Here is a 288,358-nt window from a genome sequence, read left to right as displayed (position 1 = left end):
AGGACCAGTAAGTAACACGAAACGTAGTGCTCACTTAAAACCAAGATCCTAAACGAAATATTGTAATCCAGCCCTTTATGTTGGCACTATAAAAGAGTTTAACTGCCGAAAAGGATGCATTATGGAACAAAATACTAGTATTAAGGAGAGGGTTTTTTTTTTGTTTTTTTTTTAACAAAGCTTTAGAGCATGTTTTAATTTAAATTCTGGCCCCTGAAAAATTTTCTTAGTTATGTGGTTACCAGCAAATGATACGTGAATTAAGTAATATTGAGCCTTTCAAATTAGCTGCTTAATAATGATAAACAAATGCATTTTGTTCCCTTTAAAAAAAAGACTCTGTAACTATATCCAGATGCAAAAACAATCCCATCCACTTAATTTCTTATTAATCTACTGCTTTTCCCCCAATAAAGTTATAAATTAAAGGAAGAAACTGCCTTCCTTGGGTCTTATTAATCACAGGCCTTTTGGGGACGACAGGCTAAGTTCTTGTTGCTTCTATTTGCAATCATTTAAACTTCTTTGGAGAAGTTTCTTCAATGTGTGGCTCAACTCTTTGGAACTCTGGAGAACATTCAGGGAAAGAGAACACAAGTGATAAATAGCTTGGAAATGAAGATCAAACAGAAAGCTTTCGGAGCTCTGGGGATGTTTAGTCTGGAGAAAAGGAGCATGAGTGGAGACACGCTTTTCCTAACTGTCATAAACAGGACAAGAGTAATTCTTCTTTTTCACCAAAGAGTAAGGAAGAACAACTGGATATAGGAAGAAGCAGAAGATTTGACTTTAACATAATTTCTTTTCGGTTTTTTTAATATATATATATAATAATGGAATGCTTAGGAACTCAGGAAATTATCCAAGAATAGCTCCAGAATGCTAGTCCACAGGTCAGTCTGGAGACCAAGAATGTAGCAATACCCATCAAGGGGAGCGGAGGTTAGTGTTATTCACACAACTGTGTCAGAAGTACTTTTTTTTTTTTCCTGCTTTATCTCCCCAAATCCCACCCACCCCCGTACATAGTTGTATATCTTAGTTGTAGGTCCTTCTAGTTGTGGCAAGTGGGACGCTGCCTCAGCGTGGCCTTATGAGCGGTACCATGTCTGCGCCCAGGATCCGAACTGGCGAAACCCTGGGCCGCTGCAGTGGAGCGCACGAACTTAACCGCCAGGCCAGGGGGCCGGCCCCAGAAGTACTTTCTATTGATAATTGAAATGATAGTAGTGTTTACTTCTAACAGAAATTTAACTTTCATCCCACGTTGATCAAATGCCTATTCAGCGTCGGGCACTGAAGAATTCATAGTAGCTCACACGTGCAGAGTGTCCTGTATGGGTATGGTTCTAAGTGCTTTATACACAGGAATTAATTTAATCCTCACAATAGCCATACAAAGTAGGTGCTATGCTTTGCCTCTGTTTGCAAGTGAGGAACTGAGGAAAAAAAAATTTAATTATTTGCCCAAAGTCACACCTTGAGGTTATAAATAAAAGAGCCAAGATTTGAACTTGTATCTATTTGGATCCTCTGAGAAGCAAACACCAAGGGAAGATTAGATGTGCATGAGATTTACTGGGATGAATGCCTATGAAGGATACGGGGGAAGAAGCAGGAGGAGTGGGCAGGGAAAGATTTCCAACTGAGACGCAGGTGTGGTACCTGTGAAAGGAGAGAAGGAAGGAAGGACTGCATAGAAAGAGCCTCAGACTGCTGAGATCTGAGACAGCGTTAGGCAGGCCAGTGGACGCGGAGTCCCTGGCTCATAGTTGTAAGAAGACTTCATGGAGCATGAGTTGCCTAGTGTAGTTCTCCTGTGTTGCTCAGTCACTGGCTCAGAGGAATCTAGGAGAAGTGCGGTCTGGCAGGAACGTCGAACCCAAGCTGTGTGGCACGAGATTTCACGCTCTGAATCATTCTGCTATGCTACCCTCCTGGGCCTCATACTTTGAGGGTATGTAGCGAAAGCTATAACCCTGTCACAACGAAAGGCCTGAGTAGGGAAAGGGGCTGTTTCATTACAAAAGTCTAAAGGCTCCATTCACATAGAGCACAGAGTCAGCAGTGCTCCGAGGTCACACAATGCAACGGGTCTGGCAGAAAAGAGCTGCATGGTAATCTTCAATCCAGACCCATCTGTAAATTTTGCTCTGGGCCAGACATCTTCATCTCATTAAATCTCATAAAACTCTTTGGCCAATATTTAAGTACTTACTCTAAACTTACTAAATATAAGGCACTGCACTAAGTGCAATGGGAAATACTAAGATCTAAAAGCCTTAACTCTTCCATCCAGTGTTTTACCCAATAGGGAAGATGTCACTAATATAAATAGCCATATACACATGAGGACAAGGAGAAAGGGCCACAAGAGGCACAGATGTGGTGCTATGGAAGTTTAGGGAAGAAAGGGACTACTTCCTGTCGGAAAGATTGGGGAAGATTTCATGGAGGAAAAAGCAGTGGTACTGGCTCCTCTAATACAAGATGGTGGCTGGGAGGACCTCAATATTCATTCCAAGGGGAGAAAGTCACAAAGGCCTGCCACAGAAGTAGGAAAGCAAACATTAAATGACAATATCATGGTTCTCATAAGATATAGGAAATACCTTTTAAAAGTCCAGATCCCAAGCGATCTAGAAATGTATTCTTTTCTGTTATAAGAAGAAACAAAGAGATTTACTTTCTATCTGTATTAGTTTTCTGGGGCCGTCGCAACAAGGTACACAAACTGCATGGCTTAAAACAACAGAGTTGATTGTCCCACAGCTCTGGAGGCCAGAAGTCCAAGATCAAGGTGTTGGCAGGGCTGTGCTTCCCCCAGAGTCTTTAGGGGAGGAGCCTTCCCTGCCTCTTCTAGCTTCTGATAGTTCCAGGCGTTTCTTGGCTTGTGGATGCATCACCCCAATCTCTGTCTCCATCTTCACGTGACATTCCCCATGTGTTTCTGTGTCTTCACACGGCCATGTTCCTTCTGTGACTCTGTCTTTTTATAAGGACACCAGTCATACTGGGCCCGCCCTACTCCAGTATGACCTTATGTTAATTAATTATAACTGCAACCTATTTGCAAATAAGGTCACATTCTGAGGTACTGGGGATAGGACTTCAACATATATTTTTTGGGGGGGCGGGCGTTACAATGCAACCCATAACATTTCCCATTAATTAAACCTGGACACTATTCTTTGCTGTCTTCTGAAATTTAATTTTGCATGAGCAATAATTTGTTTCTCAGATTTCTTAGGTACTAAGAACTGTGCAAAAGTCCTAGGATAATAAAAATATTTCTTAAACATTTGACAAAAGTATTCATCTTCATCACAGCTTCTTGGTCTTTCTGGATCAGTATAGCCTCACACTCAAGCAATCTGCTAAAGTTTACCACAATTTCAGGGCAGATTCTTCACATAGAAAATTCCAAGGTGAGAGATGAAGTGCTAACTCCAGGCTCAGGCTCTGTCAGATCACAAGAATCTGTCCCTTTGTCCCTAAGAAACAAAAAATGAGACATCTTTCACCACAAAACACAGAGAGAGGAGTAAACCTATTTAGATGCACCTTGGAACGAGTCCATCAGTTAGTTAAATACAGCAGTTCCACCTTATCCAACGGTTCGTGTTCCCCAGTTTCAGTTCCCACAGTAAACCTGCCGTCCAGAAGCCCGTGATCCTTTTTCTGAGGTATCATCAGAAGGTCAATAGTAGCCTAACACTACCTCACAATGCCTACATCATTGCCCTCCCTTCCTCTCATCCTGTAGGCATTTTATCATTTCACATCATCACAAGAAGAAGGGTGAGTTACAGTACAAGATATTTTGAGAGAGAGAGAGACCACATTTTCATAACTTTATTCAGCATATTTTTATAATCGTTCTATTTTATTATTAGTTTTTGTTGTTAATCTCTTACTGTGCCTAATGTATAAACTTTATCATAGGTTTGTATGTATAGGAAAAACCAAAACTATATATAGGGTTCAGTGTTATCTGCGGTTTTAGGCATCCACTGGCGTTCTTGGAATGTATCCTCTGTGGATACTCTATGGAGTTACCCATGTTTGGCAGATTGTGTTTTACAAAGAAAGCCACAGAAAAATATATCCCATCGCACATGCTTCCACTTATAATGCTCATGCTGACACTCTTCCACTAAAAGAAGGGCCTATATTCCCTCCCCTTGAATATGGACAGAGTTTAGTGACTGGCTACTAATGAACAGAATGACCTGGAAGCAAAGATGAGTAACTTCCTAGACAAGACCATAAAAGACATACAGCTTCTGCCATGGTTTCTCTCTCTCCACCCTCCCACCCGCCGCCCCCCGTCCCACCAGCTCCTGACCCCAGCTCCCTCCATCTCTCCCTTCCTCTCTCTCTTTCTCTCCCCTTCCCTCTCCCAGGACACTTGCCTTTGGGACCTAGCCACCACGTTGTAGACCGCATTTTGGAACTCAGGCCACAAGGAGAGGCCACACATGGGTGTTTGAGCCAACAACTCCACGTAAATTCGTGGCCATCAGTCAGCATCAACCTCTAGGCACGTTGCATGAACAAGCCTTCAGATCATTCCAACTAAGCCCAGACATCATGGAGTGGAGACAAGCTGTCCCCACTGTTTTCTGGACACTTCCTTCTCCAACAGAATCTATGAGCATAATTGATTACTTTATGCCGCTAAGTTTTGGGGTAACTTGTTACACAGCCATAGTTACTGGAATATCATAAATCCAGCAAAATAACAAGTTGTGAAGCTAGATTCTTAGGAGACATATTTGTTAACATTGCTAAAACTTTATCCTGGACTTTGAGAAAGATAACCTTTTAGAAGTAAATAGAAAGGAGTACTGATTCTGAAAGGCCCTTAAAATCTAGGAAGTTTTTGGCTGCCAACATGCTAAAGCATTTAATACAGATGCCTCTCCCTTCAGGGTCCCGTGGCCTGGCTACTGCTTCTTACTCTATGATTTACCAGGCAAACATTTAGTATCCTTGAAACTAAAATGGCAACCAATATCAGCTTCATGTCAGGTAACCACAGGCAGAATATTGATTAATAGTTTTTACAAACAGAGCAGCTTGCTAAAGGTGACTATAATTTTTGGGATTTCAAACTTGTTGGGATAACTAATATACTCTCTCTTACTGTTGAGGGAAAGCCTGCCTTCCTCCCTCCCTTCTTTCTTTCTTCCTTTCTTTTCCATCCTCCCCCACTTCTTTCTTTACTTCCTTTATTCCGTTTTCAATGATGTGTATCTGTACATGAATGACAAAGATAGACCAAAAAAAAGCTAAGGGAGAAGGAATAAACTCAATTTTTTTAAAGTTGGTATAAACACGTGATCTAAAAATCAATTACATGTGGGTCTTAGAATTTTCCCCCTTTCCTACCTGGATATTATTGAAGTTTTCAGTTGAAGCAATACATTCATCTTAAGCTCTCATTTGAAATGTGCAAAACCTCCTAATTAAGTGCAGCGATGCATTCACATGGAATTCAATAGTTCATTCTAAATCAATGAACTTGACAGCTACCAGGTCACCACTGAAGAACCACAGGATGATAAATCTTAACAAATGGATAAGAACTCACAGGTTATCTAATTAACCTCTTTATTTTACTAGCCACTAATGTGAAGTTATTTGCCCAGTAGAAATTTGAAGCTGTCTTTAAATTCTGATCTATCTAGCCACTCTCCCCCCATGCATTGGTCTTTGGGAACTTGGTGGGGACCAGTGCCTTAGGTTAGAAAATGGAGTTCAGCTCACAAGAGTGAGAACAGAGATCTTCCGGTTGCGGTAGAAGGCTGGAGGGAGCTCAGAAATGAAAATGGAAACTTAACAGTGTGACTATTTATCCTTTGTTTTGGTAGCAGTAGCTAATCTTTGATCCATTTGAACCTCCTAATTATGCTTAAAGGGCCAGTTTTCATATTGACTGTATCCAACCTGCAGAATAAATGTACAATTTTCTGTATCCCCGTCAGTCCCCATGCAATCCATTTCCTGTCACATATTGTCCTCATGGCTCAACAGGAACTTCCAAGATCCACGTCTCACTCTTATTTGTCAGGTGGAATCAAGATTTTAAAAGTACACTATCAACTTGTAGGAAATTTTTCGATAATTGTTCTACAAATGTACTCTTTCTCCCTTGCATTTTATTGACTTTTTCTTTTTTGTGTGTCTCTCTGTTTCCTCAGCTAAGTTCGTATTTAATCATTCTCTAAATTTAGAGCCAGTTCATTTGAGAAAATAAAGTTCTTTCACTTTCAGACATTTCCCAAGGTGGGAGGGGGTCGGGTCTGGGGAACGTGCCTCCACTTTTCAGCTGGATTAAGCTTTGAAAATGCTTTAGCAAGTTTTAGATTCTTGTCTGATTAAGAGCTGCTACAAATAATAAGTAGGAGAAAGAGAAAGTGAAGCTATGCAGTTATGAATACGAGTGGTAAAGAACATTCTTCAGATCCCTGCTCTGCGGCTTTAGGAATTACAGAAAGCAAATTGTAGCCTTCTAGTCAGATTTCACATCATGTCTTAGAATACAAGCGTCGAGACTGGAGTTTCCTGGGTGTGACCTCGCCTGCTTCCACCCGGGTAGTATAATCAACCCCATCGCTAAGCGCTGGCTTCACTTCCCCAGTTACCATCCTTCCTGCATCGTCAGGCGTGCAGCCTGCTAGGTCATCCCCTTCAGCATACTAAGCACTTCACTGTCTCTCATCTTAAAACAAAACAAAACATACACTAAACAAAAACCCTCCTTTGGCCTCACATCCCCTTCCAGCTGCTGCTTTGTTTCTCTTCTTCCTTTTCTAGCAAAATTCCCAACAGTCACTTATGGTCCACCTCTTCACTCCCTAGGATTCTTTCACGATATTCTAGTCCACATCCCGAATGACTTCCACGTTGCCAAATCCAAGACTCTTCTCAAGGTCCTCCTCTTCCTCAACACTTCAGCATCTTTTTAACACATCTGGCCACTTCCTGTATTGGAAGCTCTCACTTCTCTTAGTCTGTATTTACCTGGTTTTCCTCGTACCTCTCTGGCAGTTCTTTATGTCTTCTCTGATGGAGTCTGCTCTTCAGCTTAATTTCTAATATGTTGGAGGGCCCTCAGAGCATAGTTCTAGGCTCTCTTCTCTACCTACACTGCGTCCCTAGGGAAATAATCCTATCCTAAGGCTTGAGATGTCATTGACATGCCATGACTCTCAGATTCTCCTTTTCATTCCTGACTTCTCTCTGAGCTCCAAATTTGGATATCCAACTTTGCATTCATTACCTCCATTTGGCTCACTAATAGGTATTTCAAATATAAAGTTAATTTCCTCCTACCCTCCAACCTGTTCCTCCTCCAGGACTTCCAATATTAGATAATGGCATCTCTACCCTCCCAGGACCTCAAGCCTTGATTTTTCTTTTCTAATCCATCAGTGAATCTGGGGCTCTATCTTCAAAATATACCTCCAATCCACTCACCTCACCCCACCTTCATTGCTATCATGCTAACCTAAACCATCATCATGACTTATCTGGATGACTGCAATTGCCTCTGAATGTCTCCCTGTTTCTACTCTCCACACAGACAATCCATTGCTACACAGCAACCAGAGAGATGTTTTAAAAATATAGATCAGATCATGTCATTTCCTTGCTTAAAACCATCTAGGTATTTCCTTCCCAAAAGCACTTAGAATAAAACGTACCTCTTTCCCCCAATTTATGAGTCCAGTTGACTTAGCCCCTATCTAACTCCTTGTCATTTTATACCATTTCCTCCCTCACTTCCTCTATCCCAGCCGTGTTGGCTGTCTTTTTGCTCCTCCAGTATGTCATGATGCTTTCCACTTCAGGGTTCTTGTATATGCTTTTCCCTTTATCCCTCTGTATAGCTGGTTCCTTCTTATTTGTCAGATGTTAGTTTCTGTGTTATCATTAGTCCCTTAGATCAAACCTCCCTAATGGCTCTGTTCAAAGGAAGTCCTCCCTCTCATCACAATGCCCAGTTCATTCCCATTAAAGTCCTTCCTACAGGTTGTAATTACAGGCTTGCTTGTTTTCTCATTTGTTGTCATTCATCTCCCACATGAATGTGAGCTCCACAAGAGCAGGGACTTGCTCTGTCTTATTAATGGCTGCATCACTGCTGTCTAGAACAATGCCTGCACACAATAGATGTTCAATAAGTATCTGTTGAATGAATGAATCAGTTTTCAGATTATTTAAGCCATTTGTTTTTCCTTGATTGCCTGTCAAGCTACTTCTTTGTAAAGTATCTGAACATTAGAGTAAGGAACATGTTTCATTTTCAACTTATCTTCAAAGTCACAGAACTTTAACAGATTGGAGAGACATCTTAGCTTTTAAGTCTTAGATTTTAAGCAGTATATCCCTTAGTGATGGTGAATAATCAAAAATTAGGTTAAGAGCACACACTTCCACAAGCAACAGTTAATCTTTTCTATTTTCTGTTCCTTTTGTGAATTTTATTTTGTCTCAATTTAGAATGTTGCTTTATGTACTTTTTATGTACTTTTCAATCTAGAAATCTACAAAATCAACATTTTTGTTTATTTCAGATACACTGGTTTCAAGACTAACTCTTCTTATTCTCAAGAATTACAAAATAAAAATGCAGATATGGAATTTATTGCAATAATATCTTGGGATATGAAATTGTATCTATAAAACACTGATGTAATGCTATGAGCTTATAATATAAATAGATACTAGACCATCTCTGTTTTGTGGCACATTGTATCATCAAATTTTTGTGTGTGTGCAATTCTAAAGTAAAAAAATAAAACAAAGTTGCAACTAACAGGTGTGTTGCTTCAGACATACCACTCAGCGACTCTAAATCCTGAGTTGGGGAAATGCCTGCAAAGCTGAAGGTCAGGTTAAGATATCACATTTAACATTCTAGAAAACAGAAAAGAAGTATGTCTAAAATGTATTAGAAAAGAATGATAAATTAAATGTAAAACTTTGCAGATCAAGACGAAACATTCAATGTAAAATGCTTTTCTATGGAGAGAAAAGAAGAACAAGAGGGAAGAAGGAAGGCAGAGTTTGTTGGAGAGGTGCTGTGCCTGAGTTAGTTCAACTGCTTGAACTCAGTCTCTTGGGCTGTGCAGTCATGAAAATAATGGTCAGTGTTTATTTACCATTTTCTCTGGGTTTCCATATTTTGCATTGTGCTTCAGCCATGAGAAGCATGAAACCATGACGAGGACTACAAGGGCAATCAAAGCTCAGCGAGAGGCTAAAGGTTAGTGGGTTGGAGAAGTTGGGAATCACTTTACGGAAAGGGATGGACTCCGGTTGAATCTTGTCGGGTGCATTGGACTTTTTTTTTTTTTTTTTTTTAGCGTTTCCTGAATCTGTTTTGTTTTGCTTTTTTTTTTTCAGTTTTTTTTATTGAGTTATTGATAGGTTACAATCTTGTGAAATTTCAATTGTACATTAATGTTTGTCAGTCATGTTGTAGGTGCACCACTTCACCCTTTGTGCCCACCCCCCACTCCACCTTTCCCCTGGTATCCACTAAACTGTTCTTGGTCCATAGTTTTAAATTCCTCATATGAGTGGAGTCATACACAGATTATCTTTCTCTTGCTGGCTTATTTCACTTAACATAATTCTCTCAAGGTCCATCCATGTTATTGCAAATGGAATGATTTTGTTCTGTTTTGCAGCTGAGTAGTATTCCATTGTATATATGTACCACATCTCTTTATTCGGGTGCATTGGACTTTGACAGAGAGAGAAAGATGTGAGCATTGAGGAGAGAGTGTGAAGAGAGACATGTATAGAAGCAAAAGAAGGTTAGGAAGAATAGGTTAGACTTCCCTTTCCCTGGGAAAAAGTTCCAAAGGATACCCTTGTTCAAACAAGGGAGCATTTAGTGTAGCTGTAAGAAATGAGCGGAATGAAGCTGCTGTGGGTTTTGAACCCCAGGCTGCAGAGCAAGTCGGCAGGAAGAAGCTATTGGAAACCTCAAGCAAGAGTGACATGAACGAAGCAATGTTTTAGGAAGGGAAATGCTTGATGGCATCAGGCAAGGTGGGTTGCAAAGAGGTAAGCTTGGAGTCACACACCGATGCCGTTTTTCTAATAAAGATATAAAATGTAACAAATTAAAGATCTGCACTCTGATGGTTGTAATTTTAACAGAGAGATAAAGGAGTAATTCCAAGAGGCAGTTCGAAGGGAAAAGAAACAAACATTTATGAAGTGTTGTTCACTCTATCCTTTACATACATGACTCTACTTAACTCTCATAACAACCCTTCCAAACAGGTATTGTTATTCCAATTTAGAGAGAATCGAGTCTCAGTGGCTTATTAAATAACCTACTCAAGGTCAGACAGTGGAACCAGGCTTAAGAAGCAGCAGATTGGATGGGTGGTGGGTTAGGATGAATCAAAGTGTGTTTATTTGTTTGTTTTATAGAGCTGTATTTCTACTTTTGCTTTATTTATTCCTCCTAAGTCTGGGAGTCTAACATTGGTTTGTGTATGTCTGTATATCAAAGACAAGTGCTGAGAAGGGAATGCCAAAAGCAGAAAGTGATGGCCAGTTTTGTTTTAGTTTTGTTTTTTCATCCTTATAAGTAAGAATTTGGTTTTAGATAAATGAAAGATGAGTTCCTGATAATAAACGACAGTATAATAAAGACTGATAATGAGTGACTACCAGCTGGTGAAGGCAAGCACCCTTCACTAAGTTGTCTCTCCATGAGTTGCCTTGGATAGCTTCAACCCTTGGCTGGAGAGGAGTCACAGACCAGAGGTCTCAAGGGCAAAGGGAGGCTGGTGTGTATTCCAAGCAATATCCCGGTGCTGAGTGGAACCTGCGTAACTCACTTGGGCAATTAAGAAGCAGCATAAAATAAACTTGCGACACAAGGGATAGAGAATAAGACAGGCTGAGAGTCGAGGATACAGCTCAAGCTTTAGACTCAGATTTTAAAACCTGGAAAACTCTATAAAGAAAAACAGAAGCTCGCAGTCTCATTTCATTACCCACCACCAGTGCTTTTGAGCCATGAACTTTCCCCCACTTCGGAAACTTCTCTGGAAAATTCATTTCATGCTTGTCTACTCCAGTAAAACCCTTGACCGAACTGTTACAAAACAGGAGACTTGGCTAAGGGAATGTGAGAAATCACCCGATACGGTGAAGCCAGTTGGCGTCCTTGAGAGCCGTGGGCCTCCAACCTTGGGTTTACCTGTAATCTTGGATTGTGACCTTCTCCCAGTAGAGGGGGAGCTCTCATTGTTCCTGAGCCAGGTGTCTGGGAAGATCACAGCACATGCATCACATTCTTTAACACACACGCTGAGGAATATCTCTTAGGCCGAGTGAGGGCTTGTAACTATCTTTGAAAGCCTCAACTTGGATTCCATCTCGTATAAGGGTGTGCCTGTATCAATTACCTTATTTCTACTAATGCTGCTCTTGAACTAATGTGATAGAACACCCTGTCTCCTCTAGAGCAGATTTTTACCCAACAATCCTTACAGGAATCCTTAGCCAGACACCGTCCCATTCTCCACTGCGTTCTTTCAGAACTTATTTTCTCACATCTCGCCCTTTCGCTCTCAGAAGATGATCTAATTTCTTCTCTCCCCAAGGAAAGGCCATATTTTCAACAAGAATTTATTGAGCATCTGCTATGAAGAGGGAATTGTGCTAAGTTTTTGGAATATAAAGACAAATAAGGCATGATCTCTGCCGTGGGTGGGCTTATAGCTGGTTAGAGGGAAGTAGACATGAAAACAGGTAAGGGCAGTCAAACCATGTAGGTGAGTTAACGGACGGATGGACAGGGCAAAGGGAGCGCAGGGGAGGAGTCATCAATTCCACTTAGAAAGGCAGGAAAAGCTTCACAAAGACCATCCGAGATGAGCTGCCTAAATGCCCTTCCCTCTGTTTCCAAAATCATCTATAGCTGCAGATATTGTTACCATCTTTCTTCCTGTCTTAGAATAAATGTCTACTCTTTTCTAAGACCAAGCCTTCACTTGGCTCTTAAAAATAAACTTCATCTTCCAATATAAAAGTGAGGTAAAGAACTACAAAAATATTGTAAAACAAAAACATAGAAAAATTAAGAAAGAAAAAATAAAAATATCTCCCATAACCCAGCCAACTTCTTAACATTGCCACCATCATCCTTATCTGTTGTTTTAATCTCTTTTCTTTTTCTATGCATATTTAAATAGTTGTACCATAACCCCTATGTCTATATTCATCCTCTACCCCCTCCTGTGACCTGACCCCTCCCAATTCTGTATCTCGACTGTCTTTCCCATTGGAAAGTCCCAGTCGCTTCTCTACACACTTAAGGAAGCCATATCTACACACGGGAAGCTGAATCATTTCCTTAGCCAAGCCAGACATCATCCTTATAGATTCTTCAATGACCTGCTAAGGATGCCAGGTAACTTTTCTTGTTGATCCCTTTCTTCTCTCTGCAGCTTTCCCCCTTTAACTCCCTTACTTGTATATTTTTGAATATTTGTCCCCACTTCTCCAACAACTCTTTCCTCCACCATCTCTTTCTTATATTAGTTCCTCTCGCTCTGCCCACTCTTTAAAAACTGGCAGTTCCCAGGGTGTCACCACGGCCAATTTCCCTTTACTCACTCTAGACTCCCTCGGGAGCTTGCATATTCTCTGAGTACTTTCAGGTCTGTATCTCCACCCTAGACTTCCTGCCTGATCTTCAGCCCCATTTGCACTTCTAGTGGGCGTCTTTACTCTAGACACCTCCAACTCAACATTTACAAACAGGACTCTTCTCCTTATCCCTGAGTTTGGTCGAAAGTATGACCACCCACCTACTCCACCATGCTAGAAAAATGGACACTGTTTTCATTTCCTCCTTCTTCCTGAAAAATGTATCTCAAATCCATCGCTCATTCTCACTGACATTTTTAAAAATGAGACCCTGACTATTTCTTATCTAGTGTGTTATTTAGCCCACTAGTGAAGCCACTGCTTCCTAATTCTTTTTATAACACTTTCTTCCACGCTAGGAAAGTTTTTATTTCTATAATACAGATTCTTTAAAAAATCAGTTCCTTAACTAAAAATTGTTGATGATTTTCCTCTGCCTGTGCCCAAATTCACATTTCTTACACAGCACTCAAAGCAATGTGTCGTTTAGCCCCATCTACTTTTCCCACCCTCACTTCTTTCCTACCCTTTCTCCATGCACCCTATGCTGTAGCCCCATGCAATGACTTCACCCTGCCTGCTGCCCTGAACACGCCGTGAATTCTTACACCTCTCAGGACCTACTGCGGTTTTTCCCTCCACCTAGAAATGCCTTGTGCCTTTGCTGAAATCATATTCATGCTTCTAAGCCCGGCTTCAATGCCACCTTCTCTGTGAAGTCTTCCCAGACCTTATCTTCTCCTGCTCCTTGGGAAATCAATGACTCTCTCCTCTGAGTTTTCATGCCAGACTGGTTCCCAAACCAGCTGTGCACTACAATCAGCTGGAAAGCTTTTAGAAGAAACTGCTGCCTGGACCTTACCTCACCCCACTCACACCAGAATATTTGAGGGTAAGCTCTGCACATTAGTAATTTTTAAAATCAGATCTCAAGTGCTCAGAATTTGATCCATTCAAATCTTGATTTATGATTCATGGCAAACTATTGTCATTGTCCATGCATGTCCTTCTTTTAATTGAACTTTTATAATATAAGAAACACCTGTGAACCTACCACGTGATTTAAGAGCCAGAACATTACAAGTAGCTTATCATCTATGTTCTCCTCATATTCACCCTCCCCTGAAACTTGTATGCCTTTGTTTAAAATCGTTATTATATGTAAATAATAGGTACCATATATTATTTAGCTTTGCTTGTGTTTGGACTTCATAAAAGGCATATCTCTCTCCAGGCATTGGCATTTTTTCAAAGCTCTGGCTGATTCTCATGCATGCCAGGGGAGAGCCACCATCAGAGCGCTTTCCACGTGCCTTCTACCCAGCTGTTTCCCTGGATCATCTGTGAGCCATCTGCCTCATCCTCCTGTGCCCTGACTTCGGGAGCCCTGCCTTGTGCTGGCCTTTCTGGAGGCGTTTGCCCGGTCTCTGGTCTCTTACGGCATTCTGCTCTCATCTCCCTCCAGGTCTTAGTCATTCTACTGAGCTCTTTCCCTGAGCCTGCGCTTTGGAGCTGTCAGCCTCTACCTTGCTTCTGTCCCCTTTCCTGTTTCCTCTTTCATCCTCTCCTCACCCCCATAGCATTTATCCTTAATAATAGCAATGGAGAGCCAGGAAAGCTGCAAAGCCTGGTGTATGGAAACCACGCAGAGAGAAGAACAACAACAAATATTCCCTGTCTCTTCAGCCTCTAATGACTGGAAAGGCAGAACCAGGCTTTAGTGAAACCACAACTGCACAGAAATGGGAACTCGGTCGCTCTTTAACACGTGGACCAGCGGGATGTGTCACACTGGGGAGAAATTGGCTCCATCTCTGAACACATATCATTAGCAGCACCCCCCCCCCCCTTATTCTTTCACTTAATGATCCCAAATAAACAGTGTGCTGCGGCATAGAGTAGATGCCGTTTATTGAAACAGGTTACAAATAGTCAACAGGGAGAACAAGACTCATTTTATTCTGGGGGAGCCTGGTTCTGGGATGAGGAAGAATGTTCTTAATTAGCTCAATTGTCTCTGGGGCCTCTGTCCACGTCCCGGGAAAGCTGAGCTTCTTCGAAAGACCAAAGAAGAGGGTGGACGAAGTGATCTGCTGTATTCGTGTCTTGGGAGAATCACAAAGGTATGTTGGAATAAAGCTGGGACGGCCCTCCCTGTTGTTCTTCAGGTGTGACGTTAAAAATCTCCTCTCGCCCAGGCAGGTGTGTGTGTCACGATCTTTCAGTTCTCCCAAGTCCAACGAGCAAGCCACACACAGACAAGACTGACTAACTTGAAGAAAAGTGTTCTCTCTGCTACTTAATTGCGGTCTGAAGGCAAGTCTGGGGAATAAATAAAAATAAATAAAAACGATAGTATATATTTGTACGCGAAATATTCCCAGTACGCACAATGAATCATTTTTTTTATGGTTCAAATGGGAAGTAGTCTAACAGCTTACAGTTTGTCTCAGAAAACCAAAAAGGTTGTCCTTTGAGAACCACCCCATAGGTTTGCTATTACTCGGGTGGACTGGAAATCAAGAAGTTAAGAAAACTGTTTTCTTGGAAGTTTAAATTGATTAAATAACATTTAAATCTAATATGTAGGAATTTTAAAATTCTAAACTTCACTCCTGCGTCACGGAGCCCCTGTAGCAATCAGGGATCTTAAACAGCGAAGCATTTCCGTGTTTCATGAGGTGGGCGGCACCGGAGCCCCCCACGCCTCCCTCACACACGTGCCCTTCACAGGGGTGTGGACACGCGACCCGGGTGTGTACAGGGATGTACATCCACACCCACAACAGCTGGCCTGTCCACAGCCTGGCTTTAAAGGAAACCCTGACTTTTAAGGTCACTGTTCTTTTTCATTTAAATCATGATCTTACTGATGAATCCAAAGCCCAAACAAACATGATGTCAGGGCACAGCAGGGCAGTTTGAGTGGATTAGATTTCTTTAATTACAAAAACAGTAAGAGCCAGAGGCCTTTAAAATCAACTTTTTATAGTCTGAGTCATTCTCGTGTTTTTGCTCCTTTGCTTAGAAAAACAATATCATCCGAGTTGACCTAAAACCCGCATAGCGGTGCATGGGGCAGCTGAGAGAAGTGTGCTAGCGCCAAGCCTGCCCCTCGCAGCCATGCCGAGGCTGGACGTTCTGAGTCTCTGGAGAAGAATCATTTTCTTCACTCGTAGGGAAACATTTATAAGAACAGTGTTTTAAATATCAGTATTTAAAGTTTTATTTTAAGTTTCACTGTTCAGAACCAAAGAAATGAGGATAGGTGCATAAACTTTCCCCTAACCCCCTAGTGGCAAAACTGCCTCTTAGCTGAAATGCAGTTTAACACAGTGGTTCTCAAGATGCGGTCTCCAGATCAGCAACATCGGTACCACTCCAGAACTTGTTAGATAAGCAAACTGTCAAGCTCCACCCCAGATTTGCTGAATCAGCAACCCTGGAGGTGAGCCGCACAAATGGATGCATCAGCAATCCCTCCAGGCAATTCTGAGGCAGCCTTCAGCTGAAGCACCACTGGTTTCATACAGTTCATGATGTGAAAGACCACCAGGTGTCTGAACAAAAGCCAGCAACATGGCATGGCTTACCCATAAAACAGACAAACCAACAAGGTCTCTGGACCCCCTGAACTTTATTCTTAACATTTTTCTCACGCCAAAGAAAAGGGAGTAATTCGGGGACGAGGAAACTGTTTTTTTTGATGTAAAAGGTCCATTGCTGTAAAAGGTGGAAAATCGTTTGGGAACTATGCAAAGGTAAACAAAAACAAAAATAAGCCCACTTAGATTATCTTTTTGTTCCTTACAATAAAAAAATTTGTTCAGTTTTCTGTGTCTTTTCAGTTAACTATGAGGAACAATAAGATAAAGCCAAGAAAAATAGTCAGTTTTCTATTATAGTTAATTAAAGGAGAGGTGCCTGGTTCTACAGAGGAACTTATTTTCTTGAAGGGCCAAAGTTTTCATTCTGTTTCTTTAAATACCTAGCCTACTCCTAGATCTGAAATACACGTCTAATAAATATTCATTAAAATTAAAGGAAAAGGTAAATACAGAAAAAGGAGGAAAAAGAGAAAAATAGGGAAAATACCAGGGAGAAATATAAACATGAGAGACAGAGAAAAAGATAGAAACATACACAGAGGGAAAGAAGACACCAAGTGGAAAATAGAAGAAAATGACAGAGGTAAGAAGCAAAGAGATGATACCTTGAGAAACAAAAAACTAAACTGATTTATAAATTATAGGAATAAGGTTCATGAACTTCAGTGACCTAGCTACTAAGGTATGCACTGTTTCCTCTTTTAAAAATTGTTATTTCTAAAAACACTTGTCCAAAATGCTGGCCAAGTTTCAAGAACCAAGACGTAGACGTACGGATGGAGCATTCTACCTAACAGAAGGAGCCCCTTTTGTCAAGTAGAGGTGCTTGGACCTGAGACAAGTTGCTGTGAGTCAGTGATCACCTTGTGCTCAAGCCAAGGAGGATGGGGAGCTGTGAGGGCTATGGCGGATTCTGTATCAAAAGAAGAGGGGGAAGGAAGAGCTTGGTTCTTTTTAAATCTTCAACTTTGCTGAGAATATGTCTCAGTTTCAACGCACAGCAGCTGTTTCACAGATATATAGGCATAGGAAACATGGCTCAATGGACCCAGGCCTGTGAATTCTCACCTTGAACTAAAATTCACTTTACCGTCTTAACCAGTCACCACCTTATCTCACGCTTCGTTTCATCTCGGCAGAGAGAATATGCTCTTGTATCATACAGTGCAGTAACTGAATAGTTCAAGAGCAGTTGTAAGCAAAATTGGCCTAAGGGAAAAATATAATCTGACAGAAGTGTTGGCAGGAGACATTCCACTCACTCCCAAGCAGGACTCCACTTGTTCAAGAAAAGACAGGAGAAAGTATAAGCTACCACAACACACAAAAACAGAGCTGGCAGCCGTGTCTTATAAGTCAGAAGAGTTGATTCAACTCTAGAAAATAGTTGTTTTTCCGGTTAACATTTCCACTGTATGCAGCTTAACTGGATGCTGGACCTTCATTCTGTCATCTCAAGTAATAAACAAAAGAGAGCAATGGGGAGGCGGGGGCTGGCCTGGTGGCGCAGCAGTTAAGTGCACACGTTCTGATTCAGTGGCCCAGAGTTCGCCAGTTCGGATCCTGGGTGCGGACATGGCACCGTTTGGCAAGCCATGCTGTGGTAGGCGTCCCACATATAAAGTAGAGGAAGATGAGCATGGATGTTAGCTCAGGGCCAGTCTTCCTCAGCAAAAAGAGGAGGATTGGCAGTAGTTAGCTTGGGGCTAATCTTCCTCAAAAAAAAAAAAAAGAGAGAGAGAGAGCAATGAGGGAAAACAACCCACACTTCCATTGTCATCATACCTTGTATATTCACATATCACTAAACATTTGTCCAAACTCATAGAATGTACAACACCAAAAGGGAGCTCTAATGTCACCTGTGGACTCTACATGATGATGTGTCGGTGTAAGTTTGTCAATTGTAACAAATGTACCACTCTGGCGGGGGAGGTTGACAGCAGGGGAGGCTGCACAGGTGTAAGGGCAGGGCCATATACATCCCTCTATATTTTCTTCTCAGTTTTGCAGTGAAGCTTAAACTTCTCGAAAATAATAGTCAAAAAGAAAGAAAGAAAGAAAGAAAGAAAAAAACCCTGAGACTTTCATTCCTGCTTTTCAAGATCCAACAAATGTTTTTATCTCTCAGTAGGCTGGAACCTCCAATAATGTGGGTGACAAGATATTTAGTGCACAAATGGGAAAACAGATCTATCTTACAGACAGTTCCAGAATGTCTTAAGCTCGTTTGGACTTGCTATTCATTTGGTATTTGACTTAACGGCAATCAATCCCTAAATATTATACAATGAAAACGCATTGAGGTGTTAAACTTTTTGCTCAAAGAAAAGTATTACAAAGAAAGAAAGAGGAGAGTGAAAAACCACATGAAACATGTTTGCTTTGTATTTGTGTGTAAAGATGCAAGTATGTCCACACAGAGACGTATGCTCTCCTTCAATCTCTGCAAAGAAACTCCCTCTCTGCTGTCAGGAAGGACTTCCTTTTTGAGCGGCAGACTTGGACTTGTGTGCATGCTGCATTGGTCTCCTGGGTGCCTTACTGTGCACATCTGCAAAGCAAAGAGTATTGGGGCATTGTGAAGAAATCTTTCTTTGTACAACACTGTCCTACCAAATGTGATCATTCTTAAATCAACTGAGCAAAACAGACAAATAATATCTAGGTTTCCATATGAGTATTTTTTCATCAATAAAATAGTGGATTTATAGCATCTTCTATTAATCAGATTGTTACACCATTTTTAAAAAATCAAGGAAAGAGGCAAGACTTTGATTATGTGGCTGTCAAGACATGATTACACAATGACGGCCTTGGGCCAAGACTGGGAGGCAGCACTTCCTGTGCTGACACTGAAGGCTGATTATGACAAGTGATTGAGGTGATGGTATTCTGGAGCAAAGGGAAAAGGAAGACAGGTCTAGCCCATCAATGCTACCCCTGATGTTGGCATTTGGAGCACCTTCTCCACGTGAAGTAAATAAGCGGTTGGTTTTATCAGGATCCACTATTAGGTTTCCATAATAGCATGTCTCCTGTATTTCTGAACAGACTCTAGCAGAATGCAAAAGAGAGAGTAGGCAACTTAATTCTTAAGTGGCTTTGCACATAGAAAAATGGTGGTAATGAATGTATTTATGCAATGAATGAAAACATATTTCCATTTTCTGAGATCACATTCTTCTCTTGCCTCATGAGTGTTAGGAAAACTAATATTTATTGAGTATTTACCGTGAGCTAAGTATTTTACAGACATCATTTCCTCAAGTGTTCACAACTAAGTCAAGTATATACCATCCTTATTTTTAGGTGAGGAAACTGAAGCCAAGAAGATAAAACACTTGGTCAATGTTACCAGACAGCTGGTGGCAGAGTTGGGATCCAAACTAGTTGTGTTCCATTACAAAACCAGAGTACTCTCTATCAGACTCTGCTGCGTCATTTTCTAGCCATACCAATTTAGAGTTCTAAGGTGTCTTCTCTCATTGCTAGTTGTCAAAAAAATAACACTTATATACAAACAGCCTACACACATCTAATCATATACGTGCCTATATGAGATACAGTGTAGCATGGTGGTAAGGAGCATGGACTCTGGAGCAAAACTACCTGTGTTCAAATGCCAGCCCTGACTACCAGTGTACCAGTGAGCGAGGTGCTTAGCCACTCTCTGACTCATCTTCCCTTTTGTCAAACAGACATGCTAATAGTGTACATTGTTAAGAACAGTGTCTGGAACATTTTAAGCACTATGCAAGTATTAGCTAAGACTGCTATATAAATAAGGGTAGAACTCTTGAGTTCTCATTCAGTGTATCTTGGCTGGAATGGTTTTAACAATGAAAATTTACTGCTCTGGAGGCCAAGATTAAAACTGGGATAAATTTATAGACCAGTTAGATTTATTTCTGCTCCATGGTCATAGATTCCCTAATTCTACTCAGCTGTATCAATGAGTATCAAAGGTCTTAAAAGGGTTTCCTTAATTCGGACAATTTTACTCTCTCTACAAAATACATGACTTATTGAGGATCAGATGGTAGGTTAGTCATGAAATGGAATATGAGCCTTTTACTTTTGTAATTGAAAACGCTGATTTGATACACTTCTGTTCGTGGCAGTATTATTCACAATAGCCAAAAGATGGAAAAAATCCAAGTGTTCACTGATAGATGAGTAAACAGAATGTGGTACATACATGCAATGGAAGGTTATTCAGCCTTAAAAAGGAAGGAAATTCTGACACATGCTATAACCTGGATGAACCTTGAGAACATTATGCGAAGTGAGATAAACCAGTCACCAAAAGACAAATTCTGCATGCTTCCACTTATCTGAGATATCTAGAGTAGTCAAATTGATAGAGACAGAAGGTAGAATGGTGGTTTCCAGGGGCTGCGGGGAAGAGGAAATGGGGGAGTTAGTATTTAAGGGGTAAAGAGTTTCAGTTTTACAAGATGAAGAGAGCTCTGGAGACTGGTTGCACAACAGTGTGAAGGTACTTACTGCTGAACTGTACGCTTAAAAATGGTTAAGATGATAAATTTTATGTTACAAGTATTTACCACAATTAAAATTTTTTTAATACTAATTTCAATCAAACCAACTGTAGCTCCCACGGTGGCCAGCAATTAGTTGGAGGGTGTTCTGTTGTTACTGATCTGTGAGATCTGATGACACTGCCAATGCTTTTTCCTGTCAGCAGCCAATCTCAGTGAAATGCTGCAGCTGTCGTCTGTGCTCTCCAGTCCAAACGAGAGTCTGGCCCACCCACCCTTGGCCTTTGATTCTTTCCTAAGGGAGCTGCAAATATGACTCTTGAAATAAAGGGTCTTTGTGGAGAAAATGCATGTGCGCACCTCCAGGTTGTCACCCTGCCGAACCTCGTTACGTATGGGAGAATGAGTGGCAGTGCTAAAATCTTCCAGATTGGTCATAGTGTTCCATCACACGCTTGTCAGAGGTAATGGTTTGGTTTGTGATGACATCATTGGATGCTCCAGGCAGCATCCCAGGGTCTCTGTATTTGTACCCATGTTTTTGCGTACTGTGTGAATGTCAAGTCTACAACCTGGAACTTGGGCAATTCCCTGAAGCAGGGAATGGTGGAGTCTCTTCATTAGTTAGGACCCATCAAGATTTCTGCGAACAGTGGTTTCAATATGAATCCTTTAGGTTAGAATTGGTACCCTTTAAAATGTGTTTGAATTTCCCAAGCATGTGTGACCTGCATATCCTTTACTTTTCCTAGCTGGGAGGAAAGTGGAGGGAGGACAAACTTTTCGTGTTTCAACACCAATGAGAGCCACTTTCAAGTCCAGCACGTGAATTAACTAACAAATAATTATCCTTCATAATAGTAGGAGAGTGTAAATAGGAATCTATTTTACTACTGACTATTCCTTCTTTTAGATGTTAGAATCAATTCTTTATGCTTCCCTCTCTGACTACCTGAACGCTTCCACATGTGTGTGTAAGCGTGTGTGTGTAATAGTGCATCTATTATGTGTTATACTGAAATGTAATTTGAAGCAATAGCAACTCACACTGTTGAAAGAGTAGAGACTTTGCTTCTGATACCTGTGACACATACTATTCCAGTCTCGTTTCAAAAAGGCAGCTGTCAAATAGCTCGTGGTCGGCGTTACAGAAAATAAAATGCAAAGTGACGGTGTTTTACCCGAATGTCTCTTGATTCAACCCCTCTTGACAAGTAGAGGCCACTCTGAAGACCGAGTGCCACCTGTTACTGGAAAGGAGTCAACTGACCTCTGACCAGACTGCCTCGGGGGAGGTTTGGCCACATGTGTGATTTCCATCAGCATCCACCTTCTTCAGCCCGTGAAGAAGCTGGGGCAGAACTTGGTTAAGGAGGGGAAGTTGCTTTCAAAAGAGATGAAAGAACTACTGGAATCAAACAGCTTAGTACAATGACTGATTCTCTTTTCTACGGTCCTAAGAACTGACCTGTCCTTGACCTTCCAAAATGTTGCTTCCAGACTATCAAGCTGTCAGGGTGCTAGAGAGAAACCACAGCAAAGGGTGAGACCATTGGGCGTGATTAGTGGGTTTTGATGGTAAAAACAATGATTCTGCCTCTCTTTCAGCCCCAAACTCTCAGATAGGATAGGACACTGCCAGGACTGAGTCTTTGCCCTAAGAGAACTTGAAAAACTCTGTTTCAGGCTACTGAACTTAAGAAACCGAAAGTGGCCTTGGCGGGAACTATTTTAGCAGGAGTCTCAAGCTTTTAAAAGAAGGGGAAGCAAGGGCTTTAAATTAAGTTTCCCTTTTGTGTTCCACCAAGAACAGGTGTTCACTTCGCTCAAAGAAAGATTTCCCAGGGTGATTTCATGCATAGCGGAGAGCTGTAGTAGGATTTTTCAGCTGTCCTGCCTGGGATTGATTTCTACCATCAGGGCATATCACTCCAGCGGCTTTCTAGGAATATGATATTAAACATATACATGTGTGTATATACACAATGCCTGAATCACGTAAAACAACCACCCACCATTTCCCCAGCATTCTTGGGAACATTTGCCATATTACAGCAGCTTCCTTATACTCCAGTTATAGTAACACAAGTACTTTATACACGATTTCTCATTTAATTTTCATCACAAAGCTATGAGATCGGCATTATTGTCCCCACTATATAGATGGAAGAACCAATGCTTAAAGAGGTTGAATAACACGCTATGTTAGCATAACTAGGAAGTGGTAGAGTTGGGATTTGAGCTGAAGAAGTCCACAGCTTTGCTCTCAATCACGCACCCACAAGATAAGGAGCATACATTGTATCGGCTGCACAAAGTCACTACAGAATCCTGAGTGACCATCTGCAAAGCCCATTCACTAACTTCCTCTCCTGTACAGAGCTGACCCACAAGCCCAGAAATGTGGCATTGCCTCCCCACCCCCACCTCACCCAGTGTCCCTCCGCTTATGCTACTTTCAGTCTTTTCCAAGATTAGCACTTGACCTACCTTGTTTCCGTGAACTGGACTGCCAACCCTCCCAACAGGGTGTCCTGAACAATAGAATTAGGTGAAAACACCTTGCCCCTCTTTCCACTAGAATGGCTGTCCCTCTGTGGACTTCTGGAAAAGCACCGTTTATACAGCCATAACAAACTGCCCAGTCTCCTCTTTATCCAGAGTTCCACAATATCAAATCCTTTTGACAACAATATAAGGAGGAAGAAAAGTCAATTTGGCTGGTGATCAACTTTCTCTTTCCTTCTTCTCCTGAATGTCCTTATCTTTTCTCTTCTAGCTCTTCAGTTGCTTAGATTCTTTAAGAAACTGCTCTGTGTTGCCATGTTCAAGATAGATGATAGATAGACAGATAATAGATAGGTAGATAGATAGAGGATAGATGAAGATATGGCTATGTATGTATACATGTGTCTGTTATTGGCTTGGGTTCCCCCAGAAGTCGACCCTTAGATAAGGACCCACAGGCAAGCAGGAAACACTAGTAGGAGAATGGAAAAATGAGAAAGAGCGACAGGAAGAAAACTAAAGGAGAATAATCGAGCAACTTCCCACTGCAGACAAATGGGCTTAATTTGAGGGAGTTTTGGGAGATTGTGTAAAATCTCCTTTTCAAAGTGGATCATCATCATCTCAAGCTCCGCCTCAAATCCACTGAATCAGACACGAATTTTTAACAACATCCCCAAATGATAAAGTTTGTAGAGTACTTGGGCAGAATATGCCTCAAAGTTTAACTAACCAAGGGGCAAGAAAATTGTGAGATTTATCCACCAACTCCCCACTTGACATTGGTTGTGAGTAATTTCTGAGGGTTTTAATTCTCTGGCACTTCTGCCTCAGCCTTTGTATAGGCAGAACATTCATACTCCAGTGGCCAGAAAGAAAGTCCCCAGACAGAAAATGAAAGATACTAGCAGCAAGCAGCCCTCAGCATGCACAGCTGTTACAAGTTCAGCTATGATCCAGCTACTTATGAATATGATATTAAAGCTGAGGTTGAATTGCAATAATGCTAACCACCACAACTGGATTCTGGTTCACTGTTAAAGAGGCATTAGGTAGTATACATTAAACAGTTGGATTTCATCTTGGCTTTCCTTCTAAATAAAGCAGTTAATTTAGCTAGTAGAGAAACACCACTATCACAATGAACTGTAGAAGCATTAAAATAAATATAACATTATTTTTTACTCAGTAGTTATTTCAGGCTCTCTCAAGGAGACCATGAGTGAGATGAGATCAGGAAATAGGCTTCCATATTTCATTTACTTATTATAATTCCTGATATTAGCCCTCAGGAGGGGTCTTCCCTGCAATGACAAACTGTGCACCACACATGTTCTGGAGTACATTCAAGAGCTGAAATTATGGGGGGGGGGGGAGACTGGACTCCTATTATTATGTTCAACACTGCTAAAGAGATTTGGACAACATCCAGAAAACTCTCTGACTGCTCCCAGACACGATAAAGTTAACTATACAAGAAAGGCAGTTTCCAGGAAAATGTTAGTTGTGTCACCCATCACTTGTATTTTAAAAGAGTTTCAGAGTATTCCATTTGATACAAGGAAAAAATTCAAAATACATCAAAAGTTTCTAAGTCATCTTGAAAAAAAAATTAACAAAATAGTAAGCTCTCAGAAACATCAAACTTAAAATAAATCCTAAGTAGGATTTTTATGTTTAAATAATAGGGCTATAGCAAAGTGTGAATCCAAAATTTTTATACACGACAGGACATTTTGATCATGAGCTCAAATTATAAGTTCACCACTTGAACTTTATTAAATAAAATTTAAAATAGTGAATTAGCTATATATCCTTTTATACATTTTTTGCTCAATACAGCTACTCACAAGAACTCACAAGTAGCTGTATTGAGCAAAATGAATTTTAAAATACTCAAGATATTGGAAAATTACACTTATTATTCATTTATTAACCAACTACCAAAATTGAAACACCTTTTGTTTAGAAAATGAAAAATGTACCTAGTATATTCTTAACGTACCTAAGTAATGAAATTCTACAGATTATATTCTTCTTATGCCCCTTTCTCTCCCCTCTGTCTCCCTCTTTCTTCCCTTTAGCTTCCAGCGGCAAAAGCAATTTCATATCTATTAAAGAAGTGCCTCTCGAGGGCACTGAGCACAGCATTGTCCGCACGCTTCCTCACACTACGGATCAACCGCCTCACTTAGAACAAAGTCTAGTGAGAGCCTGCCTTGCTGAAGTGGTCTCTCTCCCTTTGTGAGTAGTTTCTGCTCTGACCAGGACACTGAGGAAGACATCAGTGGTTTTAAGGCATTTATTTGTATAATGTGGTTGACAGACTCATTGATCTTAGAAAGAAAAGCTCTGCCAAATTTGACAATTCACACCTTACTTTATTCCAAGTTTGTATTAAAACAAAACCAGTTTGAAATATCAGTTTGGATTGGGGAAGGGGATTATTTTCCTCAAAGAACTAAGATGACTCCGCTCTCTAAACCAGTGCTGTCTAATGGAGATGGAACGTGAGTCACGAAAATGAGGCACGTACACAATTCTAAATGTTCTAGTACCCCATTAAAAAGGCAAAAAGAAACAGACCAAGTTCATTTAAATAGTATATTATTTAACCCAATAAGAACAAAATACTATAATTGTTAATATTAATGAGATATGTAGCATTCTTTTTTTCATAATGTCTTGAAAATCAAGTGTGAATTCTACACTTACGGCATATTTCAGGTGCCCCACAGGTTGCAACGGTGCTAGTCAGCTCAGATCTAGACAATCTGAACCAAGTTGCTTTAAAAATATTTGCAGGATCTTTAACAGCCAGATCAAAAGCACTAGCTGAAACCATGAAGCCGAACTACATTTTTATTATAGTGAGGTCTGACCTCTTTCATGGATACTTACAGCTCCAGCAATGTGCTAGATTTTTCTCTAAGGATTATTTTGTCATCCAGCTCAATTGCACATGCTCTCATTCATTCTAACACACGTAATGAGCAGGACTCTCCCCAACCCAGACACAACCTGCAGTATCCTACACTCTAACCATTGGGAATTGCTTTAAATTAGGAAAATACTTTAATTCTGATTCGCTTTTTAGTACAAAAAGCAGTGTCAGTCTGCTTTACTTAAAAATGTGGTCTGCCAAAGGTATGGAAAAACCATTGTGTCATCTAGGTCCTTGTGTGGACAGAGGAAGGACAACAGGAAGCAAACAGCTCTGTCGTTGAGAACATTATATATGCTAGGGCTCATTTTTTATATGCTGTGGGCCTCTGGTCAAGTTTTGGAATTAGGAAGGAGACAAAGGGAAGCCTGTCACTTCAGTGCCTGATAATGTATATTGCCATGCCCTTTGGGGGAGCAGCCTTGAACACAATGCTGTGAACGTTTCTCGTCCTCAATATGGATATTGATTGTGATATTTCTGAAACCCAATGTCTCTTCTGAGACAGTAGTTACTGTGAGATGACTCAGAAATAATAAGGCATATTTGCACAGTACACTGCCAGGGAAATCTCCCAGAGCCCTGGGCTTGGAGTGTCAGCTTCTATGCTGGACTGTCTGTAGGAAACCCTGCATCTCTGAGTGATATTCTGGCTTAACTTGAGCAATGTCCTGCTGCAAGCGATTGTCCTATGGGATTGCGCTGGTTGAGGTGTGGAAATGGATAGGAAGGGAATTCTAGGACATGACTGACACCAGTGAGAAGGGGACAGGTTTCTCCAAGGGGGTATGAAGAATCACACTCTGTTGGTTTGGAAAAGAAAGCTCTCCTTACAGAGAGGTAGACCTCAGGATCCAGGGGCAGGGCTGGGTATACTGTGTACATCTGCAAAGGGTTCAGTTCCCTGAGTGAGTTTCTCTTGGGCTATTAGAGGAGTTGTGAAGGATACACTATTAATTATTTCTCCTATGTTATATTCTCTTACAACTTTTCCATAAAAGTCTTGTGTGATAGAATAAAAACAGGACGAGCTACATAATTTGCAGGGCCAGTGCAAAATGAAAGTGCAGGAACGCTTGTTTAAAAATTATTAAGAATTTCAACAAAAATGTGGTATATACCTATAACAGAGTATTATTCAGTCTTAAAAAGGAAGGAAATTCTGACCTGTGGTGAGTAGCAAGCAGCAGAATACCATAGACAAAAGAAAAATTTTAAAGCAATCAGAATAAAAGGTATATTACTTATAAAGTAATGACAATTAGACCAACAACAGAATTCTCATTAGCATTATTAGAGGCCAGAAAACAATGGAATAATGTTTTTAAGTATTGGGAGAAAGTAGTTGTGAACCTGAAACATTCTGCCTAGCTAAATTGTTATTCAACAGTAAGAGTGAAAAAAAGATGATTTCAAACAAATCAAACCTGAGAGAGTTTACAACTCATGGGCTTTCCATAACTGAAAGAACTACAAAAGGGTGTACATCAGTAGAAAGAAAACTAAACTGAGGAGGAAGGACTGGTATGCAGAAGTATTTCGTAGTTTCTCATTCTACTCCCATGTCTTTTACAACTTTTCATATTTTATATTTATTTTTTTTTTTGCTGTGCTGCATTCTGAATAATTTCTTTAAATTTTTCTAGTTTACTAATTCTCTATTTATCGAGTTGCTAATATTTTTCTATGATTGTTAGGATTAACTTCAGGCAAAGTAAGAGAAGAACCCAATATAGCTATGGCTTTAAAAAAGACAGAGAAATTCAGTTTTCAATCAAGATGAAGAATCAGGGCCTGTATTTCTCCTCCTGCCTAGAAAAATAAAAAGAACAAATATAAGAAGCAACAGTTTTCAAGATGCTGGACATCAGGGAAGAGAGGATAGTGATCCTGATTGATGAGAAACAAATAATGTTAAGTCCTATGATTGCCCCCTTGCTGCCTTGAGAGAGTTTTCATTTTCAGGCTGTCACTGGGAGAGGGGACCCAAGGGTCCCTTCCTTGAGTTGAAGAAATGGAGCTGAGAATCTCAGGGGAACAAGACAAACAGAATTCACAGGACAGAATACTCCAGAGAGAAGAACTGCAAAGAGAGAAACACAGAGACCTGCAGAAGTTTCTCTGCCAGTAGTCAATTGAGTAATAATCAGTGTGTATGTGTGTGTGAGGAAGCTGGAGAAAGAACCACCCAAAATGGTTAGAGGAAATAGTACCCAAGCTTACACAGGGCCAGGAATAGTTCCCACTCCCACAAATTATACTAACAAACCTCATGATTCACAGGGCATGGGGCAGAGTACACTATGAAATGGGTGAAGGTGGTCAAAAAGTACAAACTTCCAGCCATAAGATAAATAGGTCCCGGGGATGTCATGTGCAACATGGTGACTATAGTTAACAATGCTGCATTGTATATTTGAAAGTTGCTGAAAGAGTAAATCTTAAAAATTCTCATCACAAGAAAAAATTGTTAACTTTGTGGCGATGTATGTCAACTAAACTTATTGAGGTAGTCATTTCACAACATACACATATGTTGAGTCACATGTATGTAAAAATATATATTTCCACCACATTTTCCTCATCCATTCATCCATTGGTGGACATTTAGGTTGTTTCCATGTCTTGGCTATTGTAAATCATGTTGCAGTGAATATGAGTGTGCACATATATTTCAAATCAGTGTTGCTGCTGTTTTGTTTTTTTATTGAGGTTATGATGGTTTACAACATTGCGAATTTCAATAGTACTTTATTATATGTCAGTCATCTTATAGGCGTGCCCCTTCGCGCTTTGTGCCCACGCCACTCCCCGCTTCCCCCTGGTAACTACTAATCTGTTCTCTTTGTCTACGTGTTTGTTTATCTTCCACATATGAGTGGAGTCATACAGAGTTTGTCTTTCCCTATCTGGCTTATCAAGTCAGTGTTTTCATTTTCTTCAGATAATTACCCAGAAATGGAATTGCTGTATCCTGTGGTAGTTCTATTTTTAGTTTTTTGAGGAATCTTCATATTGTTTTCTGTAGTAGTCGCACCAATTTCCATTCTCACCAAGAGTGCACAAGGGTGCCCTTTTCTCCACATCCTTGTCAACACTTGTTATTTCTTGTCTTTTTGATAACAGCCATTCTAACAGGTGTGAGGTGATAGCTCATTGTGGTTTTGATTTGCATCTCCCTGATGATTAGTGATGTTGAGCAACTTTACATGTACCTGTTGGCCATCTGTATGTCTTCTTTGGAAAAATGTCTATTCAGATCCTCTGCCCATTTTTTTACCTGGGTTGTTTGGTATTTTTGCTATTGATTTATATATGTTTCTTATTTAATTTGATGTTAACTCCTTATCAGATATATGATTTACAAATACTTTCTCCCATTTGCTAGGTTGCCTTTGCGTTTCGCTGATGGCTTCTTTTGCTGTGCAAAAGCTATTTATTTTGATGTAGTCCCTTTGTTTATTTTCCCTTCTGCTTCCTTTGCTTTTGGTGTCAAATCCAAAAAATCATCTCCAAGACTGATGTCAAGGAGCTTACCACCTATGTTTTCCTCTAGGCATTTTATGGGTTCAGGTCTTGCATTCAAGTATTTAATCCATTTTGAGTTAATTTTCATGTATGGTGTGAGATAGTGGTCTAGTTTCATTCTTTTTTTTTTTTTTTTGCTGAGGAAGATTTGCCCTGAGCTAACATCTATGCTAATATTTCTCTATTTTGTATGTGGGTCACTGCCACAGCATGGCCACTGATGAGTGGTGTAGGTCCATACCTGGGAACCAAACCCAGGCCATTGAAGTGGAGAATGCCTAACTTAACCGCTAGGCCACAGTGCTGGCCCCCAGTTTGATTCATTTGCATATGGCTGTCCAGTTTTTCCAATACCACTTATTGAAGACTCAACTTCTTCTTAGAAAGACTTAAAGTATCTCGTAATTAATTAGGAAAATAGCCAAAGATTTATTACCTGACATATATATTTTGTACGCTTGCATACTTCCTCAATTTTCCTTTAATTAGAAGGGAGATTATTGAGTGACTTACACTCTACAGTACTAAATAATGGGGAAAAAACCCATAGATCTTATATGGTTTCCACTGTCTAGACTTCTTGTTTGTTTTAGATCCTTCTAATGCCTGAAGGACATTGGGACGTTTTCCAAGACCAGGAGGAGCAACATGTAATTGGAGCTGTTGTCATAGTCCTTCTGTGTTAGGAAATTTCTCATCGTTGTTCCAAGAAGGCAAACACTCGGGAACCATTCTGCAGGAAACGACTGGTTTCATATAAATGGCCATTTACCACGCAGTCTGCAGTGTCATCAAATGTCTTATAATGATGGCATCTCCTACTCAGCGTCATCCCTTCCTGAGGAAAGTGTGCTTCTTTCTAGAGGAGAATTGGTGACTGGGGATTTACTTTTCCTCTTAGAGAGAAGATTTCCTTCATGTTCGTGAGAAATTACACTAACCATAAGTGATGCTTAACATTACGTGTTAGGCTGATATTTTGGATGCGCTGCCGCTTTTGATAGGAATGAGGGAAGTCTTATACATGTGATGAAAATGCTGTATGTTGAGGAGGGGGAGTTTCTGAGTCCATGAGTCTTAAGTATGCTTCTCTGGGATAGTAAAGAGGACTTTCCACTTAAATTTTTTAAATAATAATAAAGGAGACAAACAAGCACCATGCACTTTCATTCACATAGACAAGAAAAGCATCCTTCTCTTTTTCAGAGTTTGGATTTTGGAAAATTAAGAGCTGCCTGCATTTGAATTCTGTTCTTATTTTTATGTTGCCTACAGTGGCCTTTCTACACACAGGTAACGTTTCTTTCTACCTTCCATGAACTAATGTTCAAACTCCCTAGTATGTTTCACCAGGACCTTCATGATCTGGCCCTTGCTTACCTCTCCAGTTTCATTTTGTAACCTTCAGAAATACACACATGCGCATGCTAACCTCCATCCGTCAACCCCATCCCACCCTCCCTGACGAGCTACCACACTCTCACCGCAAGGCAGCCATATGGGAATTATTTCAGTTCCATATATGGCCTAGGTTCCCACCAGACTCTGGGCCTTTGTCCACGTTGCTCTATTTGCTTAAAATACTGTTTCACACAAAGTCTTTGTTACGAACTGCATGTTTGTGTGCCCCTAAAATTCATGTTTAAATTATAACCCCAAAAAAGATGGTATTAGGAGCCAGGCCCTTGGCAGGGTGACCAGGTTATGAGGGTTGAGGCTTCATGATGGAATTAGATGAGGAAGAGAGGTAGACCTCTCTCCCTGCCATGTGAGGATACAACAAGAAGGTCTGTAAGCCAGGAAGAGCATGCTCACCAGAACCCACCATGCTGGCACCCTGATCTTAGACTTCCAGCCCCCAGGACTGTGAGAAATAATGTTGGTCGGTTAGCCACCCCAGCCTGTGGTAATTTGTTTTAGTAGCCTGAGCTGACTAAGGTAGACCTTGTTTGGCTAACTTCCACTGATTCTCAATTTCAGCTGAGTAGACACTTCCTTTGAAAAATGATTGGTTAACTCTGCTGATCAAGATTAGTCCCCTTACATGTTCTCCTGTCCTCCCCAACCATAGCACTTATTGCACTGTATTTTTGGCAGACCCTGTTTTCTAAAGATGGTCACAACTATATCTCCTATCCCACATGCTCTTACCTCATTCTCCTTCACCAAGAGGTTGGAGGCAGAGGTTGGAGGAGTCTAATTCTCCTCCCCTGGAATCTAGGCTGGCTTTAGTAACCAATAGAATGTGGTGGAAGTGATGGCCGTGATTTCCAAGGTTGGTTCAGAAAAGGCCCCAAAGCTTTGTCAGTTTCTGTTGAGACATGTGTGCCAGGGGGAGCCAGTCACTGTGTGAGAAGTCTCCTTAAGTAGGTCGTGCCGGAGATAACACATGTAGGTGTTCTGGGCAACAGCTCCCATATGATAGCTAAGCAAGAACTGCCAGCCAAGTGAGTGAAGACATCTCCAGATAATGCCAGCCCCCATCCAAAAGTCACCTTTAACCACCGAGGCTTCCCAGCTGAGGCCAGACATGGAATCCTGTACTTTGAATTCCTAAGCTACAGAGCCATGAACATAATTAAGTGATGGGTTTAAGCTACTAAATTTCAGGATAATTTGTTACACAGCACTAGTAATTGAAACACAATTATATAAATGGATGTTCTCTGATTCAGGCTGTAAGATCCACACCAGACTCTATAAGCATGAGGACATGGAATATATCTGATTTGTTTACCATTATAACCTCAGCTTTTAGTTTAATGTCTGGCATATAATAGGGGTTTAGTAAATAATCTTAACTAAATAAATAGATGAATGGATAAATGCGTGTTTTCTTCCTCTAGCTTTGTGTTATTCATCTCTTTCTCACACCTTAAGTGTGGTGATCTAATTACAGACAGTTGGTTTGCCCAAGATTCCGTTTTTCTTGTCTGTCCAGTTCTAATATCATTAGTTCCTACTGTGTTCCTCTTGACTATTCCTTGACTCCGTGTTTGCAATAATGAAGTGGCCAAGTGAAAGGCCTTGTACCATGTGGGTCTCAGAAAACCCATCCAGTACAGCCCCCAAGTTGCCCTACTTTCCCCAGAAGGGGATTGGAGTGGAATGAGGAATGACTGAAGGCCAACAATTCTCTGAAGCTTCTGAACTCGAGAGTGGTCTTTGTGAGGGCGCAGAACCATCCATCAGCAAGATACAGCCTCTCTCTTTCCACATACCCTCCTAGGGCATGGGGATTGAAGAGACTGCAGAGAGACAGCAATCAGACCAAAACAGCACATTATCAGTTCCAGCTCAAAGAGTGTTAGGGGGTAGGGAGAGGGGTTGTTGAAGGTGAGAAGTGGGGAGCTGAATAAGATAATATCCATGCCTTAAAAAGTCTCTCACCTTCCCCCTCCATCCCAAACCCTTTCCCTGCTCTTACACATGTGCACACACACACAGAGTCAGGAGGAGGCCTGGCATCCTGAATCACACCTGGTTCTATGCAGGGTAGGTGTAGCCTTCCATGCTGAGTCCTTGCCCCAGTTATAGTGATAGAATAAAAATAAGAACAAGGAGAATAAGAATAGGAAGAGAAGCGGGAGAGAGAGGGAAGAAGGGCTATTTTTAATTTGGTGTTTGCTCTATGCCATGAATGGAAATAAGAACTTTTTTTTTTTGCATAAGGCCATTTAATCTGAAACAACTCACAAAATAGGTATATATATATATATATATTTTTTTTTTTTTTTGAGGAAGATCAGCCTTGAGCTAAGGTCTGTTGCCAATCCTCATCTTTTTGCTGAGAAAGACTGGCCCTGAGCGAACATCCATGCCCATCTTCCTCTATTTTATGTGGGACACCTGCCACAGCATGGCTTAACAAGTGGTGGTAGGTCCACACCCAGGATTCGAACCATCAAACCCTGGGCCATCGAAGCAGAACTTGAGAACTTAACCACTGCACCTCTGGGTCAACCCCAAAATAGGTATAATTTTTAATTCATAGATGAAAAAATTAATACTCAAAGAGTTTAAGTAACTTACTCAAGATCACATAGTTAGTAAATGGAGCCAGAATTTGTAGCCAGATCTGACTTCTCTACATTCCGTGTTCTTTGCATTCAACCAGGCTATGGGGGGTTCTATTATCACCTAGAATTTTCTAAATATCCCACAGGGAGAGTGTTCAAGTAGGATCATGACATGGGGGTCCCTTTGCTTGTGACTGTAGAGAGTTGTACCCCCTGTTATACCACGTGTTTGAATTTACTCCCCCTTACACAACTACCTGGATGCCTAAGCACAGCCAGGAACTGCTAACTGACCTGGAGTACAGTGTTCTGACCGTGCCCTGAGGATAAAGAATTCAGGCTATGAGATTCCAACACAGTGCATTGCCCCATAGAGGAGAAGGTTGAGAAATTCAGTTGATGGCTCTCAGCCATAGGTTGCTTTATGCCCAAAAATGCATTTCTGTTCCTGGCAAAGAAAGGCGACTCTCTAAGATCCACCCAGGTCGACCACAGTAGCTCTTCTGATCATAGGAGCCACTGTGAACTGAGGTGGTTTTGTTAACTCTCCATTATACAGTGTTTATACAAGCTCTGTTTGCTAAGGCAACACAGAGTCAGTAATTTCTTCAACAGTTTACAGTAAGCGATAAGAAAATGAAGGACCAGAATCAAGTGCTGAGGCTCTGGATCCAATTACTCAAAGCTTACAGGGAATTCTCAGAAGCATCTCAGAGCTTCAGAAGTATGCTTCCTTGAAACACGGGCTTGGGCTGCTGAGAACATGGCTAGGGCTCTATCACCGATAGCCACATTCCACAACTGTAAAACAAGGAATGGCTCTCCAGCTATTACTTTTTTTTTGCTTCTGATTTTTTAAAGTTAATTTTTATTGAGTTTATGATAGGTTACAATCTTGTGAAATTTCAGTTGTACATTACTGTTTGTCAGTCATGTTGTAGTTGTACTCCTTCAACCTTTGTGCCCTCCCTCCACCCCCTCTCCCCACCACCCCCCCTCCAGCAATTACTTTTAATCGTTTAGTTTTGTTTTTCCAATTCAGCAAACGTTTCCTGATCATCTGCTGTTGCAGTGCACTCTGCTTGGCCATTTAGCGCTAAGGAGGACACCAGGAATCAGGGAACATGATCGCTGCCTTCACAATATTACAATCTGTTGGATGAATGATAAATAATCAACTAACACACGCCCCAGAGGGTGAGAGGAGCCCCGGCCTAAGGACACTCCCCAAATTCGAGGGCAGCACACAGGAGGGAGAAGTCTATTCCGAAAGGCAGTTGTGTATTTGATTTTGATCAAGGGTTGTGAAGGGTTTACTCCTTTAGTTTGATTCAGTTCAACATTTGAAGCCTCATTGTGAACTAGACATTAAGCTATGGAGCAGAGATAAATGGTCCTACATCCTGAGTTTAACTAGCTCACCATACCTAGTGATTATAGAAAGAAGTTACATACTTCAACAGATTGCTTTGTCATTACTCCTCTTTGGTGGGTCCGAATATAATTGTTCAAAACATATGCATGCTGATTCTCAGTTCTCAAAGCCAGAATATATGGTCAAATGTGTAATTATAATAGATGATAACTTACGCATAAGTTACTGTGCCAATAAGTGGTAGTTAGGCCCTTCAGTTTTAATATACTTCACATGGCCACTTTCTCCTACATTGGGGAAAAATTGCGAAGCTTCTTCTACAAATCCTACATTTTAGAAGATGGTATAAGAAGTTGAATTTTCTCCTCAGACCAGGTTTGTTGAGCGGCATTACTCTATCTTCAGGATGGAAAACTCCGGACTTCCCAGTAGCAACAGTTTACATTAACTCCAAAAGAGAAAAGGGGGAAGTTAGAGCAAGTGAAAAAGAAATAAACAAAAGACAACAAAAACATTAGCTCTAGAAGAAAAGATAGAGGAAGTTAGGAAATTTAGAAAGAAGAAAAAAGAGAAAAGAAAAGACAGACCAAACACTGTTAGGAAAGTTAAAAAAATCTGAACAGCAGCCTGATTTATTATAATCCATCATATCTTTGCTTTTATACCCAAAATAGGATTCAATTTAGCTCCAAGTAAATGATATCAAACACCAAAAGCAACAGATGACTCATGACTTAGAAAATCAGTTGAATGAGCTATAAAAATGCATCCAAGTTTATTTTTAGAATTTAACAGAGTGGTTTTATTTTCTTCTAATAATATGTCAGAATATACAATGGCATTCTCCAGGGTCTAAAAAATATATTTAAAGATATTGTGAATTCTGTTTTAACATGGTACTCTCCTTTTTTAATTTAATTTTATTTTTTTAGTTAAGTGCAGAGAACATTACAAAAGCTTTCAAAAAGCTGTCTAACCACAATGCTTGAGAAAGAGGAATGAGGTATAATTGTGCGATAGTAGAATGAATTACAGAATTGGTTAGAGCAGTAAAAATGGTATTACAGATGATGCTTTTCACCTTAGTACCTTAGTATTTTTCCAGTCTTCAAGAAGAGTTCATTGTCAATACCCACAATTGCGGTCCACTGTAGTGATGGTCACAATTTTAATGGGCCCTATCTTATGGAGGCTGTGTTTTATTTCTCTACCAGTGCCTTTCTCACTTGACTTTTAGCTTGTAGTCATTCACCACATAAAAATACCAGAACTAACAAGATGATTGGATGAAAATGCAGAATAATAACCATGTAATATGTAATGTGCCATAAATGTGGTGTACACATATTATATATTATAGCAAAACCTTGGTAATTGCCTGTCTGGTTTAATTTTCAGCTGAGTAAAGGGAAAAAATTCTGAGGTCGTGCTATCTTTTTCTGTATTATTATTATTATTACAAATATCTGTATTGGTCAGGGAACCACACAAATCCATCACTCCAGTTTTACAGTTTTCAAAGTTTCTGGACTTGGAAGCTAACCTAAGGTAAAACACTTACCCAAACACAGCTTTCCAGAGTTTTCTTACTTTTCTCATCAGAAATGAATTTCAAGTTAACCTTTAAATAATAAGAAACAAGAGTTCCCTAGGAAATTGCGGGGTAGCTAAACCCCAGAGTAGGACGGGGCAGGACACGGGGTAAGGACGCTGTGTTCTCTCTTATCCTTCTTAGCAGTTGGCTTTAAACGGGAATGGCTTTCTTGGATCCTGGAGTCTTGCTGTGGTCTCCGCACAGAGGAGGAGCTGTCATGATTTGGGAATGGGGCTGAGAGGAGATGATAAAAGCTTGGGCAAAATTCTGGTGCGTACCAATTCCAGCCTCTCATTTTTCTATCCTTTCTAGCCCGAACCCTCCAACTTAAAGTCTGAGGAAAGCTTGGCTCGAGAGGGCAGCTTAAGCCTCTATCATGGCGAATTAATCCTCAGATTTCCACAAATGCCTAACGAATACGCCAGGTGCTAGAGATTCCGGAATAAATAACCCCAAGTCCCTGCCTGTAGGTAATTTAGAGTCTAGTGGAGGAGTTTGTCCTAGTTTCCTAGGGCTGTCATTAACAAAGTACCACAAACTGTGGCTTAAACAAGAGAAATTTATTTTCTTACAGGGCTGGAGGTTAGAAGTCTGAGATCAAGGTGTTGGCAGGGCTGGTTCCTTCGGAGGCTGTGAGGGAGAATTTGTTCCGTTCTGTTCTCCTAGCTTCTGGCAGCCTCAGGCATTCCTTGGCTCGTTGATGGCATTCTCCCTGCATCTCCACATCATCTTAAGCTCCGTGCAGATCTATCTGTGTCCAAATTTCCCCTTTTCATAAGGACACCAGTCATATTGGATTAGGGCCACCCAATGACCTCATCTTATCTTGATCACCTGCAAAGACCCTATTTCCGAATAAGGTCACATTCACAAGTACTAGGGGTTAGAACTTCAACATCTTTTGGGGAGACACAGTTCAACCCATAAGAGAGTTTTTCAAATGGATAAAAATTCTACAGTCTCTGACCTTCCACACTGAACTTCACCTTCTCCTGAGATCTTGCATACTGGGCTTCCACAAGCCAGTTCCATTCCAGAGCCCTCTGTTACTTCACTGCCTTTGTCTCAACAACTCCGGAAACGTTCAAGGCCCTATTTTGACTTGAAAGCCCATCCTTTAGGCTGTTCCCTAGTCATTGTCCAGCACGTCTCCCTCGTCTTTGCCAGCACACCGACACTACTTTGCATCAACAACTTAAGCCCTCTGTTCCAAGGGTTTCACTGAAAAGACATATTTCACTCCAATGTTTTTTATGCCTCCTGCTCTATGTTCCGTTCCTGGGGCTCAGCACACACTCTTGCCTTCCACGAGAAACTCACAGTCTAGGGAGGAATGATAAAAAATAACACTCAGAGGAATAGAGGCTTTGGTCAGAGCCACCACAGGGTGCTATGGGAGTGCATATGGTCAGCCCTGAATCCAGGCTGAGGGTGAAGGAGAGGCGGCAGAGAAGGCTTCGTGTAGGAGGGCACACCCGAGCTGAGTCTTGACACACATGCAGTAGGATTTATCCAGACAATGATGTAAAAGTAGAAAAGACGGACAGTGGAGTAGACAGGATCTTAGGACAGATAAAAAGATAAAAAGAGAGTATATAAAGAGATGCTAGTTAAATACTGGACATAGTAAATGAATAAGGAGAAGAGAGAGTACTGTGTTTTAAAAGTTGGGTATGAGCAGTTTTCTTTTCAATAGGTACAAACAGCTTGTCTTAGTCAGCTTGAGCTGCTAAACAAAATACCATAGACTGTGCAGCTTAGACATTTACAGACAATTTATTTCTCAATAGATGTTTATTTCTCACATGGGGGCAGGCCTGAGGGCATGGTGGTTAAGTTTGCCTGCTCCACTTAGGTGACTTGGAGTTCGTGGGTTTGGATCCCAGGTGCAGATCTAGCGTAGCTTGTCAAGCCATGCTGTGGCAGTGTCCCACATAAAATAGAGGAAGATTGGCACAGAGGTTAGCTCAGGGCCAATCTTCCTCACGAAAAAAAAAAAAAAGACATTTATTTCTCACAGTTCTAGAGTCTAGGAAGAAAGTCAAAGACCAGAAGATTTGGTGTCTAGTGAGGCTCTCGTCCTGGCTTATAGATGGCTGCTTTCTCAATGTGCCCTCTCTGGTGGAGAGCAAGCAAGCTCTGATCTCTTCTTCTTCTTATAAGGGTTCTAATCCCATCTTGGAGACTCCACCCTCATGACCTCATCTAAGCCAAATTACCTCCTAAAGGCCCCACCTCCAAATACCATCATGTTGGAGATTAGGGCTTCAACACATGAATTCGGGGGGACACAAACCTTCAGTCTCCCCACAGCTTTTGTTGATATCATGAGGAAAAACGAATGCCTGGTGCAGAAGAACTGACTGACAAATTCCTCCACCCTGTTCCTCTCCCCCCAGTGCCCATGGACTCAATCACTATAAACCACAAGACTGCTCTTTAGTCAATCAAACCCATGATCAGTGAGTAGGGCTCTGATAAGGGTCCGTCACACAGTGTAAGTGTAGACCTATCTAAGGCGGTCTTACTTTTTAGCTATGCAAACAGAGGCTTCTCCAGAAACCCACTGGCTTGCCCAGCTCAGGGCTACAAAAGGATGACACAGCTCTTCCCCAGCCTGGGCATTAACAGTCTCGGCTAGACTTGGGAGAACCATTCGAATTCCTCCCCAGCCAACATGTGATTCACGGGCTGCTATTGTTCCATCACTCTGGTCACCTGATGTCATGGGATCCCACAGAAGCCTGTGACCTAATGCTAATTTGACAGGAAACCTATTCTGTATCACCTCCTTCACTTCAGAATACAGCTCTCATGCCTTGATACCTTAAAATGCACACCCACCCTCCAGGTAAGTGTAGAAGCTCACCAGATTGCAAATAAACCACGGAGCTTAAAGAGGATTCTATGAGGGCTGAACATTTTAGTTGAATCTGAACTAAACAAAATATACTGGAACTATGGCTCTCATTGGCTACATAATCATCACTGTATTTTTATAAACAAAACCTCAGCATTCCTTTAAAGTAGTGTAGTTATCAGGAAGGAAACAGCTGATGTCATTTGTTTTTCTTTTAAGTCATCACGAGTCTTGACCATGACTTAAGCTGCAGAAAAATGCCAGTATACGTGCCATTTGCCATCTTTTAGTATAAATTGTGTGGGTGGGAAGGAAGAGATTGGTTAGAAAAAGAAAAAGACACAGTGTACACATAAGAACACACGTACCAAAGAACAAGGTCAATAATGAAGTGATGTGGCTAACCATAATTTGCCTTCTGGGGTCCAGATTTTGGGCCATTGAGCAATTGTGTTCTCTTCCTTTGAGTCCTGTCTGTCTGCTTTCAGGCCCCTGCTAGTGGTTTGTGGGCTGAGGTTACACCCGGTCCAGCACTAGGCATCGTGCAAAGGGTCCAAACACACAAATACCCTCAGGGCTCAGTTCCCATTCCACTTCCATCCCATGGAGGGAGAAGAGAGCTGGTCCTCCACAGGTCCGGCTCTGGAATTCCACAGTCTCTAAGCAGGAAGAAGAGATGTTTACAACGCCTGTCTGGTTTGGGGGCTGGGGTGTGTCTCTGAGATGCGTTTGATAAAACCGGAATTCTGCATTTGCTGCAGATAACAATCGCTCAGCTTTTTTAATAAGAACGGAATGTATTCCTCTTCTTTTCACTTTCAGCCTTAGTTAGTGGGGTCATTTACAGTGTTGATTCAAACTCTGTTATGGCATCGCATGAAGAAAGAATGAGTTCATTAGTTAATCGGTTCAGTAAGTTTGATTGAATTCTTCCTCTATTCTTGGGGTTACAAAGAACCGTTAGACCCAGTTCTTCCCTACAAAGAACTTACACCCAGTCTGGGGACGGGACAGGAAGCTTGTTCTTTGTGTTCTGTTCATCGCTGTAACTCCCACACCTAGCACAGTGTTCTTTTAGTGCATTCTGGGTGTTCAGCAAATACGTGTCACATAAATGAGTGAAATCAAGACCGCATGAGGACAGTAAGTCCTTTCCAAGCTGAGAAGTGAGCACTCCTGGCTTAGGACTCAGGGCAGGCTTCATAAAGGAGATGGCATTTCAGAAATGCTTTCAGGAAGGGGTAGGACTCCACGCAGCTGGTGGAGGGATGACAGAAAGAGGTTACAGGTATTCGGACACAGGGGAGTCAAGCCAGGGGACGCGGAGACCCAGAGCATTTTCAGAAGGCAGGTGGCTGAAGTGCAAGAGGCCGGACAGTGGGAGAAAAGCCTCAGGAGGCAAGTTAGAGTCCGACAGGGCAGGAGAGCACGTGCCGGGTGAGGAGGGCCTCTGAAATCACTTCCAAATTGATGGGAAAAAAGAATCATGGGTAAACTGGAGCGCCGTGACGAGGGAAAACTCCACAGAGAGCCAGACTGAGCCTGAGAGATCCAAGCTGCATCCCAGCTGGGCCCAGGAGAGGGTTGCTTCCTGCCTCCATTTAACCTTTAGAAAAAGGAAATTAAATAAAACAAAAACCTGACTTCCTATGTACTTTCCGAGTGACTCATAAGGATTATGATGTTCGTAGCCAATTTTGATGTAAAGATATGAATAGGAATAAGAACAGATCCCAGAAAGCCCCCAGGAGGCTGTTCTTAGCCATAAAATGTCTTAGGAGGGGGAAACAGCTGCCCTGTGGCCCCTCGCCCCACAGTCATGTTATGAAATGGAAGACTGCAAGGTGCCTGGTAAGCCCAAGTCATTGCATTCTAGGACCTTCCAACACGAAGGGTGTGTGTGTCTGTATGGGGTGTGTGTCTATGGTATGTGTGTGGTGTGTGCGTGTGTACGTGGCATGTGTGCGTGGTGTTCGTGGTGGTGTGTATGTGAGTGTGAATGGTGTGTGTGTGGTGCTGGAGTGGGTAGAGGTGTTCGGCCACTGAAAGAGTTTGGGGAAGAGCAAAAGTGCCAAGTTTCCCCCACTCATACCCTATGTACAACATTCTCAAAGATGGTAAAAAAAAAAAAAATCGAAAAACAGAAAAACAAATGTCAGGAGAGGGACAAAAAAAAAAACCCTCAAGAGATTAGATTTCTCAATAAAATAGTTACAGGAAATTGTTTATATTCCAGAAGAGATGAATTTTTTCTATAATTAGCTTTCACGTCAATGTTGCAATCATCCTTTTCATCTAAATTGTAGCTATCAGCCCCCTCACCAGCGCCACCACCCCATACTGTGCATCCCTCTACCTTCGTCGTCTTCTCTTGCTTCCTGGCAGGCTGTGACCGCTGGATGGTGGGAACCGATTCATCTGCATAGAACATTACTTGGCACAGAGTAGATGCTCAATGATGTTTTTGGCAGAGTGGGACCTAGGAGGGCATTTGAAGAACAGTCTCCTTGGGGTGTCCCGAGCAGTGTGAGCCACAGAAGGAGGGCTGGCTGACTACCCCAAAGGTAACCCTGGAATCAATTGCGAGTGCATGTGCACGCACACTCCTACACACACCTTCCAAAAACAAGCATTACTTTTAAAAATCATGTGATCTCCCTCAATATTCAGGAATAAACATGTTTTCTGAATATAGCGTATTCCATTCCATGCGAACACAGTATGATTCGATTCTATGACGTCCTTGCTTTACATCCATACCTTGAAAGATATTGAGTGTCATCCGCCTCTCCTTCCCCCGGCCCCCAACTCCACTCACTCTCAGATGGACACCAGACTACCCTCTGGGCCCCTGACCCCTGGTTAAGAAACCCTGATCAGTCAGGACCATGTAATCAGAGAAAGTTCCAGGAAGCCCTGCAGAAGCTTTAAATGCTGCTTTTCTGTCTGTTAGGCCACATCCCTGTCCTCGGGAGGCATCTCAGAGACTTTCCTTTAGAGGAAGAAGGCAAGCGAGGATTTCTGACCCTTCTGTGCACACCCACTCCCTGCAGCCCCTGCTCGATCGATGGGCATGGGGGGCAGTGAGCGGAGTAGAGTGAAGGGATGGGTTTATTCCAGTTACAAAAGGAAACTTCCAAGTATAAAAATGGGATGACACATACATGTCACAGACGTTTGGAGAAAATGGAATGTCGAGAATGTATAATGTAAGATGCCGAGGGAAGAATTCTCCAGGCGCTGGGACTGGAGCCCAGATGATGAGCATGATTTGAGGAGGTGGGATAGGGTGGGGGGCAGGGAAGGGGAGGGAGGCATTCCCAGCATTCCTGAGGGGAGGCTCAGCAAAGGGGGCGCTGGGCATGGGCAGTTTGTAGGGTCAGAGCTCACAGATGACCGCTCTCTACCAGGAGTCCAGAGAGGAGACATTAGGACATGAAAGCCTTGCAAAGGCAGTGTACGTGCACGCGTGTGCAGATGTGTGCAAGCAAACCCATGCATGCACACGTGAATTTTAATAGAAATCTTTATTTACATGCCCTGTTTATGACATCCTATCTTCCTTTTCTTAATCTGAAGAGTACGGCCCGAGTATTAGTAATGATAACAATATCTCACTTGTAAAAATGCAAACAACTTTAAAGAGGCTTTGGGTATCTTTGTCGCATTCGTTACATTATATTATTAACTCGTTGGAAGTGCTCCTACAGCTACCTGCTCCTGGAGGGTTCAGGAATGCTTACCAGCTTAATCTTGCATTTTCGCAATGCCACTTATTTAAAATGATTGCTAAAACATTCTGTCTGTGCTTTGAAGAGCGGATAATATTATGCACGTAACCCTCTCTTGCTTAGAGAGGTATGCCTCCTCCAGGAGGGCCTGAGGGGGAGCAGCAAGAATGTCAGGCATCTCTTTTTCCGAAGGTGAGGGGTTGGGCTGGGTGAGTCAGCTGTTGTCACCCTAACTCTTATTTCAACACTAGGGCTGGGAAGGAGCTGGTAATCGGGGGTCTAGGAATGAAACCCCCTACCTTCTTGCCCCCACCCTCACTTCCAGCCCTGTCTAAATAAGGGTGAAGCCCCACTCAGCAAAGCCAACTTGATAACCCCTAGCCAGAGGGCGTTGAACCATTTTTCCCCTTCTGTTTGTTGAAATCCACATACTATGGGGTGTCACGAGCCCGCTCCCCTTCTCAGAAACAGTCCCCGCTGGGCTGGGATAGGAAACAGGTCTGTGGCACAGGTGTTCTTGAAGACTGTGTTTAAGTTTCTGGAAAACCCAGCAGCATGTCCTGCTGCCCTTGAGCCCCCTGGGACTTATGCCCATGCCCAGGTCTTTGCCCCGATCCTTAAAGGAATATGACTTAGCCCTGAGGCTTAAACCTCCGTAGTTGAAGTAAGGATTCTGAGTTCTAACAACTTTCCAGGTGAGGAACCCTTGGAACAGTAATGCATTTATTTTCAAATAGCCCCCCTTTTCTGAGTGCTTACTGCAAGCCAGGGCCTGTGCTTGGCTGAGCATTTTACATCAGCTAATCCTCAATCAATCTATAAGGTACATATCATTAGTCCATTTCACACCTGAGAAACCGGAAAGCAGGTTGCTCAAGCTCTCACAGCACTGCGATTTTAATCTAGGCTTCTCCAACTCCACTTAACTATGCAAAAGAAACTATAGTTCTTGCTTGTAAGTTCATTCTTTCATTCAAACAGTATTTACTGAGCTCCTACTAAGTGCCTGGGACAGGAAACACTGCTGTGAACAATACAGACAAAGCTTGAGATTTCATGGAGTTTAGACGCTAGTGGGTGGAAATGGAAAATTAACAAATATGTAACGCGTTCCGTGGTGATAAGCGCCATGGGGAAAAATGAACCACGCTAACTGACATGGAAAGAGCTGGGGTGAGACAGTACTGCTTACCTAGGAAATGACGCATTCCTGATGCTAGGACATAAAAATGCTTCCCATCATGTCAAGAACAATTTCTAAACTCCTGGAACCTGTCATATCCAGCTGTGATGACAGTATGATGGCTCCCCAGCCAGCATAAGAGGAGTCCCTGCCAAATAGGTGTGTTTCAGCTGATTGGAACATTCGGTGAGGATGGAAAGGTTACAGCACAGATGGGCTGAATGACATGGGTAATGATTCAATCTCGTCCTGAGCCTCATCACCACCTTCCCTTGATTGGAAACTAATCCCCTCTCCACTTTCTTCACAAGGAGCTTTTGAAAACTGACCCCCACCAATCTGGAAACCATTTGGAGATTCCCAAGAGAGAAGGGCTATGTACCAATGTGATTGGTGGGATTGTTCTCATTAAATATAACATGATTGGGAATTACTGAGAAAACCACTACGGATGAAGGAAGGGGTTTCAAAAGATGTGACAAATTAGCATGTGTAAAGATTGGCCATAAAATCAGGAGGTTGATGAACTATCAATGTTTCTAAGCTATATAAATAAGCAGTTTTTATAAAGTGGCGTGATTTCGAGATCCTGAGAAAGGGTGGTCCCGTGCTTTAGAAAACAAGTGATTTAATAGCATAACTATATACTTTGAAAGGATTACTTCCCCTGAAGTAGCAAGGTTTGTTAACACCCACACAGAGGACATGGAGTTCCTACATCCAAACAGATCCAAAAAGTGGCCTGAGATCTCTGGGAGGTCGGACTGTGATCAGCCTCTCAGAATCGTTGTAACACTCAGTAAAACCAAATACCCTCTGTCTAGGGGGAATTGAAAATTAATCTCAACTGAAAAAAATTCTATTTAAACCCATAAAACTCCATCATATTCTCCACTCCTCGCTCCTTTCTAATCCTTTCTAGCACCCTCAAATACATTTTGGCAGTAAATGGAGTTTAACTCCTTAATTAATTTATTAAGTAATTAACATTATGACTATTTCAAATCTTATATATTCTCATTTCATGTCATTCGGAAAAAACTAAAACTTTGATTTTTCAGAAACCGGTTTTTCAAGATGGATAGAATAAATGGTCTTATTTCTATTGCAAATTTGGACACATAAGAGTTTTCACTATCTTTCCACAATTCAAGAAGAGAAGCTAAGGCGAATTCTCCAAACATACTAGCATTGTGATGACAAGCATAGTAGAGAGGAAAATACAGCTTTCGAGGCCATCTAAGTTTTGCTCTGTGTGTCTTATTACGTAATGAAATTCTTGGAATAAAAAGGTCCAAAAAATCCAAAGTGGTAGTGGTGGTGATTAAATTTACTATCATTTTATAAATGCTATAAATCTGTAGTGTCCAATATGGAAGCCACCAGCCACATGTGGCCATTGAGCATTTGAAATGTGGCTGCTCTGAATTGAGATGTGCTGTAAGTGTAAAATACACACTAGATTTCAAAGACTTAGTATGGAAAAAGAATAAAAATATCTTATTAATAATTTATATATTGGTTCTATTTTGAAATAATATGTTGGATATATCGAGTTAAATAAAATGTATGATTAAAATTAATTTTACCTGTTTATTTTTATATTTTTAGTGTAGCTACTAGAAAATTGAAAAGTTTATATGTGGCTTGCATTTAATTTTTATTAGACAACACTACTATAAATTTTATGAAAACACAAAGAAAGTATTTATTTCAGTTGGCCTTAAGGTATTTTTTTAAGCAATTTTAAAATTGGTTTTAAGCAAGAATCACCCTAAGGAGCCATCAAGATTAGAGTAGTAAGTACATGCTTTGTATACTGACCCCCACCCACCCTCTTGGCTTCAAAAGAGAACAATGACAGACAGAGTATAAATAAGTAAGTAAAATGATATAAGCACATTCAAAGCACCATAAGCATCTACATGGACCAACTGCATGGACCAAAAAGCAAGACAATCAGTAGCAGACAGCACCAAGATCTGGGCCTGCTTCTGGGGCAGGAAGCAGGCAAAGACCTCTGGGAGTTTGGTTCATCTGAGGTCATGGTAACCAAAATTATCCATATAAAGTGTCAACAGGAATCAAGCTGGAGACTGGAATAGAACTCCCCCTGACTGAAAAAAAAAAGATTGAGAAAAGCTCTATTAATTGTTGCCTTGGAAATCTACTTGAATTGGTAGGACATAAAAACAGCCTCATCTCCAGGATCTGAAAGATGCTAACTGCTGGCTCTATGATAAGATTGGCCACAAACCTTAATCCTTGAGGTCATAATCCTTAACTATGTGAGCTCCAAACCTGCAATGTAAGACTTATTTTGTCAGCAAGCCCCAAGGATCCAGAGGAGGCAATGATAAAAACAACTCAAGAGGGAGGGATGGGTAGAAAAAGAAAACCTTAATTCCTTCTCAAAATAATCCTAGAAACTATGTGTGTAACACTAAGACAGATAGCCAACATAAATCACTAAGAAGATATACTTAACCAAACAAAATTAAAGTACAAGAATAGTCTGACAAAGACTTTTAGAGAGCTAAAGGAGATAAGTGAAAGTATAACTTCCAGTAAAAATAGAACACAGAATCATCAAGCAAAAACAGGTAGACATTAAAACAGATCTAAAAGAAACAATGTAAAAAATTTAGACATGAAGATCATTTATTGAAAAAAGTTTTAATAGACTGTGCAGAATCAGGGAATTGTAAGATAGTGCTGTACTGAGAATTTCACTAGACTGCACCACAAGAAGACAAAGAGAGAAAAATATGACAAAACACTTAAAGGTCTTAGAGGATAAATAGAAAAATCTAATTTGTATATGTCTAATAAAATTTCCCAGAAAGGTAGAAAAACAATATTTGAAGAGATATTTGCTAATATTTTTTCCAGAACTGAAGAGAGACATGAGTCCTCAGAGTCAAAGTTAAATCCTAGGACCCAGAGGGAAAAATAAGTTATAATTACTACAAAATAATACATATAGTGAAATTACAAATCATCAAGAAAAAATGAAGGGGAAAAATCTTAAAAACAACTATAGTAAAAAGATTACTTAGAAAGGACTGACAGTTAAATGACAGCAGTGGTAGACACCAGGAGATAAAAGAATAATATCCTCAAAATGCTAAGTGACAGTATTTCAGTCTAAACTTTTATACCCACACAAACTATCATTCAAAAAAATGAAGAGAAATAAAGCTGTTTTTAGATAAAGACCAAGAGAGTTTACCATCAATCAATCTCTCATGAGCCCAAATATTAAAGGATGTATTTAAGTAAAAGAAAAAGTGGACCCAGAGGAAAAGCATGGAATACAGGAAAGAGGGTATACATGATATTAACAAAAGAGGTTGATTAATTTAATTTAATGTCAACTATTTAAAAAGATATTTTAGCAATTTTTGGGAAAAAGTTTTAAAAACTCCAGGAAGTGGTTGTTTAATGGGTAGTTAAACATGCCCAATGAGTTTGTAACATTCCAAAATTTCATGGATAAATTTAGACTTCTCAAGAAATATTAAAGTCAAAGATTGGAGGGCCAGCCCCATGGCCGAGTGGTTAAGTTCTTGCGCTCCGCTTCGGTGGCCCATGGTTTTCACTGGTTCGGATTGTGGGTGGGGACATGGCACCACTCATCAAGCCATGCTGAGGCAGTGTTCCACATAATAGAACTAGAAGGACCTACAACTAGAATATACAACAATGTATTGGGGGAGTTTTGGGGAAAAGAAGAAGAAAAAACAAAGAAGAAGATTGGCAACAGATGTTAGCTCAGGTGCAAAAATAAAAGAGATTGGAGATGGTAACTAAAAATAATAGAAATAATAGAATTAAAATAATAGAAATGCTTGCCAAACAGCAGAGTGGGGGGAAAGATGCATGGAGAAAATTTTTAAAAAAACGAAAAACAAAAAAAACTTTATCCAAAAAAAAAGCACGGAAGTTATATATTTTTTTAAAATCCTGTAAAAATGAATAGTAAAAAGAAAATACGGTGGTAGAAATAAGTGCAACTATATCAGGATTGTAGCAATAAAAATGGATTAAATTTATCTGATAAATGACACAGATTAGTAGGTTGGAGTTTGCTAAGCCAGCTATTTGCTGTTTATAAGAAACCTTAAACAAAATCAAAACACAATCACTCAGACAGATTGAAGTATGGGAAAAGTGGTTCCATGAAATTAATAAAGAAGGAAATTTTGTGTAAAAATATCAATCTTAGACAAAACAGAATTTCAGACACAACACAATAAGGATAAATATGTATACTATGTAATAATAAAAATAAAAATCCACCAAGAGACAGCAAACACAAACACATATTCATAGAACGTATTCAGAGAACATTTTACATTTTCTCGTAAATAACTCATGAGGAAAAAAGGAAATCACAATACACGTTGAAAAATGTCCATATACTTTATGTATTCTGAAGTTATAATTTAGTGACATAGAAATTTAGGGCAATTACAAAATATTTACAACAGAATAAATGTACTACTTTTAAAAATTTTTAGATGTAGCTAAAATGTTTTTAAAGGTAAATATATAACTTTAAGTAAACTAATTAAAAATTGAAAAATGGATGAATTAAATTTGCAGCTTAATAAGCTAGAAAAAAAGCAAATCCAAAGAAATTCAAAAGAAGGAAAGAAAGCAGAAATTAATAATATACAGAAAAGAGAAACAGTATAGATGATGAACAGAAACAACACTTGTTTTTAAACAGCTTTAACAAAATGTAATTCACATACCATATAGTTTGCTCACTTAAAGTGAACAATTCAATGTTTTTAGTATATTCACACAGTTGTGCAACCGTCACCACAATCTAATTTTAGAATATTTTCATCACCCTAAAAGGAAACCCTCTGCCTCTTAGCAGGCACTAGGCAATCGGTCACTACCCTGTGGCCATCAGACAGCAACTAACCTACTTTCTTTTTCTCTACACGTGTAGTAATCAAAAAACTTATCGCAATGAAAAGTCTAGTCCTAGTGGCCTCCCTGGTGCATTCTACCAAGGGTTTAAAGAAGAATGCCTATCCTTATAAACTTTTCCAGAAAATAAAAGATGAGGCGACACTTTCTAACTCATCGTACAAAGCCAGTATTACTCTGATAGCAAAACCAGACAAAGACATCACAAGACAAGAAAACTACACGTGGGCTCTAGGACCTGCCAGGAAGTTTTGCATCACTCAGCCTCAAAAGTCAAACCTGTCACCAGCAGCAAGAGAGTGAGCCATGAAGAATGTGCCATTGATACAAATGCCTGAGTCCTCTGAACAGAAGGCATTTTGATTTGCCCACATTGACACAGACTGGCGCATGCCTACAAGAGGCAGCCTCCAGAAATGGGAGCTGGTCTTAGAGTCTATGACACTGTATACTCCATTCCTAGTTACAGAAAAAGTGCTTCAAGTTTGGAAGCTCCTCCTCTTTGAAAGATTGCACTAGTTTCATGACTGATGGCAAGTCCATCCTGTGCACAACTCCTGTTGAGTTCAGCAAAGTCAGGATTCATTCATTTTCACCCTCAGAGAATCTTTCCTCATTATCCTCACCCATAGCAACCCAGGGCCAAGCTCTCTTTTCCATTCTGTGTCAAAATCTCTCCGAATCTTCATTCACATTAAAGTCTAAATGAAGGATAACAATACAAAGAATGGTTCAACCAGACTATGTGCATTTTACCAGAGATTTGAGCTTAAACTTAAAGAGTAGCAATCAATCATGTCTGTCATTAGACAATTTTATAGGGAATAATTTAAGGGGCAAGATCTTGTGAGTATAGAGGGTCTCTGGATTTTCCTAGACTCTAAAAACAATACATACACTAAGAATCTACTTTAATCCTGATGTCAAATTCTAAGTTGCTAGAAACATAAAGAAGTAAGCACCATAGGTATACCTGTTTGCATAGAGTTCTTGAAATTTGTCCAGGATATGCACAGTAGAGGTCCTGTAAGCAAAGTAAACAGGATACACTAAGGAAACATATCAATATCCAGGTTGTGCTTTCTAGAAGAAAATTTGTCTTTCCTTTCAGTGATATATGCGGCCAAGATTGTTGAAAACTTCTGTAGCTGCAGCCTCAGAAAATATGTATGTGACTTTAAAACTCATTAATTTCAATAATATGGGACCCTCCAGCAGATCTTTAAATACTTTAATGATTTAGAAGATGTTTCTAGTATCTGATAACCAGTCACTTTGAATCATGAGTATTTAGTACTATAATCACTGAGGAATGTGTGGCTGGGCCTCAGAAAGCCCTATTTCCCTCGTTTGCCTCTGAGATTAAAAGCATCCAAGAGACAGGTATTGTGTTTGCTCTGGGACCATGCAGTCCCTTAATTCCAGTGGCACCATCTGGACTAAGTCCGCTTTAAGACCAGCTAGGTGAGGGCTTTTAATCATTGGCAGATCTCTTATCACAAAGTCAGATCTCTGTAACTACCAGGGGCTTAATCCTTCCCTTGCAATGCCATATAAAGTGTTAGTCCTCAACTTTTTCGTTAGAAAAAGAGAAGGTTGTAGTATAGGAAATCTGATGAATCTCAAGGGTGAGCTCATGGGTTAAAACTGAGGACAGCTAAAATACTAAATGAATGGCGGAAAGATCTTAAATTTCTATTAATGTCTTTAGGTTACAAAAGTAGGGCATATGAAAAAAAGGACTCATATGAAGACAAATATGAAGATGGAAGCAGAAAAAAAGCTTTCAGTTAAGGAATGTTTCCAAGAGACGGCACTGGGAGACAGTTTATTTTATTATGTAATAAAAAGGAAAAATAGAGATTTTCGTTTTTTGAAGGATCAGGCCAAAAGAGTTTTTAGGATATGTTATGAACTCATTCACAGAGGCATCAACATACTTTAGGGCAAAGTTGTCTAAAAATAACTTGCTTCATCAGTTCTGGGACTTTTTTTCAGTCTTTGGCCAAGAATCCAATTAATGTGTGTTGTTTTTCTCTTTCAGGCAATTTTATGTGGCTTTTATATCTCATACTCTTTTATAAAGAAAAGTCAGATGGCCAAGTGGATGTGAATAATATGATATGTTAGTAGCTAAGATGCTAAGGCTCATAATGCAATTACTTGAGTCCCTCTGGCCCAGGACATTTATAAAGATCAGTTAACTCAGTTAAGCTCTCTTTCCCTCTATCCCCAGGTTCCACCATACTTCAGAGCTGGAACTCAGACTCTCTGCCTCTATGAAACTAGCAGTGAGTGAGCGAGTGAAAAAGGACCTGGAAATAGGAGCCAGCTAGGGACTTTAATCCTTGCTGAGAGCTTACGCAGGTAACTACCTGGCAAGATTTAAATTTAAAGGCTGAAGCTGGCCTATCTTCCTGGGGCATCAATGAATAATAATAAAACATTTTAATAACAAAACGATGTCAAATATATTAAGGAATAGGATGCACACGAACCTTTAAGTTAAAACACAGTAGACTTCAAGATATTTCATGACTATTTTTTTCAAGTGGGCCACTTGAGGCTGAGTCTCTGACCTACTGGAAGCCTCTTACCACACAATATAAAGCATAACATCAGGAAACAGCTGTGGTGGAATATTCACTTGAGGGAGTATTATTATAAATCTAACAAGACGTTTGAGACAGATCACCATTAGCTATGGATTTTAATATTGGAGCAGACTTTAAAGTTAACCTGGCCTAAACAGAAACTAGAATCCAAACAAAGAGACAACCCACCAATTGGGAGAAAATATTTGCAAATCATACATCTGACAAGGGGTTAATCTCCATAGTATATAAGGAACTCTCACACCTGAATAAAAAAACAAACAACCCCATCAAAAAATGGGCAGAGGAGATGAACAGACATTTTTCCAAAGAAGACACACAGATGGCCAATAAACACATGAAAAGATGTTCAACATCACTAACCATCAGGGAAATGCAAATCAAAACTATACTAAGATACTACCTTGCACCTGTTAAAATGGCTATAATCACTAAGACTAAAAATAACAGTTGTTGGAGAGGGTGTGGAGAGAAGGGAACCCTCATGCACTGCTGGTGGGAATGCAAACTGGTGCAGCCACTATGGAAAACAGTATGGAGATTCCTCAAAAAACTAAAAATAGAAATACCCTAAGATCGAGCTATCCCACTACTGGGTATCTACCCAAACAACTTGAAATCAACAATCCAAAGTAACATATGCACCCCTATGTTCATTGCAGCACTATTCACAATAGCCAAGAAGTGGAAGCAATCCAAGTGCCCATCGACTGATGATTGGATAAAGAAGATGTGGTATATATATATACAATGGAATACTACTCAGTCATAAAAAAAGACAAATTCATCCCGTTTGCAACAATATGGAAGGACCTGTAGGGAATTATGCTAAGCAAAACAAGCCAGACTGAGAAAGACAAATGCCAGATGATTTCACTCATATGTGGAATATAAACAAACACATGGACAAAGAAAACAGCTCAGTGGTTACCAGGGGAAGCGGGGTGGGGGATGGGCACAGGGGGTGAACGGGAGCACTTATGTGGTGACAGTCAAGAAATAATGTACAACTGAAATCTTACATTGATGTAAACTATTATGAACTCAATTAAAATTAAAAATTAAAAAAAAAAGATAAGCTGGCCTAACCTATTACTTTAAAGATGAAATTGAGAACAAAGATAAAAGGTAGAGAAAGGTCTTGGGTGGGTTTTCCTTTCTCCCTAACAGACTCCAGGGCTAAGGTTTTCCACGCACTGAGCTAGTGACCATTCTCCAAATACGCCATTGTGTATTTGCTTCAATCTTCCTTTTGCATGAAATGTCTTCTTCCTTTGGAAAAGTTTTACTCTCAATTCAAGACCCAGCTCAAAATCATCTCCTTGGGGAAACCTGTCTATACTCACCCAGGCAGACTAAGCTGCTTTCTCCCCTGTGTTCTAAGAGACCTTTAAATATAATTTTGCTTTAGTCCCTCTCATCTTAAAAAAAAAATAAATATACCCCTTTCTGACCCCCCTCTCCTGCCAACCTATCCATCTCCTCCCCTTCACCGCTATGGTTCTCAAAAGAATTGCTTCCATATTCAGGCTATACTTCCTCCCCTGCATTTACTACTCAGCCCACTCCAACCGGCTCCTGACCTCTCACCTCCGCTGAGGTTATTTTTGGTAAAGTCACCAATGACTTCTGTGCTACCCAATCCCATGGCTGCTTTTCAGTTCTTATCATACTTGTCCTCTTTTGAACATTCTACACAGTTGACCACCAGCACTTCAAAACACCCTTGGCATCTGGGACACCACACTCTACTGGTTTTCCTCCAATGACTTAAGGCATTTCTCTCAACCTCTTTGGGAGTTCATCCTCCTCTCCTGAATGTTTAGTGTTAGAGTTCCTCAGAGCTTAGACCCCAATAATACTCTTCTCTCTCTTTCCTTTATTTCTTGGTTATATTGTCCATTCCCTGTCTTCAAATTCTGTATCTATCAATGATTCTCAACAATATGTCTATAGGTAAGATCTCTCTTTCTGAGTTCTAGGTTGTAGATCCAATTGTTTACTTCCATTGCTAGCACTGTCATGATTATAAGTGATAAAATCCCACCAAAAACTAGCTAAGGTAAAACAAAACAGAACGAGACAGAGAGAGACAGACAGACAGAGGGATACCAGAGAGAGTGTTTGATAGAGACAGTCAGAGAGTCAGAAAGAGGAAGAGAGACATTGGTTAATAGACAGATACTGACTCTCAACTCATGTAACCAAACTCGGAGCAGAAGCAAGAGGACTCCAGTATTCCTCCTCTCCAACTCTTGTTTCTGTGCATAATCTGTGAACGTGTGTCTTCATTCATTTAAGCCAACATAATCCCCATCAAGGGGACATACCCATCAACGGCTCTGACCAGAGTGTAAAAGATCTCTTTGCCCTCTCAGATTAAGAGAAGAAATTTCATTGGCCCACTGAGGCTCACATGGCTTTTCCATGAATCAGTCCTTGTGGCCTGGGAGTTGAGATACTATGATTGATTTAGATTGGGTCACATGCACACCTCATAATTACTAGAGGAATAATGTGGGGCCAGGCAGTCACATAACAGGTATCAGTCAAACTATTCAACATTTCCACTGGGATCTTTCACAGGTATCTCAAGGCAATAGTACTCAAACTTAACCAGTAATGTCTCTCCAAAAAACATGATTCTCCTCCAGTATTTTCAATCTCAAAAATGACAACAACATTTATGGGATTGCTCAGCCAAGAGACATAGGATTTATGCTTGACAGTCCCTCTCCCTTATTGTCACCACCACCCCACCCACCATCCAATGATCATGGTCTACTAATTCCAAGCTATGTTTTTGATCCGTTCATTTTTTTCTGTCTCCCAAACCACCGTTCTAGGTCAAGTTGATGTCATGTTATAGATTACTGCAGTGGCATCCTAACTGGTCTCCTACTGTCCTCTCTGGATCTCCTTCCCAGTTTTTATCTTCAAAGCAGAGTGATTTGCTAAAATTTAAAAGTCACCATACCTAGCTCCTGCTTAAAATCTTAGAAAAGCTTCTCACTGCTCTTAAGATAAACCCTGAATCCTTAACTTGCTCTCCAAGCCCTGGGTGTCCAATCTCTGCTTTCATTCCTAACTTCATCTCTTCCCACTCTCCCCTTTCCCTCACTCAAAATATTTCCGCTGTATCAATCTTTCAGTGTCTCATATGTAATTTGAGCTTTATTGGGCTACAGGGCTTTCACATGAGCCAGGCGAACACACCTTGTTTTATCCTTTCTACCCCCTGCACTTCTTCAAATCACTTATCACAATTCTAATAGTTATTTGTACCAATTTTTAACTGTAAGGTTCATAATGGCAAAGACTGCATCTGTTTTGTTTGACATATTGCGTACCACCTAGGAGATGCCCTGTCAATATTTAGTGAATGAACAGCCATCCAATTTTATTATATTCTTTGTGCATCTATTCTGGCAAAATATGAACTCATTCTTTTATTTCACAAATATTTATCGAGTTGCCACCTGTGCTAAGGAGTTAAATATCACAGAGGCGTGAAGAAGATAAATGAGGTCCTTACCTTTGGAAATTGATAGACTTTTTACTGTGCTAAGGAAACTATGTATTTTCTCTTTCTTTATCTCAATTCCTGGCAGATAGCAGCTATGGAAGATTTACTGAATGAATAAATGAATGAATTAATGGGTACTCTGAACTTGACCATCAACTACTCCATCTTCTTGTCACTATTCCTAATTTTATGTGTTCAGAATGACCAAAAGACTCATGGCAGAAGAGAATGGGCCAGAGCCCATGGGTTTCCTGGGCAATGAGCTGAGACAAACATAATGATCACCCACTAGGCAGAAGTGAGATAGGGAGGTCCAAGACGGAATATTGGCACAAGGGAGGAAGGAAGGCTCTAGATATATGGCATCTGGGAGCCTTGGAGCAAATTGTTGGGAGGAAAATGGCAATGTCAATGGAGTAAGAAAGGAAGAAGAAGGAAAAGAATCAATAAAGAGCCAAAATCTGCCTATTTTTCGGTGAAGTTTTTTTTTTAAAGATTTTATTCTTCCTTTTTCTCTCCAAAGCTCCCAAGTACTTAGTTGTATATTTTTAGTTATGGGTCCTTCTAGTTGTGGCATGTAGGATGCCGCCTCAGCGTGGCTTGATGAGTGGTGCCGTGTCTGCGCCCAGATCCAAACCAGTGAAACCCTGGGCCGCCGAAGCGGAGCATGCAAACTTAACCACTCGGCCACAGGCTCGGCCCCTGAAGTTTCTTATTTAATGTCTGTCTCCTACTCTGCATTATGAGCTCTGTGGCAGCAGGAACAATGTCTCTCTTGATTATCAGAGCACCCCTAGTGCAAATCGAAGCAATCAAGCTTACTTGATGAATGAATGAATGCTCAGGCAGAGCAGGCTCCAGGTCTCAGAATTACAGCTCTAAGAAGCTAATGAGGCCAGGAAACCTGTTCCTATACCTCACACCACCCATAGAACACCCTTCCAGTGGCTGGTTCTGGAGCTCACCCTCTCCACATAAGCAGGAAACCCTTGAGAGGAAGTTCTCACACCCAGATGTTCCAACCAGTCACCAGCCCCAGGCATCCGAAAACCACAGTCAAGAGACAAATGGATCCTTATCTCTGAGTTCACAGCTAAAAATTCTCAGAGGAAAGAAACAAAACAAAACAAAACCTCTTATTGTCAGAAATAAAAAATACAAAAATGCTTTTATGCCTAGAAAGCATAGATAGTATTAGTATGAATGCATAAATTATATTGAGTAATTTTTTCAGAAAACAAGTGGTAGTGGTATGAGGTATACAATATAGCACGGCTATGGGCACCTAAAGAGACGAGGGGATGCCTTTGGGGAGAAAAAGGAGACAAAAATTAAGGAGCCTGAAGATCTCAAACATAAACGTGGGGGAAATGACCCAGAGCAGCTGAAATTTTGTGTCTTTCCCATCTAGGTAAGAGGGGATATCACATAGTGGCTGAACATGTGACTTCTAGAATCCAGTAGCCTGGGTTTGAATCCCCTCACTGTTGATTCTGGACAAGTCATTCAGCATTTGCAGGGTTCAGTTATTTTGTTTGAAAATGACAATACAAATGAGAACCATCTCTTAAAGTCCTGAGAGTATTAAATGAAGGAATCCCCATTAAGCACATGACCTGTTTTACATGCTTGAAAAATATTAGTTATTACTCATACGCACACAAATGACTCGGCGGGAGGTGTGTGCACCATTTGGGCTGAGTTCTAACAGTGGAGATTCCATGGAGAAGCAGAGGAAAATGAGGAGCCTGGAGATAACCTTTACGAGAAGTGTCCAAGCGGAGCTGGGCACACAGGCGACACTCAATAAGTGATGACTTTCCTTCCTTCCACTTTGTCATCTCCCTATTTCTATGAAATGGAATGTTAAGTGCACGATTCTTTCTGCTTCTCTGTAGCTCCCCTGCACCCACGAAACTTTTTCTGGTCTGGAGACACAGCCCAGCGGCTACACCAAGGGAAAGTGGTCAAAATGCAAATCAGAGTTTCCCTTTGAAACAAATGCATATTTTAAGGCAATCATCCAGATGCACAACTCGCATTAAAATCTAATCAAGCACAGATAATGCAAAGTTGTAAAACCAGATTTTTTCTTCTTCTTCTTCATTCAGCATCTTAAGGGCCCTCTGCTCAGGAAGGGGCTGGGTGGTTGTTTCCTGGCTCCGGGCAATGGCGGGAAGGAAGTGAAGTTCAGTGCCCCTAGTGCCACCTCCTTCCTCTTTCCCCTTCCCCCTTCAACTCCCTCAAGCCTTTTGCCCCCAACGCTGGGCCCAGAACGGTCCATAGATTCCCAGCCAAAATTGTCTCTCAAGAAGGATCTGAAACTTATTTACATTAAAATACAAATGAAGGTTGCCGCTGAGAGCATGGCCCTGAAGTCGGCCTCACCTGAAAACCCCCGGCAGCATCTCACACTCACTCCACCAAAGGCAGAGACTCCTCCTTAGCGGCCTCCCTGACCCTGCGAGCTGGTATTTTTCAGATGGATTCTTCCTGGAATCCCTGAAATCTCACTGCTTGGGCTGTAAGTTAATCAGCAGAGTTCAAACAAAGGCACGAAGGGTTAGGGAGGGCAACTGGTACTGCAACAATGGTAAGCATCTTCCTTCCTTTTGGCAGAAAGAGGTGGAGACACACTCAGCAATTCCCACCTCCCCTGAATTTAAAATCACCTGAAGCATTCATGTATCGACAACCAGAAGCCCTTTCGACCCTCTCAGAGGTCTGGGTTAAAACCCTGGAAACCAACTGTAGTACCCAGCATTGTGGGGTCGTGGAGAGGATTAAATGAGGGAGTTATGGAGAAAGCCCTGGCCTTCGCACCTGCCTTAGCAGAGTTGGGCATTATTTGAATCTCTCCTCTCGCTTCCTGCAGCCTCACTTGGAAGCTCGAGTCTGAGTCCCTCAGTCCCTGCTCTCTAACTGCCAGTTGCAGACCTTGGTGAAGAGCTGCTCTTTCCTCTCTGATCTAGTTTACATGTTGCTAACAGATTCCTCTTTCTAAAGTACAGTTCTGAGCACGTCCAAGAATCCACACTCCACTCGACCCCACGGCACACTCACGACCCAACCTTCACACGGTAGCAAGGGTTACCTTTTAAAAATCAGATTGTTTCATTTCCACGTTTAAAATGAAACGCAAACTCTTTACAGCAGCTTTCAAAGCCCCTATAGGACCTGGCCCCTGTTCATCTTTCCAACACTATCTCCTGCCATTTCCCCTGCTCACTGGGCTCCAATCACACTGATGTGATTGGTCCTCCAGCCACACTGCTCCCTCCTGCCTCAAGGCCTCCCTGCTGCTGTTCCCTCTGCCCAGATTGCTCTTCCCGCAGACCCTTGCAGGACTGGCTCCATTGCATGGCTAGTTCTCGGCTCAACAACTACCTCCCATAGGCAGTTCCTCCAGGATTAATCACATTCACCTTTTAATTTTTCCAGCACTTCTAAATCTAAAAGGTAATCTAAATTTACCTTGTATATTTATTTGTTTTCTTACTACTACCTGTCTAACCCCTCCAGGAGCTAAGTTCCTTGAGGACAAGACCCTGGTTTTCCTGTTCACTGTTCACTGTTTGTCTCCACTGTGTAGAAAGCAGTTGATACATTGTTGACTTTCCTTTTTTTTTTAAAGATTGGCACCTGAGCTAACATCTGTTGCCAATCTTCTTTTTTTCTTCTTCTTCTTCTCTCTAAAGCCCCCCAGAATGTAGTTGTATATTCTAGTTGTAGGTCCTTCTGGTTGTGCTATGTGGGACGCTGCCTCAGCATGGACTGATGAGCGGCGCCATGTCCACACCCAGGATCCGAACCGGCGAAACCCTGGGCTGCTAAAGTGGAGCAAGCGAACTCAACCACTCAGCCAGGGGGCCAGCCCCCCCATGGTTGACTTTCAGTAAGCATTTTGCAATAGAACCATGTCATCCCTGTGTTCAAATCCTTCCACAGTTGTACATCGTTTTCAGAATCTAAAACACACTCCTTGGGGGGCTGGCCAGGTGGCATAGTGGTCAAGTTCGTACAGTCCGCTTCAGTGTCCTGGGGTTTGTGGACCTGGATCCCGGGCATGGACATGCACACCACTCATCAAGCCATGCTGTGGTGGCATCCCACATACAAAACAGAGGAAGACTGGCACAGAAGTTAGCTCAGGGACAATCTTCCTCAAGCAAAAAGAGGAAGATTGGCAACAGATGTTAGCTCAGGGCCAATCTTCCTCACGAAAAAAACCACACAATCCTGGCCTACCAGTGAACAGTCTCCATGGTTTTGCATTAATCCATGTGCTACACTATGTTTATGCAGCTCCCTTATGATAACAATTAACACATTAAATTGAAATGATCTGCATGGGTTTCTGACTCCTAACCTTTGCTCCTCAAAGTGAGGTTTGTGGACCAGCATTACTGGCATCATCTGGGAGTTTGTTAGAATTACAGAATCTGAAGTCCAGCATCACACCCATGGAATCACCAGCTGCATTTTAACATGGTGAATAGGGTGTTCATTGAGCCATATACACGCCTCGTAATTACTAGAGGCACAATAAGTGGCCTGGCTGTCAGTCACCCAGTGAGTGTCAGCTCAACTTCTCACCAGTCCCTCCTGGATCTCTCACAGGTGTCTCAAGTGGATAATGTCCAGACTGAACTAATAATGGACCTCCAGAAAACGTGGTTCTCCTCCAGTGTTTTCAATCTCAGAAAATAAGAAATAATGTCCTATGCTAATTTATGAGCTATTCAAAGGCTTTATTATTCTGCTTGGGAAACTGGGGGAATGGGAGTGACGTTCTCTGAAATAGGGAACATAGGAGGATTGGGCGGAGGTGGGCAGAGAGAGAATGGCTTTCATTTTCCCGTGAGAAAGCCAGCGGATAGATATCAGTAGCTGGGCAGATATGTGAGTTTGGAACTCATGTGAGACATCAGGGTTCAAAAATAGACTTTGGAGCCAACCTACAGCAGCCAGGGTCGAATCAGTATTTACTGACCAGTGATCCCCCTGTTTTCCTTGTTGGTTCACCCTTCAAGATGAACTCTTCAAGATAGCTCACGTCCTAACCTTTCTCCCTAAACCTCCAACACCTCCTCCTCAGACTTCAGACTTGGGTGATGACCTTCTTTCCTATTTCTCAGAGGAAATAGAAATGGTCAGCAGGGGTCATGCATCCACTCACACCCCCATACCTGTAGTCCGCCCTTGCTCTTCATGAGAAGCTGTTGATGACTTTGTTCAATTAACATTTGTTAAGTGAAGCACAGGGTGTGGGATTGTGAGTCTCAGTTCAACCAAAGACCACAAGAGAAATTGAAAGAGAGAGGTTTATTACTCACTGGTCATGGAAGAAGTCCACAGCATGACGCCAGGGGTCACGAGGTGAGGTCAAGGCAGGGTGGAGGCAGAGAAAGCAATAGGACTGGGGCACATGCCTTTATTAGGGTCGTGGGTGGAGTGCTTTGGGGTTCTTGGGCTAAAGTCAGGTTAGTCAATTCAAACCCAAATAAGCAGGGTTTTGGTAACTTCCCATTAGATAATAAGGGGCGCACGAGGGGAAGGCCCTGGAGGCAGGGGAGCCTGTGGATCGCAAGGGCTGTGGGGGAGTCATACCAGGACTTTGCATTTGCTTGTGACCCTGTGGGCTGCTGTCTAGGGTCTATGCTTGTGTGAGGGGGCTGGGGTCAGTTTAAGGCCCGGCAGACAGTTTGGCCAAACAAAATGAGTGCTGAGGCAGCAATATCATCCAGTCGTTTAGCTAAACTCTTGACAGAAGCCAACCTCTCCGCTATTTCCCAGATCCCATCCCTGTACCTTTCTCAAGGACCTCATTCCAACAGTTCACTCCTCTCTCTCCTGGGTCCTACAATTTTCCCTTTCTATTAGATTTTCAATTATCAGTCAAGCATATTAAATCTCTCATCGGTAAACAAACCAAAAAGCCTCCCTTGACTCTGAAGCCTCCTTCGCTCTCATCCCATTCTGCTTTACAGCAAAGCTCCTTGAAAGAGTTGTCTATACTGCTGCCGCCAACTTCTCCTCCCATTCCTTCTTGCACGCACAACTGAAATTGTTTTGTCAAGGCCACTGACGACCTCCCCATCACCAAAACCACCGGGCAGTCCTCAGCCCCCATCACACTTCCCCTACCAACATTTGACACGCTTCCCTCCTCCTAGACACTCTCCACTGGCCTCTCGGGACACCATACGCTGGTGGCAGTCCTCCTTTCCTCTCAGGCCACTCGCTCTCAGTCTCCGTTGCCAGTTTCCCTCTCTTGTGACCTCTCCATGTTGGCATGTCCCGTGCTCAGTCCTCAGTTTGCTTCCCTTTTCCGTGTGCGCGCCCTCAGTGATCTCATCCAGCATCACTGCTTTGCATGTCATCTACATGCTGACGACTCCCAGAGTTCCATCTCCAGCCCAGAGCTCTCCCTGACCTCTGCATTCATATATCCAACTTCCTTTTCAACAGCTGCCCTTCAATGTCTAATAACCATGTAGAACTTAGGCTGCCGCAAATCTAACTCTTTGTTCTATCCCCTCCAGATCCCCCACAGTCTTCCTCATGCTCAAAATGACAACTCCTTCTTCCACTTGCCAGAGCCAAAAGCTTTGGGCTTAACCTTGATTCCTCTCCTTTACTCCCCACATCCAACAGAAAATCCTATTGATCTCACCCCAAATTAGAAGAAAAATTCACGCATTTCTCAGCATTACATTGCCTCCATCTTGATCCAAGCCCCCATCATCTCTTGCCTTGATTATTGCAATTGTCTCCTACCAGAAATCCCTGCCTCTGCTCTGGCCTCCTTGGTCTCTTCTCAACACACCAGCCAGAATGACCTGCTAAGAGTATAAGTCAGATCACATCACTGCTCTCCTTAAAACCCTCAATGGCTCCCCGTTTCCCTCAAAATAGAGGCCAAAGCCCTAGCCTTGCCCGTGAGGCCTTCTCTGACCTGCCCCTGCTGCCCCCTGATCTGTTTCTTTCCTTTTTCCCTTCACTTCATTGAATAGAATGAACTTCACTTCATAGAATCACTTCATTCTAGCCACTTGAAGATGCCAAGCACAATTCCGCCCCAGGGCGTTTGTGCTGTTTGTTCCCTCTGGCAAGCCTCATGTTTTGTCCTAACTCCTTTCAAGTCACTGTGCAAATGTGTCATCAAAGAGGCTTTCCTATATACCCTAAAAGGTGTTGTCCCTACCTGGTATCCACCTTTTCCTACTTACCCAGCATGATATTTTCCACAACACTTACTCCGTCTAACATAGGAAATGCTTATTTGTTGATTCATTGTCTGTCTCCTACCTGATGGAAATTTCATCAGGGCAGGGATGGGTCTGTTTTGTTTATTGCTGTATCTCCAGCATGAACAACAGTACCAGGCATACAGTAGGCATTCAACGAATACTTGCTGAATAAAAAAATGGATTAAAGAAATACGTATTGAATGTCTAATCTGTGTCATGAACATATAACTAGGAATTGAAAGTACAGGAAAGGATGAAATCTCACCTCAGGAATTAACAGTTGAGATTGCAACAAAGGCAGAAAACACAGTTCGAGGGCAGGCAAAAAAAGAGGACCCGATCAGGGAGCACGGAAAGGAGTTGCTAGAATGGTGGGAGGTAAACGGAGACAAGTTTGTCACAGAACACAAGGGAGATAGAGTTCCAAAAGAGAGGGACTTGACAAGAATAGCAATGCTGCAGGAAGATAAATAAGAGGGAAAAAATGGAAAGCACCCATTGAGTGGAGCAAAAGCATTTGAGGACTGTAGTGTTTCCTAGCAACTGTGACAGTATCGCCTCCCCCAGGAAGGCTCTGTACACACTCATATCACAGTGCCTATCAATCAAATACAAGCCCGTTGACCTGTCCGTTACCCAGCAATTTAGACTGTAAGCAGCCTGAGGGCTTTGAGGAAGAGAATGGGATTTATTAGTCAATTTCCATGGGCCAGGAAAAATGCTGAGTACTTTGCATATACTCATATATTTGATCCTCACAGCAACTTGGTGAGATAGATGTGATTTCCCATTTTACATATGTAGAAATTGAGATTCCAAGAGGTTAAATAACGGAACGAAGATCTTGCAACTGCTAAGTAGCAAAGCAGACACTGGAACATTGGTCTTTTGGACTCTGTGCAAAAAACATGTGTGTAGGGAGTGTTTTTCCCATCCCTCTTATGTCATCTGAAGTCCCACATGGAGGCAGACCTGCTGGTTACTTACCCAATAGCCAACTCTTTCTTCCTTCTAACAGGACTGGATTCTGTTTGGGTATGGGGGCGGGGGTAGCCTTATGCTTCAGGAAGGACTGAGTCCTTTCCTACCCCCAGGAGGCAAAATTTGACTGGTCTAAGCCAATTATGACCATTTCATTGGCCCTGCTCTTGAGTAGCTTGGGAATAGACTTGTGATGTGTTTCTGTCTCCTGATACTAGGAGCCTTTCTCCTGGGGAGTGGGAGAAGGGCAGACAGTTCTAGGAAAGGGATCATCTCTCAAAAAGAGGCACAGAGACCCAAAAAAGGGAGTGCCTTCATTTTGGCTTTATTTATTTATGTATTTATTTGCATTTGGGTGTGGTTGAGAAGGCACTGCTTAGAGTCCTTGCAGGCACTTTGCAATCACAAGGGACCCAACAACCTGAGAACACAGCTGACATGAAGAAATTTATTGATCCACTGAATTAACCAACCTCTACCCCCAGACTTCCTGCTTGGTGAGGCAACAAGTAGCTATTGTTCAAGTAAGTTCTATTTTTACATTATTTGTAGCCAAAGCATCCAACATACACAAGATACTATGAATGTTTTTACTCAGTAGATTACCCCCAGCTCCTAACACAGTGTTAATTGCTCAGAAAATATGTTTTGATCGACTGACTGCCTGAGGAATGTTGTGTACTTCAGAGCAAAAACGAATGAATTCAATTAATTATTACAGGATGTAAAAAGTTGAAGCAACAACGTGCCATTGACATTCTCTCTAAAAGCACAAGAGGAGGAATAAAAATAGCATACCACATCGAAAAAGCCCAGGTTGTGTGCGATATGGCAGCATCGCAATGCCCTGGCTCCAGGGAATAGGCATTCATGCCAAGATCTCTGCCTGTTGGATGGCCATTTCCTACCACGTAATTAATTGAAATTTGAAATCAACTTTTGTCCCCGGGTCCCGAGGTCCAGACTAAAAACAGCCCAGATTGTATTCTCAGTCAGGAGGTAGTTATGTTTGAGATTTGTGTTGGCATCTCTGGGCTGTGACCACAGCACACATTTTTGTGGGAAATATCAGATGAAACTTTTACAGCCACATTCTTCCATTAGGAAGGGGGTGGTGGTGGCGGGGTTCAGCACGCCCAGGGGAGGTTTTCTCCTTCTGAAACTTGTTTAGACTCATTCTTTCCAAACTAATGAGACCACTTTTCCCCTTTCAGAGCATAAGTAGCTGGAGAAAAAAATGGGTGCAAAATTTAGAAACATCAGGGTCCCCTTTCCAAAGCCTTGTGATTTCACAAGGCCCGAGGTGGTTTGTGGGAACAACTTGAGGTCCTGGTGACTGATAAAAATGACATAATTTTAGAACTTTCAGAAGCCTGTGTGGCCTCTTAAAGATCAGGAATTACAGCCTTAAAGTACTGAAAACAATTACCTAAACCATTTTCAAAATGTCCATATTCAGTATTAGTTCTGGGCACTGTTCTCTTCCTCTCACTCAGACAGTTTGCACACTTTCAAGCAGCTAGATCATTCTAGTTGTGATTCCCAGATGTGGTTCAGCTGCAGTGCGTTCAGGAGTGCATTGGGAAAACATGCTGGCCTAGGATTTGGAGAAGAGTCTCTTTACGCCCACTTGCTCGTGGCCCTATTCTGAGGGAAGTGACTCTAAGTGGTTTCTTACATACAGATTGTCATGTTTCACCCCATGATCCTGGCTGATAGAACCAGGAAGTGGCAGTTGTTTTTGAAGATGACTATCCATAAGCTGGCTGGAAGCCAAGGAGACAACCCAGTGGGAGCCCTCTATAGGACAGGGGTGTCCAGTGCCCTGTAGTGACCAACAGATTCTATCAGATCCTTTTTCTCAGAGAACTTGAAGGTGACAGAGAGAGAAAAATACAAGTGGCCGAGGGATCCAGAAACCAAGAGCCTCTTGGAGAAGAGGCAGAGGGTGGAAGCCATGAGTCAGTAGCAACCAAGAAGTTAAACAATAAAAGAAGGACATGGAAGTGTGCAGGAGGAAGAAGTAATTTTCCCCATACCCTTCTAGGTGCTTGGCTGAGATTCCTGTAACAAAAGACATTAACAGGAAAAAACAATTCGAAGTTTAGTAACAAGTATACCTCCTATACACATGGGAGATACCCAGAAAAACTGAACAACTCCCCCAAATGACCCAAGCCACCACCTTAAATACCATCTCCAACCAAAGTCAACGAGGATGTTGGGGTTGGGGAAGCTGGTTATGGGAGGTTATCAGGCAAAGCCCAGTACACAGGGTGGGGCTGTCATGCAGATTTAAGTCCATGTCTTCTCCATTGAGAAGTTTCTAAAGATTTGGTCATCCTCTTCCTGGTACAAAGAGGGAGACACCCTTACAATTGGAGACTTCACTTATAAATGTAAAGGTCTCTTATACGGGGGTAACATCTACTCCTTTTCAGAGCTGCTTCTATGTCTGCTGTTTCTTAAAAATAATCAGCCTAAAATAATCTTTATGCCAAAGAGGGATTTTTAGGGGTGGCAAATTCTGCTCCCCTTCAGGAGGCAGCTAGAAGAGGTATGACAAGGGTCAAGGAGGCAGCAGAAACAGGCTGTGGCCTCATCTGGTGCCATGGATGACTGTGCTTGAGAAATCAACAAGATCCTAGCTTCCGTAGACTGAGTAGGAAGAGCCAGTTCCTGGGAGGCTGGGTTCTGACTTTACCTGAACTCTTTGCAGCTCTTTTTTATATCTCTTTATCGTAAATCTCCATTAGTTCAGAATCTGATTGCATCACATTCTTGCAATCTTAAAGAGTTTAACCAATAGATCCAATATTTACCAACTTGGTGGTCTCGGGTAAGTCGCTTAACCTCCATGAACGTTAGTTGTTTAATCTCTATATGTGATAGCCGGAAAAATGGCCCCCAAATATGTCCATGTCCTAATTCCAGGAAACTGTGAATCTGTCACTTTACATAGCAAAAGGGATTTTGCAGATGGGATTAAGTTAGGGACCTTGAGATGGTCTCCTGTATTATCCTTGAGGGTCCAATCTAATCACATGGGTCCTTAAAATTGAAGAGGAGAATTTTTCCCAGCTGTGGTGGCAGAAGAATGGTCGTAGAGATGCGACATTGCAGGCTTTGAAGATGGAGGAAGGGGCCATGAGCCAAGGAACGTGGATGGCCTCTAGAAGCTGGAAAAGGCAAGGAAACACATTATCCCCTAAACCCTCCAGAAGAATGCAGCCCTACCAACATGCTAAGTGCAGCCCAGAGAGACCTGTGTTGGACTACTAACCTACAGGACAGTAAGATAATAAATATGTGTTGTTTTGCCGTTAGGTTTGTGGTAATTTGTTACAGCACAATAGGAAACTAATATACTATAATATCACAGTACATATACACACGCAGGGAACTTCAAAAGGCTATATACTCCCATGTAACGGTTACGTTACCTTTTTGAATTACTTAATTTTTTTAATGGTTTTAACAATGAGTTTATATTACTTGTGTAATAGCGAAATAATAGAAATATTGAAGAACAAGTAATAACATACTAAAATAAATTAACCGCTTCTGAGGCTTGGCCCAGCTGTGACATCATAGGAACAATCTAGGAGATGGCTTAGTGATCAGCCTACATCTCGCCTCGTCTTCAAAGCTATACTCAGGTCTCAACTCCTCCCTGAGGAGACCACCAATTTCAAATCACTCCTGATGCCTTTATTTTCTTTTCCGCCTCCCAGGTATGTGTGCTTGCTTATATTCAACTACATAATGGTTTTGGAGTGTTTCTACATTTCTCTTGTCTGTACTTTTTGAAATATTTAGTTATTTGGTCAATCATAAATCCAAAAAATACTTGTTGGAGACAGTTGGTGTAGTCCTGAGGTCATTCAGATGATGCATATTTTTAAAGTCTTCATTAGGCCAGGTATGGTGCATTATGACAGATCTCAAGATCATGTTCAAGGAGCTCAAAATCTACTGAAGAAATTTAAAAAGGAGATTTTAGAGACCTTGTGGCCCAAACTAGTCTCACCTACCTTCGCAAGTCCATCAACCTCACCTAAAGTCCGAAAATCCTTAAGGTTCATTCGCAATCCACCCGATGTCAACAGAAGAGGCCTATTAACAATATTAGAGGTTCCAATATTAGTGATAAGCACAGCAAATGAAAACAGTGAGCCTCCTTAGAAGGTACTTGTGAACCTCTTAAGCTTAAGGACTTGGCTTCAGTGAGTTAAAAATGCAGAGCATGCCTAGGATACCAGTTCTCACTTGAGCAAGAATTTGTTGGTTCTTATCACAGTCAACCATCTCCAAGGCTTTGAATGACCCTAAACTTAATTTGGCATTTGCACAGGACAATAGGTACTTCACATGACCTGATTAGAGAATAATGAAGGCTGTTTCCTGTTAGGTCACTTTGATCCATGGCTGAGCCAAATTCCCCGGACCTGTCTCCAGCCAAAATATACCCAAAGGAATGAAGGAAATAGAGCAGATTTTTAGGAGTAGGGATCTTAGTGCTTTTCACCATGTCTTTATTTATAAAATATTTGTTGGATACTGTAAGTGTGTTCTCAAACCTTCATGTGCTTAAGAATTACCTGGGAGGGTTCCACTCGCCAGAGAAACTGACGAGGAATTCAAGAGGGGGGCCTGGGGATCTATATTCACCACCCTTGTGGGTGATTCTGATGCAAGATCTCTACAGACTACTTTGTAAAATGTTTAGTTTTGTTACCGAAACCAAAGTGGGTTTGCCTCCTGGTGAGTTAAATAAGACTCTTCACCAGAAGTAATTGTCTCACAAAGTAAAATATATTTGCAGCAAATAGGAAACCATATGGAATCACTTCCAAAGTCATGGTGTCCCCAAACAAAGGGAGCAGGGACATTTATTTCAGATGGGGGATGAATATTCAAAAGGGAGAGGTGGGTATTTGCTCGCACAGGCTCAGTTGGGAAACATGCTTCTACATACACTGCAGGTTATGGCAATAAGGCCTAAATCCCTCCTGGAGGGATCTTAGCATAAAAAATAAAGCAAAGGTCATAGGCGTAGCTCTTGTGGCGAGGGTTTGTCTGGTTCAGGGAGGTTGGTGATTGCATCTCCTTAACGTGACAAATGGGGAAAAAGAAACAATTTGGAAAAACAGTTAAATGCTTCCAAACCCACCTTTGAGTTCCCCAGGGCAATTAGCCAGTGACAATTTGGTCCCCAGAATGAATAAGTAACAGTGCCCTGCAGTCAGGAGCCTTGAAGTCCGGGGAGGCAGACACACTGTGGTGACGTTACATGATCCACGTGATAATAGAAGTCCTGGCGACAGTGAAAGGGGAAAGGATTCTCTGTCCAGGGGAGTGCAGTATCGAAGAGCGTTGCCAAAAAGAGAAGAAGGAAGGGCATTCTGGGCAGGGCCACAGCCTTTACAAGGCCACAATCATGAGAAGACGTGAAGCATGAGGCCGCAGTGAGCAGGTCAGGGTCACAGGGAGGTGAAGGGCACTCTGCTCGGCGTGGATAAGCAGGAGAGAGTCTAAGAAGACAGCATGGATCTTGATTCACCAACGAAGTTGTTCCAACTTTATTTTGTAGGCAACGGGGAACTGGTGGGAGTTTTTAAGCAGACAGTCACGTGAGGAGATTCAAAATCTGTCTATGAGAATATCTAGTATTGTGCAGATGTTCATGCAACTAGCATCTCCTGAGGACATGGCCTGTGCCCAACAGTGTGCTAAGTATCAAGTTAGAGGAGGGCTGTCACCGTTAGGAACTGTTGTGACAGTCCATGCAATGAAAGGTGAAACTAAGACAGTGGCAGTAGGTATGTACAGAGGAAACTGAGATGGTCAGCAAGTTGAGATTTAATTTTAAAAAAAGAAGCAGGATTTGGTGACAGGTTAAACTTAAGAAGCAAGGAAAAGAAGGTTTGCAATGTTTGGGGGCAGAAAGACTGCTATGGATTGAATGTTTGTGTCCCCTCCCCGCCAAATTGATATGTTGAAGCCAAACCCCCAATTTTTATTTATTGTTTTTGCTGAGGAAGATTAGCCCTGAGCTAACACTTGTTGCCAATCCTCCTCTTTTTTTTTTTTTTTTTTTTTGCTGAGGAAGCTTAGCCCTGAGCTAATATCTGTGCCAATCTTCCTCTACTTTATACATGGCTTGCTGCCACAGCGTAGCTGCTGAGTTGTATAGGTCTGCATCCAGGATCCAAACTGGCGAACCCAGGTCACCAAAGTGGAGTGTGCCAAACTCAACCACCATGCTATGGGGCCAGCCCCTAACCCCCAATTTGATGGTATTAGGTGATGAGGCCTTTGGGAGGTAATTAGGTCATGAAGGTAAAGTCTTCATAAATGGGATTAATGTCTTTATAAGAAGAGACACAAGAAGATGATCTATCTCTCCCATGTGAGGATACAGCAAGAAGGCAGCCAAACCAGGAAGAGGCTCCTCACCAGAACCTGACCTTGCTGGTTGATCTTGGGCTTCCAGCCTGTGGCCAGATCTGACTAAAACAGAGACTAGGTGTATGATAATGACATCACTGGAGGGTACAGAAGGCCAAGGCTTGCCCAGACCTAAATGGGAACAGATGAGCCCATCCATAGAGAGCAGTAGAGTGACAATGGGTGGGGTCCAATGGTGAAGAGTGGGTTGCAATAAGCGGAGGAGGAGGAGTGAGCCATGAAGGAGGTGAACCAAGGCTGAGTGGGGTCCCCCCAAAAAAGAAAGAAAGGGTGTGAGAGGAAAGAAGTGATCGGTCATTTTAAATGCAACAGAGGGAAAGACTTTGTACTGTCTCCTGGTTTCATCATCTAAGATGCCACGGGTGACAGTAACAGGGACAACTGCAGTGGAGAGCCGGGAGTGAGAGCCAGACATCAGAGTGGAAGGAATGCAGTGCAGAAGGAGGGAATGGAAGGTGTGGAAGTAGGGTCACAGAATGCAGACCACTCTGTCAGGAAAGCTGAGCGTGAAAGGAAGAAGAGAGAAGGAGGCAAAGTGAGAAGGGGAGCTAGAACCAAGGGGCTGAGTTTTGGGGCTTCCATGACCATTGGACACAAGGCTTTTACTTATACAATAGAAGAAGTTGTGCTGAAAATAGAGGAGGAATAATTCAGATTTCCTTCTTAAACTTCTATGATCTTAGAGTAAAATAAGTATATAAAAACTAAAGAGAAAAAGCAGACAGCGCTGGGAATCAGTGAAAAATATTTGTAAATCTTTAAAGTAGTAATCTCTTAAAATGGGATTGTGAAATAGAGGCTGCTCTGAGAATCAGAAGAAGGAAAATATTCCTTCTTCTGGAATTTTTAACATTCTTAAGGAAGAGAAAAGATAAAGAACCAGCCATTTTAGAGAAACAAGTGGCTCTAAATGATCATAGCACTTGGGGGCCCCTCTCTGGCACTGGGGTCATTGCCAGAGGCAGCATCAGGGCCTAGGGAGAGGCATGAATTGACTCATTTTTTGGTTAAGTGATTGTGTAGGCAAAAGGAAAATCCAGAAAAATCACTTTATCAAATAACTAATGGATTTTGGTATTTGATCTGGGAATCTCTACTCAGAGGCAAACCAGTTGGATGTAAATCCACATTTTTGTATATTTAGAAAACAAATGGGCAAAAGTCAGATAAACCAAGGAGTCTAATCTCTTCAATCATCAAAAGCAGAAATGTAGTTTTGTTTTTTATATTGTTATGAATAAGGTGTTATTTTCAAATTGCTATTTCATGTGAAACCAGAACAGCAGTTTACACAGTTCCCTCAGAAACCGAGGGTAATAGAATGGTTTCAGTCTCATGTTCTGTCTGTGTACACAAGCACACTCAAGGGTGAGAATGCACACACGCACAATGGCAAGTTGACAGTGGTTACATACATTTAGATAAATGCCTAGAAAATGTCTTGGAAGAAAACATCCCAAACAGATAGCGGCAGTTCACTGCGGGCAAAGCAGAGGAGGGAACTGGAATTAGGGCTGATGGTCAAAAGGCACTTTAGTTTTACCTGGAATTTTAGCTTTTTATGGTATAAGTTTATTACTTGTAGATTTAAAAAATTATGGAAAAATCCAACCCAAGATTTCCCCAATTACTTTTTGGGAAGTCAAAGATGGTTATCATCCAGTAGAGGGAGAGGTGAACAGGATACAGGTAATGGAGAAATCAGTGCTTGGTGCCTGCCAGATGCCCAAATGCAAAGAATGCTCCCAATAAGTCAGAATCTTCTAAATTCACCCCATCGGTTCTCTCTTAAAAATAATTCAGTTTTTCTTCCCTTTGCTCGTCTACGTGCCCATGTTTCTTCAAAAAGCTGTTCTGTGAGCTAGAAAAATGGTTTCATCTCTGCAAATGTCATTTACCTCCTAATAATAAACATGAAAAATGGTAGCTATTACTACTGAGGCCGGCCTGGTGCTGTAGCAGTTAAGTTTGTGCCTTCCGTTCTGTGGCCTAGGGTTCATGGGTTCGGATATTAGGCACAGACTTATGTACCGCTTATCAAGCCATGCTGTGGCAGGCGTCCCACATATAAAATAGAGGAAGATGGGCACAGCTCTTAGCTCAGGGCCACTATTCCTAAGCAAAAAGAGGAGGTTTGGTGGCGGATGTTAGCTCAGGGCTAATCTTCCTCAAAAAAAAAAAAAAAAAAAGGAAAGGTAGCTATTACTATTATTATTAATCAAGTGGTAATACTTGAAGCTATAATTCACAGGATTGATGAATGTGCAGAGAATGAGGAACAGGATAGATGGGAGAGCGAAATCCTGCAGAGATCATGAGGGATGCTAAAAGAGCTCACATCAGCAGCTCTTAACCTAGGGAGGGCATGAGGTGAGGGCTGGGCTCAGGGCTTCTGGAGGGTGAGAGAAGTTTAGAAAGAAGACTTGACAGATGGTCAGTGGGAGATGAATAAGAAGACTGCTGAGCAGCACGAGGGCCTCAGCTGAGGTTATAGGGGGAGAATTTGCAAGGAAACAAATTGGCCTTTGTTAACATTCCCCAGTGAGTCTGGGAAGCCCTGGAGCATGAGAGAAAGTAGGCTGAACTTCCACCTAAAGCTGGAAATGGATGAACACCCAGAAGAACAAGAACAACGAAATCAACATTCACACATTGCTGAAATAGCTGGTCATGGGTTTCTGGAAATGTAAGAGTGCTAGGCTCTGGATTTGGCTGATGGACTGGGAGAATAGAAGAGATGGAAGACAAAGATATCCTGTTATGAGAGAGACAAAAGGAGAATTGTAAATAGCAAGAGAGCAGGAGAGGAAGGTGGATGATGTTCCCTTTACCATGCCTACTAGATTGTAATTTCTCTTAGGGAAGCAGCTGATTCTCATTCATTTTTTATTTATCACAGCACTTGCTCAATAAATGTTTTATCATCAGGAGTGAACCAATTAATGGGAATAGTTATCTCACTAGATTATCTCCCCACCAAGCTGTGAGTTTCTTGAGGGCAGGCCCTGTGTCCTGTGGATTGATGCACCAAAAATGTGCAGAAAAGCTCAGAGGGGTTTGCAGGTACACAATAGTTATTGAATGAACAAATGAACTTGATCTTTTTGAGCTCTAATTTCTTCATCTAAAAATGAAACCACAAGACTGACTGGCATTCTTCAGCAGGGATGAGGCATACATTATAACACTGGACAACTTTGCTCTTAAAACTTGCCAAACCTACTCTTGAGAATATTCATTTAAATTCCTTAGTGGGCAGCTGATGCCCTATGGCTAATACTGTCTTCAATTGTGGAGGGAAATGAGTCAAGCAAATGGAATCATAAATACACACACACACACGCACGCACACACACACACACACACAACTTGGACATGGATTTTTTTAACCTTTTTATCTTCTCAAATTCTCCTCGCTTTTCCCTCCGCCACCACTCAGCCTCTACTCCACACAACAGTCACTCCTTGGACCAAACATCCATGACAAATTCAAAACAGTGGCCTGGGGTTTGGCTACTGCTTGACAGGTAGTTGGGCACATTCTGCGGTGCTGATGGAGATTCCAGCTCACTGAGACAGCGTGAAGAAGCTAATTAAAGCAGTCATGAAGACTGTTTCAATGAAGGAGAAAATGTAAACACCATCTTCACTGGATAGAGTGATTAGAAATTACCGTTGTTTGTTTTCTGTCACAACCATCTGTGGTTTGTCAAAATTTTGACATGTGGCATAACCTGCCACTAATCAAAAAGAAGAAAACAAACCCAAAAAAAAGGAAGAAAACCTAAAACTGTAAGTAGGAAAGCAGACATAGAAAACCTTCATCTTTCCAAGTGGGAAAAATATTTAACTTGTTTTTCCAAAACCAGTCTCATCTGTTTTTGGACAAAGTCTGAGCTCCTAGTTTGCCTTGACAGGTATGCCCTCTCCATTTGGAAGAACTCAACAGTGGGAGGTCCGGCTGTTCAAAGTGGGAAAAGAAGCCACGAGGATAGAGATGAAAGAACAGAGTTAAGGATAATCAAGTTGCCAGACTCAAGTACTTTATTTAAAAGAAGCCCAAGCTTAATTTTTTGACTCTTTCTAGAGTATCTTTGACTTATGGAGACAGCTCAGTGGCATTAATCTTTGAGTTATCCTATATAACTGTAAATTATTTTTTCTGAAATTTACACATTTAGATTGATACTGCTTAAATATCTAATGAAGAAAAAAATACCTGAGATGGTATAATGGGAAATGCATAGAGGGACATTTTGAAAAATTGTGTACTATGTGGACCTCTCCTCTACCTCTGTTCAGTTATGATGAATACTCTGAACTACAAAATAAAAACTTGAAAATAGGATAATTCTACTTCAAATCTGCAACAGGTATTGATAAATAGCATGTATTCAAGAATGCTTTTTTTAAGGAGAGGGGAGAGAAAGAAAAAAATAGAGTGCCATGATGATACTTTTACCACGAATTTTGCTAATTCCACTTATGGATGTGACTATGTATGATTTATATAGATGCTCTTGTTATTGATGTATTTATAAGCCCTAGTTGCACAACACAACTGCGTGTTTGTTCTTTGTTTAAATGTGGCATATTCTTATGGGCAGAGTATTCCTTAAGTTGATTCAGGCAAGCTCAATATTTAAAAATAAGTGACATGGATCTAAATTTCAGAGAAGTATCACAGGAAATTAAAACAAAACAACAACAACAAAACAGAAGTCACAAGAGTGCAACACACAACATGAGCAGAGCTTGAAGATGAGGCGAGGGCCAAGGACAGTCCTTTCCCGGTCCTGGTGATGGAGCAGAGGCATCAGGCACCACTGGATCATTTGGGGAGCATCAGTTGTTCAGACCATCTCACTCTCTCCTCAACCCTCTATGTCCCCTAGTCACTTCCTAGGCATGAGCACTGTGTGGGAAGTGGGGAAGAGAAGGAAAAAACCAAATGACTGAGCTTATAATAATATAATTTGCCACTAATAATGATAGCAAACACTCACATACTGCTCACTTATTTGTTTGTGCCAGGCACTCTTTGAGTGCTTTCGTATACTAACTCATTTAATTCTCACAACAATCCTATGGTTATTCCCATTTTACAGATGAGGAAGCTGAAGCACAGAAAGATCGAAAGCACTTGAAGGGTAGAGCCATAATTCACGCCCGGGTGGGTGGCCTCAGAGCTTCTCCACTTGTCTGCTACTCAAAAGCACGGCTGGAAGAAGACAAAGGCTTTGGGGCTAAGAGACTTTCCAGTTCCCTCCCACATACTCGAATCTAGCTTCCACACCACATTGTAAATAGGAATCTCTGCGTGGGTACTTAGCCCCCAGCAGGATGCCTGTCACAATGTACAGGCTTAACAAATACTTGTCAAGTGAAAGGATGTTTCATGTCAATTTATAGTGAAACTGTTTGGAACAAATTGACTCCATAATACCACAAAATCCTAATTTAATTGGCCTAAAATAGCCTAAATTTTTGCCCTCAATGCAGCCTAGAAGGGAGCTTATGCCACTTTGGAAATATATTGCACAGAATTTCATTGCAATAATAATGTAAAGATCACCTATCTTTCTCAAAATAGCAAGTGGTGCAGATAATAACTAGATTTCTTACCTGCTCCTAAACTATAAATCGTCCACAGTGTATTGGAAGGTCTGACAGAACACAGAGAGGAAATGAACTGAGACAACATCACTTCAGAGCAACCGGAAGGAAAAACACACACATACCTACGCCTCTTGCATTCTACGTGTGCGGTTGCTCAGTGGGGAAACGCTTACAGCTGCCTTTAGAAACAAGTCTGGTGGCTGCAGCGAGAGAGAAGCCTCATCATGAGGCAGGACTGAGCTGCTACCTCCTGCCTGCCCGCCCAGAGAGAGGGCAAGAACTCCAGGAAGACCAGATGATTCACCAACAGTGGTTCTGCCCCGGGTGAGTTCTCAGACACTTGCTGAGTGTGGCCTGAGGGGAGAAGGCGGGGAGACTCACTCAGACTCTGAACTTCCTGAGTTGATGTCAGACATCTGGTGGTGTTCCCCACCGTTAACACCTCTTAACTGAAACTGGGAAGGGACTCAACATGCCCCAAAGGAGGAAAGAGTGGTTCCAGGCCACCTTCAAGTTGATCTGGAGGCACTGGCTTTGAGGCAACTTAAAACCCACCGGATCCTATTTTTTAAATCATCCAGGGTGGGTGCTTCCTGGTATGTAGAGTACACAGCTCCTCCCCCATTCCAGCTGTCCTCAGAGCTCACCTGTGCTAACCTGAGCTTTCACTTTTCCTCAATTATTTCAGCACTTCAAAGTATGGGCTGTCACTCACCCTTCATGGTGGATTAGAGTCATCTATAACGTCATTGTCAACCTCTCTGGGAATGACTCCTGAGGGGCAAGAAGTGGTGATTGAGAACTGGACTTAGTGTGTGTCCCAGTTCTGCAGGGAACTGGTCATTAGCATTATCTCTAAGGGGTTGGGGACAAATGACACTATGTTCTACCTGTCCACACCGGGCCACCCCAACAGCTCCATCCTTATGTTTCTCTATATTTATTAATTCATTTAACTCGTTCATTCATTCAATTGCCTTTCTTCCACAAAGGATTTGAGGCAACCTTTTTATCTTGCTGAAATTACTTCAAAGTGAAGAATACATACAACATTAAAGGGGGAAAGTCATTCTAAAGGGGTTTTATGTTGTTTAAAGCTGGTTGAGACAGGTGGGTGGTCATTTCCCTGTGCTGGTGATGAGAGGTGAGAGTGGGTGTCCCAGCCTTTTTACCTCCTGCTTGAGGAGCCCCTCCTTTCCCCTAGACACTGGTTTCCCACCCAGAAGTGGGTGTGAAACCTTGACAGAACCCTGGGAACAAGCCAAGCGCTTTTCCTCCTTGTTTCTGTTTCCTCCCAAGTTGGGTTCTTTTCAAGGACATTCCTGTTCTAAGAATGGGGCAAAATGGAGCAGTGGAAGGAAAAGAATATGAAATCAGTTTTGAGTTAGAGCTCCACCATTTCTCATTAATTAGTTCATTTATTTAACAAGTATCTAGTGAGCATTCACCGTGTGACAGCCACTTTTAAGTCAAAACGTACAAGAAATGGAGCAAAATTGACATTGCCCTGCCCCCAAAAGGCTTACGGTTGAGGGGAGAAGCAGCCATTAGTCAATGATGACACAAATGGGATGAGGACCAGAACATACTGATCTCATCTGGGAGTCAGGGAGGTTTCCATAAAGAAGGTGGAGATGAGAACTGAACGAGGCGTGGGAATTCACAAGGCAAAGGGCTGGCTAGTGCTCTGGGCAGAGAGAACAGCCTATACTGTGCCCTGAGGTGGGGGGCCACAGAATTGTCCTGCAAAATTATGGCCAGTATGGCCAGGGGGAAGAGGGGAGTAGCTCAAGATGAGCCTAAAAGACCTGTGTTAAAGATGCTGCTTATTCTAAAAGCGATGGAGAAGCTAGGGGTGTTGTGATCTGATCTGCATTTTGTTTTAACTGAGGTAACATTGGTTTATAACATTTCGGATATACACCATTATATTTCAGTTTCTGTGTAGACTACATCATGTTCACACCCAAAGACTAATTACTACCGTACACATGTGCTCTATTACCCCTTTGGTACTTTTAAGGAATCCCTTTTGATGCAGTGTGGAGAACGGATGGGAGGGGGCCACGCATACAGACAGGGACACTAGTTAGGGGGTTGATGAAGTCAGCCAAGCAAGAATATCTATGGGAGTACAGACAAGACAAGGGTGATAGCAGTGGAGATAGAATTAGACAAATTGAAGAGTCATCTAGAAAGGAACAGGACTTGGTGGCAGACAGGAAAGGAGAGTGAGGGGAATGTCAAAGATGATCCTGTTTCCTGGTTTGGGAATCCCAATGGACATTGATGCTTCATACTGGTCACAGAAACTGGAAAAGCTGGTGGAGACCAGGTCCAGGGTTAGTTCAGTTCTGGAACTAATGATTTTGGAGGGCCTAGCAGACATTCAAAGGCAGATGTCAGCCAGGCAGTTGACATTGACCAACATCTAGATAGAGCTCAGAGCAGAGGTCTGGGGGATCCTTGGCATATGGATGGTAATTGAACCCATGGGTATGGATGATACATACTTGACAGAGAGCATCAAATGAGAAAGGAGGAGGGTGGCTTAGGATTGAACCTCAAGAAATTCTAAAATTTAAACAGAAGTAGAGGAGAATGAGCTCTCCAAGAAGATTAGGATGGCTTCTTGAAAAGTTAAACATAAAATTACCATATGAACCAGCAATTCTACTCCTAATTATATATCCAAAAGACTTGAAAACAGGGACTCAACTAAGTACATATACATGCATTTTCATAGCAGTACTATTCACGATAGCCAAAAAGTGGAAACGGCTTAAATGTCCATCAACAGATGAATGGATGAAAAAATCATGGTATAGCCATACAATGGAATATTATTCACAAAAACGCTACAACATGGATAAGTCTCAACAACTTTGTGCTAAGTGAAAGAAGCCAGGCACAAAAAGTCCACGACTCCGTTTATATGAAATATCCTCAATAGGTAAATCAATAGAGACAGAATACAGACTGGTGGTAACCTGGGGCTGGTGGTAGGGGAAAAGGGGGAGCAACTGCTGAACGGGTATGAGGTTTCCTTTTGGGGTGATAAAAATGTTTTGAAACTAGACAGAAGTGGTCATTGCACAGCATTGTGAATACACTGAATTGTTCCTTGAAACATCTAATTTATGCTTTGCCAATTTCAACTCAATATTAAAAGAAGAAAAAAAGGCGAAGAAAAGAAAGACCAGGAAGGTGTAACCAGAGGTGATGGAGCACACAGACTGTCTAACTTTGTCAAATGAAGTAATGCCTGGTGCCTCTTTCTCTACATGTAAATAAGGGGAAATAGCTACCTTGTGGTAAGGATTAGATGTGATAACAAAGTTTTGAAGTATCTAGCAGAGAAGTAGTGTGGTAGAAGCAGTCAGTGACCTACCTACATCCTCAGGTCTCATCAGGACTGGGCTGACTTCTAACAGCCTGAGTCTTTATCTCATGACCTGACAGGTTTCTCCAGACCCAGGTAGGACCACTGTAACTGCCCAAAGGCAGGTGAGAATGCCCAGGAACTAACTCTCCAATGGCCTATAAATATCCCAGGTCCCTCATGCCTGTTGGAAAAACTCTAAGACATGTGTTTCACCTTTTCCCAAAGTTTCCACGTGGAAAACTTAAAGGGACCATAAAGTTCCCCCGTGGGCTTAAGCTCCAGTTGCCCACAGTGTTAGCTGGCTTGATAATGTGCCCTTGATGGCTTTCCTTCCTTCCCTTTTCCCTCCCCTCACCAAGGTCTCCTGGGATCGTTTCTTAAACTACATGCACTTGAATCCTGTGTCAGAGTCTGCTTCTGGGGGAACTAAGATCACCTGTGACACAGTGCTGTGGATACTCAAGTGGTTTCATCTTCTGTTCTCCAAGGATCAACTCTATTTGACCTTAGATGCCTGTGATCTGACATCCCTCATATCCATTCAAGTGTCATATGAGGGAGGGTCCTCCACATCAATTTCTGAGATGCCACTTAGAGAAGGGACTCAGGTACTGGCCCAGGGAGAATTCCTTTCGACTTAACATGTCCTGTAGGAAACTGTACTACGTGAAGCCACATCCCACTACAAGCCCTCTCCACTCTCCTTCTGTCTCCCTACAGCTGATCTGATCAAAATTCCCAAAGTGTGGGACACTGTGATCCTTTTACGTGGTACATGATACACAGACATGGCATTAAATCACACTGAATCACTAGACTTTGTCACAGAGAGAAAACTTCCATTTTCACACCTTTGATCCTCTGATTTTGGCCTGATCTTAAAATCCTCTAACCACCGGCCATTTACATTTGAACAAAGAGAAAGTGAACCTCAGACTATGAGCCATCAGCAGGCAATGGTAGCTAGCTAAAATTCAATAGCGTGGCTTTGCTTTTCTGCATCTATTTTTCATGATTACCTTCTGTTAATCACAATGGCATTGGTTTTTTATTTGGAGTACTGGTATAAACTTTCTTTTTAATATAATTGACTTTAAGTGAAAAAAAAGTGAGTTGATTTAAAGAAAAACAGTGTTACTAATTATACTGGCAGCACACCTGAAATGGCAAACTCTGGAAGGTGGGACTTGAATGAGAGAAGATTGGGCAGAGGCCCAGTGGAGCAGAGGCCCTCGAGGGCATGCTGTGTCTCGTTCCACTCTGTGCCTGTCCGGTTCATGCGCAGGGCCAGGATGGCGCGGTCATCCTAGACAGGCAGTGTCCAAGCCACCCGTGTTTACTGCAGACTTTCTTGGCCATCCAAATTAACAACTTCACAGTGCCCAGAATGGCTCCCAAACATCCAGGCAGTGATGGTAAAGGCCACTGGAAACTGACACACCGCAAGACCCCATCCTGTGGTAGCTCTGCCCTAAGGAAGGATCCTGGGGCTTCAGAGGGAACTCAACAATGGTGAAATGAGATGATGAGGAGGTGACAATGCATCCACATTCCTTTTCACCTTCGCTTGATGGACGGCTGTAACAATTAACTTTCTATCTAAGTTCTATGAGCAGATGTTCCTCCTCACGCCCCTCCCTCCACTTTCCAAGGAAGGTGACAAATGAGGGTTAATAATCCAGGTAAATTTCACTTTAGAAAATTTTTTAAATATTACGAAACATTTCATACTACAAAGAGGTGTATATAATGGGTATGTACATACATTCTAAATAATAATAGAAGTAATAAACCAAACATGTTTACCTACTGCCTCCCTTCCCAATTCTTGAAGCCTGCTGCACGCGCCTAACCAATTGTATCCATCTCCACCCACGCCCCACACAAAGGGAAGTGCAGTCTGAAATTTGGTGTTAGTCACGTTCCCTTACTTTTCTTTTTAGATTGGGCTCACATGCCTCTGTCCTTAGTGCCATAAAGTCGACTCCTAGTGACCCTGTTTGTACAGCAGAACTGAACGCTGCCCAGTCTTTTTGTGCCATCCCTTCACCTTCTGGAGCTTTATCAGACAGTGCTTCGCTGGTATTCACAGCGTTTTCATGGCCAGTTTTTTTTGGAAGTGGGTGGCCAGGTCCTTCTTCCTGTATGTATGCATGTATGCATGTGATTTATATATAAACTTATATGTGAATTAATTTAGGCATATATGCAGTTTATTTTTGCCTGTTTGGAAACTTTAAACAAATGTAATCATACCATAAATATTCTTCCATAACCGGCTCTTTGGCTCAACGTTGGTTTTGAGGGTCATCATGTCGATGCAAATAGGTGTTGGTGATTCATTTTCATGGCTGTATAGCATTCTATTGTGTAGACACATGACAACCTATTATTTCTATCAATGACAGTGCTAGGGACTTGCCAAAGATGAAGGCTCAGAGTATAATTTCAGGAAGCACAATGGCTCCCAAATGTCCCCCTCTCTCGTGCACAAAATCCTACCAGGAGAGATGTGAAGCTTTGCCTCTTGTTAGAATAAGGGATAAGAGGTGAATGAATTAGGAACCTGAAAGGCAGAAGGAAAAAGACATCAAAGGGGGGAAGGAGCCTTAAAGGGAGGGAAGGAAGCGATAAAAATGACCCCCTGAGATAAAGAATCCTGAATGCACAGTTGTGCAGATTGTGGACACATTAAGGAAAGCTTCCACGCTCACAGTCCACTTCCCCTACCACAGACACCCTGGGCGGAAGCATCTCTGTGAGTACTTACTTTGCAAAAGCATCCTTCCCCAGATCAGCAATGGGCACATGAGTGCTAAGCACTCTGCTAGATCCTGAAGAGAAGCAAATGCTCCCCAGATGATCCCCACAGATATGTTTTTAGATTGATCTTTTCCTTACAGTATCCAGGACTAATTAGCTGCCACACAGTCATCAACTGTGACCATGACCCTTTCGTAACCTTTTGACTAGTTTCCATGACTCTGAAATTCCCCACCCACATCTTCACTCATAAAGAGTGGAAACGTTTAGAGGAAGTGATACTGTAAGCGGCTCAACATCACTCTGGGAAGTATTTTCCCCTAAAAGCACAGTAGTAAGGCAGTGCCTCACATCTCTCCATCACAACATGGCTTCAGCAAGGACAATAGTCTCTTAGCACCTGCTTCTCTAGATAGAAAATATGCAGGTGCTTTGTATCACAGGAGAAATGAAATGGAGTGGAGAAGTTGAGATCAATAACTAGTGTCAGGGGTTGTGTCCCTGGTCTGGCTTTACATGCTGTGGGTCCTTGGTGGATAAGAATGATTCTCCGTATATTACATGTATTGACTGATTCATTGAGAGAGTAAATGACCAAGAGATCCTGTATCAATCAGGGTTCTTCAGAGAAATAGAACAGGATGTGTGTATATATGTACATAGGGAGAGAGATTTATTTTAAGGAATTGTCTCATGCATTTATGGAAACTAGCAAGTTCAAACTCTGCAGAGTAGGCTGGCAGGCTGGAGACCCAGGGAAGAGCTGACGCTGCTGTTGAGTGCAAAGTCAGTCTTGTCAGCAGAATTCATGTTTGGAGGAAGTCAGTGTTTTTCTCTTCAGGCCTTCAACTGGTTACATGAGGCCCACCCACATTATGGAGGGTTATCTGCTTTACTCAGAGTCTACCGACCTAAATGTTAATCTTACCTAAAAAATAACTTCACAGCAACATCTCAAGCAATGTTTGGCCTAATATCCAGTATCCAGTATCTTGGCCTAGCCAAGTCGACTCACAAAATTAACTATCACAGACACCATATCTCATTTCAGAAAATAAGTTAGCAGTTATTTATTTAACATTTTTTAAGGGCCCACTAGGGGCCAGGTACTGTGCTAGGTCCTGAGGATTCAGTACTGAAGCCAAGCAGATAAAGTCCCTATCCTCAAGGACCTCATATGTGGGAGGTGCCCAGGTAATTAAAAACACTTGGAGTAGGTTTTGTGCCTTTCAGAAGCACTGCACATGCAACTCGAGTCAATCAAATCCAACTTTCCCTTATAATATGGTATTGGGATATACTGAGGTTGTGTCTTCATGGACTTTATGGTCAACAAGGGATCTCAGATGTAAATTACTTGATAACTATAAACACATTTCGACAATTACACACAACATGCTATCCATTATACAGCTTTCAAAAGCACAGTGAGGATTAACAAATTGCATACAATTGTACTTAAAATGACCAGGGTATTTTGTACATAGTTACTTAATTTTTTTCATAATTCCTTTATTTTTATGGCAAGACAGATAAAAGAATCTCTTAATTCGGGTGTTATGATTTTGAAAGGATTGATTTGGAAAGACTTGGGACTACTTGATGGGGTTCCTTTCTTTCTCTGGTTGGTGGAAGTTGTTTACTTTATTGGCCTCTTTTTTCATTATGTTTTTGTTTTTTGTCTGAAGCAAGGGCAGGTATTAGAATTAAAGGCATCACTTCATGTTGTTTAGAACTGAGAATCCATTTTTTCAAAATGGTGGGATTATCTGTGCTGGCTTGCTGATGAGTCACCATGGGTGTAGAGGTGTCACATGCATAGCTTACAGTCTAAGAATGTCAGCATTTTCTGCAAACCTTTGACTGCCACAAGCTGGGGGTGGTAATCCAATCAGTCTTAGGTGAGGACTGGAGACGGCACAAGGATGTATTCTACAGATGGTGTGTGTCGAACAGTGGAATTTTACTAAGAAAGCATCCTCACAATTTGTCACCTGTTATCTCCAACACAGAGCCCCCAGAACCTCACGAAGCTCCTGAGTTTAGGAGCTAGCGTACGTTTGCAAAGCAAAAATCACATTTAAAAAGTAGGTAAGTGGTCTCCTTGATGTTCCCCCAAGAGGCCAAGCATGAGACCAACTCAGGACTTTCGCACTGGAAGTTCCTTCTAGGAGATACCTGTAAGGCCCCTCCATGTCCCCATTCATCTCTAGGGTCACACGCCACGTTATCCTGCAGCCCTCCCTTTTACCATGCTGTATAAAAAACATCCCTGTCCCCCCTTACACACCCAGTCTCTTACCACCCCTATCACCATCTGATGTGGTAAATCCCTGGATTTGCCGATTGCCTGTTTCCTCCCCTGGACTGCCAGCCCTGTGGGTGCAGGACCTGGTTGTGTTCACTGTTGTATCTCTGCACTTGGTACACACAAAATAAATATCTGTTGAAGGAATCCATGAGTGAATGAGTGAGTGGGTGAACCACCGAGGGAATGTTAGAGACGAGTGCTACTGTGCAGGGGAAGCAGAGCGGTTTCAGCGGGGAAGCCTGCTCAGGAGGGCTGAGGCTCAGGATGGTCTTCGTAGAACAGCAAAGATGTAGAAAAACAGGAGGAGATTGTGAAGGGCAGAAAAGGTGGCCTGAGCAGAGGAGCAAGACAGCTGTGCACCAGTGCACTTCCAGGGGCCCAGGAGTGGATCCCGTTGACGGGAAGGCAGCCTCTTGCACTGGCCGAGTGGGCGGCAGTCCTGGCAGTCCATGTGAAAGCAAGAAGCCTGCCCTCTCGGGCTGCATGTACTGTAGGCAGACACTCTTCCTCAGGAAACTAAATCTAGATCTGCTCCAATATTTGACTAACAACCGGATTGAAAAACAGAGTTAACTTAACATAGCAGAGTGGAGAATATTTTTGGCCTGAACATTTTTTAGAGAAAATGTTGCTGGCTGCTTGCTTCAGCGGTAGGAAAACTTCAGAGAAGCTTTTGTGTAATACCTTACTCTAAGCAGGCTGTGATTCAGGCCTCAGCCCCCCAGGGTTCCTGCCAGGATGATTTAGCAGTAAAATGACTTAGCATCAGAGTTAAAGTGATGCATAGGGAAAAGATTTTTTACTTACATCAATTAACATCCTCAACCATAATATTCCTTGAATACCCAGTTAGAGAAGAGTTGGTTTCTTCTGTGTCATATTTTTTCTCTGCTGAATGGTTTATTTCTTAACAGCATAAAAGAGCGTCTCGGCCCAACGCTCTCTGTTTGAATTCAACCTAGCATGAGTTTCTTTCTTTTGAGACAATTTGAAATGCAATTGTGCATGACATTGAAAACATGAAGCCAATCCGAATGTCCATCAGTGGCGCCCTTGTTATAATTTGGCAATCCACTCTTTGGAATGTATGATACTAATACTACAGTTAAAAAAGAATCAACCTGATCTGGACACAAAGATGTGAAAAAGTGTGAACGAAATCCAAAGCAACAAATACAATAGAACATACAGTCGAAGCCCATTTTCAGTAAAATGATTATTATTATCTATCTCCTTGTAGAAAGAAACCATGAACTTCGGAGTTCCAGAAATGGGCAGATACCAGAGAGCTGGAGTAGCTGGTGGGGGGCTTAAGAGGCCAGCTCTGGAGCCAGCTGCCTGGGTTCGAATCCCACCTCCACCATCCATGCTGTGTGCTCTTGAGTAGTTTACTTTACCTTTCTGTTTGTCAGCTTCTCATCTGAAAAAGGAGGTAACAACAGTTCTGTCTCACTGGGTAGTTTTGAAGTTTTAATGAGTCAATATACGGTTTTGAGTTTTCCATGAGTCAACATACGCAAGTACCTAAAGCACTATCCGACATATTAAATGCTTGATACATATTAGCTAGTCAGAGGAAGAGGAGGGGAGGGAATAGGGTTTCATTTAAAGTGAAGGGGCCTAACGAACTAGTAGAGTTTGACAAGAAAAGAATTCCGGAAGAGAAAACCACAAAAAACCAAAAATAACCCCAGAGGCTTCTAGGATGAATGAAATGATCCAATTAAATTCAGCTCAACCTCTGTAAAGAAAGTCAAAATGGTATTTCATTACCTAGGTGATAAACAGGAGCACATAGATACAAGTAATAAAATGAAATATCAGGAGGATATCCTTTGCCATCATGTAAACTAACCAGTGTATCAGTCATCAGTCAACAAGTATTTTTGGAACCCCTACAGTGTGCGGGACACCACGGGGAACAGGACCAGCTGTCCCTCCAGTGTGGAACTTTTTTCAAGTGGGTTTAAAGTCAGAAAACTATTGGGATGATTTGTTTCATTGTGTGTTCATTCGTAACGTACCCAATGTTACAGTAGTTAACTCAGTGTGACTCAGGAATAAGCAGGAAAAAAAATCATTGTATTACCTTTAAAGTATAGATGCCTCTTGATTTTCTGTGCTACTGAGGAATTACAGGAATAAATGTAGTTGATAAATTATGTTTATTTTATCTGTAAGTTAAATAAATCGTCATTGTTTTGCCTTTTAAATTTAAAGCCTTGCTCCATCTGTTTGGATTTCTGATTATCCTCCATCCCCATCTCTCCTTCTCACCTTGCACACGGCCCTGCAGGCCCGGAGAGAGGGGAGAAGCAGCTTTCAGGTCTAAGCAGCCCTTTGGTCACTGAGCTGAGTGACCTTGGCAAAGACCTTGTCACCTTCGCCCAGTAAAAGAAATGCAAGCGTGTCCCTGAAACACTAAAGCTTTTGCTTACCACCCCTGACCAGCTGAAGACTCCCTGTGGGAGCCGAGATCCAGTCTTGTAAATCTCTGAGAGTTCAGACAGGAAGGCCAGGCCTTTCATAGTTCTGCAGGATTTACTTGTAAGCAGGGCTGTGTGGAAGGTGCCAAAACAGCTAACAGCTAAATTTAAGAAATGATGGTAATTAGTTGGTGCAAAGGGGTAGCTTTCACTCTTAGCATCGCATTGCCAGCGGCTGAGCTGGGGAGTTTGGTCTCCAGCGAAGAGTTAAAAATCAGACAGGAACCGTTACAAAAATTGCCACTGAAAAGTAAGTTTCTTGTAAGAGAAGCTGAGACTCGCTAATTGCAGCTTACTCTAAACCTAATGACAGTCTGTAGCGTTGGTGAAGAAAGCACAGGATGTTTGAACAATGGGGAGAGGACAGGGGACTCCAAGCCGATGGATCTGAACCCAACAGGCATGATGAGTCCTTTAGAATAATGATCCCTTTTAGAGGGAACTACATTGGGAGATGAGTCCAATTTACTTTCTCCAAGATTCTTACCAACAGTAAAGATTGATAAAACACATTTGTGCTGCTGTATTTTTCAAAAGTTCAACCATATAATAACTTTAGCAGGGTACATCACACTACGCTGCCTCAATTTCAAACATTTCCTTGATGTAGGATGATCACAATAGAAAGGAATGTTCTTCTTATCCAGCCATTGGTAAGACTTTGTCTTCCTTAATCCCAGAAACTAAATCACTGGCTACTTCAGAGGCTCTGACCTAAATCTTAATTGATGCTCATTGCAATTTTAGACCACTGTGTATGATTTTAACCAGACAAACCCAGGAGGCAGGATTAAGGCTGCTGCAACGTGGACAGGCTAATATTTTGACCACTCGTATAGTGACTTTATTGCAATAGCCTTTCCATTTGTAATTTAGCTCTATAAGGCTCTCCTCCTGAGGTAACCCTCCTTTCTTAATGTCCAATACCGTGAAAACTAGGTTTTTATTTTATGTTTGATTTTTTCTGTTCAATCTTGGTGCTAGTTAACATCACTTGATCAAAACATTAATAGCTAATATTTAGGTACTAATTTATAATTCCATCAGCACATTAACCCACATCATCTTAATGTTCACAATGACTCTGGGGATTATTATTATATTCCCCACTCTACAGATAATGAAACTGAGGAGACGGGGTGGACTAGATGAGGTAACTTACGTGAAGTTGAGCAACCAATCAAATGACACAACTGAAACTGAACCCCGGGTCTTTTGACTAAGTCATTTGCCTAAAGACGTTCTTCCGATGATGACGCAACTCCTTGGGGTGGATCCTTAACAGTGCAGATGTCTTTGGTGTGAAGACATTGATTGTCCTTAGATGAAAATCCATTTTATTTCAAGATAGGAAGTTTCTGTTTTTATTTCCATCTCTCCTATATTGCTGTTAGAGTGCTGACCATCAAGGGTCAAGATTTCCCATGGAAAAATCTCCTGCACACATGAAGTGACCCTTCAGTACCACCAGTTTTGCTTCCTAAATCCCATTTCCTGTTTTTGGCACTCATTACTAACAAGTCCTCTTTTCAAGTACCTAATACCCATGGGCTCCTTCCAATTTTGCTTTAGCAAACTGTGCTTGTAGGGAAGGATTTTGTCTCATTGATTTCAATTGATGTGGCGCCAAGCCGCTATTCACCTGCTATTTACCTTTTCAGCCATATTTCTTACTTTGGATTAAGAAGTTTGCCACTCTAGTAAAGGGAGTTTGGGGGGGGTAGATGAAGAAGATGAGGTTTTAAATCAGGGACATCTTCTTTTACCCTTCAAATTCTACCATGTAGGTGTACTGTGCTCTAGCCAACTCAGTGGTAACTGGGATATCTTGATCTACCAACGAAGGCAACATGGCCACTTGCCATACGTTTGCTATGACAGTGCAAACAGGCCTTTAGCAGAAAGAGCTGTTTTTCTTTGAAAGCAGTGCAAAAATAGGTCTGTGGAATGCTGGGGTCACCTAGTTTCCTCACTGAAAAGAAATGGGATGTTTCTGCATTAACTAGAAGGCTTGAAAGGGAGGAAGTGGTAAAGGTAATTGTGAAATAATTTCAGCAAACAGAATGTTAAATATTCTGTTCTAAGACAAGGTGTTCCCATTTGAGGGGCCAGTGGTAGAAAATATGGTTTCCATAATGAAAGGGGATCAGCCCAAAGTGCCCACCCATTCCTACTTCTGCCTCATTTCTTCTAAGCACTCAGCCTGCTGTACTGACTTCATCTCTATCACCACAGTGTCCAACCCCTCCCAGCTGGACACAAGGAGACCAAGGAAGAGGTAAGGAAAGAGGAGGGGAAGTGTTGAGGCTCCATTAGGCTTGCAAAGCAAAAGTATTGTGATAGATACTGTTGTTAAAAAAAGAGAAGGATTAGTTCTATGCTATTCCTTTCCCTTTTCTCTCCTTATAGATGTTTCAACTTCTTGGAGACATTCACCTTGTTATTGGGCTGCAGGAAATGTGTGATAGAGTTTCTGGTTAGTGGGTGGAAGAGATAGAAGCCTGGTGCATAATAATGGAATGATAGAGTTTTATTGAGGAGTTTGTGCTGAGCAAACTCACCTCCTTTGATTCACAAACACCCAAGGAGGGAGGCATTATTACAATAATTTTAGAGCCTCCCTAGGGGTTAGAAGAAGGGCTCTGTAGCCAGCCTGCCTGGGTTCAAATCATGGTTGTGCCATGTGCCTGTTGTGTGACTTTCAGATAGTTACTTATCCTTCCATGAGTCAGCTGTGTTCCCTTTAAAACTGAGATAGTAATGTCACACACCTGTTTTGGGGATCTCCAAGCCCACCCTCGGGTTCGTGACTCACTACAAGACCTCAAAGGACTCAGGATATAGTCATACCCACAGCTAAGATCTATTACGTCAAATGATTACAAATTGAAATCATCAAAGGGAAAATAAATGAGGTAAATTCCAGAGGAAACCAGGCACAAGCTACCAAGAATCCTCTCCCAGTGGAATCACACAGGACATGTTTCATCTCTCCAGCAAGGAGATATGGCGGATGTGATCTGGAGCCTACCGGGGAAGCTCATTACAGACTCAGTGCTAGAGTTTTGGTGGAGGGCCCGTCACCTAGGCAGTCTGTCTCTGGCACGTAACAAAATTCCAGACTCCTAGGAGAGCAGCTGTTCAGCATAAACCACATTGTTTGCACAGTTAGGTACAGTAAGTACCTCCTATCAAAGAATGGTGAAAACGCTCCTGAAATCCACATTCCCAGATGCCAGCCAAAGGCCAACCTTGCAAGCAGGCCCTCCTAAGGATAGCAGCCCCATGCTGCATGTTAACTCTATTCTGCACATCACCTCATGGATTATTGGGAAATTAGATGAAGTAATGTATCTCCACTGCTTACAACAGTGCCTTATACTTTGGAAGGCCTAGAAATTTTTGTTAGCCATTACTATTAAATAGAAAATAAGTATTGAGGTTTAGAATGACTACAGAGCCAAGATTAGCCCACCTGGAATCTGGATTCACATCTACCTGACTGAAAAACAACCATGCATTTGTTCACTTCATTCTAGTATAAGGAAAATAGTATCCTTCAGACCTCAACTAGGAATAGAGGTGACAGACCCCTCCCTTCTCAGGCACACAGCAGATGGAGCCTTTAAGTGTAGCTGACTGTTTTGAAAACATTGTTTCCTCCAGCTACAGGAAATATCACACTATGGTGTAGAACTCTCATCAATTCAACCCACTCCTAGAGTGTAGACATGGTTTAGTACGTTAATGCCCCAAATGAGTCTATTCTGGATTTACCACAATCTTTCCCTCCTACTCATTTAGGCATGCTTTGTTAATGTCCCTCACTTTTCAGGATTTGTATCCATAAGAATTTTCTTTTATAAGATCTGGATAGTGAATCGTCACATGATAATTGAAATCATCTAATTGTAAATCACTTTTAGGCTTAAAAATATTCTGACAGAGAATTTTCTGCTGCTCACCCCCTCCCAATGCTAACCAGTTACTCAATCTCTTTAAATCCCAGAATTCCCTCTCCATCATCTTTCACCAGGTTTTCGTGTCTTTGGTGATGTCAGTGGGACGGGCAGCAGACGTATCCCACAGCTTGCTGTGAGTGTGCGGTAGGCAACTGTGGCGCAAGTTAGTTCAGTTGAATCAGAGAAAGCTCTGTATTGAGATGGAGTCCTTGACTGCAGCCAATTGAGAGAGATCTTTTCGTTTTTTAAAAAAAGGATTTAGAAATGAGACAGGGTTAGCAAAATCATTTGAATTTTGCCTCAACAGTTAGAGTCTTTAAGAGAAATTTTGCGAGAATTTTAAGTTAAAAAAATATGTACTATCCATGGTGATTGCAATATGGTCATACAGTATGATGAAACAAAGAGCCTTAGAGCAATAGTTTATTTCAACATTAGCGTAGTTGGTTATTATGAGTCTGTCTCTTCTAATAAACGCAGCTTTTTGAAACATCTTAGTCATTTCTGTGCCCCATAGAGCCTAGCATAGAATTTACACATGGTGAACGGTCAATAAAGGTCTCTTGCTTTAACATTCAGTTCCTAATGTATTGCCATCTAAAAAAAGATGGGTTTAGTGGTTTATAACATATTGCCACTGTGTAGGTGGCTAGTTCCTAGATGACTATAGTCAACCTAGTGCCAGATTTTGACACCCACACAAATCTCTCCCTCCAGCTAGAAAAGCAAGCAAGCCAAGGAAGCTAAAGTGAAAGAATAATGTGACTGGGTTGTTTAATATCATAATTTGAAGAATAAATAATGGGATCTAGAAAAAGTAAGAAGTGAAGCTCATAGAATATGGAAGTCAAAGTATTTGTGGGAGCTGTGGTTGCTAGTAGCCAGACCCAAAGGTGCTGTGGAAGAGCTTAAGACATGCAGAGAGAAGCAAGAAGCAGGACACACAAACTAGGGAGAGAGAAAAGGAAGAGTGCCAGCATAAGAGGATGCATTAAGACTCTTTTTTTCCTATGCAACCTCCCAAATATTCCTTGAATATTGTGTCTTTACCATTGACCAGACTAATTTCTCCTTCTTACCCAGGTACCAGGTTTAGCTCACTTATTCCATCCTTTTGACATCTTTTCTTGAGCATCCCTACCCCAATTGCTTTCTCCCTCCTCCAAACATGTATAGCTTCCATCATAATGTTAGATATTGTTCCTTAGGGTCACATTTAGATTATGTATATATGGAGATTTATATCTCCATATACATATAATTATCAAGGGATATATATGTATTTTTTGTTGTTGCTATACTTCTAAGTTGCTTAAACAAAACTGGCAGATTTTTCATTCTTTCATCAGCAAGCATTTCTTACCCATCTACTGCGTATGGGGTAAAAAGAGGGTGCCGTCGAGGGTTTCGTCAGACTTTAACTAGGGTCCTCCAATTCTGAGTACTGCAGTCTATGCACAAAAGTTTCTTTTAGCAAAACCCAAAACCAGGTTTGCCAAAAGCTGTTTTCTTGTTTCCGGATCAGCTGCTTACTTCTGGAGACCATGCCTCCGCTACTTCATTGTTTGAGTAAAACTTGAGTGCTCCAAAAGTAAATGGCAACAAGAAAAAGCACCACATATGCAGACACACAAAGTGTGTAGGATATGGCCTGTCTCTCAAGTTTGAGCAGGAAACTCTGCTGTGTACCCTTTCTGTTCTTTCTGCTACACGCTCTGATCTTGTGAAGCTCTCTGTCAGCTCCTCACGAAAGGTCCATGGAGGCAAGGAGCAGTGCCCTTCCCTGGCAAAGCGGTGACCACACAGTGTTACCTGTGAGAATTATTTCATTTTCTCTTCTTCCCTAGACTCTCTTTAAATTATTAGCAGACTCTTGATCATTTTCTCCTTTGCTTGTTATTTTGCCAATCCATGATACAATTTTTATTTTAAGTCTTTCCTCATATGTCACACCCTCTTCACCCTGAGGGGCAGGTTTTTTGGCTTGGTCTCTCTTCAATCTATCCATACTTTCCCTTTTGGGTGGCATGAGAAACTGAGTCTTCTTCCAACAGCAGTTTCCCGGAACCACAGAATTTGGAGCTGGAAAGGACTGTTGTCCCTACTCTGTGACACACTGACAACTGAAGCCTGCAGAATTCTACCACATGATGGACAGTTGAGTTATGAATTCCACACCGACCTACTCCTTCTGTCACGATGTAGACAGGAATTTCAGAAAATTACTTGATAAGGCCTTATTTTTTTTTGATATATCTGTCAACTACACTGCTTCAAGATATGGTTTGTCCCTCAAAGACATGGGACAAGTCTCAAGGGAAGAGCTATCTGGCAACAAAATGGCGCACCAAGACGGTAAGCTCTCCCAATCAGAGAACGTTTTCATGACAAAAACAGTGTTTAGTGGATTGGATGCCAACTTTATGTGATGGATCTCCCTGAAGCCCTGGGTTAAGAACATGTGGCAATTTGTTTGGGAAATGATGAAAGAGAAAATTTTTCAACTCTGCCTAACAGTGGTTGAAGCAGCTCTTGAGAAACTGCTGTAAAGACTTCTAACCATCAACATGGAGGAAGACGTCCAGAAGCACATGAGGTAAAAGTAAAGTTTGTACAGAGAATGAGGGGAACTTACAGATAACTTTGAATTGGCACCTATGTAATTATCTCTTTCACGTGAATTTACCAAAATTAACTAGTCAAAATGGACAATTGTGAAATGCAGACAGGCGGGCACTTGTTCTCCAAAGCCGGCTGGGTATGTCTTCATGATGTCAGACCATTAGGAAGCTTCCATCTTCCTCCTCAGAGAAATCCAAACACATCAGATGACTCCTGTAGACTCCTGGGCAAAAGCCGATTCGATTCCAGATTCCTTCAAGTATAAACAGGAAGGCTTTATCAGAAGCTTCAGCCTGCTTCTTCGACAATTTCCCCACACGGGGATAAATATGTATCCTGCTCTCTGAGCTTGTTCCATGCGTAGCCCAGGTGAATCCTTGCCAGCTCTCTCCCTGTAACTCATCTGACTTAGACTCCTGGGGACTCCCACACACACATTTTACTCTTACAGAAGCCCCTTCAAGTCTCTCAAAGCTTCGCAAACTCAAGTTGTCTCTTACAAAATCTTTGTTCCTGACCCGCCTTAAAAAAGATGAACTTGGAGGTTTCCCCCAGTCGTGGTGACAGGCATATTAAGCCGCGGACTCTCTTACCTTTCTCACTCTGTTGCCTACAATGGTGTGGACCTGGCTGCTCAGTTCACAGCTGATTCTCCTCAGCCTCTGTGAATGGTCGGAGGTCTTTTAAATCTCTCTTTGCAGCACCCCTCCCGCACCATCAAATATTTTGTAAAGCAACAAAACAGGAGTGTCCTGATTCCCAGCCAAGGGGCAATTATTAAGAGTGACAGGCAAGTCGTGTTTCCTCCCTCTGCTCCCCCTCCTGCCCACCAGCACCCGCCGGCTTCTGAAGGCCCACAGGGCTACCTGCACTTCCTCTGGAGGGACTTGATTCTCCAAATGGAGAGTCAACACTTTTTAAATCCTCAGTTTTATTCATTGTCTAACATGCTATTTTCCTAGCAGCCAGGTTCAGAGGTGTTTAAACCCAAATGTCATCAACACACACCAGGGCACACATAGCCAAGCCTCCCAGGCCAGTTTGCGCTAGAGAACAGTTCTGTCCGGCAGGCATCTCTGCCACGTGGGCATCAGGCGAAAGGCAGCGCTCCTGTAACGTTGTTGACGTTATCAAAGGGCAGAATGATGGCTCCTTTAGCTGTTGAACAGTCCCCTCGGCGGGCAGGACTTACGGTGACCGCCTGCGTAACGGGCAGAGAAGGCCACTTTGCTCCTTGCCACAGACTTGTCCACTCACCTAGGCCGATGTGGTAGAACTTATCTGGAAGGGGTTATTTCTCCACAAGTACAGGTTCTGATCAGAACCAAACCCTCTTCCAGGCAGGAGTGGGGAAGGCCCTGTGTCGCCTGCCAGTTTGGACACACAGCTTGTTTTCTCAGGGATAACGAGACCGCGTACCAAGTGACCTCCTGTCTGTCCACAACAGCATCATGGTAGCAGGAGTCCGAAATAGAGGGAATCTTTAAATTCGGTTATTATTATTTGAGTTTTTCTGGATGCTGTTTCTTATTTCAAGTAGTTCCATAAAAGCTGCAAAGCCACTTAAACACCATCTGAATGTGCCTGCAGAACTTGGACCGGGCGCTGCCCTATTTAGTGGCTAATAATGGTCAGTGGCTTTTTCTCCCTTTCTAACTGTGTTTGGGGTGTGTCTGGGCTGAGGTCTCAGTTGCAGCTGTGCATAGGTCTCCATAGTCCAAGAAACATTTCTGGTACTAATGGGTGGGAAGACGATGCCAAGGTGCCCGCCGCTGTTCCAGCACCAACAGAGAACAAACACAAGCCAAAGGATGCAGGGATGGTTAGGCAGAGATTGGAGCAGTCATTCCTGGGCTTCCAGAGGGATAATGACAAGTTTACCCACAGGAACAAAGAGTTATAGCCACCAGAATAGGCTTGGGTAACATCCCGGCAAACCAGTTTAAAAACTTAACTATGACGACAGGCTGCAGAAAGCCAGAAAGGAATTGGTGGGTTGAAAGTATATCTGCCAGCTTTAGAAAGTGACAAACAAGCAAAATGGAGTCTTTGAGAGAGTCCAGTGGGCTTGGCTGGAGCCCCAGGACAGGAGGCAGCAGTCACTTCATTGTACTCAGCACAAAGCCGCTAAAGCTGAGAGCAGGAAATCCTGTTGTTCCCACCCTCTCCTCCGCTGAGCTCCCAGGAGACAATATTCCTTAGATAATCAACAGAGACCTTCCTTACATGCTAAGGGGTGTAGGTCATAATACTCATAGAAAGTTGGTGGAAAGGTCACTGTCATTGAAGCCAATAAAATATTTATCCACACATTTATTCATCAATAATTTACTGAATATTCTCCTAGGGGGAGGTGAAAGGGAGATGTTTATAATGATTACAAAGATTAAAGAGACAAGACACTCAACTGAGCTTCTGGACTACAATGATGCTACTGAAGGTAGCTGATGCCCACCTGGGAGCATCTTGGAAATGCCAATTTCCTGGCCCACCCGAGCTTTACTGAAACTGGACCCCTACAGTTGGGGCCCAGCGACCTAGGAGAGTTTAAGATGTGCTGGAACACCCTGTCTCAAACACTGGTGTGTCTTGGCCATTTGTGAGGTCTGTGGAAAGCGATTCATTATTAATGACGGTTCACATACCGACATTTTTTAATAATTTAAATGTATGTTACCTGCACAGATTTTTTAAAATACAGACCTTTGGCCCCACCCAATTCCGTCTGAGTCAGAATCTCCAGATGTGGTACCCAGGAATGTATGGCATTTTGAACTTCCTGGGTGACTCTTAGGATCAGCCAGGTTTGGGAACCACCGGTCTATATGAGCCATTTGCCTTGTAATAAAGACAAATGAGTCATGGAATTCTGGAGGAAGGCCCCTCAGAGAGCAGGTTTCCCTAACCGGAACAGATCTTAGGGAGACTTTGATTTTTTTAAACATAGAGAAGAGAAGCATCTCTGACTGAGGCAGCAGAGGTCGCTCGGCACTCCTTCCTCTGCAGTAGTCGCTGTGACCCTTTATAAAAACCTGGCATTCCCCCAAAACATGGCGAAACCAATCACCCAGGTTTGCTCAGGACGAAGAGGGTTCCGAGAACACAGGACTTCCAGTTTTACAACAGGGACAGTCCCCTGGACAAAGCAGGGTAAGTTGGTGGCCCTAGATCGAAATCCACAGTTCTCGCCTTTGGGAGAGTTTTATTACTGTTATCATTAGGATTATTATGCCATATTACTGTAAGAATTCAGATTATTTTTTTGTTCAACTTTGTTTTTATTCTCTATTCCAGAAGAATTTAAAGGAGTAATGCCATCTAAAATGCTCTTGTAACCATTCCTGTGTTCATATCTTCTGTACCTCACAAGCCCTCAGGTCCAATATGCCACATGCATGCAGACTGGATCTTCTCTCTGTCTTCTATATATTTTTGTGGTATTTGCTGTGGTCCTATTGTGCCTTGCTGAGGTCCCTGTATTAGTCAGAATTTGTGTGTGTGTGTGAGGAAGATTGTCACTGAGCTAACCTCTGTGCCAGTCTTCCTCTATTTTATGTGGGATGCTGCCACAGTGTGGCTTGATAAGCCACGCTAGGTCCGTGCACAGGATCCAAACCCGCATACCCCCGGCTGCCGAAGTAGAGCATGAGAACTTAATCACTATGCCCCTAGTCAGAATTCTTTAGGTTGCCAGTAAAAGGAAATCTAACTTCTAATGGCTTAAGAAAGCAAAAGGATGGAGCATATTGGCTCATGTAACAGAAAAGATCTTCAGACACAGCTGAATACAGGCGCTCAGTCTCATCAGGACTCGGTCTCTCTCTCCATCCCTGAGCTCACTCAGGCTTGCCCTAGCAATATGGCAACAAGACAGCCCCCAGCAGCCCCACACGCACACCCTCTGCTCTCAGCAATCCAGCTGACTGCATCTGATTCCCAACAGTTTTTGTAAAAGACCCTAGGATTGACTCTTTTTGGGGCCCGGCCGCAGGCATGTTCCCACCCCTAGCTCAGAGACTAAGAAGAGAGAAAGATGAGTCCCCAAAGGACATTAGAACATGGTTCCCAGAAGCAGGGGAGGAAAAGATGCCAGGCAACTGAAAGTCCATTGTCGTCTTACACTGAACCAAGACCCATCCCACCCCCACCAGATCTGATGACTCCGTCAATAGTGTGTACCCTAATTTCTTCCTCCACCCCCACACAACTGAGATCTAAGTACTATTTTATCCTAAAACACCAGGCTGCATGAGTCCAAGGCCATTATCATCAGTTCTAATTTTTAAGACCCGAGCAATATTTGGTTGAAGTCCGCAGCAGCCCCAGAACCAGGGAGATTCCGTTAGAATAATGGTGGACCTTCTGCTGGGCTCCCAAATATGGAGCTCCTGACAGTTGGGAGCTGGTGACTCACATCCCTTGTTCCCTGTCTGGCCTCGAGTTTTCCAGCTGGGTCTGTGACATGCGACATAGTCATTTCTTCAATGTGTCCCATAGAAAAGGAACAAATAGCCCCAGAGCTCTTTCTTTCTCTTCCTTCCTTTCTTCCTGTAATTCATACTCAGGCCAATTTGGCTTTGTTCAAATGACAGCATTTCACGCTGCCCTGCAAGTTCTGACACAGCTGCTTGCTTTATTCTTTTAGTCCTCTGTTAAGCCAGGAGGAAAGTTGTACATTGTGGCTAATTTTTAGTCTGTAAACCTTATCCTGATAAGCTGAAATGTTAGATTAAATCAGCATGAAATGCCAGCTCCCCCGAGACCTCTGAATTATGGCCCCAGGTCCCTCTTCCAGCCCCCACACTCATTAAGTCCTTTCCAACCTCTACATTTGCTTTCTCTTATCCAATAGTAAGGTAGTGTTCTGAGTCTTCTTAAACACTTTTTTTCCCTTTTTGGTCAGCCTGCCTCTACTTCACTTGATCTATTTTATTTTATATATAATCGCATTATATATCCCTAATTTGGGTAAATAACTTGTGCGTTCTTAAGGCGGGCTTTAAGAATGTTTATTTCACAAATCAAGAGACCTCTCAATCATATGGCCTCTAACTAGTCATGGGGCCAGTGTGTTCATTTCCTAGAGCTGCTATAACAAAGTACCACCAACTGGGTGGCTTAAAATGACAGAAATGTATTCCTTTCCAGTTCTGGAGACCAGAAGTCTGACATCAAGGTGATGGTAAGGCCATGCTCTGTCGGAAACCTCTAGGGCAGAAGCCTTCCTTGCCTCTTCCAGCTTCCGGTAGCCCCAGGTGTTCCTTGACTTGTGATGGCCAAACTCCAATCTCTCTCTGACCTCACAGGCTGTCTTCTGTGTCTCTGTCTTCACATGGCTTCTCTTCTCCTCTTACCAGGACAACAGGCATATGGGATTAGGGCCCACCCTAATGATCTCAACTTAACTTGATTAAATCTGCAAATATCCCATTTCCAAATAAGGTCACATTCACAGGGACTAGAGGTTAGGACTGCAGCTTTTTCTGTTTTTTTTTGGAGGGGGACGCAGGGCAGGGGACACAATGGAATCTATAACAGGCAGGAAAGAGAGAACAACAGAAAAACAAGGGACAGAAAAATGACTCTTTGATCTTGAGCCACCAAAAAGGAGATCCTCGTCTTCTTAGAGGCTGTTTGCCCAGAAAGAGCTTGAGACCCCTGCCAGGAACAGCTCAAGGTGGAGGGAAAAGGCTAAGATGCAGGTGATGGCAAATCCCCTGGAGGGTAGAGGCAGGGACGTACCCATGCTCCGAGAGCCTACTGTGTGCTCTACACATTTTTATCACATTATGTCCCCAAATAACTCTAACGCATAATGGCTACTATCTTTATCTTATAGATGGGAACACTGAGGCTCCGAGTAAGCAGACCCAGGGCATACAGCTGTAAGTTGAAGAGCCAGATCGTTATGATTATTACCTTTGTCATTTTAATTATTAGTAACCATCCATTCTCACATGCCTACTATGTGCCGAGGACAATGCCTAAATTAAGCGAGATCTTCATAGCTCTGAAGGATAGATATTGTCAGCTTTATATGGATGAAGAAACTAAAGCTCAGACAGGCTAAGTCACCTGCCTAATGTCACACAGTTATTAATTACATGAGCCAAAATTCAAACTCAGGTCTTTCTCACTCTGAAGACTGTTCTAACCATTATGCCCTGTGGCCAGGGAGGCATTAAGGCATCCAAATTAAGATTTACCCAGCTTCAGAGAAAGAAGCTGCAAGAAGAAACTGCAGAGTCATACTTGAGGTCTAACAAAACAAAGCAACATAAAAAGAGTATGCTCCTGAGGGAAGAGGCAAAAGTGAAGAGAAATTGGTTGGCCAGTTGAGCGGCAGTGGGAGAGTTGTTAATCAAAGAAGCAAATGGCAGACATTGACTGTTATAAGACAAAGCAAGCTGGGCTCGGTGTCTGTAAACATCTAGACGCCTTCCAGGAGAGGATTCCATCTTCCCCATCTGTGCCCGGATGGCTGAGAGAACATCTGTGATGCAGACAACTCACTTCTCCAGAGGAGAGGCAAGAGGGGAAAGCTGGGAAGTCCCAAGCTTCTAAGGAGAAACTCTCCTGCATCCTAAGAGAAATGGTATAAGGGTTTTAACCCTGAAGAAGAGGAAACTTGGGTAAGGATGGGCTGAGAGAGGGTCTCCCGATACTGAGAACACTGCCGGTGGAAGAGCAGGCAGACCAGTGAGGGCAGGCTGGGCCCGTGTTCTGTGGACGGCAGCTCTGCGTCCATTTGAACAAGTATCTTGCTAACAAGTTGACCTGCCTCACAGTGGTATGAGCTACCTGCCAGGGGATCACGGAAGAAACGTTAGAATTAATTCATCCAGTGTTCTCAAACTGCCACGTGTTTAAAACCTTCAGAGTCCCCTTGTTGTCTTTGGGATGAAATTCTACTCCTTAACAAGGCCTTCCTGATCTGGCCCCTCTTTATAGCCCCAGCCTCATCTCCCACCGCTCCTCACCTTGAACTTCACACTCCAGCCATGGGGCTCCCGGCAGCTCCCTAAACGTGCGAAGAGCTCCGTCACAACCCCTGACTCTCGCTCCCTGACTTTGCCCTCTCGGTCTCTCCTTACTTTCTTCCCACCTCTTTTCCTTTCTGGCCTCTGTGCCATGCACGTGCTGTAAGCTTTACCTGAAACATCTCTCTTCCATCCTTTAATCTTCTGGCTTACTCCTTTTCTCCCTTCAAGACTCCACCCCTCTCAAAAAGCCTTTTCTGATTCCCTTAAACCTGGGTGACATTTCCTCCATGAGCCCCTCAAATGTACAACAACACCGTATTTATCCATGTATCCCAACTGCTTGTCCACTTGCCTGTCTCCCTCCCGTGGGGTTAGCCATAGTGTCTTGTTTAGCATCTTGGTCATATCCCCTCCAGCACCCACTCCAGCACCCGGCACAGAGTAGGTACTCAAGGAGCATGTTGACTGAGTGATGACATTGAGGGAGGCAGGCCTGCTGACCTCTAAGTTCCCATCTACTCCAAGAGTCTGTGAGTCTCTATTTCTGCTCCCACAGTTTGTCACAGAGGAGAGGAAGTTGCCAAAGCCGGATGATGAGTCTTCTGTTTGGGGTTGCCCAGGTCTGCCTGGTCTTTGCGATTTGCAATTAGGGTGTTTGAAAGAGAAACCCAACCAAGAGCAAAACACAGTTTTGATGAGGCAAGAGTTGCAAAATAACTAGTTGTGTAACGGTGGTGGTGGCCTCTGAGACCATCTTGGTCTCAACCCTGCCCAGAGTATGTGAGACTTCGTATGGGTCGGCTTTGTGTATGCACCAAGAGGACAATTGTCAAAGCTATGACTTGAGTGTTTAAAAGCCCCTTCTCCCTCAAGGTATTGCCTCCAGAGGTCAGCCTGACACCTCAAATCCTCTCCTTAAATGATTTCTTCTTAAGATTGGCCATATATGCAGAGATTGGATGTAAATGAAAACATGTTACCTAAAAGGTGTAACCGTTGAAGCCACTTTTGACCATGAAGAGCCAATTGTAAGTAAGTTTGCTGTCTAGTAGATCGAACTGTATTGCCGGGAGCAGCTCCTGGAGAACTGGGAGCTGTGAACTTCTCAGTTTAGGAGGTTGGATAAGACTTTACATTTGTACATCATCCATTCTCTCTTTTGAACCTAGAGACACTGAGCTAGATAAATTGGAGATTTTTGCTACAGATTTACAGTTAAAGACATTGAGTCTTAGAGAGAAGTGACTTGCTCAAAGTTTTCATAAAGGTGAAAAGAAGGGCTGGCCCCGTGGCCACGGGTTTCAGTGGCCCATGGTTGGCCAGTTCGGATCCTGGGTGCAGACATGGCACCCCTCATCAAGCCAGGCTGTAGCGACATCCCACATAGAGGAACTAGCATGACCTACAACTAGGATATACAACTATGTGCTGGGGCTTTGGGGAGGAAAAAGAGGAAGATTGGCAAGCGATGTTAGCTCAGGGCCAATCTTCCTCACCAAAATTTTAAAAAAGATGAAAAGAAGTGGTTAAGCAGGGCAATGATCCCCTCAGTGCCCCTCTTGCAGCTGCACCTCCCGGTCCTGCTCCTTTGGTGGAGAGATGGGAGTCCTGAATTGAGGTTGGGCAGTGGAGGGAGAGGTGGGCCAGGGGCTGGGCAGAGCAGGTTGGGGATACTGTGCCCTGGGGATCCCTTAGCCAAAATGGGGATCCATGAAGAGCGAGGGGAAGGGATTAGGGCATGGAAATGAGGAATTTGTGAGGAAGGGGAACAGGAAAAACTGGCTGACCCTTCACAACTCAGCTTCAGGCCAGCCTGGCTCTCGAACTCTGGGCTGAAGGTGGCCGAGTATGGGCTTCCACAGAGAAAAGAGGTTTTCACATCCAATCCACATGGTGCCCAGGAGCTGGGAGCCTACTGAACGCAAACTCAGGGCTGCTGCTACTGGCTGAGTGATCAAAGCAAGTCAAAGAGCCTTGAAAAGCTGAGGGGGTGGCTGCTCAGTTAGCTGCCAGCCCAGAGCCTCTGTGCAATACTAGTGCCCCCCACCCCAACCTCCTCCCCCAACAAGAGTCCCGGAGGCCTCAAACAGAAACCATGGAGATAAGTCATGGAAAGGGCTAAACCTCCTCTGCCTGTGGATTCTAGCGTGTGCATCATAAGAAGACTGATTCTACCCAGTAAATAGAAGGGCCTTTGAACTCGCCTGGGGACCTCTGAGCCTTCTTATGACCACACAACAAAAGCGAACCACAGAAATGTGCTACCTTAACAGAGAGCATTGCTCTTTTGAGTGGGTCTTTAACAGCTAACACGGGTCGCCCTCACTCTTTTCTCTTTTAAGGACCGTCCTCATCATTGTATGGAATAGCAGGACTCGGAGAGCCTGCTGAATCAGTACCTAGTGGAAAAAAATACCTTCTATGTGACATAAAAGATACAAATACTATATCAATAGGCATGTTTGTTCATTCAATGAGCATTTATTGAGCGCTTTCTGTGTGCAGACACTGTCCTCAGTGCTGGAGAAGATGGACAAGGTCGCTGTTCTCCTGGAGCTTATATGCCAATGACGGAGACACAAATAAGGCAAATAAATAAGTAGATACACTAGATTGTGCCAGGGAGTGCTAAGTACCATAAAGAAGCTAAAAGTAGGTGATGTTGTATAGGAGATGCTTTAGATAGAGAAGTCTTGGGAGCTGTAATCCTGGAGGTCTGGGGTCAGAGGTTTCAGGCAGAGAATAGGTGCGGAAGTTGTGTTTGAGGAACAGCAAGAGGCCAGTGGGGCTGGAGGCCGTGAGCTGGGGGAAGTGTGTGAGATGAGCTTGGCAATCGTTTACGCCCCCATCTCTCAGACCCGGCGTTTTGATCTCAGCCAAAGGTACCTTTCACTCGTGCTGCTTTGCTTAGTACCGCATTGATATTTATGACCAATGCATGATGTGTTTGTACTTTCTGCTCAGAGATAAGTCCTCTACAAGTGTTTATGGGGTTGAAAAGAAGATAATCTCTCCTCCAGAAAGGCTCTTTGGAAACCTGGGGGCAGGGGACAGGGACTAAGAGCAGATTTCATCTTGGGTAATCTGAGGTTCACCAGGAAATGAAGCCGTGAGCCTCTGTGGCCGTGACAGCAGGTCCCTGCTCCACATACAGAGCTGAAGTTGGCAGGAGGAGAGTCTCCTTTACGGGCTTCAAATGCAGCGTGCGTGCACACACGTACACACTCAGGCAAACACGCACATACCTGCTATCTTGGTGCTCGCTTCTCCCTCTCATCCATTGCTGTCCTGCACACTGAGATAACATGCACAAGTAACTTGAAATCCTGAAACTTGAAACGCTGCCCCAAACTACATATTGTCAAATAGTCACAAATGTCATGGTCTCTTGTTACTCAGTATTTCTTGGCTTGGATTTAAAGCACCAATCAGCGCATTGTCCCCATCTCTCATCCCCCACCTCCAGCAGCTCCCTGTTAAATCTTACATATTCCTTTGGGTGGATTTCTTCTCCCTCTTTCTTCTCTTGGGATCTTCACATTTCTTTTCACTCTTACGCTCATCCCCTTCCCACTGTGCCTCACCCTGGTCCCTCTTTCCAGGCCCCCTTCCCAGTCACTCTATTCCAGACAAGATCTTTCTTCTTTGATGTCTTTTCTACTTCCACAAGAACGACCCCAAGCTCCTTTCCTTTCCATTGAATGGGCTGGCTCCCGGCATTTATAGTTCTAACAGTCAGAGGCACATGGCACAGGAAGTATACGTAATTCCCTCCTTCCCTACCCCTGCATCTTAATCCCCAGTTCCTTTGAATTCTGACTCTCTGATGGCGGCAGGAGACAGGAGCAGGGGAAAGGAGAGGGATGAAAAAGAGAAAAAAGAAGTTGTTGTTTTTTAATGATAAGTTTAAACAAAGTAGGAGACAAGGTACCTGTTTTCTGAACTTCGGAGCTGGAAAGACTGATATTCGTGACAGGTTGGAGGTGGGAGGGGCAATGCTGGCCAGCAACCAGGGACAATTCCCAGCAGAATGTGGCCATTGGAATGCATGCTATGCAACCTAAGTGTAGTAGAAGCCAGAGAGGCTGGAGTTTGCCTTGGAGGCGTGGCATTGAGGTCAAACGCCTCAGAGCCATCCAGATGTCTCTGTATATTGGAATCTTATCTTATCAACTATGACCTGGAATAAACATGCCCTTATCTGAAGCTAGGAATCCAGTTTGCTCTTCTCTCTGGAAGGGTGGGACACTCAGGACAGGAGCGTGATGCTGTTGACGTTTTGTGCACACCCCCCTCTGAACTTCCCCTACCTTGAATGAGCCCTCTCTCTTCAAGGTAAATATCTTCAATAGGGTGGACCTTCCCACAGGGTGGACCAGATGGGTTTTTCTCAGTTGTCTGGAATTTGATGCTAAGTGAGGTGCCTAACTTTGGAATTGAGGCCACATTCATATCCTAATATTATGTCCATTGCAAGTGCTCATCAGCACGTTTTTTTGTAGCCAGACCTATGCCAGGCACAGGTGTCATGAGCCCACTATACTTAAGAGGGTTCATACTTACTAATTCCCCGAAAGAACCGAAAAGGGGCCTTGAGGTGGTAAGTCTTGGGATGAGAGAGAGCAGCCCATCACCCCTCTCTCTTGCCAACTATGACTCCAATGCCTCTCCTTATTACTCTAACTCCTTAGTTAGTATGTAAAGGACAGGAAAATATCTGAGGCTGTGTCTATTGTAAATATCCATAGTTCACCTGAGAGCCTAGGTGAGGTATCTCCCATGGCACCATGGCATGTCAACTACTCGCACGTGTATTTAGTCTCTGAGAAATACCTTTTACTCAGGTGTCTTACCTTTTAACTTCATTAGACTAAAATCTGGTGTCTTGAGTTTCACAGCCTATTAGTGTAGCATTATTTTAGCTTTCATATTCAATCTTACATGTGATAACAGTAAAGGAAGTCATCTCATCCACTCATTTATTCATCCATTTATTCATTCATTCATTCATGTTACATTTGCTGAGCGTGTATTGTGTGCTAAATTGGTAGTGTTCACAACGATGGAAGAAATGGACAAAAGTCCTGACCACATGGAAGTTACATTCTAAAAGGGAAGATAAAACAAGATAAATAAAATACAGTGTGTTAGAGAGTGACACATGAATACAGGAAAAAAAAACTAAAGAAAGAGAGTATTGGGTACAGTTTTAAATAGGGTATTCAGGGAAAGCCTCAGAGAAGGTCATTTTTTTTTAAAAAAAAATTCTTTTAGTCTGCTTTCTTAGGATATAATTTATCTGCTATAAAATTCGCACATTTAAGTGTACAGACTGATGACTTTTGACTAACACGTATACACCCACTATCCTAATCAAGCTATAGAAAATTTCTATCTCCCCAGAAAGTTCCACCATACTGTTTTATACTCAATCTCCTACTCCTACCCCAAGGTACCACAGATACTATTTGTATCACTATAGGTTAGTTTTTCCTTCTTTAGAATGTCATACAAGTATAATCATGTTTCAAAAAGTCTTTTGTATGTGGCTTCTTTTGGTCGGCTTAGTCCCTGTTATCACATTTATCAGCAATTACAGCTTTTCAGTACTGAATATTAGTCCCTTGTATGAATATGTCACAATTTGTTTATTTAATTATTTATTATTTCTGTTACTTTTCATTCTTTCCGTAGTTTCTATCTGGTGTGATTTCCCTTTGGGCTGAAGGACATCCTTCAGCATTTCAGGTCTGCTGGTGATGAATTTTCTCAGATTTTGTTTATCTGACAGTGTCTGTAGTTCGCCTTCAGTTTTGAAGAATATTTTTGTTCAATATAGAATTCTGGGTGGACAGGATTTTTCATCCAACGCTTTGTTGTTTCATTGTCTTCTAGACTCTCTTGTTTCTGATGAAAAATTAGCAGTAATTCTTAGCTTTGTCCCCCTGTATGTAACATATCTTTTTTCTCTGGCAGCTTTCAAGATTTTGTCTTTATGTTTAGTGTTCTGTAGTTTGACTATGATGTACCTATGTAGGTTTTCTTTATCTTTATCCTTCTTGAGCTTCTTGGAGTTGTAGGTCATTTTTCAAACATTTGGGAATTTCTTCAGATGTTTTTTCTGTTCTCAATTCTCTTTTCTTTCTGGGATGTCAATTACACATGTATCAGACTATCTGATACTTTCCACAGGTGCCTGACCCTCTGTTCATTTTTTCTTGATATTTTTTCTCTCTTTGATACTTTCTACTGGTCTGTCTCTGACTTTACTGAGTCTTTCTTCTACCATCTTCACTCTGTTAGGAAGCTCCTCCAGTGAATGATTCACTTCATGCATCGTACGATTCTAGACTTTCCATGTGGTTCTTTTTATGATTTCCATTTCTCTGCTAAGATTCCTTATATATTCACTCATTGAAACCATTTTTTAAAATTAACGAATGTATTTTTAATTTTTTGAATATATGTTGTGAAATATATATATTTTAAGTCTTTATCTTATAAATTCAACATTTGGTCAATCTTAGGATCAGTTTCTTTTGACTGCTTTTTTTTTTTTTAAAAGATTGGCACCTGAGCTAACAACTGTTGCCAATCTTTTTTCTTTTTTTTTTTTTCTGCTTTATCTCCCCAACTTCCCTCCCCCTCGCCACCCCGTACGTAGTTGTATATCATTAATTGCAGGTCCTTCTAGTTGTGGGATGTGGGACGCTGCCTCAACGTGGCCTGACGAGCCGTGCCATGTCCACGCCCAGGATCCGAACCCTGGGCCGCCGCAGCAGAGTGAACGAACTTAACCACTCGGCCATGGAGCCGGCCGCTGACTGCTTTTTTTTTGACTACGGATTACACAATACTTATTTGTTTGTTCATGGTTTCATACATCTGGTGATTTACGATTGACTATTGGACATGGTGAATTTTACATTGTAGAGACTCTAGATCAGCACTGTTTAGTAGAACTTCTTGCATGGAGAAAATGTTCTATGTCTGCACAAGCAATAAGGTAGTGGCTATTGAACACTTGAATGTGACTGCAAAACTGAATTTAAAATTTTACTTAACTTTTGTTAATTCAAGTTTGAATACTCATACATTTACCTCCAAAATTGCTCAATCTCTATTATATTTGTTTCAATCTCAACCCACTGCAGCTGATATTTGATAAGGCTTGGATGGGTTTTTCCCTGCACATGTCCAGTCCAGCCCTCAGCCTTAGACTCATGGAGGACCTCCCCACACCTATACATAGACTTTTAGGACTTTCTCTCTGCACAGATTTCAGCCATTTCAGTTGCCTTGAACTCTGATCCCTGCCTCTTCAGCTCAGCAGGAATACTGAGCTCTGCTCAAATTCACATCTCCAGGCAGAGAGCAGGAAGCACTCTGGGGCTCACCTCACACTCCCTTCTCCCAGGTACTGAAGTCTTGTGCTGTTTATTTTCCATTGCCTGAAAACTATCTTACTTCACATATCTTTTCCAGTTTCCTAATTATTTATAGGAGATGAGATAATCTGAAACCATTTACTCCAGATGGTCAGTAGCCTAAGAAGTTTCATTTTAAGCAACAATTTGAAGAAGATGAGGAATATTTGGAGGAAGAGAGTTCCAGAGAGAAAAGACATCAATGGAAAGGGCTGTGAGGCAGAGGCATGCCTGATTTGTTAGTAGGACAGCAAGGAGGCAACATGGCTGGTGAGCACAGGAGAGAGAGTAAGAAACGAGGTCAGAGAGATTGTAGGGATGGGAAAAGATATTGCTTAGCTTTATAGGCCATTATAAGGACTTTGGCTTTTACTCCAGTGAAATGAGAAGCCAGTGAAAAGTTTTGGGGCCAAGAACTGATTTGAGGATCACACTGTCTTTCGAGAATAGATCTCTGGGACAAAAGCAGGGAGCTGAATTAGAAAGTCATTGAAATAATCAATTGCCTAAACTTGCAGATTAATTAAACTTCTATATTATACAAGTTCGACAGCTGGATTTTTCTCGATTCCACAGACTTTGAGGCTTGCTAAGGGACAGACATCTTCGTGTCTAAGAACACATCATCTAAAGCCAAATTAGCCATATGACTTCAGGCAAGAGACTTAAAATGTCCCTTTTTATTTCTACGAAATGGAGATAACAATAATATCACGTATAGGATATTATTACAGTTAAATGAGATAAGTCGTGTAAAACTCTTTAAATGGTGCCTTACAGATATATAGTAAGTGATCCATAAGCGTTAACTATTGTTCTCTGAAAAGCTGAGTGTGTAATGATCATCTCTTTACCCAATGGGCATTGACTGATCTGCCACTTCATGAATGAGGGGTACAGACACCCAGCTCTTGTCCTCAAGGTATGTATGTGCAGCTTAGTAAAGGAAGCTGGCATGGAAATAATATCTGAAACAACACTGAAACAAATAAGAGCTAAGTAGAGGTACACATTTTCAGCTCTTGAATGAGGAGGGAAAGCTATTCACTCAATTGGGGATCTCTTTGGAGCCTTCTTGGAGGCAATCAGACTTTGAAGGATGAATGGGATGGATACTCTGAAAAGGAAGGGAATTTATATCAAGCACGTGTGCTCTCTGGCCTATTTGAAAGTCACAAACCCACTAAGGATGGTGTTCCATGCAAATATGGCTTCTGAAGTTCCCCTGAATTTTGGCCATGACTAATTTTTAAAGAGCTTCTTAGATTCAATGTGAAAAATAATGTTAGACATGGCCATTATCTCCTTAAGCTCACATTTAGAATCAACCATATGAAGTAGGCTATAGTTATATTGCAACTGAAGGATTTTTTTTTAACTTATTTTGGGAAATTAGATGATGAATGCAAATATAGTCTTGTTGAACCAGAGCACTTACCAACTGTCTCTGTGAGAAATTAGGAAAGGTTCAAGAAATGCAAGCAGAGAGAGCTTGGGTGCATCCTGAAAACCCAGTGCTGTAGCATTGGGAAAGTGAATAATGGCCCATGGGCCACAGGAAGGTAACAAATACATTACTCAAAGGTTTTGATTAATGCACGTGATCTCACATTTCATCTGTCCCAACATGTATCCAATGATTCATTTCTAGCATAGTTCATGGAAGGAGAAAACCTTGATGAAATAGGATCTAGAGAACCAGGATGGGCCGGTCCCACACCACACATAAGCTGTTCTGCTTTGGGGACACTTGTATAAAACATGAAGAAAGCCAGCTTTTCACAGAGGTTAAAGCACATTTGACAATCTCTGGTAGCAAAGAGAGTATCCATCGCTTTAGTAGGGTAAGAGCCGTGGGCAGGCTCACCCTGTCCAGGCTGTGAAGGGATCACTTTGGGAATGCTTTCTGTTTGTTTTGATTTAAAAAAGTCAGCTGAAGGCCCAGCCTGGTGGCATAGTGGTTAATTTCACACACTCCGCTTTGGCAGTCCGGGGTTCATGCGTTCAGATCCTGGGCATAGACCTACATACCGCTCAGCAAGCCATGCTATGGCAGCATCCCACATACAAATAGAGGAAGATTGGCACAGATGTTAGCCCAGCAATAATCATCCTCAAGCAAAAAAGAGGAAGATTGGCAATAGATGTTAGCTCAGGGCCAATCTTCCTCACCAAGTAAGTAAATACACAAATAAATAAATTTAGGGGAAAAAAAGCCAGCCGAGAATGTATAAAGAATGGGCAGAAAACATCAATCAAAGAAATACTATGCAGTCATCAAAAAGAATGAGGCATGTTTGTATATTTTAATAGAGAATTATCTCCAACATCTATAATTAAGTGAGAAAATCAAGGTACAGAATAATGTTTCCAGTATATGATCATTTATGTAAAAAATGACATATACATATGCACAGATCTAAGAGGTTATCTCTGGGGAGCTGGACTGAGAGTAAGCAGGGAACTTATTTTCAATCTATCCTTTTGTGTCTTTTGAATTTAGTTCTAGACACACCTAAATTCAAACAGGTTGGTTTTTTTAGTGGAAAAAATTAAAATGTATAGAGAAAAAGCAAATAATACCCGTAATTTAATTTTCCAAAGAGCTATAATAGGGCCTTCCCTTTCTCATTTACAAAAGGAGCCATAATCATGGCAGATGCAGGCTACCAAAATGATCATTCTAGAGGGGAGATTTAGGATCTAGTGCACCTTTCTGATGTGTCACTTAAGGGTCCCTGAGGATATTAGTTTGGAGGACTTCTGTAAAAAAGTATCACAAACTGAGTGGCTTAAGAACAGAAATTTATTATCTCACACTTCTGGAGGCTTAAAGTCTGAGATCAAGGTGTGAGTGGGGTTGGTTCCTTCAGGGAGCTCTGAGGAAGAAGGTACGCCTCTCTCCTGACTTCTGATGGCTTGCTGGCAATTGTCGGCGTCTCTTGGGTTGTAGAAGCACCAGCCCAATCTCTGCCTTCATCTTCACATGGTGTGCTCCTCATGAGCGCGTATGTCTCTGTCCAAACGCTCCTTTTTCATAAGGGCATCATATTGGCTTAGTTGTAATGGATTAGGCGGTCCATCCTGATGACCTCATTTTAGCTTTAATTACATCTACAATAACCCTATTTCCAGATAAGGAAATATTTCAGGGTTCATTCTGAGGCACTGGGGGTTAGGACTTCAACATGCGAATTTAGGGGGACACAATTCAACCCATGACACCAAGTAACACTTCACTTATCCAAAAGGAGGGCGCTTGCTGAGGGGAAGGATTTTGCAGTGTGTCAATAGGCACAGCTAATACGATGCATCTCCTCATGCCCCAGATGTGTAAAGTGGATAAATGTTGGCATGACTGAACACCTTAAAATTTTTGAGTGCATTACCATCCTCTAAGGAAAGAGAGAGCCTAAACTTGGTTAACTAAGAATGACAGCTTCTGTAGTCAGAGCAATAAATCAGTGAAAGTAAGCTGAGATTCCCTCTCCTCCCCTCCCCCCATCCATGCCAGCTAAGGGTATATTCACTCCATGATGTCTATTAAGCACCTGTTGGTGCCTGACACCACACTGGGAGCTGAGCACAGAGTGGGACAGAGCGTCTCCTGCCCTTCCAGTGGAGAAAAGAGACACTTAAAGTACTAACTGTATTGATATGGTAGATGCTATGTAGAGACATGAACAAGGCAGAGAGGAAAACCCTTAGCTCTACCTGGAGATGCCAAGGAAGGCTTTCTATGACAAGTGACACAAGAGCTGAGCCTTAACGGTTGAGTCAGAGAGTAAGTGAGGTCAATGAGGGCCAGGGAAGGTGAGTATGGGGAGAAGGAAGGCCCAGGGGATGCCATGTTCAAAGCAAGGGAGACCCCGACGGCCTTCCGGGATGGGGACACAGGGCTTGGAGTTAAAGTCCGGGTGCAGACAAGCTTCTGAAGTGTTTCAATCTTTAGCCTGAGGATTTGGGACTTATTTATCCTTTAGGAAACCCCGGAGGACTTAGGGGAGCCACTGGTTAGATTTTCTTTTCAGGAAGACCTTATGAGAAAGAATGAATTAAGGGAGAGAGGATAAAGAGAGAGCGATATGCAAGGAGACGTTTGTAGGTGAGAAAAAGAATGAGCAATAAACACTAGTGGCGCCAGGAATAGAAAGCACAGGGAATACTTATTACCCCTATTTGCACACATCCATTTCATTTTCATAAAATTTTGCAATTTTTTTTAGATTATAAAAGTTAATGCATGCTCAATGTAAAAAATTTGGAAAAATTTTTTGAATGTGTATGAAATAAAATAAAAATGACTCAATTACACTCCAGAAATAAGCATTATTATTTTTGCCTGTATCTTATTTAATTCTTTTCAAAATCATGTATACGTACGTATATAGTCATTTACTCAAAATATTTCATAACCTGCTTTTTCCACTTTGTATGTCATATGTCCCTATTCCGTTAAGTCATTTTGTACAACCTGGTTTTTAATTGATGTGCCATGTTTATTTAGCCAATCTAGGGGACAGATTTGAAAACTTAAAGAATTAACAATAGAAGTAGGGGCTGACTGATTAGCTGAGGGGACATGAGGGAAAGAAAGAAAACCAGGCAACCCTAACTTTCGAGCTAATGCCTTTCTCTCTACAGTTGTCTTCTTGCTTAGGCCGGAAGAGCAGGACAAGTCATAGGAAAGGGACATCCAAAAAAGGTGCATGACAATATGTTCTATTCAATCTCAACAATGGTGAAAATAATCACTGTTCAGGGCATGCAGACACAGCCCCGTGTTCAGAAACTGCCAGAGCATTCATTAAAGTGGATAAAATGACCCGCAGTGGAATCCTCAAAGGATGTGGTAGATAAAGCAAATGAACTCCTAAACACAGCTGCAGGCGCCTGAGTCCCAGCTGCGCTAGCTGAGCAATCTCAGAGAGAGGCAAGTGCAGACAGCCTCCCAGCCAGGAGGGAGAGCCTCTCCAGGCTGTGCTCCCTGGCCTGGCCTTCGCACCTGTTGCTCACCTGATGTCTTCCCCACATCCTGGGAGGGTGTGCTTGTCCTTGCACTTCCTTGGTCTTTCCACAACCACCGGAGGGGGAGAAGTGGCTCTTCTCAAGAGAGGCAGCAATACCCGTGAGGCACAATAAGTCCGATTGAGGCGAATAAGAAAGCTTGTTCGTTTCTAAAAGACGAAAAGGCAGTCTTTGGGGAGGTATTGGGAGATAAACAGACTAATTAATCAGGCACTTCCTGTTAGGTTCCGTTTGGTTTTCATTGTCTAATGCATCTCCTACACTCTTGAGCTTCTCTTACACCTGAGGTAGACCTTAAGAAGGAAAATACTTTTTTTTTTTTTATTCCTTCCTTCATTCATCTTAAGGGAAACCATGGGGTTCAGAATAAATCTTTATGTGGAGCTGATATAAAGGAACTAACTGTTCTATCAGCATTTATTCTACCAAAGAAAAAATATGAGATGCATTTTGTCAAAAAAAGCTCTTCATCATTTACAGTTCGTTGAAACTCATCCATTTCCTCATTATGTGTTTTTTGACCTGCTGCTACCTTTGTGGGTGGCGTTGTGCTAGGCATCGGGGAAGCAGGGTGACTGCAACATAGCACTCACTCCCGGCCTCAAGGATCTCGCAGTTGAGTTGGGAGGTAATTTCAATATGATGTATACTCTAGTGAAGCTAAGCACACAGCGCAAAGGAGAATCTGACTCAAGGGCTGTTGAGGTTGGTTTCCCAGGGAAGATGCCTATGATTCTGAGGAAACAGCACGTGCAAGGGTGTGGAGTTAGAAGAGAACGTGGAGTATTTGGAGAAGCAGAAGCATCTCAATGTAACGGGAGCAGAGATGAGGGGCATACATACTAACAAGGATACCCCCCATCCTGGTGGTAATGGAGAGCCACTGTGAATCTTAAGGATTTTAAGCAGGGGGACGACGTGGTCAAATTTGCACTCAGTCAAGTATTCCTTGAACCCCTGCTCGCTGCCCCACTACATACGCGTGCCATCACGTTATTAAGCTAAAAGCTCAGAGTCTGACTGGAAACCCTACCCTGCAGTTCTTGTAATGGAACCCTGAAGGTAACTCAGGGCTTACAACCCTGGGTTAAAAAAAGATCAAGGGCATTTCATAGATCTTATTGCCTTAGTTTTTTCTCTTAGGGAAAAACACACATAAAAAAGACCCTCAAATGGTGCTCACTGTTACTCTAACACTTTTTTTTTATTCTTACGTCTTTCATCCTAAATGCTCATGAAAGACATGTTGCTTCTGGTTCAAACTTGGGCCTACGACAAGGTCTTTCATGTTTGTTGACCCAATAATCAGCCATTGCACTCAAAGACTTAGAGTGGATCAGTTTAAAAACAGCTATTAGTGCATTTGAACTACAGCCCCCCACCCCGTATGTCTGGGCTTGCTGCTGCCACAGGGAAGCGCCCACTTCTATCCATGGAGGTATTGTGTTTCTCAGCCTGTTTTAACACTAACATGTAAAAACTGCTCGTGTCAAATACAGGTAAATTGCAAATCCATTTACGAGGTTAGCTGACCTTTATTCCACAGCAAGTGTGGCCTATGAGATAAACCCAAAGCCTTCGGCAAGACTGGTCTAGTGTTCCGTTTTGGAGAATGGCACAGCAGTCATTATGGGAAAGAGATGGAGCACCTCTCTATGGTTATTTCAAGACGTTAGCTTCAACCACCCTAGTTTCCTCTAATCAAGGATTCGTTGTCTTGGGCCAGCCCAGTGGCATAGTGGTTAAGTTTGCACGCTCCGCTTTGGCAGCCCAGGGCTGGCCGGTTTGAATCCTGGGTGTGGGCCTACACACCACTCATCAAGCCATGTTGTAGCGGCATCCTAGGTAGACAAATAGAGGGACTTACAAGTAGGATATACAACAATGTACAGGGGCTTCGGAGGAAAAAAAAAATTGATTGTGGAATTGTCATTTTACCTTTAAACTTCTTTTGAGCTCTTTGTTTCTGCAGCCATTGGCATTGGGATAAAAGGCTTTTAAATCACCTCCTCCCCCCACTACCCCCAGGACTTCACTGTATTAAGTAAGTGCCATAGAATGAATGTTTGTGCCCGTACCCCATTCATATGTTGAGTCCTAATCCCCAATGTGATGTATTAGGAGGTGAGGCCTTTGGAAGGTGCTAAGGTCGTGAGGGTGGAGCCCTCATGAATGGGATTAGCGCCCTTATAAAAGAAAGCCCCCATAGCTCCTCTGTCCCTTATGCCGTGTGAGGACACAGGGAGAAGATGGCTGTGTATGAACCAGGAAGAGGGCTCTCACTAGGCACCAAATCTGTTGACACCTTGATCTTGGACTTTCCAGCCTCCAGGACTGTGAGAAATCAAAGTTTGTTGCTACCAAGAAGTGTGGTGCTGCTGTAAAAAAACACCTAAAAATGTTCCTCTTTGGAACTAGGTAGTGGGTAGAGACTGGAAGAGTGGTTTTTTTTTGTTTTTTCTGAGGAAGATTAGCCCTGAGCTAACTACTGCCAATGCTCCTCTTTTTGCTGAGGAAGACTGGCCCTGAGTTAACATCCGTGCCCATCTTCCTCTACTTTATATGTAGGACACCTACCACAGCATGGCTTTTGCCAAGTGGTGCCATGTCTGCACTCGAGATCTGAACTGGCGAACGCCAGGCTGCTGAGAAGCAGAACGTGCACACTTAACCGCTGCTCCACCAGGCCGGCCTGAGACTGGAAGAGTTTTAAGGTGCATGATAGAAAAAGCCTACATTCCTATGAATGAACTGTTAAGGGCAATTCTGGTGAGAGCTCAGAAAGAAAAGAGAAGAACTGTAGAGAAAGCCTCAATGTTCTTAGACAATACCTAAGTAATCATGAATAGAATGTTGTTAGAAATATGGACAGTAAAGGCCCTTCTGATGGGGTCTCAGGCGGAAATGAGGAAGATGTTTTTGGAAACTGGAGAAAGGCCATCTTTGTTATAAATTGGCAAAGACCTTGGCTGAATGGTGTTTGTATTGTAGTGTTTTGTGGAAGGTAGCTCTAGTGAGGGATGAAATTGGATATTGAGCTTACACTATTTCTAAGCAAAGTGTTGAAGATGCAGCTTGGCTCCCCCTGACTGCTTACAGTAAAATTCGAGAAGAGAGAAATGACTTAAAGATGGAATTGTTAAGCAAAAAGGAAGCAGAATTTAAAGATTCAGGAAATTCTCAGCTTATCCATGTTTTAAAAAATGAGAACACTACCTGTGTGGCCAGGTGAACATTTAATAAAGAGATGGATGGATCAGCCGTCTCAACAGAAGCCAGGTGCTATTCTTCAAGACAATGGAAGGATGACCCTGTAGGTGATCCAGAGGCCATTGGGGACGCCACTCCTATCACAGGCCCAGAGTGCAAGGGCCTGGAGGGCAGAGTGATTTCAAAGGGTAGGGCCACCTCTCCAGCTCAGGTGAGGCAGAATGCTCCTGCCCAGCGCTTCAGGGGTGAGGTCCCCCACCGTGCTGCCCCCCGGCTTGGGCTGCACCCAGTGGAACCACAGCCTAAACAGTGATAGGGCCACTGGGCCCTAGCAGAAAACTGTGGTGGGGCAGGGTCTGGCAGACAACTGTGGTGAGGGCAGGCATGGAGCCCCAGCAGAGAGCCACTGCACGCATGTCCCACAGAGCCATGGGGTGACGTTGTCACTCCAGTGGCCTGGAAGATAGAGCATTGAGCCAAAGAGGATTATTCTGGAGCCTTAAGATTTAATGTCGGTTGCCCTGCTAGCTTTTGGACTTGCGTGGACCTGACGTCCTTGTCTTCTTTCCTATTTATCTATAGGAATGGGAATGTCTCTCCTGTGCCTGTCCCACCTCCCACCATTGAATCTTGGAAGCGCATAACTTGTCTGGTTTCACAGATTCACACTGGAGAGGAAGTTGCTTCAAGATGAATCATACCTTGACTCTCTCATTTCTGATTTAGATGATAATTAGACGAGACTTTGGTCTTTAGACTTTTAAGTTGTTGCTGGAATGAATTAAGACTTTAAGGGCTAATGGGATGGAATGAATGCATTTTGTATGCAAGGAAGACATGAATTTGGGGGGTACAGGGGCAGAATTCTACAGACTAAACTTTTGTGTTCCTCCAAATTTCATATATTGAAGCCTAATCTCCAATCTGATGGTATTTAGAGATGGGGCCTTTGGGAGGTTTTTAGGTCATGAAAGTGGAGCCCTCATAAATGGGGCTAATGTTCTTATAAAAGAGGCCCCAGAGAGCTCTCCCACTCCTCCTGCCATGTGAGGACACAGTGAGAAGACAGCCCTCTGTGAACCAGAAGGTGGGCTCTCACCAGACACCCAATTTGTCGGTGCCTTGATCTCGGACTTCCCAACCTCCAGAACCATGAGAAAAGAATGTCTGTCATTTATAAGCACCCAGTCTATGGTATTTCTGTTGTGGCAGCCTGGACGGACAAAGACAGAAGTATTTCCTTTCACTGTCTTAATTTACCTCCCTGCCCCTCCACATCCTTCTCACTCGTGCCGTGTTCAGGTAAATTAGCAATTTGTGAACAAGTCAACATTCAGAATTACCTATTCTCTCAACTCGTATCTTTCTGAGCAGAAGAATTCTCAACTTTTTAGCTCCCTTATACTGCACTTGCCCCATCTCTGTTATAATTTTGGTGAACTTACTCTTTTGGTTCAATCTCCATTGTCCCCCCATAGGAATCAACCAAAACTGATGCCACCAGGAGTTCCAGTCTGAGCCCTACAGAACATTTGGCAAGAGAGGGTTTGTTTGGGTTGGGTTAGGTTTAGTTATTATTCTTTCCTCACCTCTGGAAATGTGGGTAGATGCAGCTTACCAGGTGAGGTTGGTGATTTCCTTCTCTAGAAATCTTTACAGTAAAGCATACAATATTCCATCTGTGAAAATTTGTACAATGAGTTAGCCATTCAATGGGTTATAGAAAACAGGGCCTGCGTCTCAGACCCTAAACCAGTGCCAGATTAACAAGGATTGCCAGCAGCAATCAGAACAACATGGCTTTGATGGACTTATCCAGAATTTTATAATCAGATAAAAGGAAAAAACCATTTTGTGTTTTGTGGTTTAGAATTGCTTTTATTTGGGCTTACCTATGGGAGGAGATACTACAATAATTCAGTGCTTGGAGACTTGGCCTAAGAGGTAAAGGCAGCTGGAGAGGAAGCAGGAAGCAAACTTTATCTTTTCTGCTCCCTTTGGCTCTTGTTTTCACAGAACACGTGTCTAAATGGGAATCGTAGTTGGCTTCTGTTCTCAGCAGAGTTTATATGATTAAAGGAAGCACAGGTTACCTGTTCTACCTCTCTCCAGCCCATGCCTCCGCCTCCTCCAGTTTACTCTAGACGCCTCCCCCAGGTCCCTGCTCTATCTCATGCTGTCCTCTCCTTCACTTCGGGGGCCCCAGTGCTCTGTCCTCTCGTCAAAACATCTTTCAAATCCATTAGTCATACTAAATTAGCATCAGTTCTTTACAAGTTAAAGGTCATCTCCCTCCCAGGGTAATGTCATATCAATATGAGTCAATGTCTTAGCTAAAGAAGGAGTGTTTACCTGTGGAATTTTAATTAGGTACCAGAGGATGAGAGAACTGGCTGGAGCAGGCTGTCTCGGTGCTTCTAAGTTCCCATTATTTGGACCTGACTTTTCAATATTGTAGTCACTAGCTGCATGAGATGATTACAATTTAATTAATTGAAATTAAATAAAATTAAAGATCCAGTTCCTCAGTCACGCTGGCCACAGTTCAAGTGCTAAAAAACCACAACTGTCTAGTGGCTAATGCATTGAAAGGCACAAATGTTGAACATTTCCACCATCAGAAAGTTCCCATTAACAGAAATTTCCATCGGACAGTGCTAGTGTAGACAATTACTTTCTTGATCTATGTGGAGGCTGTTCTACCCCTTGCCCTGATGCAGGGTTTCTCAACCTTGGCACTACTGACATTTTGGAGGAGATCTTTCTTTGTTGTAGGGTGCTGTCCTATGCATCATAGGGTGTTTAGAAGCATCTCTGGCCTCTATTCCCTACATGCTAGTAACAGCTCTCCCACTCCAATTATGACCATCAAAAATGTCTCTAGATGGGGCCAGCCTGGTGGCGCAGTGGTTAAGTTTGCACACTCCTCTTCAGCAGCCTGGAGTTCACAGGTTCAGACCCTGGGAGTAGACATACACACTGCTCATCAAGCCATGCTGTGGCAGCATCCCACATACAAAATAGAGGAAGATTGGCACAGGTGTTAGCTCAGCAACAATCTTCCTCAAGCAAAAAGTGGAAGATTGGCAACAGATGTTAGCTTAGGGCCAATCTTCCTCACCAAAAATAATAAATAAATAAATAAAATAAAAATGTCTCTAGACGCTGCCAAATGCCCCCTAGGGGATAAAACTGCTCTGAGTTGTGAACCACTGCATTAAAGTTGGCTGATGCTTTGGGAGTCAGAGGAATCTGTAAGTGTACCTATGAGCAAGATGAGTTGAGGAAGCTGGGAGCTCTTAGAGTGTGGGGACTCTGCAGGGGGCAGGCTGTGCACATTTCAAGTGCTCTTGAAACATTACAGATGAGATGAATTTCAGAGTGACGTTTATAGCCAAGAAAGATATTCTTCCCCCGGTCTTGGGAATTCCCTTGGTGCTCAATTGTCATGTATGTCAAAGCCCTAAAGAACTGCAGAGAGGGCTGTAAATCCAAAAGAAGGCAGAAAAAAGGCCCAAGGGACAGACTGTAGGGTGAATTAACTTATTCCAGAAAAGGTGAACAAGGTTGCCCCCAGCTTTGCTCTGAGATTTCTAGCCCGGTGTGCTAAGCCCCCTGTTCCCAAAGTGGCCATTCATGCACTAAATGGCCATTACTACCTCATCAGCAGCTTGTCAGCTGTAAATTCTAATCCCAGGCCGGGTCTCTCTTCCCAGGACCAAAGTCATAAAGATGTTTGCCCTGCACAGGTCTTTGACATGTGCTAGGCTGCATTTGTGTATCTGTCTTAGGGCTCTCTTGAGAGCTTAGCAGTTCTCTCTGACCCAGGCAAGGCTTTATGTGGTGTGCATTCCTCCTGACCATGATGTCATGCTTGTACCTCACCATGGAATTCTGAAACAAGACCTTGGGGGTGGAATCCAAAGATGGAAGGACTTAAAAGTCTTAAACAAGCAAGTGTTTTTCATTATTTAAGATTTTAAGGAAATCAAATTCTGAAATATTTATGGCCCTGGCCTCCTTTGTGGGTTGTCAATGACCTCTTTCCTTTTAGGAGGCATCTTATGGAAAGGGAGCCCTTGGCCTGTTCCCCTCAGGGCCACTAATTCACAGCAAAGCTGAGTCGACCGGTCCATCGGAAGACTTGTAAGAAGTTTATTCACCAGGTACTTCTAGCTGAAATGAATAGAATCAAACTCATGAGAAGTACAAGCTTATCATAGAAGGCAAAGCAGAGACAAAGGACCGCCATGTTGGCTGCATACTTGCATTTTAGATTTAGCTCAAGTTGTTTTTCTGTTTTGAGGGCCCATGTCAATCATCTCATAAATAAATGAAGATAGTGATTCAACAGTTCTGTCAACATTGAGAGAAAAGAGAAACCACCTCACAAAATACTTCATATAGTTTAGGGTGGGGTGGGGATGAGTTGCACAGTGTCTTCTGGGGTTGATCTCTGCTCTTTCCTTTTATCCAGGGACTATTAACCTGCTCCATCTGGAAGTTCTGCCCAATGGTCTGGCACCATAGGAAGTTTGTCCAGTGTGATTTGAACCCTCTTATAGGGTCTAAATAATTCTTTACATGTAAGAATTAAAAGCTTGTTCTTTTAGTCAGTGTTTCCTTTGGGGATGCTATAAATATTTTGGGTAGAACAACTCTTCGTTGTGGGAGTGTCCCCATCTCATAGCAGGGCATTTAGCATCCCCAGCTTCTGGGCACAAAATACTAGTGTTGTCTACCCTCAGTCATTGTCACAGTCAACCACCCCCTAATACGCTCATTTCCCAGCACCACCTGGTGGATAGCACTGCCCCCACTGAACTCTCTGTGAGCTTATCGCTTTAGAAACTAGAATGTTGGCACTACACCTGGGAGTATTTAGGTAGCAGTCTTGTCCTGTATTTATTATATTAGGTCATTCTGCCTACTTCAAATCTGAGACCCACTATTATAGATTTGTGGAGAGGTTTTGACTGCCCCATTTCTTCCCAAAGAGTGAGATAGTATGGGTGGAAGACAGGAGAAGAAAATGACTGACTGCACAGCCATTCTCTTCCTGCTCCCTATTGATTTCCTAATGCTGTGAATATACTCTAAGAATTCTCCCAGGTGTGGAACAAGTGGCCTTCAATTGGGAGGAAAGTTGTCCCAAGGCGAAGCGTTCTCTTTTCCCTCTGTGAGAGCTTTGTCCAGATGCCCTCAGATTAGGAGGTCTCCACCCCATCTAACATCCTCAGACCCTCCTGAGACCTCCTGAGCCCTCCTGAGACCTCCATTAATGGCCAGCAGCTTCAGACTCCTAGCTGGCCCTCTTTCACCTTGCATCTTCTCGCCCCGCTGAATTCCACAGAGTGAGGCCCTAAAGTTATCAGTGATCAGAGAAGGTCAGAGCTGGAGAGGAGCTAATGGATCATCCAATAAAGTGCTTTTGAATGTACAGATTTAGATGTCTATTGATTGTGAAGATACTGGAGGGGATTCACAAGCTATTACCATTTTCAAAAATGGTACCGGAACTCTTCCATTTGCTTTAAGACTCATGGGTATATTAAAACATCAAGGGTTTTTTTTCCTTTTACCTAAAACTGCATCAACAGGCACAGTAACTGATTATTTCATGCTGACAAAAATTCTGATTGACAGAACTTCTACTCATCATATTATCATATCATCAAGTAATATCAATATTACTTGACATGATCATCTTGAAAACATGGAGATTGTGAGAATAAATTAGAAAACAAGCCCTTCATGGGGAAAAGGCTAGGAAAATTGTAGTTCAATTGTCTCTTTCTTGAACAGAAGTTGAGGCCCAGAGATATTAAGTGACTGGCTGTAAGTTAGACAGCTAGTTAGTGACCTAGAGCTATAGTGACCAGGTCATACCAAGAAAGTCTCTGTTTGTGCCTGTTGTCCCAACACAATTATCAATAGTAATCCCTCCCACTCTCAGAAGAGTCCCAGTTTGGATAATAGGTCATATGGTCACCCTACTTAAACCTGTCTCCTTACCGTCAATGCATCACCTTTCCCACTACACAACCCTGCCTCTTTCTCCCTCTTTGTTGTTCTCAAAATTTTTCCTCCCATCTTATTCCATCTCTTGTGTCTTTGCAAGTTGGTCAGCCTTGAAGTTTGGGTGGCTGTAAATGACAAGTCAAGTCCAGACGCCTGAACTATGGGGCCTTTGGTTCCTGAGTGGACAAGGAAGCAAGACACCCTAGGAGCGGGATCAATGGGCCCCACGTGAGCCCACAGCCTTGACGAAGCCTTATACAATCATCCACGCACTCCCACATTTTCAGTAACAAAGGCTGGAGGGGGATGGGGCAAGGAAGCTGGTGAATTTTTGAGATTTTTTTTTTTTAATAAATCTAAACTGGATCGAAAAGAAATACAATGTGAAACACCACCTATTAGGCTATGAAAGCCCAGTATGTCCAGACGGCTCAAGTATGGTGTTCATATTCTTTGGGAATGCTTTGAAATCCTTTGTGAACGATAAAAGTTAAGTATAAGCAAGAAGGTATTTCTCATATAAAATCTCCTTTCCTTGTCTGCCCCACGGGCCCGAAAATACCCGTGTCTTTAATTGGTATATCAGTACCACCCTCAAGAATTCCTCATACACCGTAAACACACAATGCAATTTTGGCAGCATCCCGCAGCAAGCTGTAATCATGGGCTGGCAGGAGCCCGCTCTGCAGCTGTGCTTGGTTTCTTTATTGCTTTTAACTTGCCCCAGAACTAAATACCTGTGTAATAAGAGCTCCTGATAACAAAGCTCATTGGACTTGAGAGAAAATGGTTAAAACGAAAATTGGGAGATAAAGAAGATGGCTTCTTTTTCATATGAGGAACTTTGTGATGCTATGTAATGAAGAGGCTGCTGCATAGACAAGTCTGTCTTTCTAACGAGCACTCTTTCTGACTCCTTGGAAATACCGAATCACCGACTTCATTTATTCCATGATGAACAACACAAGTTCTGGGGCCAGCAAACCTGGGTTTGACTTGCTCTGTTGATCAGAAAGCATGTGATCTCCAGCAAGTTATTTAACCTTCCTTGGCCTTAGTTTCCCCAATTATAAAATGAAGAGTCTAGTACCCATCTCATAAATACTAATTGTGGTGTTGTGAAGAGGGAAGACAACAATGCCTGTCAAGTACTTAGCATAGTGCCTGGCTCATACTAGCTGCCATTACTGTCATTGAATCAATCCTTTTGAAATCAATTACGTACCAAGTGTTACACAAGGCTATGGGGCTCCAAAAAAGAAGATAAAGATTCTGATTTGAGGACCTTATAAGCCAAGAGAGGTGGCAAGTACACAAACAAATGCTTATGTGGGGATATGACGTGGCGTGGGACAGAGAGTCTTTCTTTGGAGAGGGGCAACAGACTTCTGTTAGCAATTGACATTTGCTTTGAGTTTTGAAGGATGGATAAAAATTCTCCAAGCAGAGAAGGTAAAAAGGCATTCCAAGATTGCTCAGGTTAAGTAACCAAGTACCTAGAGGAGTGGAAAAAGATGATTTGGCTTTTGTTTTGGTTCCAGCCCAGTTCTTATGCAACAGATTATGACTAATTTAAAAAGGTCAAACAAAGCCTGTTGTTTGTAAGTTTTATTCTCTTTTCCCCTAGTAAGCCATGCAGAGTTGGGGACACTGTGTCATCAGGAGGCTTGTTGGGTAAATAGAGCATATTTCCCTGAGGTGGAGCCATCTGGTCTTTGCTCATTCAGGGCTTGGCCCACATCTGCCCAGAACATTGCTTGGCGGTAGAGTGGCCATGATGGACTCGCTCTCCCAAGTGTTCCCCAAATTCCCTCTGACCTGCACAGAGAAATTTTTGTACCAAAAGTTTCAGCGTATGCCTCAAAATCAAACATTCATAGAAGACTCCTTTGAGAATGTCCATAGTGTTGGGTTTTCTACCCCTTAACCTGCTCGCCATCTACCTTCTGCCTCCCAAAAATGATGGCCTGGGCAGAGACAGATCACAGAACTGGGAGGGACCGGTGGTTCGTCCACAGCACACTCCAATGTCGCAGCTGGAGCTGATTTTGGGAGATATAGACACGATGTTTCAGGTTGAATGAAAGGGATTGTTTTGGAAATCTCCCCAGGAATAACTGGTCAGGAGTGAGGAAGTGGAACCATGAGCAAAGGTGACTGCCAAGCTGAGTCCCATGGAGGGGAGCTGGGGTCAACCCCACAGGGGAGCTTGGACCTGGTTTAGGCCACATTCCAAGGCTGTTCTGAGGGGCTAACATGGGAGCTGGGTATTTATACCTCTCACTCTGCTGGCCAGGGGCTCAGTGCTGCTTCCAGGGCACGTCAGTTCCTAGGCACGGCCTGCTCTCTGTGCACACAGGCTAATGGATTCCTACAACCTAAGGACAATCCACCAACAAAGAGACACCAGTTCTGGCTGTTGAAAGTAAGAGCGTACAGGTGGGGCCCAGTAAAAAGGAAAATATGGCGTCTTTTTTTCAAAAAGCAGGAAAAAGGTGCCATGAGAGGTACTAAAATGAGAGCTTTTTCCTTTCTTCCACAGTCTCTCTCACTTGTCATGGCTTTTTTTTTTTTAATTTGCTATTTAATGCCACTCTAAGGAAATAAAAATTTAAATTTTAAATTATTAGCATGAATTTTACCTTTCATCTCTGTATTGTGTGACTCGGGTTTTAAATGCAAATGTAAGAGTGTTTAACCCGTATGCTAATCGCCCAAATTACACAATTTGCATATTGTATTCTTACCAGAACAGTAGGAAAATGGCACGAAACTAACTCAGCTGCTTTTCTTTCACTTCTTGATATGCGCACATTTTACCGACAGCCTCTCCCTCTGGCTTTCGGATGAGAGAGGAAGGACTGGAAGGAAAGGGACTAGCTTGCCTTATCTTTCCCTTTCCTTCTGTGTCGTCAGTTTCAGCGCTGGTGCAGGGAAGTAACATGAACACACAAGGACGTGATAGTGTTCCTCAGCTGTTGTGTTTCTTGAACGCCACTGCCTTCTTTCTGTGCTTGCAGTCAATTTTGGTTCAAATGGAAAGGGTGGTCTCTTGGGGCTGTCAGGATCCCTCTGCCTTCCCAACTTAGTCATAGACAAAACACACTCACCTGGGATTCGCTTTGAACTCCCACACATCGAGGATCCCCTAGAATTCTGTGCTCACGGTGAACGCTCCATGAGAATGGGGTAGCAAGAAAGGACGGACACAACACTGTATGTATATCTTCCGTTATCACGCCTGCTCCATCAGAATTCACTTACAAAATAGAGTGCAAAGAAAAAAATATTAAGAATTTTAATGTGGTGACAGCAGAGCATTAAACCCAGTGTGAGGTCCTTCCATGTGACCCTACAGGTCATGTACCATGATGCTGGCCCTGCATGCATGAAAATGGTAAAGAGATCCCAGGGGATATGGGTGGAGCGCCCAGAAAGAAAACTAGGAAGCCAGGCCTGCACACACTGATGTTTGTACAGGAGGAGCCCAGGGCCACCAAAGAGATTTGTTAGCAAAGGAATTGCCCCAGAGCAAAAGCCATGCCAGGAAAGAGGAGACAGATGAAGGGGCATCAAGCAGAGGGAGAAGAGCCGGAGAACTGGTTAACACACGGAACTGAACACCAGGAGAGATCCATGAAGTGCAACCAAAGACAGAGAGGCAAGCTAGCTACTAGCGAAGGGTTGTCATAAACCTACGGCCATTTGGATCTGATCACCATTCTGAGCACCCTCCACAGCATCCCTCCAGGCCCATGAGCTACATTCCGCCTGCCTGGACCTGGCTCCTAGAGGGGCAAACCCTGCTGGGCAGCCTAGCCTTTCAGCTCTTTCTCCTCGCTCTACTCTCTTGGTAAGAAACAAGACAACTGTGGGAGTGAGGCAGCCCCGTACCTCTCCTGGAGAGAAGACCTTCTGCTTTTCCAAAGCTCTGGGAAAGCTTTTCCCAATTGTTTCACTACAGAAACAAGCAGGAAACTGGCCATATTGAAGATGTGACACAGGAAGTGGTTCATGATGAGCCACCAACTTACAGGACACTGGGTCCTGTTGTTCATCTGTGAGACTTTGTAACAGAGCAGCAGGAGGCTGTCACTCGGAGGTGTTCACCACCTGGAGGCCTCTTTCCGTCATCCTGGACTCAGTCTTCTGTGTTAACTTAGAGCAGGGTTTCTCAGCCTCAGCACTGTTGACATCTTGGGCCAGATAATTCTCCGTTGTGGGAAACTGTCCTGTGCACTGTAGGATGTTTAGCAACATCCCTGGCCTCTGCCCACTAGATGCCAGTAGCACCCCCAAGTTGTGGCAATCAAAAATGTCTCCAGACATTCCCAAATGTCCCCTAAGGGGACATGATCACCCTCAGTGAGAGCCAGTGACTTAAAGCACGTGGGCCCTGGTGCAGAACACGCCTGTAGAAGACCCCACTTTCAATCATACGCTCTTAGCTAGACTTATTATTCCGCTTCTGTATTAGCCTGTGTCTGCTTTTCTGGAAGTGTCTCTTTACTGCTTTGTCTTCCTTATGGCACTATCTGCCCCACTCCTGGGTGTGTTAGCAAGACCTCAGTGGTTAGCGAAGGCCCTTGGTGGATAAGCCACCTTGCTCTGTGTCCATCTGAAAAGACTTATACGGCCTTTGAAAATTGCTGCAAACTATATATATCTCAAAGACTTTTGTTAGCTCTTCATCCCTTTTCTAATTCTCTGGGGTACTGTGTACTGATATCTAGCAAGAGCTCAGGGTTTGCTAGCCTTGTCCTATGTCTTATCTCATTTAATCCTCCAAGAGAAGAAAAAAAAACTCCTATAAAATAGCATATCCACTTTTATAGACAGGGAAATGAGGCCAGGAGTTAATAAGTAACTTGCCCAAGACCACCCAGCTGGGAAATAGATTTGAACTCGGGTCTTTTGGCTGCTAATCAGAGACTCTTTCACTTCCACCAATGCTTCTCAACTTTAGTGCATGTAAGAATCGCCTGGGAGTGTTTGTGAACAATGCAGGTTCCCAGGCCCCCCGCCCAGATTCAGTAGCTAGGTCTAGAGCAGACCTAAGAATTAGGATTTTAAACAAGTATTTTCAGTGATTCTGATGTGAGTGGTCTGTGGATCTCCCTTGAGAAACACTGAACTCCATCCTGCTACATTATGCTAGGATTTCTGGTGAGCTGTAGGGGAGGGGAGTAGAGGAAAGAGATGCAGAGAGAAGGAGGAGGATTGGGAGAGATCAAAAGTATGTCAGGTTCCCTCCCACATCCCGGCAGGCTCAGCCTGAGGTCTGACTGGCAATACTGTATCCAACAATCCAGCCCGCGTTGGATGCCCTGTGACCTCGCCTGCTTCTCTGCAGCCACAGAGCATGTGGAAGGCTGACAGGTTCCCCCAGGGCAGGCCTCGGGTGCCAGGACCCAGGGGACCATCAGCCTACCTGCGGGTAATTCACAGAGCGCTTTCATCAGCTTTGTTTGGTTATGGGAATTAGCCCAGTAACCTTGCCTTTGTTTGTCCGCAGATACTTTCAGAAATCCTTGGCCTTCCCTGGGGACTTTTCCTGGAACCTTTGCCTACCCTGGCTAGATCATAAAAAACCTGGATCCGCCCGGAAGCTGGATGTCTGCTCACTTTAGCTTTCAATAGTCTGGCTAAGTAATGGGTCCAAGATCTCTTGGTGTGATGTGTTTCCAGTGAAAAATATTAGCAAAACATAGTAAGAATAGTACTTGGAGGGCTCAGTTCCCATTAGAATTCAGCAAAGACTTCAGAAGATCTCCTCGAGTTCAGATCTAGTTTAAGGGAAAATAGTGGCTGAGGCAGGTCTGAGTTTGACTCGAGCTTCTCCCAGCTCCTTTCAGAGACAGAAGAGAAAACCTGCAGAGAAACACAAACCATTGCTCACTGTGCCTGCTACTTGTTTGCAAGCAGTTGTATTTCTGCCCTACAAACCTCGTTGGCCTCACTGACTTTAAAATCAGCCTCTGTGATGTAACATGCCCAGCTCTTCACCTGCACTGTGTGCAGAAAATTCAGCATCTCTGAATCGTGACTTTAGCCGTGGCTCTTTTCTGCTCAAACTATTGCTACTGGTGGCTTTGGCTTTTATGACCTGCAGCTCCAGGACAGAGCCAGGTCCTCTACTGTGGCCCTGATCTAGCACAGCTGTGATCTTTCATTGTTCTTCCACGAGCCCACCTTTTCCAGAAAGCCAAACTGTTCGTGATTGTGCCTCTGATCCTATGGACCATTCAGAAGACAGCCTGTCATCTCGTCGAGTTGGAACCTGGGAAGACCAAGGTTCAGAGAAGACAGGCCTTCCATTTGTGGGGTTTACACATCTCTGTCCCTGGGTGGGGGGTGCTGGGAACTGGGTTCACTGTCATTATGCCATTGTTATTGTGTGTGTCGTAATCACAGAGCTGGCCACACACATACACTGCATGTAACCCAAGGGCATCATCCGTTCCAAGAGGTTCTTCCATGTGCAAGACTCTTTGCTGGAGGAAGAAATTTGAACAGTATTCCATAGGCATGATCTATGCCTTGAATCAGTGAACGGCAGATGAAGAGCTGACATCTCTGAGGACAGGCTCACTCCCTTTCTTTGATGAGGATCACCAACACCTGAGCAGCCCCCGTCATAACTGGAAGGATGATCTCCGCTGTTGGGGCGATGTTTCATCAGAACTCCTGCCCCACTCAGGTGAAGCAGCTGTCACAGTGGTCAACTCCCCTTTGTTCTAACCCCATGCTCACTGAGTGACCACCACCCTCAAGTCTTGCCAGACACCTCCACATCTGGAAGGGGCTGCTTTGGACCACATTCTGGTTATAGAAGGGGATTTCTCAACTGAATTTAGTACACTGTCGTTCTGTCTTTTTAAGTCACGAGAGTGGGCAGGCCAGGCAAGAAAATTTGGGAGAGCAGCACAAATCCATACTTCCTGTTAGAAACACAAAGTCAGACAGACGTCCTTCTGACAGAGGGCAGTAAGCTTCACCTGTCCGTGTGAAGGGGCATTTGTGTTTTATCCGCAGGACCTGGAGCAGTCGTGCGGGACTGGATGGTCTCATCTGTTAGGACCAGAGGTGGTAGAGAAGTCAGCGGTGGTTGTCATGCTTGGACCTGGTGTCCGGGCATCTGACTGACTCTTGGAGGAGGAAGTGTTTGGTTGTTGTTTCCTTGGAATGACAGAGACAAATGGGCCTTCGCACTGGATATTTAAACCTTGGAAGCCACAGCTGCCACAGTGCAGGCCAGTCCCTGTGGTCCAGGTTGACGCATTTAGCAAAATAAAAATACAGGTAAAAAAAAAGTTTGAATTTCAGATAAACAATGAATAATTTTTAGTACAGTTTTTAGTATACATTTTTAGTATGCAAATTATTTGTTGTTTATCTGAAATTCAAATTTAACCAGGTGTCCTGTATTTTATCTATCAACACTCCCCAGGGCAGTTCCAAGTAAACCCGTAAGTTGTTTCATCAGACCCTCTGATTGGTAATCAGGATGAGGAATCTGCTCTTCTGTGAAAATCTCTTTCAAGGAAAATGGCAGTTTAAGGTTACTTACTTTGGTGTGAGTTTTGAGTCACTGTTTTCTCTCTCTCAGACACAGTAAAATTTTAAGCATGTTTTCCATTGGGGAATATGAGGAATAATAGACTTTATCCACAGGAAGGAAATTCCAGTCTCGTTCCTATAATGTTTCATGGAATTTTGGGTTCCTCTCATCCATCAAGGAGAAGTCTGTCGTTGGTTGAGGTGGACATAGCTGGAGATGGTGGATTCTGGTTCTGCCATGATTCCTGCCACTTAGGGACAATGAAGGCACAATGCTATGGCCACAGCTGTACCCTGTTCACAAGTATCAGTGTTTCTTCTGCTCAAGAGAAAGCAGTTTCAAATAGTTTCTTTACTAAGAATAATTAACAGATTCTGACCAAAGGTATCATTTTTGTTGATAGCCAATGATTCCCCTCCCTCTTTCTCCCTCTCTCCCCTTCTTCCTCCCTTAATTTTTTCTTTCCTGCCTTCCTGACTTCCTTCCTTCTTCCCTCCCACCTTCTCTTTCTCCTCCTTCTCCTCCTTCTCCTCTTCCTTTTTCTCCCCTCCCCCCCACCCCACTGACTCTTTCTTTTGAAGAGTTGACAACACACAGTATGACATTGTTTAAAACCTCTTAGGAGGTTTCCGGTTAAATTCTCTGCCCTACTCCTGTCTTCTAAGCTGCCCGCTCCTGGGCCCGACCCCCTGCAACACACATGTTCATACACACAAGTAAACTATTGGTATTAATTTATTTATTTCTCTTTCCAGAGTTTTTTCAATGTGTACGTATATGTGAATTTGAATGGATGTTGTTATCCCCCAGATAACAGCCTACAAAACCCACTCTTCTGCCCCTTCTTCTTTTCACTTACCATTACAATAGCGTGCACTTGACAATGGGGATGCATTCTGAGAACTGTGTTGATTTCATCATTGTGCAAACATCATCGAGTGTTCAACACAAACCTAGTTGTTGTAGCCTACTACACACCAAGGCTGTAAGCTACTGATCTTATGGGACCACTGTTGTATGTGCAGTCCATCATTGACCAAAACTTCTTTATGTGGCATGTGACTGTCTATCTTAGAGATCTTTCCATATATAAAGACCTTATTCATTCTTTTTACAGCATCATAGTAGTACTCTAATTGTATGGATTAGTGTAATTTATTTAACCAATTCTATATTAATAGAAATTTAGATTGTTTCTGATATTTTACTATTACCAACTGTCGATGAAAATAATCCATAACCAATCTATAAACGAAAATTTGGGAGAGTTTATTCTGAGCTAAAATGTGAGGACCATGGCCCAGGAGAGTCCTTCCACAAAGGAACAGAGCACGCCAAAGAAGCAGGGGTATACAGGGTGGTTATATACCCTCAAAGAGGATGTTTCGCATATGATTGAAATGTGCCTCTTACAATAGTCACAAGATTGCCCTGTCAGCACAACGTTTGATGGACGCAGCAGGTAGTGGGTCTGTTATCTCGGCGGGTGCAGCAGGAAGCAAGTCTATTGTCTTGAGCTGGGTGGTCACAGGTGAGCGCAGCAATCAGTTCCTAGCCTAAGGAAAGATGCTTAATCTTGAAGGAAATGCCAACATTGGGAGGGGGAGGGAAGTTGCACCTTTATCTCAAGGGCCTTTGTTCTTGCTGTAGGGAATGTCTAAAGCAGATATACAATGCATGCTCAATGGCCATGGTCAGGACCTTTTGGAAAAACAAAGTTAGGCCGAATTAGGTTTACACCAAATGGCTTCCTCGTATACTCCAATATATCCTATTGCTGGCCATTTCTATTTGTCACAACAGTGCTTTACCAAGTAACCTTGCACTGTGTCTTTTTGCACCAGTATATCTGTATACTTTTTTGCACCTGTACAAGTATATCTGTAGCATAAACTTCTGTAAATGCCCTTGCTGGGTCAACAAGTGTATGCATGTATAATCCTGATAGATTTGGACAAGTTGGCTGTCACAGGTATTGCACTGACCACACTTTCACTAACTCTGTGAGAGTGTGGCAGTCCCTGTAATGACAACATCCTGAGGCTTTCCTGGGATCAGGAAGGTGTTAGAGACTATGGGCGGCTATTGAATTAGAACACTGGGTTCCCCATTGCACAGCCCATGGCTGTGACCATTGAAATCCTTGTGGGGGACTGGCATTGGCCACTCCAAGATATGTCTCTTTGGCATGAGGATTATTTGGGGCTGGTTACTTTTAATAAACTGGGACAGGGAAGGAGGCTCTGAGGAGTGGAACTTGCTTACCCTTTGTTAAGAAACATTTACATTTGTAAGGGAAATCTCCATCTGTAAAGTTGTCTCCCTCTCTGTACCAGAAGGGGGATGACCTTATCTCTAGAAACTCCTATCAATACAGAATTCAAGGACTTAAATCTGCATAATAATCTTATTCCTGTTTCTGGTAACCTCCTGTAACTGACTCCCCCCACCCCCCCGCCCCCGATCTTCCTTTGTCTTTAGCTGGAAATGATATTTAAGGTGGTGGATTCAGCCATTTTGGCGAGTTGCTCAGCTTGCCTGAGCCTCTCTCATGTATACATGTTCTAAAGCTTTGTTTAATTTTCTCCTGTTATTCTGTCTCACGTGAATTTAATTTGTTCTCCAGCCAGAAGAACCCAGAGAGGGTAGAGGAAATGTCTTCCTCCCCTGCATCCTCAAACCTGAGTGTTTATGCTACAACCCCAGGAGGGAATACTTTTATTTTTTCATTATAACTGAAGAAATTAGGACTCTTTTGGCTGAAAGTAATAAAATATAGTTCAACTTAGCTTGGTGAAGGGGGGTAGCAAGAAAGGAAGGGAGATGGTCATGGTAAGGATGGGGATGTATCCCACTGTACCAGACAGAGGCAGAGAGGCAGCCATGCTCCCAAGGTCACTCTTGGAGAGGGACCATGTGAGGGACTCAATGCACGTGTGTGGAGGACTTTGACTCTGAACTTGGGTCAAGTGCCCACCCTAGGTCCAGGCAGCTGTGAACAGGAGAGCATGATCATGTTGTCCAAACTGGAACCCACTCTGAGTGAGCAAAGCAACCAGGAGAATCTTCTCGAGCTAGGCAGATATTCCAAATGGCATCTGCTACAACTCCAAATAAAATGGTTTCTCTTTGTCACTTGAATGTTATAACAAAAAAGATTATACAAAAATGGAATAGGAACAAAATGAATTCTAAATGCCCAATAAATCTTTCATTTAAATCACCCTGATGGTTTCTGAGGTTGTCACGTCCCTGTGGCAGGAACGAATTGGGTGTGAACGCGACAAGTTCTTACCTCTGCTACTGTTTCTATTTGGAGGGTCATTTCCAAAACTGGGTTATCAGAGAAACTTTTTAGAGTAAAACAGGTTGTTTTTTTTGTTTTTTGGTTTTTTTTTTTACATTAAAACATTCGCTTTGATAAGTCAGAGAAACCACAGATTTCAGGGTGGGCCAATAGGGCATATTTCAAAGTGATATATAATGTCACTTTAGAAAAGTGACCTGTTTCTTGTTTCAACTTAAAGACAAAATGGCCAGGGAGAAAGCAGCCAAGTCTCTGAGTAATCCTATTGAGGGTTTGATTTTCTAAGTATGACCTTACGCTAGCAACATCTCCTAAGTAACAAGAAAACAAGCCGAGCCAGGAAGTCCTACTTCTACAAGACAAGAGACTTCAAGACAGCAAAGTCTGAAGGCTAATTCTAATTATGTAACATGCATGAGTCATCAATGCCATCAGAGATTACAGACAGCCAGACAGTCACCACCCTTTCCTCACATTTTCAAAATACGTGGGCTCTCATGGACCTCGTTCATCCCACACCTTCCTTTCACTCTCCATTCCTTAGTTCCAATTTTTTCTTCTCTTTTCCATTCTGTGCTGTTGGAAACAGAAGCAATAGCATGGAAATATATATATATATATGATTTATTATAAGGAAGTGGCTCATTTGATTATGGAGAAGGGCAAGTCCAAAGATCTGCAGGGTGAATTGGAAAGCTGGAGACCCAGAAGAGCCAATGATTTAGTTCCAGTCCAAGTCTCAAGGCCTATGAACCAGGAAAACCAATGGTATAGTTTGGAACTGGCCTGAAAGCTGGCAGGCCTGGAGCCAATGTCTCACTTCATGTCTGGAAGCAGGAAAAAGCAAGGTCCCAGTTCAGAGACGTGCAGGCAGGAGGAATTCTCTCACTCAGAGAGAGTCAGCCTTTAGGCTCTATTCAGACCTTCAGCTGACTGGATAGGGCCCACCCACATTAGGGAAAGAAATCTGCTTTACTCAGTTACTTATTTAAATGTTAATCTCATCCAAAAACACTCTCACAGGGACACTCAGAAGAACGTTTGACCAAATATCTGGCACCCCACTTCCTAGTCAAGTGGACACGTAAAATTAACCATCATACATTCCTTCTCTTTTATTGTGCACCAGCCATTACTGCATGGGCCTAAGACCATGATCTCTCAAGTTATCACTTCTGTTTCCCATTTCTCTTCTTTTCCTTATAGTAAAGTTTCTAGAAAGAGAAGTCTAGACTCACTGTCTGAAATTTCTCATCTCTCATTCACTGTTCAATCCAATGGCATTTGGCGTCTGTCCCCATCATTCCATTGAAACTGATTTCCTTAAAAATGTCCATAATCTCATCGTCAAATTCTTTCCTCTTGTTTTCTGTGACAGCACAGCGTCCTGAATTTCCTCCTACCTCTCCAGCCCCCTCTCTGTATGCCCTCCAGGAGCAGTATTCTCCAGGGGCCCACCACCTTCCTTTCTTACTTTATAAACTCTGTCCCTCTGATGTCATACATTCCTGTGCTTTAACTACCAGCTGTAAGCTCATGACTCCAAAATCTGTATCTTCTACATTCACCTCTCTCTGAATCAGACTTGTGTATGTAACTGCTGACAGATTGTCTCCCCACGTGACATTCTCCACAGAAAACTGGAACTTAACATGTCATATTAAATTCATCATTCTCTCACAGACTCAGTTCTGAAGTTCCTCTTTCTTAGAATGATATTATCATCCACCCAATCTCCTTCTACCTGAGAGACATTTATTACAAGTACTTCCTCTCTCTCACCTTCTAATTCCAATCAATTACTGTGCTCTATCCATTCTACTTGCTAAATATCCACTGCCTCTCCTCTTCATTGTCTCTGTCATGGGCTTAATCTGGACTCTCCTCATTTGTCATCTGGATTCTAGCACAGCTTTGTAATGGATTTCTCTCTACCTCCACTCCAGCCACCTTTCCAATTCATCCACTAGATTCAGTGTGATTTTTATGCCTAGGAAATGTGATCAAGTTACTTCCCAGTTAAAACTTTTCCAAGTCTTCCCCATTGCCTTGAAGATGAAGTGTGAAGACAATTACAACAGTCCAGGGGAGTGACAATGAGCTAAGACAGTAGCAACTGAGACGGAGAGATGGGGGAGGGAGGAAGGAAGCCAGAAATCAGAAGGAGCTAGAAATGACGAGATCCCATTACTGCTTAGATGTGAGGAGTGAGAGTACAGGAAGCACTAAGGAAAATCTCTCCATTTCTTACTTAGGTGATTGAGTGAATCATGTTCCCATTCTCTGAGACTGGGGACCGAGACTTTCCTTTCCTCATGGACAAAAGCAAGTTGAGTTACCTGGGTGGGGCACCACATCTAGGGAAGGAAGCCTGCAGGAAACCTAAAGGTCTGGACGGAGATGACTCAGAGCCTAGTAAAGAAGAAGGGATAAAAATTAATACCAGATGGGTGAAGGAGGCAGTTGAAAGTCCCTGTAAATAGTCGGCATCCAAGAACCCTACAGGAGAGGAAGGTGCAGCAAACAACGTCCTCTCTTCTGCCAGGAGATTCCTGAAAATTTGCTGGCAGATTTGCCAGGAAAAGAACCAGGGCCGTGCGCTCAGCAAGACATTACCTAAGTGCAAAAAGGTTTAAAGGACTTATCACTCATTTATTTCATGATCGTTGTCGTGCCCTTTTTCTTGGTCAGGGTTTTGGCTGTAGTTGAGATATCTTGCTGTTTTCAGAAAATGTTAAATCATGAATTATTTTGTTGCTATGCCTCCAGGGTGCACATTTGGAGGTACACGTAGATGAACTAATAGCCCGTTTCATCTCACTTTCTGTCTGAGTCTCACCCATTTCAAGCAAAGGAAAGGCTTGTTTTGTAGGTCTTTAAAACATACCTGAGAATTTGCAATTCACTTACGAGCCAGTCCCCTCCAGGGATCATTCTGAAAGAACCAAGGTCATTTAAAGCTGTATGCAAGCAACATTTAACTGGTTAAATTGAGCCAATCCACCCAACTTGATTGTTTAGCCAAATTCAAGTGTGTCTAATGCATTGGGGTATTAAATCCCCAACAAATTCTTCTTTGGCATGACCTGATGTGATCACTGGTATTTATTTACTGTTTTTACACAAATGGAAAAAATATTTATGTATACCATAATTAAGAAGAGTTTTCATAGGTAACCTGGTTGGAATACTGAATGGGGCCCAAGAGAAGCCTGAAGAACACAATCGTTCTGCCAAAGAGCAGCAAAAATCTGACTTTTTGCTCTGCAAGCAGGTGGCTGATGGACTGTTTTATGAAATGTTTAATTAACTCTGCCTTTCTGTCTTAGTTACCTACCAAAATAAACTATGTGAATCCCAATGTGGTAAGAGGGCTTCATCATTGGCTGGCAAGCAGCATCTTAGTAACTCTTAATAGCCTACAGAAACGAAAATACTAAGGAAGACAAGTTAGTAAGTGTGTAGTTACAAGAGGCCTCTATTTCAGGTACTGTCAGTGGCCACAGTGAACAGCCAGTGTGCTTTGCTGGCTGCATTAGTCCCAGGCCCAGCAGTGCCCTTAGGCAGAGCCACAGGGGAACCCAGCTGGTTTCAGACCCTGGACTCTGCTCCTCCTCCTCTTGGTAGCCTCCTCTGGGAGAACTTTGCCTGGCCCGCTGATGAGGGTCTTTCTGACACCTTTGCCCATAAATCTGACTCAGGTCCAGTTCCCTCAGGACACTATCCAGATGGTGAAAGGGTCACCAGATAGATGCATTCAATGTATGATGTTCACGACTGATGAATGCTTAGCTTCTGTGCCTTTTAATGAAATAGCAATGCATTTTCACCATTGCCTCCAAGGCCCTATCTCAAAGGCACGAGCAAAGTAGAAACTTCATAGGGTGTGGCAGGGTCAGAGATAGACAGAAAAACAGAGATAGAGAAAGAGAGACAGGGATCCCACCAATTATATATCCAGGTGATATCCTAAATAAGACACAGAACTGAGGACAGCTTTTTGTCTGACTCCTTCGTCTTATGCATGAGGAAACTGGGGCGTAGAAATGGCTGAGTTGCCCAAAGTCACACACCTGAGACTAGAGCCCAGCTCTCCTACTTTCCAGGCCACTGGTCTTCCTGCCATGAACATCCTACCACATTGCCAGTTGCATATGGCCAAATGGAAGATATAGAAGGTTGGAGAACCTGGTTTATCTTAGTAGCTGCCCAGGTCCCTTCCCATCAAGGACCTTAAATATAGGGATCAGATACCAGGCTAGGGAAACATCCAAGGAGAAATGGGGAAAATGTAGCCTCAGTGTCGGAAATGAAATGGGTTACCAGGAAACCAGGAAGTTAAATAGACTGACCGGAGGGAGCCATAAGAGTTGCCTTCCTCATCTATGCTTATCTCGTCCCACAGAGATAGCTTACCTACAAGCATAAGCCCTGCCCTTTTTACCCACACCAAAGCCAAGAGCATCGGTCCCTCTTAATCTGTGTTTCTGGACTCCACCCCACCCCCCCTTCCTTTAGGAAGAAATTATTTTTCTTTCCTATCACCAAAACTTCTCACAGAGCTCCAGGGAAACAGTCTACTTCATCATACATCCTCATGCAACAAACATTTACTGAGCACCTACTGTATACCAGGTACTGAGCTAGGTCCTGGGGAAACAGATGGAGCAGCCACAGTTATTCTCTTCAAGAGCTCATCATCTGAAGGTCCTAGTCACGAACAAGTGATTGCTTGCACATGGGTGTCATAGATGCATGTGGACAGAGAGCTTATTTCTAAACCCCAAATTCTAACATAGGGTCCCCAAAAAGATTACTTTTCTATTTGTGAATGTTTTATATGAACGTCTTTAAAAGGCTTAAAAATTAAATTGTATTAGTAAGTCCTGTAACAAATTTCTTGTACTGAAAAGAAATAAATTTTATTAAATCGGGCTTTTTGGAGAAAAATCTGTGCTATATGTTCACCAAACCCATATGCCTTACCTGGTAAAACTTTCTCATGATCCTAGTCTATTGCAGTCGGGAAGGATCTGAGATATCGCCTAAGCTAGGAGATTTAAATTTTTTATTTTATTTTTTAAACAATGGAACACTTTTTTAAGCCAAATATTAGCAAGAGTTCCAAAATATAAAGCAGTTGAAACTGGAGCTGCTTTGGTCAAAGGAGAGGTGGCAAGCTCAGAGCTCTCGCTTCTGATCTCCTTCTCCCATCCCGCCACCTCCATTCCCGCAGATTTGGGAAGTGCACTCCACAAAAATGATGATCAATCTACTCTCCACGTCCCCAATGAGGAGACTGAGATCCAAAGAGAGTGTGATTGACCTCGTTTTAACTAATTATCTCTGCTATTGGAAATAGTCATCCTATTTCCAATGAGGTCACATTCTGAGATACTAAAGGTTAAGACTTCAACATGTGAATTGGGAGGGACACAACTCAACCCATAGCACTGCTTCCTGCCCTGTTAGGATGAAGGTCTCAGTCAAGCCAAGGAACCCTATGACACCAGGTTCTTAAGGGAGAGACATGAACCTATTTGACAAAGGCTGGGAAGAAGTCATGAGAGGGAGAGGTTGCATAGAGAGATGTCCCTGAGAAGACCAGAGAGGATGGGCACTGAGGCCAGGTAGAGGGATTAGCCTGAGCACAAGAGGAGACACTTCCTTTCTCGTCAGAAGAAGGTGGGGAGGAGAAAGGAATGAGTTGGGATGCAAAACGACACTACAGATGTAGATAAGAGAAGTTGAGGGAGTTCACTCCAGATGGCTCCAGCTCTCTTCCTGAAGTGGGAGGAGAGATTGCCTACTGAAGCTGACAGTGGAGTTTGGGATCGGGGTTCAGCAGAGGGGCGGGTAAGAAAACCAGAGAGCTGAGGAGAGCACAGTCACCACAGACTTCTCAGTGGTTGTGTTATTTTTATTGTGCTGCTTCTAGAATTTTTTCTTGTCATATGGAAAGTGATTAGGCCTGGATAGTTTGAAATAGCCCTGTGCAGAACAGACAACAGCCAACTGAGTCTAGAGTAGGTATCCAATGCATGACTGCAGAAGAGGACCTGCTATCATTGTAATATGCAAATGGGAGAATAGGAGGCTGAACCGACCAGGGAAACAGAGAAGGGCTGCCTGACAGTAACGCGGGCCCAGATGGCACTGGTGACCGTAAGATTATAGAGGCACCATCTGCAGGGTGTGTGGCTTTTCCAGCAATGCTCAACAGCTGGGCGATTGATGTAGAGAAAGTAAACAGTTGAGTTCAGCCAGGGCTGAGCTCTGCCCAGGAGGGTGCATTAAAATGACAAAGGGGCAAGGAGGTTGAGGATATTAGCAGGAGGAAGGTGAAGTGAGGAAGTTCAGTGGCCCAAGTAGGTGGAGAAGGAAATGTGCTGTTTGGAGGCTGGGCCTATTTCTGCCGAAGAGGCTTACACACGTCGCTTACTTTCTGTTGACCAGAGCACATTGTTATTGCTGCCTCCTGAAGGAACAGAGGCTGCCAGATGGGGCATGCTGACGAGCTGCAAGCTGATGGGCTCCCCCAGCTGACCTCCTCCTCAAAGGTGGTCCTGACTGGCCCCAGCTGGGTAATTCAGCAATTTGTGCCTAGAGCCACCATGACTGTCAGAGCATGCTCTGGGGATGTACGTACCCCTACGAAAGGATAAGGTCAATACCAACTGTGTATCAGGAGCGTCGGTTCACCCCCTAGGTCAGTCTGCTAATCTGTGTGTTATTTTAAAACTCTCTGTGGGCTAACCCTGTTTATTTGGATCTTATGTCTATGAATCTTCCAGGACTACAGATCTTCTCTTAGCTGCCATATTTCTAATAAAAACTATGGCATTTATTATTATTATTATTTGAGGAAAATTAGCCCTGAGCTAACATCTGCTACCAATTCTCCCCTTTTTGCTGAGGAAGACTGGCCCTGAGCTAACATCTGTGCCCATCTTCCTGTACTTTATATGTGGGATGCCTGCCACAGCATGGCTTGCCAAGTGGTACCATGTCTGCACCCGGGATCTGAACCAGCAAACCCCAGGACGCCAAAGCCAAACATGGGAACTTAACCACTGCGCCACTGGGCTGGCCCCAATGGCTATTTTTATAAATATTATTGTTGTTGTTATTATTATTATATACCTCTACTGATGTTATTAGCAGTCAACTTGGAACTCCAAATTACTATAATCATTTCAGTATCTTCAGGTATAAATAATAGGGAAAAAAACCCAGAAACTTTTTAGTAGTATACTAAAAATATCCCTTTTATAGAATGGTTAAAACTAAAAAGAAGTACCAAACATTGTCAGAGGCAAGGGGAACTCTCCTACCCTGCTGGTGAGAACATAAATTGGTACAATCAGTTTGGAAAGAGTTTGGTATTTTCTATTAGAGTTGAAGATCTGGATATTTATCATTTAGCAATTCCATCCCTGAGTATGTGCACAACAGAGATAGATAATGATGAGGATTTTAGGCTGGTTACTTTTAAAACTGCACATGAGAAGCAAGCTCCAAGGACTGGAATTTTGCTTGCCCTTTTGAGAGACATTTGCATTTGTGAAGGAAGGGGGGATGACCTTGTAGGGACCTGAAATTGGCCACCCCAGGATATGTCTCTTTGGCATCGGGATTATTTGGGGCTGATTGCTTTTGATAACAGGGACAGGGAAGGAGGCTCTGGGGAATGGAACTTGCCCTTGTTGGGACACATTTACATTTGTAAGGTAAATCTCTATTTGTAAAAGGTGCCTCCCTCTCTGTACCAGGAAGAAGAAGAGAGATGACCTTATCCCTAGAAACTCTTAATGGGGAAGGCAAGAACTTAAGTTGGTTGCTGTCTGGCTATCTCATGTAACTGATTTAGGGTGGTGGCTTCTAACCTTTCTAACCTTTACTTAATCTGATTTGATTCTTGTCTAAAAGTCATAGGATCACCCACTGACCAGACCCCACCTGCACTGATACCACTTTAACTTTTTTCCATGTTCTTTCCTTTGTCTTGTAAAGAGATGACCCACATACCCATGCCTTATAAAATTAGCCCTAACCCTCAACTCGGGGCAGCAGCAGAAGCTCTGACTGCCCGTGGGTCCTGTCCCCATGCCAGCGGGGGCAGCAGAAGCGGCAGCAGCAGGAGCTCTAACTGCCCGTGGGTCCTGTCCCCACGCACCAGCTCTGCCTTCCCATGGGTCCTGTCCCCATGCCAGCGGGGGCAGCAGAAGCATCAGCAGAAGCTCTGACTGCCCATGGGTCCTGTCCCCATGCTATTCTATACTATTCTCTAAATAAAAGAGCACTACTGCCAGATCTTAAGAGTCTAAGAAATCTTTCTTTCGACTCCTCGGCTCACCGACCCCGCATCAGATAAGACCTACATAGCAGTATTATTCATAATGGTCCAATACTGGAGGCAACTCAATTGTTCTTCAAACTTTTAATGTTCATTAAAATAGATGGATATACACACAATGGAATATTATACAGCAATGAAAATTACAAACTATAGCTATAGGCAACAACAAGATGAACTTCACGAACAGAATACTGAGTGGAAAAAGCCAACATAAAAGAATATATATTGTGTGATCTGTTTATTCAGAGTTCAAACCCAGGGAAAAGTGACTGGAGTAGATAGGAATGCAGACCTAAGTGGATAAAGTACAAAGAAAGGCAAGGAGGAAGGATCCTAACAGTGAAGACAGGTACCTTTAGGCAGGTTCACCCCTAACATTTGTGGGGAGAACCACTGCCTAAATATTTAAAAGCTGTAAGTTAACAAGCTATTAAATAAAAGAGGTTCCATTCTCCTACCTTGACAAATATATCTTCATGGCAACCTGGAAGGTCAGGTTGGACCTTAGAATTCTTGGATTGCTTAGAGCTTCTCACTGGAACATGTGACAAAAGAAGAGCCAGCCCCCAGACTCTTGGGCCATCCCCCTTCTCCTCCCACCCTCTGCTCCATCCCGAACTTTGAGGGCCTTCGTGCTCCTGTATATGGAGTCCCTATCCTAAAGTCTAACCTTCATCCACAGCCTCCTACTAATGTTTGCCCCTTGGCCACCCCTCAGGAAGATGGACCTGACGAATAGGCCCAGGAAGACCTGGAAGTAGGCCTAGAATCATGTGGACAGGGAGTCCCACTCTCCCGGTACTTGGTACATGGCCTAGAAAGGGAGATGTGGCTTCCAGGAGGACATAGTTTCTTGGCCTCACACACTTCTTTTCCCTTGGAAAGGGACATAGCCGGAGGAGAGCTAGAAGCCCAAAAGCATAAGGCCCAATACATATCCCCCTGCACGGGGCTCAGGGCAGTACTGCCTTCAAAGGAAAGAAAGGGGTTGCATCTGGAAGGGCACCTGGAAAACTTCTGGGGTCCTGGCAGGATGCTATGCCTTGACCTGGGTGGCAGTTACATTTATAACAATTTATTAAGCTCTACATTTGTTTAATACAGTTTTTGTATGTGTGTTACATTTCACAATAAAGAATTAATGAAATCTACATACATATATTATTCCTGGTACTGTAGTTTATGGGATCCGCGTAGACAAATCAGCTCGGAGGGGTTGCCTTTGAGCTCAGACACCTTGAGCAGTTAAAATGCCTCAAGGCGAGAATACCTAAAGGGGAAATGGACAGAGTGCTGGAAACACAGGAACTCTCACTGCTGGTTTCCTCCCCCATCTGGGGCCGAGATACTGGGCTGACCATGGATGGGTTCGGGCAGAGCAAATGAGTCATGGGCCCACGTCCTCTTGCCTAGCCACTGCAAGTGCCTCAGAGGAAAATTCCCTTTCTCCCTCTTAACCAAGACTATAAATACTGTATTTATCAAACCGAAATTATAGGAAGCTATTCCCATCCTAGCAGAAGTAAAAGGAGACCAACTCCCAATTATGCTGTGTTTGGAAAACAGTTCTAGGAATCCTCCCCCTCCCCAGAAGGGCAGCTGGATACGTTCACTACACGGTTTGCTGAGCTGCTACTATGAGCCAGACGCAATCCTTATTTTTCTGTTCCACATTTTAAACATCCATTTAGTTTTGATTTTTCATTCTTGACGGGAAAAACACTTTCCTTTTACAAAGATTCAGATTCCTGGTTCTCAGAAAGATTTCCATGTGCCCCATGTGGCTTAGATATCTGGGTTTTTCTAAGAATATGCATTTCTACTATGGTCCATCAAGATACACACACACACACACACACACACACACGCACACACCCCATCCCAAAACTAAACTTTACGGCTGCGAGAAAATGAAAGGGACATGAAAAACTGGCCAGTACTAACCAACCAAAAGCCCAGTCAATTTTTTTCCCGAAAAATCAAATTCTAGGCTTTGCATCTAAGCTGTTTAAAAGCCACATTGTCAAAGCACCAGTTTTCCTCATTTTCGGGAAACAAGAAAAGCATATGGTTCTAGTGACCTTCGCAAACTGCTGATGAGAGGTAGAATCAGACACGCTTGGTGGCTTCAAAACGGTAAAAGCAGCAACATCTTAGATTAAAGAGGGATCACGAGGCAGTGGGGGTGGAGGAGTGGAAAAACAGGTGAAATCAACAGGACTAAAGTTGCAGATTACAGACAGTGAAGGACCACGCACTTCTACCATTCTGCCCCGATAAGAAACTCCCGGCAAACATCTATCCATCACTCAAGACTCCACCCAAAGTTTACCATCTCCCTCCTTTGTGCCCTCACCAGATCCACTTCATTTTCTACCACAGTACCTGTAACATTGCATGGCACTCTATGTTTTGGTTTGCCCTGCAAGGCTGTGGGTTCCTTGAGGACAGGACCATATTTTATGCATTTTTGAAGTTCTAGCTGATGCATAGCTGGAGCTCCACAAATGCTTTCTTTGATTGCACACATGAATGAATGAATGAATGAATGATAGAATCCATTCATGAAACTATGGATTTGGCTTTTCCAACTGCTATTATGCAATCTTCAAGTGATGAAAAGTGTCTCAGTCTCTGCCAGAGTTTCACATTTTTTATTTCTCTTTTCAGGTTCAGGAAGCTGGAGACGTCACACACTGGCCTGAGAACATCGTACATTCTTTAAGTAGTTATGAAAAGGAAGAAACTGGTCAGCAGGCTAAAACACTGGAATTGTCCTTTTCAGGATCTACAGCTTCAACATTCCTTGGCTTAACAGCGAGAAGCACCTGGGAAAATGTGGGCAAGGGTGAGTAGTGATGGAAGAAACACACATTTCGTGCGATTCTGTTTCGTCCAGTTCCACTCAGATGAATTCCTTTGAAACAGTAATACAAATGGCATTCCATCCTCACCCAGAATTGAAACTAACATTTGAAATTAAAAGGTTGATTTTAGGCCACCAGATTTTGCTCAGTTTGGTGAATCTTTTTACTTGGCCACACTGATGCCCCCAGGAAATCCTCTTCCATTCAGAAATCTCTGGGGAAGGTCTTCTGGGAGATGGCTGGAATAGTCCACCTAGCGTGACTAGTGCCCAAGCAAGGGTAAAAGTTATACTCACTGAACTATTCCAAAGCTGATCACCTGGGTTATGGATTCCTCTCTGTCTGCCCACTACCTGTAAACCATTCCTCTTCCCTTCAGCCATTCCACAAGAAAATCAGCTTAGCCTGGGATTCAGGTTGGAGTTAAAATGGTCAATTATCCTATCGAACCAAGGCTTCTTAAAAGTTTTATATAAATTCAGCAGAAGAAGTGATATGCAATTGCGGTTATTAATTGACGTCAAGGAAGCCAGGCAGCATGGCACAGGGGTTGCGTTGGGGGTCAGGCATATCTGGATTGATGTCCTTGCTCTTGGGCTTAGCAGTGGAGCGACCATGAGCCAGTTACTTGACCTTTTTGAATCTCTGTTTTTGAATTTATAAAATGGTGATATGAGGATTATCTTGAAGATGAAATGAGAAAATGCACTTAAAGTAACATGTGCTCAAAAGAAAAATGGTTAATTCCCTTATGCATTGAGATCAATAATCTGTTGTCTGTATCACATGGAAAACTAAGCATCAACACAAATAAGAAAGCGCTGGGCAGACACGTCAATCCAAATAAGGCTCTGTTTCATTTGCAGGAGAAGGGCTGTAAGTTAAGTAAAATGAATGTTTTCTTTGAACATTTTCATGGTAACAAAAGGATTTCCATGGAAGTCTTTAAAAACCAGTTAGATTGTCATATCATTGTAATGTTTTAAAGTAAAGTAATGACCTCTTAAAAATCCCTTCTGGTCCTAGGATTCTATGACAAAAACCTGTCATAGTACCGGACACTTCAGAGGCGTCAACCAAACCAAGTTATGAATTCAAACCAGAGCATGTTACATTTATTTGAGATTCCTCAAGTCATTCAACATGAATATTAATTTCTTAATGAAAAGTGAAACAAAAATCATCTCTTTTTATTTTCTTAAACCTACTCAGCCAGTTTTACTAAATTGAGACAAAACAAAGCAAAAAAACACACAAAACATAGCATTCTCTAAAGCAAGCCAGTACTTCATTCCATTTGAGTCTCTGCAGTGAACATGTGCACAATGAACATGTTCAAATACATGTTGATTCTCAACTTTGATCTTCTATACCTGAAAACTAGACAATTCTACCACCTGAAATCTTCAATTTGCTTTAGAATTATCTATGTTCAGAGTCCAAGGGTCCTTTGAGATCATTAATTCCATTACTTCTAGGTGTTTTTTTTCTCATCGCTGAACTTTATTTCAATATTCCATACACACACACACTTACACACACACACATACTTGCATGTAACTTCATACTAGACTAAGTAGAATGTAAATACTTGTCAATTATTAGTATCACCTAATGAAAAGGAGCGCTTATTCCTTGTGGTCGATGCTTCCTAAGAACACATTTCTGCTGCTCTTTTGGGAACGGTGTGCTGGTTACAAATAGGGACCTGAAGCCTTACTGCCTGACTGGAATCCCAACTCTGCCTCTAACCAGTCATAGGACCTTGAACAAGTTATTTCACCTCTCTGTGCCTCAGTTTCTTCATCTATAAAACGAGGATGAGAATAGTACCTATCTGGAGGGGTTGTTATGAATGTTAAGTATGTAAATTGCTTAGAATTGTGCTTGGGGCATACTAAGCCCTCAATAGACGCTTCCAATGAAACCGGAAGTTCTACAGCACATAGGAAGTGAAGTCTATGCAGCTAAAAGAAACTACTGAAGGCGGAAGATGGGAGAAGCAGATGTGAGGAGAGGCCTTGTGAGAGAATGGGCCATTAGTAACCTGGCTCAGGGTAGGCCTGGTGGTTCTCCTGAGCTCCCTTATGCTCTGAGTTTCTGGTTCCAGGAGCAACAATGAAGATACCACAAGGGCATGGCCAGAAAAATCCTTTAGGGGAAACCTGGGCCAAACTCCTGAATACTCTTAAAAGTAAGTCCCTTACAAAAAATTCAGCAAACAACAGCAAGTCCTGAGGTGACTGCAAATATCCAGGTGAGGAGAAGGTGGAGAGCCCGCACGCACACCTGGAAGGGCATCTGCGGGCTGCCGGGAGGCCGGCACCGCGTGACCTTCTTGTGCCTTTCAGTGAGAATCAGCGGTGCGCTGGAGGCGGCCAGTCCCAGCACCCCCGAAGCCCACTGTGCTCCTGCATCCCAGTGACTCCACCCACGGAGCTTGATAATGGCCAAAGCGGGGGTATTTACACCACAGAAATCGGCAAAGACCACAAATCAGGGCTGTTTGGCTTTGTTTTCTTTTCAGAGAGCTGATACTTAAACACGCCCCAGTGCACTGCTGGGGATGATAAAGGGGCTGGCTCAGAAAAATGGAGAACCTGCAAGAAAGATCTTCTTTTTTTTTTAAGATTTTTTTTATTTTTTTCCTTTTTCTCCCCAAAGCCCCCCAGTACATAGTTGTATATTCTTAGTTGTGGGTCCTTCTAGTTGTGGCATGTGGGATGCCGCCCCAGCATGGCTTGATGAGCGGTGCCATGTCCGTGCCTAGGATTCGAACCAATGAAACACTGGGCCGCCTGCAGCAGAGCGCACGAACTCAACCACTCGGCCACGGGCCAGCCCCACCAGACAACTATTAAGTCACAGAGGGCCCAAAAGTGCTGACTGAGAGAACTTGAAAATGTTGTCCTTTTCTCCCATTAAATACAAGTTCAATGCAGGTCCACAATAGTGGTCAGGCTGTATATTTGCCCCTGCCACAGGTTTGTGACACGTGCCCTGGCAAGGGAGATGCAAAGAAGAGGAGTAATCCACACACTCTCTTTGCACCCCTTTAAAAATAGGATTATTCTGACTCATTTTAGGGAATATGAATACTCGATCTACTGAGAGTCATTATCTTGCCTCATTATACCTCAAGGGCAATTGAACGGGTTCAAATTTTGAGGTTGTTCCTTAAGCGTAAAGATGAAAGAATAAGGAGTAAAGTGAAGAAGTGGCCATAGATCTGCCTCTATTAGTCAGCTGGGGCTGCCATAACAGAGTACCAGAATCTGGACGGCTCAGACAGCAGAAACTTATTTCCTCACAGTTCTGGAGGCTGGAAGTCCCAGATGAGGGTGTCGGCAGGGTTGGTTTCTTCTGAGGCTTCTCTCCTCGGCTTGTAGACGGCCGTCTTCTCCCTGTGTCCTCACGTGGTCATGCCTCCATGTGTGTCTGTGTCCTAATACCCTCTTCACATAAAGACCCCGGTCCTATTGGATTAGGGCCCACCCCAATGACCTCATTTAACCTTAATCACCTCTTTAAAGACGTTATCTCCAAATACAGTCATATTCTAAGATACTGGGAGTTAGGACTTCAATATATGAATTTGGAGGGGAACACAATTCATTCCATAACACTGCCTAAACATAAGCATAATTTACCTACAAGGAAAATTTCATTTAATAACATCACAGGTTGAGTTTCAGAGAAGCAAATTCTGGAGAGATGGAGACTGGCATGCAGTACGTTTATGGGGAGCACACTCAGGAGCACCCACCAGTGGCAAAGGAAGCAGGACTAGGCAGAGGGAGAGATGGACTGACTGCACTGCAATCGCAATAAAGAGCCCAGCTAATCGCACGGGCTCTCTGAAGCTGGGTGGTCCTTCTGAGTTGTCTGGAACTGAAGCAAGGAGGATGAGCCTTGATCCCCTTGCCTGGACCAGTCATAGGATGTGGGCTGCCCTGCGGAGGATGCACAACGTGCACGAAGAGGCTCTCTTCAGCTGAGGACAATCTCAGGAGGAGACTCAGTGGAGAGCTGCCAGTCACCAGGTCTCCAGGAGACAACACAGTGATTGCTGAGTCTCAGGTGGGGTCTCTGGTCAGTGCAATGCCATGTCCACAACCATACAGTGAACAGAAGTCCCCCAAGTATTTGGAAGGACTTACCATTATCTTCTTAAGAAATTTCTTATAATGTCTCTCAGTAGATTAAAGAGGGACCTATTTGAACTCTAAAACATTTGACCCAAAGCTAGGCACATAGAAAATGCCCAGCAGGATGGTCAGTGAGTGTCTCTTAGTGGGAAAAATATGCTCTTTGAAGCCAAAGGGAGCTAGGTTCAAGTCTCTGCCCCGCTATTTACTAATATTTCTTCCCTTCTCTGAACCTCCAATTTCTCCTCGGCAAAATGAGGATAATAATACCAACTTTGGTGGAATGTTGCAAGATTTAAAATATACATATAGTTAAAGTGTCTAGCACCATGCTTGACACAAAAAAGGCATCCCAAAAGCCTTGGTTTCAGTTAGTCCCCTTCCTTTTCTTTTAGCAAATAGTTCATTGGTAGTAACCAATTGCAAACCAGAAGTAGAGGTTTGACCTCCTAACTTGAAGGAGAATGTTTCTCAAATTCTGGTGTGATCAGAATCACCTGTAAAGATTGTTAAAATACAGATTCTTGGACTCCATTCACAGTAAATCTCCTTCAGGGGATCTAGAGTGAAGACCAAGAATGCATAATTTTAGTAAGCTCCATAGAGGCTTCTGATCCTCAGAAAATCTTGAGGCCCCTTGCTCGAGGCTGTGGAGGCCATCTCAGTAAGAATGCAAGTCCAGTGCTGAGAAGATGCCAGAGGACATTTACACTGCCCTACATCGTTGGTTCTGTCGACGTGGATATACACATCATGTCACAAAGACTTCCCTCCCTTCGTAAATACTGTGTATTCCAAAACTAAAATGTGCATAAATTATGTCAGTTATAGAATCAAACCAATTCTCCTTTTCAAGATGTAGTTTTATTGAGGTATAAATCACCACTACAAAGCACTTCAGTGCAGACGGGAATTGTATTGGGGTATGCAGATCCCCTGAGCTTGTCTGGGAAATGGGAAGCATGTTCAAGGATGAAGTGTCCTGCAGGTGTAAGAGTCATGGGCCTGCAAAGGAGCTTGTCTGGACGGAGATTTAACTTGCTCATTTAAACCAAGTACAGTTGAGCTCCCCTGCATGGGCTTGCTGAAGGCTTTCTGTGTTTGATTATGGGTCTCGAAGCCCAGCTGCATTGCAGAAATTACACTGTCAAAAAGACACTGACCAAGGTCCAGAAAGTAAACAGGAGCTGGAACACAGAATGTGACCCCTGAGCGTAACGGGCTTTCACATCCCTACCAGACTTTTTCTCTGATTTAACACAGGGCCATGTGGTTTCTCAGTGTCTTCTGTGGCTTTCTTTTCCCACAGAGAGGCCTCATTTATCCTAAAATACGAAGCTTTGGGGGTTTCTTGAAAATGGTACTTTCACTCAGTAAAAATAAGTCAAGATGAAAATGCTATCTGTGGGGATCCATTCTGAAAAAGGATTCAACTAAGAACATGAAAGGAACAGTCTATTTTCCCCAAATGATCATTAGCCACCCAGACCTAATCACTTTCCATATGACAAGAAAAAAATTCTACAAGCAGCACAACAAAAATATTACAGTCACTGAGAAGTCTCTGGTAGCTCTGTGCTCACCATCTCCATATGAACGTCACAAGTGCAGTATTGGTGAGCTTATTTTGTCCTTAGACCTATTCTGAGTTCTCTTACTGATGAAGGAGGTTTGTCATCATTTTCCCACAATTTGCCTTTATTCTCTTTTAAAAAATATTTCTCTGGGTTTGACCAGGGCATTATAATACACAGAGCAGTGTTACACCAAAAAGAACCGTGCATCCCCTATCGTAAGTGTTATCCAGAGCCCCCTCAGTCTTTTCACTAACTCCTTTAGAGAAGCATCTTTGAGTATAACATCCAATTAAACAGCAGGTTTAGATCCTGTGCTCATATCTCTTTCTACCTCTGCCCTGTACTCTACCCTTCCTTAGATACACAGAATTTTAGAACTGCAAGCACACGTTAGTCAGGGTCATGCTGCAGTAAGCTGCAGTAACAAGTAGACCCTATAATCTTGGCAGCTAAGCACAATACACTTTAGTTCTCTCTCCTGGGACAGTCGATGGCTCTCTTGGGCAGCTATCCTCAGGGGTCTGGATTCCTTCCATCACGTGGCTCTGCCATCCCAGGGTGCTTCACTTGCAGCAGTGTACATAGGAAGAGAGAGGGTACGGGACATTTTAGAGAACAGGCTGGGAAAATACAATAAATCACTTCTACCAGCAATCCATTGGCCCAAAGAAAGGCTGATAAATGTAGAGAAGTGCAAAGACACTAATAGTGTTTGCCTCAGAGAGTCCTTAGATGCCGCTAGCTTTCAATCCCTTCAAGGTTTTTTTTTTCAGTTGAGGCAACTGAGACACGGAGAACATAAGTTTCACGCAGCTAATCGGTGATAGTTCAGTTCAGGGCTGGCCAAGAGGCTCTTGCCCATTCCTATTCATCTCAACTAGTATATTAAAGGGCTCATAAAATCTCAAGAAACAGTTGGAGCATTGTTTCTAGAACTTTCTATCCAAGACTCCAGAGTAGGGAGGACTATGACCACCCTGCTCCGAAACCTGCAGTTCTCTCAGTCCAAGAGCTGGACAGATGAATGTTTCAAGGAGCAAATGCCAGTAGCAAACCTTAATTACAGGAAATGCTTCTTGGTTCCTAAGGGATATAAAATTACTTTGCAGAAAGTCAAGAAAAATAGAAACAGAATACCCTGTAATGCTTTATTCAGAGGCCAAAAGTCACCTATTAAGGCATGTGTGTTGTGCTTGATTCTGTCAAGATAGCTTAAAGAGTGGAGACAGAGTTTATGGGGAGAGAGATTCTGGAGGGTGTCAGCCTGGTTTGGAAACATCAAGTTGGCTCATAGAATGTACGACTGGAAGGATTGTCTTCCTCACAGTTGAGATCAAATGTGAGAAGAAACAGAGGCTTCCAGAAAATACCTGATAAAGAATGAGGAAATGGGCTCAGGCAAGGGTAGTATCCTTGACAGACTCTGAAAGCTGTCTAGAGAGCAGGGCTTTGCTACCAGAAAGAACTGCTGTGTGGAAATCTGGATAAAGCTTTGCCACATCACTAGTCACTGATGACTACCTCAGTGTCTAGTGAACACTCAGTTACAGACCGATTTTTTTAAATTCTGACTTTACCATCACAAAGATTATATATCTGGACTCTTTGCCTGAATTTAAAATTTTCATCTGGAGATTTGACATTCAGTAGTTAAAGGCTGCATATTAGTTCTGTTAGTTTTAAGGGTCTTAAGACAAACTACTTAACATTCTGAGGTTTCTTCTCTCTGACCGTAACAGTTAGGGAGGGAAAAGAAATAAAAATAATATTCGCCACTTGGCTGGAAATTAAGGTTCTGATTTAATCTAAATATTTTTTCATCACGTTAAATCAAGGAATGATAAGAATGAAAACCAGGGGCTGGCGCTGTGGCCAAGTGGTTAAGTTTGCTCACTCTGCTTCCGTGGCCAGGGGTTTTGCGGGTTCGGATCCTGGGCGGGGGCATGGCACTGCTCATCAGGCCATGCTGGGGTGGCGTCCTACATAGCAGAGCCAGAAGGACCTACAACTAGAATATACAACTGAGGGGCTTTGGGGAGAAGAAGGAAAAAAAAGAAGAAGATTGGCAACAGATGTTAGCTCAGGTGCCAATCTTTAAAAAAAAAATGAAAATCAGATTTATAGCAGTGGCAGATTATTACTTTATTTAGCTGACTTTTCCCCAAAGACAATCATGTTTCCTAGATTTACAGACCAGATATTAAAAATAGTGCAGAATTTAATTACATGTGCCTTCATTTTTCAATCTTTCTGTCTCATTCTCTTCTTTCCATGCTCACTGCTCCTCCCCTTTAAAAGAAATTTATGCCGTGAGATGGGGAAATATTGTGCCCATTTTATTAACAGTCATATTGAAGCCATTGAGATGAATGGGTTTGCTGAATCACAGGTTAGTTTACGGCAAATCTTGGACTCAAATCAATAGTTAGTATGGGAAGCAAGAGGGGAGGCAGGTCGGTTAAGGATTTCCAAAGAACTTGGAAATAAGGCAGCTTAGACTAGTAAAATGCATATATAAAATACATACAAACTAGTACAACAGAATGGATATAATTAGCTAACTGTGGAAGTAAGCCAAGAAACCAACCATCTATATATAAAATAGAAGAGTATAGCAGCATCTCCAACTTCAGTCTCCCTGATATGCGGGTACCATAATGAGGAGGAGGTATATGTGAGTGTAAATTAGTGAGCAGAAAACTAAGTGGCTGCATCATGCCTGTTTGGATGAAAGCTGTGTGAACAGAAGGGGTTGGTTAGCCAAGGAAGCAGTAAAAAGAATCAGAGGGTCCTAGAGGCCCTCTGGATGGCAGAGCCCCTCAACATGGAGGCATATAGGGAAGACAGTCTTGGCAATGTTGACCAAAGCATTATGGTTCCATTGTAACCATAAGGTAGTTTAGACTAGTAAAATGCATGCAAAGTAGTAAAACAGAGTGGATGTAATTAGCCAACTGTGGAAGTAAACCAAGAAACCAACCATCTATATATAAAATAGAAGTGTATACGCATTTTACTAGTCTAAGCTACCTTATTTCCAAGACTATCCCTATCGTGAGCAAAAGTGCCTCAAGCCATTGACAGTAACATTCCAAGATCAAGTAAGTCTTTGTTCTGATTCTGTGGACACCAAACAACCTTGTGATCATTTGGCTCCTCATGTAGTGAGCCTATTGACAGAGCAGCCTCAAAGCATTCTGGTCTACTTGCCAGTTGTATTTGTGATTATAAATTACTACAGTTAGATTGATGCTGCGAGCTGGTTCCACCTGAAGCATGCTAACAAAATCACTTTTATGAACCTAACACACCTTAGACTATGGCATATTCTTCAAGGTAAACACCACCGTATGGAGTGCACCTGGGCGGGCAGTACTGTTACCCAGCACCAGCTCAGGCCTCACAGTGCTTTTCTTGAACTGCAGCTGAACCAGCCGTGTGCAATTTGGACTGAACCATGTATAACGTCAAGTCAGAATGTTCTAATAATATGACTCCCTTCGTGATCTGACAAAACAATTGCTGTATTGTAAGCCAGAGGCAGTCTGCAGAGTGAAGGGACAGAAAGAACCTAGACCATTTTAACAGGCCACGTGCTGATTTTCAAGCATATCTGGGACCCCGCCATAGACAGCTTCATCAAAGATACCAACGTAGTTGACAGGGTAATGATTTCCAGGTTTTTTCACACCTTATCCGGTTGCAGTAATTGTTAGGTGATAAATACAGTGACAGCTCATTACAAAATTCAGCTTCCAGAAGCTGAAAGGTTAAGTGGCACCTCTCACCTGCTGGGTGATAGGTTAGCATCTTACCCCATCTCTTCTCCACTCTCCACCCTACAGCTCTGTCTGGAATCTTGTACACTCGAGGCATTAGATTTCACACAAAACCTATTGAAGTGAAAATAAAGTCAGAAGGCTATTCTACAGAATCTCAGGAATATGTAAGACAGTACATAGAGGGCGGGGATGAAGAGGATGAAGAATATGGCCTAAAAACTTGAGAGCATTATCTAAGTCTGTAAGAGTTTTGTGATTAATGCATGTGTGTACGTGTGTGTCTGTGTGTCTAGGGAGAAGGGTTTGTATACTTTTGTGCCTTCAGGCCAGCTTGTCACACACGTATCAGCCTATGTCCAGAGATGTTAACCACTTGGGTTTTTTTTAAACAGCTTTATTGAGGTATAATTGGCATACAATAAATTACACATATTTAAAGTATAAGTTTCAGTGATGCCGACATAGATATATGCCTGTAAAACCATCATCACAGTCAAGGTAACAAACATATCCATCACTCCCAAAACTTTCCTCATGTCCCTTAATAATGCCACCTTCTGCCCCTTCTTACTCCCATCCCAACCCTAGGAAATCATTGATCTGCTTTTTACAATTATACGTTAGTTTGCAATTCTAAGGAATTTATGTAAATGAAGCATACAGTATATGCCCCTTTTTTCCTGCCTTCTTTTACTCAGCCTCATTATTTTTATTTTCATCCTTGTTGTGGCAGATATCAATAGTTTACGTCTTGTTATTTTTTTCAAGGAAAAATGTTTATTGCCCACGGGCCTCAGTCCAGGCCTTCCAGAAATTCTCTATTTTTAGGTTTTATGTTTATCTCTGATCCATTTTGAGTTAATGTCTATGTGATGAAAGAAATGAACTGAAGTTCATTATTTTATATATGAAAGTCCAATCGTACCAACACCATTCATTGGAAGGACTATGTTTTCCTACTAAATTTTCTTTGTACCTTGGTCAAAAAAATCGGCTATCCATATATGTGTGTAGACCTGTGTCTGTTCCATTGATCGACTTGTCCATCTTTAAGCCAATACCACAGTACTGTCTTGATTAGTGTAGCTTTGTAATAAGTCTTGAAGTCAGGTGGCATTAGTCCTCCAACTTCATTCTTTTATAAACTTTTTTGCTTTTTTTTTTTGTTCGTTTCATTTGGTTTTGTTTTGTTTTGCTATTCCAGGTCCCTTGTGTTTCCATATTACGTTTAGAATCAGTTTATCAATTTCTACAAAAAAGGCCTACTGAGATTTTGATTGGGATGATGCTGGATCTATAAATCAGCTTGGGGAGAATTGACATTTTACCAGTATTGTCATGATCCATGAACGCATTGTCTCTCTCCATTTATTTAGATCTTCTTTCATTTTCTCAGCAATTTTTTAGCATTTCAGTGTGCTGAGAAGTGTAAACATTTCTCATTCACAGACCATAAAGGAGATGACAAATTTCTTCAAGACTGACAGGCTCAAGGCACCAGAACTTGAGCTCCTATTGGATTACAGCAATACAATATAGCAGAGACTATAAAGAGGGGATGATAGCACCTATTTCCTAGAAAATAGGAAGCATTAAGCATTGTGAACATTAAATGAGAGAGTACCAGTATGCAGTTTAATATAGGTCAGGCTGTGGGTCAGACCTCATGGGTTCAACTCCCAGCTCCACCACTTATAGCCAAGTGATCTTGGGAAATTCACAATCCCTCTAGAACTCAGTTCTCTGATCAGCAAAATGCAGAAATTACTAGCACCTCCCTTGTAAGGTCCTCATGAGAATCAAATGAGCTAATTAAACCCTTAGAACAATTCTTGCCATGCAATAAGCAGCTAATAATTGTTAGCAATGGTTGTTGATTTTATTATTAATAACTCTTAACACAGCATCGGGAACATGGTAAGCACCCAATAAAGGATAAATTTTATTATTAGCTTATACAGCAAACTAGGCCACTTGGTTAACACCTTCAGGTATGCTTCTCATCTGAGTTGAATATCCCAAGCTAAACTGAATTTGCTGGAAGGAGGTTTATTCTCAAAAGATCTGACCCCAATCCTGAATGCAGACTTCTCACTCCACTCCTCAGATGCTACAGTTGAGACTCTGCATCAGACACATCTAAGCAGGGTCTTGAGATCAGGCAGCTAATCTCCCACACTTAGCTCCACCACTGGCTTCCTTAATTTCTCTCTGGCCCATCTTGGGGTCTAAATGTCAAAGGGGTTATGTGAATCATTTTCTCTCATTGCTCCTGAAATGCTTAGAAAGCTGATTTCCTCATGAAGATGCGTGTACTCTACTCCTGGCCCTTGCTATAGGGGAAGGAAGTGTCCAGGTCACCTTTTGTACATACTAGACTGCTTTTATGGTGTGACATGATTTCCAAACCCAGGAAGATGCTATGCACCTCTCATCACCTACCACCACTACCCTCCACCCCTGTACATGCACACACACACACACACACATACACACACGAAATCTCCTTCCTGGCTAGCTGACACAAGCTGCCTAATTGGCGACCCATTTCTGTGCTTAATGACTTTCTTCCCTATAAAAATGCAAATCACCTTTTAAGGAAAAATAATCATTAACTTATGCATGTAGGTGACCGTGTGAAGTCATAGAAAGAGCCCTGGACCAGGAGAATAAAGGTTTGGGTTCCAATCCTAGCTGCCTTTTTTCTTCCCCTAAACCTAAGACTCTACATAAGCTCCCCACTCTACAATAAGGGGATGCTGACATTTGAGTCCTTCGTTCATTCACCAAATCTTTCCGACCACTTATCACGGCCAGGTGTGGTTTTAAGCATAGGAGACACAGCAGTGAACGAAGTCCCTGCTCCCACAAGCTTATATTCAAGTCAGAGAGACAGATAATAAGCATGTGTAATAGATTGTCAAGGAGTAGAGAATTACAAGAATTAAAAGAAAGCAGAGTAAAGAGGCGAAGGATGAAAAGGAATGCTAGGTTAGATAGAGTATTAAAGGGAGTTCTTTCTGAGGCAGTGACGGTTCAGTAGAAACCTGAAGAAAATGAGTGATATAAACAAGGCTCACTGGTAGAGGAACATTCCAGGCATGGGGCATGGTCAGTGTGAAGGTCATAAGGTAGGAGTGTGCTCAACATGTTCAAGGAAAATCAAAGAGGCTCAAATGGTTGCAGTAAAGAGATAGTTGTCTAGGGTCCAAATCATATAGGGCATTGTAGGCCCGCATAAGGACTTCTGAGTGTATTCTAAGTGAGATGGGAAAGCACTGGAGGGTCTCGGGCAGGGGAGTGATGAGATCTGACTTATTCAAGAATGATCGCTTGGGCTGATGTGCTGAGGACCGACTGTGGAGGAAGCAGGAAGAGACAGAGGAGCTGCTGCCGTAGTGCAACAGAGAGAGATTTGTGGCTTAGGCTAGGATGGTAGTGGCGAAAGAGGTAACAAATAAATGTTTGGGACATACGTTGAATGCTTAGATGTAGGGTATGGGTTCCATGCCATGGAGTAAGAAAGGAGTAAAAAATGACTCTAATATTTTAGCCTGAACAAAAGGGAGCTGCCATTCACTGAGCTAAAGAAGCCTGGAGAAAAGAAGGTTTGAGGGGCACAGCAAGAGTTTGTTTTGGACGTGTTAAGTTGGGGTTGTCCATTAGATATCCAAAGGCAGTTCAGGTAGGCAGTTGGATATGCAGAGCTGGACTGCAGGGCAGCAATCAGGGCCAGAGACCAACATTTGGAGTCATCAGTGTCTACCTGGTGATGAAATTTATTGCACTGGGTGAGGGCACCCATGTGGTGACTATTGCTAAAAAAGAGAAGAATCCTCCAACAGGAAGAGGAGGATCCAAGAAAAGAGTGTGATGGAATAGCCAATGGGGCAGAGGAAACATCTAGAGAGCAAGGTAACACGGAAGCCAAATTTCAAACGTCTTTCGAGGAGAGAGTGAAAGAAAGCTGCTGGTATTTTTAATCTCTGCAGTTTACTCCTGGATTACATGAGATAAATGCCTGGAATGGTGCATTACGGTGCTTTGGGCTGCAGGCCGAGTACCAGAAATCCCGAGTAAAAGTAGTTTAAACAATAAGAACATTTATTACGTCACATGACATAATTCTGGAAAAAGAATAGTTCTGAGTTTGGTTAATTCATTGGCTCAAAGATGTCATCAAGGATCCAGATCCCTTCATTTTTGGACTCTGCCATTCTCATAATGGCTAGATGGCTGCTGCAGCTCCGGATGTCACATCCTCTCACGGTATCCAGAGATGGGTAAAGGGAACAGCGTTTTATCACTTCTCTTTTGAAGAGTGAAGACTTTTACCAGTAGCTCCCCTGCAGAACTCCCTTTTCGACTAAACCAGAATGTGTCACATACCCGTGCCTAAACTAATCTTAGCAGGACAGAATGATATAAGTTGATATTCACACCTTGGAGCTGAGGAATAGCCCAGAGTCTCTTTAAGGACATGGCTGTTCTGAGCAGAGTGAAAAGAGTCAAGATTCTGTGAGAGAGAAAGAAGGTGGTTCTTGGTTCGATGACCAATACTGTCTGCAGCACTAATTCTTGGCATTCTCAATGTGCCCATCTTTCCTCCACAGCAATGATGCAAATATAGGTTATGAACAGATATGCATTTTCTCTCAACCAAGATGAGAAGTTCTCTGAACTGAAACACTGACCCGGGCCGACCGAAGTATCATGGAATCTAGGGGTCAGAAGAGACCTCAAAAGTCCATGTATCCTCAATATAAAATCCCCATGACTTCATGTGTTAGACAAAGCCCCAGCAAGAAATATATGACACACTCAAATTATCCCATTTAACAGGAACTCAGAGGATTTGGTGCCAGGACCAGCTACGAGGGAGGGGAGAGCCTAGTGAAGGCACAGGGTAGGGTAGCAACAGGGCTAGTATCCGAGAGGCCTCTCTTGCCACCCCTGGGCCTGAAGAAGAGGGCGCTCTGAAGCGTCATCACCCAACAGGAGCTGAGACCCTTGTTGAGGGGCACAGCTAGTCCCCCGCGACCTGGGGAATAAATGCCCTGACCTCACTTCCTCCCTCCCTCCCATTGGGAGCCAGAGGGTAAGGGAGCCCATTAATGGAGTCCCTAAGGTGAGACTCTGGGGCACAGAGCAGGGAAGAGAAGGGTAGGAGTGATTCTGAAGGAGCAAATAGACAATATCCAGCCTGCCCCATAGAGGGAGATCAGCCACTCCCAAGGCCATTCATTTCACCTTGGTACAACTCTGACTGCTGGAAAGTTCCCAGTCAACCCAGGAGTCCCTACAAACAGGTCTAATTCCTCATCCCCATGACAATGCTTTAGACAGAGGACAACAGCCAAGCACTAGGGTGAAAGTCCTTGAGACTTTGGTCCCAGACCCCAGTGCCCAGTGCAGATGGAAAGGTAGGGTCTCCATGTGTCTTTTCCTTAGCACAGAGGTTCTCAACCAGGGGTGACCTTGCCCCTCAGAAGATATTGGCAATGTCTGGAGATATTTTCCATTATCACAACTCAAGGGAGGTGGTGCTACTGGCATCTAGTGGGTAGAGGCCAAGGATGCAGCTGAACATCCTACAACTCACAGGACAGTCCCCACAGCAAAGAATGATGCAGCCCCAAACATCAATAGTGCCAAGGATGAGAAACTCAGCAGGAGCTGAGTCTGTGCAAGGCTGTTGCTCTAAGACTTTCCCCAGGAGCCACACCCTGAAGCTCCCCCGTGTACCTGGGCTGAAATCTTTGCTTTCAGCTTGAGTTAATAAAAAACAGCACTAGGGGGGCTGGCCCCGTGGCCGAGTGGTTAAGTTCGCGCGCTCCGCTGCAGGCGGCCCAGTGTTTCGTTGGTTCGAATCCTGGGCGCGGACATGGCACTGCTCGTCAGACCACGCTGAGGCAGCGTCCCACATACCACAACTAGAAGAACCCACAACGAAGAATATACAACTATGTACTGGGGGGCTTTGGGGAGAAAAAGGAAATAATAAAATCTTTAAAAAAAACAAAACAAAACAAAAAAAAAACAGCACTAGGGCCCCTGGAAAACAGTGAGGGAAAGTTTTAGTGGGAGTAGAGTTGCAGGGGTGAGATGGGTAAGAGGAGAAGAGGGGCTCTTTGCTTGCATTTGGAATGGCCATTGTCAAATTTCCCTTTGGTCGGTGCCCCATCTTCTGAGCTAATGGCAGGGGGAGATGTGAGCAGGGGCCAGGTCGGGGGAGGCGAGGGGAGGGGAGGGGAGGGGTGCTGCAGTGTACCAACGCCAGCCACTCGGCAGCAGACAAGCCATCATCACATCCCAACATCAGCTTTTCGCAGGCAAGCATGTAAACAAGAAGACCAGCCACGAGAAACATAAGAAAGGAATAAAAGTTGTTTGGTCTGCTGTCAGGAACAGACTGTTGGAATATTCCAGCCCCAGTCCAAAAGGAACAACCAACAATAACAACCAGGAGACTGCGTCTGACGTTAGATACACGAAGCCTGTGCTTTGCTTCTGCCCGGACCATTTCCAAGAGAACTAGATGCGGGCCCTGTCCTGTTTTCACCACGGCCTGGAGAGCGCAAGGTCTGTCCAATCACCCACGTTAGGACCGAAAAACATAAAAATGTCCACTGTGACCTCAAGTCAAGAGCAGATGAATTTAGCACCTGCTGAGGGTCAGCGAGTGTGGGTATTTCGATAAATATTTGCCTCATACAGCAATTCCTCACTTATCTGGCATCTATAGATCAATCAGCAATAGGGTATTTGGGGTGAATCTTCCAGATACCTGAAGTTCCCAGTTTCAGAACAACCTTACTGATGTAATCTTTTGGGAGTGAAAAGCTTTCTAAGAGATACACATCTCTTTTGCTTTAATAAACAAAGTATGTTGACAGTAATTCTACCTTTTAAAGTGACTCGGGGCAATTATTATGAAGTCATAAGCAAATAATACGATGTCCTTAGACCTGGGTGCAGTGTGACCAGGCGTTAGAGGAACCCAGATCATGCCTTTTTTCTTGGTTCTTGTGCAAACTCTGCATAGCTCCTCCTTCTCCTCCTTTGTGTCGCTGTCAGCTGTCACTCTTTTCCTCTATCACCAGGCCCGTCCACTCATAATTCCTGCCTTCTAGTAATTGCTGCTGTGGGCCAGGACAGTGTTCTCAGTTGTGGGCAGCGTGATGAAATCTCTTGGGAGCTTAAAGAATTATCTGTGCCTGGGTCCCATCTCCAGGGTTGGATGTCACTGATCTGGGGCATGGCGTGGGCATGGGGATGATTTCAAACTCTCCAGGTGATTCTCTTGTGCAAACAAGGCTGAGAACCACTGGGACGGGAAATCTGATACCCCATCCTTTTAGAATTAGGCATAAAATGAGAGTTAATTTTGATCTGAGTGATTTTCCTATGAATAAGCATTAGTATATGAACCTTTTTGGCATGTATGTTAGAGCTGTTTGGGTCTCACTTTCTCATTCTTAGCTGTGCTCCAGGGAAGTGACTCAAGCTAGGAGAGATGTAGGATGGATGAGTGGTTATGCACTTGGAGTCTAGAGCTCAAATGCCTAGGTTCAAAACTTGACTCTGCCACTTAACTGTGTGACCTTGGGTAAGCGTCTTAACCTTTCTGTGCCTTAGTCTCATCCATGAAGTGTTAGAAGGATTAAACGGGTCAGTGTACCCAGAGGACAGAATAGAGCCTGGCACATAATAACACTCAACCAAGTTAGTGTTATTAGTTCAGAGTTTGGTAAGAAACAAAATTTACTTCAGATGCTCAAGGTGGAGACGCAGAGGTATGGGCAAGGGGAAGGACCAAGCAGTGGTGTTCTGGCACTCAGAGACTGGCAGCAGGGGGAAGTTGTTACTAGTGTGGGCCAGAAGAGGGAGGGGAAGGAGTAACATTACTGGAATCCAGTGAAAGCTGAGGCTGTGCAGACACACAGCGACTGCCAAAGAGGAGGCACAGAGCGGGGAGGGAGCAGGGGAGAGATACCCCCATTTCTCCCTCCTTGCGGTCTCTGATCGTCTTCCCTGCCTTCCTTCTGCTGGCTGAACCCAGTGAGAAGCCAGGGAGTGGAAGGGAAGCAGCCCTCAGGGGTCAGCCTCTCGGGGCACAGAGCTAAACAGAAAAGGAAAAAGAATGAGCCTGAGTGGGTGGGAGGTAAATGGAGAATAACCAGCACATTAGCTACTATGAATTATTACAAGAGCTGGGAAGTCACCCGAGAAAGTCCTCGCTGCCCTAGAGAGGGCAAACTTCACACAGCATCCACTGTAGAATCAGAAAGAGAATTGCCCCTGAAGCCACACTCATTCTGCAAGAAAGGTGCCATCACCGCAAATCTTCATCAGTAAACTGAGGTGTTTCAACATTGCTGTGGATAAAAAGCCCAATTTTTAAAAATGTCATAATCTCCATGGGTATTTCAGGACTCAGTGGGGGCAAAGCCCCCCATCCTGATGGACTAGTTCATACTCGTCTCAGAGTCCTTTCTCTCTTGCTCACTTCAGTCTCTTGTCCAGCCCCTGCCCATGTGCCTCAGAAAACACAGCTCCTAGCTCACTTCCTTCACTAATTGAAACACATTCCTGAGCCTGACTCGCAGCCTACTTTGGAATTTCTTCCTCCATCACTTCCCCACCCCCAAACAGCACCTCTTTCTTCTCACTCATGAATGTTGACCTTTTCTCCAATAAAGACTTCAGTCTTCCAACCTCCCACTTTCTACTTCAGCAGCCCTTCTCGGCTATGTTTACATTTGCCCTACAAAACAGTCCTTGGAGTTTCACTATGTAGAAGTACTGAGCTGTATAACAGGGGCTGAAGGCCCTATTTTCCAGCAGCTTCCATTCTAAGTGTAAAGGGTAGGAGCCAGTGCTCAGGGCGACGGGTGGCTTTCCCCACAGACACCTAGGCAGTGTGACAGTTTCCTCTCCTTATTTTGCTGCTGCGCCATATTGGAAAGAAAATTAGTAACTATTAGATTCATGCCTGAGTGCACCTGAAACTTTCTCGTACTGTGCTGATATGCACACTTGGTTTCACTGGAGACCCTGCCATGACCTTATCTTCATTTCCGTCATCAGATTTTTTTCTAGATCCCATGACTAGGTATTCCTTTACCAGATTTAATTGAACTATTCATCCTTATTACCCCATTGAATTCATTCCAGATTCCTTTGGATCCATGTTTTCCATCACCACAAACATTGTGCTATAATAATAGCCACTATCTGGCTCTGTTCCCCCTCGGAAGCCTGGTGAATATTACTATTGGGCCCTTCTGAGTAAAAAGAGAAGATGAAACCCCTTCTGTTCCTCTCCCAGTACATGGGTGCCCTTAAACAAAAGCATCATAATGATGATGCCAACGTCCCCAGAAAGAGCTGGGGATTGAAGTTGAAAGAGACCTGGTGAGATCTGAGTGGCAGGATTTCAACCACTGATTTGGGTTCAGAGTGGGCTGGAAACATTAGTAGCATATATAGCAGCACTCAATCCTATGAACTCATAGGACCTAGAGATTCAATAAATCCTTGCCCCTCAGGAGCTTACATTTTAGATAAGGAGGGAGGACACACCCACATACACACGCACACACACACACACTCCTAATAATATAGGCTAGCATAGAACGAATGCCAATTAAGTAGTACATAAATAATAATAATTGAATTGTATTTAAAAAATCTGTATTGCAGGCATTTCCCTTAATCAAGACTCATTTTCTACCCAGGTAATTTCCATTTCAATTGGTATAGGTGGAACTTTTACTGTATTTCTTAATCCATCTCTGTTTCCATATGCATAACTTTGGTCGCTGGCAGATGTCTCCCATTTCCAAATCTAGTTTATTGTTTGACATTTTGAATGTGTGACACATGCACAATTACTAAAGATTTATCTATCAGTATCTGAAGACATGTCTTGAGATGATGTCTTACGATTAAAATGCTTTAAAGTGGAAATTATCTAAAAATAACTCCCTGTGTGAGTAAGTTAGAGTGGATGCTTTATATCTTCAGTTCTCATTTTTCTCAGGATGGGCACTCCTTTAGCAAAGCCAATCCTCCAAGAACATTCCCCGCCCCTGCCCATTTGTCCACAAGAGTCATTAGCAAAGAAAAGACAAAGTCCAATTCTGAGCAGTATGAGTGAGTTGGACTGCCTCAGCCTTCAGCTCATAGTGATGAAGGTTATTACAAGTGAACCATTAACTTGTCACAGTGACACCTGCTCTACGTGCTTTGATGCTCGAGCCATATTTCTATCACAGGACCTCTCACAAGATGCTGTGCTTGCTGCCTGCATGCAGGGTGGCCTCCTCAGCAGATGTGCGCTCTTGGAGAACATGCAGTGGCTCTTATTTAGCTTGACATTCCCAACATGGAGCACAGCACTTTGTGCCCAGTAGGCCCGGGAAACGGTGGATGATCAAATAACTGATTAATGGAAAATGGGAAATCATAGGCATTAATACTCCTGGCATGCAGGAATAGGCCTAGCAGTAATTGTGAGAAAGAGAGGTTGGTCTGTGGTGTCAGTCCGCTTCCCTGGCAGAGGGAATTGTGGCCTCAGCTGTAGCCACATAAGCACCGAGGGGAGAAGACCGAGCTGGTGACTGGGGTACCCCTTTCCGGTCTGGGGATGGATCTTAGGGGCAGGGCCATCATCACCCTTCAGAACACGTGGCACAGACACTCGCTGATGTTGGGGCAGCCCAGGCGAGGACCAGATTACTTAGCCCCATACTATGTCCCCTTTGAGTAAAGTACCCTATTCGTACTCCCACACAACTTGAAGTCCAGGATACGTGTAAGCTAGGGTACATTCAAAAAGCTCCTAACAAATCGTAACTCAGATTCTAACCTGGTTCTCAGGCTTGATGCAAAAAGAGTTGAAGAATTTGGTCTCAAAAGGACTTTTGAATTTTGCTTGGAAAACATTCCAAGAAAATTGTCAAGGGCAATAAGCCTCTTAGTGTTTTGTGATTTAATTGGAGCCTCTGGCTAAATTCCGTCATTAGCAAGGGGGAAAAGCACATTTGGATATTGCAGTGTCATTAACATAGTCAGCCCCCTCTCTTGGCTCAACTTGAAAAAATGCTAATGAAGAAGGAACAGATCCAACACAAAAGGTCAGATCACCTCGGTGTACCTACCCCCCACACAGCGGTTTTCTCTAATCAGACATCAGAATCACATGCACGGAGGTGAGGTTTTCTAGAGGGACAGAAGAATTTTCCAGGGAACAATCCGATATTGAATGACGCGCTCAGAAGTACTCACAGGTGTTTTACAGGTCACGGGTGACAATTCTGCCTCCAGTTGTGTGAACAATGCCTAAAGTCACATCTACTCAAAACCTCAAATAAATGAAGTCATTCTGAGTCACTGGCAGGACGGAATCTGCCAGTCGGGAAGGAGCAGCGGGTTAACGGCAGGTTGGGCCTGTGTCAAAGGCAGCACAACGTGACCGACACAAATAAGCACAGCCACGGGGTGTTCACGCCTTGGCTTTGGTGGCACTGTGTGACGCCTGTCACGAGTCAGGGTGCCCTTGCCTTAAGCAAATGCAACCTTTGGTACACTTCTTTTTATAGAAACTAAGTTAGAGAGGAATTACCATATAGAAACTATTTTTTCATTTAACTGTTGTCTTAAATAGTACCTCTGCACTAGTAGTTACAATAATTTTTTAAAATTTCAACTTAATACATATTTTCAAGAATATATCTATTATTAAAATACACTCATATAAGGAAAAGTAGATGGACAATCACATGGCCATCCACATCACACTATCACAATATCACAATCTTGGATGCTTCTTTCAATAAACCTTCACCTCGCCTACCCCTAAGAAACCACTTCTTTGACTGAGTTAAATTAGGCAACAGTTAAGCAATAGGGACGTCTTTTCTTCATACCCCAGCACAAAGCCGATAGACTCTCTGATGATCTGTTAATATCAAAGACTGGAAAACAAGGAGTGCTGTGTGACAGATCTGTCCATCCACCAGCCCCATCGCTGTGCGAGTCAGCGTTTTGGCTTGAATAGGCCAACGGTTTCAGGGTCAAGAGAGAAGTGGTTCATCAAACTGGGGGAAGAGAAATGAAAATCCAGCGGACAGTTATGAAGAGCAGATAAGAAGAACAACAATCCAGTATCTGTATGGATAAGCAATGCACACTGGAGAACGCGCAATGGAATGTGAAGAGGATGAAGCCAGAAATAAGGAAACAGTGCTTCCAACTGCAGTGCCCAGGCCTCATTCACAGCCTCATTCCTTGGGCTCTACACCTGAACCGCACACCACCAGGGTCTGTAGACGCCAAGGCACCATGCGAGGTTGGGGCAAGGACCCAGCTGGTGTTGGGGAGGAAGGAAGGAAGCACACCTTCTGCCATTAGTGAAAAATGGGATTTTCCCAGGTAACGATCTCGAAGTAAATTCATCAGACAATGAATGTCAATCTGTCATTCTTCTATCAATCTTCTCCTTCTTCTTTCTGCCCAGTGCACACAGAGCCCTACCTTAATTTAAAATATTGCAATAAACTAAGAAGTCAACTCTAGATCAACCCGCATTCAATTGTGCATGTAGCAAGAAACCTTAAAAGTAGGAGGTGATCATTTTGGTTTGTTTTAATTTAAAAAACAATGGCATTTTTCAAGTGCTGAATGTTCGTCCGACATCTTGCATTGGTCTTGCCTTCTTTCCATGGGGCATTGATGGGTAGAAGGAGCTACAGTCTGTGACTGACGAAGAAAGATTTGCTAGTGGAGGTAGTGACTAGGTCTGATTTGTTTTGCATGCATAACAAGCAATTCTTGGGATGTGGAGACCCCCCATCTTCAGCTTCAGGAGAGAAAAGTAAACTGAGTCCCCAGGCTCAGGGCCAGTGGAAGGAAGGAGAGGGGGAGAGTCTCCTGATTTGGCACACCAGTTCTTCACTGGGCTGTCTTTTGATATGACAGCTGCCTTCTGTGGTGGGGCCACCTAAGAAGTTCTTGGGGAAATATCTCAATGCGAACCAGACAGAAGTATGCTTTAAGGGAAGCGACGCGTCTTGCTGCCCTTTGTGGTTTTACAATACATGAGCCGAGTTTACATAGCAGCGGCACAAACGCAGCTCTGTATAATACTGTCATAGTTAAGCTATGTGCATGTTTATCATTTCCTTACCAACAACAGCTGGAGAAAACAGCGAAGTGAGATTGGGGAGGAGGGAGGGAAGATGGAGGGGAATCAAAACATCGAACAGACAACCTGCAACTTCCTTGATGAATGAGGCTCCAGATTCAGTTATATTTAACGGATGTCAAAGTGTCATGACTCTGCATTTTTCCTTCCAAACGTAGAAGAAGTGACGGTGGACATAAAACAGGACTGTGAAAATGGAGCAGATGAAGCCAAAGACTTTACCTTGATTAAGTTCTAGGGTGTATTTATTCCCTCTCCATACTGGGCCTCCCCTTGTTTTTGCAGGTGCAACTTTTTAACTGCTTATAATGCACCTATTGGCCCTGCTCTTGGGGGGCAATTACCCCCCCAAAAAGTGCAAGAGCTCAGATTGCACCTGCTAACTGTTAAGACTCAGGCCCAGCTATGCTACTAAGTCATTCTGCAAGCTGGGACAGGCCCACACTGCCTGAGCAGATCTTTCTGTCCCACCAAAGGCTGCTAAAGCAGAAAAAAGGGATCAGTAAAGGATTCTGAACATGTCAACCAAAAGCACTGCGCGATTGCCTTCTCAATAGCTTGTCTTTGCTCCTGACATCCCCTGGGTTTGAAATGCCCTTTCTCCTACCCTCTCCCCACTCCCCCCAATTCCTTTCTGTCATCTAATTCCTCTTTTTTCTCCAATACTCTGCTAAGATATTACCTCCTCCTAGAAGCCTTCCCTGAAATCCTCAAGCAATTCTCTTCCATTGACCTCCCTCTTTGGATTCCTAGGTGTCTCTTTGGGTTTGTCTGTCCCACCAGACTGAAAATACTTTGGAGGTGGAAGCAATGTTCTTCCCATTTTTGTGTTTCCAAAACTAATCACCATGGTAGATGCTCAGCTAATGAATAAATTAATAATATTAATATAATCTATAGCCACTTCACTAAACTGGTGACGCCCATAAGGGCAAAGTTTGTAGTCATCTATTGGTCTGTTAATCTCAGAGCTGTCAACTGGACGCTGGTCCCAAGCCAGTTGTCTCACAAAATATATACAATTTTCAGAAGGACAAACAGAGCAAGAGAAGGTAGAAAGATGACTGTAACTTCAATTTTACTGTTGGAAAGTATGTATTTGGTCCCACTCATAATGTGTCAGTAGCGTCCCCTTTGGATGAATGGTAAGATACATGTTCATGTCATATACATATACACTATTAAAAACCCTCAGGCCTGTACTAGTCTCCACTGGATCCTGTAAAAGACAGAGAGCATCCAAGACCACATAGGCTTCAGGTTATATTCCTTTATTCCTCAGAGTCTAGTGGGTTGTTAAGTTGACACTGTATATGAGTACCTTAGGGGTTTCTCCAAATCCATTTATTTCAGTACCTCCTGAGTTTAGTTGGGAAATCAGCAGAGAAACACATTATACCTTATTAGTTAAGAGTGACGAAAAGCAAAGATGCAGATACTGGCCTGATACTTCGCATGCTCAGCTCACAGTCACATGGACAAAGTCTCTCCAGTGCGTGATGCGAATAATGAGGGTAAATGTAACAAGATGGAGGAGCCCTCCCAATCGCCTTATTAGTCAGGTAAGTTAACCTCTCTGAGTCTGTAGGATCCTTCCAGCTCGTGAATGCAGACGTGACACTGCCAGGGATGTTGCTATTCAGGATAAAGTTCAGGGCCCAAGAGTTTCCTGGCTTCACAGCTGCGTCACTGAAGGCTGATAAGCTCTGGCCAAGACTATCAAGGTCTCCAGCTGTCTTGAAAGTGTCTGCTTGTTTATTTTAGGTAGATAGGTGTTGCTATTATTCCTGGGAGGGTAGGAGATACCAGAGGCTGGCCATCACTGGAGACTTTTTAAATTGGAACAATGTGAAGATATGTTAGAATCTCTGGTGCATTAAAAATGGGGCTGGGGGAAAAACCAAATACTCTGCATTTGGTGATGCTGTAATTATAGCTCCCGGTAAGAGCAGTTAATGATCACCTTCCATTTTGTAACCTGAGGATAATGAACACTGTAGCTTTGTTGTTAATTGAAGTTGACACAATGCTAGAAAGAGCCTCATGGCACACCCCTTACATCAGGGGAGTGTTTTCTCTTTGTTTATCAATAAGGGAGTGTTTGTTTGTTTTTTGTGGCTTATTCTAGGTTTGCATCAGAGGAAGTAAAGAGAGTATTCTCAGGAAAATCCTTGGGGGTAAAGTCCAGTCACTCATCTTGAGCATTATCTCAGCACTTAACCTGGCAGAAACCAATGAATAAGTGATCCCTTTCACCGTCATAATCTGAATGTCTCCCTGGACATACAAGCAGACCAAAGCAAGTGGGACAGCTCTGAGTCTCTCAGTCCTCTGCCCAAAGTTCTCACCAGCTCTCTAAACAGCCTAAGACATCAGAGAAGATCAGAAAGTAATTGTTCAACTTGCTCCCAGCCGACAGAATGCCCCGTGACCTGACCAGACAGAGCACTGGACAGAACTGTAGGACTGAAGGTTCTGGAAGGTCTATCCTGTGATGCCATCACTAACTTTCTCCCCCAGCCCGAAACCTTCAACAGATACCCAGCTTGTAGTGAATGGGTTAGATTCACTGAATTACAGTTAAATTCAGCTGCTTGGCCTTTCCTTAAATACTTTAAAGCTAGAAGAGAACATCACTTTTGCATGACAAAGAGTTTCAGGAAATTGGGCCTTTTCTTTAAGATCACAAATTCTAATTTCAGTTTTCAACTTTACTAAACTTTTCTATAAATGAGTAAAATTTCTCTTCCTAATTTCAAGCAGATTTAAATATCTCTGAAACTAGGTTAAGGACCTAAGGTGAAATAAACATAAAGTTAGCCCCTTTTCCCAAATACTGGAAAATTCTTTATTATCATTAAAAGCCAACAGTTTTAACTCAGCCTTATTTTATATATCTACTCTTTTATTCCTCCTGTGTTAGCAATTGAATATCTTTTATAAATGTATTAATTTTATTGTGTACCTTGACTTACAGACATCCAATATTAAAATCGCTACCAGATAGTTTATAAATCAGAGAATAATTCTATGTAAGTTAATTGAAAATCTATTTTAATTTTGTACCATGTTTCAGCAAACAAAACGGCAACGACTTTTATTGCTATGTGTATTCCAGAAAATACGCCCTCTCCTTTTGCAATTTTACCACATGTTAAGAAAACAAAGCTGCTGATAAGGGGAGATCAGTCAGTCAGTCAAACCTCGTATGCCCAGGTGGAGTCACGATATTCCAGGATACGCCCTTAGAAATCCAAAAAAATAAAGTTTGTCCTTGTTCTAGAACTAATCAGATTCTCAGGAACTTATTTGGATTAACCAAATAGATAAGAGATTGATGTGCAACCTGTAGAAACCAGATGAAAAAGAATAGATGAGAAAGTCAGGTGGAGCCTGAGATGGCCAGCACCCCAAGATTGGTGCTTCTAGAAGGTAGCTATATTCTAGGAGCTGGTACTGTACTTTGAAACCACAAAAACTTGCTCTTATCTGTGTCTAGAGGTGACATCAACCCAAATGCAGATGTGCTTAGGGGACAGTCCCAAATGCCTAATTTATTCAAAATACTGTGGACTAGAAATGCAATCATGTGGGTGTGATTTTTCTCCCTGCCCTCAGGCTGTATGGGAAGCTCTATCATAATCAGGAGTCACTTTATTGATTCCTCTTGAGAAACTATTGTCGTAAGAAACAGAACACTTCCTATGACCCCTACCTGTAAACTTACGGAACTTAGGAAACTTATGGAAAGCCAAGTAATGACCAGAAGGAGGCTTGGGCCCCTGGAATCAGAACAAGGGGGCTTAAACCAATAGAACATTAATGGAATTGAGTTAAAACAGCCCAAGGCATCCATCTGATAATGGGAATAATTTTGCCGGCAATGAGCAAAAATAGAGTCTAATGACTATACTGTCCTCCTCGGCTATTTCCACATTATGGATTCCTGGAAACTGAAATGTTGCAAAGTCCTCAGTTGTGCTCCCACTCTTCCCCCAGATGGTGCTTCATGGGCACCGTGCATGTGGTCACTCTTCTCCTTGTCCTTTTTCTACATCGCTAATACCAATCAACCTTCTTCACGAGGCCGTCTGAACTGAACTCTTTCAAGTGCTCTTGCACTGGAAAGGATATCGTCAGCTCAGGAGATTTTCATCAAATTTTTCAAAGCTTTGGGCCAAATATCCCTCCAACCCTGAATTCAAGTCCATTTTCCCTCATTCCATACTTATGCCTGATACCTGATTTTGCCACCTACATCTACTGCTCAGAAAAGGGGGTGCCCCAAACAAGAGACAAATCACTAAGAAGGAATAAATGCATCGTACACTACTACAGTGACATAACAGCTCATGTCTTGAGTATGTGGGAGCTCCTGGAATGTATCCTGGAATCATCGGAAATGGAAAAATGAGTGCCACTTGAGAGTTAATTATAAGATCAATATGTAGAACACTTCAAAGCATGCTTATTTCTATGTTCTTCAGAGACTGATGACTTCTTAAGAATAGTTTACAGATGCTGTGGAAGACTGCCTTTCCCCCAGCTGCCTGGAAAGGGCCGAGAAGGGGATGAGGTGTGAGTGTCCAACCTGAGGGCAGGTGCATTTGCCTGGTACCAACACCAGGCCTGATGGAGGCAACGAGAGGACCGTTCTACCTCCTCCCCAGTTTTCCTTAACCTGAGCCAAAATCAGCCAACAGAAAGGCCTGGCTGTGAAAATGACTTGTAAACATTATAGTGCTATTCAAATGTGATGGAATTAATGATAACTGAAGTCTTTATTTTTCATAATAGAAAATGCCTAATGTTCCGAATATTATATATAAATGCTTTACATCTTTAGTATTAAACTAACATTTCTTTGAGAGCTAGTCAGGCTGTAGAGAATGATGAATAATGAATACAAATTAAGGATAAAATCAGGAAAGGTGATCCTTTCAGAAAATCAACACGAAATGCATGGATTTATCCAGGACCAGGGTTAACCCTCTTCAAGGTGGTTTGTAAACGGGTGCTAAGGGAGACTTGGGAAATACTGAAGTCCCACCAAGGAAATATCTTTTGCAGTTACTTGCAATTACATTGCAAATTGTAGGGAAAGGCTAGTCTGCAAAAGACTGGCCCAGATAAATGGAGCCGAAGAATGTGCCCATGAGTGGTCATGGGGAAATGGAATCTATCTGCCTAGGGGAAAGGATGCCCTAAGGATTTGTCTCAAGGTTCTTCTCTGACACATAACTTGAGGACACTATCCTAGTGGTTTTCAAACTTTTCATGTATGGGGAACACTTTCAGGGAAGGAGGGGCTTTGTTTTAGACCTAAGAAAAATCTAAGATTCTCCCACGTGTAAGATTCCTCCCACTTGTTCCTAAAAACTGTATGCAAAATTCCCAACATTCAACTCATGTCTTATAAGGAACAAGGTGTTCCCAAGGAGCTAAAGTTTATTATAAAATCCTTAATTAAACTTAGCCTTTTAGCACAATAGTTGACAACATATTTTCAGCATTTCCTACTGTCGGTGTCGCCATCCAATGTACACATCAGGATAGACGCGGAGAGGGCTGATGGCCACTCTGAGTTTATTATAACCAGCGTTTCAGTATATACATAGCTTACATCTGTTAGACATACACAGGAGTTCTGGATGAAATAATTAGCGAATGCCAAGAATTCTTAGTGATTTCTCAAGGAGCCCTCCCTCGGCGTCTGTTTTGATATTATCATGTTATTGCTATGCTCGTATATTTTTATCTCGGAGCAGGCAAGGTCTCTTAGGCAACGGTCCCTCCTGCTCCCGATATCGATATCATTTCTCCATCTGTGCCCCCGAGAGGCCGCCGCCTGTCTTAGGTTGCCCCCCCGGGGGTCTTACCCGTCATTGGCTAACCGGCCTTCTCACCTCCAGGTCACAGTTTGTTGGCAAGCTTTTTCCAGTGATTATTAACCCTTCCTGTGTCAGGGGCGGCTACACGTTCTTTAGCTTATTTCTTTTTCATGACAAGTGGATATAACCAACAGGCTTATGTCCCATGAGTGTCTATTGGAAATCTCAGATTTGCCACTTTGTCTAAAGACTCAATTGCGTTAGGTTAAATGTTTCTAGTTACTAGTTTCAGCATTTCATTTATTGCTTTATTTTCCACTTCTTTTTATAAAATAGTAAGGTTAAAACCGAACAAAATGTCAAATAATTGCACAAATATTGGTGCACAAAGATAGCAACACTAAAATTGAACAGCTGGCTGGTAGGCAACATCATCATGCAGTAGCCTGAAATGTGATAGTCAGTTAATGTTTAAACTGAGTGCCCAAAAGGCAGTTTAGGAGTGCCAAAACATAACATGGAAAAGTGAAGGCTAATCAAAATACACTTTTAGGATCTTTTGATTGGGGGGAAGAAAAAACCAACCCACAAATACAATAATGTTTGAAACAAATGTAACTACATACATCCATTAACTAGTGGAGCACATATGTGAAACATCGTTTATTCTATCTATAGATTTGATGTTCTTGTAGCTCATATGGAATCCATGATAACATTAGTGTTCTGACTGACTCAGCAATAATGTTTCTGGCTCTAAATCTCATTCTGGCTGTCACTGCAGTAGTCTCTTTTGAGTTAGATCATTCAAGATCTGTGTTCTGAGCCTTGTTGACTCAGGATGAGCTGACAATGTCCAGTTTTGAGGCCAGCAGGGCTGAGGCCCGTCTGCTGTGGCCTAAGGCACTGAAGCATCAGGTGTCAGTTGGTTCCTTTCTACATTTCTCTACTTAAATTCAATCTATGTTTAGATTTATGGCATGTGCTTAGAAATAAATTATATTATAAGCCCTGGATATAATATTCAGTATAATTAGTTTATGGAAAATTAAAGAAAGGCCATTTTTCTCCCTCAGACGAGATCCGTGTCTCAGTAGATATTGATAACAGCTGCATGTTTTTTCTTTTTGTCCCAGCTCATCAGTGCTACGTCTGCTGAATTACACACCCCACACTCCCGCCCCCAGGACCTCTGCTGTGAATTGATAATGTATGCAGCAATCAGCATATTTAGCTGAAAGCCAAAGCCTCTATCAGTCATGGATGCCTGGATTCTCTGTTAATATACTAGTAATAGAGATTCTCTATTACTATATTAGCACCAACGGACTCTCTATTTCTATAAAGCCAATTCTGCATTTCTTAAGCCATATACAATAGAGTTAAGGCAACGTACGAGTCTCAAGGCAATATGAAAGGCTATTTGGGAACTACAGCCCTGTAGCCAGGGATGTGGTACCTGTTATTTTTGCAAAGATCTCTGACCTTATCAAAGCTTCAGACCAAGATTTCAGTTCATCAGTTCACTTGGCATCTAATAAACACAAGAGCCATTTGTTCATTTGATAAAGTCAGATGGTATGTCACAAGCCATTTCCAGGTTTAGTTTTCTTCCAAAGACACATTTGCAGGAAGCACTGCCAGAGAGAAATGACTGTGGCTGAAATAAAATAATTGACATCAAGAGATGCTGGCTTCAGAAGGAGCTGCCAAAAGCAGCAGCCAGAGATGCTGAGGTTTTCATATGAGGGCTGTTTGTAATCATAAGCCAGACAGGTAATTCCAGCCTGTGCAGATTTTCTTGGGCATGGGTGCTGTGAAAACCGTTGGACTGAGAGCAAAATCTCTACTCAACCGAAGCCATCCCCGCTCCCGTCTGTTGATGTGTTGCTCCTGATTCACAGTGATGGATGGTCCTTATGGCAATTGAGGAGAAGGTAGTTCATTCTCTACAAGCTTATGTACCAAGAGGGGCACCGTCTTCCTGTATTAACTTCCTGCTTAATGCAACCGATCCAGACCATGAACTGGTTTCACAGAGACCTTAAATGCCAGGCTGGGCTTGCTCGTTCCTTACCAGCCAGTAAAGATTGAGATGACAGACCAGCTCAGTCAAGCTGGTCACTAAAGGTACCGTGGCAAACTATATCTGTCTTTGGTTAGACTTAGACCACTGATTACGATTATAATTTCTCATCCCTCAGTGACAAATGAATTGATACTGTAGCTGAAGACTAATTAGGGGCAAATAAAAAGCAGAGAAGTTGTTTTTAATAAGCGTACTTGGAAGAAAACCCTAAAGGCCAGTAAGAATAAACTCAGCTTCTTAGAGAACTTTCACCTCCAAAATAGGATCTTCTGCCTCCGGGCTCGCTCTCCTGAGTGAATTAATTGTCTGTATAATGGTTTCTTTTCCAAGACTTTACGGCAGCGTTTCTCAACACTGGCACTACTAGCATTTTGGTTTCTTTGTTGTGGGCGTATTCAATGTCCTGTGCATTGAATACGTATACCAGCATCCTTAGACCCCGCCCATTAAATGCCAGTGGCACGCTCCCCACCCCAGTTGCGACAATCAAAAATGTCCTCCTGCATGGCCAAACATCCCCTGGCGGGGAAAGGGACACAAAATCGCCCGCAGTTGAAGACCACTGGTTTAGGGCATTATTTAATAAACACTTTCATCCATACCAATGACTCTTCTCCCCCGACTCCTCACTCTAAGCTCTCCAAAAGCATCGCCTCTTATTCTTTAAAAAGGTGACCAGCTTTAAACAACTTTCCCACCAGTATTACAAATCATAAGGACAATAAATTAATTGATTCAATTCTTACCCCAGGATAAAGTTCTTGGAGAAAAGTGTGTCTATCCACACATCCTAGAAAACTAAAATTTAAATCTTTAAGAATAGATTTGTTGAAAGAATAAAATAAGTTAAAGCCCGATAAATACTCTTGAAAATTTCAAGTCATCGAGGAAATTTTTTTAAGCAATATTTGAAAATCACCCAAAATCTCACCACGCAGAAATAATCCTGACTGATATTTGGTAAGCATCCTTCCAGACATCACTCCGTGTACGTATACGGGTAGAAAGGCTGATAGATGTATGAAAGTTCATCTACAAAATAATCCAGGATTAATTATCCCATGATTTCATATTGACATTTACAAAAATGAGATTATACTTAGGCAGTTACAAATTAAAAGAATTAAATTTAATTTTCAGATGAGAAAGAAACTGATGACTTTCAGATAAATGTTTCTTTACCACTGGAGATATTGGTTCTTAAAAGATCTCCCTAAATTAAGAAAACGTTCTGGAAAATTTTAAGAGCTGAAGTTGTTATTTTTAAACTGTCTCTTTCGACATTAAACGGCATCTCCTGACTCCCTAACAGGAAAGATGAGGAAGTTAGTTAACTTATATTTTTTCCTACCCCTGTTCCATCCTCAGTTTGATTAGTTGTAATTTACATGTGACCTTTAAGTTCTCTTCTTTGGCCATACTTCCTACAGTTGTTGGGTCTCAGTTCTATTTTCAATGACTCCACAGCCTCTCAGTTCCTGAATTCTCTATTTTGACTCTTTTTTATTTGGCCAGATTAGTTTTCAAGGCACAGTTTTTAGTTGCAAAAAGGACTCACACATGCTGTATTTCTTAAGCTTTTGACTTCTTGATGATATCTGCCTGCTGCTTTCATACTCAGAGGACAACTTGGCTGGACATTCAATTCCTAGGTGACCCTTTCGTGCCCTCCAGCTTTATAGACACCACTCCATGGTCATTGCTGGAGTCAATGGCCAGTTCCCGCTGCAGCAAACTCTGAGCCCACACTTGATGCTGGGGCGTTGTGGCTCCCCACAGCTCCCTGGTTCCTCCTCTCGGGGGCATCACTTCCTGGGGCCACACTTTGACCTGCTCCGATCACCTAAAGACCATTGCTGCCCTTCGGACTTGAAAGCAGCCTACTAGCTCTGGGGCGAGTCTTCTCTCACCTCCCTACCCTGTGCCAGGCACAGAGCCACCTCTTCATCCGTCAAAATGACGGCGGGAGCACATCCTCCCTCATCTCCCGCTGCCCTTCTTCTACATCCAGGGAACTTTGGTGGCTACTCTTTCCCTTCTTCCCACCCTCTCTCCTTTGGGTCTAGAAGGCCCAGAGCCGTCACTTCCACCCCTTGCTCTGAATAAACCACCATGTCTTTCTCTTTCTGTCTTTTGTCTGCTTCGCTTCCTCACTCAGGATCTTCAACTGAGTTCTGCCCTTTGGGAACAACAAGTTACTCTAGTGGGTACTAAAGAGGTCTTCTGGTGTACTCTTAACATCCCCACTCATTCCAAAAACCTACATATGAAATAACCAAGGAGTAATTATCCCACGATTCCATACTGACATTCTGTATTGATTAAGTACGTATCCTTCAGGGCAGGGAAATCCTCAACTTCCAGTGGTACCCAGTTTACTCTCGCCTGCTTTCACTCCCGTAAATTTTGACTGCATTTTTAATCTACTGTACACATCTCAGTGCATGAAAAGGCCAGACTATAGCAATAGTTACCTTCTAAGAGTGTGTCAAAAAGCCTTTCAAAACAGAACACCCTACACGTCAAGGTATTCAGCAAATATTTGTTGATAAAGAGGATATATTGAGAATTCTATTAACATGTTCCAGGGCTCAGGAAATAAGGATGCATAATAGAATACTAAAAGTAAGTGAAAGACCAGGATGAAGAATTTAACAATAATAATAATAAATATTAATTGAGTGCTTCCCACGGACATGCCATTGCTTTAAGTTGTTTATATAAGTGGCCTTGTTCAATCTTTACAACGACCCCAGGAGGGACCGCTGTTTTAAAGATGAGGAAACTGAGACATAGAGCCCACAGTCACACAGCTGATAAGCAGCAAAGCCTGAATCTGAACCCAGGAAGACGAGGAGATGCTCTACATGGATTACTGTGAGGGAAATGGACTGTTCTTCATTTTGACTAAGATTTGCAGGAATATAAGTTTAAGGAACCATAAATTAAAATTCTGTTAGGACTAATGAACTTCCTTTCTGTGAAAGTGATAGGGCTCCACCTACCAAGAGAGGTTACAAGCTCTCTGTGTAAACGTCCCAGACAAAAATGACACCTATCCATGTGTGACCTTAACACACACTCTTCCATTCCAACCAGTCGATGACCTCATGATGTTGAAGGCCAGGAATGTGAGCTGAGGAGGAGAAAATAACAGCTTGCTTTCTCTTTCCAAGCACAAGCACAGCAGCCCAAGACACTCTCTCTGCTGTGCGTTCTCTCCAGCTTGAGGGCCGTCCATGTGCCAGATAGATTAAACATTCGGGGAATTTGATACCATCACTCCTGGGGGGAGTTTTTTCCACTACTCTCTAATCCAATGAAGCCTGGGCTGGCAAAGGCAGATAAATTGAGAGAGTGACTAAATATGCGGCGTCCTTGGAGGTTAGCGTGCAGTCTGTCTACGAGGGGAAGGCATTTTGCCTCTCGTCTGCCTGGATTTCTAATATCTACTGCAGACTATTAATCAGGCAGACCAGACTCTTGAACTTCTTTGAATTGTTTTACATTTAATCAGAACCCTCCCCCCCGAAAATAAAAGCTACAGAATCCTGCCTGGTTATCTGATTTAAATGACTTTAAAGATTTAAACAATGGTTTACATGCAACATATACCCAACATTGAGCATATATTTAACCGCTTTGAAATGGACTCAAACAAAACAAAAAATGCAATTACTATGAATATCACAAAATTGTGAGAATTAAAAATTAGCCGGGGACTTACTGTTCATTTCCTTTAGATTCCCTGTTAAAACATCTGTTGTCCTAGATTTTCACCATCAGAAATACTACAGAAGAAAATCGAATAGCTCCTTTTCTATAGGACTATTTCCATCAAATTTTATTGGGTGAGAATTTGGCCCAGAGTTTACACTTTAATGTATGATTCTGTATGTTGAAATGTCACCTGACTTTATTTGTGACCTTCACATAAAGCAAATGCTGTGATTTACAAAACCACGTCCATCTGAAGTTCAGGAATGGCTCTCCTCCTTGTCCCCTCTGCAAACCAATCTTCCATGCGTTTGCTGGCCTTGAACTCATTTTACTCTTTTGACAAATCTATATTGTGTTTAACTCAGAGTTTTTCATTTCGGTTTTCTGGGCTATGTGGATGGAAATGCTTTTCTCTAAGAACCTTATCCTGGGATAACAATTGGAGCCAAATTGGAAATGTGGATGGTATCCAGGTTCCAGAATAGTCATAGTTCCCCATTCCAACCACACGTAAATTCCGAAACTTGCTTCCAGGAGAGAATCTGGGAAGTGAACAAAGTCTGTGTTTTCCTTCTTCTACTCTCAGAAGGGCAGGTTGTGTGTTTCCACCTCAAGGCAGGGAGGGAATCAAGACCCATATGCTCTTGATTGCACAACCTGTGAGGGGAAAAAAGGGCAAACATTTACCTAGGCCAAAAGAATTTTGCCACAAATCTGTCACCAATATAGCTGCCAGAATTTTTCAAGGTGCAGAAAAAGTAAATCTTTAAAGCAAAGCCTCTTTGGCACTTTCTTCTTGGAAGTTTCTCGTTAATTTCCTCTTGTGCTTCCCTGGCCATCTGCGAGCTGGAGCTTAAGCACCATCGGCTCCAAGCAAATAACACTGGAGCCAGAAGGCTACAAGACAAAGGGTCTCATTAAACCACAGACGTTTGCTGGTCTGGGCACATGTTCGGCACCCAATTTCCACGTTAGGGAATAGTCCAGAATACTTAAGTCTTTTGATTTGTCTATTTCTTTAAAAGAAATGTTTCAAAGTCAGATAAAGTCGAGGAATTTGGGAGGTAGTTAGGGTGGAAGTTTCTTCCAAAGAGATCAGATCCAAATTTGACATCCTCAGGGTAAGACAGGAATCTCACACATCACAGTCATGGCTGTGTGCTGGTCTGCAAGCTTCACCCTGCGCCAGTGGGGTCTTTCACCCTCTAGACTTTGTCTGTTTGGGGATGTTACTGGAGCGAGAATAAGGGGAAGCAGAGAAAATGAAGTAAAAATGCGGTATAAGTTGTCAACGACTATGTATACCATATATCCCAGATTTTCCGTGACCTGTGTTCATATACTTTCTCTGGTGATTCCCATAAAGGTAGTCACACTTGACAGGAAGGGTGTCTCTATTTTTAAGTAAGAAAATTAAGATTATAGACTAGGTATACTTTATAAAAGGCAAGATACAACTTAACTTCTCCTTGAGGACAATGACTGGGACACATTTATCCATGTATTTCTAATACCTTAGATGGCACGGCAAACACAAAGAGCTCCAGATATGTTGAATGATGGAAAAACAAATAAGCTGACGAAAATCAAGATAAATACAGGAGGATAACAGTTATTTTATTGTTTTGTTGTTTTACTTCTATTATTGATTTTTACCGTAAACTAAGAATCTGAAAATCGAAGCTCGAATCCTGGCTCTGAAAAACACCCTTGAGAAAGTTATTAAAACTCCAAAGACTCAGTTTTCCCAACTATAAAATGGAGATAATAGCTTCCTTTGTTTAGTTTATGTTACAGAGCTGTTACATAAACTGAGACACAGACTGTGAAAAGGCTAGGGAAACTGAAAAGATCCACACAAATGTGAATTTTTATCGTTCTCGTTGTTTCCACTGATCCTCACTGCTCCAGCGCTCTGTGTTGCTCAGCCAGCTCAAATCTTGCCAAAAAGAAAACTGCAAGTAGCCACAAAAATCTCAAGCCACATCTGAGCTTACTTTTCAAATTGGCTTAGTTTTTATAGTAATTAAAAAATAACTCATAACTTTTCATGCTTTGTCCCCACAGTAAGCCAACCAGGGCACACTCAAATTTTGGAAATTATAGAGCACCAACCCCAGGGAGAATTCTTTAGCAACACACACACACACATGTGTGCACACATAATACCGCATATGCTTCAACACTGAGAATACTTGATGGTGGGTGTGAAGAAGACACACTCTCAGAAAAACTGAGAAATAGTTTGTCTTCTGTGACTAGCAAACTGTACCTTCTTCCTCTTTAATATTGTTTCTACCCCCAGATGCCCAGGCTCCTCAAGTCATTTAGGACCCACCATGCATGTTCCTAAGCTTCTACCACTCCTGTTAAGTCAGTTAATGTGAGTGCATTTGCTCAGTGCCCACAGCTGGGGTGCCAGTGACTAGGGTGAGAAATCACCATCTTCATCTCCATCTGTCCAATCTTCCTCATGGTTTGAATATTTACTGTGTGGATGTACATTCTTCATCTTCTTTAATCTTGTCAACAACCCTATGAAATAAATATTATTGACCCCGTTTTACAGATGGGCAAATTGAGACTTAGAATGACTCAGTAATTCACTCAAAGGCACACAACTTTTAAGCAGCAGTGTCTGGATTAGAAACCAATTCCACCTGGTTCTAAAGTCCATGTTTTTAACCACCTCACTCTACTGCCTTCTTGAGTGTTTCTATCACAGGCACTTTGGGGTGTGCTGGGGTAGAGATTCTCGAGGAGGAAGAGGTCTTTGGAGAGCTCTTCAGTGTACATCCTCTGCTCTGTTTATTACTATTAATCCACCAATGTGTATTTTTAAACTCTTCGCTATGCATGGCTGACTATGCTATGCCTGGAGGAACATAAAGAACTCAATATTTCTATAATGTAAGTGACTAATAGTGATTTAATTCCCTTTTATTGGGTTATCTATATTTTAAAAGATAAGCTGTATGGTATAAGCCAAATGAATGAGTTCCTAATGGTACAATTTCTGACACTGAGGCAAGCAGATAGAGAAGAGTTTGTTTCTATGGGCTTTTTTGTGTTTATTTGTTTGCTTCTTTGTTTTAAAGGACAATTACTGCTCTCCTAATACCATAACATTTAGGCAACCATCTAATTTGATCTCTCATAAGGTTCGATCTTATTGGCATCACTCTCAATGTCCTTACCCTAGATGTAAAAGTGGCTAGTTAATATTTGGTCAGTCAATCTTAAAATAATATCTACCTCTGTTATTCAGAGAATCAGAAATTATGCTGATTATTCCTAAAGGTCTGACTCATTTTCCTAACTCCAGGGAGGGTGAGAGAATATGTTTCAGCCACTCACGTCTCTGTATTATTTTTGTAGGGGGTCTTTTTTTTCTTTTTTTTGCTTCAAATAAGAACATACAACACAATTCCATCACATAAGCAGTCAATTTTGCTAATAATAATGCATGCCTAGAGCTCTAAGATTAAATTACATGCACATAAAATTATTCATGGTGGCACCCCTTGGTCATGGTAGTTTTCGGGGACAGGACTAAAACTCATCTTCAAAGTCCACCCTGTGACATTGAGTTTTGTAGGGTCCTGCTGTTTTCAAGGATATGATCAGATGCTTAATTTACAGGAATCTGAAAAATGATTTGCCTTTTAAAAACTTGGAATTTGCCACTTTTGCCCCTATTCCAGGCTGGCCTTTGGAGATGAAAGGTCTTTAAGCTTAGGTTAACTGGAAAATGGTTCTGAGTGACTGGGTTGCAGGTAGAGTGCCCTCCAGGAACACCTTCGCTTGCACAAACGACACTCCCAGCAAGACAATCAGAGCAAAGGCGATGGGAGGCATCCTCCCACTGCCAGAGGGTCTTATTTTGTAAGCCTTCTCAGCTTGCCTGGGGTCACTGGGTGACAGAGGAAGGGACACTCTGCTTGATGTAGCACAAAGGCCAAGCATGTTTCCCTCCTGAACTAGAAGCCATGTCCGGCTCCTTCATGTGAACTGCCCAGAGCTGGGTCATGTTTCCAGGTCCCCCTCAATCTTCCACAAAGAGACCCCCGGACCCCTAAGAAAAACACCAGCAGCACCAAGTGCCAACAGAGAGAAATGAGGTGTGCATTTTCTGGTTTCACGTTGCGGCTTCTCCAGCTCCTCTTACCACAGAAATAACATCTGCAATGCCAGAAACCTCTGAAGCAATAAGCAACCCTTCCCCCAGACGGTCACCAACTCTGCCTTGCTTCGAGGCACAATCAGCTCTGAAAAGTTTATGACTTTGTGGCCTCCAACCTGAATGGGCATTGCCCCTTCGGAGAGCTTAATGACCTCACGCAGCTTCACATTCACTCTAGGAGGAACGTGTGGGCACAGTCACCAATGGAGTGTCACAACTTGCATGGCTTCAGGTCATTCAGAACCTGCCACCTTTAGTCCAGATTCCAGATGGCAAACTGGCTTCCAAAGCAGGTCAAATAACAAAAACCCTTTTTCAGACCAATAACTGAGTGGCCTGAAACTAAATGTAAAGCATGCATTGAAACCCACAAAACCACTTCCTTTCAAATTCTTGATAGCAAACACATTAGATCAGTAAGCAGTAATTGAGGCGTGCTGTAAGCAAAATTCAGAGAAGAGCATTCACACCTTCTACAGCAGAGCCCATCTGAGGTGCTGGGGCCCAGCTCTCACATTGTTCTCCTGCGAGAAAGATGCTGATGTGCAAGCAGTGGTGGGCTGGCAAAGCCCCTGAGCCTCCCTCAGAGCATCCCATAGCTTAATGTTCCGAGTCCTGTAAAAATGTGGTTACACCGGGAAATCGACTGCTGTGTATGCTGCAGGGTGCTGCGAGGAAATTGGAGTTTGTCTGTGTTCACCTTGGACTTCGCTATCAGATGATTCATTTAGAAAAAGGTCCATCGTTGTGGCCTATGAAGGTGCAACCAGTTACATAGCTGAAAAGTAGCCTCTTCCGTCTGGCCTTTGCCTCTTTGAGGACATATGTGCCAACTCTGTGGAAAGTTACCATTTGCGATTATTATCAGTTATTTATATCTTGGTGTGAATGAAGGCTGAGAGTTAGCTTTAAAAGCAACAGATAGACATAAGGACACTTGTCCGTGAGCAAGAGAATAATCACTAAAACAGGACACAAGGAGTACAAAAGACAACCTTTTTATTGTACTCATTTAACACACACACACACACAGCATCCACGTTGTGCCTGGCGCTCTGCTGGGCTACTGGGAAGGCAGAGATGAAAAGCTTCGGTTCTCACCCTGTTGAGAGTTTTGCCTGACACTGGCTCTTCTGTTGGAATGGAGTTTGACTTTGCAAATCTCTTAGTGCTTCCAGGCAGAACTCAGGAGCAAGACGACCCAAGAAAGAACAAATTAGAATAAAAGGGGAGGAGTAAGAACAGCATAGAGAGTGGGGACATTGACAGAAAGCAGCAAAGTTCAGAAAAATGATCTGTTTGGGGGGCTATGGAGACAGAGCCAGACTAGGATTCCAGAGACCCGAGGGCTGGTTCCAGGGTGGTCTCCACGGAACTGTGGGCCCTCAGGAGGCCTCCTCCCAGCTCCAGGTCCTCAGTTTCCCCTCGGATAAATGAGGAAGGTAGAGTTCACCAGCAGTTCTCAACCAGGGGTGATTCTGCTCCTTCAGGAGATGTTTGCCAATGTCTAGAGACATTTTTGGTGGTCAAAACTGGGGTCGGGGGGGGGTGGGGATGCGGGTACTGGCATCTAATGCTGCTTAACATCCTACAATGCACAGGAAAGCCCCACAACAAAGAGTTACCAGCCCAGAATGTCAATTGTGCCAAAGTTGAAAATCTCTGGGCTGCACCATTTGAAGGGTCTATTAACCTCTAATAAGATCCATGTGGCCAATCGCCCCCACAAAACTGGGAGTTGGATGGCCATACTTGGCATTTTTCCAAGGGCCTGAGAGCCAACATGAGCCATTATATGTATAAATTTTGCCCTGTTTCCTGGCATTCATGAGCATGTGTCCAACACACTCAGAGACTGACCAGTGCTACTCAAAGGGAGGTTTGGCTGGCAGTCAAGTCAGAAGGTGCATGAAAATTGACCAGTTAGTAAATATGCCATCCACGTGGGAGTGGCTCTGAGTTTGTACAGTGTCACCTGAATCTATTCAAACTCATTGATACTAAAAGGCTACTGAAAGGGCTCTTTTGAATTCACAGAGTTTGTAACAAGCATATAATATAAGAATTAAATATCAAAGAATACTACAAGCAAGATGCCACCTACACTTCTTGGTCATTGGTGAAAAGAGCCAATAAGAGCAGAGGTGGCCCTGTGGCTGGAGAGTGGGCTGGAGAGATTCCAAGAATTATAGAACCATCCTGCCCTCTTGCCACAGTATACCTGTCAGGAAAAGAAAAATGCTAGTGCCCTGGAGGTCTGGACAGGAATACTCCCACTTGAGTAGTTGGGGTGTGACCTTGTGAGGTATTTGGCATAGAAAAGGTGGTTCTGAAGAGCCAAGGCCAGTGTCTTGTGAGTCTGCTGCAATCCGCTACCCCTCTGAGGCCTGAAATATCCCCTCAGGACAGTGGAACTGCCAGTCTTCAGTTATGACAGACAGAGCCCCACCACCCTCTAGCAACAACTGCTCATAGTGACTTGTGAAGTTCTTCTCACTTTGCTGGGCCATCAAGACCCAGATGCTCTTGTGGGCATGCTGCTTGGAGGTCTAGTGGTGCTATTCCCAGATCTTCTGAAAATGTAGCAAAAAAATCAACAGGAAGAATGGAGACCACAGCTTTCCCTCATCTCCTGCCCAAATTACTGGAGCAGCCTCTAACTGGTCTCCTCACAGCTATCGGTTTCCCCTCCAATCCCTTCTCAGCAGTGCAGCCAGACTTATTCTTTCGCACCCAAAGTAAATTGTGTTACACTCTTTCTTAAATACATACAATGGCTTCATAGTGCTCTGGGGATTAAGATAGAATTCCTTGACAGATCCCAAAAGGCCTTGCCTGGATCCACCTGCTACCTGCCTCTCAAGCGTAATATCCCACCATGAAACACACTGACTTTCTTTCAGTTCTTTGAATGCCTTCTGCTTCCTTCTGCCACAGGGCATTTGCACATATTGTTTCATCTGCCTTATATCCTCTTCCTCCCAGGCCCTCACCACTCATTGTCACCCGGTTAATTCTATTCTCCCTTCGCAGCTCAACTCAATCACAGCCTTCCTCACAAAGGCCTTATCCAACAGCCCTCACTAGGTCATTCTTCATATACTCCTTCTCCTGGCATGGTGAAGCTTCTTCATAGCTCCTCACACAATAGCAACTTTACATTAACGGATGCATTGCTGTTCAATAAATATCTACTGAACAAACAAATGAAAGAATCAGTCCCTCCTGGGGTGGAATAGAGACTCTGACCACACATTTCTATGTCTCTCTCTTTGGTGGTTCCATCCTCTCAGCATGGGAAGCTGTTGGCTTCTCCCTGCCCGTCAAGAATTTCCCTTCCCTGCCAAGCCCAGTTCACCCGCTCTTTCCTCTGTGAACTCCTCTCTCATCTCCCACTGCTCACAGAATTTATTCATCCCTGGCTGTGATCCTGCAGCACTTTATTTGTATCTTTTCACACGTTGCCCTGAATCAGCATCCGTCATAGACATCTTAGTCTTCCCTTTCGGACTCCAAACTCCTTGAGAAAAGAGACCCAGCCTAGCATGCTATTCTATAAAGTTGTATGTGCATAATAAATATTTGTTAAACTGAAATGCCACTCATTAAAGCTCTGGGGATAGGAATAATCTCAAGTAGCAACTCTAAGATGACACTGATAGTGGCATTCCACCCACTCAGCTTTCAAGAGGGGATGGAGAATGGGGATGGGAAGATGCACTCTCTCTGTGCGGAGAGAGAAGGTAGGTCTGTTGTGAGCATCTTCTACTTAAAAAGAAATTACTATCATCTTCGTGGCTCAATGGGATTTCTGCTCTTGTTCCCCGTGGCTGCCACGGCGGGAACCCTATTTCTCTGTGTGTAAGGGTGTCAGGTTTAGCAAATAAAAATACAAGACTCCCAGGTAAATTTGAATTTCAGATAAACAACAAATATTTTCTTCTATAAATATGTCTCAAATATTTCATGGGACATACTTATACTAAACAATTATTCATAGTTTATCTGAAATTCAAATGTAACTGGTCATCCTGCATTTTATCTAACAAGCTTAACCATATGCTTTTGAAGATGCCATGATATTAACTGATGGTTCCAAATGACTATCCACAATGAAATGAATTGCAGTACAAAAGATCAGAAGAATGTAATTCTTTCCCAATGTTTACTTGTTTGTCTATATGGCTCTCATGTCACTGTGTGAATCATCATTGTCATAAAGGGCGGGTCCTGGATCTATTTTTTCTCTGTATATAATCCTTAGGGTGATGTCACATTCACGTACACACTGAAGGCATACCTGTGTTGCCACCTATTATGTCCAGGAAGAAGGAATGGACTTTGGTGATAGTTTTTATAATGTTCCCATAGAGCATTTCGAGTTAAAGCCCAAAGTAATACCATAATTTCCCATACATAAAATTTTACATTGAAAAAATAGAGAAATGGAAACCAATTTTAAACATTTTAAGTAAGTTAACCTGAAAGTGCAGGATTTAACTCACAATCAAATGCGAGCTTGTCCCAGGGTATGGGGTTGTGCAGGGAGAGCAAAAAGAGTATATTCTCCAGCAATTTTCCTGGAGCCCTGCGCCTTTTCAAGGAGAAAGACATAAAAGTGAAGAATGGGCCATACACCCTGATCAAATTTTCCTTCAGAAATACAGCTGCTTCGGCACCCCGCCTCCCTGCAACCTCCATGGAGGAGGCGAGATTCCGACGACTGGGGCGGCTGTGTTTGATTTCATTATTTCTTTTCCTCCCTTACCATCCTGGAAGGTGAGGTTTTTTAAAAATTATTGACAAGAATGAACACTCAGTTTGATTTGACAAGTGTTTGTGAGTTAAGCAGCCGTACACGTGTGAATGTGGTAAAACGTAATAGGATGTTGCCTCGTTGAGGAATTAAATGGGAACCCATTAGGACTAATATCGATGCATTTTCTTTTAACCATAACCTGACCCTTGTCTGGAGGCTCTTGAAAGAATATGTCCTGGCTTCCTTGGGACTCGGCTGTTTGCAAGAATCTTAGATCATCAAGACAAACTTAAACATTCTCGTGTCCCTCTGTTTCCCCAGAAGATAATGTTTTGTTCCTAGGCGACCATCAGTTAACATTAAAAACATCTAGCTCAAGCCCAATTTTCCAAAAGAATGATTTCTGTGTTGAAAGTGGGGGAGGAGGGAGACTACATTCCCATCATCTCTATCTCTTTCTGTCTAATTTTTATTTCCTTTTTTTTTTAAGGATATGTTGACCCTAGGATACAAAACCAACTTACACACAAAAACAAATCAGATATTTGGGAAACGAGCTTTTTCTGGGAAAATAGAATTACACCAGGCTAGGAATTAGTTTCTCTCCAATACCCATCATTTATGACTTTGTATATTAAGATGGTAATGCTTCACATGTGCCGAAGCTCTGCCTAATTAACCAGTGTAAGTGACATGGAACTAAGATGTCTATTTTCCAGCCGCTCCTTTCTGAGCTCTGTAGCGTTTCTTTGACTACAGAAGGGGATGCTTCCAGGAGGCCTGGGAAAAGGTCAACCCTAACTTCTACGGTCTTTAACACCAGTTTGCAATGAATCATGTTTTAGTGTGTATCTGTGATTGTGTGTGTGTTGGGGGGTGGTCGGTAGGGTGTGCCTTGTGCGTGTGTTAATTTGTTTTACTCTCTTTAAAGGGAGGGAAAGGCTCACTCAGATGCACGGAGAATTATATTAGCACAGGTTTTGCTCAGGTATTCCAAACAGGAGAGAGAAATGAGTGACCACATGGCAAGGACACGAGAGGTGCTTCGCTATTTCAATAGGAACCCTACTGCTCCTTCACTTGATTGGCACCTCTTAGAGCCTCCAAAACCCTTTTTCGACATTTGTGTTCATCTATATTCTCAGCTGCCAGGGGGCTGGAAATTTCATAACATGCTCAGACTGGTAGAAAATGAGAATGCCAGTTGTCTCCAGCGAGGCTTCCCTCTACTGCCACTACTGGGAGTCCCCGGACAGACCTGAGATGAAGGTGGAACAGAGGTCGTACTGCCACTCCGGGGAGAGAAGCTTAGGCCCTAATTCACCGGGGAAGGCACAGTAAAATCTGTGATTGACAGGAATCAAATTAACACCACCTCAAACCACAGGGCAGAGCAGAAGCACTGCAGTGGGGAGAGGCATTGGTGGGAAATGAAAGCAGGAGGTGAGGGGAGAATTTACCCCTTACCCCTCCCCCCTAACACACATGCATATATGCACAAACAAACGTGTGCACATGTGCACACGTGCACACACACAGACCCATGCTGAGGCAGGAAGCAGCACAGGGCCCACAGTAAACATACCACTGGAATTGAGCCACAGAAAAGTTAGTCAAAGACTCTTGGGGCAACTGGAGTACGAGGGGTCATTTCTTTGTAGAAACAGCCAACGAAGGATCATATTCTTCCGTTAAACCATGCCAGGTCCCAGTTTGCTTTGTTTTCCCTTGTACCACTGTTCCTAAGACTCGGAGGGGTTAAGTGCCTGACTCTGAGGGTTGAAATGCCCATGGGTACCTGGAAACGAACCTGGCAAGTGAGAGGGAACTGGGTTTGAATCGAGTCAGGGCTGAGCTTCTCTGCTGCCTGGGCAGACCACCTCTGCGGAAAATGAGCAGCCCCCACTTTCTCACCTCTGGAACTGGGGTCCTGATATGGGCCCCCCCACATAGAGGGGAGAGAGAACCATGAGAGCTGAAGGTGCTTCTGGATGTAGCTCCTCCACAAGGAAGGTTGTTATTTTCTTTCACAGTACCGATTTGAGCTCCTCACTGAACTGCCCTGGGCTCCAGCATCCTCGTCTGTTTAATACTAAACCCTCTGAAATGTCCCCATCACAGATTCCCGTTAACAGAGGGTGAGAGACCAAGAAAGGTGATTTAAACAAAACAACAATCAAAACCAAAAAAAGCACCTTTATTGGCCCCTAAAACCTTTATCTTCCCTGAAATGTTAGAATGGGGTTGACTGTATTAGTTCAGTTTGAATTAATTTTTCCATGTTGAAACAATTAAGACTGAGAGATGGAAATAATAGCCAACTAATTTTTATAGGGCTTGGCTTTTTTATACAATTGCATTTATTCTTTTCATTGTAGGTTATATTCCTTTAAAACCCAAATTAAACACTTAACACATAAGCCATCATCTCCTAAATCTCCATATAGCAGCAAAATTCTCCAGACATTTGCACAGATGGAAGAGCCAGGTACGGTACCTAGAGAAGTTAAAATATGGCATACTGCGAGCTGACCCCGTGGCCGAGCGGTTAAGTTCGCGCGCTCCGCTGCAGGTGGCCCAGTGTTTCGTTGGTTCGAATCCTGGGTGCGGACATGACACTGCTCATCCAAACCACGCTGAGGCAGCGTCCCACATGCCACAACTAGAAGGACCCACAACGAAGAATATACAACTATGTACCGGAGGTGCTTTGGGGAGAAAAAGGGAAAAAAATAAAATCTTTAAAAAAAAAAAAAATATGGCATACTGACTCAAAGTTAAAGATTAGAGTTAAAGGCATCAAGGAGTTTGCAGCTATGTGGTTTTATTCCCCAATCCAGGAAGAGGTACAATTTTAACGTTGCTAACCAATAGGTTCAGCCTGGGACCTTGTTAGATAGATTTGCAAATGAGAACTTCGAAACATGATGGGACAGCAGAGTTCAAAGGAGCCTCAACGCTCAGAGGAATCAGGGCTGGGGGCTGTGCCCACTTTTGAAATCTCAGAGCTGAAGTCATAATGCATTCCCCAACACACTTATCCCAAGGGAACAACTACTGTCACACTCACAAAGTGTCTCTGGACTCAGCTAACAGGTCTCTCTGGGGACCTGGGGAGGAGCGATTCCTGCTGGGAGAATGTCAGCATGCTGGGGAGGGGGCACCCGAGGATGCTGTGGTCATAGGACTGGCAGAAAAACCTCTTGAGTAGATTCAGAATGTGATTCTGGGCACTTAGCAGCCTCTCTCCTCCCCAGTGTGTTAAGGACATCCCGGGATGTTTTCCCTTAGCATTTAGGACTGGAAGCCACTCTGAGAAGGAAAGCGATGGAGGGTGACATGTGGGGATTCCAGCAAGGCTAGCATACAATTGTCTCATTTTCATGGGGCATCAAATTTAATTTAGCTTTGGCCGCTCTGCTTGTCATGGGTCTCTAACTCTCATCCAGAGCCAACATGTCACAAAAGTTTATGACTTTACACCGTCTTTGACCTCCAAGGATAATGGCCAGTTGGAAGAAAGACCAGCAGGGGCTCCTTCTTCTCCTAGTCCCAGTTTTTCCCTCCCTGTCTCTCTCTGAAACACAAGCCGGTTGGATGTTTGGCTATGCTTCGTCCACACCCATTGATTTGTACATCTCTTTACACGGAGTGAGGGAAGTGGGAGGGCTCATGACCCACTTTGGGACATAGAAGGTCACAGCCCAGGGACCTCTGCGGGTTGGAGAAAGCTGGGAAGGACCTGGTCCTGGCTAGAGCCTCTGGGAGCCCCTTCACCATGAGCTCTGCACTCACCACATTGTGCACCAGGAGGGCAGACCCAGCGGCAGGAGCTGGGAGAGAGCTCATGCCAGCAGACAGAAGCATAACCTCTGGGCAGAGGGCCGGAAATACAATATATTACCTAGTGACCCAGTGTGACCATCTGCCATGAGCTGAGGGCTCTCCTGACAGGCGGACAAAGCCTGACGTATGTATGTTCAGAGAATAGTTATCAAGCACCTACTATACCTATTTACACAGAAGTTACTTTTGGCTGACACTAATTGTCTTCCTCTAATACCCATTCTCCTCTTTCTTAGTCATGAAGTGACCACCCAGAGTAAAGACTACATTTCCCAGCTTCCTTTGCAGCTAGTTATGGCCATGTGACCAAGGTCTGGCTAATGGGATGTGAGCAGAGGGTCCAGGTTCACCTTCCAGGGAGGAGGCACATTTTTTTCACCTCCTTTTTTCTTCCTGCTGGCTGGAATGCAGATTTGATGGCTAGAATCTGAGCAGCCTTGGACCTTGTGTTGAGGATGGCAAGGCATGTGATAGGAGGGACCTGAGGCTCTGCAGACTTCTTGAAGCCCTCAACCAGCCCTGGACTGCTCTCCTCCAGACTTCTAATAAGGAGAAGAAAATTGACTTCTACCTTGTAGAAGCCTGTCCTTCTAGGGTTTTCCTCAGTCAAACCTAACTCTATAAGATTCAGTAAGTGTTTGTTAAGAGACTGACTGACCTATTGCATGATTAAATAGAAAAAATGAGTGAATGAAGTTCTAGGTGTGAGGGACTTCATGCTAAGTCCTACTCAGTAATGAGGTAGTAAACAGGACAGACATGATTGGGGCCCTCACGCATCTATAACCTCAACCTCGTAAGAAAGCTTGACTTTGAACAAAATATAGCAAGTGTGATGAAATTTATGAGAAGGGTGGTGTGCAATGGTGACATGTAACCGGGAGCTCCAACACGAAATGCAGAGGAATATTTCAGATGAATCCTGAACACTGAGCAAGAGTCAGGAGGTGAAGCGCTGTTGGCCCTAAAGGGAGAGGCAGCATGCTGCACTTGAAGCATTGGAAGAAGGCCAATGGCTGCAGCCCTGTGTTCAAGAAGAGTCACAAGGGAGAAAAGCAAAGAGGCAGGCAGAGGCCCGATCATGCAGGGTCTTCTAAGCCTTCGATGCTCTAAGCGTGGTCTATGGAGCAGCGGCTCCTTCTTCTGCAAGAGCATGCTGGAAATGCAGGCTCTCAGGCCCCACCCAGACAACGGAAGCAAAGCTGCATTTTAACAGGTTCCCCGGGACATTGGTGTGCATGGGCACATTGAGAACCACTGTTAGAGGCCACATTAGGGATCTGTGTTTTGTTTTATTTCATTTTGTTACTTTCTCTTGAGAAAATTGGGATGTGACCCTTTAAGCGTAAAAGTAGCATAATCAGATTTGCCTTTTTAGAAATTCTTTCTGGCCTCGGTGGAGACAACGCATTGGAGGCCTAAGTGGATGCACAGAGACTCAGGGAAGCTGTTGAATAATAAAGGGAGCGATGACAGTGGCCTGAGCTGTATGGCTGGGGACAGAGAGTACAGAGGGATGTGGATTGTTTGAAAGATACAAGAGAAGCACAACCAAGAGGATGAGTGACTGACTGTGAGCTGGGTAAGGCAGACGCCAGCTCCTGGCTTGCTGTGATAGCTGGATGCAGAGCTATTCTTTTGGGAGCTCTGGAGGATGACTGAGACCTCAGAGCTGGGGGGTCATAATCTTAGGTGACCATAAACAGCCCAGAGAAGATGTACAGTAGCAAGGAGATTTATTTTAAGGAATTGGCTCATGTGTTTGTGGAGGGTTGGCAAGGCCAAAATCTGATGGAGGGGGCCAGCATCCTGGAGACTTAGGAAAGAGTTACAGTTGCAGTTCAAGTTCAAGTTCAAAGGCAATCTGCTGATGAACCAGGAAGAGCTGATGTTGCAGTTGAAGTCCAAAGGCAGTCTTTAGAATTCTTTATTGCTCCAGAAAGATTAACCTTCTGTTCTACTCAGGCCTTCAACTGATTGGATGAGGCCCACCTATAAATGGAGAACAATCTGGACTTTATTCAAAGTCCACCAATTTAAATGTGATTCTCATCCAACACCCTCACAGAAACACCCAGAATAACATTTGACCAAACACCTGGTTAGGGTGGCCCAGCCAAGTTGACATCTAAAATTAACCATCACAGAGATGAAAACTGGGGAGTCATTGACATGTAGATAAGAGACTGCGAAAGCAGTGCAAGTGGGTTGCCTTGCCTGGGGAGAGAAAGCAAAGGAAGAAGGGCAGAGCCCTGAGGAGTATCTTTATTTAATGATCAGGTGGAGGAGACAGCAGGTAGCTGCCCAAAGAGATGGCAAAGACACTTGGCCAAGTCCTCAGGGACCAGCTCATCGGGGAGAGCCATGTGCAGGTAGCGGGGCCAGGCACGGGCAAGGTGGGGCTTCTGTCTCCCATTGAGTGAGTTAGCAGAGCTGGTGTAACTCTAGCATTCAGCAGGCTTAGTGCCATCAGAGAGTTGACCTCAAGCGCCTGGACAAGCTGGCCTTGGGGACACAATAGGCCACAGGCTCCAATCTGTTTCATGGAGGCTACAAGAGACCAGGAACCTGAGCATCCTACCAGAACAACTGAGGCCCTTTCCTGTCCAGACGGGGAAGATGTTTGTATAACACCTGTCCTTGCTTTCTGGCTCTTTTCCATAGAACAGCAATTTCCTCATCAGGGTACTTTCTGGGGACCAGTTCAACAATCTATAGAACCACAGTGTTCAAAGGCAATAACAAGTGTATTAAGAGCATGAGATTTTAAGCCAGACAAGCCTTGGGTAAACCCTTGCTGTGTGATCCTGGGCAAGGTATTTACCTCTCTGAACATCAGGTTCCTGGTCTATAGTGTAGGATTCTTAACTCCTACCTGATTGGCTCTTACGGAGATAATGCCCTCAGCTGTATCTGGTGCACAATCAGACCTCTACATGGTAAATACAGAGAGAAGAATCTCCCTGTCGCTGAAGACCTTATTTCTCCTCTCTCCAAAGCCTTCCTTCCCCAGCCCTCCCCAACTCACCAACACGCCCCCAAATTGGCTTCTTCTTTCTATATTAATTACCATGTTTTGGTTGTTACTACTCCACATTCCCTCACAAGCATTAAATGTATATGTGTGGTCATACAACCGAAGCAATCCTTTTAAATGCATACAAAAATTTTAATGGCCAATCTCATGTGTGTGTCAGCCTTTGGAATTGTGCTGGAAACAAAATGCACGAAATCAGTTATAACTTGCTATTGCCAGACAGAAATTAAATTGGCGGCTGTGGTTGCCAGGGGTTTGAGGGCAAGGAAGAGGGGAGGAGGAATGGGGGGGGTGACTGCTGATGGGCACGGGGCTTCTTTTTGGGATAATGGAAACGTTCTGGAATTAGTAATGTTGGTGGATATACTAAAATATGCTATGTGAATATACTAAAAACTGCTGAATAATGCACTTTAAAATGGTGCATTGTATGCATGTAAATAGTTTGTCAATGAAAACAAATTGCTACTGCCTGGGTCAAGTAGGACTACTTCCAAAGGCAGCTGTTATGCAAACATGAGGCGTCGCCACCAAACAAGGCGCAGTCAGGAATTCACATGGATATATAATGACGCCGTGACGCCAATGTTAGGCCAGTAGGAGTGGACTGTGAGCCTAGCACGAATGCAGGAAGGGGCTCACCAGTAGAGGCTGGAGGAGGTTTCAAGGAGAAGGTGAGACTGAGCTGAGGATGGGGAGGAACGGATGAACTTGAACAGGTGGAGTAAGACACATTCCAAAGAAGAATCAGGAAGGAGTGAGAGATCTTGGTGTTCACTTTACTTGGCTGAAATTTTTAATTTCATTTCTTACCACAGTGTTTTCAAGGGGAGATGGGTGGACTTGAGAGGGCAGAGGAGTTACAAGAACAAGTGTTGGCCGGGCAGGGAAGAGCCATTTAGAGAGTTTCTTGAGAATCAGGCCTTGTCTTGATGTGAGGCAACGCAGGACCTAGTCATCTGAGGCATAGGAGCCATGCTGGACAGTCATCGTCATTCATTCTGAGGCATTTGAACACCTGTGTCCTATGTCATCTAACTCCATGTAAAGACAGCCTGTTGGAAAGAAAACGTTTCCACCAGCCGGGCCTTTGCAATTTTTCATTTACAAGAGTTGCCTGAACTGTTTGAGGGAAGTGAGGTTTCTTTGTTTTAAAGAAATATAATGCTGCAAGGCGGAGGGGGAATTCCTACACAGCCATCTTATTTTATGTGGGTGTGAAGTGAAAAACCAAGCGAAGCCTTTTTTTTTTTTTTTTTTTTGTTGAGCTGAGCAAAGCCAGAGTGAAGCGGGAAGAAAATGAACACGCACACGGGCTTTAAACACCACTTGGAAAATTCAGGGCGGGCTTCATTGGCTAACCCACAGCATGTCGGGAGGCTTCAGTGAAAAGATTGCCCCGAGGTCTTGATTTTTCTGTAAGATGCCGTGGGGTAGTCTCCACACTGCCGTGCCAAGTAGGCTGGTGGAGCCCAGAGCCCAGAGCCCAGAAGGCCACCTAGAGGTGTTTCATCCCTGGCACCTAAACCCTAGGACCTGGGATGTTGGCCTCTTCCGTGGACGCAGCTGTCAGTGAGTGAGCATGTCAGGGAGGGTGGCCGATGTGAGAGCAGCCCAGCATCTCCCTCCACCTGAGGCAGGCTGTGCGGCTGCCCTGCTGGTGGGCGCCCGGGCCCTGAGCCCCCGACACACACGGCACTGATGTCCATCTTCTTATGTTCCATTTTACTGGAATATTTTGTGGGCTCCCTCTTTGAGGTGACGTCAGTCTGGATCTATGGCATCTTTTATCCTTTGGTATTAACATTATTATTTTGTTAGCAGCGTAGCATAGTATGATCACTCTTTAAATACCACCCCCGCCACCCCCAAAGTAACTTGTCTGCTCTGAAAAGAAGTGGTTTGGCATAAAGGGAAAGTTTTTAAACATCCCTTTTCCAGATGGACCGCTCTGTTAAATTTATATACGTATACAAGAAAAGCTACACCATGTGGAATGCTCCTAAGTGAATATTATTGTTTACTAGACTTCTTATTCTTTCTTATGGCATTTTATAACAAAATATCAGCAAGCTCATAAAGAGGGCTTTTTTTAAGGTCCGTAATCTTTCTAACCATAACAAAAGGGCGGTAAATATATTGTACAAGAGCGCGATGGAAAAATGTGCTAAAATATTTCCATAAATCAAATGTAGTACTTTGGCATTGACTCTAAAGCATTAAATTTAGTAAATTAGAACCAGATGATTTTAAAATAGAAACTTACATAACTTGATGGTGTGATTTTTTTTTCTCTATGCAAGTTTATCTTCATGAAGTCCCCTTGGCTGCTACCGTAATAGGTATTTAAGAAGCGAGCACAGCGTCTGGGTATTATTCGTCTTTGTAGCTCCCGCGGTGCCTAGCATTCTGTAGGCAATTAGTCAGTATTGGTGGACAGGTGAATGAAATCTCAGCAGTGATTAACAACGACAAGTTAATTGGCAAGGAAATGTAATATAAATATTTATACGGATCTACAGGTAGACAAAACACCGCTACCCCACGCTTAATAGTAAAAATATGTCTTCCTTTGTCTTTCATTGATAAATCTGTGCATCTAAATCAATGGATTTGAAATAACAGGGTAGATCTGCTTCTCATTTGGGTCCTCATTCACCCAACTCCAATCACCCTGGAATTTTCCAAAGACATAGTCTCCATCCTGTTTGTGCCATGTTAAGAGCCACAGAAAAAGTGCCTTTCTGTCATTTCTCCCTCTCTCCTCACACACAATTTCACAATGTAGCTGGTACCTTAAGAACAAGCTAGGAATTCAATGCAACACATAGACTGAGAAGATCCTAAATGTGGTACCACAGGCAGCATAACTGAATAAGTTATAGTCTTTGCCCTCCAGGAGAATACTTCCTGGCAAAGGGTTAGTCAGGACACTGTAGTTATAAGAGAAAGAAGCTCAACTCCAGCTAGGCTAGGCAGAAAAATGTGTTTATTGCCTTATGAATTGGTTTATCTAAGAGTAGGCTTCAAGTATGGTTGGATTCAGAGGCACACACAACAGGATCAGAGTTCTCTTCCTTCCTCCACTTCAATATCTTTGCTCCTTTTTGCATCTGGACTCATTCTTGCTATAGACAATTCTACAGGAATTGTAGGAATGGAGGAAAAGATGTTCACTGCCAAGGATACATTAACCACTTATGGTCCAAAGAAAGACAGTCCTCTGTCTCCCAACCTTCATTTACAAAATCTCAAAGAAGATCTCAGATTGACTCTCTCTGAGTCACATGTCAATTTCTTGGGCCAATCACTGTGGACAATGAAACACATTCCATGACCTACCAGGCCTGAGTGGTGGTTGGGGACCTCCATTAGTGGGTATTTATGCTGTAAATATTGAGGGTAGAGAATTGACATGGATGACTGGAAGTGGGAAGTAGGAAGGAAAAAGAAACAAAACATCAATCTGAACTTTTGACTCTAGGCACCCAGGACAATGGTGGCATCATAAATGGAAATAGAATAGTTAGAATTGGATACTGTTTCAATGGGAAGTTCATATGTGTATTAGCCAGAGTTCTCCAGAGAAACAGAACCAATAGGCCAATAGGATGTGTGTGTGTGTGTCTGTCTGTGTGTGTGCACAGAGAGAGAGAGATTTATTTTAAGGAATTGGCTCACATGATTGTGGAGGCTGGCGAGTCCAAAATCTGCAAGGCAGGCTGGCAGGCTCGAGATCCAGGGAAGAGCTGATGTTGCAGCTCAAGTCCAAAGGCCATCTGGAGCAGAATTCCCTCTCCCTAAGGGGACATCAATCTTTTTACTCTTACGGTCTTCAACTAATTAGCTGAGGCCCACCCGCATGATGGAGGGGAAACTGCTTTACTCAGAGTCTACTGATTTAAACTTATTCGCATCTAAAAAATACCTTCACAGCAAAGTCTAGACCGGTATTTGACCAAATATCTGGGTACTGTGGCCTAGCCAAACTGACACCTAGAAGTAACCATCACACTACGTGAATACGAGGAGTTTATGAGAAGCCTCTGAAGTATTTGGGCGAAGTAGGAAAGGAGAGTTTGGAACTCAGACCACAGGTCAGGAGATGTGATTGTCATCAGCGTAGAAATGAGAGTAGAAGTCATTGGAGAGGATAAGAGAGATAAAGGAGAAAACACAGAAGAAAAAAAGCTGAGGATGGATCCTTGGGGAAAGGCTGCCTGAAAAGAAGACCGAAATATTGGTGAGAGAAGCAGAAGAGTTCTGCTGTGGAAGCCAAGGGAGGAGACCGTGTCAAGACAGGCGGCAGTGGAAAACGTCAGGAACTAGGGGATGCAGAGGACCCAGGAGGGCCCCCAGCTTGGGCAGAGGAGGGCAAGGGGGCCAAGCAGTGCTCCTCAAAGTATGGTCTGCGGATCTGACCAGGCCACTCACGGGACATGCCCACGGGGAGAGCAAAAGTGAGAGGGAATGCTTCACAACTCCGGCAGCAATCAGACAAGAGTCATTTTATATTGGTTGAATTCACTAATAATAACAGCAAACCAGCCTTGTATTTTGTAAGTCTTTTTTATTTCATTTTTCTACTATTGTATTTTTAAGTATTTTACAATACTACTGGTTCATGGTGGATTAGGAGTGGAAAACACTGGTACTTTACAGTGAAGAGCAGGAGAAGCGCTGGCCTGGGTGGTGGTGGAGGGAGTGGCTGGCAGAGGTGAGGAGCACCGAACGGGAGGCCAGGACTGGGACAGCTCCCTCTCTGGTCACGGCAAGAGAAAGAGAGAGAGCGCTTGGTTTGATGTTGGGGGAGGGAAAGGTGGCAAAGTGCTGGTCTGAAGAACTAGAGAGTGTATCAGTGGTCTGAGCTCATTCCTCCACAATCATAAAGTATAAAAATCTAGAGTTCTTTCCTAACTCATTGGGCAGCAAAATCTGACCTGGATTGACCTGAGGTAGTCATATTGCTCATTTACCACACTTGCTATGAATCTTCGTACATCTTACTGCCAAAATATGATAGGGTTTGCGTACAGGATGCCGGCCCAGGTCCCGCTGGGAGTTTTGTGATGCATGTGTGATATAGGCACTAAATCTGTTCCTAAAATCCGAAATATTCTGCATTCCACGACTCATCTGGCCTCCAGGTTTCTGAACAAGGCACTGTGGGTCTGCATTTAGGATGAGGAAGACCTGAACACATGTGTAGAGAGCAGGATGTGCAAGATCAGGGGTGCGAAGGACGGAGGCAGAGCTGGGGAGCTGAGTCTCAGAGTGGGCTTGAGAGGGGAGAACCAGAAGCACAGAGCTGTCTGGGTAAGAAGGAAAGATTTTTTTTCCTGGTGACTAGAACTGCACAGGAGACGGCTTTTGAAGATACAGAGTCATTTTGGGATGGCAAAATCAAAGCTGTGGAACACGTGGCCTCTCTTTGGGGTGGGCGGGGAGGGCATAAGCCTTCCTTCTCCCAACTCTCCACGCTTCCAAAGACCAGAAGCTCCAAAGGCTGGTTAGACATGAGTCATGAGAACCACAGGCACTGAAGTTCGAGAAAACCCTTGCAACACCCCCTTGTCTACACCCTCTCATGTGAAATCACAGGCTGCCAGGACTTAAGCAAATTAAGACAACTTATACTTAACATCTGTAAACCTCAGTGGTGTGAGTGAGTGAGCCTTGGAGTCTCGTGCATGCTCATTAGCAGGGCCCCCCTTCAGCTTTTTTTGTAAAGAGAGCAGCTCTTTATTTCTCGGCTTTGGTGGGCAGAAAGGAACACGCTGTCCACACTCCACACGGCCAGGCAAGGGTGGACACCGGTTTCTCCACCCCCGCCCAGTCTCCGGCCCACTCGGGAAAGGCATTCCTCTAGCAGACAAAATAAAAAGATTGCTGATAGCTGGAGCACTTTGCTTGCTAAAATGAACCAAACTCTTCAAAAGCTTGGACTCAACAGTGCCGGGTGCACTGTGTCCCCACATCACATTCCTCTCATCCTGCCCTCCTCGTCTCCCACACCGGGCCCTGCATAACTCGGATTCCTTTGACTCGCTCATCAGCGCCAGCTGGCGGCCGCCTGGGCTGGCCAGACAGGCCAGATGCCCTGGGACGGGGCCTGCGGGACCCTCGCTGGCCTCAGCAGCCCGGAGCATCGAGGGACAGGAGGCAGGCTTTCTTGGAGGATCAGGTCAGCCTGCCTCTTTTAGGGCCCCAGGGAGGAAATGCATTTCCAAACCCTGAAGAAATGGTTTACCCTGTGCCTGCAGGAAAGTGGTTATTTCCTGGTTAAAACACCCACCCCGGGCTCCCCATTCTTTCCTACCGCCCCTCCTCCCCCCGCCTCTACCCCAGAGTTATGCTGGATGCCGGATGTGGAAGGTGTCTTTTAGCAGCCGGTTTGTCTGGAGAATGGTAAAGCTCAGGGGTAGATTGGAAACAGAACATCCAGCCCCATCCAGGAATTTGGGAGTAAGCTCCTCTGTTTACTCCACCTAGACAGTAGCAAAAACCGGAGAGTGAGAGGGAATTGCAAAGTTCTAGCATAACATGTCATGTTATCATATCGTATCACATATAGTACAGTGAGAACATATATGCGAGGAGGGGTCAGGAAGACTTCAAATTTGAGAATATGAAGGAAGAACAAAAGTTAGCCAGAAGGAACCGGGGTGCCTTTGTCCCATCTTAGTTAATATGTACCATGTAGCAATATTATTGCACTGGGCAGTGCCTTCAGAAAGAGCAGAAGGCCATCCCCCATCCAGCCGTGGAATTCCTGTTTATTTGGTCTTGGCAGATCACCTTGACCTTTGTAAAAATCCACAGTCTAAAGTTTTTACCAGCAGAAGAAATTTCCATGGCAGTTTCTTATAACAAATTGTTTATTTGGACGAAGTGAAGCATGCAATAACAGAACCCTTCAGGGCGGAGAACACAGGGGAGGGCCTTTGCCAGGCAGTCGGCACAATTTTACTATTAAACTCTTTTTGTTCCACTGAACTTCATTCCTTTGCCCAGCTGGATACATATAAATAGTAGAAATGTAAACCTTTGCACATTTAATGGAGATAAATAAATCTAAATCTAATTTTTCTCATAATTTCGCCCCTAAATTAACTCTCCCCTATCCTTCATATCAAGAAAACACGAAACACTGAAGTGGAGCCTCACAATTGCTTGTCATATTTCACTAGAGTTGAATTTACTTAACATGTAATTTAATCTATTTTTTTAGTTCTTTGGGGGGAAAAGGTAGTAATCAACTATTCCAAAGTTACAATGACACTATTATATATGTATATATATATATATATAAAACATTAAAAACTTCATAACTGCACAGCTTTTCAAAAATCAAGTCAAAGCATTGCCCACAATCACCCCAGTTACAGGGGTCTATCTAAGTTTTTAGTAGCACGTCAGTGACACGGTATCACATACATTCTTTCATGATTAGTCAAAAATTGAGAGGGGCCTAAGACACTCCGTTTTAGGCCTTCACCTTTGGGAAAATTAAAAGGCACCTCAAAGAGGGTGAGATGGAAGGCAGAAGGCAGTGGGACATGGGGTGGGGGAAGGAGGGTGGAGATTTTTAAAAGACAGTAACAATGACACACTCATAAATGTGGCTGAGTGAAAAGGGGTAGTGAGACCTTGTAAAGTGCTCACAGTGTGGTAATCCACTGTCACGCAGTGACGCAGTGACGAGAGATGGAGAGGAATCATTTCTAATCTCCTTTGTTTACAGCCCCACCCCACCCCAGGTGGCTGGTCATTGAGTGAGAATGAGAAATAAGTCAGGGAGGGACAAAATCAGAAGTAATTTGGGAATCATGAGTCAATGACCCTTTTTAGTAAACACCACCCTGCATCTGCAGAAATATATATTTTAAAACAATGCCTTTAACAACTCTTTCAGAAAGCAGAGTTTATTCCCAGGACACTGCTGTTAAAAGGGAGGAGGGGAGGTTGGGACTGCCTGGCCTTCACGAGGTCTCTCATGCCAAAATATTAGTGGAGAGAAAGTGAATGGAAGCTCCATCCCACAACACATGAAGTAAACACTAGAGACACTTCCTGGAGCTTCTCTCTAATAATAGACTTTCATTCATTCCAAGGGCTTGACCAGCTCAACACATAAAAGAGGGCTATTGCCTAGAGCGAGAGGTATTCTTTCCCCGGCCTGCTAAAATGTGACTTGTTTTTTCCATGTTGACATCAGCAAAGGCTGGGTACATGGACAAGATATGGGGCTTTGAGAAGACATAAGACGAGCCTGAGTTACCCGAATAGGTGCAGAAGGGGATAACACTGAAGAAAAGACAGGATCCCCGTCTGTAAGTGGCTTAAAATCTCATTGTAGAGAAGCAGCTCTTACAGGTAAAACAGTGCAAGGCAATAACTGAGCACTAATTACATGCTCCACACACAAAACTGTATGCAGCATCACATGAGGATTTCTGAATGTCTCGACCCCAAGGCCTCACACCAGGCCTACTGAAGCCAACTTAAAGGGGCTGAGCCCCAGCATTGCTAATTGCTTTTTAAGGGAGGTCAGATTTGGGAAGCACTGGCCTGGGTGATGAGAGACACAGAGGGTGGGTGGGAGGAGGTCAACAATGGAAAGATTTTCTAGAAAAGCTTCCATGAGGGAGATGGGGTGCAGACTGGGGGGAAGATAGGATTTAGGGAAGCAGAGTGATGAAAGGAGGGCAGTGAAGGCAAGAGGGACTGCACACATCCAGGCTTGAAAGTATGAGTGAGCAGGGGTGCATGTGTTTGTATGCACACTATTAGCCCTAGTCACAACTTGAGAACAATACCTGCTCCTTGGTTAGGCTTAGCCTCATAGGGTAGAGATGCTACCTCATTGAAGTGACAAATAATGATGCGGAAGACAACCAGAGGAAGCCTGGAGGCAGTATAGCACAATGGTTAGGGGCATACAGACTCAGCAGTGGAAAGCCTGGGTTCACATAGCAGACCTGCCACTCACCTGCCTGTAACTCTGTGCCAGTTGTAACTCTCCGAGTCTTGGTGCTGTTACGTGTAAAATTAGAATATTACACCCTATCTCGTAGGGTTGTTGTATTAGATGAATATGAAACGCAGTAAGGCTTGTGAATATCTAGCACACAGCCTGGCGCCTGGGAGGGTTGCAGCCAAGGCGAAGGGGCGGGGTCATTGGAGGAGATTGACAGACATGCATCTCAATGGCTCATCTTTGTTTGGGGAGGTTTCTGGAGACTTGTAGAACTGAAAAGTTGCTGCCTCAGATTGTTTTTTGAAATAACTTTGGTATATGTAGATTTTTTTAAAAACATATCAAACTAGAAATGGTAAAGCATGGCCCTAGAATGGGTATTTCTAGCCTGTTTCTCTGTGGATGTGGAGGATCTGTACTTTAGCCTGAACTCAGGGTTAGATGCACCTTGCGCTGTTCTAGAGCATGGATTGGCAAGCTTTTTCTGCGGAGGGCCAGATAATACATTTTTTCAGTTTGGCTCTCCTTACCTCCTCTGTTGCAACCACTCAAGTCTGCCACTGCAGCTCAAAAGACCACTTGTAAATGAGGTGTGCCTGTGTTCCAATAAAGCTTTATTTATAGACATTGAAATTGGAATTTCATATACTTTTCACATCTCGTGAAATATTATTCTCCTTTTGATTTTTCTCCACCATTTAAAAATGTAAAAGTTATTCTTAGTTCGTAAGGTGTGTAAAAAGAGGCATCCCACAAGCCTTAGTTTTTGGGCTGACCTCCACTGAAGAGCCACAACTGGCGATAGGCCTTGACTTGGTTGTGAAAGGTGCTGATACTTCTAATAAGTGCAAACCGCATGCTGCCCTCAATCACAAGTTTTCCGCATTCCCTTCCTGGGCATCCGGCAGAACTTGAAGATAACACATGTTCTTTGAAGTTACATTTATCCTCCTATTCATTCGGTAAGCATTTAAGTACCTACGAGGGATAAGCCAGCAGGAGACAGAGTGGAACAAGATACCACCCCGTCCCTCTGGAGCTCACCTTGAAGCTGGGGAAACAGACATCAAAAACTCCTTATGATACAATGTGGAAGAGCCTGATAATACGGCTGTGTTCCAAGGACAATGGAGGCATAGTAAAGAGAGGGAGGAATTAGTTCTGAGAGGGCGAGGTGGGCAGGGTAGGGGCTGTTGACAAGGAAGCACAAAAGAGCTAGTGTTGGGGTTCTGCTTGACGGCAGCAGAGTGAAGAGAGGACGTTCTGGGCAGAGGGCCCCGGCTGTGCGAGCGTGTCTTGGATTCGGTGAGTCCTCCACTGTGGCGTGAGCGTGGGGGGTGGGGAGTGGGGTGGGGGGATGGTGGGAGATAAGGCCAGAAAGGGAGAGTGGATTCAGATTATAGTCCCATGCCCGTGTGTGCGAATTTTGTTTTTTAAGGCATTGAAGCGTCCCCAGAGGTTTTTAAACATAGCAGTAATGTGGTGGGCTCTGTATCTACTCTAGAAATTAAACAGGTAGCGATGTGAAATATAGGGTAGAGCAGCGAGAGATTTCAGGCAGGGAAACTAAAAAGAATGACCAGAATAAATCAGACAAGAGACACAGGGGCCTGACCTAAAGCACTGATTGTTGTTCTCGTCCAGCCTGGTGGGCCCTGGGCAGGACAGTCACCCTCAGAGCAGCACCTTTGTCCTCTCTGTGAGGGGCTGGACTAGATGCTTCCGGAGGTCGCTTCCTACCCTCACATGATCTGACTTTGCCCTTCTCTCATCGAGAACAGCCACGTTGGTTCCTTCCAAGTTATGGACAGAAGAATCTTTTCCCTCTAGCATCCTCTTGATGTTTTGCTGTATCCATGCCAGTGCCCAGTGTCAGCTGGAAAATCATTTGAACAGCATCCGATGCCATTTCCCTTGCTCCTGCCTGCAGGAGCATCTGGGGAGACAGAGCCCTTGGCAGACAAGCAGGCAGGTGGCAAGGCTGATGGGCCGAGAGTACTGGAGAGCACAGGTTTGGGTCCAAGCCCCAGTGTCCTGGCCAATTTTAGGAGGCCACCCATGGGAGTACTAGGGTGGCTCCATAAATCCATCGATGGTGTTTATGTAGCAGAGTTTAAGCAGTAATTTTGCATCCAAAATCTCAGGTAACAGATGGGGAAGGGGCTGTTTCTCTATTCATTGAGGGAATCTGTGTTTCCCCAAAGAGTTTTGAAGGAAATCTACTAGAAGCCGGTAATAAAGTCATGACTATCTGCATTATGTGAGCTGCATTAAGACCAGAGCTCAATATTTTAACTAATAGCCTGCTGCCCTGGAGTGTTTAAACAAATGGTAAGATCAGAGAGAAGCACATCACAGCATTCCCTGCTCAGAACACGCCAGTGACTTTCTGTCGCACTCAGGAGAAGATTCGAACAGTTACCACCTACCTCTCTGAGCTTGCCTTCTCCATCCCTCTCCTGGGAACCCAACTCTGGGCACCCTAGACTGTCTGCTCTTTTTAAATACACCAAGCTCATTTCTACTTTAGGGCCTTTCCATGGGTCACTTCCTCTCTCTGGAATGTTCTTTCCCCTGATCTTTGAGTGGATCCCTCCTGTTGTTCAGATTCCTGCTTCAATATTACACCCTTAGAGGAGCTTACCTGATCACTCTCTCTAAACTAAGAGCCACACCCCCAGCCCCGCATCCTGGTCTGTTTTCGTCTAGCAATTTTCCTTGTTTAATTTTTCTTCATGCATTTATCACTCCAAAATTGTATTATATATCCATTTAGTTATTGTCTTCCACTCCCACTAGACTGTAAGCCCCATGAGGGTATGAATTTTGTCTCTTGTATCTTCCTCACCTAGAACAGTACCTGGCACATGGTGGGTACTCCACGGGTATTCGCTAAATTAGAAAGATGCCCTGTGAAAGGCTGGCACACAGATGAGGGGACTCCGCCTTTTTCTGAATGCCTGCCACGCTTATATGTACTGTCAATAACAGTCTAATAGCGATAATAGTTATAATTAATATAATAATTAAATATTAATGTTATTTATATACTATATTATAACAATAATGTCATATGATACAGTAATAAAATAATATATAATAAATTTAATGTTAACATAATAATTAGTAATGGTAATAATAATAAGAAGCAACCATATATTAAGGTTTTACTGTGTACCTAGTACTATTAACTTCTATCCACATTACCTCATTTAATCCTTATGATAACCCTAACAGGTAAGTATTATTATTTTCTCTATTTTACACTGTAGGACACCATAATTAAGAAGTTAAGAAATTTGCTGAAATTCTAATACAGGTTTACGGACTCCAACACCCTTGTGCTTTTCTTTCTATAACAATACGACAACCCAAACCACCTTGAAATGAAATTGAGGTAGATTTTAAGTCTTACTGTACAGGATAGAAACAGGAAAGCAGGAGGGCCAGTTGGTGTGAATTAAGCTTTCAAGCTAGAGAATGAAACGACCAAAAGCCCTGCAGATGCTTTGGGAAATGGTTTGAAAGCATTAAATTGGGGTGAGGTGGTGTTCACTCGTCAGTGGTGCTCATCAAACAAAACAGAAGGCGGCTTCAGCTTTCCTGCTTAGGAAGCCAAAGGGGTGTTATCTAGAGCTCCTGGAAGCCACAGACTCATCTTACAGATGGGGAGGGCTTTGACTTCGCCAGGCAGACACCAAAACAATTTCCTGCAAACTAATGACTCTCCCATAAGTCTGTGGGCCTGCTTGCAAGATCCTTGCCGGGCAATATGCTACATGCTTAATTTGTGTTCATAAAGACCTTGCAAAATCACTCAGGCTCATTTTCACTCTAAGGCTAAATGAGGAAAAGCAAGGCCTCGCTGAGGCCCAAACCTGTGTGTCAACCTCCTTATGACCGCCTGGCGGTCATGTCTAGGGAACCGGTACCACATTAAACAGTGATCTCAACTGTGAGCCCTGTGTCTGGAAACCACTTTTGTAGGACAGCAGCTCTCCTTTTTGCTTAGATCATAAAAGTAGAGTTTTAATCCACTGGGAATTTGGGAGGAAAAAACTCAAACTGATTCTGATCCAACTCGGTCAGGAAAATAAATAAGGGCTGATTTTTCCATCCAAGTCTGTAGTCTGGTTGGAGTCCCTCCCCCTCAGGGCTGGTATTGTCTGCACTCACCAGGTCTCAGTCCCCAGGCTCAGTGAAAAGGAATTCTCCTCTGACCACTCCATCCTTCAGAAGAGTTGTTGGAGGTGACCATTTCTGTCCTCTCCTGAGGGACCTCTTTCTCTATAGAAACCATGAAGCTGAACCAAATGTTCTATGCTTCACTGAAGAGACTGATCTTTTTAACCAGGCTCGTCAAACAGTGGGCATTTTTTGTTCCCCAGATAATAAGTGTTGGTGGGTTAAGGGGTTCAGGAGAGAGGTCAGAAGGAAAAACTGCAGTGTTCAAAGCTGGAGCTAGAAATGCCAGCCATGAAAGAACACAGCACTCAGTGGACAGTGATGATGTATAGGGCGTGCCCTGGCCAGCCCCATCTGAGAGGTCACGTCTAACCTTTATCCTCAGCACAGCCCGGAGAAGGTCGCTGAATGTGGTTGACAGTCAACTCTGTGGGGCCCTCGTGAGAACCCAGCCAGGGAAACTCTGGTGCTCCTGCTAGGGAGCTCCTTTTCACTGAGGGAGAATTGTATTCTGGCTCCTTGCAGACTGACTTGGGAAGTACTTTGAACATTGAAAAGAACAAAAAAAGCAAACAGCCAAGAAAAAGCGGAGGGGAGGGAGCAGAGAAAGAGAGAGAGAGATATCAGCAGGGGTAGTTAGTAAAAAGGGGCCCAGAGACAGAAAACCTTTTGTTCCCCGAGTTCGTTTCATGTAGAGATTGTGAGGTGAATGGCTTTGAAATGAAATGGGTTTATGAAGGAGTTGCTAGGTCACAGGAAACACGACTGTCAGACTGTTTTGTGAATCCGATTTCTTTAAAACTTAGGTTAACTTTAAAAAAAGAAAAGAATTTATCTCCTTTTCCCGGGTTTTGGGGGGGTGGAGTAAGGTTCGGGACGGTTCCCCACTTTGTTTTATTTTCCACCCTTTCTGACAGTGTAAAAAAAATGATCACATTACAAGTTCTTTGTCAGGAGTTTTCTGAAGTTAAGAGGTGGGCGGGGCATGGGTATTACCTTGGCCCACTAGCCAATGGAGGGGCGGTATGCAAATGTGGCCCGTGAAGAGCCCGCCTCGATCTGCACAGTGAGCTCAGAGGCTCGGCGAGCGCAGCCGTGCGGGCGCTGGGCGAGCTGCGACTGACACCCCGGCCGGCGCGGAGCGTTCTTACTTTCATTTAGCGCTCACTGCACTAAATGGGGCGGACAGCTCGTGCTTAATGCAGTCTGACTAGGGTAGGAAAACGGCTCAAGTCACTGCTGCCGAGATGAAGTATAAGGTAAGAAGGTGCCTTTTACATAAGGTTTCCGGGGGGTGTGTGTGTGTTTCCCACTGTGACAGCTTCTCTGCAGGGACTCCTACTGTGCCCCACAGAGTTCTGAGATGGGTCTCTGTCACTGAGGGCGGCATACAAGCGGGCAGGCGGAGAGCCAGCCTCTAAGCCCCGCGCCGGAGTTCACTGCACACCCGGGGCCGTCTGCTCTAAACGTTGTGCGGAGTTAGTCTTCGAGCTGGTCCACAGCAGCCGCTGCGGGTCAGAGGGTGGGTCACTTGCAGCGGAGCAGGCGTTAGCTCACGTCTCCCCGGCTCCCCGAGGCCTGGCCTCCACTGTCCCGGGAGCCATAAGAAGAGAGGAATCCGAACTGCTGAGTCTCCCAGACTGGCTTAGAGCAGTTTTCAGCCTTTGCTTTAAGCGTCTGGTTTGGGAAGCAGTCTCCCATGTGCACTTTTCGGGGGAGAAATTAAACGCCCCAGGTACTATTATACAGCTCATGACGGAGAATTTTGACATCCTTAAATGATGTTGGATGGAAGAACAAATGGGTATTTGCCATCTCTTGAAAGCACTTTTATTGGCCTGTGAATGGACTGAGGGTCTGAAGGCTCCAGGGAGCTTATTGTCCCTGAAGCTCACAGTGTCATAATACTTCGGCAGCATTATTTTCCCATGCATTTTGCACCATTGTTTGTGTGTTTATTCTTGGCAAAAGGATTTTAACATGCTTGGCATGTTCCGTTTTGTTTACGTTGCCCCCACCTAATCAGGCACGCATCTTCCAGAGACACCATACAGAAGCAGATTGTAATGAATTGGGCATGAATATTCCTTGCAGGATGAATATTTCTATTCTAGAATAGACACGAGTCCTAGTGCGTTTAAACAAACGTGCTATTATTAAAATGAATTTTTGCAAGGTGGCTATGCTTTTGGGGTGACAATTTCTATTTCTTTTGACGTTCAGGATGGTGCTAGCTGGGAGTTACTTTGTTTTCTTTCTGTATTATCTAGCTTCTGGCCCATCCTTTTTTAATGTGAGGTTGTAAATACTTGGTTCTGGCTAATAGCCACTGGCTGACCTCAGTGATAAATCTTTTGTTCAAAAGCTATAAATCTTGTTCCAAAGCTCTAAATCTAAATGTAGAAAGTCTTTACTGTAACACATGAGTTACAGTTCTTGAAAAGGTTACAACTGTCTGAAGACATAGCTATCAGTTACCACTGTACTATCAGCTTTCCAGTATCTGTCTCAATAGGAAGGATCAGAGGCACAGATAATCTTGAAGATTCTTAATATTTTTGCCTTTAGGATGCATCCAAAAACAAGTCCTTCTCCCTGGTGAGAAAGCTCTCTCTCTTGAAGTGGTTTCCCCGTATTTCCTTGAGAAGAGTGACAGGACCAGATCTCAGGCGGCCTCCAGTGACTCTTTGCCCCTCCTCTCCCTATGGCTGAATGCCTTCAGTTTCATAAAAACTGCCTTTCAGGAAAAAAAAAAAGGGAAAATGTGTTTCTACTTTTATTATTGGAAAGTATAAATGGCTGAAATTAACATTGAGTGCTGCAATCTAGAAAGTGACAAAAGTGACAAAGTCTAAAGTCACTTTTATTCAATGACCTCATCATGTTTAGTTTTACTCTTATGGAAAGAAAACATCGTGGCAACTGACAATGTAAATTGCGATTGTCATTCATGGAGAAAATCTTCCTCTTTGCCTGGTCTTACCAGTGTGGAACAAACGCCCTGCCAAGTGATGTAACTGTATGAGTTTTATTAGCTTGTGGACACCTTCACCAGCAAAAATACCGACTTCGAAGGACCAAATGACAGATTGACACCTTGTGGTGACTATAAAATAAACCAATAGCTGAAGCAATCTACTTTCCCTTCTTATAAAGCCTATTTTCTCTCTAGTTAATAATGGACAACTTTATTTCAGGATAGGATTTTGTTATTTTAAGTGGAGGAGGTGACACAAAGATAGAGTGATAAATCACATTTCTTAAGACTTACCATGACATAAGAGGTAAGGAGAGAATTGTCCTATTTAACTCTCCCAATAACTCCATGAGGCGGGTATTATTATGCTCAGTTTCAAATGTGGAAATTGTGGCACAGAGAGGCTAGGCAATTTATACAAAGCCACACAGCTAAAAAGTGGTGGAGCTGGGATTTGAGCCAAGGCAATCTGGCTCCAGAACTTGTGACTTTAAACCACCATTAGAGTCAGAGAAAGAACCATCTGTGACCTCTCGAAAATGTCTGACTGGTGTTTTCTTCTCCCAGGAAGTTTAAGGCTATTCATCCCAAGTATCCTGCAGGATAGATTCTTATTTTCTTTTTTTAGACAGTAATTCTGCAAAGCAAAGTGAAATGCACATTTGGCAGTTACTTGTTTAACTTGAGCCACTTAGGTAGTAAAACCAGATAATTATTAGATTGTAAAATCCTGGAGTCAGGAATTATCTTTTAAATACTGTGTTGGTCTATACACTATAAATTTAGCACAGTCAGACTTAAAAATGTTCCCTGAGAGATTTATAATCCAGCCACTAGAAGATTTTTTTTTTTTAAACCAGATTATCTGGTTTGCCTACTTTGGGGATCGTAACTAGAGAACAGTTACCAGACTTGCACTCATTTTGCACTCACACACAGCTCCAGGTCGGCCAGCCACGTATTTACAATAATCTTGAGAACCGTGGAATGTAAGCTGTTACTTCTGTAAACTTTTTCGGTTAGCACGTATCTAGTCTATTTTTATTTCATTATGTGTTTTTTATTTGTACATAGGAAGGCTGCAGTCACTCTCATGTGTACTTAAGGTTCTGTTTCTCTTAAAAGGATTCAGTCTGAGGTTCTGTGATGGTAAATTATGGGGGCTTCATTTATTAAGTGTTTTCCACAAGCTCCTCTGAATACTCAGAGCATGTTCTGAAATGGGGGGAGGAGGCTGCGCCTGGATAGCAGTGGCTTACTCAGTGAAGGCTTCCCTCTTGAGGGTCTGGAGGCCGATTGTTGCTGCTGTTTGCCAGGAGGGTGAGTGAAGGGCCCTGCACAGCTGTGTTTGAGCAGAGATCCGCACCCTCCCCGGAGGCCCCACCCACTTTGTGCAGGCCCAGGCCCCAGACTCCGCCCACTTTGTGCTGCCCCCCCCCCCCGACCCTGCCCACTTATTGCAGGCCCAGGCTTGGTCAGTGCTCTGCAGGCACTGCCTGTCTGATCACTAATACCTGAGCAGCTTTTGTGGCTTTGCCAAACTTCTGAACCCCGTGTGCCTACATTTAAATTCTAAGTTAGTTATTTAGTCTGCTGTTCAACAAAATCATTCTTAAACGTTTTGATTGAAAAAAGTTACAGATGAAACTTACAATACAACTAAGAAAACCACATTCTGAAATTCAGATTCCTGTGATCTGCTTGAATGTGGGCTCGGTAGGTTGGGAAACAAGAAAGTGTGTACTATGAAAGCTTTTAAGGGGACTTTGAAAACATTTTATTTTCTCAAGCTGGCCTGAGAAGGAATGATCAAGGGTCTTTGATTTAATCAATGACTCTGTAATTCCCAGTTCTTTCCTCACTCTGACACTGTGGTTTCAAATTCTTTTTTCTCTTCTAAATGATTTGTTGCATTCAGTCCAAATTAGAGACTCCTGCGCCCCCTCTTTAAATCTTATGTGGGATCTATGAATTTGAAAGCACCAAAAGATGCTTTGAAAAGTGTTACCTTTATTATCTATGTATTTATTTATTGAGAAAACCCATATTCAGAGCTAAATGACTTACCTGCACAGGGATGAAAGTCTTTGAAAACTGAGGGTGATTTGATAACACCAAGTGTAGCACATTGCATAGTGGGGAACACACCAAGGATTCCTTTAGCATCCTTTCCTTGCTGGAGTGTATGTACATCAGTCTTCTCAGACTTCATCAGTGGCTTCCTGTCTGCCCCCTCAAAGACTTCAAAAAGAAACTTCCTCTCTACTTTTCAAGGCCCTTTGCAAATTCTGTCCGCCTTTTGTGCCCTTATGACCTCATCGTCTCTCATTTTTTCATTCAAGCATTCCTTATGTTCTCTGATACCAGACTTCTGTAGGACTCGCCTCACCCCCAACGCAGACCTGCCACTCTCAAAGCCCACCGTGTGCGCCTCCTTCTCTCCTCCCTCTTGGCTCTGCTCTGGGTAATCATGGTCCCTTGCTGCTCCTGTTCCTTTGCCCCTGTCTGCTTGTGCCTACGTGACCTGGTTAGTCTGTCACTCCCCACCAGTCATGTTTCTTCATCCATCCACTCTATAAAACAATCAAAAGCCTGACCTTTTGTCTCCTTGTCTGTCCTATGACCCCTAGGATGGGCTGTATGTTTTTCACCTCTGCCCTACTCTGTTAGCACTGCCTTACTTATTAATGCCTTTCGGTGAAACCACTATCTAAACGAAGCTGTAACTCATATAAGTTGCCCGCTGGGGCTGTCCAGTTTGAAGTAAGCCCCATTGAATTCTGGAGACCCACCCTTTATTTGTATGTAGAGGCAGATTGATAGACAAGTCCTTGACTAAAAAGTGTGATCTAGGATCAGTTATGGGCTTGAAGGGGCAGTGCCTTAATCTCAAATGTTCTCTAGTAGAGACAAGATAGAGTGTGAGCCTTGGAGAAAGGCATTTCTGTTTCTTGTGACTTAATGCTTTGTAAACTTGGGCAAGTGAAGCTCTTTGAGCCTCAGTTTTCTTATCTGTAAAATAGAGATAATGACTGCCACATACTATTGTTCTAAGGCCTAAATAAGATAATATATGAATGTAGAGTATTAACCGTGGCTCCTGGCGTATGGTAAGTAGACAGTGCTGGGCCACCGCAGCTCTCCTTATATGGCAGATACTCAATAGATGTTGAAAGGATGGGGTGGACTCAAGACCTGATGATGGTATTATGTCAAAATCCCCGTTACCAGGTTAAGATGATTGACTGTTGTTTAGTATCCCAGAGGCCTGGATGTGTGCTGTAGAAATGCAGATGCCTGACACAGGGACTTACCAGCATGCCTATGTGTCCACTTGCTAATATATTAATGACTTGGTATCTTCATTGTTACTAATAAGATTTGATATTCCTGAAAGTACAGGATCTTGCTCATAGTAAATACTCAACAAATGTTGAATTTCATAAAATACTTCTACAAGTAACCATTACAAAGAATCTGAAACTGTATGGCATAGTGGAAAGAACATGAATTTTGTTTCAAATCCCACTTTTGTTACTTTCTAACAGTGTAATTTCAGGCAAGCTACTTTAGGCCTCTGTTTCCTATTTATAAAATGGGAGTAATAATATCTGTCTTATCAGATAGTTGTAAGGATATCATATATGAAAATCATCAGTTTCTAGCACACAGTAGGTATTTAAAAATGGCAGCCATTATATGATGCATTAGAAGCTGTATATTATATATTTACACATATATAGATATGGAAGCATTATACAGGTAAAAATTTAAGAGGAAACATTTGTTAGAATTGTTTATCCATAACAAAAATATTAGTAAGGAAAAGAGAAAGTCACCAGTGTGAAAAACCAAAGGTCAAACACAAAGGAGATGAGTTGGGGGATAAAGGGTAAACTATATCCCTTATCCTATTGCGGTCAGTTAGAGTGACGTAGATGTGAAGTAAGAGGTCTTAGTGATCTATTTTTAGATCATTTTAGGCTTAGAAAGACACCTAAACAAATTGGTTTAAAATGCCAGCCACCGGGACCATGGCAGTACTCTGCAGTGACGTAGAGACTTCGTTACCAAGGCTCCTTGCCAAGATGACAAAACAGGGCCGCGGGGAAGAAATGCTATATTTCTAATTTAAAATGCAGAGAATAGCTGCCGGTTTCCTAGGCAATGGATGATGGCAAAGAGTATGGGCATGGAAAGAGGGACCCCCCCCCCAAAAAAAAACTTGTTTATACTTGTCAACAACACCCTGCTCCATCTTATTTACTTACAACATTCCAGTCATCTCCCTGCCGTAATTGTTACTGGTTAATGAGGACTCTGCATGCCTGGGGAACATTACAGCCTAGCTGCAAAAGACTATTTTCCTGAGGAATCTTCATTTTAAGATAAATGGCCTTGTTGGTGACCTTTTCCACCCTCCACCGGGAAGAGCAAGTCTTTTAGAAGGTACTTTGAGCAGACAATACGATCTAGCTGACTGAGGCATATACTTTGAGGAAAGTGGAATGGGCACTCCAGGAAATATGAGTAGTGATGCTGTGTGACCGTGATTTTTCATGGTTGAGGTGGGGGGTGGGGCATCTCATTATGGAGATATTAAAATTGCCGGTGGAATGGTTGCAAATACATACGCCTGGGCCCCATCGTGGACATTAAATACCAGTTTATTCTTAAAAAAGAGCTAGTCCCTTTCCCGGAAACCTCCTCCCCAACCATTAATGGTGCTGAATGGTGTGTAAATAGGTAGTTCAAGATCTTTATTCAAAGGCTGCGTCCGTCGTTTTGGAGGTGCCTTATTCCTTTGCAAATCTTGGTGCGTACGTTGCAAGTGAGAATTCCTTCTGCTATTTCTAGTATGTCAAGGTAATAGTTAGAAGATGTTAGCAAAAATGTTTCTCATGTGGAATGTTGATGTTTATGCTTTCTAGAAATAAAGATTGAGCTGTGAATATGTAATATTACATGAACAGGTAAAAATGCAAATATTGCACAAAAATGTTTGATAGCTCCTTTTGAATTTAATTTTAATTCCTTTCTTTACTCTGTATGTATGTTGGGTGGGGAGGAATATTTGTGAAGCTCAATGGAAAGCTGCAGTAACCAGAAGGCATATAAAGCTAAGATTTGAACGGGATCTTCTTTTTATTTATTAAAACAATATGTATTTAGACAGTATGAAGGGCCATTAACATCTTTCCTAATTTCTTTTAGTTATGTGGAAACCCTATGTTGTCTCTTGCTAATTATGAACTAGCTTTAATCTCATTGATTCTCATTGTTACCCTTAATTTAGCAGCTCACTCCTACAGGAGATGTGGCTAACACAGGATTCATCTAGGCTTCTCTGTCCCCAGGCTCTGTGCTCTTCTGAAAGAATAAGCTGGGATTTCCCCCTACACCCCCAACCCCAAATAACCATAACAAGCAAAGCCAGAACCCTGGGAAGGGAAATGAGGTGGACGTCTAGACGCTTCTTGAACTCCAGTTTTCCTGGAGTTTAGAACCTTTAGTATCTAACAGGACATGTCACTAATCTGTCGATGAATTTTGTCGATGAATCATTTGTGGTATGACTTAGAATGTGGCAGGAAATGGGTTAGTGGATTGCAGTACCTCACAGCAGCATTGACAGAGCAAAATTCTGAAGTCTCCTTTCCCTGGAGTGCTCATCTGGGCCAGACCTTCTTGTTTTTCTCTGATTCTCTGACCCTTTTCTCTCAGAGCAAAGTGTGAGGAGCATGCCCTTAAAGGGGGGGGGGGGGGAGGGGACATTAGGAATACAGTTAGCCCCACAGCATTCTTTCTCTTCGTGACCCCAGTAACTGTGGAGCTGGACTTGTAGACAATCTCACAGAGGCCCAGAGGCCCTTGGAATAGATCTTGTTTCCTTGTAAAGATCATCTTGTCAATTAGAGAACACGTGCATTGACTGAATCGAAGATTCTTACCAGGACCTATCTTTTTTTCTCCCAAATCCTAAATTCAACTAAGGCAGACCCATTGGCAAGATACATACTTGCTAATGCCTATCTTTCATTTTTAGTTTAAAATATATATGTAATTTCTGCAGGTATGTATCTGTGTTTCACAAACCCAAAAATGGGACATATGGTCTGACAATGGGAAGGATACTTGAAACTACGACTGTCTTGGAAAGTTCAGGAACACATGGTCACTCTAGACAGTCAACGTGGGCTGCTCCAGAGATCCATCAGCTGTCAAGAGTGCTACCCCTTTTCCCTTATGGCAACCTTTTGACAGGAAATTATCTAAAAGGCTTTTTTTTAAGTGGATCCAGGTAAATTTTTCATGTAGACTCATAAATAACATTTACTTATAAATAATAAGCTGCTCCTTTTCTTTTTTCCTTGCAGAAATGGGCATCTTTAGAAACGAGAGCAAGCCCATTTTGCGATATGGACGCGCGCAGAGAACACCTGGGAGCGTTAAGCAGGAGGGAGATTGTATTTCCCTTGTTCTTGTTTGGAACCTGGCGTGGCAGCCCTGGGCCTCGTAGCCCGCAGCGGCTGCATCAGGCCTCCTGCCTCCCTTATTAAGGTCTTAATTACAGACGCAGCTTACTTCATTGCTGGAGGGAAAGAATTTAGTTTCTCTGAACTGTGTCTGTTTTTGGTGTGGCAGGTGTAATCATGATGAGATCATTTCTGGTTTGTTTTCTATTCCCGGAGGAATTTTTTTTTGAGGGGGAGGAGTCCAGTTCTTAAGACACAATTTCATGAGCTCATAAGAGTGAGTAATAACTGTGCTTTGATTTTATAGAGACTTTTCTGAAGAAATCAGAGTGTTTCGCGTATAGTTTCATGATTCCTCATAATACTATTATAAAGAACACGTTCATGATCCCCATTTTGCAGATAGGGAAACAGAGGCACAAAAGGCAGTGATTTCATTGTCATTAGTCTTACGCTATGAGGACTGAGACTGGACTCTGTATTAATTCAATTTAGATCCAGTCCTCTGTCCAGGGTTTCTCCAGCTCAGCACTAATGGCATTTAGGGCTGGATAACTCTTTGTGGCGGGGACTGTCCTGTGCATTGCAGGACGTTTAGCAGCATCCTCAGCCTCTACCCAATAACTACCAGTGACACACACACATTGTGACAACAACAAAATGTCTCCCAATGTTGCCAAATGTCACCTGGGGGAACAAAATCCCCCCTAGTTAAGAATCACTAGTCTAATCTCTCCTACTTCTTTCTGCTTAGAAATCATCGCCTCACTGGTTTTATGTGATAGAAGCACAAAAATACAACTGTAGAACTGTTCGCCATAATTTTATCATGACTGAGGTTGAGCTGAGTGTAACAGGACCTAACCAAAAGGAAACGTCCTCTTACACACTTAGTTTCAATTTGTTCAAGAGAATACCACAAAATACTAAGAAGCGTGGGATCTCACCCAGTCACATGTAAAACCCTCAGGCCATAATTCTCTGAAGTCTTCCTCTGGCATATATATAATTTAATATACAATACAATGAAAATAATGGAACATGCATTTAGAACTGGGCTGTGAAGAAAGCTATTTTATTCTCATAAACTGGTGTATGATATGTACATGTAGGAGCTTGTCTATATACTTCTAGCCACTGAACAATTTCCTGCCATCTTTCCTCTCTCTTCTAGCTAAAAAGCTGCAGCATCTAAAGGTTTTTATGTTTTTGGGGGGTTTTTGGTGAGGAAGATTGGCCCTAAGCTAACATAAGTTGCCAATCTTCTTCTTTTCTTTTTCCCTTCCCCAATGCCCCAGTACATAGTTGTATATCCTAGTTGTAAGTCCTTCTAGTTCTTCTATGTGGGGTGCTGCCACAGCATAGCTTGATGAGCGGTGTGTAGATCTGCACCCAGGATCCAAACTAGCAAACCCTGGGCCACCGAAATGTAGCACAGGAACTTAACCACCATGCCACCTGACAGGCACCTAAAGGTTCTTTCTTGAGACAACTCTGCAGTTGCAATGCTGACAGCATATGATTGTATACACCCTCTCGGCCAAGTGTATGGACCCATTTTTTAAAATTCATTGAGGACCTCACAAATTAAGTGGGATAATAGCAATCAGGTTCCAAACCTAGGTCAGGTGACATCTAAAAGAGTTCCCGTAAGGGGTGGCATCCAAGTTACATCAGCTGGGTTTGGGCTGGGAGACTGATGAGGATTGCTAGCATGTGCACACATCGGTATTGGTGGGTTTAGATATAACATCATACCTTGGGGGCTTCATACCGCGGTGCAGGAAGATAAGATATATGGGAATGTAAGAATAGGAAGATCTTTCCCTTCTTTCAAATACTTTATTAGATGTTATAACTTGTGTGTTTTGACTTTTGAGAAGTGATATTGTTTTGAGAAATGTACTATAATATAGTGGACTGGCATCTCCTACTCCTTTATAACTTAATTCTCATTTCGCTTCCCCAAGTACCTGGATATTAGAGGGATTTGTCTAGACAGGCAGATAGAAGTGATCTGGTGCCAACACTGTAATGTTGGCTGAAATCCAGATGGTTGTTTTATTGTTAATAAAACATATCTTTTGGGTGAGCGGGTGTCAGGTCTTCATCATTATATGGTGCCTGTCAGATTTATCTAGGGACAGAACCCAGAAAAGAGTTTGTGCCTGCCCCGTGTTTTTGATCCTTTGCCAATAGACTCTACTTAAATCTATCAAAACCAGGCAACCTGAGACAAATGCTTATAAATTCCAAGGCTTAATAGCAATAGTACTAAATTCGAAGATGGAGAAATTTCTTAGGATGCACATCCTGGTCTGTGGAAAAAGTCCTAGATTAAGAGGGGAACCAGATGCTAGTTCTGGCTCTGCTGCTAATCTAATAGGAGACCCTCTGGACTGTAAAGCAAGAAGATTGGGTTAGAATGATCTCCAGGATCCCTTCTTAGTGTAAAATTCTAGTCTAGTTGGTTCTGGTCAACCTATGGGTGACTTCTGGTTCCACTACCCATGGAAACCTAGGTGTTCTTCCACTGTCTTTAAGGCCCTCAGGAGTTGCTTAAGAAAATCTCAAAGACCACAGAAGTGTGGAAAATTGAGCTCACAAGATACATATATTATTTATAATCATCAGACTTGTCACAAAAAGCTAGTTTATTTTTCTCAAATGCTGTCAGCAATCAAATTCATCCTCTACAATAGGCTAAGAAATAATAGAAGCTGCCGTGAAGTTGCACACATACCCACGTGCATGCACACCACCTACCTAACAGCGCATCTGTAATTTTCCTAAAATGAAACAAAGGATTTACTCCAGGCTTTCATTGGTTCCATGATAAACAAATCCCAGGATATGAAGTTTCTGTCCTGCATCAATCTTATATTACGAGAGAATAGATGGCATTCATTCTAGTGCAGAAAAGGAAGGGAACCCAGCATTTGAAGAAACGCTTTTTAAATCTCGTAGCTATGCTGTCCATATCATGTTACCAAATCTGGTCAGATCAAAAACTCTTTCTGAGATCCAAATATCCAAATTTGCAGTGAGCATCAGATCTTCTCACTAACTCTCAAGAGGTAGTGTCACTTTGGTATGTGAACGACCAAAGTAATGCTGGATTCTAAATGATCCCTCCTCACATAGGAATAGGCCAGTATGGAAGAGACATTAAGATTCCCAAACCTGGGAACCTCACAGGAGACCAGGCACAGGGCGCAGCCCCACGGCACAGGTGAGGGCTGCATGTTGGAGAGTACCTTTGGGAAACAAGTATCTAATGTCACATTTCTTAAAGCATCTCCCATTCAGAAATGGTCAAAAGGGAATGCTGTGGCTAAAGTTCACAAGGCTGGAAAATCTAAGAAAACAACTTGGGGCAGAGTAAATGACATGAAGATTCAGAGAGGGTCCAAGATACTCATGTGAGCTTTGTGACCATCATAGGAGTATAGAAGTACTTTCCAGAAAATGAAAATCATTGGCTAAAATGTGGTATAGGTGCCAGAGGAATCTTTGGTGGCACATGTGGGACACTCCTCACCAGGAGTCAGAAGTATGACTGGGGACTAGTGGGACCTAGCAGGAACCGCTGCTGCCTTTCTGTGGCTTCTTAGATCACTTAGTGAGAAGTATCTCAGATCGCAATCGACAAATAACGCTGAAAAAAAAGACATGGATGTGCTATTTATCATGTCTTCTAACTCCTGAACTTGAAAGCTTCGTGTCTGCTACTTAATCTCCAGAGGATACAGTTCTTAGAAAATTCAGCATTCCAGGTCATCCAATGAAAGAACTCAGGTGTAAACCAAGTATTCCAAGACTTGAAATCCAGACATTTGTAGAGATCCATGTTTTCTGACTATAGCTGTTTCCTTCTTTTGAAATCCCACATACCCCTATAGCTTAAAGGTGATGGCGGGAGGAACCCAAAGTGATTTGTTGGCCCTCAGACTGAAGCTGACTTTGTCAGCAGGCACAAAAGCACAGGCGCCTTTCTTTCTCTTCCCCAGTGTGTCCTGAGACTGACCTTGGTGATGCTCATCGCTTAGCCACTTCCTTTAGGACTGATTTCCTTGACAATGGCCATTTCCTTCTTTACTGTGTCTGTTTCTCAGGATCTGTTGTGTGTGTGTGTGTGTGTGTGTGTGTGTGTGTGCATGTGCGCTCTGCCAGAGTCCAGGGCTAAAGTTTGGGGGGTTGGGTACAGGAAAGTCATGTTGTTAAGAATCTGTCAGCCTTGAGGCCTTGGCAGGAGCTCCTGCATGATAAATATAGAATGAAGTAAAAATAATAAGAGGAAGTTGGGCCATTGATGATGCTATCAGTCTTAGAGTGGTGACGCACCAGCCATTGTGTCTCATTTCTCTTCAAAGAGCAGCTTGAATGGTCATGGAAATTATAAGTCACACCTCTCTGTATTTGGAATAGCAGATAGTTTCCCTGGCAGTAGGAGTAATAAGCTTTCTTGACATTTTGATAGTGGTGGGGGAAAAAAAAGGCAGGAAAACGTGGGGGATGGTGTGGAAGCTGTCATGCAACCTGGAGCTCTCTGTACCCGCTCTTCTGGCTGGTTGTACCATATTTTCTTCCCACTCCTCAGGCATAGCTTGGAAACCAGGAACAGCAGAACCCAAATGTTCTGGCAAAGTATGAATGGTGCTCTGTCACCTGCTGCCAGCTGTAGGTTGCTACACTGAAGGGAGAAAAGGTTCTTACAGAGACCATTGTGTTTGATCTGGCTGGTATGGTCAGCTCCTCTTGGCCTTCCTGTTTGCTCAGTGGCATGGACACTAGATTCAGCCTCCCCATCTACGTCCTGTTTTAATAGGGAGGGGCGGGAGCTTTCCTGCTTGCTGTCTCACACGTTCTCTGGCTGTGTGGCTTACGTGACTCGGACATGCCATTGATCTTTTTGGTTCCATTATCTCGTTCATCTTCCCATGTCCATCTGAAAATTTTAACCAGGTGTCTCATGGACTTCTCTAGAAAACATTTTCACCTTCTCTGTAGAGAACCAGGAAATCAGAGTCCAGAATCCATTTCAAGTTAGCAAACATTTAATGAGTGTGTATTTTGTTTCAGACACTGGGCTAAAGTTCTAGAAATGCCATCAGAATAAGACAGCCTCCCTGAACTTAAGGAGTTCACAGTCTTGAATGGGTTACTACAAGTCATACTGTAAGATAGATTTACAGAGAACTGGAAAGGGAAACAATCTGATAGGTTTTGGAAAGATAACTATTCTGGTTATGTGGAAGATGGGTTTGAGGTGGGAAGAGGCCAAATGCAGGAAAACCAGTTGGGAAGCAATTACCATATTCCCAAAAAAAGTTCCTGAGGCACTGAGCTAGGAGTGGTGTGAGGAGGAGAGCATGGAACCAAGAGTGGTGGTGAGGAGGGGAGCAGGGTCCAAGTTGACTGAGTTTCAGGTTGGGAAGAGACTCAGCAGACCTCTGAGGCTGCTCTCTTGGGCAACTGTGTGCATGCTGCTAACTAAGAGAGAGAAAGCAGGAAAAAGGGGGTTTTGCACTGGTTGAGTGAGAGGTGAAGATACCCATTGGACAATTGGACATATGGGACTGGAGTGCAGAAGCGATATCTAGGCTGGAGCTATGGATCTGAGTGTATGTGTGTGTTTAGATGCCGTCAGCATGGATGAGATTTCCTGCAGAGAGCAAGCATATAGAGAAGACAAAAGTGCAAAGGAGAGATCCCTTTGGAACACAATTACTTAAGGGATGGGCAAAAAAAAAACCCCTTTCAACTGTTCAGGAGAAGAAAGATGAGTGGTCACAAGAACAAGAGGAGAGAGAGAACTAGGAAGTGGAGTCATGGAAGCCAAAAGAGAGTTTCAAGAAAGATTGGGTATTCACAATAGCCAAGAATTGGGAGCAACCTAAGTGCCCATCAAAGGATGAATGGATTAAGAAGATGTGGTATATATACACAATGGAATACTACACAGCCATAAAAAGGTGAACTTTTGGCATTCGTGACAACATGGGTGGACCTTGAGGGTATTATGCTAAGTGAAATAAAGTCAGAGGGAGAAAGTCAAATACCATATGATCTCACTCATAAATAGAAGATAACAACAACAACAAACAAACACAGAGATTAGATTGGTGGTTACCAGCGGAGAAAGGGGGAGGGAGGAGGGCGAAAGGGATGACTGAGCTCATGTGTGTGGTGATGGATGGTAATTAGTCTTTGGGTGGTGAACATGACGTAACTTACACAGAAATGGAAATATAATGATATACGCTTGAAATTTTTATAGTGTTATAAACCAGTGTTACCTCAATTAAAAAAAAAGGGAAAAAAAGGAAAGATTGGAATCAGGATTAGTACTAGAGGCTGCTAATGTTAGGGGACCCTCAAATAAGATTTATGACTCTAAATGCCAATTTCCACTCCTGATTATAACCACAGCTTTTGTAGCACACGTATTTGACTTTATTAAATACTGTCCTAATTCTGGAGCTGGAGACAGGAGGCCTGAATTCTTGTCCCAGCTCTTTGACCTTCTTGCCAGGTGACTTGGCCAATCATTAACTTCTTGAGTCTCATTTTTCTCATTTGTAAAGTGCGAGAGTTGGACTATAATTGTTTAAAGTTCCCTTGGCTTTCAAGTTCTGGGCCCCGACTGTTTGGGTGCTTTGCCAAGCTCTAGCTGCATTTCCAACTGCCAGTCTCTCCGGCTAACCGTCCAAGTGGATATAGAATTACATAGCTCTCTTATCTCTCCTTGGTTTGTTTCTATGTTGACCTTCCCTGCCCTGAAGATAAATATCCCAGACAGGGTAGGAGAAAGAGTAGATCTTGAATAGACAAACTGCCTCTCCTGGGTTTTTCTAAGATATTCAGATAATCACCTTCTGACTTTGTGGCCTTAAGGAATCACACCTCTGCACTGAAAGAGAGGGCCCCCCCACCATCCTCCCAGCTGGGGGAGTTAACTCTTGATTTGCCTATTTATGAGTTGCATGTCCACTTTTGAATGAGACGGTTTGTGTTCTGGCTGTAATTAATTTTGCTAAACTCTTGCTCCGACACACTAAGTGTTTTCAAAAGCCGCGCTCGTTACCCATGTTTTTTCTCACTTTCTGATGGATTGTACTCTGCTGGAATCTAATGATATTTATCCATAATTTGTCCAGTAATATTATTATTATTTTGTCTCAAAAGTTTTCTTGAACGCAACCAATAGTTTCATTATTACCATTTGTAGGTAAATACTTGACATGAGGTTGCAATCACCAGAACTCATTATTATTATTATTATTATTTTTAAGATTGGCACCTGGGCTAACAACTGTTACCAATCTTTTTTTTTCTTTTCTCCTTTATCTCCCCAACCCACCCTGTACACAGTTGTATATCTTAGTTGCACATCCTTCTAGTTGTGGGATATGGGACGCCGCCTTAATGTGGCCTGACGAGCGGTGCCATGTTCGCACCCAGGATCCGAACCCTGGGCTGCCCCAGCGGAGCGCGCGAACTTAACCACTCGGCCACGGAGCCGGCCCCAGAACTCATTATTAATTCAGAGAAATATTGCCACGAGATACAGTTCTCCTGAAATGTAATTGTGAGCAAGAGAAATATCAGATATGTATAAAAATGCATATAATAGCATCATTTGAATGGGACCAACTCTTGCCTGAGAACTGAGAGGAGGTGAACTGAGGCCTAAGGCCAAAGAGCCATCCAGCAAATTCAGTAAATAGCCACGGTAGCTGTGTAAGTGTCCAGTAGTGTGTGAGTACTTGACTTGAATTAGCTCATCCTCGCAGCAAACTCATAAGGTATGTGCTGTTATCTGCATTCTCATTTTACAGATCAGAAGTTAAGGCACAAAGGGGAGAGGTAATCTGCCCAAGTCACACAGCTAGGATCCCAGCTCCCAAGAATCTGTTTATTCTAAGACATGATAAGTAGAACTGTCATCTTCAGAACTATTCTGTATAATGGAATTGAGCCCAGTCAGGAAGACATGTGTAGAGAGAGCTAAGGTGGCTTAGAGTTCTGGAAAGAGAATCGAACCAAGAGAACACGGTTCTCTTCTCATGTCTAACACCAACAGAGTATCCTTAGGCAAAGGAAGGCCTCCCCAGATGTGTTTCCTAGTCTGCAAGACAGAGAGGTTGGGAGCAGGTGTTCTCTAAAGGTCTCTGTGGCTGTAACCTTCTGTTGGGAGAGTGGCTGGGTATAGACATTGACTCTCTGTGGCATGCACAGATATTAAATAACTCACTCCTTTTCAGCCAAGGCTGAGAATATCTGTCAGTGTGTGAGGTGGCAGGCTAGCCCCGGGGTGCCTGCCACTAACAGCCATGCCCAGCTCTCTTTCACAGTCCTGATCTCTGTGGGCATTGGGAGGACTGCTGGGAAGTCATGGACAGCTCGTCAGGGAACTCACCCATGGCGCCTCCTCAGTTAGCAAGGACAATAGGCTCTGAGTGTTTTCCCAGAGAAGCAGCTCTTGAGGCACGTCTAGGAACATTAGCATGCTGTTTACCAGGTGGCGGGGGGGTCACTCGGACAGGAGACAAAGAACATCCAGAACACCCCTCACACAGGGCTTTCTATCTGCGTCTAATCAAGCACGGTCGGGGCTCTGCTTCAGTGCCTCATGGAGTTCCATGGCAGTGGCCCAACTCCGAACGCCTCCAGCTCATTTATGCTGAGTGGGTCTCTAGTTCTTTGCCTTTCTACCTTTTTCTGTTTCTCTTCTCTCCCTTCTTTGTAGCCAATATAATTGCACAGTTGTCCACTCTCAGATGCCATAGAACTGGCCCCAACCCTATGACTTCTGATTTCATCTTGGGGCTTCCTTACCAGCCATTGCTAATTGTTGAATGGGCCCCAGAGAAAGGGACAGAGACCAGAGTGGTCAGCTCTCTGCCTGCTCTATAATCACAATACTGCTCTGTTGGAGCAATGTCCTTCAGGTCATTTTGGTACAAAGGACCAGAATCTTGTCTTCTGTAACTCTAGGACTTTTCTTTTAAATTACAAAACCCCAAAAGATGGAAGAAGAGAAACAGAGGAGATTTTAGGATTATGACACATCTTTAAATGGTTCTTCAACCAGGAAAGGATGCTGCCTGATTTTTATGTATGTGAACTTTTAATTGTCAGAAGGAACCCAAAGCTTCCTAGAATATAAATACTAAGTAAAATCTTCACCCGGAACGCAAACCCCTCAGTTTCTCTTTAGCTTCTCTTACTGCTCACCCGTCTACGTCATAGACTTCCTGCATCTCAAAACTGCCGAGAACAAGGACTTCAACCTTATTCTTAAAGAGCATCACCAGGCTTCCTGGGTACTGACCTCTATGGCTTTATCTCCTTTCCTTAGGTTAAGTAGTTGCACCAAGAGGAAATTGGTTAACAGATCAAAGTAGGACCCCTTCCCAACTACCAACCAGAGGGGAGATCCTTTACACAGCACGGCCACTCCGTAGTAGAGAACCAGCACACGGCACAGGACCTGTGCTTGTGGGGCACAGTACAGGGGGAGATGATTAACGTGTGTCAATTACTAAGGAATGAAAAGCACGCGGCTGAAAGACCAAGTCCACATTTCTAGAGAAACAAACAGGGGGCAGAAGTCCAAACAACAACTGCCAAAAATTCCACAAATATGTAAAGTCACAAACATGCTCCATCTGATCAGCAGTCCTTTCTCCCACAAATGATCACCATCGCAATGACTCAGGTCCATCCAGCCACTTTAGGGAAGCACTACAGGGATCACGTTGAGTTTTCTGAGTGCTTGTGATGAATTTACAGCATTCCCCGGCCACTCTGTGTGCCGGGAAGGAGCAGGCATGTGGTGATGGCTGCCATCGTGCTGCGAAACATTACTCACGCCAAGAAATGAAATCTTCAGAGCCTTTGAAAGGCTTCCAAGAATGTCAGCACGTACTGCCTGCCCGCTCTCTGCTGAATGCCTACTTTGGCTGTCTGCTTAGTACTGAATGTGCCAGACGGGCCTTCATACAAAGAGAGAAAGTGTTTTGGGCCCATGAAAGGGGAAGGCACAGCCTTTCTGATGTGAATGGCTAGATTCAAGAAGTAGGTTATAAAGTGGCAGGGTGAGGGAGGCCCTCAGGAAAGGTATGAATAAAAGACCAAAAAAGACAGAGATGGCCTCTACCTATGTGTGATAAATTCTTTGTAGCTGCCCGCCATCAAATCTGGAGAGGTAGATTACTGTCACTCTGTGCCCCGTGCTTGATTATCGTGGTAGAAATGCTTGCTTGTAGATTCTCCCTGTATCCAAGGACCTCTTGATCAACTGAGAATGAGAATTTTTAAGCCCTGCCAAGGCATATATAAGTGTACTTTTGTTTCCATTTTAACACCAAATATAAATGCCATTTGTACTGTTTGTTAAATGAGATTTTCTTTGACTCTTTTTACCTCCAATATATAAAAACATTGAGAAATATCCATTATAGACTAGCTGAATATCTTGGAACTTTTTATTCCTTAAGCTGGTTTTAAGGAAAGGAAGAAAATGTTTTATATAGTGAACGGTTCTCTAACTCTTTAACAGTGCTACTCATAATTCCTTGGCACAGCATCTACTGCTGGAGGAAAGAACTCTTGTGGTGTTCTGGGCTTTTCTGAGGAGGCAGTCTGATGTCATTGGTGGCAGACACAGTATGTATGTTTCTGTCTTTTGTCTGCACCATCTGTTTTTCTCCTTATGGGCGGCTGTTCAGATTTATTTTTCTCTTCTTTCCAGGAAGTGCGCTTCTCCATAAGAGCCTGGACTTCAGGTGTTAAAGAGACTGAGGCAATATTCTAACCTGATTTCCCTCTGTTCTTTCCTTCCTAGAATCTTATGGCAAGAGCCTTATACGACAATGTCCCAGAGTGTGCTGAGGAACTGGCCTTTCGCAAGGGAGACATCCTGACTGTCATAGAGCAGAACACAGGAGGACTGGAAGGATGGTGGCTCTGTTCCTTACATGGTCGGCAAGGCATTGTCCCAGGCAACCGGGTGAAGCTTCTGATTGGCCCTGTGCAGGAGACCTCGTCCAGCCAGGACCAGCCCACTCCTGGACTGATGCACCAGACCTTCAGCCAACAGAAGCTCTATCAAGTACCAAACCCACAGGGTGCTTCTCGAGACACCATCTACCAAGTGCCACCTTCCTACCAAAATCAGGGAATTTACCAGGTACCCACTGGCCATGGTACCCAGGAACAAGATGTGTATCAAGTACCACCATCAGTGCAGAGAGGCATTGGGGGGGCGAATGGTCCCCAATTAAGTAAAAAGGTGAGTGAGCGACTCACTGGATTTTTATTCCTGCTTATTTTTTTCCATTGCACTCATAGCAATAAAAATGTTCCCAAAATAAGAACTTGAAACTTCCAAGAAGTAAGCATATCTAGTTCCCTAGCTTGGGCATTATTTTTGCATCATTTTTCCATTCATCAGTCAGCAAAACTTTTTTTAACTCCTACCACGTGCCAAGTACTGTTGATCCACAGCCATTATAAGTTCCTTTGTCATTGTGGGTCATGCTGGATCAAGTTGTTTCTCTGCATCTTTCTGATAGATCTGTTTTTAGACCTAGGTTCTAAGCCCAAATAGATTCCAGTCTTTTATGTTTCTTCCTTGAGTGGTACAAGCCACCAAATTTGGTACAAGCACAATGATCTAGCAAGGACACTCCTTTTGCCAAAAGCTGAATCATGACCCCATTGGCCTGGCTGCACAAAGAAACCTCCAGAAGTAGAGGGAAAAAGGAAGCTGGAAGTGGGTCATGCCAACCAACTTGTTCTGTAAAGTTCTTAAAGTTTGACTCATTTGAAACATACAGATCCTACTGAATTTAGAAATCTTTTGTCCTTCAAGTAATTCCTATAATAATGACTGAGGCAGTGGGTGAAAATAGTGGAGTTAGGATATTTAAGAGGGCATCATGTTAAAGAAAGAGAGGACCTCTTCAGCAGTCTGTATAATTCCAAATTCCGTAACAATTTGAGGTAAATAGAAATTCATAAATTGAATAAATTTTAAGCATCTAGTATATTTTTGGTGCTTGTAATACAGTGATGAATTAAAGAGTGAGCAAAGTCTTCATGATGTGGACATTGTAGTGGGGAGACAGAAGCTGACACTGTAATGTCAGGTGGGGGGATAAGTGCTGGGAAGATAATAATGTCAGTAAACTTATGGGGGGTAATAGCCAACACCAAGATGATACTTTTGGACTCATTACAAGGAAAGGCTTTTCTCTTTTATTTACTGGCAAATTCCAAGAGTCTACAATGGGTCCTGCATGGTTTGCTATTAAGAATGGAATAATTTAATGGAACAAGAAAAGATCCCTGACTTACAAGAGGAAAGATGCAGTTAGACACCAGAAAGAGCTGTTGACGCTTTTTTGTTGCTGGTACCATTGATTCGATTCCGTCTCCCAGGACCCTGTGGACAGCAGAGCGGAGCCCTGCCCCGTGTTTCTGCCCCATCCTCTCACCTTCCAGCGCCATGTCAGACAGTGCTCCGCTGCTATTCACAGGGTTTTCATGGCCAATCTTTTGGAATTGGGTGGCCGGGTCCTTCTTCCTAGTCTGTCTTAGCCTGGAATCTCTGCTGAAACCACTGTGGGTAACCCTGCTGGTATTTGAAATACCGGTGGCATAGCTTTCAGCATCACAGCAACACACAGCCACCATAGTGTGACAACCAACAGATGGTGGTATGGTTCCCTGACTTGGAAGCGAACCCCAGGTTGTGGTGGTGAGAGTGCCAGATCTTAATCACTAGACCACCATGCTGGCTCTTAGAGTACTGCCTATACATGTGTCCTGCCCTAAATCGAATCCAAAGTCTGAATTTACAAACCCATGTAAATTAGGGAATATTTATTTGCATGATAATGGAATCCTCTGTTGAAAAACAAAACTGGGGGGTGATTTACTGTTGAATTCCTTAAATAACAAAACCATGACTGTTCATTCATGTACCACATAATGACGTTCAGGTCAACAATGGACCACATATAACGATGGTGGTCCCCTAAGATTAGTACCATGTAGCCTAGGTTTGTAGTAGGCTATCCCATCTAGGCTTGTGTAAGTGCACTCTATGATGGTCACACAACAATGCAATCACCTAAGGATGCATTTCTCAGAATGCATCCCCAACCCTATCATTAAGCGACACATGACTGTATTTTCAAATCACCTTTTATACAACAAGTATGTTTTACAAAACGCTTCTCAAGAGCCCATGTGTTGCATAAGCTAAGTTAGGAGGAATTCTTCAAGAAGTGGTGAATGGCTTTCCCACTTGTATTGTCAGGACAATGACCCCTGTCTAGAGGCTATAGACTTCACCATGACCTTTCAAAGTTCTTCTTCCCCCAGTTATGTCTGATTCAAAGGGAAAGCCAAATCCAGCCTCTATCTCCAGAGGGAGAAGAGAACAGTTAAAAGGTGTAACTATAAATACATAACTTCTCTCATTCTTAGTCCTGGTTGTTTGCACCTTAAAAATAGCTCTCTCTCCTCTGAGCTAGTGTGAGGCAGATGGAGGCGGCCAGAACAGGAAATGCTTGGCTGAAAGGTGGTCGGGTCTAGACTTTCATCACAGTTTATTTTGGCAGGAAGGTGACATGTTTTCCTTTTTAGACTCAACCTTTTTAGTTCCAAGTCTGAAAAGTCTAAAACTTCAGACTTCTTCCCATCTTATTGGCAGATTTGCTCCTTGACTCTCCATCCTTTTGGAGAGGAAAGACTTAGCCCACACCTTCCCTTGAATTGATGTTGGGGTGCTGGGGTTACCCTGGGGTGCTCAAATCAATGTTTTGTTTGTTTGTTTAATTCTAAAGTCAGTGGAATATTTTACGTTTAGCAAAAGGTAGGTGATTCCCGTGGGAGGAAGCCACCTTCTGAAAAGGACCTCTGCCGGCCCTTCCAGGGGTTGCAGCCAGATCTGGGGGAGACTTTCCAAGAGCTAAGGAGTAGATGATGCTGGATGCTGAGCTTTGAGCAGTCAGGGTCTGAGGTGGTAACATGGCAAGAAGGGGGAGGGCAGGAGGGAATGGTCCAGGCTCTTCACGCCAAACACCAAGTGTTCTGCAGGATATCCTGACATCACCTTCAATACCACCTTAGTGCCTCTGGTTCTCTAGGTTGCCTGCCTCCATCCTGTCCACTGAACACCATTGACTCCCACCCCCATGGGAGTGTGTTTGCCCTCTTCCTTTCTTTCCTCTCCCACTCTTCCTTCCTTCCTCTCTTCTCTCTCCCTCTCACCCCCACTCCTCCCTCTCTTTCTCACTCTTTTTTTTTTTAAGAAGGTTGTCACTGAGCTAACATCTGTTGCCAATCTTCCTCTTTTTACTTGAGGAAGATTGTCGCTGAGCTAACATCTGTGCCAATCCTCCTCTATTTTTTGTGGGATGCTGCCACAGTGGAGTTTGATGAGTGGTGCTAAGTGTGTGCTTGAGATCCGAACCCGCAAACTCCGGGCCACTGAAGCGGAGTGTGAGAACTTAACCACTACAACACTGGGCCGGCCCCCCCACTCTCTCACTCTTGCTTTTGCTCTTGCTCTTGGTCTCACCCTTTCTTTCCCGTTCTCTCTCTGCCTCCTTCCTTCCTTCCCTCCTTCTCTCCCTCCCTCTTTTCTTCTTTCCTTCCTTCATAGCGGTGATGACCTGGCTGCTAAGAGGTGATTTTAACCTTCTAGGTAATAGCTGCTTTAAAAACTTCTGCCACCATCTCCTTCAGTGTAGGGATCTTCTCAGTGGGTGAGAATTACACTAACAACTAAAGCCGAGGCCCCAAGAGTTAATCCCAGTACAGTGGGGATCAGGTGGGGTTTTTTATATTTTTTGAGTTCTCATTGTATCAGTTCTACTGACTTGCTAAATAGCTCTGTACCCATTTTTCTCTTAATTTCCCATCTGTAAAATGGTGGTGAACCCAGAACTGGACATTCCTGGTAGTTTAAGCTATGGTCCTTAAAAGCTATTAAAGAAGACAAAGAGGCAGCAATGGAATCTTGTTTTGAACCATGAAAGTGTGGTTTTAAAATTTTAGAGAACATAAGACTCACCCAGAGAGGTAGGGAAGGTGAGGGGAAATGCAGATTCCTGGGCCTTTCCCCAGAGAGTCGAATCCTAGGGCCCAGGAGTCTGCAGTTCAGTAAGCTCCTTGATAGTTCTGGGGGAAGTAGTCCAGGACTACACTTCGAGAACCACTGCGAATGGACCATGAAAGGGGTTGGATATGTTCCAATCTGATTGTGATTCGGGACTTTCCGTAGTTAAAGATTCCCTTGAGGTTGCTAACAGACCGTGGGCTTCAGAAGTTTTATCCACCACAGTTTTTTCTGCTAATGAATCAGTTAAGGAAAAAAAAAAGAGAAAAGCAGTGAATTCTGCCTTCCATCACTTCAGCTTTGCTCTCAGGGAAACTCCAGCCTCTACCCACGTTCTTGCGTCCCATCCACATTCAGTGACCTTCATCACTGATTAAATCAGTGATTAGAGAAAGAAAGAAAATCACATAGTCCTCAGCCCTTTAGGAAACAAGAAGACAGCATGAGCATTGTGAAAAGAGTGCGGGCTTAGGGATGTGGCTGACTCCCAATTCTGTTTCCTCCTCTGCACAGCCCTTGGCAAGTTATTGAACTTCTTTAGGCTTTGGTTCCTTCATCCGTAAAATGGGAATAATCATAACTCCCTCGCAGGGAGAGAATTAAATGAACCGGTATATAGAAATGACTGGACACAGAGCTTAGCAGAGCAGGTGCTTCAAAAATGGGTGCCTCTCACCTTGTTTTTCTTTCCTTTCTCAGATTTTGTTTTGAACTGTGGGCCCTGTTTGTGTTTCTTACCATACCCAAATATGCAAATACTTTATTGCTGGCACATATGCTGTTCCCTTTGAGTGCATGGCGCTCTCTCTGGTTCTATAAGAATTTTGCATAGAGTGGAAAAGAACTCTCAGCATTATCTGGAAACCATATACACTGACACCTTTACTTAATTTCATTGGTCTTTTTCACTCTGGGTTTTGTGTGCAGGGCCGTTTTCTCCATTAGGCATTGTGGGCAGAATGCCCAGGGCCTACGAGAATGTCTGAGAGCTGAATAAAAAAAATTTGGCTCCAAAATATGAAACACAAAAACAGCAAAATAGAAATTAATAAACATGTAGACACATGTGTAGGAAACAACATCGTGTCAACCTCATTAATGGTTATATTTTGGGCTTATACCTCTTTCATTACGTTTTAAAACAGTTTGTAGGTTAGATTTTTCTCACTTTGCAAAGATTTCTAAATATGCCCTGTGATTGCCAAGAACTCACAGGCAATTCTAAATTAAATGAGTTACTCATAGTCCAATAACTTGAAAAGCTGAATTATATTTTTTTAAATGTTCTTGATTTTTTTTTAAAAAAGGAAAAATTCTCCTTAATATGGGAGCACGGTTTGGAGTGGAGCCTCCCAACATCCAAAAGCCTAAAGTCTACAAAGATCTAAAATAGCCTCATTTCTTTGCTTCAGAGACCAGTAAAACTGCCACCTGAGTTCATCCGTGTCGTGCTTGATCTGCGTGGGGAATTATATGTGTTTCTCTCATTAGTCCTTGGACATGTCACTTTTTTTCTAACTGGTGAAATTAGATTTGCTGTCAATCCTTCTGAAGATCAGTTTGGGGCTACGTTATAAGCTCCATTAAGGTAGGCAAGGGCTGTGGCTGTCTCTGCTGCCGTAGGCCAAGCTTGCAGCAAAGTATCAGCCCACAGAGAACAGCCAATGAGCAAATGAACAAGGCAGAGAAAGAAATGAAGCATTTAATTTGAGTTGACCTTTAAATAAGCTGAAAAGTAGTTCTGATCTTATCACCATCCGCCATGACACACTGTTCAAATCCCATCGTCCAGCTCATTAGTCTGTTATGACATACGTCAGATTGTACGCGGTCATTTTCCCCCAGAACGGTCTTGGAGAATGTCACCATCTGTTTTCTGTAATCATAACTATCTATACACAACGAATGAGCATCCAAAGCATGATTGATGTAAAGCGCAACTTGTCTGAGGGCCTCAATTTCATGCATTTTGCCCAATTTACACAACAAGTTTAGTTAACTCTTCCATAGTCACCTAAAAAAGAGAACTACTCTTTTTCTACCAAGTAGCAGAGCTTCCTTTGCATACGCTATTATTTACCTAGAATGCCTTTCCTCCTCTAGTCTACCTGTGCACTCCTATTCATACTTTAAAACCCATTTCAATGTTCATCTCTTCTGTGAAGCTTTCTCTCTGCACCCCAGCAGTTTCTCGCTCCTCAGTGGTCCCAAGGTATGTTGTACATTTCACTTAATCTCAAGGGAGCTCATGGGCTCATTAAAACTGTAATGGCCCGCCCTTATACCATGTATGATGGTCTAGGTTGGGGCAAGTACTGCTTCAGGGTGGCACTCAGAAAACTCAAGTAGTATTAAGATTTATCTAGACCCCATTACATCATCTTTAAAGACCATTTCCTACCTTGCAAAATAGGGGACAGCCAAATCGTTGGCAGGAAATGAGTCAAAGATATTAGCCAGGTCTTCTAGGCCCATTCCTGAAAGGTAATATAAGAACCAGAAATACATTAGCTACAATGTTTGTACCTTCTTAGACACTGAGTCACCATGAATTACACACACACACACCCAAAGCCATTGGTTAAGGAACAGAGGACTTCCCTTATTGGGATTTGAAGCATTGTGAAATCTGGTTACCCAGAGCAACACTCAGTTATGAGCCAACTAACTGCTGTATATTAGCAGTATGATTTGTCTACCAACAAGTAAAAATAGATTTAGAGGAAATGAAAGCTCCCAGAGAAGATAAACTCTGCCTCTCCCTCACTTTCCTTTCCTATACACACACACACACTCTAAAAAATACCAGGGAGAATCAGAGTTTGCCAGGGCAGAGAGTACCTCTGGTTTCTTCACTTATCAACTCAATAGAGTAAGCCCATGTTCCAGAATTATGCATTTCTATATAAAGATAATCCTGATTTAAATGATTGCTTTTCCTCAATACATGGCTTTATGGGCTATGCAGAGAAGTGAACTTTCATCTACAATCTCTACCCTCAGTGTCGAGATGCATTTGAAATCTTGCAGATAAGTGGAGGTCCCTGAGCACTTCAAGGGCAGGACTTTATGAGCTCACTTTGAAAATGAGAAGTGTCTCTTCCCAGTCGCGTCACCCACGCCTGCGGAATGAGCAAACTGTGACACCTCCTTAAAAATGAACAAAGTCCTTTTTGTTCCGTCAATGCCAAGGCCTTCAAACGCAGTTGCAATTTGTTATAAAGCTCATAGATAACGCATGTTTCTAAGAGTGTATTAGTAACTTCTTATAAACCCGCACCAAAGCAAACAGAGGTAATCTCCTGTCGTTTGTCAGTGATTTCCTGCTCAGTGACTGTGCTCATCAGAGTGAACAGGTCCCATATTGTTTGCAGTATGATGTCTGGCTAAGTGGATAATGCTCTATATGTGAGGGAGAGAGAAGAATACATTTCTTTATTTGATTTGATAATAAAACCGAGACTTACTACTGGTTCAACACATCTTCACCAGCAGACTTGTTTGAGTATGTTGTGCAAAATGCAGAGCTAGATACCATCAGAAATGCACTTGGTTCTAAATGGTTGTGCCATGAACCTAGTTGTCAATGTACACTTCTAGACAGGCGCGCTGCTCCTGTTTAAGGGGTGCAGTTGTGACTCGCTTAGGCCGGTGTGTCTTCCTTAAAAGTTGTAACTCCAGTAACATTTGAAGAGTACTAAGGAGTCCTCTCATTACCCACAGTAGATCAATTTTTTTTTTTTAAGATTTTATTTTTTTCCTTTTTCTCCCCAAAGCCCCCTGGTACATAGTTGTATATTCTTAGTTGTGGTTCCTTCTAGTTGTGGCATCTGGGATGCCACCTCACTGTGGCTCGATGAGCGGTGCCATGTCCACGCCCAGGATTCGAACTGACGAAACACTGGACGCAGCAGAACGCGCGAATTTAACCACTCGGCCACGGGGCCCGCCCCCACAGTAGATCGATTTTTGAAGCAAAGAATCCTTTAGCAATGCCATAATCACATCTGATTTATTTGAATAATTTTTATAATACTTGGGTTTCTTAGAGCATGGTGTGCTTAAACCAGTCATTTCGAATAGTTATTTGTTTTCAAATTGGCCACCAACTGACTGTGTAGCCTTTAGCATGTTTTTAAGCTACTCAGTTTTCAAGACAGTTTTCGATCTAAGTAGGGGTGACCCCACAGTGCCTTTAAGCTTTGGCTCCATGTGAAGGATGTTATCCACATAATCTCATCTAATCCTCTCAACAGCCTCACAAGGTGCTCCTTACAGCCTTCACTTTACAAGGGGAGGGATCTGAGGTCTGAGATGTAAGTTAACTTACCGAAGGACACAACCTCTAGTAAGAGGCAGGATTGATTTGAGCCCATGTCTGTCTGACTCTGAAACTAATGAGTTTTACATCCCAGCGAATGGTTGAGGTTGCCAAGCCTTAAAATAAGAGAGCATATTTAGACACCTCATTAGCAATTCCAGCTCACCAGAACCCTGGGTGCTAAAAAGCATCCTGTTGGCCAGGAAGAATTAAAGTCACTTCAGAAAGCTCCCACCTCAGATCCAGAGAGTAGCCTCAATGCTGAGGGAACCCGAGTTAAGGAACGTGGAAATGCGCGCCTTGTGCAGTGGTCGGTCTCATGGCAGGCAGATCCAGAAGTCCTGAGCGGGTCTTTAAGGTGATGTAGAGACCATGGTACCACTGACAACATTGCTATGTTGGCTTTCTCTGCCATTGGAAATACCACCTTTTCAAATGACCTCCAATTGCTCCAAATGGATAACTATTTAACCAGATAGAGTTAAATCTCCCAGAATGGGCTTGCCAGTGAAAGGGGCACCCCCCAAAAATAAGATACCCAGATTTCAAGTTCGTCTTCTCAGAGAAGCAAGTAATTTTCTTTGGGAGGATTTACTTGTGAAATTAGAAAAGTAGTAAATTTCTAATCTGTCTTGCTACTGTAGGCACCAGGACCTTGAGGAAAGCACTCCTGGGCTGCCGGACCCAGCTCACCAGGATTCTCGTTCACTTTTCTGTCCTTAATGAGCTGAATAACCTCTCTGAACTTTAGTTCCCTCAACTGTGAAATGGGGAGTAGGGCTGGATTATCTCTAATGGTCTTTGCTAAAATTTTATGATCCAGATATCCTTATCTGATTCTTTCCCACAGTCGCTTGAAAGGTTTAATAAAATGACCCCGCCTCAAGATTCTTAAAAAAAAGAAAAGACATGCAGGTGTTGACATAAATTTCAGTTTGCCCCTAAGTTTTGGCAATTCCTTCTGACCTTTCCTTTAGGATCCAGTTCACCTTCCTATCTAGAAACCTCAGCCTCCTTTAGAAGATAGAACCGTGTCAACAGAAAGCAAGGAGCAGGCAGGAACACAGGAGGGAGGGGTGGGTACGCTGAGCCAGGGAGAATCCAAGTTTGTAGACCGGGTCCCATACTTGAGAAGGCTATAGCGAGCACCTCATTAAGGAGAACTCTCACCTCTGCTTTACCAAGAGCTAAGGAAGTGCTTTGTCCTGGAACTCGTTATTTTCTGCCCATTTTCCTCTGTTTAATCCCCTCAGCTTGGCAGAGGCCCTTGGTGGGTCCCGTGTCTCTCGAAGCGACAGCCCTGCCGCAGCACTGGGTCAGCCCTCTTCAGAACTGGCACCAAGTTCTGCCATGTGAGCAGTTTGCTCCATCAGCCATCACGTCTTTTCTCCGATTTAAGCCTTGAGAGGTCTCCTATTTAGGAGGAAACAATACCCGTAGGCATTTGAGTCCAGAAATTCTCATCCCTTACCTCCTTTCCATAATCACATCCTCTTTAGGGCACTCTGTGGGCATTTCTCTAAAATCCATTTCAAAATCTAGATTTAGCACTTAGTGTCCTGTTGAATTTACTTGAACATCAAAAGAACCAAAATGCTTGTGCCTTTTATAGTTTTTATTCAAAGAACATTTCAGTCCATGGGATATAAAAAATGGCTTTGCTGTACCCAGCTCTGTCACAGGCTGTATTCGGCTTTGTCCAGAGAAAGACCTCAACCACTTGAGGAACCCAGATGTCACTTCCCATCATGTCCTTTCACGTTAAATGCTTCTAGCTGCTCCCTGGCGCTTGGTCACTCCATAACTAAATATTGCTTTAGCACTCACTGCACAAAGGGCTTCCTGAAAGCAGCGGGGAGACGTGTGGAGGCTTTACAATCGGGCACTGTTTCCATTGAGTGCTTCGCCGCCCAAATGCTGTGTCAAATGAAAGTGACCCAAGAGCCCTGTTCCGCTTCTGAGCTTTTAGTTGTGACTTTTTTCTCATTTGGAAAAAGAGACTGGCCGTGATTTAGATGTGGCTAGCAAAAGCCTTCGTTCTAGCATAAAATCAGACATCAACATGTCTTTGAAGGAAAAATCATCTCCCCAAAATAGTGAGGGAGCAATCTTGAGGAGCACGAGAAGCATTAGGAAGGGTTAACCATGGACATGGCCCACGGGGGTGTATTTTTAAGGCCAGACTCAGTTTTCATTATTGTTGCTATGTGAGTAAATAAATGAGCTCACCGCTACACCCAAGCTGGGCAGAGAGAATTTATAGAGAATTAATGAATCCAGTGTAGGCAACATGTGGCTTTTCCTCTGGTCATAGAAAAGCAACTAATAATCTTGGATTTTAAACAGACAAACCTCTATAACATTGCAGTTTCTGAAAACTGGATCCAAGTTCTAATGGGCAGGCAGGGATGATAGTGATGTTTCTTTTCCTAGGGTTTCCTTTAAAGGGAAAGGTCGCATAGTTCACGGGCTTTAAGACAAAGAGGTTGTTATAAGATCTAATAAATACTGTGGTGGCTCTGTTAATGCTTTTTAAGGGCATTTAAGTGAAATAAGTCCTTTCCAACAGGCAGTTTTAGAAATCTAAACACTCTTGTTAATGCATGAAGCCCAGAGATGGTATAAATAAAACAGGGGGTTAGGGGGGATTAGAGATAGACAGGAAGCAATCTAATTTTACTTTCCACATGTGCCAAGAAAAATGCAAATAGATGACTGCTAATCACTGAAGCCTACTTTTGAATTCAGACTATCTTAGGTACTGTTAACGGCAAGGTTATAAATCTGTACTGTAATCATTAGGGTATAGTGGCACTTGTTAACTTCTCATCACTTACTCATTCTGTCTCCTGAGTACCACCTGGGTTGTCTAGTTCTTGACTAGGCCTTGGGGCAGAACACCAGGAGCTGGTTACACACATTCCTGCTCTGCTAGATTCATGGATAAACTCCATTGGCCAATTATCGAGGTATTATCTAGAAAGCTAAAGCAGAGGAGTGTGTAATTCAGGATTGTGGAGACTTAGAGGCAGAGAATTAAATCATGGAACTAAGAAACTAGAACAGTGACAAAAGCCTCCTCCCTACCTTTCCAAGTGGGATTTCTTATTTTTAAAAATTTTGTTAAAATTATATTTTTGTGACTTTGTAATTTTTGATACATACGTGCATCAAATGTGGAACTCTGAATCATAGTAATAATAAAACACTAGAACACGACCAGTGCTGCCGAGGTTACCTGTGCTCCACCCCATCCCACTCGGTCTCTCCTGCACTCTACCTAATTCTTTCTGTCAAACAGTAGGATTTTTCTGCTTCCTTTTTACTGTTTTTGTTCTTCCTTAGGGTTGCTGGTAGCCTGGAAGGAGGGAAGGAGTCAAAGCAGGGGCGAGTGTTGGAGGAGAGAGATGAGAAGTTGTGATAAGTAGGAGAGCAGTGGGGCTGGCATCAGAAGGAAGCACCGCAGAACGTGATGACCTGAGACCCTATTAATCGGCTTTCGCAGGATTCTCGGGGGTGGGGTGACAAGGAGGATCTGCCTTCATGAGTGGCACAGCCTGCTCCCTTCCCACGTCCCTCAGCGCTCCACTGAACTGGCAGCATGCAGCGGAGAAGCTGAAGTTCTTTCTCCTAACCACAGGGCCTCTGCTGCTGCTATGCCCCAATCCCAGGCACCCACTAGCTCAACTTTAAGGAGGTGAAGTGGGTGCCCAAGGAAAGTAGTGCCTCCAAATAGACTTGCTGAGACCTTGGTACAAGTGATACTGTGTGAGCAGAAGTTGTCTTGAGCAAAAGCGTTTTGCTTCTAGACATTCCAGATAAGTAGGTGCCGTACTTCTTGGTGAGATCCTCTTGACAAACTCAGCTTGTGACCTTCCACTGAAAAGGCCTTGTCTGGAGAGGAATTCAATAAAATGCGCTGGGTTTTGGACCTCACCGTCTTTCTCTTGGATAAGTGTCTATCTCTAAGCCTTATAAAGCACGTTTTCTCCTGGGGTTTTCCACTGGAGTGTCTTAGGCTGTTATGGTGATAATTGTGACAATGACAACACTGATAAGACCAGAGTAAAATAGTAACCCCAAGTAAATCTACTGATGGTCATTAACAGCCAAAGTCTCTTGTCATTTACTGCTTTGCTTTGAAATTCCCATTGCCTTGTAGACCTTACTGGGAAGACTTTATGCATTTGTGAAGATTAATTTCTATCTGACTTAAATCTAAGAATGATTAAATGCTGTTTGTTTTCTCCCATGGTTTAATCATGAAACATTTTGAAAGTAAACAGCCTTGAGCTCTATGATCACTAAGACACAGACAACATCTTTATCACATTAGGCAGAAAGCAAAAATTGGATGTTGATCGTCTTGCTTCTGATGTCTTGTCTTTTATATTCCTGGTTATCTTTGATTGTGTGTTGGACATTGTACTTTTTATATATTTGTAGAAATAATTTAAGACCTATAAAGATGTTCTTTACTTCCAGAGAGGATTTTATTTCCCTTTGCCTGCCTCATAGACACACATAAATCTAACTTCAGGCTTTGCGATGTTCTTGCCAACCCTATGACTTAAAACCTAGTTTCCGTCCATGCAGTGGTGGGTTTACTTCCAGTTAATCCTTACTTTTGCATGCAGCCCTTAGGGGTCCCAACCAAAGTGGGGATGGCTATCAGTGTTCCCCCCCACCCAAGAAGCTGTAAAAAAACACAATGTAGACTCTCAGACAGCTGTTTCAGATCAGCAAATGCCCCCAGGGAAAAACCAGTCTCAAAATTTGGACTTACGTCTATGAATTCCTTCTCCTCTTTCAAATTTTGACCTGGCAATTCTTTACTATGTTTTAATTCTTTGATGCTATTGAGAAGATTTTTAGTATCTTTTCTTCATTTGTTTGCTAAAGCTGTTAGCAAACAGCTATTAAACAAGACAGTTGTTAAAGCTGTCTGCAGTAGGATGGTTGGTCTCAACTGCCTAGTCCACAATTTAAGTCCAAAAGTAAAATCTATATAGCCCAGGTGACACTTATAATAAAAATACCTAAGGCTTGAGGGTTTACTCTTCACTGGGTATGTTATGTACTTGATCTCATTTAATACTCACAATAGCCTATAAGTATTATTATTTCCACTTACTAATGAGGAAAGAGGGTTAGAATAGACAAATACCGTGGTCATGTTCTTAGCGCTAGTAAGTGGTAGAGCCAGGATTTAGATCCAGCTCTGCCTGAGTCCAACTTCTGTTCTCAATCACTTCCTTCACATCACCTAATCCTTTCAATGAGCTAAAGACCCATTGTGGCCTTGGCCTCTGGTACGCAGCTTTTCATGACACAGACCTGTCACATATTTTCAGAACTAGAGAAAGCATGACTCCTGTTCCTTTCTGTTGTATTTTCCTTCTGATGTTAGAGTAAAAAGCAGAGTTTGTTTTGATTCCTTTTTGCAAAACTCCCCCATATGTTTCCAGCTTGTGGCTGACAAGAATGCAGGTGTTCATGTCACATGCAGGCTCTAGACTGGGGAAAAGGAAACCATGTAGTGGCACTTCTTGGCCTCCCATCGTGGTTTGCACCGAATGGTGGTGCAGGTGATAATTCTTCATGGCTTCTGGTTTCTCAACTTTACCTAACATTCACTCCATTTTCTTGGCTCCTAACTTGGCTGCTAAGACACAGTTCTGCCCCTTATCCCATGGGTCCCACTCAACCTAGAGCTGACTTACCTGGAAACCAACCTTATCCTACATAGGCAGACCTTGTTTAGTGTCTCTCTAGTTCCACACCAACTTGCATAAGAAAAGCCTTGAGTTCTCCTTTAGTTCTTTAATGTATTCAATCAATAAATTTATCTAAGACCTGTTATATTCGAGGCACCGTGCTAGGCCCTGCTGTTTATACACAAATGAAAAAGAAGTGGTCTGTCTCCACAATGCTAAGGGAAGAGATGAGATGCACCATAACAGTCAAACCACAAAAGATCAGTACCATTAGGATGCATGGATAACATACTCGGGGAGTTCAAGGAGGGAGATATTATATCTGTCTGGGAAAGTCTCCATGGGAGAGGGGCACTCAGGTTGACCTTGAAAATTGAATAAAATTTGAATATGAGGAAAGGCAGAAGAGCATCTTGCACAAAGACACAGTGTGAGTGAAGGCACAGAGGTGTGGAGTGCAGGGCGTACATAAAAAACAGATAGTTCAATCTTGCCAAGGCATGGAGTTGGTGCAGAGCGCTCGGGCCCTGCCCTCAGAGGCTTTCAAGGTACCGAGGGAGGAGGGCAGAAATAGACAGATGCAGGCGAAGATGGCACCCTGGGGGCCAGAGACAAGTTTAGTTTGGCCAAGATGCTTTTCAAATGTTTGAGCCAATTTTGAAAATCAGATTCACATAAAAATCCAGATTTCTTGCTTCTCCTGAAAATTTGAAAGATCTGGCAACACAGGGTGTATTTTTTCAGGATGGCAGTTGGCTGGAGCTGAGGCATGGCTGCCTCCTGATTTCAGTAGGGTCTGAGTTCTGTCTCCCCAGCACAGAATCCCGGCTTGTTTCTCCCTTGCCCACCTACCTGCTCAGCCTCGCAGGCATCTCTTCTACAGGTCTGCGCCTAGCCAACCAAATGTAGAGGCCTGAATGCCTGACCCAGGAGCCTCTCTTCCAGCTCTCTGACCCTCACACCTGTTGGTTTTCAGTTTTCCCTAGGCCTCGCTGCTGCCTCCAATACAGACTCTTCTTTAAAATCTCAGCATGCACGGCTCTCAAGATTATGAGACATGGAAGTATTTAAAGCGTCTCTAAAAACAGCTCGGGCTGCCCAGGATCTGAGGCTTGAAATGGTGTGAACCAAACACACCAAAGGGCAGGGCGGGGCCAGCCATGTGTGTTTGCTTATTTTGATGCGAGCAGACGAATTAAGAGAGCTAACGTCACGCCAGTCTCTGGACTGTTTCGATCCTATGCTGCCGGGGCCCAGTGTTGGAGATTTAGTAAATGGACTCCTCCTTTTCTAAATTTCTACAGTCTGCCCTTCTTTGCACCATGTCTCTTAAAGATTCTCCTATTAGTTGACAAGAATGGTATACTAACATCTGAGGAAGGTTGCATTCCTCATCAGAAGAGAAAGTCTATATTTGGAAAATGCAAATCCTCTGGCAGGGTGACAGGAAAGCAGTAAAGTGGTCGTAGAGCACCAGAAACCCCACAGTTTAGCCCCCTTTGTGGCAACCCTAGTGAACGAATAGGTCGGTTTGGTAATTCCTAAGGTTAAACCCTTGTAACTATAAATAAATACACAGAATGAAAAGAATGGAGAAAAGAAAAACAAACAGAGGGAAAAAGGGAAGCGAAAAATCTGACGTGATTTCATTGAGAAAATTAATTGTAAAATGCCCTGTGTGTAGCAATTCCATGAGTGCCTTGCTGTGCAATGCCCAGGAGAATTCTTGCAAAGTTTCCGTCCCCTTAGCTAGGCCTTGGTGTTCCTCGTACGCTGAGGTTCAGTAATTCTGGGATAGTAGAAAGGTTTTTGTGTGCTATGTCAAGCAGGAAGAAAAGGCCTTATGAACCACAAAACTGGATACTTTGTAAGGTACAGAACAGTCAGCACTTTCCTCTGAGGAAAGAACACACAATTGGCATGTAAGTGACCCAAGCAATGGGTTGAGGAGGAGAATGTCCAAAAGTAGACTTGCAGCTCTCTGTTCTTTCCTGCGTCACACAGCGGATCGCTGCATGCCCTGGATGTGTCTGCCCAGATGCAAAACGTTGGCCCCATTTAAATGCCGTTTGTGGACCAACGTGAATTAGATGGTAACATCAGGAATGCTGGCATCGGGGAGGTTGTATTTTGTTGGCTTTCCCCCCCTGTGGTTTTCACCATCTGTTTCTTTTAATGCATAAACAAGGAAAATGACTGGTTTGGAATGCGAAATTTTTAAAAACCAGATGACCACAGGCATCCTCTAAATGAGAAAGAGAGAGCAAGTTGGGGTTCTGTGACATTTGTCAGGAAGTGAGATGTTAAATATCGGGGAGCATTAATGCTCTCTGCAAGGGAAGATCCACAAAGGCGAGGAAAGCCTCATCCGTGACCCCGCCTTTCTGAGGTCATGCCGTATGTTCATTTCATCCGGGGCTATTTCAGATACCACCACCACCCCGTCTGTCTCCTAGCCCCGCTCCCTTTTTGACTCTAAAGATGAAACCATTCAGCTGGCTTCAGCATAACCAGCCTTGGTTTTCCATTAGCATTATTGCTAACTTGGCAACCCAGGACAGACCCCACTCTTAGAAACTTGTAGCCTGAACAAAAGCTGCGTTGTGAGCAGGTTCTATTATAAAGCCCAAATAGAGAGCTATAAATAGAGGAGCTGATGAGGTAGACTAAGAGAAGATAACTTCATTTCTTTCCTGGACAATAGTGAAAAAAAAAATTACATAAGGGCATTAGGAACACAGTGTGTTTTTCTTGAGCAAAGGGCATCCTGCTTTGAAAAGGAAGATTTGCTGTGCACAGTACAGTGGCCACTCTATAAAATGGTTCTGTATGCTCCATGCCAACAAACCTTAAAGCGATAGAGTCCTTTTTTAAACCCAAGGCAGTGGAGAGATTTGATGGGATGGTGACTGCATACTAATCTCTTTTGCCTTCATTGCAAGAAATAATCAGCTGCGTGCACCAGGGATTTAAAGCCAAATTGAATTCGGGCATTTTAAAGCCCCCCAGGGAGAAGGGCATTGGTGCCTTTGGCTGAATTCCATCCAATTCAGCATAAGTCGGACATGAGCATTTTTCACATAGTTTTGTAGGCAGCTTGACGCCAGAGTTTGCACACTACAGAAAGGATAAAAGATGACAGTTTCTTAGGGAACAACCAACTCTTCCTAATTTGCAATATCTGTTGTCCTCAAAATGTCATGGGCAATACGGAGGTGGGCGCTGTTCGTCATTCGGGGGGCAGGGGTTAGGCAGAAACAAACCCAGGGAATTTAGAAGCCCTTGGAGGATTAAATATATCTCAAAATGAGTTTAAGTTCAAATAATTCTCTACCCATGCTTAGGACAGAATGAAGTATGTAGATATGAAAATACAAGCCTCTTGGGTGAGATTCATTTCATTGACATTGGTTCCAGATGCCAGAGTTGTGGTGAGCATATTTGACTTCTGACATCCCTTGCATGGGTCGTAGGTACTGTCTGGGATGTGTGCTTCCCTGGTGGAAATGGGAAAATGAAGAGAGACCTGCACTCTGCTCCTGGTTGCTCCCCGACTCAGTCCTGCACTGGTTTCCTAACTTAGACTGAAAGCTCCTGGAGGCTTCCAAGGGCAGCGCTGTTTGAGCATTAGCTGCATAAAAGTACTCTAGTGACCTATGGAATTTTAGTTATAATAATGTCAGATGAAGAGGAGTCCTGGGGGAAGATATGTGAGGAATTTTAAGCGACCAAACTCTGTATTATTCACTTTACAAATAGTTTCAGAGCCTTTAAAAAACTTTTTTTTTCATTATGCTGTGCTTTTGATGCTCCAAAGGGACGATGTAGGACTTCCGTGGTTTAAAAATAATTCTCCCTTAAAGTACACTTTGGGAATTGAGACTTAATCTGACCAACTTTGAGATGACTTTATTACTGGGAGGCGGGGGGACAGAGATATTTCAGGGGCTTGTTCTTTATGGGTATTCAAGAGGGTTTTAAAAGTTTACTGACCTGGTGTCTCCTTGTCTCCTTCCTTTTCTCTTCCTTCTCTCTTTGGTTTTTTTCTTTCTTTCTTTTTCTGGGGGAGGGAGGAGTGCCTGTTTAGGAGGTGAAGAGATTCGCTCAGGCCGGGGGCTTGGGATTTTACACCTCTGTGTCTTCTTGCCCACAGGTGATAACCCCTGTCAGGTCGGGCCATGGTTATGTGTACGAGTACCCATCCAGACACCAAAAGGACATCTATGACATCCCCCCTTCCCATGCCACTCAAGGGGTATGTACCGGGAACGTGGTCACCGGGAGAGACGAGCTTTAAGGGTAGCGTTCCTTCAGGGCTGCAGAGGAAAGGGAAATGACAAATTGTGTATATTTCATAGGAAGCTTCCTTTAGGTTTCTATTCAGGATCCATTTTAGCCAACGTTATTTAAATTATGTTTTCTGGATTTGCTTTATCAGGAAATCTTAGGCTTCTATCTGACAAAGCTTTTGTTGCTTATCATTTTATTTCAGGAAGTATAAAATTTAAACTACAGTTTAAAATATAGATAATGGTAGTTCCCAGAGGTGGGGCCAGGGGAGGGTGGGTGAAATGGGTGAAGGGGGCCAAAAGGTACAGACTTCCAGTTATGAATAAGTCAGGACTGGGGATGTAATGTACAACATGGGGACTCTAGTTAATGATTCTGTATTGCATATTTTAAAGTTGGTTAGAGAGTAGATCTTAAAAGTTCTCATCACAAGAAAAAAAAATTTCATATCTATGTAAGGTGATAAACATTAACTAGACTTACGGTGGTGATCTTTTCACAGTACATTCAAACATCGAATCATCGTGTCGTACATCTGAAACTAATGTTATATTTCAATTATATCTCAATAAAATAATTAATTTAAAAATTTAAAAAGTAAAATACAGCGTAGATATTTTGCTTAAGATCATTTTTATATTTAGTCTAAGTCAAAGAACACAAAACTTAGAAAAATGCCATCAATCCCTTAAAACATAGAATGCTGCTACAGAGCAAGGGTGAGCTGGTCAACAAATCCATAGTTAAAAGCTTAGTAATGGAAATCATGACAAGTGTAAGACACCTCCATTGTGGGTAACTCAAGTGTTTCTTTTCAGGTATATGACATCCCTCCATCGTCAGCAAAAGGCCCTGTGTTTTCAGTTCCAGTGGGAGAGATAAAACCTCAAGGGGTCTATGACATCCCTCCTACTAAAGGGGTAAGTGAAGGTGGCAAGGGCAAACCCAAAGGAGAAAAACTGGTCTTGGTGAGAAAGTAAATGGAAGGAAGGTAGGAGGGATGGAGGGAAAGAAGGAAGGAAGAAAGGAAAAACAATAATGAAAGATAATTCTAGGTATTCCATATTTAGGGGCTCCTACTAAAAAAGAAATGGGGCAGTCAATAAGGAAAGCCAGTTAGAAGGTAAAACAATTAATTCAGTTTGGCAAGCAATTAATATATCTCATATAGCTATCTCATATATCTCCTGTTTATATAGGGTGTTACAGCTTACTTAGTCCATTATGGACTAATGCATTTGACTCACTCTGTTGCCCTCTGGTGTATGCCTGCACAGGAAGTACAGCGAGCCTTGTTTTACGGATAAGGGAACTGTGTCTCAGAACTTTAAGTGACTTATTCAGCATCACACAGCTGGTAGATCCGGGGAGAGACCGCAGGTCTTCTGACACCTAGTCAGTTATGTTAATGCATAATCTGCCTCTCAGCCTGGATCAGCTGAGGAAGGATACCCAGGAGGTGCTCAGAAACTGAAGCTGGGACCCGGGAAGAGCAACTCAGCCAGCAGGGGTCCACACAAGGCAGCACTGAGGCCACGGAAAGGATGCACTTGTCAGAGGATGAGGGAAGTGGGAATGGAGCAGAGCAGAGCAGAGTTGGAAAATACCTACCATTAGTGGGTGGAGAGTGAAAGAAGAAGAGCCAGAAAGCAGGACTGAGAATTCTGGCCTTGATTTTAATGTACCGCTCAGTTTCCACGTGTTCACATGAGCCAACAGAACAAATGACAGCTTCATTTTTTACTTACTTTGCAGGTATATGCCATTCCACCCTCTGCTTGCCGAGATGAAGCAGGGCTTAGGGAAAAAGAGTATGACTTCCCCCCTCCGATGAGACAAGCTGGAAGGCCGGACATCAGACCTGAGGGCATTTATGACATCCCCCCAACCAGCACCAAGCCGGTGGGGAAGGACCTTCACATAAAATATAACTGTGACACTGCTGGACCTGCTGAACTGGTGACGCGAAGACACCAAAGCATTTCCCTGAACCATCCCCCCCCACAGCTGGGGCAGTCAGTGGGCACTCAGAACGATGCCTACGATGTCCCCCGAGGGGTTCAGTTTCTTGAACCGCCAGCAGAAACCAGTGAGAAAGCAAACCCCGAAGAAAGAGACGGTGTTTACGATGTCCCTCTGCACAACCCACCAGATGCCAAAGGCTCTCAGGACGTGGTAGATGGTATCAACCGATTATCTTTCTCCAGTACAGGCAGCACCAGGAGTAATATGTCCACATCTTCCACCACCTCAAAGGAATCTTCATTGTCGGCCTCCCCATCTCAGGACAAAAGGCTTTTATTGGATCCAGACACAGCCATTGAGAGACTTCATCGGCTCCAGCAGACCCTGGAGATGGGCGTCTCCAGCCTAATGGCGCTGGTCACCACAGACTGGCGGTGTTACGGATACATGGAACGACACATCAACGAGATACGCACCGCAGTGGACAAGGTGGAGCTGTTCCTGAGGGACTACCTCCATTTTGCCAAGGGAGCTGCAGCAAATGCTTCCTGCCTCCCAGAACTCACCCTCCACAACAAAATGAAGCGGGAGCTCCAAAGAGTAGAAGACTCCCACCAGATTCTGAGCCAAACCAGCCATGACTTAAATGAGTGCAGCTGGTCCCTGAATATTCTGGCCATCAACAAGCCCCAAAACAAGTGTGATGATCTGGACCGGTTTGTGATGGTAGCAAAGACGGTGCCCGATGATGCCAAGCAGCTCACCACAACGATCAATACCAACGCAGAAGCCCTCTTTAGACCAGGCCCTGGTAGCTCACATGTAAAGAATGGGCCTGAGAACATCATGAACTCCACTGACTACCCCCACGCTGGGTCCCAGATGCAGCTGCTACATCCTGGGGACCACAAGGCCCAAGGCCTCAACAAGCCATTACCCCATAACCTGGGCAAGGACCAGCCCCCTGACTGTAGCAGCAGTGATGGCTCTGAAAGGAGCTGGATGGATGATTATGACTATGTCCACCTACAGGTAAAGAAAGCAGGCTCATAATAACTTATATTCACTCAGAGAGCCTGGGACAAATGCCTGTCAGGCTGTTAGGCTGGACTACTAGAGCAGAGAACATGATTAATGGTTCACAAACATCATTAGTGGTTCGTAAACTGGAGGCAATGCTGTATAGTAGGAAGAACATGGGCCTGAAAGTCCTGAGCCCTCAGCTCTAGACCTATCCCTGGTACTAATTGTGTGACCAATCTCTACAACCTCCCTGGACCTTCATTCCCTCATTTACAAAATGAGCGAAGCACAGGGCTGGATTAGATCCCATTGGTGTGCCTCAGGCAAGCAGGCAGAGATGCCCCAAGTAGGATAGTTGGCCTTCAGATTATCATACCAGTTCCATTTGCATTTTATGATTTAGTTCTGCATGATATTTTATTTGAAAAAAAGGGGGGGGTTCACTGTTAAGAAAAAAAAATTGAAAACCTCTGCACTACAGAATTTCTAAGGTCCCCTCAGCTCTGTAGTGTGTGTGTGTGTGTGTGTGTGTGTGTGTAATAACTTGCAGAAAAACTCAACCACACCTCAAACTTACCTTGAGGACCACTAGGCATTTGCCATTTGACCTAGAACTTAACCTGAATATGGGAAACTGGGCAGTCACAGTCTGCCACCCACAAGTGGAAATTCCCCCAAATTGGCCTGGGATCCTGATAGCTTGCCCTTTTGCTTTGGGGGATTAAGATCCATTATTTAGAATTTGGCTCACTTTCTTATTCTGCCGTTCTTTTCATTTGACTGAGAGCCACGGATTATCCTGAGAACTATTAAACTAACTACAGTTCCCTTGAGTGCAAGACACTGGGAAAGGGAGCACTAAGCCACACCTAGGACTGAGGAAAGACGTGGGGAGAGAGTAGATGGAGACATTAAACATTCACCTGGCTGGTTGTCCATCTCTCCATATTGGGAAATACTAATTTGGTGTAGAGTTGTAAGTGATTCCAAGAAACTAGAAGTGCACTGTGGGCCACATTTAGACCTGCATTAGGAGGTTTATGGGTCCACATATAATCTATCAGAAAAGAACCCTGAGAAATGGTACTGCTTAAGGTGTTTGAAGGGGATCATGGATACTCTTGGAAAATGGTAAAGTGGAGCAGAGAGCGTGGCCCCCTACACAGAAACAGATTATGATTTTCAGCCCTAACCTACACGGTGACTCTGGAAGTCTGGCCGAGAAGCACGTCATCCCTGTCTTGGGTTCACAGAGGCCTAATTGGGCATGCGGGAAATTGCCAAGGCAGTGGAAAATGAAAGAGTATTTACGCGTTTGTCAATGAAATTGTTAGCATAAATGAATCACAGTGGTGATGTAATGTTTCTTTATGTCGAAAAATAATAGGGTAAAGAGGAGTTTGAGAGGCAACAGAAAGAGCTGTTGGAAAAAGAAAATATCATCAAACAGAACAAGATGCAGCTGGAACATCATCAGGTAAGTTCAGTCACAACAAAACCTACTTGGTATTGAAAAGATTTCTCACTTAATAAGGAAGGTATAACTTCAAACGATTGATTTTGATCCTTCCAGCACACTTTGGCATAAATAAGCTCCAAGGCATATAACAGGGTACAAGAACAGCGAGAAGGTTTATGGCTTCAGTAATCTGGTGGTATACAGGTTACGTCCAAACGGCAATGTTTCCAGGCTAAACCTGTGCTTCTGACATATTAGGACTATTTGGGTTAAGGTTGTTGGTCTCAAGGAACAAGACCCACTCAAGCCAGCCCAAGAAAACAGGTTTTATAGTCAGGCCATGGTAGGGGATTCAGGAACAGAAAATAAAAGATATAGCCAAGTCTGATGAGAACTAGGGCTGTAAATTCTCTCCTCTTCTTGTACTTCTTTTACTTCTCTCTAAATCTGCTTTCTTCTCCTCTATCTTTTGGTAGTTTCCTCTTCTTATCTACTCATTTGGCTCCTCTATAACTTTACAAAACCCGTAAATGGCCACTCAAAGCCCCTTCTAAAGATGGCTTTTCATCTCAGCTTCCTCAGCTGATAGTCAGTTCCTTCTGTGATTCATTAAATTCCCAAAAAGGAGAGTCTGATTGGGCCATCTCTATCTATGTATCTATGTATCTATCTATCAACTATCAACTGTCCATCTATCTGTCTATCTATCTATCATCTATCTCTCCCCTACAACACAAGCCTATGGCTTGGCTCAACTTGATCCAATCTAAGGGTAGGAGGGCAGGATCCACTGTTTTTAAAATATATCAAGTCCATTTACTAAGGGCTTGGGACACGGCAGGTTCATTCAACAGTTGGGCATGAGTGGGGCAGATAATATGGGTATTGCTAGTACAGGGGCATAAAAATAACGAGAAATAGATTGAGGATTTATAAACCTTTTAAGATGAAATGAAATGTCATGTAGAGACCTGAAATGGCACACTGCACTCAGGAAACCAGCGTTATCGTCCTTGCTTTCTGACCAACCAACTCTGTGACCTTAGGCAAGTCACTTAACCTCCTTGAACTCCAGTTAATTCTCTGTAAATTGAGAAAACCCCTCACCCCCCATCTAATGAGATGATATATTTATGAACATATTTGCAAAAGCATAAGCTAAATATCTTGAAGCATCATCCTCTATCTGTTTATGTTTTCTTTGGCATCTGGCCAAGTAAGATAACAGAGCTTTAGCAAACCTGTGGAAACCACAGTAATTCCTAAGAAGAAAACAGATTCTGCAGAAAAGTAAAGCTGACTGTGCCTTTCTCAGGGGAGAAGCTGAGTGAGGTCATCCCTGCTCTGACTCAGCCCTACCTCAGGGTAGAAGACTGACTGAGTCCCAAGCTCAGGTCACAGATAGTCCTTACCTGCAAAAGAGAGTCTCTCCTGAGACTTGGTGTAATAGCTGGAGATATTATCATTGCAATTTAAACAACACACCAGCTGCGGGCAGTGAGGAGAGAGGAAGAAAGCTAACACTCATTGAGTCTGACTCTGTGCAAGGTCCTTTTCTTTCCACAATTCTGGGGGCTAAGTGTTACGATGTACAATTAGCATTCAAATTCCCTTAGAGCGGTTCTTTTCCATAGTGCACATATATTTATATGCATTAGTCTTTCCTGTCGTGCTGGATGATAACATTTATACATCTTGACAGAAAGAGTAGGGGAAACAGAAAAGTGCCATGGATTGTTGTTTATCAAAGAGTCTTGAAGGGCCAGAGTCAAGGCTTTCCTCCAGAAGGAGCAAACTCTCAGAGATTTGCTTGACAAAGAGATCCCTGCATTTGGTTTTCCCTTGCCACCACTCAATGTTTAACAAGCACTGAGCTACAATATACCAAACACCATTCTAAGCACTTTGTAAATATTAACTCATTACACCTTCATGAAGATGTAGGTAACAGAGCTGGGTTTCAACCATATGCTTCCTTCCAGCCCAAGGGCAGCAGAGGCTGATCATCCAATCATAGAAGGCCTGAGCTGGAAGATTCCTTAGAGATCATCTTCCTCAACCTCTACATTTTACAGTTGGGGGATGCAAGGCACCTTGACCAAGGACTTACATCTAACAAGCACCTGACACTGGTTAGGGACTACAATCCCTGTCTTTTTAACTCCAAGCCCCGGTTAGTCTTCATTACAGCACACTGCCTTACCCTTAATGAATCTGCTTTTTTCTTCCTTGCAGCTAAGTCAGTTCCAGTTGTTGGAACAAGAAATTACAAAGCCCGTGGAGAATGACATCTCCAAGTGGAAGCCTTCTCAGAGCCTCCCGACCACAAACAGCAGCGTGGGTGCTCAGGATAGGCAGTTGCTCTGCTTCTACTATGACCAGTGTGAGACCCATTTCATTTCCCTTCTCAATGCCATCGATGCTCTCTTCAGTTGCGTCAGCTCAGCCCAGCCCCCGCGGATCTTCGTGGCGCACAGCAAGTTTGTCATCCTAAGTGCACACAAACTGGTGTTCATTGGAGACACACTGACAAGGCAGGTTGCTGCCCAGGACATTCGCAACAAAGTGATGAACTCCAGCAACCAGCTCTGTGAACAGCTCAAGACTATAGTTATGGCGACCAAGATGGCCGCCCTCCATTACCCCAGCACTACGGCCTTGCAAGAAATGGTACACCAAGTCACAGACCTGTCCAGGACCGCGCAGCTGTTCAAGCGCTCTTTGCTGGAGATGGCAACGTTCTGAAAAGAAAATGAGAAAAGGAGGACTGAGTGGGTTGCTAGGGAAAACTGGAAATACTGTCTGGTTTTTGTAAATATTATCTATTTTTATAGATATTTTATATGAAATGAAATATTTTAACATTTTATGGGTTAGACGACATTCAGAAATTCAGGGAGCTAGAGGGGGAATTGTGTTTTTCTGTGTGGTTCTTGTGTACACACATAAGCATCTAAGACAAACTGTACAGAAACTCGTCCACATGCGTGTGTATGCCTGTGTATTCGTGTTCATTTGTAGATGTTTGTCTGATACATTCCATTAAAAAACATGAATTAAGAAGCACCTTAGTAAGCACATCCTAATGCTGCATTTTTTTTTTAGAAAACATACCAGATAGTTGTAATATTGCTCTACGTGTACCAGCAATTATTCTGAGCCTGTCACTTCCAAGTCTGGGGAACATAGTATATTTGCTGGTGTTCACCTCCCAGTAATGAGGCATGGTATGACTTGTTCTTGTTTTGCAACCCCTTCCAAAATTGACTGTCTTGGGCACATTATGGCAAATTGCCTCACTTCTGGTTGAAAAAGCCCTCTTAGAAAGAAAGTTTCAGAAGCCTATGTTAATCCAAGCCCCAATATTTTCGGTGCTGGAGGAAAGACACATGTATTTGGAGGACATGCGCCCAGTTAGGACTGGGTTTTTCCATACTGAGAGGAGGTCACAATAAAAGGAGAGCACGTGTTTCCCCAGGGTTTTCTGATCTGCATTTAGGAGTGATTTGGCCAGGAGGTTTTCCAAAGGATGTTTTTAGATTTGCAAAGACCATATTATTCGCAGCAGGAATTCATACAGACGCATCAGACTACGCTCACCCACAAAAGAAGGGATGGTTCCATCCGCCAGTAGTAAGTAGAGGCCTTTCTGACTCTCAACATTCACTTAGGTGCTACCGCCCCCATCACCTGAGGGAAACTACCCAGTTCCTTTGTCACCTAAATGTTAGAGCCATCTCCTACTCTAAGAAAATTCATTGCTTGATCTTGCACCCTCCTTAAAACATGTATATGCAGACCCGACACTCAGAGCAACTGTATGGAGCCCATCTAATCCTTACAGTTCTTTCTGGCCAATGACCCTGTGTGTACAGCCCACCACTGTCTCACAGCTCATCACAATATCCATTTCACAGCCTGTCCCCTTGCACCTGTTGCTGTTGGCACAGCACAAACACACCACAAGCCATTAGATTCATCATGGGCAAATGAAATACTTCCTACCCTGTGGGTAAATGTAGTCACATATTACCAAGTCAAGGAGCGTGTTATCTGTGATCTTTCGGTCCAGTTCTTATTTAATTGTTCTGTCCAGCCTATTTGAAAACGTTTTTATTTGCAATATAGGTCTTGACTTAATTAAGCTTGCATGTTTTAAACAACCAAATCATTGAAACAGGAAAAGATTTAAGAAAGAATATGTGATCTAAGTGTGATAAAAAGCCAGTGAAACTTACAGAAGGTGCTTTACAAGACAACCGCTATGGTAGGTCTCAAAGTTCTGCTCTACCAGAAGAAGATTAAAAGTTGTATTGTATTGTATTGTTATTGTGGGGAGGAAGGAGCTTGCTGAAAATCAACAAAGAAGATGAAAAATGTTCTTGTAGATTTCATTGTATAACGTGTATTTCTTAGGAGATGACAGATTTGTTCTAAGTGGTGACATTTCACGTTTTCAAAACCAAAATGTCCAATCTGTATTATTCTCTTTCCCATCCTATATGTAGAGACTATTTTTAAACCATTAAATTTTTAGATCTCTCTTTTCGTAGGCACTGGATGTTCCTTTCCATATTTCTTTCTTTGTCACAGAATTAAATGTTGACTTATTTTGGCACTCCTAATATAGAAAGTTAAATTATGGTTATTTTATCCATACTATAAACCTGGAATTTTTAGGAAAATTGAGAGTTGGTTATCTTTTCATTTTGTGTCATTTCAGAGAATCTTTGCATTTGAAGAAAATTCTGGAATGTTACCAAACCCAAATATCTGGAACAAGGCTTCTCTTCACCAGAAAGCCTGAACATTTAAGTAATGGGTAGGATGATTTCTGCTATCATAATATGGATGTTACCATTCATGTGTTTTAGAATCAAAGGGAATTGCACAATTCATTCTGGAACAAACATAAAAAAATAATTAAAAGGAAACTATATTTGATGAAAATAACAGATTAATAACCACATAAATTATTTTTAAAGCTTGGCCCACTCTTTCACTCAGTATCTTGCTGAGATTTATGGATAAACTATTTGAATATACCTTGTATCTTTTTGCCCACATCTATAAACATTAATTGATTTTTGAGGAAAGTGCCAAGGCACTTTAATGGTGAATGGAAATTCTTTTGAAAAACTGCTGCTGGAACAACTAAATCTCTCCATGGAAAAAAATGAATACTTACCTTACATCCTACACGAAAATGCATCATATACCTAAATGTAAAACTTAAAACTGTAACACTTCTCGAAGAAAACATAGAAGGAAATCTTTGTGATCTTAGGTAGACAAAGTTTCCTTAGATAGCACAAAAAAACATAAATCATAAAACAATTGATAAATTGGACTTGATCAAAATTAAAAACTTTTACTCTTCTAAAGAGATCATTAAGAAAACAAAAAAGCAACCCACAAGCCAGGAGAAAATATTTGCACCACATCCATCAGCCAAACACATATATCAGAATAAGGAGACAAACAACTAAATTTTTTTAACTGAGCAAAAATTTTCAACAGAAACCTCCCAAATGAAGACCTATGAATGGACAATAGTAAATGAAATATAAACACACCAAATAAAATTACTAAAATTAAAAACACGAGCCATACCAACTGTTGATGAGAAAGGGGAGCAAATGGAGCGCTCATACACTGCTGGAGAGAAGGTAAAATGGCACAAAAACCTTGGAAAATAGATTGGCAGTTTCTTAAAAAATTAAATCTATGCCTACCATATGACCTAGGAATTCCTCTCCTTGGTATTTACCCAAAGAAATAAAAGCATATGTCCATACAAAGACTGGTATAAGGACATTTATAGCAGCTTTATTTGTAATAGCCAAAAGCTAAAACAACCCAAATGTGGATGGAATACTACACAGAAATAAAAAGGAACAAAAAAATTGAAACAAAAACAACATGAATGAATTTCAAAATCATTATGATGCTTAGGGGCCTGGCCCCGTGGCCGAGTGGTTAAGTTCACACGCTCCGCTGCAGGCGGCCCAGTGTTTCGTTGGTTCGGATCCTGGGCGCGGACATGGCACTGCTCATCGGACCACGCTGGGGCAGCGTCCCGCATGCCACAACTAGAAGGACCTACAACGAAGAATATACAACTATGTACCACGGGGCTTTGGGGCGAAAAAGGAAAAAATAAAATCTTTAAAAAAAAAATCATTATGATGCTTAAAGGGAGCCAGACAAAAAAGAATACATCTGGTATGTTTCCATTTATACAAAATTCTAGAAAATGCTAACTGTAGTGACAGAAAGCAGATCAGTGGTTGTCTGGGAAGAGGAATGGTGGGAAGAATAGATTACAGAGGAGCTCAAAGAAACTTAGGGACTGACAAAAATGCCCCTTTTCTTGACTGTGGTGATGGCTTCACAGGTATATGCATGTCAAAACTCATCAGATTGTACACTTATCATACATACAGTTGATTCTTTGTCAATTACAATTTTTTTTACAAAAATGCTCTAAGACTCCAAATAAAAGTCAGAGATTCTCAGACTAGATTTTCTTAAAAAGCAAGACTAAACTATACACTATTTAAAAGACATCCACTTTAAATAAAAACACATAGATAAGTTAAAAGAAAAGGGATAGAAAGAGATGTATCATTCATGCACATTCTAATTAAAAAATAGCCGAGTGGCTATATTAGCAGACAAAATAGAATTCAGAACAGCGGAAAGAGGGGCATTTCCTGAAACAAGAATCAACTCAGAAAGAAGATAAAACACTCCTAAACGTGTGTGTAGCTAATTACAAAGTTTCAAAATATATGAGGCAAAAACTGATGTCACTGAAAGGAAAAGTGGAAAATCTGTAATTATAGGTGGAGATTTAGACACACTCTCTCAGTAATTAATAGAACAAGTAAACAAAAACATCAGTAATAATTGGTAAGGGTGGAGCCACTGGAACTTCCCTGCATTGCTGACAGGAATGTAAAATGGTACCATGTTGAAAAGCAGTTTGGCAATCTCTTATCAAGTTAAACATACACTTACATACAACCCAGCAATTCCAATCGTAGGTATTTACCCAAGAGAAATAAAAATATGTATCCACATGAAAAACTAACTGCTTTATTCATCATAGTCCCAAAAATCAAAACAACCCAAATAGCATCAACAGGTGAGTGGATAAATAAATTGTGGTCTAGTCATAAAATGGAATACTATTCAGCAATAAAAAGCAGTGAATTAACTATATACATAATAGAATGAATGCATAAACCTTAGAAACCATATGCTGAGAAAAACGCAGGCGAATAAACAGTATATATATGAAGCTCTAGAAAACACAAATCTAATTTGTAGTAACAGAAATCAAATTAGTGATTTCCTGAAGTCAGGGGTGGGAGTTAGGAATTATCAGGAAAAGGACACAAAGGAATTTTTTGGTGTGATGGATATGGTTTATATCAGTGTGTACATATATATATAAATATATATATATAAGATGGAATGCTTCATAATTTGCAGTGTCCAATACAGTAGACAACAGTCACATGCAGCTACTGAACATTTGAAATGTGGCTAGTACAACTGAGGAACTGTTTTTAATTTTAGTTCATTTTAATTTAATAGCCATATGTGGCTAGTGGCTGCCGCATTGGACAGTACCATATCTATATCTTGATTCTTAGGGTAATTACATGAATGCATATATTTGTCAAAATTATCATAAAATACACCTAGAATGGGAACATTTTATTGTATGCAAATCACACCTCAATAAAGTTGATTTTAAAAAGAGGTAAAGCATTGCCCAACTAACTCTAAAGTTTCATTTTTTTTCAAATCAATATTATCATCAATCAACTCGCAGAAACACTGGAGGGCCCATAGAGAAAGGTCAAGTCAGAAAGTTCAGCTTTCTAAAGAGTCAGTCGAGGGCTAGTTCATGAGCCACCAGGAAGACAAAGACAGTGTCCAACGCCCCTCATCAGTAAAAGTCTGTCTGGGCTTTAGATGTTTCCGCACAAACCACATCTCCATTCTTAATAGTTTTTGAGGAATTAATGACAAAAGAAATGTTGCCATTCACGAGAGGACATGAAAGACAAGATTCATTTATTCATTGAGCATTTCCTGCCCAGCTGGCGAGAGCAGGTGGATCCACCCCACCCATCCGTAAGGCACCAGCTGTGCCAGCCCGGGCAGCCTCCACCCTCTCCACCAGCGTCCTGCCTGCTCAGCAACGTGCTGTGCACCAAAGGGACAGAAAAGAAACGGAAGACCGCTCTCTGCTTTTCTTGGTTTGAGACCAAAAGTAAACATGCCTTTTAAACAATTTAAGGTGGATTATAGACAAATGCCCAACTGAAAGCTTCAGGCAAAGCCTTCCCCTCTGGTAACCACTAATCTGTTCTCTTCATCCATGTGTTTATCTTGCACATATGAGTGAAATCATATGGTGTTTGTCTTTCTCTGCCTGGCTTATTTCACTTAACATAATACCCTCAAGTTGTTGCAAATGGGATGATTTTGTCTTTTTTTATTGTTGAGTAGTATTCCATTGTATATATATATCACGTCTTCTTTATCCATTCATCAGTTTATGGGCACTTGGGTTGCTTCCACATCTTGAGTATTGTGAATAACACTGCAAATAACATACAAGTGCATATATCTTTACACATTTGTGTTTTCTTGTTCTTTGGAGAAATATCCAGCAGTGGAATAGCTGGATCATGTGATAGTTCTATCCTTAATTTTTTAAGGAATCTCCATACTCTTTTCCATAGTGGCTGTACCAGTTTACATTCCCACCAGCAGTGTATGAGGGTTCCCTTTTCTCCACATCCTCTCCAACACTTGTTATTTCTACTCTTGTTAATTATAGCCATTCTGACAGGCGTGAGGTGATATCTCATTGTAGTTTTGATTTGCATTTCCCTTATAATTAGTGATGTTGAACATCTTTTCATCTGCCTGTTGGCCATCTGTATATCTCCTTTGGAAAAATGTCTGTTCATAGCCTCTGTCCACTTTTTGGTCAGTTTGTCTGATTTTTTGCTGTTGAGTTGTGTGAGTTCTTTACAAATTTTGGAAATTAACCCCTTGTTGGATATATGATTTGCAAATATTTTCTCCCAGTTGGTAGGTTGTATTTTCATTTTATTCATGGTTTCCTTTGCCTTGCAGAAGCTTTTTAGTTTGATGAGGTCCAATTTGTTTATTTTTTCTTTTGTTTCCCTTGCCTAAGTAGACATGATATTCGAAAAGATGCTGCTAAGACCAACGTCAAAGAGTGTACTGCCTATATTTTCTTCTAGAAGTTTTATGGTTTCAGGTCTTACATTCAAGTCTTTAATTCATTTTGAGTTCATTTTTGTGTATGGTATAAGACAATGGTCTACTTTCATTCTTTTACCTGTGGCTGTTCAGTTTTCCCAACACTGTTTATTAAAGAGAATTTCCTTTCTCCATTGTATGTTCTTGGTTCTTTTCTCTAAAACTAGCTGTGCATAGGTGTGTGGTTTTATTTGTGGGTTTTCAGTTCTGCTCCATTGATCTGTGTGTCTATTTTTGTGCCAGTACTATACTGTTTTGATTACTATAGCTTTGGAGTATACTTTGAAGTCAGGGATTGTGATGTCTCCAGCTTTGGCTTTTTTCTCAGGATTCCTTTGGCTATTCAGGGTCTTTTGTTGTTCCGTATAAACTTTAAGATTCTTTGGTCTATTTTCATGAAGAATGTCATTGGGATTCTGATTGGGATTGCACTGAAACTGTAGATTGCTTTAGGTAATATGGACATTTTAACTATGTTTATTCTTCCAATCCATGTGCATGGAATATCTTTCCATTTCTTTATGTCGTCTTCAATTTTTTTCCGTAAAGTGCTATAGTTTTCAGTGTATAGGTCTTTTACCTCCTTGGTTAAATTTATTCCTAGGTATTTTATTCGTTGTTTTGCAATTGTAAATGGGATTATATTCTTGACTTCTCTTTCTACTAGTTTGTTATTAGTGTATAGAATGCAACTGATTTTTGTTAAGTTGATTTTGTAAACTGCAACTTTGTCCTAACTGTTGATTATATCTAATAGTTTTCTGGTGGATTCTTTAGGGTTTTCTATATATAGAATCATGTCATCCACAAACAGTGAGAGTTTTTTCTTCCTTTCCAATTTGGATACTTTCTATTTATTTTTCTTGCCAAATTTCTCTGGCCAAAACCTCCAGTACTATGTTGAATAGGAGTGGCAAGAGTGGGCACCATTGTCTTGTTCCTGTTCTCAGAGGGATGTCTTTCAGTTTTTCAACTTTGGGAATGCTGTTGGCTGTGGGTTTGTCATATATGGCCTTTATTATCTTGAGGTACTTTCCTTCTATACCCATTTTATTGAGAGTTTTTTTTATCATAAATGGATGCTGGATCTTGTCAAATGCGTTCTCTGCATCTATTGAGATGATCACGTGATTTTGATTCTTCATTTTGTTAATGTGGTGTATCACATTGATTGATTTGCAGATGTTGAACCATCCCTGTATCCCTGGAATAAATCTCACTTGATCATGGTACATGACCCTCTTAATGTATTGCTGTATACGATTTGCCAATATTTTGTTGAGGATTTTGCATCTATGTTCATCAGCGATATTGGCCTGCAATTTTCCTTGTTTGCATTGTCCTTGTCTAGTTTTGATAGCAGGGTGATGTTAGCTTCATAGAATGACTTAGGAAGCACTCTGTCTTCTTCAATTTTTTGGAGTAGTTTGAGAAGGATAGGTATTAAATCTTCTTTGAATGTTTGGTAGAATTCTGCAGAGAAGCCATCTAGTCCTGGACTTTAGGTTTTGGGGATGTTTTTGATTACTGTTTCAATCTCTTTACTTCAGATTCTCTATTTCTTCTCAATTCAGTTTTGGGAGGTTGTATGAGTCTAAGAATTTATCCCGTTCTTCCAGGTTATCTAATTTGTTATCATATAATTTTTAATAGTATCCTCTTAAAATCCTTTATAGTTCTGTGGTATCCATTGCAATTTCTCCTCTTTCATTTCTAATTTTATTTATTTGAGTCTTCTTTTTTTTTTCTTAGTGAGTCTGGCTAAGGGTTTATCAATTTCATTTATCTTCTCAAAGAAACAGCTCTTAGTTTCACTGATCCTTTCTATTTTTTTAAATCTCTATTTCATTTATTTCTGCTCTAATTTTTATTATTTCCCTCCTTCTGCTGACTTTGGGCTTTGTTTGTTCTCCTTTTTCTAATTCTGTTAGGTGTAATTTAAGATTACTTATTTGAGATTTTTCTTGTTTGTTGAGATAGGTCTGTATTGCTATAAATTTCCCTCTTAACACCACTTTTGCTGCAACCCATAGGAGTTGGTATATTGTATTTTCATTTTCATTGTCTCCAGGTATTTTTTAATTTCTCCTTTGATTTCTTCATTGATCTAATTGTTGTTCAGTAGCATGTTGTTTGGTCTTTACATATTTATGACTTTCCCAGCTTTTTCTTGTAATTTATTTCTAGTTTCATAGCACTGTGTTTGGAAAAGATGCTTGATATGATTTCAATCTTCTTAAATTTATTGAGGGTTGCCTTGTTTCCAAACATATGGTTTATCTTTGAGAATGTTCCATGTGCTCTTGAGAAGAAGTTGTATTCTGCTGTTTGGGTATGGAATGTTCTATATATATCTATTAAGTCCATCCAGTCTAGTATTTCATTTCAGGTCACTGTTTTCTTGTTGATTTTCTGTCTGGAAGATCTATGCATTGATGCGAGAGGGGTGTTGAGTTCCCCTACTATTATTGTGTTGCTGTGAATTTCTCCCTTTAGGCCTGTTAATAGTTGCTTTATATACTTTGGTGCTCCTGTGTTAGGTGCATATATATTCATAAGTGTTATTTCCTCTTGGTGGAATGTCCCTTTTATCATTATACACTGCCCCTCTTTTTCTCTCATTGTCTTTTTTATATTGAAGACCGCTTTGTCTGATATAAGAATGGCAACACCTGCCTTCTTTTGCTTTTGCTTGCCTTCCCTTCACTCTTAGCCTCTGTTTGTCTTTAGAGCTGAGATGTGCTTCCTGGAGCCTGCATGTTGTTGGTCTTGTTTTTTAATCCATCCAGCCATTCTGTGACTTTTGATTGGAGAATTCAATCTATTTACATTTGGAGTGATTATTGATATATGGGGGCTTAATAATGCCATTTTATCTCTTATTTTCTGGTTGTTCTATATTTCTGTTGTTTCTGTTCCCTTATATTTCTGACTGCCACTTCAGTTTGGTGGTTTTCTGTGATGGTTTTCTCATTATTTATGATTTGTGGCTCTGCTCTGAAATTTTGTTTAGTGGTTACTGTGATGTTTGTATAAAAGATCTCACAGATGAGACAGTCCATTTTCTAATAGCCTCTTATCTCTATTACCCTAAGCAGATTCTGTTCCTTTCCTCTTCCTATTCTGAGTTATTCTTGTCACAAATTATTGTTTTTTGTGTTGTGAGTTTGTGACTAAATTGAAGTGTTCATAATTATTTTTTGTGCTTTCCTTCCCTTTATCTGTTATGTTATAATTGCTTGCTAACCTGTTCTGATAGAGAGCTGCAATTTTCTGATTTTATCTCCTGCTCGATGCTTTGTAAACCTTTCCTTTTTTGTTTCATGTGGGAAGGCTTCCTTCATCATTTCTTGTGAAGCAGATCTATTGGCAATGAACTCCCTCAGCTTTTGCTTATCTTGGAAAGCTTTTATTTCCATCATTTCTGAAGGATACTTTCACTGGATAGAGTATTCTTGGCTGATAGTTTTTGGCTTTCAGTATTTTAAATATATCATTCCACTCTCCCCTAGCCTGTAAGATTTCTGCTGAGAAGTCCACTGAAAGCCTGATAGGGGTTTCTTTGTAGGATATTTTCTTCTGCCTTACTGCCCTTAATATATTTTCTTTGTCATTGACTTTTGCCAGTTTTGATAGTATATGTCGTGGAGAAGGTCTTTTTGCATTGATGTAATTAGGAGTTCTATTGTCTTCATGTACTTGTAAGTCCAGTTTCTTACTCAGGTTTAGAAAGTCTCAGCTATCATTTCTTTGAACATGCTCTCTGGTACTTTCTCCCTCTTGAATACCTATAATCTTTATGTTGCTTTTCCTAATTGAGTCAGATATATCTCAAAGAATTTCTTCATTTTCTTAAAAAAAAATCTGAGTTCTCCCTCCTCCTCCACCTGACACATTTCTAGATTTCTATCTTCTAGGTCACTTATTCTCTCCTCCATAAGGTCAGCTCTATTTTTTATGGTTTCTAGATTATTTTTAATTTCATTAATTGTGTTCTTTATATGCAGAATTTCTGTACAGTTTTTTTTAAAGGCTTCGATCTCTTTGGTGAAGTATTCCTTCTGCTCATTAATTTTACTCCTGAGCTCATTAAACTGTCTTTCTGAGTTTTCTTGTAACTCATTGAGTTTCTTAATGACAACTATTTTGAATTCTCTGTCATTTAGATTGTAAATTTCTGTGACTGCAGGATTGGTTTCTAGAGACTTGTCATTTTCCTTCCACTCTGAAGGGTCACTGTAGTTCTTCACAGTGTTTGATGAATTGATCCTTCGCCAGCGCATTTGTGGTAGTATGAGGTCGCAGATTCTCCCTGCCACCACTGGAGGAGGGTGGCAGAAGCTGTGTTTTCTGATCCTGCCCTGTCTGCTGGAAGTTGTGCTGGTAGGGCTGCTCTGCATTCACATGGGCTGGCCATAGCCACTTGGTGGGTCACACATGCAAAGGTGGAGCCTCTGTGCTCAGCAGGCATGTCACTCTTGTGTGGGTACAACTGCTGTGCTCAGCAGAGAACTGGCTGAATTTCTGCACTAAGTGGGAGGGGAGCTTTCTTTTGCAGGAGCCAGCGCTGCACTCATGGGCAGTTTGGCTGAGCTGCTGCACTTTGTGAACAGGGTACCTTCATAGGGGCTGAGCCTCCACCACTCAGAGGGGAGCATTCCCATGGGTGTGGCCACTGCAGCATGGTGGGTACTCCTGCAGGCTGAGCTACCACTCTGAAAGCATTCATGCACAGACCAGGCTGCCCCCACATCCACTTGCAGTCACAACACCACTGTGTGAGGACCTGCAAACTGGATCGCTGCCACTGGGGAAAGGGAGGGGTCTGCTCACCTAGTTCCACTGCTTCCAGGGGATCCAGTCCACCCTCCCTCAGATATATGGCTGTGTGGATATCTCAGCCATCCTATTGTGCTCTCTATGGAGTCCTCTGTTGGTTAATGAATGTCTGTTTAGTTGTAACTTAGAGGGAAAGACAAAGGGAACAACTCACTCCACCACGATGCTGACATCACTTGGAAAGGTCAATCTTATATGAGGAATTTTTAAAATAAAAGTACTTTTCAGGTAGGAACCAAAAAAGTGAAAGAAAAATAAAATACATTTAAATGGGAAGAGAAGTATAGTCAGAGACGAATTGTCTGGCCTGTACAGAGATTTAATCTAAGAAGAGGTGCTCAATACATATGAAGGTTTCTTGAATGGGTGGCAATAATAATACAGACAAACACATACTTTGTTCTGAAAATAGCTCTCTGCAGTGTGAAAGGTGGTGAGGAGGGGCCTTGCGGGTCCTGAAAGCTCAGTTAGGAAGCTCTTATATCAGTTCTAGGAGAATGGGCAAAGGTAGCCTGGATTGAAAACGAGGAGTGAAGATAGAGAGAAGCGGACAGACCCAGTACGTAGGAGGGGAAATCCACATGGTTGGTGATGAATTGGACATGGTTCCTGATGCAGAGGGAGCTAGGTCGAGGGCTTCTGGCTTGGGCATCCATAAGGGTGTGGATCTATTCCGAGCTGGGAAGAAGAGGGAGCAAGCAACTCTGGCCAAGAAACCCCAAACTGTATCAGGAGAAGTCTATGTTAAGCCTACCTTATTCCCTCCCTGAACATGAAGGCACACGCTTATTTTGTGTTTGAAAAAAAAGAAAGAAAAGAAAAACAAACTTGAAAGGGTTTTAATGAACAGAGGCCAACATGCAGGGGAGAAACCTCTGAAAAGGGTAACTGAAAAAATTTAGCACACTGACTTTTATCTGAGAGTTTACTATTACCAGCCTCTAAAACAAATTCCTCAGTAGCCTGGGGGGAAGAAAGAATGCATACCTCACAACATGATTTAAGCCATCTTCCAACAACTATAATTAAGAAAACAGTGTTAACAGAAAGGGCACCTTATTTTGTCTCCTCACGGACAATTTTCCAGGGAGACAAGAGTCAGCAAGGAATGATGCTATGTGAAAACATACCCCTAATTTTCCCTGGTCTGCCTGACAGTTAGGATACCATCAGACACCGGACACCATCTATCCCTCCTCCAGCAGTTACCATCTAAAAGCAGTTTATGAGTCTCCTTTATGACCCGGGGAGCATAATGGGGGTTTCTCAGAACTGTCTGGGCCCTTTGTGACTTAAATCTGTGTTAAAGAAGCTGAAGTCTCTAAGAACAATGGTTGTGAATGGGACGTTTTAAACACTGGTAAGAGAAGCACCATATTCCAGAGTCTTGCACAATGTTGAAATACTAAGACAAAGGACTGGTGTGGGCGTATTTTTAGCGGGATGTACAAATGTAAATGGACAACTTAGTTAAGGTTGTCCTTGCCCTTGGGCAATTATTTCCACCTTTCTGTCTAGACATCCAATCAACACTAGAAAGGGCCTAAGATTTGACAAAAGAAAGTTTTAGTTGAATAATGGGTCCCTCAGTCCTATTTGCAAAAGGAAAATCAAAAAGAAAACAAAAGCTTTGAAGGAACATTAAGAAGAGGGCATGTAGGAGCCTGCTGTGTGGAGGAAAGCTTTCTAGGGAAAAGTTATCATGTCCTGTTGCTCACAAAGGGGAGTGGACTTATGTTTACACTTCCCAGGCGGCTGCCCTTGTTGGAAGGGGCCTCCTAAGATTCCTTTATCTTGCTGCCAGTGCAAATGGCCAGTATCCATTCACTCCAGGTAACAAAGTCTTTATCTGAGCACCACTTAGGATGCTTTTGAAGCTTTTCATTTAGCGCCCAGCATTTTGCTGATCTAAAGCAGACTTCACCCAGGAGCCCTCAGGGTAGCCTCACACAGCACCCCCTTGTGGTCTGGTGGGGAAACAAAGGGCCTAGGACGACAATTTGGGTTTTATGCCAGATTCTGCCATGAACCTGCCTGTGAAATGAGGGGGATACTTGCACAATGTTGTGAATTTAAGCTTCTAAAATAACTGTTAAGTACTCTACAAACAGGTAACAGTACCATCATTCCTTTGCCTACACATGTCCCTATTCTATTGTATATTTCAGATCTCGGGCATCTTGAGTTCATCTCTTCCATCTCATGGCCTGACTCACACAAGGAACTCAGTTTATCTTTGTTGACTGGCTAACTGACCAAATGAATGAATCCACTTCCCAAATGTCTCCCCCACATCCCAATCCCACATTGCATTTGAAACAAAAGGTCTTTTCAGGATCCTTACAGAATAGCAAATAAAAACTGAAATCGTTCCAAAGGGCAGGACTTAGAGTATCCATAAGTTACTGCTGTATTGTTTCTCTTTATATAAGTAATTTCCCATCATTTATGTTGGTGCCTTTTGTTGTTGTTGGATGATTATGATTTCTCCGCCTGCAAGTTCCTGAGGTTGGATTTCACGTTTCATAGCTCCCTGTGGGCACAGCTCCAGTACACTGCCTTGTGTAGTTGGTACAACCAGACCAAACCCTCTGTCCCTGAATTTAGAATACATGGTTTTGGATAACTATGAAGTTACATCACCCCATGTGCTCTCTTGACACGACTCAACACTTTTGTTATATCCCCATCCTGATACTCAGATCTTTAGCCCATCACAGCGTTTACAGACCTTTCAACCATGGCGCCTACAAGCAAAAATCAATTACAGAGAAAATTGACAAAAGACTAAATGGAAGAAAAGCTTTACTATCAGCAGACAAACTATAGGCAGAACTATTCATACTTAAGCATGGGAAAATGTTTTGTCTCTCCTGAGTAATTGACAAGCTTTTTCTTATGAAAATGAGGTTTTTGTAGCTAATTGATCATGTTTTTCTTTTTGCCTATAGTACCAAGAAGATCAGAGACAAATTTGATACCCAATGTCAGTAACTATTTAATAACCCGTGGCTTGAATATCTGAGTCCTAACTTTTCTCTTCATCTAATCTTTTCTGTCTAAATTACTCCCTTTCCTCTCTTTTTGGCCCACTTTCTTTAATATTACATGTGTCCGTGTGAATATTTTGACTGTGTAAGAGCTCAGATGCTTCATACACTATGGGTAAGTAAAGAAGCGTGGGCTCTGCTTCTCCTCCTGCAGAGCCAAGATGCTCCCTGGTAAGATGGGCTGGGCCAATCCTACTGGGCTCATAGCCAGTTCTCTTCTATAGACCCACTGCCAGGGTGCTGGTGTGGGACAAGTTCTTCTATCGGTTATTTCTCACACTCTAGATCAGTCTTTCAGTGCAACTTCTCCCAGGCTTGGGTGTGAAACCAGTCCAGATTTACATTTCTGCTACTGTCAGTCTCCCTTTGGGGGACTAATACCCTTTCCTGAAATCCGGTCTCAGACAGTTTCAATATATGTGTGTGATCCTTGACGACAGCATTAAGGGTTAGGATCCCAATCCTTTGTCTTTCAGGAGACATCTCAGCTGCTTTATAATTTCAAAAATGCAAGCTTGACTCACCAGTGCCTGGAAACATCCAAGCCCCAAATGCTCTACCTGAGAGCAGTGTCTAAGCCCTAAGGAATGCCCTGTGACATCTGTAAGCCTCATAATGAATAGATGTGCAGACTTTCCAGGTGTGGGTGGAGGGAGCGCATATCCCACTCTCCTCACATTCCCATGGAAGGGAAGACCTTCCTTCCACCCTCACACACATTCACTTCTCCCTGTGACTGGTGCTTCCAAGTGCCAGAGAGACATCCTTCAGTCTCCCCACAGGCTGCTTATTAGTTGCAAGGGAAAAATAGTAATTATATGGTGGAGGAAGCGGACAATTCCATGATGGAGTGGGGTGATCAAAATCAATACCACCAGTTAGGGACAGATGAATAACCTGTACCTCCAGAAGGGAGACCCTGAGACAGTCACAACACCGCCTGTGTAATATTGAGTTTCCTTGCCTCCTCATGACGAAACGTCAGACCAACAAAGAATGAAGAACACTTATTCTATTTTTCAAAGGTGGGGGAAACATATTCTGCAAAAGTATGAATGTAGACAAGACAAAGGAAGTCTATGAAATGTTTTCAGATTAAAGGAGGCAGGAGAGAACTGAGAAAGAGACAGAATACCTGGCACTAGCTAGGATCCCATCCTGGTGGGAAAAATAAAGGTCATTATTACTCGGTTGATTGTCAACATTGAAATCAGACAGTAAATTTTGGCCAGCTCTGGTGGCCTAGTGGTTAAGTTCAGCACTCTCTGCTTCAGTGACCAGGGTTCAGTTCCCAGGTGCGGACCCACACCACTCGTCTGTCAGTGGCCACACTGTGATGGCAGCTCACATACAAAAAGAGAAAGACTGGTCGCGGATGTTAGCTCAGGGTGAAACTTCCTCAGCTAAAACAGAAAAAAGAAATACAGACTGTAAATTAAATAGAAGTAGCTAATCGACGCTATATTTAGTAAAGTTGATAAATACTCTGGTTCTATAAGAAAATATTCCTATTCTTAGCAAACATGCACTGAAGTATTCTACGGTAAAGGGCCACAACGTAGGCACGTGTGTTTCAGAAAAGGAATTTTATACCTGTTAACAACAAGTGAATCTTAGTAAAATGTGCTATTCTCATTCTTACAACTTTTCGATAAATTTGGAATTATTTCCAAATGAAAAGTTTTAAAAACAACCACACTTCAATCTTACCTATAAGAGCCTGGCCTCAGTGATAGAACCTGGGTTTAAATCTCACCTCTGCCTCTTGGTTGTGTGATCTTGAGCTATTTTACTCTCTGTACACCTTGATTTCCTCATCAATAAAATGGGCACAATAATAGCAGCTGTGTTATAGGCTTGTTACAAGGCTTAAAATTACAAATGAATATTTGTAAAGCGTTTAGAACAGGTCCTGGCGCACAGTCAGCATCAGACAACTGTTTGATAAATATATTGCTACAATTCTGAGATTAAAAACAAAACAAACACACAAAACAACTTTTTCCAAACCTAAAAATTCCCTCCTTGGGTCCACTGACCGACTAACTTAATGTGTCAATGTTTTCGTAGGTTTAGCATGAACTGTGTCTTAATTGTTTGACCCATCAGACAAGTATGGGCCATTGAGTAGGGTTAGAAATGTGGGGAAGCTTAAGCTACCTGAGTAATTTTGCTTTTGTAAAAGCAGTGAAATATATTACAAATCAGATATTGAGTTAAAATAAACAGAGAAAATAAGTACTCGTTACTCTTCTGAACAATATCTTTGAATATTACATTGTTTCCAAGAAATAAAGGAGGGAAATACGATAATATCCTAGCTGGCCTGGCTTTGTTTTAGGATGCAAAGGAACTAGGAAATTACAAACAGTGTTTACACAGCCATGACTCATTTCAGCTTCACAGGAGAATGTCTTATTACATACCGAAAACCCGATGAAGGAAAGGGAAAAGTCTCCTGTTTTCAGCCTCTACTGCAATTTCTCCTGGAAGAGAGCAGAGTTGGGGCAACTGAGAGACTTTTTTTGCAAAGCTCCTGAAGACTCTTGCCAGGAAAGCCCTCATGTAGGCAGGGCCTGGGGAAGTGACATCTCCAACCATGCCAGGACCATGGGGCTCCTCAGGAAGCCACCTGGCTGGTCCCCCAGGTTCCAGGAAAATGACCAGCAATAGCATCCAGGGAGGTGGCAGTGCCTCCTACGCAGTAGGTCAAGGTGACCGCAGCATGGACGTGGTGACAAATATTCACCTGGGGTTCCCCCAGAGATAGGCAGCCCAGCCATACCTCCAGCTCTGCAGAACTTTATCCTGATCAAGCCAGTCCACCAGCAAGCTGTGCATCTGGAACACACTGTCTTGGCCTCTCATAGCTCACAGAACGGCTATTAGTCTTTTACTTGACACCATAGCCCTGCCTTATGGACAGGCCATAAGAAACAGCCTCCCCATTGTGCTGATGCAGTGATGGACTTTTCTATTATTATTTTAAATAAGAAGTTCAATTCAATAACACGACACTTGACTTGAAAGGAAAACTACTTAGGATTTATTTCCTTTAGAGAAATTTATTCCGACTTAAAAACAGATTGCCCTACGTGTAACGGCTATTTACAAAAAATTGTAACATTTTAAAATTGCCCTTGGTTTTATAATGATAAATGAAATATGCTGAAGTTCTCCAATCAAATAGAGTATGCAAAAAATTTTGTTGTTGCTATTGTTTGCCAGACAGTGAGAGCAAAATAACTTAATGACGTTAAAAATAAAAGTTGTATGAGTACACCTCTGATGAGTCATTTTACGGAAATAGTTTCTTCTCCACTCCATTTCCTTCTGATGTCAATAGAAAATATCAATGACTATCGAGTTAAAAAATAATAATAGTACAATAGACCTGTTTACAAATGCTGGTTACTTTTTATACAACAAAGCAGAGGGAGAGCGGAAATGACAGAGGCAACTACTTGAGCAAGTCAGGATGTGGTGGAATCAAATTGCATTTTTCTAACTGAGAACGTTTTCTCGTCTCTGAGTCCTGAGTGAATGAAGTAGCACACCATGTGCATTTTCATCCTTCATTTCCACTACGCAGGTGCATCTGTTTCATTGATTATCTGCCCATCAAACTGGAATTTTATCTGCCTCAGTGACAAGTCGCGTCACGCACACTAGGTTTTTATTCATTGACTAGTGCTGGATTTCTCTGACTCTTCACCAGAACAACCTGCCCTACCTCCTTCACATGAATTTGCTCACTGTTCCCAGTCTTGACCCTTCCTCGGCTTTTGCATTAGCCACATGAGTGCTGGGGACCTCTCAGCTACTGCATCACAAAAAAGGCACCAGGTCTGAGCCCAACACACAAGCTGCACAGGAGGGGCCGATGGAGGTGGCAGTGGAGGCGAAGGGAGAATGCAGTGATGGTTTTGAGGAGTATTCTGCTGTCCACAAGTATCCCTTCAAAAAGACCCCTGAGAGTTTCTATTCGGTCTCAGACCTAGCAAAGCTAAGCTTTCCCGAACAGCTATTTTGGCTGTCGGAGGCCTCCAGGGCTTGGTTCTGGGCCCCCTCCTCTTCTCCCTCAGGGGTCTTACCCAGTCCCATCAACCTAATCCGAGCTACAGTCATCTCTCTCCTAGACGGGAGCAAATGGCCCCCAGCTGGCCTCCCTGTTCCCACCCTCGCCCATTTACAACGCAACTACCAGATGGCAGCCCGGACAACCTTCTTAAAGCATAAACCACATCCTGATACCCACCTGCTCAGTGCCCTCCAGTCCTCCTCTTTGCCCTTTGACTCGAACTTTGCCTTTTAAAGCCCTTCATGATCAATGCTGACCTCTGACCTCAGCTCAGACCATGCCTACCCTCGCCTCCCATGTTCCAACAACAGGAGCCTCTTTTCCGTTTCTCAAATAAGCAGGTCATTCCTTTGCACCAGCTGTCTCCCTGCCCTGCGGCTCCCCTCCCAGATGGTCAAGATCGGCTCTTTGTTGTCACCCAGAGCTTAGCATCTTTAACCTCCCATCCAATGTCACCTCTCAACCACTTTCTAGCACATTCACTTCTCTTAATCCTCTCAGAACCCTTATTATTAGCTCTTACACTTCTTGCCTGTTTCTTCTCTGCCTACTTCCACCTAGAATGTGATCCCAAGGGATCTTCCTGTCTTGTCTACTGCTGTGTTCTCAGAGCCAAATAGTCCTCAGAATAAGATATATGCAAACAAGTATTTATTGAATGAGTCTGATGAACATGGTAGACTTTGGAACCACGAGTGTTTTTCTCACAGCTATGACCCCCAGTACTGTCAGAATCAAGAGCAGGGCTTACTTCTACTTGCACCAGACCTTACAACATGCATTTCAGGGAAACATCCTGAACTCTTATGTTTCTCTCCCTATTTTTCTCTTGCACTGATTTGCTTATCTTAAAAATTAGTTATAAAGGGCTGAAAATTCTGCTAAGCTTTTCTCAACCCCTAGTAAAATGTGGTGGCGTGTAAGTAAATCATATAAGTGGCCATTTGACAAACATTGCAAGATAGAGTTCTATGGGTAACAAGAGGAATGAGTCCCCCGTGTCACTGATTTCCCAATGACAAGTTGGTGAGAGCAAAACCTGATGCCATCTCTATCTGAGTCAGTGCTGGGGAGGCACAGGAAAACTCAAATCCACTGCAAGAGCCAATGTGAATCCTCACGTCATGGCCAAAGTCAGTTACCAGGTGTCAGGAAAGCAGACACCAAGCTCAGCCGGCCCCAGACCAGCAAAGGTGGACAACGTGAGAGGGAAGTGTGGGATGACCCTGTCCAGCTACAACAGATCATCAGATGGGATATCTTTTTTTAAAATTGTAAATAAAGCTAAACATCTTTACTGCTATAGTATCTCTTTGTTTTTAACTGTGGTAAAAAAAAACATACAACATAAAATTTAACATCTTACCAATTTTTAAGTATTCTGTTCAGTAGTGTTAAGTATATTCACATTGTTGTGCAATCGATCTCCGGAACTTTTTCATCTTCCATACTGAAATTCTATACCCATTTAACAACAACTGCCCATTTCTCCCTCCTCCCAGCCCCTGGCAACCACCATTCTACTTTCTGTCTCTATTCATTTGACTGCTTTAGATACCTCATATAAGCGGAATCCGAGAGGATTTGTCTTTTTGTGACTGGCTTATTTCACTTAGCATAATGTCCTCAAGGTTCATCCGCATTGTGGTATGTGACAGGATGTCCTTCCTTTTTAAAGCACAATAATATTTCCTTGTATGTATATACCACATTTTGTTTATCCCTTCATCCATTGGTGGACAGTTGGGTTATTTCCACCTCTTCGCTATTTTCCGATGGGACACTTCTGCATTTATGTGCACCTGCTCTGGTCTAAGGGACATCTGACCAAGCCTGGGCGTCAGTTAGCATCTGCCGCTCTTGCAAGCTCAGGGAAAAAAGTCATACAAGCACGCAGACTGTGCATTCATGGTCACCACCTTCAGCTGGACCTAAACACTGCTTAACAGGCCTCTGGTCAGCTCTCTCGCTCAGTTGCCACATGGCTGTCTCAGGCCTTCTCCACTTTTCTCACACCTTCCAGCATGCATAACTACTCTGCTGGAATTTTGCAGGCAACATTTTGTAGATGTGGTCTATCTCAGTGAATGGCATTACCATTCACCCAGTTGGTAAAGCCCAATATCAAAAGGCATTCTATTCCATCAGGCCCCATATCCTACCAGTGACCAACAGTAATAGCACTTAGCTTCTATCATGACAGAATCTGTCCATTTTTCATTATTCCAATGGCTATTTCCTCAATGCTGGTTACCATCACCACCAGTAAGACTACTGCAAGGGCCTCCTAACTGATCCCCCTCCATGCCCCCTGCCCATTCCCACCCATTCTCCCCCCTGCATTCATGTGACCTTGCTCTAATTCCAGTGTAATTATGCCACCCCACAGGGGCACCCCAATACCCTCCTTGGTGTGGCGTGCAAGGCCTTCCTTGACCAGAGCCTCATCTCCTGCATCCCATCCCACCCACATTTGCTTCAGCCATGTGAGAAGCCCCTCCCCACACACCAGCCCTTTCACACCTTACAAACTTTGCTCATGCTATTCTCCCACCTGGCTCACAATGACCATGTCTCTTCACTGGCCTAATTCTTCTTCACCATTTAGGAATCACTCACGCCTCCATCCAATTCCTAAGCCCAGTCTCTTTCCTCCTGTGCCTCCTCTTCAATACTGGAGCACCCGTTTCACACTCTTCATTCAGTTTTTTGGAGGAATCATTTCCTTCCCCAGATTCCCACAGTCATTCTGGGTTCCTTGAACATGTTCTTGGGGCATAAGGTCATATTCTCCATCCCCTCACCGCCTTCTTTTCCATGCTAAGTAGACATTTCATAGTGTAATAGTACATAGGAACTTCTCAAAAGCCCCAGTGTTAAGCTTGAGTAACATATAAACAAACGCACTTAGAGGAATGTTTAAATTGTGAATTATAGCTACAAAAGAAACTATAAACAATTTAAACTAGTGAAGAATTGCCCCGCTGTGTGCCTCTGTTTTATACAAGTGTTCATGCACAAGGGCTGAGTCACAGAACAATAAAGAATGGCTGTTCAGTTCTGTGGCAGGAACCACAAACACAAAGGTCACAGACAGACATCCATTCTGTGTCCCATTTTCAGTAATTTATGAAAAATTAGGCTTTCTGTCTGAGGCTTTCTTTGTGTAAGCTCAAATTTCATTTTGGAAATTCCGAACAAGCTCTCCTCAATTAAAACGCATCACTTTTCCACATTATAAAAAATTGAAAATGTTTCTGAACGAAGTTGGTTGAACTTGGAGAACTGGTTGATCCAAAAGGAATGAGAGCTGTCAAATAATATTATAGATTATATAATATTATAACCAAATATTTTGGTAAAGTGGGATGAGGTTTTTTAAAGGAAAGATGTTCCTTGGGGGGGACACACCTTCTTTGATTTATCAATTTTAGGAAACTGGAATTTGGACAATCCTAGGCTCAAGTAGGAACAACAGAAGAGAAACATGGTCATTCACATTTCTTAATGTTTTCACGGAAAGACATCTTTTTAGTTTACAAGACTAACTACAATCTTCTTTTCTCTCTTGCAGACCTAACTTCATATTTTCATGGGAATTCTCTCATACTGATTCCTTGAATAAGAGAACATAACTAATACAGTGCCACAGGTGGAATTTGGAAATAGTGTTTTCAGCTCTCTTGAGAAGGCATCTATCTTCATACTCATATTTAAATAAAGAATAACATCCCCGAAAAGAAATTGGAAACTGAGGAACTAAACTAAATAAACTAATTTTCACTCAAAAATAAGAAAACAAAATAAACCAAAATGAAGTATATAAAAGGATTGGTAGAGATAAAAGAGAAAAGTAATGAATTAGAAAACAAACAGAAAGTAGAATTGATAAGTAAAATCAAAGTTTTGCTTTTAAAAGTCCAACAAAAGAAACTCCTGGCAACCACATGCATAGAAAAAAAGAAGAAAAAAATCCATGAATCTGTAATATCAGAAATGAAAAGAGATAGGATCATAGGATAGAGGATAGATTGCTATGTACAACTCCATGTTAACGTGTTTGAAAATCTGGATGAAATAGGGCAGTTCCTAGAACTTTTAAATCAGAGTAAGTCAGAAAGAGACAGAAACCTGCATGGAAATAATCTCTAGTGGAAAAAATTGAAAAAGTTCCAAAAACTAGCCCCAAAATAAGACACTAGATTCAGACGGATTTTAAAGAGAGTCCTATCAAAGCCCTGAGGAAGATATAAATAATCCTCACGTGAGTTAAACTATTTCAGAATATAGAAAAAGATGAAGAGTTTCTAACTCATCTTGCAAGGATTGCATAATCTTGATACCAAAACAAGAGGGAAAAAAAGAAAAAAGAAATATAGTCTAAACTAATGAAACAGATGCAAAGATTCTAAACAGGATATTATTAAATTAAAACAATAATATATCTCAGTGCACTAAAATAATGTGCCATAATTGACTAAGGTTTAGTTCAGGTAGGTAAGGCTAGTATAAAAGTAGTGAATCTGTTAGTGTAAATTAGCACAAAAATAAGTTGAAGTAAAAAAATCCATGTGACCATCTCTATAAATACCAAAAAGATATTAAATAAAATTCCACATCCACTTTTAATATACAAAAACTCTTTGTATACTGGAATAGAAAGATGCTTCTATAATCTGAAAGCAAAGCAAACAGCACACATGTTAGTGAAACAATAGTGTCATTTTCACAAAGGTCTAAGACAAGAGAAGGATGACTTGTCTAACCAGTTTAACACAGCAATAAAAAGAAATTGGTGTGGGTTTTAAAAAAATATCACTTGCCAAAAAAGCTTAAGTGAAGGGGAATTTATTATCAAGATTCGAGAAACCAAAGAATGGGAAATACAAGTGGACATCACAAGGGACTAGAAGCAGGATCTGGAAGACCTACGGGATACAAGGCAGCTAGCTACTGTCTTTAAGTCTTTGCCTCTGTCTCTCTGGAAGCAGCATGATCCCAAATTTGATTCATTCTTTCTCCTCAGAAAAATCTACTAACTCATCCTCTTATATATGGCCCACCACGCTTACCCAAAATGGCAGCTGCAGCCCTGAAGTCTATATGACCTTCCAGTCACTATCTTTTAAAATATTGCTATACCGCATTCTCTCTCTCCCTCCTTCTGGGGCACAAATTATATGTATGTTAGACCTTAGTCAATTATGGCACATTATTTTAGTGCACTGAGATATATTATTGTTTTAATTTAATAATATCCTGTTTAGAATCTTTGCATCTGTTTCATTAGTTTAGACTATATTTCTTTTTTCTTTTTTTCCCTCTTGTTTTGGTATCAAGATTATGCAATCCTTGCAAGATGAGTTAGAAACTCTTCATCTTTTTCTATATTCTGTTAACCTGGAAGCACCTCTGGTGAGTACTTCTCATCTTTTTGTCTCTCTCTGCTTCATTCTTCTGACCTATTGTTCAGTTTTCTAATTCTCTCTTCAGCTGTATCTAAACTGCTATATTAAGTTCCTAATTTTAGTTACTTTATTTTTCAGTTCTATAATTTCAAGTTAGTTTTTTTTTGTGAATCTGAAATACAGGTATTTTTTTCAGTTCTTTGTTGAAAGTATTCATGAGGATTGCAATATGGTGATTTTCTAATTCTATCTTTCTGCTTTTATTATCGTAATTCTTCCATAATAAATACTTTTCCCTCATCAACTATTTTGTTACCCTGAAATTCAGTTTGAAAGGAAAAATAGGAAAAATGCTTGATTCTTTCCAGAGTAATAGTTGATGCCCTAGCAATCTCCAATGGTAATCAACATGATTTTTAAATTTATAGGATTATATACACTCATGGAATTTTAAAACAGCTTTATTGAGACATAATTTATATACCATAATGTTTACAATTTAAAGGAAAACATTCAAGGGTATTTAGTATATTTACAGTCTTGTGTAACCATCACTATAATCTAATTTTAGAACATTTTCATCATCACCGAAAGAAACCTTGTACCTATTAGTAAGCACTCACATTCTGCTGGGTTCCCCTCACCCAAGTCCTAGGCAACCACTAACATACTTTCTTTCTCTGTAAATTTTCCTATTTGGTGTATTTAATATAATGATATCATACAACAAGTGATCCTTTGTGACTGCCTTCTTCCACTTGGCATCATGATTTTTAGGTTCCCTCGTGTTGTAGCATGTATCAGCACTTCAGTCTTTGTATTGCTGAATAATATTCTATTGTATGAATATATTATGTTTTGTTTATCCATTCATCCATTGATGGACACTGGATTGTATTCACTTTTTAGCTCTTGTGAATAATGCTGCTAACATCCAATCTGTTAACATAGGATGTCTTCCCGTTTATGTAAATCTTTAATTTCTTTCAACATTGTTTTGTAGTTTTCAGTGTGCAATTCTTGCACTTCTTTTCTTAAATTTATTCCTAAGTATCTTATTCTTTTTGATGCTAATATAAAAGGAATTATTTTCTTAATTTCATTTTCAGATTGTTTATTGCTACTGTATAGAAATACAATTGATTTTTTTTGTGTTGATCCTGAACTTGTTTATTAGTTCTAACAGTTTTTAGTAGTGAATAGAGATAGTTTTACTTCTTTCTTTCCTTCCCATTTGGATGCTAGTTCTTTTCTTCTCACCCTTCCTCCTTCTCTCTCTCTCTCTTTCTTGTTTCCCCAGGTGCCCTGGCTAGAACCTCTAGTAAGCTGTTGAAGTGGCAAGAGTAGACATGCTTGTCTTGTTCTGAAGCTTACAGATTTTTCTATGTTTGACGTGTTTCTATCAATTGTAGCCATTATTCTCTTTTCGAGCTCAAATTTTCCCACTTTGGCCAGTGGGACCCTATTCTACTTAATTGCGATGATCTTTTAATATGATCTCATTAGTCTTTGATTGCTTCCTCACTTTCTGATATAATAAGATATCCCAGATCTGACTAGTATTTTCCTGCTCTGGACCTGGAATCAAGTTTTCCAAAAACTTTCCCTTTTGAGTTTCTAAATGGTATTTAAAGACCACAGTCTGGGCATTAGGAGCAACCATTGCTATGAGTCACCATTTCATCTAGTCCTTACACTTGACAGAGCTAAGAAATGGAGTGTTTCTTTAATATAAAAGGGAAAAGTCACAAATTCATACTTATATCTTTAAACATAAAATTACAAAGTTTTACTTAAATCCACTGATTTTATACTTTTATCTTATTTCTCTTCCACTGAAAATCCTGATTCCTTTTAAGAGTAATATAATTATTTATTTGCTTTATCCTGCAGTTTCAAAGTAATAATAACAATATTACTACTAACAATTAGATATTGAACGACATTTGAGGTTTTGGGGTTGTTTTTTTTTTTTGTAGTTGTTATTATCATTGGAATATATCCCCTGAGAGATGTATAGTCAAATTACTGTATTTTAAAGTCACTTGGAATAATTCTTCTCTCTTTGTGATTACAGTACCAATTCAATATATATTTAGGTTCGTTTCCAATCATTTGTCATCTTTATTTCTTGCTTTCACTCCTTTTTAATTTTTGTATTTTAATTACATAAAACATTTATAAGTTTCCAAAGTCAAAACTATCTAAGAAAGTATTTTTAAGAAGATTCACTTTCATCCACGTCCCTCTACCCATTCGCTCACTCTCCTATAAGTAACTTTTTGTGTTAGTTTTTGTTTACCTTCAATGTTTTTCCTCTTTGAAAATTACCCCCATATGATATAAAAATGACAATAGTTGACATCCCTTGGTTGTTTCCATTTTCAAGGTGAAACTTTCAATATTTCACCATTATGTATAGTGTTTTCTGAATTACTTTTTTGTAGATACTCTTTATCAGATTTTGAAAAATCTCTTTTATTCCTGGTTTGCTGAAAGTTTTTTAAAAATCAAAAATAGGTGTAAAATATATTTTAGCAAATATATTCTTTTTATCTAAGATGACCAAATGATTTTCTTTCCTTTTTTTAATGAGATGAATTACACTGATTGATTTTCAAATATTAAACCAACCTCACATTCTTATCTAAACCCAATAGATTGAGTTGTATTATATTAACATTTTTCTATACCACTGAGTTCAATTTATTGAAATTTTGTTTAGAATTTTTGCATCCACATCCATAAGATTGATTTATAATTTTCCTTTCTTGTAATTTTCTTGTCAAATTATGCTGGCTTCATAAAAAGAGTTTAGGAGAGTTTTCTCTTTGTGCATTCCATTCATGTGGTGAATGAAACTGATTTTTAAAAAATATCAACCAAGGGTGTTTTTTTTTCATGAGGAAGATTGGCCCTGAGCTAAGATCTGTTGCCAATCCTTCTCTTTTTGCTTGAGGAAGATTGGCCCTGAGCTAACATCTGTGCCAGTCTTTCTCTATTTCGTATGTGGGACGCCACCACAGCATGGCTTGATGAGCTGTGTGTAGGTCTGTGCCCAAGATCTGAACCAGTGAAGCCCAGGCTGCCAAAGCAGAGTGCATAAACTTAATTACTATGCTACCAGGCCAGCCCTAACCAAGGTTTATTCTTGAAATAAACCCAAACAAAACAGCTTGCGTTTTGTTTTTAAACCTAGTCTGACAAACTTTATCTTTTAATTGGGGTGTTTAGTACATTCATATTTACTGTAATTACTGATATATTTTGGTTCATTTTGACTATTACTTATTTATTTAGCTCACTTGTTTTGTTTCTTTTTCTTTCCTTTCTTTTCTTCTTTTAAATTAAATATTGTTTACTATTTTCCCCTCCACTAGCTCTTCAGTTATACATTCTTTTACTGTTCTTATACTAAATGTTTCTTATACTATTCTTATATTATGTGTTTTTTATATTATTCTTATACTAAGTATTTATCTTAGAGATTGCAACACGAATCCATGACTTATTATAGTCAGATATAAATTATTATTTACACATCCCAAAAAATGTTCATTCCTTAGAACACTTTTCTCCATTTACCCTATCCTGTCTTATGTGTTAAGTTATATATTTTAATTCAATATGAATTGTAAACTACAAGAGACATTATTATTGTTGTACAGTCAATATTCACTTACATTTACTCATATATTTACCTTTTCTATAGCTCTTCATTCCTTCCTGTATTTCTAAATTTCCATCTGGGACTATTTTCCTTGTGCCTAATGCACTCCTTAAAAAAAATATTGACTTTTTGGTGCACATTTCTATGAATCTTAATGCATGTATAAATTTGTGTGAGCATCAACAAAATTGTGGTGCAGAACATGAAAATTCCGTTTAATATTTCTTCTAACATAAGTCTACTGGTGACATAGGTGATATATACCCTCAGTTTCGGTTTTTCTGGAAATATCTCTATTTTGCCTTCACTTTTCACAAGGTATAGAATTCCAGACTGGTCGTTATTTCCTTTCACCCTTTCAAAGGCGCCATTCCATCACTGGGTTTCCATAATTTCTGTTGAGATGTTAGCTTTCAGCCTTACTGTTGCTTCTTTGAAAGTAATGCATCTTTTTCTTTACTTGCTTTTATAATTTCTGTTTGTCTTTGATTTTTAGCAATTTGGTTATAACATACCAATGTGTGGTGTTTTTTGCCTTGATCCTGCTTAGGGTACCTAGTAATTTTGATTCCGTGACTCAAAATTTTTTATCACTTTTGGAAAATTCTTGGTTATTATCTTTTCAAATACTGCTACTGCCACAGTCTCTTTCCTCCCTTCTTGAACTCCAATTACACATGTTAGAATACTCCATATGGTACACCGTGTCTCTTACATGCGTCCATATTTTCTATCCTTTTTTCTTCTTGTACTTCAGTCAAGACATTTTCTACCGTCCTATTTCCAGCTCACCAGACCTCTCAAGCTGTGTCCAACCTCCTGTTAAACCCCACTTACTGAGTTCTAATTTTGATTACTATATTTTTCAGTTCTAGAATTTCTATTTGCATTTTTTAAATGTAGATTCTGGTTCTCCAGTAAAATTCTGAATTTTTAAAATTCATTTTCTTAATCACATTAGTTACAATAATTTTTAAATCTGTGTCTGATAACGGCCATGATTTGGAACACCTATGAGCATATTTCTATTATGTGTTTTCCCTTGGCCCCCCTTCTTGGATCCTGGTAATTCTGAATTGAATGCTATCACTGTGTCTGAAAGAATGCAGAGGCTGTGGATGAAGTGATTTTCCTCCAGAAAGGATTCACTGTGTGGTCTGGAGGCAGCCAGTGTGGGGACAGCTTATCTCAACCCCATCAGGGACTAAGATGATCCAGGCTGAGTTGTCTTAAGGCTTGATCTACCCTAATGCAGGGTCCCGACTAAAAGCATAGAGCATTTACTAAGTGCTGTCTCCTAGTCAGTTCCTGATTGCCAATTTTTATCTCCACAACAACATCAGACTGCTAAAAATTCCACTCTGCTTTCCAGCTGCTTTTCCTGGCTTCCGAGCCTTTCACTTTATGTGACTAAGATTCACCAAGCACTTCTAAGAGAAAACCATCAAATGTCAGGCTTGCTTCTCTGCACCTCCCTTTTTTTCTGGAACCTTGGCTTCTTGAATGCCGGCTGATGTGGAAACCCCACGCTCCAGGCTTTTTCTCCTCAGACCTCTGACACTGCTGAGAGCCCTGCTGCTTCTCCGCCTCTTCGGGGCCACCCTCTACCAAGTCTCCCAGCCCCTTTCTCAACGCCAAGATCTACCCACTGCCAAGAGGAGGAAAGCAGCTTTCGGAACATTGGACTCACTTCAGTGAGATTCCCTTCTCTCTGGTATTTCGACCCTTCAACTCAAGGCTGTCTCAGTGGCTCTCTGAAAACTTCAAACAGATCAATTTTAATTGTATCCATCTTTTCCACTTGTTCTCAGTGGGAGCAGCAATTTTGTACTAACTGCTCCATCATAACTGGAAATGGGGGTGCTCTCTTAGTTTCTTTTGACAACTGAATAGTACCATCACTTGGTAGACATGCTATAGTTTATTTAACCAGTTCTCTACTGAAAAACATTTGAGTTGTTCCAGCTTCTCGTCCTATCAAATAAAGCCACAGTGATCTGCCTTCTGCAACTGTCTTCATATATTTGCATTTGAATATTTGAGATGGAATCCTCGAAGTATGATTGCTGGATCGAAGAGTGAATGCAGATGCAATTTTGCTAGATATTGCCAATTTCACTTCATAGAAACTGTATCATTTTGTGTCCCCACCAGCAGTGTACAAAACTGCCTGTTTTCACATACCTTGACAAAATTTGCATTGTCAAACTTTGGAGATGAGTTTTCAGTCAGAGAGACGAGAGACAGTATCTCAGTAGTTCTGACGTGATTTCCCTTACTGTGAACGAGGGCTATTAGTGCACCTTCTCTGGGAACTCTCTATTCACATCTTTGCTTATTTTTTCAATCAGGTTTTGGATCTTTTTTCCTCAATTTTTAGGAACTCCTTATTACATTAAGCATATCAGTAATTTTGATATAACTTGAGAACTTTTTCCCACTTTGTAATTATCTTGTGACTTTACTTATTTTGTTTTTTTGAAATGCTGTCAAAATTCTTCTTTTATTGAATCTAGATTTTCTTGGTCAGTTCAAAACTTCGACTCAGGTTATAAAAATAAGATTCACCCATGTTTTCTTCTAGTATTTGTTTTTCTGTTTCTGTTTTGTTTTCATTTAGATCTCTGATACATTTGAAATTTATTCTGGAATACATTGTAAGAAATAGATCCAATTTTTTTCTTTTTCTTTGCAGCTATCCATTTGCCCCAGTGCTATTTACAGTTAATTTTTCCCTCTGATTCAATGCCTCTTTTGTCATACACTAAGTTTTTCTTAATTATGTTTCTGGGCATCCTATTCCAATCCATTATTTTATAAGTCTCTTCCTGAGCTAATACCGTACAGCTTTAATTTAGAGGATTTTAAATATTTTGCTATTCTAATAGGATTAACCATACATTAGATATTCTTGCCAAATATTTCCCAGCTATTCTCAGTTGTTTATTCTTCTATATAAACTTTACAATTAACTTGTCTAGTTCTGGGGGGGAAAAAATCTGAGGAAATTTTTATTGAGGTTGCATTACATTTATAACTAATTTAGGGAGAAATAACATCTTTACGAGGTTAAGTTTTCCTATTCAAGAATATTGTGTTTTTTTCAATTGTTCAAAGTTATTATCATATCTTTTAAGAATGTTTTACAGTTTTCTTACTATTTTTGCATATTTCTTATTAGGTTTATGTCTAAGTATTTAAATTTTTGTTATTGTACACAGGGTCTGCTCTTCCATTATATCCTCAAACTGCTTAGAGTTTATATATAAGAAGGCTAATGATATCAGTATGCTAATTTTACATCCTGCCACTTTGTGATCTTATGGTTTGTAGTACTTTTCCATTGATTCTTTTGTTTTTTCCAGATATGCAACTATATTATCTGGAAAGGGTTTGCCTCTTCCTTTCCAATTCTTATGAGTCTAATTGTCTTCTCTTGTTTAATTTCAGTGATTAACATTCCAATGCAACGTTAAATAATGTCGAGGTAGAAGGCATCCAAGTCTTCTTCCTGACTTGAGGGGAGTGACTCCATAAAGTGTTTGACATTTATAATCCAATGAGAAGCTGGCTTTTGGACTGATACACACACACACACACGTGTACACACACATTTTATTAGGTTAAAAATGTATTTCCATGCTGTTTTTTCATTGTATGCCAGACATTTGTATTGGAAAAATTATTTGTAGAAATAATTTGAGGCCCAGGATGATACAGCTTGCTCCAGAGAGGATCTCTGTTGCTTATGCCACAATCGTGGGGGCACCATTAACAATCCAGACTAATCCTTTTCTAATTTTAGGTTTTAGGTTTCTAGACCTTTCATAGCACTTAAGAGAGGCTGAGGTCCGTTTGCGGGCTCATTTCGTTCTAGTACACCCTAACTTTTAGGGGGCAGCTCTTCAGGATTCCAATCTCAAAGTGTGGGGTGTGTCCCAGGGCCCCCAACCTCGGCAAGCTCTGGACCCACAGCTTTTTCTCCCCAGCCTCAAGGGGTTTTTAAAAGTGCAGCCAAATATTTCAGTGCCCCTTTCAAGATCTGCAAATGTCCTCCTGGACAAAAGGAGCCCCCAACAGTAGGCTCACTCTCTTGATTTCTGTCTTCTCCCAAATCTTGGCCAGTAATTTCTCACTACCTTGTTAACTTCTTGATGATTTTTAAACTAAATTTTAAATTTTATCCAGCTTTACTTTAGCTGTATCTTTAGCAAGAGGGTCGGTCTGAATCACCTCGTCCTCTGTTACCAAAAGCAGCCCTCCTATTTCACGACACCAAATTAAAATAAATTTAAAAAGCAATAAAGAGAAAAAAGTAAGAGAGTAGACTCTTTTAAACCACATTTTTCAATGTGTGAGAGATTTCCAGATGTGTCTGAATTACTATTTAGAAACGGGTACTTCTTCATAAACAGATAACAGCATAAACTTTTCATGACTAAAAAGTAGTAAAAATAATAGAATTTATTTCCATAACATGCCCCCCAAAGTAGCATAACTTTATAGTCACACCTCTCGTTTTCCCCAATTGACATCTCATCTAGGCTCCCCTGGGCTTACCTCATGGCAGAGCAGATGTTATTTTCTCCTCAGAAAATGCTATGTCATTCCTTGATTCTCATCTGTTGCCTAAGCAAATTGTTCCGGGGAAGTCACTCTCCTCACATACGCAAGCAAAAAAAGAAACACCAACAAAAAAAGCATAAGGCACTTCTAGCTTTCTGACTTAGAGAAGAAAATGCTTGGTGCTCCTTTATCATCCCCCCAAAGACAACACGATGTGAGATCTCTTGACCGGACCATATAGTTTTGTGGGACTCTATGCCCAAGTTTCTCAGTCTAACTTCTTTCATGCACATTAAGGTCACTCAAAAGCATGACTCACAGGTTTAACAACTGTACTTACGAATTTGAACCAACTACTTTTGTACAGTTTACAAAGCAGCTACCCAGAAGATTATGAGTCCCTTGGGCAGGAGGCCGGCTAATATATTTGGAACAGGATCTGACATTGAATGGGGATTTGGCAGTGCTGAAGCAGTCTGAAGGCAGCAACCGTGGAGAACCTTGGGAGTGATGGAGAGGTGGACACATTTCATGCAGGGCCCAGAGGTGCTATATATTTAGTTTCCAATGTTCAAAATATATACCCACTATTAGGGATTTCTTCTGGCAACACACCGGACTAAGTTGATGCAGTTAGGCCTTCCCTTCCACTGCAAATACAAAGAAGAGTTGGATGTAATAGTAGTTGTTTTCAATTGTAGTGTTTCATAATCCAGCTGAAAAAAGAAAGAATGAGAGATGACCAGGGGCTAGGAACAAAGATAGAAATCAAAACTGGAGCAGAAAGAGGGAGCTGAGGCAGTGCTGAACTATGGTGGCCCACCAAGGACGGGGCCCTGACCAAGGCCCTAGGGCCTTGCGTGTGAAGGTCTCACATGGACGAGAGACTTGGCCTCAAACTGCAGAGGTCAGAGGAGGTGGAACCAAGCCCTGCTGTGAATCACTGAGCCTCGTTTATGAAAGGGAGCTAAAAATTCCTGCACACTAGCCCAGGAAAGAGACAAGAAACTTGGTCATCTATGCATCTTGGGTTGGGGGAAAAAATTACCCCTAAGAAATCAAAACCTCAGTCATCTGTCATATGTGGGAATGAACGAATATAAACCTAGATCACTATCTTACGCCAAATAAAAATAAATTCAAAATGAATTGAAGACTTGAATTTAAAAAATAAAAATCTTGTGAGAAAATCTAGGCAACTATGCATTCAGAGTAAGGGCGGCAGAGAACTTCACAAAGACTGAAAACCCAGGAGCTATTTAATAAAAATTGCTATATTTGACTCTATAAAGAGTCTTTTTAAATGCTTTATGGCAAATGGTACCATAAACAAAATTAATAGGCAAAAATAGATTCAAAACAATAGTGCCAATGCAGATAGTAGAGAAAAGGTCAGTATCTGCAGTATACAAATGTTCCTTATTAATTGACAAGAAGGGAACAAAAAGTAGAAAAAGGACAAATGACATGGAGATAACTCATAGATGATAAAAGTTCAAATGGCCAACAAACATATGAAAAGATGGGCCAACCTACTAATTGTACAGAGTTCATTGACCTCCCCTCCTTCCAAGGACACTCAGCCTGGGCCCTACGTAAAAGAATGTGTCTGGGCTCGGAGCCGGAGATGGCCACTCCGACCCTGACCCCAAGGCACAAGCTAATAAGAAAATGTCCTGCGTCACGTTCCCTGTCTGGGCTGGCCACCCCGACGGGCACCAGACTGGATGGTAGAAACATCCCATCCGTGCGAACAAAAGATAAAAACATCCCATCCATGGGAACAAAAAGAAATAACTCAAAGTATCTAAATGTCTGAAACCCTGAGTCAGAACCCACAAAATATTAGAATAAAATGGCGTCACAAGCATAGAACAATTGGGAGTCTCACTGAGGAGAGGATGCTTTGCCTCAGACCCGCACAGTTGGCACTCCCGCCCGCCATACAAACTATTGGGACTTCCTGGCTGATTGTGGTGTGGATGTTGTAAGTACCGATTTGTTGTTCCCCTTTATCCCTGCTCCTCATTCTGTTTCCCTTTATCAATAAACTTTGATTGCTTAAACAACCAAGTAGCCTTGGCAGTACCTGTCATTCCTTGCCCTTTGCGGCTGCAGACAACACTAATACTAAAGGAAATCTAAATGAAATTTACAGTGAGCTATTTACTCCCACGTCCATCAGACTGGTAAAAATTCTAAGTATTCACAATGCCCATTTGTTGTTGGGGTTCAGGGAAAAGGGTAATTTCAGACATTGCTGGGGGACGTGTGAATTATTATAACATTTTTGGAAAGCAATCTGGCAATTACTATTATAATTTTTTAGAATATATATATATTAAAACTCACTTCTAACAACCTATCCCTGGGGCCGGCTAACTATGGTCTGTGGGCCAAATCCAACCCACTGCCTGATTTTGTAAATTGGGTTTTATTGGAACATAGCCACTCATTTGTTTACAT

The 288,358-nt window shown here is 42.5% G+C and overlaps 1 protein-coding gene and 1 long non-coding RNA gene across 5 annotated transcripts; one reads left to right on the top strand and one right to left on the bottom strand.

Annotated features, from left to right (window-relative positions):
- Positions 1-76,066: 76,066 nt before the first annotated feature.
- NEDD9 (neural precursor cell expressed, developmentally down-regulated 9) lies at positions 76,067-255,519 on the top strand. 4 transcript variants are annotated; one of them, XM_005603570.4, is made up of 8 exons: positions 76,067-76,281; positions 144,053-144,230; positions 227,902-228,348; positions 246,380-246,481; positions 247,335-247,436; positions 248,272-249,513; positions 250,892-250,981; positions 253,199-255,519. In XM_005603570.4, the coding sequence occupies exons 2-8, from the start codon at positions 144,219-144,221 to the stop codon at positions 253,706-253,708; spliced, it is 2,505 nt and encodes an 834-aa protein (XP_005603627.3). In that variant the 5' UTR covers positions 76,067-76,281; positions 144,053-144,218; the 3' UTR covers positions 253,709-255,519. The 4 variants fall into 4 exon arrangements, with proteins under 4 accessions (XP_005603627.3, XP_023480227.2, XP_001495014.5 ...); XM_023624459.2 differs by lacking the exons at positions 76,067-76,281; positions 144,053-144,230 and adding an exon at positions 204,384-204,716; XM_001494964.6 differs by lacking the exons at positions 76,067-76,281; positions 144,053-144,230 and adding an exon at positions 208,648-208,855.
- A 12,390-nt stretch (positions 255,520-267,909) lies between these two features.
- Positions 267,910-286,192, bottom strand: LOC138919348 (uncharacterized). Its single transcript, XR_011429496.1, has 3 exons — positions 285,887-286,192; positions 270,594-270,653; positions 267,910-269,570 (listed from the first exon to the last, which is right to left on the bottom strand). It is a non-coding gene; the product is annotated as an uncharacterized lncRNA (long non-coding RNA).
- Between the last annotated feature and the right edge of the window lie 2,166 nt (positions 286,193-288,358).

Source organism: Equus caballus, chromosome 20, assembly GCF_041296265.1.
Source record: "Equus caballus isolate H_3958 breed thoroughbred chromosome 20, TB-T2T, whole genome shotgun sequence".
NCBI lineage: Eukaryota > Metazoa > Chordata > Mammalia > Perissodactyla > Equidae > Equus > Equus caballus.
This window is presented reverse-complemented; position numbering and strand designations above follow the sequence as displayed.

Coding starts and splice junctions, on each gene's coding strand:
- NEDD9 (XM_005603570.4), top strand. Junction 228,349..246,379: donor GTCCCCAATTAAGTAAAAAG/GTGAGTGAGCGA, acceptor TCTTGCCCACAG/GTGATAACCCCTGTCAGGTC. Junction 247,437..248,271: donor ACATCCCTCCTACTAAAGGG/GTAAGTGAAGGT, acceptor CTTACTTTGCAG/GTATATGCCATTCCACCCTC.